General features: G+C 33.4%; 3 protein-coding genes across 5 annotated transcripts; 2 read left to right on the top strand and 1 right to left on the bottom strand.

Annotated features, from left to right (window-relative positions):
- The first annotated feature begins 80751 nt into the window (after positions 1-80751).
- Positions 80752-217217, top strand: LOC129234089 (reversion-inducing cysteine-rich protein with Kazal motifs-like). 2 transcript variants are annotated; one of them, XM_054867988.1, is made up of 23 exons: positions 80752-80880; positions 104283-104335; positions 138112-138198; positions 162267-162303; positions 174498-174580; positions 176046-176127; positions 177085-177279; positions 178311-178444; positions 180546-180695; positions 180799-180895; positions 183341-183617; positions 184634-184761; positions 186194-186331; positions 189676-189876; positions 190876-190962; positions 191829-191910; positions 192743-192832; positions 199879-199943; positions 202026-202153; positions 202435-202561; positions 204194-204292; positions 205317-205528; positions 216329-217217. In XM_054867988.1, the coding sequence occupies exons 1-23, from the start codon at positions 80769-80771 to the stop codon at positions 216539-216541; spliced, it is 2877 nt and encodes a 958-aa protein (XP_054723963.1). In that variant the 5' UTR covers positions 80752-80768; the 3' UTR covers positions 216542-217217. The 2 variants fall into 2 exon arrangements, with proteins under 2 accessions (XP_054723963.1, XP_054723957.1); XM_054867982.1 differs by having other exon boundaries at positions 178308-178444.
- Positions 217218-226546: 9329 nt separating this feature from the next.
- Positions 226547-238487, bottom strand: LOC129234071 (protein ABHD11-like). Of its 2 annotated transcripts, XM_054867965.1 has the most exons (6): positions 238372-238487; positions 235869-236023; positions 230343-230516; positions 229061-229246; positions 228030-228223; positions 226547-226786 (listed from the first exon to the last, which is right to left on the bottom strand). In XM_054867965.1, exons 2-6 carry the CDS (start codon positions 236010-236012, stop codon positions 226630-226632), a joined length of 855 nt encoding a protein of 284 aa, XP_054723940.1. In that variant the 5' UTR covers positions 236013-236023; positions 238372-238487; the 3' UTR covers positions 226547-226629. The 2 variants fall into 2 exon arrangements, with proteins under 2 accessions (XP_054723940.1, XP_054723947.1); XM_054867972.1 differs by lacking the exon at positions 235869-236023 and having other exon boundaries at positions 226548-226786; positions 238372-238449.
- Positions 238488-250245: 11758 nt separating this feature from the next.
- On the top strand, positions 250246-287681 carry LOC129223759 (cytochrome P450 4V2-like). Its single transcript, XM_054858120.1, has 11 exons — positions 250246-250430; positions 255210-255322; positions 255948-256033; positions 261247-261434; positions 266809-266875; positions 272663-272789; positions 276771-276968; positions 279535-279708; positions 285937-286003; positions 286141-286320; positions 287398-287681. Exons 2-11 carry the CDS (start codon positions 255218-255220, stop codon positions 287553-287555), a joined length of 1350 nt encoding a protein of 449 aa, XP_054714095.1. The 5' UTR covers positions 250246-250430; positions 255210-255217; the 3' UTR covers positions 287556-287681.
- Positions 287682-288358: the final 677 nt, after the last annotated feature.

The following is a 288358-nucleotide window of genomic DNA, read 5'->3' as shown; positions in this document are numbered from 1 at the left end:
ATTATTCAGAAAGCTTTTTGTTATTTCAAAAAATCAAGAAGCGGAAGTGAGGCGCAATGCTTCGAAACGTATTTTATTCTTCCAGCACTGGCGCCAGTGAGTCGGAAATAACGAGAGTTTATTTTTTCCTTATCTATGGTTGCTGCAGTCAGCAAATGTTTAGCATTGGATTGCTTGTTATTTCATGTCTAGAGAGTAGTAAATTGTGTCGAAACTAATTTTACGTCTTTGCATTTTGGCCTGCCCTTGATTTTTTAGACGATGTACGCAGCTATTAAGTTAGTTAATAACGATTTGCTTCTTTACAATTTCCAGCGCTACCATGATTACGTATATATTGTGTGTTCAAGCGTGAATAGTTTCAACACCCGTTTTTATACTGAAAACAAAACCCTTTGGATTACTTATCCAGTTGTAATGGATGTACTTTGATTTTCTTCCGCTCATGTTCACTTGTAAGTATTAATGAATATTTTAAAACATGTTGTTATATACATTTTTATTTTTGTTCATTTGCATTTGATGAGGCTCCAATTGTAACTGTTTTTGGATTTATCGAATTAATTTAAAGTTATCCTACATACCTATGTGCGCAGTGTACTATTTGTTGTAACCAATTGAAACTGATTAATTACGCAAAGGAAATAAGATTTATATTTGAAAAGCAATCACAGAAAAGATATTTCGAAATACTTGGATATACATACATTGGTTCCAAAAAAAAAAAAAAAAAAAAAAAATCAATTGTTTAATTCATTAAAAATATGGTAATGCAAATGTTTTCTAGTATTGTAATATGCTTCACAAAAAATGTGCCAGTATTTATCTTTTTTTTTTTAATTATAATTTATTCATTTATTTAAAAATATTTAATACCATTAGAAAATGGCCCAGTTATCTATTAGTAAGCAACATAGTTATGCAATTAATTCATGTGCTTATTCATTTTGTTAAATGTGGTTGACAATAAAAAAATTCCTTGACATTAGTTTGGTAAATAACATTTCCTTCGTGGATATACTAGTTTAATATAGGACAGTCAGGAGGAAGAGTCAGTGGCAAAAATGGAACAGCTGCATTTACAAGCCGAAATAAAAAGAAATATTATTTCATGTCATTGTTTTAAAAGTGATCCTTTTTTAAATACTATGTAATTAATATACAATGTACATATGAGGAGAAGACGAGGAGCGTTCACCACGCAGACTGCCATTGACATTTTCAGGGATTGCTTTTTTTTAAGGGGGGGGGGCGCTTTATAGCATTTTATTGGTGCACCATCACTCTTATGGTGTGGGGGGGGGAATCTCGTATATATGAAATGGAATAGTCATGCAATAGAGTTCAATGTTTTAATAGATAAAATATATAATGCATTTTGCGCACATTGTAAAAATAAAATCGGTAACCTATTTTGATTAAGGAGCCATTCCATTTCAGATCAGGCAGGGTCTGTCACATGACCATCACCGATTTTTTTTGAAAAAATTACAGTAGTTACAACTAAGGGACATATGAAATATCCCAAAAGGATTTTGCAAGAAAAATTTTTTTTCTTCAGTTACAGCCTATTAAAATTCTGCACAAAATCCGCCATTTTGGAAAAAACCGGCAAAACACTCCATTTGAAATGGACACTATTTCAAAAGTATTTAACCTATTCGAATAATTTTTTTTTCTAAAAATAAATAAGGACCCATATATCCTCTAGACATCATTTTTGAAAGTTTAGTTAGATTTTTTGATAAAGAAAAAAATTCATTTTTGCCGCGAAAAAACTGCATTTTTACCGATTTCATGATTTTTTTTCTCCATGAAAAAAAAGGTTTTTTACTAAACGGAGATGGCAGTCTAAAGCCCTTATATGATAGTTTCATAACATATTTTATTAGAATCCTTGGATGCGTACAGCCTCGGAAATAAAATTTGAAATTTTGAAAATTTTCAAAAATTAGCGATTTTTGAAGTGATTTTACTCAAAAAACCCATTTTTTAAAAATCTAAAAATCGGCTCATTTGAACCCCATATAATGCTTAACAAGTGGATAGACACCGCATCCAGTATTTTTTCCCATAAAATGTTTTATGATTTTCTGAAAGTGACCTTATCGCCCATGGCATGCATGTAAAATAAAAATTTCTAATAATTTCAGTCACTGAAAATCTGATCATATTAATGGATTAATGCCTAATAGCTACAATAATGATGCACTTTATCAGCAACAAATAAAATTTTACTGACTTTTAATAATATAGCAATATCAAACCGCTTTTGATGAACCAGTCAATTCGTCTTTTTCTAAGACTCTGTGTGTAGCCTTTAGATAGAAGAGCCTTTGGTGATTATATTAATGACTAATTCAGTGGCTCCCAAAAGCGTTCGAACACCTTGAAATTTTGTAGTAAAACCAAAATAACGCAAAACTGAATTCGAATATGAAGTCCAATTTTTTTTCACATCATTCCTATGCCATTCTGAATGAAACCCAGCAGTTTTTTTTTTTTTTTTTTCAAAATATCTGATGACTCAGTCAATTCGCCTTTTTGTATTTCGTTATATAAATATATTTTTCTGTTGATCAGCGCCTATTTGTTATGGGAGCTGAGCTCCCATACTTCCTTATTTGTTTTACTCGAATTTTTGTATTTTTGACCGAATTCAGGCCACTTAAGCATTAAAACAAGTTCTGAAGACTATAGGGATCCTGCACTTCTTTTGTTAGAAATTGAATCCCTGGCTATAATAGTCACCTTTAGTGAGATCTGTTTGGTTACCTCAACTTACAACCATGTTCAATTGATTACTTCTCTCATAAAACAGGTGGGCTTTTTAAATTCTTAAACTACAAGTGAGTTTTACGGTTTGAATTTAATATAAATATTCTTACGTATAAAAGTAATCATACGAGGTAGGATCCAAAAATTATGTGACAACATTCGCCAATGACAACCAAAGTACGAAATTAAAATTAATCGTTTTAAATGCATTGTATTGTTCTTCTCTTTGATGATTTTCCCTGTCGTGCAATTGAGTTGAAAAGAATGACTATTGAAAGAGAAAAAATATGATTTGTTGCTGCATATGAAAGTAACGGTGAATGCATAGCTTTGGAGACGAAATAAACTAATATTTATTTTAAAAAAAGGAAAGATTTTAACTGTTACTGATAAAGTACATCATTATCATAGCTAGTCATTAATATAATCACCAAAGGCTCTTCTATCTATAAACTACACACAGAGTCTTACAAAAAGACGAATTGACTGGATCATTAAAAGCAGTTTGTTACTGATATATTATTAAAAGTCAGTAAGATTTTAGTTGTTCCTGATAAAGTGCACCGTTTTTGTAGCTATTAGGCATTAATATCATCAGATTTTCAGTGACTGAAATTATTAAACATTTTTATTTTACATGCATGCCATGGGCGATAAGGTCACTTTCAAAAAATCATAAAACATTTTATGGGAAAAAATACCGGATGCGGTGTCTATCCACTAGTTAAGCATTATATGGGGTTCAAATGAGCCAATTTTTAGATTTTTAAAAAATGGGTTTTTTGAGTAAAATCACTTCAAAAATCGCTAATTTTTGAAAATTTTCAAAATTTCAAATTTTATTTACAAGGCTGTATGCACTCAAGGATTCTAATAAAATATGTTATGAAACTATCATATAAGGGCTTTAGACTTCCATCTCCGTTTAGTAAAAAAAACTTTTTTTTCATGGAGAAAAAAAATCATAAAATTGGTAAAAATGCAGTTTTTTGGCGGCAAAAATGAATTTTTTTCTTTATCAAAAAACCTAACTAAACTTTCAAAAACGATGTCTAGAGGATATATGGGTCCTTATTTATTTTTAGAAAAAAGAATTATTCGAATAGGTTAAATACTTTTGAAATAATGTCCATTTCAAATAGAGTGTTTTGCCGGTTTTTTCCAAAATGGCGGATTTTGTGCAGAATTTTAATAGGCTGTAACTGAAGAAAAAAAATTTTTCTTGCAAAATCCTTTTGGGATAGTTCATATGTACCTTAGTTGTAACTACTGTATTTTTTTCAAAAAAATCGGTGATGGTCATATGACACTTTTCATACCTGCCTGCCTGATTTGAAATGGAATGACTCTAAGTATTTATATTTGTGATGAACTGGAAAAAGGCAAGAACAGAAGAATCAACCCGAATGGTTCCAAGAGGAGGACTTGGTGTCATATTTAAATTCACTTATTTCTCTGTTGGCAATTTTCGGTACACTTTTTTCGTCAGAGAAATAGACTTAAGGGGAACGAATTCCGGAACGCGAAGGGAAGGTAAGTTCTGTCAAATTTTATTTGAAAATAAAAGCTATCAAGTTTGATACAAGATGTGTTTTTAAGTTCTGCATTAAAAATACAATATGTTGATAATTTTGTCTTAAAAATATTGAGAGAAAAACTGAAGTTTAAGATTGTTTATCAAACAATCCCTCTTTTGAGAAAGTACCTCCCTCCCCTCCGCTGACGATTTTATGATTAGGAATGAAACTACTATATTATTTCATAAATTTTCAAAAATGTATAACTGTGCATATGTTATGCTGTTAAACATGCTCTTTGTCATTAGAAATTCAGAAAAAAAAAATCCACGAATGATTCTAAAATTTCTTGTTTCATTGCTGTTAGATATGAAGGAACTGAAACTGATATGGTATGCAATACTATAGTAAAGAATTATATTTTAGAAAAAATCACGGAAAAAGGATTCCGAAATTCTCGGAAATGTTTTTAAAAACTGTTTGGAGAATTCCGAAATACTCGGAAACGTTTTCGAAACTTTCATGAACCACAGCTGCACAGAATACTCAGAAACATTTCTGGAAATTACGGAAAGAGGATTCCAAAATACTCAGAAACGTTTCTGAAAGTTACAGAAAGAGTATTCCAAAATACTCAGAAACATTGAAAGAGGATTCCGAAATACTCAGACACGTTTCTGGACATTATAGAAAGATAATTTCGAAATACTCAGAAACGTTTTTGAAAATTTCATGAACCGCAGCTGCACGATATACTCAGAACGTTTCCGGATTTTTTTTACAGTGTGGATAATGGCCTATTTCATTGAAAGTTGTAGGTGTACAAACACTTTTAGGAGCCACTGTATATTGGAAGAGATTGACCTAGAAGGGGGGGGGGATTCCTCATATTTTTCGAAAATTTCACACTGTCTGCAGAAAATTTTACTTGAGTTCACTATCACCCACTCTTTCACTGCATAGGAGACATTTAAGCTACATTCGAGCTGACTTAACAGAATAACCAATTTGTCACGCAACTTTTTACGAGTGGAACATTTCATTATCCGGAATAATTACGAGTTTCACGTACACTGTAAAAAAAATCCGGAAACGTTTCTGAGTATATCGTGCAGCTGCGGTTCATGAAATTTTCAAAAACGTTTCTCAGTATTTCGGAATTCTCTTTCTGTAATGTCCAGAAACGTGTCTGAGTATTTCGGAATCCTCTTTCAATGTTTCTGAGTATTTTGGAATACTCTTTCTGTAATTTTCAGAAACGTTTCTGAGTATTTCGGAATCCTCTTTCCGTAATTTCCGGAAATGTTTGTGAGTATTCTGTGCAGCTGTGGTTCATGAAAGTTTAGAAAACGTTTCCGAGTATTTCGGAATTCTCCAAACAATTTCCAAAAACATTTCCGAGAATTTCGGAATCCTTTTTCCGTGATTTTTTCTAAAATATAATTCTTTACTATAGTATTGCATACCATATCAGTTTCAGTTCTTTCATATCTAACAGCAATGAAACAAGCAATTTTAGATTCATTCATGGATTTTTTTTTCTGAATTTCTAATGACAAATAGCATGGTTAACAGCATAACATATGCACAGTTATAAATTTTTGAAAATTTATGAAATAATATAGTAGTTTCAGTTTCATTCCTAATCACAAAATCATCAGGGGAGGGGAGGGGGGTACTTTCTCAAAAGTGGGATTGTTTGTTAAACAATTTTAAACTTCAGTTTTTCTCTCAATATTTTCAAGACAAAATTATCAACATATTGTATTTTTAATACAGAACTTAAAACATATCTTGTATCAAACTTGATAGCTTTTATTTTCGAATAAAATTTGACAGAACTTAACTTTCCTTTGCGTTCCGGAATTTGTTCACCTCAAAACTATTTCTCTGACGAACAAAATGTACCGAAAACTGCCAACAGAGAAATTGATGAATTTAAATATGACAACAAGTCCTCCTGTTGGAACCATTCGGGTTGATTCTTCTGTTCTTGCCCTTTTCCAGTTCATCACAAATATAAATACTTAATCAAAATAGGTTACTGATTTTATTTTTACAATGTGCGCAAAATGCATTATATATTTTATTTATTAAAACATTGAATTCTATTGCATGATTACTCCATTTCATATATACGAGATTCCCCCCCCCCCACACACACCATAAGAGTGATGGTGCACCCATAAAATGGTATAAAGCGCCCCCCCCCCCTTAAAAAAAGCAATCCCTGAAAATGTCAATATCAGTCTGCGTGGTGAACGCCCCTCGTCTTCTCCCCATATGTACATTGTATATTAATAACATAGTATTTAAAAATGATCACTTTTAAAATAATGACATGAAATAATATTTCTTTTTATTTAGGCTTGTAAATGCAGCTGTTCCATTTTTGCCACTGACTCTTCCTCCTGACTGTCCTATATTAAACTAGTATATCCACGAAGGAAATGTTATTTACCGAACTAATGTCAAGGAATTTTTTATTGTCAACCACATTTAACAAAATGAATAAGCACATGAATTAATTGCATAACTATGTTGCTTACTAATAGATAACTGGGCCATTTTCTAATGGTATTAAATATTTTTAAATAAATGAATAAATTATAATTTAAAAAAAAAGATAAATACTGGCACATTTTTTGTGAAGCATATTACAATACTAGAAAACATTTGCATTACCATATTTTTAATGAATTAAACAATTGATTTTTTTTTTTTTTTTTGGAACCAATGTATGTATATCCAAGTATTTCGAAATATCTTTTCTGTGATTGCTTTTCAAATATAAATCTTATTTCTTTTGCGTAATTAATCAGTTTCAATTGGTTGAAACAAATAGTACACTGCGCACATAGGTATATGTAGGATAACTTTAAATTAATTCGATAAACCCAAAAAACAGTTACAATTGGAGCCTCATTAAATGCAAATCAACAAAAATAAAAATGTATATAACAACATGTTTTAAAATATTCATTAATACTTACAAGTGAACATGAGCGGAAGAAAATCAAAGTACCTCCATTCCAACTGGATAAGTAATCCAAAGGGTTTCGTTTTCAGTATAAAAACGGGTGTTGAAACTATTCACGCTTGAACACACAATATATACGTAATCATGGTAGCGCTGGAAATTGTAAAGAAGCAAATCGTTATTAACTAACTTAATAGCTGCGTACATCGTCTAAAAAATCAAGGGCAGCCCAAAATGCAAAGGCGTAAAATTAGTTTCGACACAATTTACTACTCTCTAGACATGAAATAACAAGCAATCCAATGCTAAACATTTGCTGACTGCAGCAACCATAGATAAGGAAAAAAATAAGCTCTCGTTATTTCCGACTCACTGGCGCCAGTGTTGGAAGGATAAAATACGTTTCGAAGCATTGCGCCTCACTTCCGCTTCTAGATTTTTTGAAATGACAAAAAGCTTTCTGAATAATGAGGAGTTCACTATAGGATGAAGGATTCTTATTATTTCGGAAACGTTTCCGATATATCCAGAAACGCTTCCGAAATTTGTTACAGTGCAGTTAAAACCGTGTATTAGCATTCAATATGGGTTCATTGAACAGAAACACCAATATAAAAACAAGACATTTATTTTAAATAAAAGTATTGAAACAGTCAAGCACCATTTTAAGGTATCCAAATACATTTGGAGCCCTTTTTTAGAAAAAATATGTTCAGAAGCATTTAAATTATATTTTCTGATGTAGTTTTATTCAAAATAAATAATTAATTAGCATTTTTAGAAGTTATTTCATAAGGTTTTATTATCATTGTAAATATTTGTCGTATGTTTATAAAAATTTTGAAAAAAAATCGGAAATGCTACGATCCTCCTAAATTATCAGCAATATTGGTTAATCCATCCACATTGCAACTACTTCATAAGTAAAACTTATAAGTGTAGGCGATTGCAAATTACTAAATTATTTTGGGAGTAACTATTTGAAATGCTACTTCTTTTCATTGCTTATTAGTTACATTTATTCGCTAGTAGATGTCTTATTCCTGGCCGATTTGGTGCTTTTTATTGTTACCCAAGCAGTTTCTGAAATTTTTTCGTACCCAAAACACTATATGTTTCAGCATAACCCCCAACCTCGTATTGTGGTCTGTATCCGCCCCAGGTCAATTTTTAACAAACCAACGCTCGGTCACACACAGCAAGTATGTCAGGACATACTTGCTGTGTCCTTTACGTTATCACCTTCTTCGGTCTGATATCTTTTCTGATTTGTCACGGATAGAACCCATCTGGGATCCCTTTGAACGGTATGTTTGACGATTGTACAAGTTTGATCAAATTATTTTCGTCTTGACGAACGAGATGACGTAGGATATTATACGAGACATCTAAGTCTCAATCCTTGCCTGCATCGTACCGTGTATTCATGCTAGAGATGGCTCAACAGAGTACTAAAAGCTCCATTCATTTGGGATTCATTTATTACTGGACAAATCCCTTAATGACTTACTTACACCGATATTGTCCTTATGCATGTAAAATTTTGTTTTTTTCTGACAACTATTTCTATATGCTTCGATTTTTTTGTTGTGTTCGTAAGATATGTAAATACATTCTCTTAGTGTTCCTGATAAAGTGCATTCTCTTCTTCAGCCTTTAGAAAAGAGATGGTAGCAATGACGCTTCTCATATTGTTGTCTTGCTCGTGGATGGTAGCTGGACGTTATTTGCCCACCAGGTCAGATGCAACTAGGAGAGAACAACTGAAAGAACTACTGAAAGCGGTAACTACTTTTTCCAGTTCATTTTAGATTCAGATGTATGAAAAGAATTAGTGCATAAATATAATAGTAGTAAGGAAAATTTGGGGTAAAAGAAACAAGATTTCAATGTTTTAACTCTAGATCCTTCCCTTTCTTTTGCATTAATTGAGACGCAAAATTTCGTGAATTGTGTCCAAGATTACACTTTCTGAGGGAAACTGTGCAGCAGATATTTAACTTTATGACTGTTTGTTAACGAATGAAATAATGCTTCCTTTTACGCCAGAAGTAAACGAATAAATGGAAACTTTTTATTTATTTCCCCATGAGATTGATATGTTTAGATGGTTTGGTCCCACTATACACAATCAGTTTGGACGCTTCAGAAGTTCTATACAACAATACTCAATCTGTGGCCCGTAGGTCTCATATGCGAACATGTGAATCTATCAAACATTATCTGAAATCTTCTTTTATGGATCAGACAAAAAATTAAATTATGTACTGAATTGATGTAAAACAAACAACATGGATATACATCAAAATTTAATTTCTAACTGAGAAAAAAGAGGAAGATTGAACCCCAGATTACCCCAGAGTACAATATTTATGCAGAAAATAGAAACACCTAAACGGCAAATCAAAAAAAGCTGAGAAGGTGAAATTCACAAATGCTGTTAGTAACCTTTCACATGCCAAATAAAACTGGTTGAAACCAGTTACTTTGCTTTTGTAGATCTGTTGGAGAGGAAATGTAAGATCACTAAATTTTAAAAACAACTTTTTTTACAGTGTCATCTTCAAACTATAATGGAATCTTACACAATTGTTTGGAAGCAGATGGAACTCAGAGAATCTCTTCTATAGGTCACTTCGCCTTTATTCACCAACAGTTTAATTTCAAAAATTACCAAAAGGTGGTAATAAAGTTAACTTCCCTTTACCCCGTGTTTCCTTGTATCCCAACTGACCATATACACTAGGTGTATATGGTCAGTCTCCCAAAAATTCGCAAACACTTGCAAAAATCTTAAATTTTACTTACCAAGTAATCACAAGAACTACAAAATTTTTTTCTTTCAAAATTTTAAAAATTCCCTTTTTGGAAAGTGTTAACGAACTTTTAGGACAACCTAATACTACATTTTTTCAAATTTCATGGTTGCATGCTTTTAATATTAAACTTTTTGTCTACATCTTTGAAGGTCGAGCCTTTTTTTTTTCTGAAACATGCTTTGGATAACACCTGCTCTCTTATTTATTCATTAGGTTTATAAGACGGTGATTAAGTCTTCTAGCTTTGAAAGGCTTATGAACAAAGTTTTCTGTAATGTTATAATTGAACTTTTTCATCAAAAGTCAGTCATTAAGTTACTAAAATATTATAATCTTATGGTTTCTGTTCCGTAGATAAAACAGGTTTACAACTTTAAGACATAACTTTGATTTCTACAACACTACAATGTTTACAATACTTACAAACGTGATAGTTCTTAAAATTTTTCCTGACAATGGTTGCCTCAAGCATCATATGGAACACCGTTTAAATTAAAATTCATTTAACTCTCATATTTCTTAATTACCCTGGTATTCTTGCTATAAATTCAGATTTTCTTCTATTGGAATAAATCATACATTCAATTCGGTTGTTCCCTCGATGTTTTGAAATCTCATTTTGATCGAAAAAATGATATGCTCTTGTAAATGATTTTTCTCAGCAGTATTTTTCAGAAAATAATCACGAAGACTTACTCGTAACGTTTTATCAGTCATTTCTTGTAGCTCTTTCTTTTCTGGTTTCCGGCCTCAAATTTACTTTGTTTTCTCAATTCTCTATTGTCAGCTCTGCTTCTGTAGTTTGGTATAAATACCCTGTTCTAATATTGTTGTCATCATATTCATCCATAACTTTGCTGCTGAGAGTTGACGCCTTCTCAATGGTCGACGGTTCCTTGAAACAGTTGTCTGTTTTAATTTATTGCCACTTAGTTCTTTCATTTTTAATTTACTGTAATAAAAAAAGCGTTGCCTATAGTACTGAGAAAAAAATAAGGGGTGGGGAGATTTATACACAATATGTTTTTTTTTTTCCTTATTTACTTTTATTTTACAAATGTACTACTCTAAGATGGCAACATTTTAACAGAAACAATTTCTATGAAATCTCATTGTATCAAATATCCAGTTTGTGCATAGCAAATGTGATTCCTTAAACTGATCAATTCTTTGATAGTTGGCTTCGATTCAATTCTTCTTAGCAAATTAAGTTCCTGACTTGGTCTTCGAAAGGCTACACCAAAGACAAACCGCACAAAGAAATGAAAATCATTATAAAAAAGGGTGGAAATGCGGTAAAAAATGGGAACGAATTTCAGTCTGAAGAAGATTTGATTATGGCTGCGTTCCAACAGCGAATCATATTTCTTCGCATTATATTCCAAAATTTGATTATGCAGAGTAAGTTTCAACTTAGATTTTTTAAAGTTCACTGCACTTTCTTCTGAACTACGATTATACTTTTCAAAAGAAATGGGGATCTTAAATATGTGGTTTAAAAACGCGACTTCATTTAGCTTGATTTTGACAGTTTTCGTCTTGGTTTGCATTATTCATGGCACAGTATTATTCACTTATTGTTTTTTTTTTTTTTTTACTTTTATCTTTTAAATCAGAACTAAAGCGAAATGATCCATACATTTCTGAAATTAAATTCTACATTAGTTATTCAAATAACTGGTTCCGTACTGTTTCATGCATATTTCTTTCTCAGTTAAAAGAATTATTTGAATGTAAAGTGGATATAAAAAAAACAACATTGTAACGAGATTTATGCAATAAATACCTTATTCAAATTTTAAGACATATTTATAGTGGATAGAACAACTCTTATTTTTCCTTTTCTCTACAGTTCCTCCTGCAAGACATGCCAGAAGATCATGAATCTGGCAGATCCAGCTATCCTTTCGAATACCACGTGGGGTCGATGGCCAAACGTTCGATCCCAGACCCAGAAAGGCCATCGGCATTCCAATCTGACGTCGAATAAGTGAAAAAGTTCAGCTCGTTCAGAGCACTTGCAAGTAAAATTGTGAAAAGTATTGAGGTGAACTTTCGAATTCCTCGAATGCTTAAACATGTATTCATTCATATTTTGATCCTCAATGTTTGTTTTGTTTTATTGTTTCAAATTTATAGTTCCGTAAGCAAATCAATAAGTTATGCATCAGTGTGAAATGTTTACGCTTATCCACGTAATTTTTGTAAACATAAGGATAATAAACTGGTAAACTGGTTTTACTCTGTATCTGTCTTTACTAATAATAAAACAGAAGGTACTTTTGGCTATCTGCATGCATGTATGTTTGTGTGTCTGTCTGTATATATATATTTTAGAGTAGGGAAAAGTGACAGAACCACCGCGATTTTTCTCTATCCGGACAGAAATCAGTGACACAAAAAATGTGGTATATATTGTAACTCGAAAAATCAAAGACTTACTATGATAACTATGAGCCGTTAATAAAATATTAATTCGCTTTATTTATGAAAAGTGCATTCGTTCAGTTCAAATTGAATTTTAAAGCTAATCAACTAAGCAGCATTAATAATAACAACAGTGATATGTAACAATAAATATTAAATTTCTTCTCAAGTAATTGCGAAAAAAATGAAATTTTTCGATACATTTTATCTTCAAATTAAATTAAAAATGAAGTGTAATGTAAATAATTCTATTTTCGTTAGCTGAACCGTGTATTTTTTCAGTTAAATGTATTGAGTCGTAGAAACAAACATGTAAAGACATTTTTAGAGAAGCATAAAAAAGTGAAAACAACATAAATAAATAAATAGAAATAAATTTTTTTGAAAACTTTGCATTTTTCTTCTCTTATTTGAATAAGATAGCCTACATTCACTCAAACTGAACTAGCCGCCATTTTAGGTCCAAAGAAAAAGTAGAAAATTACCGTACTAGACGTATTTTCGCTTCTTTTCATTTTAATTTTCTGTTATCACAATGCCGGAATTTCCAAACTTTTCCAATTCGCTGCACTCTTTGAGGATTTAGAGTTTTCTCACGGCACCTTTGTTCATCTCCATTGTATGTACATTAGGATGGTGCAAAAAATACTTTAGTTTTTCTAATTAATTTCTAATAGCGTGGAAAACTTGCTCATTGGCATCCTAATAACGGCAAAAATAATTACTAAATTTTTAAACTATTTTTTGAAATTGCGCAACAATCCTCAAATTAAGAAAAAGGAAAGAACTAACCGGAAATTTTGAAAAACGTGCATTTCTTTTTCCATAAAATAATTTACTTCATTTCTAATAGTATAAAAAATACACTGTATAGTTAGGTTACGAAATGGAAATGTGTAGAAAAACTTGGAGATGCTTTGTCGACCATTTTTGCGCAGAAAGCCTTAGAATACCATTTTTAAAGTAAAAGTGATATTATTTCAAAAATTCTTAAGGTGACATATAGCTAAAAAAATATAATATTAAACATCCATCTTAATCTTTTACATACATTTTCTCTTATGCTGAAATGACTCAGGCTCGCTACGAGCAGGCCCGTCATTTCAAATTTTCCCAGGGGGAGGGGGGACACAGGTAGCAAATTCGATGGAAGTTTCAACGGGAAACAGCAAAAATCACACCCTCCTAAATGTAAATACATTTCTTTCCGAAAGCCGTGGGGGGGGGGGGGGGCAATGAACGCCCTCCCCGTGGCCCCCGAAATGACGGACCTCATCTGATGGCGGTGGCTTCAAGTCGAGTTCAGCTCATTACCCTACTCAATCATCAAATATTCAAGTTATGGCATTGTTTTGACTTTCAATGAAGTTCAAAGTCATATTTGACAACAATGCTAGTGGTATCAGCTTACACTTAAGCCGATCAGTAAGTTCAGGATAATATGCGGCTTGAAAATTAATTAATGAAAGCTTGATGAATCTAACGTGCCGTACTACTGGCGGTTCATTTCAGACTTTCAGTATTCTCCTGTAGCCTAATTCTCGAATGCGCTGTGTGTAGTCCAATATCATCGCCACATCATCTCCGGATACAGAAGAAAGAGTTTCGATGAATGACGAGATCAAGGATTTCTTTTAATGGTTTTCGGTAAATGGTCTCTTTGTTAGAATGACCTTTAGGACCGTCTTTTAGACCGTTGTTTGGACCGTCATTCATAGTATTGCATCTTAATATCAAACCCAACAAGGAGCGTAGGTTATTACTATAAATTTTCCAGTATCTGCATAACGCTTGTTGGACTAAATTGGGAAACAAAGTGCAAACACTCAGTTAGCACTCAGTTAACGGTGGGAATAGTTGAAGGGTCAGCGTTTCTTAACAGCTAATTCTGGATCACTCGTTGAATTTTTTCTGTGCTCGGGGTATGCAAATTTCAACGAAAAGGTGAAATTTCCGTGCCATACTCGGTCAGTAGAGAGATGAGTAAAACTTGTGTCCGAGACTGGTGGAAAAGTTTGCAGGCATGAAAACCCTGGTTGTTTTATTAAGTAGACAACATTCAGATCGAGATCTTTGATGAAAAATTTGATATTAAGTCAGAATTTAAGAACTTCAACAGGAAAATCACACACAAATTGGGTAGGGTGTGTGTTTTTGGGGGAGGGAGGGGGACCCAATTTGCTGCTACCTCCACGTGATGAGTCCTAGGTCATTTTAACATAATAGAAGAATAAATAATACATTAAAACAAATGTTTAAAATTCATTGAAACCCTAAGTCCTGCCATAATTTGAATATTTGATAACACATTCAATTGGTAGAGAGATGGGCAAAACTTGTGACAGAGGCGGAAGGAAAATGTTGCAAGCATGAAAACCGAGAAGGTTTTAATAGTAAATGAAAATCAGATCAAAAAAATTTGATACAAATTCAGAGTTTAAAGAACTTCAGCAAAATGAATCACAACAAAATTGATTGATTTATTGGATAGGGTGGTGAGTGGGATCAGGGCCGCGCCGTCCCAATGTGCAAGGTCGTGCGTCGCACCAGGGCGCCAGAGTCAAAAAAGCGCCTAGTTCTGTTAGGGTAAAATTTATGTTGTTGTGGTAAAACTTTTATTTATTTAAAAAAAAATACTTTGAACTGAAATTTTTCAAATAGTTATAGCTAATTGATATGCTACTCCCCCACTTCCCCGGTCCTACGTCTTTTTTTTTTTTCTCATTATTTTTCTTTTTCTAGTTCGTCTGAAATTTTTCTTCCGAATATCCCTCCCCCCGCCAAAAGCATTACATAGCATCTCAAATTTCGTTTCCAGATCTCCAATTTCGCAAAATTTAAAGGGACCCCCGAATAACAAACAAAATCGCTTGAAACTGCGTTCAAAAATCACCTAAAATTGTGTTTTTGGAGCTTGAATTCTGAAAGATTGCCGGCTCTAATGTTACCAAATATAGTCGGTCTTAGAATTATGTTTTTTAGACTTCAATTTCAGAAAATATTCGGGCAAGATCCTCTGAACCGCTTTCCTTTAACGTTACAAAAATTAGTTTTTTTTTTTTTAAACATCACTGGAGTGGAATAGCCTCTAAACCTCTCCTCCTAATATCGTAGAATATTGCTTAAGTTTTCAGGACCTAAATTTTGGAAAAAAAATTCCTGGGGAGAGCTCCACAATCCCCTTCCCGTAAAAATCTTCAAAGTTGTTTACAATTGCGTTCTTGGAAGTGAAATTTCGAAAAGTTTTATGGGAAAGGAGAAATTGATTTATATCTAATCTATTAAGAAAGAAAAAAAAAAACGATCGAGGAGAGTCCCCGAGTTTCGCCCCTTATTCTAAAATTAATAAATATATCCTATAATTGCGTTTTAAGGCTTCAACTTCTACAAATTATCACGGAGTACCTCTTACCTTTTTCCCCAATAGCACCGCCACAGAATGTCTAAAATTGCGTTTTTAAAACTACATAACATAGACACATCATTTTCTTCAGGTTAAATTATACTGAAATATAAATTGAAGTGGAAAGAGTTTACTTAATAGATCCAGAATTCCAGTACATCGTCAATAAAATGTAATTTTTCTTTTTTTCGGTTGTTCTAAATTTTGAGTATTAATTGTATAAAACCTTTCTGTACACTATTTGTACAGTGTGTACTGTGACACAATCGCTTATTTTTATGATTTTAACATTCTAGTTGGCATCTTACCTTAATCCGCCCCATTGAAAGTGAAAAAAAGGCACACGACTAATTTAATCCAAAATGGCGGATGTATCGGCAGCCTTTTTATAAGGGTCTTAATTTAAGTAGATCACAGATGAGAGTATTGAAAATATTAAAGAACGTTTCTTATATTTGGAGCAAAAGAGTTGGAATTCTACAGATTTTAAAAATTTCGCATTTGTCGCCGGAAAAAATGCCTTTACGCAACATAGTGATTTTTAAAAATAACATAAAAAGCAAAATAAGATCCGGAGATAAAAATTACAGAATCAGGATTGCTCAAATGAAAAGAGATTTAAATACAGAGTAGAAATAATGCATAGAAAAAAAAACCCAGCTAAATACCCTAACGAAGTTTTTTTTTTTTTTTTTCATCTGTTTCAACACAGTCAAAAAGCAGAAATTGATTTTGTTCTCAATTATTTCAGCTTTTATTCTTCCTTTTTAATTAGTATGTAAGTCAGTGGTATCAAATTTCACTTACATCTGCGAAAAATCCGCTTTTTTCTTTCTTTTTTTTTCTTCAAGGAATCGATGTGCTTGAAATCAACAGAAAACTGAAACCAAAAGAGAAAAAATGTTTAAACCATAAAATGAAAAAGCAAAACAAATTAAATAAAAAAAATGAGAAGTATATTAGAGTGTCAAATTAAACAAAAAGAAACAAGTAAAATTATTTGTGTTTTTATAACCAGTATTTAAAAAAATACGTTTTTTCCCCCTTCAGAAAAACTTATCGAATAGCAAAAGTATTTTTGTTTATTAACAAAGTATTATAAAAAGATTTCTTTTTTCCTAAACTTCTGTTACTGGAATTATATTTCTTCAGTAAATATATCATCAATTTCGGTAAATAAGAACCGCTGACATGAACATCACATGCATGTTGTATGGTTTTAGACTTGTGGTACATTTTGACATACCCCACTTCACTTCTGCGATACACTGCGGAGGTTAATGCACAGACTGTGGTTAAATGTAACAATAACAAATGGGCAACTGTCTTTAATTTTCCACTCTTATTTTGAAGCTTTTATGAGGAATACTGCCGTGTGCAGGTAAACGGCAGTATCTGCAGAAATGAGTTTTCGAGATATTTGAAGAAATGTGTGTTGGATTCAATATTAACCATAGGGAAATCTTGGAATTAGACGGTTTTTTCGCGCCTTTTTTTCAGCGGAAACCAAATAAGCAAGTTTGTGCAATAAAGCTAATGTACAATAGATGACAAAAATGCAAAAAAATGAAAAGTGAAAAACTTGCAGTTACTGTCCTTTTCCTGCACACGGCAGAATACTTGATCTTTCCTCTTCTTCATTTTACCAGCAGATTGTCGCGATCAGTTGAGGTTTTGGCTACAAAGAGAGCATGTAAGTCGACGGCTTCTCCAATAACAGCAGCAAAAGAATTTTGCAATCTGATGAAGATGTCTTTACTATATCAACATAGTCATGGTCTAAAGCTTGGAGCGTATTTATCCCGTTTTCAGCTGCTTCATCATCAGTTGACATTTATTTATGAAATCTTCTTTTTTTTTTTTGTTTATTTTTTTCTATTTTTTTTTTATTTAAGAGATTTTCAAAACTCCTCATGCATCACAAAGTATCACATGAGGCTTACAAAGTAAGTAAAAATCGCAAAAGCTTAAAGCAAACAAAAAAAATAAAAACATACTAGGATAACATAATACACAAAAAACAATTAAAGTTCAAAGCACAAAGCAAAACTCCAAAAAACAGCAAGTCTCTCCAAACTTTTAACAAGATTTGAAGAAACAGGAGGCCAACAACAGGACATACTATGGGGTCTGGTGGGGTAAAGTGGTCATAAAATTGTAGATTTTCAACTTAAGTGGACATTAAATACAATAAATTCTTGAAACACTTCAACTTTTTTTGTTGTTATTTTACATTGCATTATTAAAGAACAGAATACATAGAATTTCAGGGGGAAAAATACTGATTTAAGTAGTTTTATAACAGTTTTATTTCCCTATGTATTTATGACCACTTTACCCCATGGGGTGGGGGAAAGTGGTCTTAGATGGGGTAAAGTGGTCATAGTTAAAAATAGATGCAGTACCGTTACAAATAACCGTAATATTTGTATATCGGTTATTCAATTGTTCGGATTTTATAGTTACAAGTATATACACGAGTATATGCGGGTATACATAAGCATGTATACGTGATTACCTACAGTATACGTGTCTACAAGAGTATATACGCCTATAAAAGAACATCATATGCGTGTATGCACTTGTATCTCGAGTATATATATGCATACCTGAGTATATGCGTGTATAGTAGGCATATGTACGCATATATAGGTATACATACATACATAAAAACATTCTGTAAAAAACTAGCCAAGTCTCGATGGAGCTTCTTGTTTATCCCTAAAAAGTAATGAAATCTAGACAAAGTCATGACAAGTCTAAGGTTCTTTACTGCGATTTCTTTATTATTATAGCTAATGTTGTGTGACTTGGCCGTTAAATATTCTTTATACGTTAGTGGGTACAAGTCAATTTTGTTTACACGTTTTCCAAGTGGCAATTTTCCATCGTCAATGGGTAGCGATTCTGGCGACGGATTGGTGCAATGGTGTCATGGAGCACCGGGTTTTGTACCCTTGTGTACCCTTTAACGGCCAAGTCACACAACATTAACTATAACAATAAAGAAAATCGCAGTAAGGAACCTTAGACTTGTCATGCACTGTAAAAAAATTCCGAAACGTTACTGGTTATTTCCGTGGAACGTCTCGGGATTTCACACGTTTTCACCTATTTCCCCGTAAAAACAAGTTTTATCACAAAAAAGTTTCCTGAGTCTCTACAAGCTGCACGCGTGCAGACTTTTCACTGTTGTGGAAAATATTTTTAGCAACCAGTTTAAAGATTGTATGAGGTTGTTTATTAAGTGTATCAGCCTATGGCTGCTTACGGCTTGCCCTGTTTGACTAAGCGCTTGATGATGAGCGAAAAAGTCGGTGGATGGCTACAGCTTTGCAAGGCAGGAACTGCAGGCAAGAGATATGGCTGGTTCCTTTTTGCATAGCCGTGGTCGCTCTGATTTCTATGGAGCCTTCTTGGCGAATCAGGAAGGTACTAATCAATAACATTAAACCTACTTAATTCTTCTAGAAGGTTCTAGAGACATGACTGGCTTTAACAGGGGAGATTTCGCATTACTTCAGAAAGTTTACTGACTTTTAGCGGAAAACGTTCCTGGTTTTTCCAAGATATGTTACTGGAAGAAATTGGGCACATCAGCTGCCTATTATTTTCCAGTAACGTTTCTGAATCGTTTTTACAGTGTGACTTTGTCTAGATTTCATTACTTTTTAGAGATAAACAAGCAGCTCCATCGAGACTTGGCTAGTTTTTTACAGAATGTTTTGGTGGGATTTCACTTCTTTTTGTAGAAACATTTAATTTGTATAATGTTCGAGTAGACTAAAGTTAGGCTAGATTAAATTAGAAGATGTGTCCCACTTCGCTGAACTTTTGCAATGACAGTCGATTTTTTTATGTACTAATAGCAGAAGGGGGCTTTACCATACCTATAATACAGCTGAGACCAGCTAAGGGTTCTTTATTAGATACTTCAGACTTTCGATTTTTGACATCAAATGAAATGGCCTACCAAGTTGAATATTTTTTATAAAGACGGTATGTCGATCTCTAATAGTTTGGTTGGACTCTTGTGTTTTCTAATCAGGGTCACTCCAGATCTTCGATTAGCCTAGTTTTTATAGTTTTCCCTTTATGTGGCCATTAAACCCTAACTCTGTACCAAATTTCACCTCTCTGAGTTTATGGGAAGTACTAGTTCTATTTTGATGATCATGAGTGAGTGAGTGAGTGTCATAAATGCGAAACTTTGCGTTCGCTTAACTTCGGAACTAAATGACCTACAGACTTGAAATTTCGGATTTTAAATATGTGGTTATAGCTTACTTGATGACAAAAATTTCTGCGTTCTGGTCTCATCAGAAGGTTCTCAAATAGGGGCCTGAAAATGCGGCGAAATGGTTCCAGTAAAGGATGGTACGGCAGTGTTAATATGTATCGGGGGGCACTGCCGTGCCCCCCGATATATATTAAGTGAAATTAATATTTAATTTATGTCAAAAAATCTCTCACATTCCACGCACGCTACACCCCTCTTTTGATTACTCATCGACTGGACCAGATCCAAATCGAAAATTTTCCGTAGAGACCCCCATCTAACCATATATATATATATATATTTTTTTTTTTTTTTGACATTAGGGAATCGACTGAAGCCTATAATTGTGTTTTTCAAACCGCAATGACGAAAAAGCCCCAGGCATATCTCTCGAACCTTCCCTATTCTCATAGTTCTACCAAAGATAACTTAAAATTTCGTAATTAGAAATTTCCGCGGGAGAACCGTTAACATTTCTGTCGCCGATTATAAGTAGTGAACTGTATAAGATTCGGAATAAAGACTAAATAACCTTTTAAATACTTATTTGAATTTTTTATAAACTACACGATGACACTTATCTAATATACACTGTATACATTTAAAGTAAATTAACGGAATGTGGGCTTCTTCGAAAGAACATTACAATGCCAACCTCTGGAAATGCCTTCTCAATCAGGCGTCTCGTTTTCAACTAACTCGTATACGGCTGAGAGGCAAGCTCGCGCATGCGCAAACATCTTCCTTCCCAAAGGTAGTTAAAAAATTACTTTAGTTTCGAAAAACAAATTGAGAAAGATCTCGCAACCTCTCTGCTCCTCTTTCTCCTATCGTTGCGGAACTGCTTGAATCAACGCAACAGTTTTAAGACGACAACTTTGAATGTTTTCCGGAGAAAGATATCTGATTTTTTTCCATTCAACGTTAGACCCCCTAACGTCCCCAAACATAGCCTATAACTTGGTTTTTTATACAAATTTTCCAGAGCCCAGCAAACCTTTCTGATTTCCTTAAAGCGATCAAAAACAGCCTAAAATTGCGTTTTTAGGAATTTTATGGCAGAAAACTTTTTGGAAATAGCCCACGAACGTTTCCCATTCTCTTAAAGTCACAAAAAATGAGTTTAAAATTTGTGTATAGAAATTTTAGCAAGAGAACCCTCAAACCTTCCTTCCCAAAGATGGGACTAAAATATACTTTAGTTTTAAAACGATATTTAGGAGAGAACTTCATCCGCTTTCATCTATAGTTACCTAACACAGCATAAAATCGCGTCTGTTAGATTTCATTGTCGAATAATTTCCAGAGGAGAACCCCCGAATCTCCAATGATCACCAGATATAGTTGAAATTTACGTATTAACTACTTTAGTTCTGATAATTGTTCAAAGTAGATTCAACTTCCCTAACGTTACCAAACATAGCATTCAATTAAGATTTTTAAAGCTCAATGGAAAAAATTTTCTAGAGTGAGCCCTAGAACTATGCCTATTCACTAAATATCACCAAAGATAGCCCAAAATTGTGTTTTTGAAACATCAGCTTTGAAAACTTTCTAGAAGGTATCCTCGACAGTTTACAAGTCCTCGACAGTGTCACGAAACACTGCCAAAAATTTACTGAAATTTTGAAAAATTTTGACAAGAAACCTCATTTCCTTTCCTTTTTGAACATATATCTACGGAAAAGACCATCCTTTCTCTTCTACCCTCTGACACCAGAGATGAATAAAAATCCTTTTATTTATTTATTTATTAGTATTCATATTTATTTATTTATTTATTTTATTATTATTATTTTTTTAAACTTAAGTTTCGAAACATTTTCGGGGAAAATTCCCTGCCTCGTTTTTTTTTTTTTTTTTTGAGGGTTAGATCCATATTGCTAGACCACTCAAGTGTGTTCTCCAAAAAATCACACTGAGAAAAATGAAGTTTTCAAAAATGAGTACATTCATGTCTTCAGGTTTTCTTGAAGCCTTTTAGTTTCAAATATGAGTACCCATGTTTTCAAATAGCGTGCTGAATTATTTCATACCCAAAAATGAGTACATAATACTCCGTTTTGAAATTAGTACATATTCAACTAGTATGTTGTGGCTATCACGAAACTTTCTTCCATATTTTTCTTTTTTTTTTTTTTTTTTTTGATCCCTTCCTATGCTTGACGAGGAAGCAATATTCCCAACAAAAACAAAATTACACATGCAAAAACTTGAAGACCATCCCAATGTCTGAATTATTACAAAAGCGAATCAAAGAGCGAAAATTGAAAGTTATTTTAAAAGCCTTGCTTGAATTAATTTCAAATATTTTATTTGTTAACAAACATTAGATGGAAACAGTTAAAAATTTTAAATCATTGAGATAATATTTCCGATCATTTCCATACAATTAAAATCACGAGAAATACGCAGACGACAATCTATTACGATTTATCTTTCTTATTGTTGCATTAATAAAGCTATTTTTATTCGCAAAAAAAAAAGAATCAACACCTCTTGGAGCGGTTGGCGTCAAAATTGAACCAAAATCTGTTTACATATGGATTCACATATATTCCAAAATTTCAACCAGAACGTAGCATTACTTCTTGAGATAGGACATTCACAATGGAAAAAAAGAACTTGCGATTGCGCTACCCCCTTTTTAGCTGCTGACACCAAAATAAAATCAGCCCTTATACCCACTAAGGGCTACTTGCCGATAAATTTTTCTTTCATTCTGTTCATTATTTCTTGAGATACAGCAGTCACAATTGACGACGAAAAACGTTTTATAGCTCAACCCTTGTTTGAGTTATTGACACCAAAATTGAATCAGCACCTGTTCCTGTTAATCGCAACATATGGACCAAATTTTGTTCGATTCCGCCAGTTATTTCCTAAGGAATAGCAAGCACACGTAACTCAAAAAACGTCCCATTGCTCCACCCCCCTTGGAGGAATTCGCGCCAAAAACTAATGGGCAGAAGTTCACATAGGGGGACATATATGTACCGAATTTCGTTCGATTTCATGCGGTAGTTTTTGCTGTAGAGCGGCCACAAAAAACTGGTCACACACAGACGTGACACACACACACACACACACACACACACACACACACACACACACACACATACACACACACACACACACACACACACACACACACACACACACACACATACACACACACACACAGACAGACAGACATTTTCCAAAAATAGTCGAAATGGACTCAGCACACCTCAGAGCGTTCTAATCCGTCAAAATTCGAAATTCGAAAATTTGCACGAATCCAATACTTTCTTCTATATACTAGATATAGAAGAAAATAAAAATGAGCGCAAATACCTCAAAAATGAGCACACATGTTGATTTGCGTATTTGATGAGTATTTGAATGTTTTAAATTTGAATACTTTGTAGTCGGAGCCATTTTGACTTGCGATATGTTCAAATTTGAGTACTTTTTCGTTATTTTTGAAGTTGTTGTTTTTAGAGTGCAAGGTTGGCGCCCTATTTAGGGGATCCAATCCTTTCCTGCGCATAGATCGAAACCTGTTTGCGTTGTCTTGAGTTTCGGTGTTTATGTATCTTATATTAGCGTTACCCTCAAGGCTTTGCCTAAAGTAAAATTGAATGGAAGATGCCTGTGAGCCCATTGTCGCTGTACTCGCTGTTTTTATAGTTTGCGATTTTACAAAGTTAATTGGGTTGGGTAGCCTTCTCCGAAAAAACTTTATAGCTGTAGTAGTTCCGTGACTGAACAAAATTTGCAGACTGATCTGGTTTATCATAAAATAGTTGAAGTTCAAAAGGATTATGAGAAAATGAATAGTTATTATTATTATTTCAATTATGAATATTATTATATTTCTACTACTAAATCATTGACATGACAATTATCAAAACATAGAACCTTGTCGAAAAACTACTAATTGCCTAGGTATCCTGACAATCCATCTAAGGTTTGTGAGTGTATCAATGCTAGTGAATTGAAAGGAATTAAATTAGAGTGGTGGATTGGACGATTTTTTGCACTGGAGAGGAAAATAAAACATCGGATTTTTGGATATTTATCAAAAGAGCACCGAGTTCAATATTCTCTTGAGAGATTTCGGAAAAATAGAAACAAATCTGCCCACACCAGGAAACATTACCCATTTTAAGGCACACATATTAGCAGTTAGTACGATTTAATGGCATCACGTTCCTTAATCCAAACAACTCGTTTGTCTGAGCTGCCTCCAGTTCCAAGTACTTCGGACATGCAATTTGTTTGGATAAACGAAATTCCCCTGTATCATTGTGTAATCTGTAGGAACTCCGTACCGTATCCCCCTTTTCTGCGACTTTTGGATTCCCGACCACCAAATACTATGTCAAGTTCTTTTCATTCAAAAATAAAGATTCACGCATATGTTCGCTTTAATTAACACTTCTTTTAAATAAAAACTGGATGTGTCGTAAAGACATATTCTGTTTTAGTGAAAATTTTAGATTGGAGAGAAACATTTCAATTATTCATCAATCGCTTTTGAGTGCCATATATTGTGTTTATCATTCATTTATTTACGTAAAACTATATACATATGTGTCACTGTGTATCATCTTCTTCGCTCTTAAGAAGAGAAATTATATCGTTTTCGTACATATACAGTTGGCTCTCTGTTTAACGACTTTCAAGGGACCACAAAGAATCGTCCTTAAGTAGAAAGCGTCCTTAAATAAATGCTTTTAGCACTATAGTGAACCATCTGGGACCGTGAAAAGCCGTCGTTAAATAGAAAAAGTCGTTAAATAGAGCGTCGTTAAACAGAGAGCCAACTGTACTTATATCGCCGCACAGAGCAATCTGACTGACAATTGCAGGGGCTCAATCGGCAAAGCGCTAAGCTTTGAATTCATCGGAACCCGGAACGAATCCCGGCCAAGACGTGGCAGGCATATTCACAACAAAATTGCATATTTTATTGAAGAAAATAGATTATAAACAACGAGAAAACTAAACAATATTCAAATGCGTTGGTTATACACACATGTTTTAACGGATGCTCTGTTGATAACCAGTAGCTGTACTCAACGCAGTACATGCACACAAGGACAACGAGAGAGAAATAAAGCGAGATGAGCGCTTATGCGACTTTTCGTCACACATAAAACAGTCATTTCCATAACACAAAAGTTTGCAGATCATAATTTCAAAGTCCTCGCGTAACACTTCAAAAAGAAAAAGAGCCGGTGACTATCCATACAGTAAAAGCATAATAGTTACATTTTGTTTTCTTTTTCTTATTTTCCTACCTTTTCCAATATAAATTACGTGCTTGTAGATAAATAAATAAAATATAAATAATAAAAAGTAAATACGAACTCGCTTTTCCTCCAAATATTCTTAATATTATAACTTAAGTATATTACAAGGAAGTCTTTTCAGGAAATCAAGGATTTTTTTTTTTTTTTGTATTTCCAGCAAATCTTATGAAACATCATAAACCCAGCAGTAAACATATTTCCAAATACTGTAAAACTCTTTGACAAAATCATAACATTCAAGCTTTTTAAAAGAGCTGCAAAACAGCGCTCTTCATTAATTATCAACCGACTGGTAATTTGCTCTAGAACTCGAAGTCAGTCCTATTTAGACCATTGAGAAGAGATTTAGTTCTATGGGTGGGAAACACTAAACAGTTCTGGAAAGATCTAAATAGTATATAAGGTTCGAAATGTTGTTACACTTGGTGACATTTGGAATCTTCCCGGCGCATTAGGTGACAAAACTAAGTTTCTAATAAATTACTTTTAAATAATAATAAAAAAAAACGCCTTCAAAAAACATCGAGGAGCAAAAAAGCAAAAAAATAACTAATTACACTTACATACTATTTCCAACCTAAACCTATAACTCAAATTTATTTTACATGTCCAGTACAAGAATTAACTGAACTAAACTCCCAATTTTAATCCAAACACTGATTTTAATCACTATACGATACAATTACTTTAGTACCTAACTAATTACATACGAACCCCTTATTTTTAATCACCTTTTGAAGTCAGTGCCTCTAATAAACTACTATCTAACGTAACTGACATGCCACTGAATCCTGAATTATCCACTAATTTAACTAAACGCAAAATTAGTCTTTAAAACTAAACCTAGTCATATACGTTAGGTAGTAGTTTATAGGAGGCACCGTCTTCAAAAGGTGATTAAAAATTAAGAGAGAGTATATAATTAGTTATGTATTAAAATAATTTCTCGTATATTACTTACTATCAGTGTTTATTTTAAAATGGGGAGTTAAGTTTAGTTGATTTTTGTACTGGACATGTAAAATGAATTTGAGTTATAGGTTTGGGTAGAAAATAATATTAAGTGTAATTAGTTATTTTTTGCTTTTTAGTCTCAGATGTTTTTTGAAGCCGGTATTTTTTATTTAAAAGCATTTTTTATTTATTTATTTATTTATTTGTTTTTTAGTGGTGTAAATATAAAATAAGTATGTAGGATAAAGTATGCGGTACATGACGTTGATGCCTTTCTTACGTGCATTTCGAGTAAGAAAGCGTCGAGCACATGGGTCTGAAAACAGCCAAGAAAAGCACGATAGAAAAAGAAATTGACTACAGCGTCTCGGAGACTTCCGACGACGGGGAAGAAAGGCTCTTCCAAATGCGCAACCATGTACAAAAAAATTTTCTTCATCATTAGTTCGACTTTATCAAAGTTTGCTTTCCGAAAGCAAATGCACGAGTCGCTAGAAAAAAAAAAAGCAGAAATTGCTTTAAGTTTAAAATTGTAAACTGTAAGTTGTAAAATTTTAAATTGCAAGTAGTAAAATTGTAAATTGTAACATTGTAAATTGTAATTTATATTTCACTACAATACATATCACGCATCCCTCGATAGAGCTGTCATAGATTCAGGAAAAAAGAACTTTGCAAAAGGACGAGTATACGTAGCTCTCAGCAGAGTCAAGACTTGAAGGAATTGCTCTATCTGATTTAGAACATTCTAAACTTTTAACTAAACCACACGATGAACGAGCATTAGCAGAAATGCACCAAATGAGACATCTCATTTGTTATGAAAAGTAGACTGGATTCAGCATTTAGTTAGAACCATTTAAATGTTTACGGTTTCCCAAACTGCAAATTAGTTGTAAATTGTAAGTTGTAAAGTTGTAAATTGTTAAATTTTAAAATTGTAAATTGTTAAATTGTAAAATTGTAACATTGTCAATTGTAGAATTATAACATTGAAAATTGTAAAATTGTAACATTGTAAATTCTAATTTACGCTTCACAACGATACGTGTCATGTAACTCGTGAAAAAAGTCGCATGTTTATTCACATGGCCCTATTATAAATGAAGATAAAAAATTCCACTAGAATGAAATTTTACTTGCTTCAGAGAATCCTTGATTCAAAACTTTCATTATGAATGCTCTTAATAATAATGTTTGTTAGTACTTTCTTGAACTATGGGGGTTTGTGAGGGAAATTACATGAAATTTATGGTTTTTTACCCATAGCTTTTCTTTAAATAAAAAATGAGGTCAATTAAATATTTGGAACCTAAGTTAGACCACCCCATATCCACTAAACAAAAAAATCATCAACGGATTCACTAAGTGAGCCAATATATAAAGTTAATAAAGTACAAATCGCTTTAAATGTGAGTATGATATTTGATGAGTCCCGTCGATTTCATCAAACCCGGACTTGATTACCATTAGACCGCCGGGGAAGTATACCGTTTCGAACAAAAAAAGAATTTTCCTAATCAGTACAAGTGGCTTCGAGTATTTATGGAACATTGTACAAAGAAGAAAAAAATCTGACGAGTTTAGAACTTCCTCCCTTTTTTTTTTTTTTTTGAAGCGTGCTTATTAGTAAAACCCTAATTTAAAATTAAACTAACAGCATCGCGAAGCAGTTAATCTATAATACTGGTCAAACTTCAGAAATCAGACACCAGTTACAATATATTATTGAAAAATATAAAATAAATCATCGGGGAAGCGGTGTTCTGCATTCAATTCCCCTTGAATAGGACACTAAATATAGTTAAAATTGAAATATTAAAAAATATTTAAATTTTAGTGACTAAATAAAGCTATTTATTTGTAAAAAAATATTAAGGTAATTGATTCATCTATTAAAGTAGCAAAATACATTTAATTTAATGCTTTGCTACGTAGTAATAAATACATTAGTAACACCTATAATTAAAAATTAACAGACGGCATCGCGAAAATTAATCATCCACATGCCGCGAGAATTAAATATCGTTCAAGACAAAGGTCAAAACCTTAGCTGTGAAAATACACCGGTCGCGGCAAAACCACGTGACCTGTGATGAATTCCGCCCGCTAACGTAAGCAAGACTACGTAGCTACAACGTGTGAAATTTAAAGTTTCTTTGATTTCTCCGGGACCCCTAATCAGATCCGGACTAAATTACCATGGGGACCATCTGGGAAATATACCCTTCCAAACAAAAAAAGACTTTTTCAAATCGGTTCAGTATTCTTGGAGAAATCAGAGAACATGCATAAAAATACGCAGACGAATTCTTAACCTCCTTTTTTGAAATCGATGAAAAATGACTCCGACTTAGCGCTATTCCCGCCAAGCTCATAAACTGTCGTGTTAAAATAGTACTAGCAAAGCAGATGAAAATAGAGCTTCAAGACGTGTTGTGATTTTAGATAAAATAATTTGCAATGTGCACAAATTTCGCAAAATCATAACATCAGAAAAATATAAAAATAACATTTGTTTACAAAATTTGTATCAGAATTTATGATCCCCCCCCCCCCTGATTTTACTGTGCGTTCATCAAATTAGTTTGTATTATTCTAGAGAAAGTTGTTTAACACTCCGAAATTGAGTAACACCCGAAGCAATGCAAGTAGCAGGAGAAAAATTGACAAAGTTGATCGAAACTACATTGAGTTTAGTTAAAACTTGAAACGGTTAGTACATTAATTATGATAAATCAACAATTCTTTTGAACATAAATTTTCTACAATATTATGAGTCACTGCAAAGACACACATTGAAACATTTTTTTCTCTCTGAAATTAAATATTGCTAATTATGTGTCAGAGCTAAGCAAAGATGAATTTGATGAAAAATGATTAATTTTACACAAAAGATTATTTGGATGAAAATAATTCTATCGCTCAAAAACTAAGAAGGATTTAATACTTTTGTTTCTAATGTTTTTACTTTAAATAATTATTCCAGAAATGGTTGGTAACATTTTGTTCATAGATGTTCGTATTTAATTTATACAAGGTTTTTAAAATGATTTAAATTTTCGCTTTTGATTCCGTCTTTAAGACGAAACTTGGCAGTTTTTGATTATACTTTAGTCAACAATTCATAAGAAACATTTAGAAAAAAGTATTGAATGGGCCAATTTATACTGTTTATGCTTTCACTCTTTTTTCGCTATTTTATGTAAAAACATTATTTTTAAAATTTACTTTTTATTTCATTTATTTAGTTTATTAATTTGTTGTTTTTAATAGAACTATGCTGTCCTTCGAAAGTTGCGAATGCATCGTATCCATATTACTAAAAGCGACAATATATTAAATATTCCTTACACTTAACAGTGGACTGAATTCCACACACTAGGGAAAAATAGACCATCAGTAACAGACAGAAAAATAGACCATCAGTAACAGACAGAAAAATAGACCATCAGAACTATGAGCAAGCCTATCTTTTAATAAATTTATTAGTTAATAAATTGGTTAATAACAGAAAAAAATTTGAATTGCCTCTATAAATTTAAGTTTCAATTTAATATTAATTCTTTGCAGACAAATAAGAAATAGTTTTCTAAATCTAAATTTCATTGAGTGTAAGTTATTTTAGGCGTTTCGTACAATTTTTATAGTGTAGTGTTCGCAAGAGATTTGTCCTACAAGAAAGAATTTTTGTGCAGGAGGAAAACAATGAAAATGAATTTATGAGCGCACATAATCTCCTGAAATACTTGTTTTGACGAAAGAATCGTTGATTCCACTCTCAGAGAAGTCGATTAAAGCAAAAATTGAATGCCAGAGTAGAAATTATTTTTACGTTCCTGGACAAGAAATTTCAAAGATGTTATCAGTATGCATGGTTATTGTTGGCTTCCTGAGAAAGAAATTGGGTAATATTTCTTCATTGCCTACCTATAAAAATGAAGTTTCTTTGCTTCTCGGTTGAATTGTTTTTAAATTATTCAAGATTTTAATTTAGTATTTATTTATGATGATCAATGATATTTGATGCGCAAAGGCTAGAATGTCTACGCTTTTGATGCTATAAGTGTCGTTTTTAGAATAGAGCAAATCTTGTTTATTTCAAAATGAACTCCTTGTGAAGATTACATGTTCAAAGTATGAGTACATAAACCATTGTTTTCGAGAGTTCATAAGTTAATATATGTATATTAATATTCTGTTAAATATCAAGTTTTGTTCAACATCTGAATTCACTAGATAAGGACAAACTTTTGTGCCAAATAACGTAATGTTATTTTAAAAATTGATTTTCCCAAATATTTTTTTTTTATGTAACTGAAAACACGATGAGCAGAAGTTACGTTTGTACCGATACTGAAATTTTACGAATTATTGAATTTTCAAACATTAGATTAAAACAATGTTTAATTCAGATAAATCTGTAATGCATGGAATTCTAGAATGTTTACTATTACATTGTCGAAAGCAAAGTGCTCTACCTTTTTTTTTTTACTAGGGTTGCATTTTATTTCAAGATAACTTTTGCGGGTCAGAACGCATATAAAATTTAAATATATTTGATTTTTTTTTTTTTAATGTCATGAGAGATTACAGAAAAGGAAGGAAAATTACAAAACAAGAATTGTCATCAATTGCAACAATCACTCTTGATTCCGAATGAAGATGATTGGTCGCTTTGGAAAATTCCAGAATATAGTTTTCAATCCAAAATATTGAACAGAACTACGGGCTACATGAATAAGCTTCACGGGCCGCATGTGACTCGCTCGCCGTAGATTGGGAACCACGGATCTAAAGCAAAGCAATATAAAGAGAAAAAAATAGTATACAGTGGCTCTCTCTATTCTGAACACTCATGGGACCGAACAAGTGTTCAGATTATTGGAGTGTTCATTACAGACACAGACTGGACAATGCATGTATAAGTATTTTATTGCGTAAATGGACTATATTCAGTATTCAGTACTTTGTCTAGTGATCTATACCAGCTATACTAAGATTGAGGTGCTGAATTTTGTATTAATGGCTAATTCAATGTCTAATTCAAATCAATAGGACCTTAACTCTTGCATTTATTTCTTTCTTTTTTAATTTAACAAGTTTTACATAACATTCACCTATAAAAAAATATCACAATACAGCTATCGATACAATACCTGGAGGAAAAAAAAAGAGAGCAATTTTGCATCTAAGATAAATAAATACCTTTGTGCTGAACAGTAAAGTAAGAAGAAACAACGTCAAAAAAGCACAAATTGCCAATTACATCATACACGTGTTTCGGCGTTACCGGGAACGCTTTTTTCAATGCAAAAAGTAATGAGTTTATGGATGAAAAGACATCCGACAAAAGCCAAGAGCAGATAAGCATGCAGCTTAAAAGATAAAAACAGCGGATTAGCCAAACACCAATGAGAAAATTATAAACCCATAAGGAACCAATAGGAATGCAAGCAAAGGCCAAGAGCTTTCTCTGAGGTATTGAAAACATAGAAAGAAAGAATTCAATTGGACGAAAACTAAGCCAAAGCTCAAACAAAAAGAAAATGTCAATAACCATGAACCGCAAAAAAGCTGAATGGAAGAAAAAAACACCAGGAAATAAAATAAACAGAAACAAAATATTCGGAAAAAGGAAAAAGTAAAAATAAATAGAAGAAAAAGGGGGGGGGGGATTTCAACCAAGACAAAAAAGGTAAAAATAAACCAAGCAAGATACATAAAAATAAATGGGGAAAAAATGCAAAATAGAAAAAAAATGGATGGGGAAAGGACAGTATTAAAGGTATGGGAGCCAAATATTGGAAAGATATGGAACTGCTTTAAGATCATTAACTAAGTTAGAACTGCTCCTCAAAATATGGAAAGATTCCCAAGAGTCAAAATCTGATGAATTGGTAACTTTTTGAAAAATCTGATAAGAGTTAAAATCAAAAGAGTGATTCGAATCCCAACAATGTTGAGCAATACTAGACTTATTTAATTGTTGTTTTTTCACATAATTTTGATGCTTTTCCAAGCGAATTTTTAAAGCACTACGAGTATGTCCAATATAGGCAAGTTTACAACTACAATCAATTCTATAAATTCCAAAACAATTAAGAGGGTGAATAGGATCGTTAAGAGAAGAGAATGAAAGTTTATTAATAGGAGAGAACACCACCTGGAATTGGAAACATTTTAGAATCTTAGCAACCTGATAGTTTACAGATGGAAAGAATGGCAAAACAACTAAATTCTTTCTGATGAAGGTTTGGTTAAGAACATTAGTTTGGGATTTATTTGAAATTTTTTTATAAATGGAAACAATCAAAGTTGGCGGATAGGCGCTAAGATGCTAAGATAATTAGCGTTAGGATAATTAAGTTCCACTTTAAGGAGATCCGGTGAAGAACTACTTTTGTATCTGTTTTTGCATTGTGTATTCTCATGCAAGGTACGTGAAAGTGAGTCCAAGTGAAAATGTTTCCAAGTGATTCTTAGCCACATTTTGCTTGAAGGTGACCGTACTTTTAAGGTCTTAAATACTACTTCATACAATGGCCATTGAATTCTTGAAATATAGTTTAGTAGCAGAATCTTCAATCTTACAATGCTCAGCTGAATGATTTTATGTGATGCAGTAATGTTCAGAAAAATATTTTCTTCTTACTATCTTCATCTTCCCTTTAATACCCTTTAATCTTTGTGATAAAAATGTAAATGTGTTTCAGGGTTTCCAGTTTGATTCATAGGAATTCCCGAGTACTGATTTTGAACATGTTCAGTATATAGAGAAATAATAATTGAACAGGTTTAAAAATAGCTTTCGTAATACAGGGATATTCATATTATACACTGTAAAAAATGTGTAACCTTACTCCGTAAAAGCGGTGACAGCTTAGCTGCCTCCATAGCAATGGAGTAACTTAGCTGATAAAACTGGTGTAACGCTCATACGTTACACCAGTTTCCTCAGTTAAGTTACTCCATTGTTATGTAGGGAACCAACCTCCAGAATAAGGTTACACGAAGTGCAAAATGCTACCACCGTATTTATGAAGTAAGGTTACACCTTTTTTTTTTAACAGTGTAGGAGGGTGTTCAGAGTATAGAGTGGTCAGCCTATATTAAGTCCATAGAATACCGCCAAGACCATCAAAATGTGTTCGGAATATCTGGGTGTTCACATTAGGGACTGTTCAGATAGAGAGAGTCCATATGTTAACTGCTAAGCAATTGTTAGAGTGGAATCTTTTGAAATCCGAACTAATTTGGTTCGGCCTTGTTTGGGTTTCGGAAAATTCAGATCTACCGGGTATCTTCTTAAACTCATGTTATCATCTATAAAGTGATCTGAGTCTTTGCTTTAAGTAAGGAGAAGGCAATTTTACCCGTAATTAATTCCGAGTGTGTGTGTGCTCTTTTAGTAGATCATCTACGTTATAACAGTAAGAATATCGTTGTACAAGTATGTTTAGTGCAGTATGAAGAAATGTGAAACGAGTGTACAATAGGGCGTATCGAAAAAAAACTTTTTTTTTTCGAAATTCAATTTGTCAAGTTGATAAAAAGTCGCCCCTGCCGATCCACATCTTACATAATTTTTTTAGTCGAATCAAAAAATATTTAGGTGTCCCGCACGGGGCCTAAAGTTTAAAATTTTCTTTAAAAAATCATTTTTTCACATTTTTTGAATAGCAGAGAAAATGTTAAAAATGTTCACAGTAAAGTTGAAGAACGAAAGTGAGGGGGAGGGGACTATTATAAGGCAATGCATAGGTATCCCGAATTATACTAAACTTCCGTGGTTTTCACACACACACACACAAAAAGCATTCTACAAGGCCATGTGGTTTGGTTAGAAATGGGGTTTCCAATCCCGATTCCGAACCCTGCGGGATCCCGCATGATATTTTGCGGAATTAGTAGAACTGAACGCAAAATCCCACAAGATTTCCAATCCGTAAAGATTTTCTATGCAAACGTTTTTAAATTTTTGCCACTCATAAAACTAATTCTTTTCACAAGCGTCATTTGAAGTTTGAATCACCTTCCTCGTATTTCTGCAAGAAGAGCAAGAAAAACTTTGTAATTCATGTGATGAACGATGAAAATGAATTTGTATTCTCATTGGATGTTTCAGTTTGATACGTTCAGCAATTGAGAAAATTGTTTAAAATTATAAACGTTTTCGAAAACCATCACTAAAATTTAAAACTCAGAAATTTGAGCGTTAGAAAAAATTGAGAAAGTGGAATACAGATTGCGAAACCCGCTGTAGTAAAGCCAGAATACACTGTTGGAACGCTTCAGTAAGCTTAAGGAAAACACTCAAAACGTTTAACTTACTAAAAGGGCTCAATTTTTTTTTCAAAGAAGATAGCAATGAAAAAACTATCATTATTTATGCTCTCTGAAGTGTAGAAACGGCGTGCCGATGTCTTTGTCACCGTGAAGCTGATATTATAAATGAGGGTGGTACCTTGAAAATTATGTTGCATGAATTATCTGATTAATCTGCAATATTCGACAAAGATGCGACAGAAACTTGGATGAAACACAGGATGACTCGTAGTACGTGAAGCGGCTCGCGTTTTTGAATGTCTCTTTTAAGTGAAAGGTAAAATTAGCGAAGTTATATAAAAACTTTTACCGAGACTGTGGTTTGGTGAAACCAATTAGCGTTCTCTTCCTGCTGTACTAAAATCAAATACACTGATACAATGACCAACGTTAATGTAGTTAAATTGGATACAGCAGTACACAAATCAGACATCGTATTTGTCCGAAATTTGCAGTTCTTGAGCAAAAGGCAAGCATGAATCCCATAAGAAAACTAGTATGCTGTGGCTATCACGAAACTTTCTTCAATATTTTCTTTTTTTTCTGATCCCTCCCCATACTTGACCAGGAAGCAATATTCCCAACAAAAACAAAATTACACATGCAAAAACTTGACGACCATTCCAATGTCTGAATTATTGCAAGAGCAAAGCAAAGAGCGAAAATTGAAAGTTATTCTAAAAGCCTTGCTTGAATTAATTACAAATATTTTATTTGTTAACAAACATAAGGTGGCAACAGTTAAAATTTTTAAATCATTGAGATAATATTTCCAATCATTTCCATACAATTCGGAACTCCAGCGCTCGAATACGCTACCTTGCGGTGATTTATAAAACTGCGAATGCAACTAAAACATTGCCACGTTGCGCTCCACGTGTGTCTGTTGACGTAAACACAGGCAGTTTGTTCTGAGTATTTATTAACGCAATCGATGTGTCTTAGTTTGCTTTCAGCTACAGAAATTAATTCGTCCCTTAGTAGTATTCTCGAGCTTCTCAAAATAATGTTAGTTTTCCTTATTTCTTTCAAAAAAGTATTGAATGGTGGAAGCATAAACAAGAAAACTCTGGATTAACAAAATTGGATAACGTTATACCAGGTAAAATTTTTTATTGTTTTGTATGAATTTGTAAGAATATGAGTTTTTTTTTTAAATCTTAAATTAATTTAACTAATCATATTTTACAGCAGCATTTAGTTGGAATGGACAGTATGCAAAATATTTTCTTGAATTTATTATCGTAGAACAAAAGGAAAAATGTTTAACCGAGAAAGAATTTACTTTATTCCTTTTATTCTCAGCTGAAAGGTTTCGCCAAATTTGTTTAGGGTTATAGTGTTAGTATTGTGCGAGCAAAGTAGCCTTGGCGAGATTTCGCGTTTTTAGTTAAACCATTTTTAATTTTTATCATGAGTGGAATAAAATGATAGTAAGATTACAGAATTCGATAAGTAAAAAGAAATAATGGTCGATCAACTGAAAAGAAAACTACCACCATATATAAACTGTGAGTACACAATTTATTTATTTTGTTCTGAGTGAATTTGAATAAATATCAGTTTTTCAATTCGATGAAAAAAAAAACGAACTTAACAACATTGACTGGACACTTTTCCTTAACCTAATTCCACATAAATGATTTAAATAACCTTTGTTTCTACAGTATCCTACTGAAATAGACAGTATGCAAATAAATTTTCTTGAAAATATTTATCGCAGAGCAGATTGAAAAATCCAGAAAGAACGTTAAGAATTTGAACAATAAAAAATAAAAGTTCGCCAAAAATCTGTTTATAGGGTTATGGTTTTAAAATTGTGTGAAAGAATAATGTATCTTGACAAGATTTCGCATATCAGGTAAATCATTTCCATGACGAATGAATTAAATGCATGATTGTTAAACGTTACTCTTGGCAGTCTGCCACGTATGTGCACTATGTGACAAAAATGTCAACAAATGCCGGAAATGTCACGAAACTGAACTTAATATGTACTAATGTATAGAAAAAACGGTACAAAATGAAAATGCCGTTCGAAGCGAACCAAAAATTTATGAATTCCGAATTCAACATCGTGAAAATGGCTGCTTCAGAACAACTTACTGTGTGTTCTGCATTAATTGTTTACTTTCGTAATACTTTTTGGTTTCTAATCTCTTTCTATATGGGTCAGAATAACCAAAAGACTTTGAAAAATCTTTCAAATGAATAAAGCGAAAAAATCATACATAACAACAAAAATCACAACATTTTTAGCATTTTCTTCGTTACCACATGCGTTTGTTTTAGTTTTTAAGTCGGCCATTAGACAGTGACTGCAGTGCCCCCTATAGTTCGTTGGAGTTGCGAATTAAAATCACGAGAAATACGCAGACGACAATCTATTACGATTTATCTTTCTTATCGTTGCATTAATAAAGCTATTTTTATTCGCAAAAAAAAAAAAAAATAAATAAATAAATAAATAAATAAATAAAAAAAATAATAAAAAAAAAAGAAAATTAATTTGAATTCTGAAATTTTGAATTCAAATTATGTTTTTCGCAATCACGAACTGAGACAGGACCCTACTCATTGGAGTTATTATTCTAGAAACGGCTCCTGTCACCCCGAAGTCTGCCTCTCCTCCTGGGCGGTTACGTGTGCATAGTTGTGTGGGTGCGTAGACCTGTGTGTATGTGTGTGAATGTGCGTGTGTGTAGGACATGGACGCCTCCGACCAGCAGACGCGGATAGCTCAAAACCAGAGCAGCCGCGCCGCGCCGCCAGCAGAGGACGGTGGGCGGTGATGCTGCAATAGCCTTTTGGTGCAAGTTGAAAAAGGCACGGACACCAAAAACGGTCAAATGAGAACAATAAGCAATCGTGATTGCTCAAAAAATCAACACCTCTTGGAACGATAGGCGTAAAATTGAACCAAAGCCTGTTTACATATGGATTCACATATATTCCAAATTTCAACCAGAACGTAGCATTACTTCTTGAGATAGGGCACTCACAATGAAAAAAAAGAACGGGCGATTGCGCTATCCCCGTTTTAGCTGTTGACACCAAAATAAAATCAGCTCTTATGCCCACTAAGAGCTACCTGCCAATAAATTTTTCTTTCATTCCGGTCATTATTTCTTGAGATACAGCAGTCACAATTGACGACAAAAAACGTTCTATATCTCAACCCCCGCTTGAGTTATTTACACCAAAATTGAATCAGCACCTGTTCCTGTTAATGGCAACATATGGACCAAATTTTGTTTGATTCCGCCAATTACTTCCTGAGGAATAGCAAGCACACGTAACTCAAAAAACGTTCCATTGCTCCACCCCCTTGGAGGAATTCGCGCCAAAAACCAATGGGCACAAGTTCACATAGGGGCACATATGTGTACCAAATTTCGTTCGATTTCATGCGGTAGTTTTTGCTGTAGAGCGGCCACAAAAAACTGGTCACACACAGACGTGACACACATACATTTTCCAAAAATAGTCGAAATGGACTCAGCACACCTCAAAACGTTCAAATCCGTCAAAATTCGAAAATTTGCACGAATCCAATACTTTCTTCTATATCTTCTATATATATAAAAATGGATGTATGTTTGTGGGTATGTGTGTATGTTCCGTATACAAATCCACAGTTTTCGTCGGATTTCTTCCAAATTTGGCACAAAGGTAAATTGTTGATCAGGAATTCATATAGGCGGGTTTTTGGAATTTTAAAATAACCCAAAGAGGTCTAATTTCGTATTTTGAGTCATAAAATTGCTCTTTTCTGCACGAACTAAGTTTTGTTTAGTTATGAATTTAGTCTAAATGAAAAGCCCGTAAAAAACTGCCCTAGATGAAGTTTCTTCAAAGATTGACTTTAATCGTTAAATTTGTGAACCTTGGTTCAAAGCAAATGAAAACGGTTATCAACATATAACCACCAGGAGCTATTTTAAGTGCAATCAACACAAAACGTATCCTAAACGATGGCCGTCAACGCCGTTTAGCGATGAGCGTTGAAGCATGTTTGGCGAGAAAGCCCGTTGATATAAGAAATGATGCTGCACATCGTTTCTTAAACTGCGACCTACGAAGCCAAGGGATCGATTGATGCTACTCATGGTTCTATTTAATTTGAATGCTACCGTTTAATTATATTTTTTAAACATTGTTTAATTATAAAATTCACAACAGTAAATCTTCGTGTAATTTTTGATCAGTGTTTATCTTGTTAATAGCAGGAAAATACAAACATGAGTAAGGTAATAGTATTGCATTCAATATTGACGTACAATCTTCAAATATTTCAACATTAGACTACTTTTATTAAAACCACATCTATTTCATCCTTGCAACAGAAATTTTATTTAATGTTCTATGATCCATATCAAACCAATTTGCAATTTGTAAATTTTCTTTATACTATTGTTTGATTTACGTCGAATCTTTAAGTAATTCGGTTCAACTATATCGGTATTTGTGAACCTTGGTTCAAAGCAAATGAAAATGGTTAACAACGTATAACCACCAGGAGATATTTTAAATGCAATCAACACAAAAAGTATCCTCAACAATGGCTGTTAATGTCGATTAGCGACAAACGTATAGCATGTTTGGCAAGAAAGCCGAAATGCTGTCTCTCAGTAGTTCTTAAATTGCACCCTGCAAAGACACAGGGATGCATTGAAGTCACCAACGATGTTTCTTCTTCAAGTTGCTTGCGCATTTCGCTAATAAGTTTTCAAGTAATAATACCGTAACAGTAAACGAAATTTTGATCTGCATTTTCTATACATAAACAGCACAGAAAATAACAAAAGGAGTTAGGTATTATCGAAGTACAATCTTCAACAGTTTTACAATTAGAATACTAAATTCATATTAAAACGACATCATTGCATCGGAAATATAATTTAGTTTTGTATTATCCTTAAACAAATCAATATGTATATGTTATTTATACTATTCTATGATTTACCTAATTCAGTTCACCTAAGTTTCACAGAAATTGCCCCAGGTTATCAGAGACCAGGGGTAAAAATACTAATATGGCTAATGAATTGCAAAATAATCATTTTTGTGCACCGTAGCGTAGATTAAATTTATCTTTCTAGGGGGAGGGGGATAATCATGGGGTTCATTACATGTACATAAACTATCATACTAGAATTGCTAATGTGTGGTAGAGTAAAAGACTGTGCACCTTTAGACTCGAAACCACACGAAAATTTAACACGGTGGAATTCATAGTTTTAGAAGGGTAAAAGTTTAAAGTTTGAAAACTGTAAAGAAATATTAATTTACATTTAAACTTTTAAAATGCATAAAATGTCTCCATTTTTTGCGTAAACGAATTTCTTAATCGTTTAAAATTTTATATTACTTTAACGCTCGAAGCAATAGTACACCTGAAGAAGCATCTTCGCTGACTAGCAATAATTTTAAACCAGTTAGCGGGTATGAGGCAACTTTTGACACGAAGAGATTGCTACGGAAATGGGCATGATGAAATATTACGCCACATTATAAAGTTTTTTTCGTTTTAGTCTTCATCGTGAAATTAGTTGAGCGGAGCTCCGTTTCCAGTTACAAGACTCACAGTTCGATAACTTTTATTGTAAACAATCGAAAAATATTACTGTTTGTAACTACCACTAAGTAATTCAACCGTCACTGAAAAAATGCTGTAAGATAAAAATGGATACGTATCAGTGTTATAGAAGCAACTCTGTTCACAGTGGAGGGATAAGGTGAAACAATTTGTATCTCACGTACATCCGCTAATCGCAATACATCATTCTTTAAACTTCAAGAAATTAAAATCTTTAGTGAGACTTAAGTTCTGTACCACGATCAATAAGTCAGAAGGGCAGGCGATTAAGTACTTTAAATGCATGTGAAATTTACCTATTTCCCATGATATAGATAATTTTATGTTGCATGCTTAAGGTTGGGTTCATTCAAAAATGTATTTCATTTTGCTGCTGGAAGGGGGACTAAGAATTGTATTTAAGAGCAAGATTTGAGTTAAATTTAAGAATTAGAAAATTTTGAATAATTTAACTTTTTAGTATTTGGATTACGCTTCTAAACGTGGAAATACATTTCCTTCGTTTTGAAGCTGCGGATATGGGGAACAGAATGTGCAACAAGCTTTTGTAAAACATAAACAAAAGAATTGTCTATTATACAATTGTAAGTAGAAACAAGACGGTTTTTTTCTTTATTTTAATCTCTTGGCCTGCAAATAATTATAAAAAAAAACGACGCGGATAGTGACCAAAATGTGCACGCCTATTTCTTTTTCTATAAGGCAGTTCAATTGACGGATTTTATATAGTTCGTTCCATAAGTTCGTGTCCGCGTACTCCATTTTTAATGCTTTATGTATCTTAAAATAATAATTGTAACTGTTTCTATGGCAACTATTATTCAGTGGAACCATTCCTACCCCTAATGACGACTGTGTCTCTGCAAATTAAAATTTCGATATTCTCAAAGGAATACTTCAGAGCAGAAAACTTAAATAAGTGATCTTACTACCTGCATCAGTTTGAGCTATCATGTACAACATTTACGGCAAGTGTGAGGTTTTAAAAATTTGAAATAAAATTTTAATGTAGACAAATTTTGAATCGTTGCAAGACACCAATATTAATATCTAACTGTCATTTTTACCTACGAAAATAGAAATTTGACATAAATGTAGGAAATAAAATGTAGTTGACGTACGTCTTTTTATGCAATTTACACTTATCTAATATTACTCAATGGCATGCTACTAAATCGCCACGGAAAGGGCAAACAGACACATTTTGTGAAGTTATTTATACTAAGTGAACGTTTTCTAGGGAATGTGCTTACATTCCTGAACACTTACAAAAAATTATAAAATGAGTCTACCTAACACGTGAAACCTTGAAAGTAAAAACACCGCCAATTATCCGTAAAACGAAATGTTAACGGCTATTAATAACAATGACCGAATTCCTTATTTTCTGTTCAGTGGACTATCTGTTTAGCTATTAAGCCATTGAGGATGATTTTCATATCTGAAAATATTGTAACGGTGGCATATTTTGCATATATTTGTAACTGATAAAAACCATTGAATTTATTAACGACTTTTTCTAGGAAAACACTCCAAGATTTTTTTTTCAGAATAAAATGTATGTGAAAAGTACTATAGCATGCTTTAATGTCTTGAGGTATACAAAACCGTCAAAGGCAGCGCAACGGTTTTCGTAATCGAAGCATCACGCAAAAGGTTGTCCCACAAGATATGCAAGACAATCATTTGTCTCTGCATTAAGACATTGAATGTACCGCCCGTCTGATTCAACCGCAGACAACGTGCCAGTGGACACGGCAGAACCAAAGAATATCGTTGACAGAACCCCGATAACATGTCTCATTGCTTTTTTGTTTTTACTTGATGCTATTTTTCCTGCAAATGCTCAACTTTCTGTGCTGTTTACAGTCTTTTGAAAATTTGAGCCTAGAGTGGTGTGAATGCAGTTTTTTACTGTAATTTAGATAGAATTCATCCAGTTAATTATCTAAATGATATGTTGCATTGAGAAGCACCCGGGCAACGCCGGGTAATAAGCTAGTATTAGATATAGAAGAAAGTAAAAAAATGTTAGAAAAATTATTGGAAGCTCATGAGGTTTGTGGAGATCTTCTGCGAACCTGTCCGCAATTATTTAAACTCTTTAAATTTAACTGCCATGGAGCCATAGCCTACGTTTTCATCAATCGCATTATTTTTGGGGCAAAAATCTCTTCCCGTCCCATACAAAACAAAGGGCATACTTTTGTGTACCAAACGATAGTTGCTCTATTATGTGACTTCGCAGTACTTTACAAATGGTGTACTGAAAAATCCTCCTGCAAAACTCACGCATCTGTTTAGAGCTGTTGAAAAACAGTAGTACGGAAAACGCTTGATATTATATGATAATACGTATAATATTCTACATATGTTTTGGTGTATAGTTTTTTTTATACTTAATTCTTGTAATAACATACTTCTGTGTAATAAAAATTAAAAACATGATTGCAAGATTGTTTTATAACCTTTATTTTTTTTTTAACTCAACAAAACTAATCTTACAATACAATTAGAAAATAAATTCATACGATTTTTATCTATAAACATAAATGTATTTATCAAAAATTATTTATTAGCAAAGAAATTTCTAAAAAAAGAAAAAAAATTAAAGCATTTAAGTATTGAAAATTTTCACCTGAGTTTAAAAAAATTCCTTATTTTTGTGTACTACGGGAACCTAAATGCCGCATGGGAGCAAAATCTTTTATTTGACGATAATTCCCGGTTCGAAATCTACATACCAAATTTCAATATTCTACTGCATAGCGTTTATGAGTTCTGCGAGATACATAAGTACATACGCACATACACACATAGGGGAGAGTGGCCCAATGCGGGTAGCAAGTCGCCCAAAGCGGGCAGGCCTGCGTATGCCCTCCCCCCCCCCATAGCGTGTAAGCGGTGATGCATACGTATGTCGTGTTTACATAAACATCCCCCGAGTTTTAATCAGTCCCAGCGAAGTAGCAGTGAAGCGGCATGACGCAAAAAGGCTTAAAATAAAGAAAATGATACATTTCTTTAAAAAATGAAGTTTTCTAACTTGTGATTAGTCAAAGACCAGCTTATTTTTTTGTCTGTCAATAACATTATGTTATTTTGTCACTATCCATCTACAAACTTCGATAGTCATTTCGTTTGTTTCTTTTTACAATCTCTATATATAAAAATCTCGTGTCACGATGTTTGTTCGGGGTAAACTCCGAAACTACTCAATCGAATTTTCTCAAATTTCATATCTATGTGTCATTTGGTCAACTTAAAAGATAGGATAGTTTTTATAATTTTTTATTGCAAATTTAATATCAATTATACAATAATAGTGTAAATTAATTGTTTAGTTCTAAAAATTCTTAATAGATGGCGGTGTAAGTTAATTAATCGATATAACTCTAACATCGTACGACTTACTGCTAAAAACACTATTATAAAAAAAACTCAGAAATGTTGCTTAGAATTTCCGTATAACGTTTCGGGCTATTACAGGTTATTATTCACTTCCTGAGAAAATCAACTATATTTTTCAAAACGTTTCCTTGAATTGCTACAAATTGCAGATTTCACACCGTTGTGAAAAATAATTTTCTCCACCAGTATCAAGATTAACTAAACTTATTTAATAGGTGTATCGGTTTCAGATTGGCTCAGTAGCCAATGAGAGCAGAAAGATATCTGGCTCACGAAGCGTTGCAAGAATTGCAGAGGAGGTATGTTCGAGTTACATGATTGAGAGTCTGTCTTCGCGTTGGCAATGCGTACATTAATGCTTTGAGAGCTTTCTTAGAAAAGCAGGACGGTTCCAGGCTATTATATAAAACCTGCATTAGGCTTCTCTGAAGGTGCCAGAATCATAACTGTTGTTAAACAAGAAGACTGCTGAATTTTTCAAAAATATTCCAGGTTAATTTCTGGAAGGTTAATGAATTTAAGCGGAAAACAATTATTTTCTTTCTTTTTTCCCCCCAAGAGATTTTTAATATTATAAATTCTTGCAAAGATACGTTCGCAACAGAAAACTGCAGAGAGAATTACATCGTCAGGCATTGCTGCTACTTTTTTTAGATGGTAGATGAACAGCACATTCAGCTTTAAAGGTGCCTATTATACATTCATAACAAACAAAACGCAATGTGTAACATTGTTCCATTAAAGAAAAAAAAAAGCACGCGGAATGGTTGTAGTGTTGCAAGAAAGTGAAATTATAATTTGGGATAAGTGTACTATGGCTCATGAGTAAAAGCATTCATTCGAAGCACATCATAGGATTATGCAAGATTTGAACGGCAACGATAAACTTTTAGGCGAAATTGTCTGAATACTGTCTGGGGACTTCCGGCAGACATTACCAGTTATTCCGATGAAATCAACGCATGTTTAAAACAATCGTTTTTGCAGCATGATATCGACATAATGCGATTGGCAATGAACATGCGGGTATAAACAAAAAATGATGTAATCGCACATGTATTTTCTAAGCAATTGCTAGTTATTGGAAACCGTGAAATTGAACTGTATCACAATATACAATACAACAAATAGCCAGACAATTTCTACACTGCCTTTGAGACGAAAAGTAAACTAATCAAGACTCTATTCCCAGATAAATTTAATTTTTTTATCATAATTGCCTCTGTAATCGCGCTGGTTTTGTGGCAAAAAAAGTTGATTCATACGCAATTTACTTTTAGATAAAACAGTTGTTGCCCGATAATTTGAAGTCATTTAAATCAGTCGATAGAATTGTGGATGAGAACGAATCCGTTCAGTTTCGAACTGAATTTTAAATTCTCTGAATATACTAGGAATGACACCACACAATCTCCAGTTAAAAATTTGTTTAGCAATTAATCTTCTCCAAAATTTAAACCTATCTAGATTTTGCAAATATACACGTATAGTTATCAAAAGGATCACCGGAAATGTTCTTGAAGCAACAATTTTGAGGGGAAGTTTAAATGAGAAATCATCCTGCTGCCGTGCATTGCATTAATATCGTAAGAATCTTCAATACAGTTCAGAAGGCTTCGTTTTCCGCTTCGCTTATCTTTCGCGAGAACCAAAAATATGTTTAACCAAAAATTCGGTTTGAACATGGAAAATAGTTTTTCTCCCATGGGCAACGACATGTCACCTGCTCACGAGTGGAAAACCGTCAAATCTATTCGTGTTCGCAAAATACAGATTTCCCAAAAATGTTGTGAACAAATTAGAAAGAAGTTATTTATAACAAACTATAGATAAATCTGAGATAAATAAAATGTAGTGTACATTCTAAAAGTGTATGTTGGTTTATGCAAAATTTCTACGTTCCGATATTTTACAATCAGTTTCGATATTTACTATCACTTTCAAGTTATTTTGCTTTGATTTATGGCAGAAGTCATACTTGCAAAATTTACTCAGCGTAAGTATAGTTCTTTTGCCATTGAAAATTTAGTTAGTACTTACTAAATTTAATAAGAACTTCTTTCAGTCTATAACGCTAATTATCAATCTCATATGATATGTTTTAAAATTGGCTAGACTATTTTAAGCTTTACTAAAAATATTAATTAGATTTTATCAAAATACTGAGTAAAAGAATATTTAATTCAACTACTTCGCCACAGCAACGCGTGGCTGGGTTAGCTAGTTTAAGGTTATAATTATTGAAATAAAGAACGTGCTTCGGGGCAAAGCCGGTCGGGCAAAACGGGTATAGGTTTTAATCATATATTTATTTATAATTTCTTGACTCGTATGCTGACTTAGATTTTTTATTTCAATAGGATAATTATAACTTTAAAAAGTTATTTTTTAGCATGACAATTAGTTAGTCTATTAATTTAGTCAGTTATTTCTTTATGTTTTATAAACAAATGTGCTGACTTTAAATTGGACAAGTACAACTGTTTTATATATATTATTTATAATGGCAGGTAGCTCGTCAACTATTTCAATCATTTGTAACTTCATATTTGATTGGCAAATGTACCAAATCACAATTAGTTAAGCTTACCCGCTTTGGGCTCCCTGGTAGGGCAAAGCGAGTTTTTCAAATAAAACTCGCTTTGTAAAATTTAACCAATTTGTTTGATTCCGCAATTTATAAATTTTGTAAAGTCTGATAATAAATAAATATTGGTTTTGAAATAATACAAAAATAACTTTTTATTTTAAACATCAAGAAAGCTGCTAGGAAATAAAACCGAAATTGCTGCGATAAAAATCCAAAAACTACAATTTTCGAACGTTCTTCGAAAACCTACCCGTTTTGGGCCCCCCTCCCCTACTACACACATACAGATGTCACAAAAAAACGCGGGCTAAAACTCGGGGATGATCGAATCGGACCTTTTGGCTGTCCACATGTACTTTGGCACATATGCACGGACGAGTCGAAAAAACGATTCCACATTCAAGTGGAGATAAGTAAAATTGAAAGTTTCAGTGAAGTTTAAGTGAACATTTTTCTTACGATTTCAATACTTCTTTTCTACGTAAAAAGAAGTCAAAAAGAATTAGGAAAAGAAAATAGCCTCACATATTTCCAGTTTAATCTACATAACTGTCAACGAAAAGTAGAATGTATCCCTACAATTTTCCTGTATCTTCAAAATTTTCCTGTATCATTCTTTCAGTGCTTGATGTTTCTTCTTCAAAACCGAGTAATTTGTGGTTTTGGTAATCTTACAAAAATCCTTGACTCATCTTGAATCATTTCGTTTAGTTAATAATTGCAACAGTAATACCCTTACCATTCATCCATGAATGATATATCGCTTCTACCTGTATATTTCACGCGTTCACATTCAGATTTCTAAACTGTCCCGTTCTTTGCTTTTCAAAATTAAAACAATAAATAAACAAATAAAAATCTGATGTAGATCCCACCCTACTTCCTTGTAGCCATTATGTAATCCACGCTTTTTTTTAAAACCCACAGTAGAAAAATGCACAATTTCGTTCATTGAAAAGTATCTTTTTATCAACGAATGTTTGCAGATTTTTGATCGTAACTTATGTAACTGATAATATACATACAAAAATGTTGAATTTTACCTTAGTAAAATATTTTTTTTTATTATTAAACCGAATATTAGTAAAACGGTGTTTTGAAGAAATTTTCGACTATTTTTAAGAGTAATTTCTTTTTTTCCCCCATATAGGCCTTCTGAGTTACAAATTACTTGAAGTGTTTTAAATATGCGTTTTATTATTAGAAATTGGTGTAGTAGAACCAGGGGCGGATACGGAAAAATCTCTGGGAGGGGACCCGGGAAATTGAATAGCACCTCCTCCTTCCCCCTGCCACATACGGTGTTTCATAACAAAGTTTTCATTACTTTATTTTAAAGTGTCTTTTTTTTTTAAATTTTTTTAGGATCCCTTAAGCTAATGATCCACTTCTAAGAACATATATATTATGTACCAATATACTTTGAATGTGGACGTAAAACATATTTAACGTTTCAAGTCAATTAAATACTGAACCATAATAATGTTACCGAAATGCTATACAATTAGCGGTTTTAATTTTAGGAACAATGTCGTAATGATTATAACACGAGGGCAAGGTTATTCAATAAAAAAATATACCCATACCTCATTCGAGGTTTTAATATTATTTTATAGTAATTTAACTATAAAATATTATTTAATTAAGAAAATCATAGCTATTAAACATATAAGTTTTACTGAAAAATTCAGGACAATTTCTGTGTGGATTTCGAAGCAGTTGCTGATTGTTCTTGAAGCCATGATACAGTTGAGATAACATATTCATATTACATACCGCCTCCATTAATATCATGGTTTTCTCAAGAAACTACGATATGATTTCTTTCATTTTGCATTTTTTATAAGCTGAAAAAGAAAAAGCTATTATTTCGCAAATAGCTTCCTGGATCAAAATACTTCTTTTAGGCACGCCTGAACATTTTTTGAAGAATGTTAGTTATTGATTCCATCAAAGAAAAATTAATGGACGAATCGCGATATTACGTTCCCTTGAATTCAAAACCAGCGAGTTAAATGTATAAATGTATTCTGCCACTCTAGGACTCCAGTATGACTTCCTTAGCAAACATATATGCTATTATTCAAAATATGATCTATGTGTGTTTTGTGTTCTGCTTAATTAACTATATAAAAAAACGCTATGGAGGAGTCAATTAAAAATTTGTGAATAAAATATTTAAATAAATTCATTCTTGGGGGGGGGGGGGCACGGGCCTCCTCCCCCTCTAAATCCACTACTGAGTAGAACAATAGTGAGCTAAATTAATTATGTCATAAATTATTTGTGGGCAACAGTTTGAATTATTCATGCAAAGCAGTATCATTTATATTACTAATGTGTGTAGTTTTCTTTCTTTTTTTTTTTTACCAACACTTTCTTGTTTCTCATGACGATTTTACATTTAAAAATGCCTTTCATTTAAACCTGATTTTTAAGGATACTACTAGTTCTTAAAAATTCAACGAACTGATAATAAAATGTAACCAGTTTTAAATCAATATTAAAAAAATAATAATAATAATTGAAATATTTGATACCAATAGGAATTCAAATAAAAGAGTGCAGATTACATCTGTGACGAACTGTTATAAATAGTAGTAATGAATTTGTAAATTAACAGATACTGGGATAAATCATATATATATATATTTATTAAAAAAGTTTTCACATCAAAATAAAAATTAAACGAAAACAGATTTTTTCCGGGCAAAAAAAAAAAAAAAAAAAAAAAATCTTCACGTAATTATATAACTTGGCTTGAGTTACATGTTACTGTAATCTCAAAGAAGCTTAATTTTTTAATGAATAACTTCATACTTTTAATATCTCAATTTTTACGCGCAAAATAGATAAATAATTAACTTGGCAACACACTGAAACTCATGGCTGTGACACAATTAAAAGCAAAACGACGTGTTCTTAAAATAATTTTGCTACAGTTATTGAGACATTTTGAAACTAACTAAACAATAGAAAATTTACATTAAAAATAAATAAAATAACTAGTACATTTAAATTTTGGCGGTTTTGTTATCTTAAACTCAGAAAAAATCAGTTTTGAAAACAGGGCAAATATTTTACTACTGCTAGCAATTTATTAGGTGCCGTTACATAGTTGAGCTTTACAATATTTGAAGGAACTATTTATGATGATTTTAGTGAATGTCCTTATTATCCCATGAAAATTAACAAACCATCAGACAGTTTCATGAAAAGTAAAAAATATTACAATTTCAACAAGAGTTTCATAAAGTATCTGAAATTGCGCAGCAGTATTGATGAAAACATTTAAAATACATAAATAATCTTTCAATGTACTTCGATATAGTAATTTTGAACTGTTAGAACATCTTAATGCACTACACTAAGGCATCTTCACATTAAAGATAGCGTTTGATGAAAAATACGAATAGCAAAAGAAAATATCTAGTATTCCGCTCAGTGAAATCACACAGGCAACGACACAAAATGGCGGACTGAACCCACGTGACTGCCCGCCTCCAATCGTAGTCGAAAGTGGCGCGCAGTGCATGGATCAAAGTGTGTCGCCACTTAAGAGACGGATCCAGAGCTTTCGTTCAGACGATCTACATCTATTTGACCATCCTTAATTAAATCTATCTTCACCTACGTTTGTTATCTCTGTTACTACTGCTCTAATAATTGTTAGACTCTTTTTCAAACACATGATCTGTTCCAAACTAGAACATCAAGCGTTCAACTATGGCCGTGCAAGGCAAAAATCTGATTGGAAAGGTGGAATCCAACCAGTGGCGAATTCAGGATTTAGTTCTGGGGACGGCTGAGATCATTAAAAAAGTATGTCTTCTTGACATCACCAAAAGTTCATTGATGTAAACGAAGTCGTTTGAAAAAAAAACTATTTTTCAGGAGGTGTCAATGGCTAATGAAATTTTCTGAGTCACAGTTGAAATTATCTAAAATTTGGTGTTTAGTGGTAAAATTTTAGAATTTATGTGTCAGTAAAAAAAATTAAATTAAATTAAATTTTAAAAAATAAAATTTTTAGACATTATTTCTAAGCAATTTGAAGGCAAAAATAACAATTCTTGTTGATTATGAAAAATATTGTCCATGGCAAATGCAAGTCATTAAATGTAAATAAGAAAACCAGTAAAATCGTGGACTTATAGTTTAAAAAAAGGGAAAACGAAGATAAAATTCTGAGAATTGACACTAAGCCCATTAATTAAAGAGGTCTGAAATTTTTTTTCTGTCTTTCTTCTTTTTGGGTAAATAAATTTTTTGAAAAGGCAGGGAAAAATTTCCGAAATTCAAAAGGAAATTTCGGAAAACAAGTATCTCTATTACTATAGCAAATTCGTGTATAAACCTGAGGGAAAACGATTAAAATGATAAAGATAGGATGGATATAGGAAATTATATATTTTATTATTTTGCATTAAGATGCATACACAATAAAAAAAATTCTTATAGAAAAAAAATAGTTCTTGTCTGGGGGCGGCTACAGCCTCATAGCCGCTCCCCTGGATTCGCCACTGAATCCAACGAAAGTGGAGCGGTCTCGTTTTTTTCTCTTTCAGCAGCCATTAGCTAGTGACTGAAGCACCTCCTATAGCTCATTTAAATTTCAGATGTCGGGGATTCGGGGCTAGATGACAATCTTCATAGTTTTTTTTTTTTTTTTCAAAAAATTATGTCGGCTGATAATTAGCTACCTGAAATTCTTGTGACAAATCATACTTTATAAAGCTATGTGATTCAAATGATTTTAAAATTTCATGACATATCAATTCATTTTTTGCCCCTCATATGAGACAAGATGACAATTTCGTTCAAAACAAAATGAAATAAATAAATTTGTAATAACAGTATTTAGTGTGCATATTTATAATTTTTTGCGTCTAATAAAAACATAGGAGCAAACAATGCTATAAGAAGCTGATAAATATGTTTTTTTCGCAACTGGTTCAGAGGGCATGACGGGGAAAAAATTTCAGTGCTCCAAAAAATGCCAATCCAATGTTTGCAATTATTGCTGAGTGATGTGCTCTAGAAAAATTACCTTGGTACTAAAACTTTCTCTGAAATTGGTTCCGAGTTTTCATTTTGCCTAATATGGCAAAGATTTACAAACTGTCTTTTTTCTTAATCGGAATGAACTTTAGTTGGCTATGCCGCTATGCGGTACACTGTACGAATTAGCTATGATAAATATTATTAACACAACTAACGGAAATAAATGCTACTTACTTTGACCTTGTAAGGTCATATTGTACCATGAACAAAATACAAAAGTCAGATTCACTGGGTCCATCAAACATCAAACACTTGATAAGCAGTGGATGAACCTTTCTACTAACCTTTTGATTTGGTTAGTAGGGGACTCTTTCATTTCTTTTTTTTTACCAGTCCATGAATAGAGCTAAAATCTCTTCTCCAAACATTTAAATACGATATTTTTCATCTTTCCCTGGTTCCCTTAATACCATCTTTCTTTTCCAAAAATTCAGATTATGAAAAAGCTGAAAACTAACGTGATTCGCATTTTTGATCCAAATGGATATTTCGGTTGCCCTTACGTTTGCTGTTACATACAGTCGAGTCCCGACTTACGCGAGGGATACGTTCCAAGACCCCTCGCGTAAGTCGAAATTTCGCGTTGTTGTAAAGGGTATGTTTACGACTTTTTGATAAACATAAACAATTATTTTAGACACTTGTAAACACTCTTCACACTGGTTTAAACATTTCTTAAGTATATGTCAACGTTTTCCACATAAATAACTGATATTATATTTCATTTAATAAAAACCTACGTTATTTAATTTTTTACGACTGTTATGATGCACAAAATCACTGATCAATGGGAGAGAAAGTGCAATGCTGTATGTAGAGTACTCAATGATAGTAATTACGAAATGCAACACTATTACACTACTCTACAGTAGAAAAAGAAGTAATAATTGCTATAACAAAAAAACAGAACATGATGATGGTTGGTGCTGTAAAGCTCATCCGTTTGATATCAATGTTCTCCTGCATATCGAGGATCTTAACTTTTTCTTTAATTTTACGAAACTTTCTCTTCCCTAGCTTAAGCTGAAACAGCACGCTTATATACTATTATGTTAAATTAACTTTCACATTTAGAGTGGAAAATACGGAGTGTTTATTTGTATGCAGTAACAAAGCAATGATTCGACTAGTACGGCGTGGGAGCCTTCCCACTCCAGTGATTTATCCATTCCCGAAACCATTATTTAGTAGCCGGTATCGAAGACGATACTTATGCCCAGTGATTCCTTAACGAAAATTTTCCTGTTGCGGGCGAGGAATTCACGTTAGCTCGAAAAATCGTTACTCGTGATAAAACATCGTCATCATCACGTGTGTCATCGTCACATCAATCGTGAAAACTCGCGTTGTAGCCGTTTTGCGTAAGTTGAATCGCGTTGTAGCGCGAGTCGACTGTATGCACGTACGGATGAGCCCAAAAAAAAAAAAAAACTATTAGAAAATTATTCGAGGATGAGTAAAATGGAAATTTAAGCCAAACTTTCAGTGCAAAGGGAGGGAGAGGGGTGGATAAGAGGCTGATAAAATTAATTTTCAATAAAGATTAAAATATTCCTAAATAAAGTTAGAACTGCCACCCACAATGTCTACTATTTTTTTAAGGGTCCCTAGTCATAGTCACCATTTTCGACAGAAAGAGGTATATATAATTTAAAGTTCAGGCGATAAGGATGCGGTTAAAGTAGGGGAATGTGGGGCAAAGTGAAATAGCGGGGGAAAGTGAAAAGCTGAAACATTTTTTCTCACTTAGCGCCACATATCTGGTAATATTTTAACAATGTAGTTGCACTTGTAGTCTATTCCAGAAGGAAAAAATACCACCAAATATTAAAGATTATGATAATACAAGAATTTTTTAAAAATTGAAACTCTTATTGTAATATTTGTTGCAACTCAAAAATTATTTTTTGTATTATAAAATAATAAAGTTCTGAAATACACCGCCAGCTCAGTCATTTCCAGCCGAGGACTACAGTTTCGTGCTTATTAGCACTCATCAGCCCGGCATAGGAAACTGACTGAGCTGCAGATGGAAAAGCTCTTAAGGAAGCCAAGAGTGCCAAACAAACTGGTAGCTAATACGGAATTAGCGCAGACCAGACGAGTGACCGAAACAATGGTTCGGTTCAACTCGAATATTGAAGGCAAGGCATGATATATTCAGTAAATTACCGCCCAATAGCCAGGGCTAAAGCAGAAATCGGGCTGATGAGTGCTAATAAGCACGAAACTGCAGTCCTCGGCTGGAAATGACTGAGCTGGCGGTGTATTTCATGTATTTCTGCTTTAGCCCTGTCTATTGGGCGGTAATTTACTGAATAAAGTTCTTGTTACCAAAATTTGAAATACGAATTGAGACCATCTAATATGCTGTACAATATTTTTTTTAGGTAATATTAATTTTACTTGTCTTATAAATATTTTGCTCAAGTAGTCGAGTACGTGCGGGGCAAAGTGAAATACCTTATTTCATTTACTCACTCGATCATTTACTAAAACACTTACGTGTTCATTTATTAATTAATTCATTTTCATTCCTTTATTTAGTAACTCACTTATTTATTCATCCATTCACTTATTTTCTAATTCATTCACTCTTTTGCTCACTCATTTGTTTTTCTTCATATATTAATTAATCAATTAATTTAATTATTCGCGTACTTTCATTTATTCGTTCAAAATTTTGTTTACAGATTCATTTGATCAAAAATACATTAAAATGAAATAGAAAATATTTCATGACAAAAATATTTTATTTTTCACTTTGCCCCATAAAAAAAAGTGAAAATTTTTCACTTTTTTTTTTTTTTTTTTGAACGCTCAAAATTACTGCCAAAAAAAAAAAAAAAAAAAAAATACTGTTTCAATGCAAGTTTTGTTGTAAAATACAATGTTCTTTCTTCTTCTACTGTAATTTTCAAAACAAATTTCCAATTGGTTCATTTTGAAAAAGCTCAGTCATCTTATCCATTTCACTTTGCCCCCACATTCCCCTGCTATTTAGGTGTTATTTTTGCATCGTTAGTTACGTTTTATGAAACAAGGAATCGTTTTAATTTATTCCAGGACAGTTTGAAATTGAAATAAACGAAATTCGTCTAGAACGAAATGAGTCTGCTTTCTTGGACGCCTGCATCCTAGTGTAATTTTGTACTTTTTTTCTTTTTGGAGTTTTGTTATACACGAGCAGTAAAGACAGATTAATGCTACAGGATCTAGTGTTTTTTTCATGCTTTTCAGTAGTTTTATTTCTCCTCATCGCATAAAAACAAATGGAAATCGTTTAGACTCATGCTGCCATCTAGTAACACGTAATTCTTTGAAAAGAAATGCAAACGATTATTGGAGAAAATACGTTGATAAAAATCTAGATTTAATAGAACCCCGTTACACTATTGTACATATTGTGCCACTGGGATATATTTTTCAGCCGAGGAATAAAGGATACAGGTATAATGAAAATTCAAAACTGTAAATTTCCAGTAGTTTTTAAGCAGAGAAAGGCTTTCTGAATCTTGAATTTTCCAGATCAAATTTACTGGTCACGCATTATATTACTTGTATTTTAATTAGGCATTTCGAATTTTTACAGGAGTCGAATATTTATTTAAAATTATAAAAGGAAAAAAAAAGAAGACGTCTTTCTGTCCCCCCAAAATTACGGACCTGATCAGGATTTAACTAGTGGATATGCTACATTCCTTGAAAAATTTTACATATTACTAATAGAAAAAAATGTGGAAGCCTTTAGTATTTTCTTTTCACGCGGTTATATTTCCTTATGTTTCAGTGAAACATTTAGAAATATTATTAACTTTTATTATTTTGATCAAATCAAAATCTCTTCACGCTAAATTTTACTCAAGTTTCAACACTTAAGGGGAGAACGATATAGTTTAACTCAGGGGCGAACTGGGTCCTGCAAGAGAGGCGTCAACCTTGGCCTGCAAAGTGCACAAAAGAAAAAGAAGGAGGTACAAAAAGAAGGAAAAAAAAGGGCGCAAAAAGAAAAAACAAGGTCTAAAAAAGAAAAAGACAGAAGGAAAGAACGGAAAACAAAAAGAAAGAGAGGAAAATAAAAGAGAAAAAAAAACGATGGTACCCAGGTTTACGAGTTTAAATAAAAGAAAAAGAAAGAAAGAAAAAAAAAGAAAAAAAAGATGATACCCAGGCTTACGAATTTAAATAAAAGAAAAAAAAAGCGACGGAAAGTCGCACAGGTTTGAGAGAACAAAAAATAAATAAATAAATAAATAATGATAATAATAAAAAGAAAGAAAAAAAGGAAACTGCACCAAAATATTTAAAAAATAAATTAATTGAGAAAAACCTTTTTTTAAATAAAAAAGGTGTTCAAAGTTGAGGGCGCTAGGGCGCATAGGCGGGAGGGGATGGGTCGGCGGGCCAGTCCACTCATGGTTTAACTAATACTATTGTATGTTTCACACAACTTCCACAATAACAAGTTCAAGATTTACGAGAACCACAGCACAGTTAATTCATATTCGTATGATGAGTGAAAACCACGGCTATGTCTCTTTAATGATAGAAGAAAGTTCGAAAAAGGTTTCACTTATTTTTCGAGTAAGTTCAAGATTTACGAGAACCACAGCACAGTTAATTCTTATTCGTATGCTGGGTGAAAACCACGGCTATGTCTCTTTAATGATAGAAGAAAGTTTGAAAAAGGTTTCACTTATTTTTCGAGTAAGTTCAAGATTTACGAGAACCACAGCACAGTTAATTCATATTCGTATGCTGAGTGAAAACCACGGCTATGTCTCTTTAATGATAGAAGAAAGTTCGAAAAAGGTTTCACTTATTTTTCGAGTAAGTTCAAGATTTACGAGAACCACAGCACAGTTAATTCATATTCGTATGCTGAGTGAAAACCACGGCTATGTCTCTTTAATGATAGAAGAAAGTTCGAAAAAGGTTTCACTTATTTTTGGCTTTTTGTTCTAAAATATTTTTTTGCAGAAAAGATACATAAGAAAAGAAAACTATAAAAATACAACAATGAGAAAAAAAAGTATGCACGTTTCATTCAATTAAACTAATATCTATAGTAAAAATATAATAAACAAACATTCACAAAAATGAAGAAATTAGTTTTTGTAATATTAGATAGAAAACTTTTGTATAGATGGCAGCACTGCTACATAGCTGAGGAGCAATGTTAAATGTATATAGTATTTAACAACGGGACGAAATAGATAAAATTATATAAACCATATTCAAAGTGTCCACACCATCAAGAGAGATGATGAACCCCGTCAAATGCTAAGAGCATCCCCCCTCCCCAAGATCGAGACCATAACAAAAAAAAAAAGTACTTTCCAAAAGCATCATATCAGCCGGAAATTTTCACTGGCATTCAGTCTAATACATAACCTCCCCTCTCCCTTTCGAGGGCACCCCTGCCTTACAACTAAAAACAAAAAATGAAAATTTTAATTCCGGTACATGTACAGAGGTGTGCCGGAACGGCACGCCTATGAATGCATGCGACCTTCCTATGCCACCCCTGGAAATATTTTTACCACTCTGTTTTTTATTAAGACATTTTCAGGGAGTTGAAAACGAGTATATTTCCCTCCCTAAAATTTTTCTCTGAAAATTCATTTTAAATACATTATATATTAAAATCCATTATTTTATTCACAAGTAAATAACTTCAAATTGAAACTAAAATTATTCACTAATTATTATAAAATAAATGTAAATGTCTTGGAAGCATGCTTACTAATTAAAATGTATCACAGGGACTTTATTGAACACCCACATACATGGGTGAACATTGGGATGTCCCCTAAATTTTGACGGCAGAAAAATTCATTTCTAGCACATCATTACATTCTTCACAAGTAAATCGCTTATAAATTGCAAAGTAAAACCAATAATCAAAAATAAATACAGACATTTTATTTACCTTTAGCAGAGGATTTTAGATATTGGGACATATTCTCCTCGAAAATCCCACACCCAAAAAGGGCTTTTTGAATTGTATTCATTATTTTAACAAATGTAAATTTCTTCAAAATAAAATTGTTTATTATTTATTAAGAAAATAAATGACGGGGTGAGAATTATATTGATCTCCACTGCATAACATCATACTCCTAGTGTATACAGGAGAATATTGGATAATTGGGGGAGGACTTGATTGAGTATCGGTTGCTGAACAGTGATTTTCAACCATGGTCTTACACACTGTTTTTTGGTTGAAATTAACCAATTACTGATTTATGAGCGTTTACAAACAATAAGTTTAAAATGAGTGAAGACGCTCGTAAATCATTTATGATATCGCTGTTTGAATTAAATACACATTCATAGTACTGCTAAAAAAAGCTAAGTTACTACGTGCGGTTCTTAAATTGCCCGGCAGAGATTCTTAACTTGAATCAGATGACATAACAATCCTTGGGTGCAAGGTTCCCAATGGAGCGCGAGATCGCGAGGATCGCGCATTGTTTGTAAGAAATCTCTTTTGCAAAATGTTTCAATGCTGGACTTTCTGGCGATTTTGCCATGTTTGTCATACTGAATAATACGGTTTTTAAAAATAAATCTCTCTCAATTTTTAAAAATCTTATTCTAATTTTAACAGAGAGGGTGAGATCTTCTCACCCACATTTTCCCCTCTAATGGACACGATGCTTGGGTGGCTTGTAATGTTGGGAATTCCAAATAATATTATCAATAATTCACGTTTATTTTGATACATTTGGCATTAATTAAATCCCCATTTTCTTTTATCTTGCAAAGTCACGAATGCTAATTTCAATGTATGTAACGTAGTTCCCGATCTTAGACACGTGCGTGCCTTACGTCATGAAATTACGAAATTCCTTATCCATTTGATTGGCCGCCGTTCCAACATCGGGAAATGCGCATTTCATATGCAAACGACTCTGGCTGACTATATATGTTGCTTCTGCAGCTCAGTTGCTCTCTCTCTGTTAAGGCGCCGTATTTTAGTTTTATAGTCAGCCAAGTCGGCTGCTAGCCGTTATGCTCGCGAATAGGCATTTTATTACTGTAAACTTTATCTGCAAACCTTAAGTTTAAATAACTGTAACTTCAATTGCATAAATGATTCTTCATTTGTCATAATGCAAATTACAAATAATGGTTTTGCCTGTTTTACAAATCTATCTAATGCTTCGAGAGAACTTACTTTACAATATCATATTTCATATGTAAATAGTTCGCCAAGGATTCCACTGTATAATATCACCAAGGAGGAAATAAAGCCATAATTTCAAATACAAGTATTATTTTCTGAAAAGGACTCCAGTTACACTCTGCAACTAAAAATGCACTAATTAGTCATCGGTGCGATAACTTCATTGACAAAACCTTATCGCACAAAAGGGTTACGGGCCTCCAGCGCCCTCCTTGCGTTTTCTATTTGGAGTTTATGAATGAAACTGGCACTTCCTGGTGATTTATAAAATTTCTCAGACGGCGGGCCCTGAAAATTCAAAATGGAAATCAGAAAACTGAATCGGGACAACTACGCCACGTGGACCGAAGATATGAAGGCAGTCCTGATGTCCAAGAACTGTTGGAGACTAATTTCCGGAAGCGAAGTAGAGCCAGCAAAAGATTCTGCCTTACTTCAAGATTTCCGTAAAAGAAGCGATAAGGCGTACAGCCTGATTTATTTAAATGTAAGTTCGGAGTACAAACCACTAATCAGTGATGTAGAAATACCGAAAGAAGCTTGGAAGAAATTAGAAATTCATTTTAGACCTGATTCAAGAGCGAGAGTAATCGGCCTCACAGACGAGTTTTTTTCATGCCGAATCGACGAAGGTGAAGAAATCAATATTTACGCTTCAAGATTGAGAAAAATAATGAAACAACTTCAAGATGCCGGTAAACCAGTTTCGAGTTACTATGAAGCTTTTCAACTTATCAGATACTTGCCTGCCGAATTCGAAGGAAAAGTTCAGTCTATATACCGATGGGAAGACGCAGATTTCATTCGACAAAATTCTCAAGGAACTTTTAGCCTAAGAATCCCGGTTGCAACAAGTTCAGAGAGACCGCAGTGAATATTCAAGTTCTGCATTAGCCGCTTCCCGTAGGACTTTTAACAGTGCGAAAGTGAAACGGTGCAAATACTGCAGAAAAACTGGGCACTCAGAGTCCAAGTGTTTTAAGAAGAGGTCAAAGGAAAATAACTTTATATGTTCCGCATCAGTAGCGGAAGAGGATCTAAAATTGTGCTGGGCTGTGGATTCGGCATCTACAAATCACTTTTGCAACAATAAGAGACTGTTTCAAGATTTCCAACATGTAAAAGAAAGTAGCATGGCAACCGCTCTTCAAGGATCCAGCTGCAAAATCGAGGGAAAAGGAACAGTGATCATGATCCTGAAAAACAAAGGTAACACAGAAAGAGTGACATTGAATAATGTTTTGTATTCTCCCAAATTGCGCAGAAATTTAATTTCAGCTTCATTAATTGACCGTGCTGGCGATTCTTTCTATTGTAGAGATGGTAAATTTATTGTGAAATCTAAATGTAATAGTCGAATCGTCCTTACTGCTAAACTGAAAGGAGGTCTTTATATTGTTAATCCTATATATCCTCATTTTAATGCTAACTGTGCACTGAATTCCCAAAATGATAAAAGTAATGAATGCATAAATGCAATTTCAAACCTTAAAAATGATGTTCGTAAATCTGAGACTTCGGTGAGAAAAAGAAAAAATAAGAAGTTCACGAAAAACGATGTAGATTCAAATCCTGACACCAGTAACTTTAACGAGAGTTCGCAATCTAGTCAATCCGGTGATATTAAAAATTCTACTGTTTCTAAAAATGTTTTTACAAATGTTAAATTTAATGGTAATTTAAAAATTTGGCATGAAAGATTTTGTCACATAAACACGAAATACATCGTTAACACGAGTAAAAATAACGCTGTTATCGGACTAGAAAATCTTAAAAACGGTGATTTACATTGCGAGCCATGTAAAATTGCAAAGTCCAGACGAGTATCTTTTAAATCCTTAAACAAAGTAATGTCAGAAAAGGTTCTTGAGTTAATTTTTATGGACGTTGCTGGACCATTTCAAAATACTGCAATAGGGGGGTTTAGGTATTTTTTGTCAATCACTGACGATTTCTCGCGAAAAGTAAGTTTTTCCCTTAAAAGAAAAGAGTCAAGTTTTTGAATGCTTTAAAAAATTTCAAATTAGAGAAGAAAGATATCTAAATTCAAAAATTATAAACATTCGTACGGATAATGGTATGGAATTCTGCAATTCAGAATTTGAAAAATATCTAGAAGAGCAGGGTATTCGACCACAGCGTAAGAATACTTTTTCTCCTGAAGAAAATTTCGTAAGTGAACGTTTCAATTATACGGCGGTGGACGCGATAAAAACTCTTAAAAGACAGTAACTTAGGAAATGGTTTTTGGGCGGAAGCCTTGTTATGTTTTACATATGTTTGGAATCTCATTTGTCACGGCAACCAAAAATCTACCCCTTTTGAGCTTTACGGGGGTCGTAAACCCTCTGTCCATCATCTGAGGCGATTTGGATCGCAAGTTTTCCTGGGGATCCCAAAGCAATTGAGAAAAAAACTCGATATGAGAGCGAAAAAAGGTATTATGGTTGGCTATGCCCTCAAGACGAAAGGATACCGAATTTGGCTACCTAATGAAAGAAAAATAGTTGAATCTATTAATGCACGTTTCGCTAAAGAGTCAAATAGAGGTGGGGCAGTACTGGAACCTAATTATGTTCTAGACTCATCAGAATCGGACAATGAATCCGAAAATGATATTTATTTTGAAGGCCAGAACTTTGATATCACTCCTGCACCAGGTCCTGAATTTGGAGAATCGAGTTCTGCAAGTTCGAGCCAGATTCTGCATCCCCCAAAAATTGTCTGGGTCAGAAAAACCGTCCCTCGTCCTGATAAATCCCGTACGGACATTTATTATTCTATCGAGGGTTCAAATGCTAGGTTACGCTCACACAATGATGTGGGAAAATTCTGCATTTCACATAATATCGAGTATATAAAAGAAAATTTTAGGTTTTGCGGTAAAAATGACTTTTCTGGAATTGTTGATCCAATTGCGGCAGAATCTTCTCAATTATGACTGCAACCTCAGATTCCCAAGAACTTTAATGAAGCACTAAAGACTCCAGAAGCTAATAAATGGCTTGAGTCTGTCTCAAGAGATGGAAATTATTAAGAAAAGAAATGTTTGGAAGTTAGTGCCAAAACCGGTCAATTCAAAAATAATTGGATGTCGTTGGGTTTTCACTGTAAAACAAAATGATAAAGGGGAGGCAGTTAGATACAAAAGTCGCCTCTGTGCCCAGGGAAATTGGCAAACCAGAGGGATTGATTTTGACCAGGTTTTTAATCCAGTAATTAGTTTCTCATTAATCCGAATGTTCTTTTCAATTTTTGTATGTCAAATGAACTGGTTGCATAATCAGTTTGACGTAAAATGCGCATATTTATACGCTCCTTTAAAAGAAACCATTTATATATCGCAACCACAAGAGTTTAAGGATCCTCAAAAACCTGAATATGTTTGCAAATTAAATAGGGCACTGTACGGATTACACCAATCAGGAAGGGAATGGTTTACTGAAATTCAGTGTGCTACTGAATTTGGGTTTTCATAAATTATCTTGGGCAAATTGTGTATATACATTTGAAAATAATATTGTGTTAATTCTTTATGTTGATGATATTGTTGTTTTGTAAAAATGAACAATATTTAAATACTGTCACTTCAAAACTCCAATTTAAATTTGATATAAAAATGCTAGGAAAAATTCGCAAACTTCTACGAGTTGAATTTGAAGAAAGCAACGGTAATTTGTTCATTCACCAACAGACATACATCAACAAAGTATGTGATACTTATAAGAATTTCAATTTCCCAATTGTTTCATTGCCTATAGGAGTTGGCACAGTTCTTTCAAAAACCCAATGTCCGGATTCAAAAGAGATTGAAATGGTTTCTAAATTTCCCTATCGTAACATTTTGGGCTGTATTGCTTTTGTTGCGAGTAGAACACGGCCGGATTTAAGTTACGCCGTAAATATCTTGTCTCAATTTCAATCGAATCCAGGACTTATACATTGGAATGTTCTACTTAAATTACTCGGGTATTTATGCTATACATGCTCGTTAAAACTCTGTTTATCGAATGTTTCCGATTTGAAAATTGAATGTTTCAGCGACGCTGACTTCGCTGCAAATCGCGATGACAGAATTTCAATCGGTGGTATGATTCTTTTTATCGACAAATCTCTCATAATTTGGAAAACATTCAAGCAAAAATGCGTCAGTTTATACACTATGGAAGCAGAGTATGTGTCGTTAACCGAGGCAGCGAAAGAGCTTATCTGGATTGTTCACATTTTGAATGAAATTGTAAATTTAAAGTTAATCAACTTGAAACCTAAATTACAATTACTCTGTGACAATCAAGCTGCAATTAACTTTTCAAATTCTACAATAGAGAACTGTAGAACTAAGCATATTGATATAAAATTGCATTTCTTGAGGAATTTAATTGATGAAAATTTGTTTCATTTAAATTACGTTAATACGAAAAAAAATTTTGCGGACCTTTTCACGAAACCTTTAAATAAAGTAAAATTAAATTCTTTTTTAAAAACCTTTTTGGTTTAAAAAATTTCAAAGTCCAACAGCACTTGAGTGTTTCTTGGCAAATTTTTCTACAATCAAAACTTTTCTTAAACAAATGTAATAACTTTGTCTTTGAAAATGAAATTTGGTATATTTGTACTTGTTCATATGTATTTTTGAATTGCATCTTTCATTTTCTCGTATGCCTACCGGACATGACTTTTTGGAGCAAAAAGGACTTTTGAAGTTTCAACCTATTTCCGATGTTACGCCCAGGATTTCACCATTTTTTAAAAGTTTAATTGCGTTTGTAGAAAAAGTTTTTGTTTGTAATATTTAGATACATTGTGCTTTGCAAGAGGCGGGCCCTGTTGGGAATTCCAAATAATATTATCAATAATTCACGTTTATTTTGATATTTGGCATTAATTAAATCCCCATTTTCTTTTATCTTGCAAAGTCACGAATGCTAATTTCAATGTATGTAACGTATTTCCCGATCTTAGACACGTGCGTGCCTTACGTCATGAAATTACGAAATTCCTTATCCATTTGATTGGCCGCCGTTCCAACATCGGGAAATGCGCATTTCATATGCAAACGACTCTGGCTGACTATATATGTTGCTTCTGTAGCTCAGTTGCTCTCTCTCTGTTAAGGCGCCGTTTAGTTTTATAGTCAGCCAAGTCGGCTGCTAGCCGTTATGCTCTCGAATAGGCATTTTATTACTGTAAACTTTATCTGCAAACCTTAAGTTTAAATAACTAACTTCAATTGCATAAATGATTCTTCATTTGTCATAATGCAAATTACAAATAATGGTTTTGCCTGTTTTACAAATCTATCTAATGCTTCGAGAGAACTTACTTTACAATATCATATTTCATATGTAAATAGTTCGCCAAGGATACCACTGTATAATATCACCAAGGAGGAAATAAAGCCATAATTTCAAATATAAGTATTATTTTCTGAAAAGGACTCCAGTTACACTCTGCAACTAAAAATGCACTAATTAAATTAGTCATCGGTGCGATAACTTCATTGACAAAACCTTATCGCACAAAATGTAAATCATTAGCATTGTACCGCCAACAAAATAGAGGAAGGTTGCCGTCAATGATATATATATATATATATAATCCAAACCAAATTTTAATTTAATTATAGGAACAATTACTCAGTATATTTCTTTCTCAATAAGAATACTCACGTTTATGATAAATGTATACAATAAAGAATGATAAAAAAAACGCTTTAGCATGTAGTGCTAATAATACCAACCGGTTGGTTTCGATGGACCATCGAGTTTCCATCAATGGACCACATTTTCAAATTAGAAAATCAATGCGTAACTTACAAATATTTATTACAGGCGATCAGCAATCACTACAAATAACATTAAGTTATAGAAAAAAGAAACTTATTTTCTTTAAAAAAATGTTCTGATAGGAAGAACATTAAAAAAAACCTGTAGAGCCCAGTAAATTTATGCCGAAAATAGCGTTGATGTACCACAAATTTATATTTAGCTGAATTTTTCAGGGTTAGTTCCTGAACATTCGTAGAACAAATCCTGAAAAGTCCCCGAAGTTCCCCTGTGAGCTTCTATCCAAAATGGCGGATTAAAAGATGGCCGCCTAGTACTTTTTATTTTCCTTATAACATGGTTAAAAATAAAAAAATTCAGTTCTGAAAAAAAAAAAAAAACCTGTACGCTTTACAAGTAATATTGTTTCGATACATAACCGAAAATAACCAATAAAAAATTTCTAACATTTGTTTTGACACCAAAAACTGAAATTTCTGTGTTCTACGTAATATGCAGCAGAACACATAAACTAAAATAAATAATTTTAAAACTTTTTTTGGGGGTACTTTTTAAAGATATTTTCCCTCATATATTAGTCAATAGTTGTAATTTTTCAGTTTTAAAATATGCTATGTATGTTTGAATTGGTGCTTGTGTTTTACCGGCATTTCCCTAGAAAAACTATAAACATATATGATCTGCATATTGTGTTTTTTGTCTGAAATGCAAAATTTTCGGTGTGAAAATTCAATGCTGATCTGTTTAGCTCTTTGAAACTACCATAAATCGTAAAGCGGCTCCAAATTCCTTTTGTGTTATTAAGTGAAAAAAAAATAGTTTAAAACTTTTTATGTTTTAGTAAAAAGATCATTGTTATCTCAATGTTTTTTTTGTTTTTTTTTTGCATTTTAGATTTCAAATAGTTACTCAAGAATGAGTTTTTTTTTTTTTTATTTTTATTTATTCTGTTCAGTCTTCCAAAGTTTTTCACCAAGATACTGCTGTTCTCAAATCAAACGATAATTTACGAGATCATCTCAAATGTGAATTAGTCCCTCAACTACCCTTGCTTTTTGGTAGGATTACTCTGACAAAAGATTAAAAAAAAAAAAGCAAGCGTGGCAGCTATCATTGATTCAGTAGAGCCTTGTTTCAAGCCACCATTCTTTTATTCGTCCATTAAAGTTGAAGGCTTTCTTATGCACCCGCATTGGCATGGGCCGAGTCAGATATATAATAAAAAGACATATGCCTCAAATACTTCAGGTGTCTTCAGAAAAAACTTCTTTCTATGCGAAGCGATGGTTTTTAATGGATACACTGGTGCATTACCAACTAACACGGGAAGAAATAAAGAAGGGTGAGGTCGAATATGTCTGAAACTACTGCTTTTTGAAGAAAACGTAGTGGGAACGACTATATAGACTAACTTTTTGCGGAATTCTGAGAACAAATCAAGATTAATTAAAACTATGATAGAATACTTCCAATTAAAAGGAATGACTGTTGCACAAGTGGATAGGAAAGCCAAATTTGCAATAAAAATATTCCAGAACAACTCCAGGCCAGTCGCAGTAATAGGTACTGAATACATATCTGCTATCGATTCTATGTGAAAGAAGTATGCCTGGAACATCACTGTATTTTTTACCCCCAAACCAGTTTAATACAAAGAAAACTGTTACAATATATTGAAAGTACAAGAAACCTTGGGTTCCTTGAAGGATCCTTTTTTTTTTCTCCACGTGGCTACAGGATGTACTAAACGTCAGCAATATTCAGAAAGGAGAGATCTAGAGCTTTCAAATTGCTACAGGAAAACCTCAAATTGATTTCTCTGATCTCACACTTGAATAGTTCCAGCTTGATCAAGAAAAGGTCACTCAGACTGCAGAAGTGTCCCTAAAACATATTTTTGGTTGGAGAGGACTTAATTCTCTAGACGCTTGACGATACAACCCCAGTAATAATTAACCAAAACTCGTTCTTCGAAATTTAAAACCTGGGAACTCTTCAACCCACAAGTGCAGCAGCTTCACAGCACTAACTCTGCGTTTATCCTCAAGTACAATAGTGACTGAAGAAAAATATGAATCCAATTGAATGGGGATGTGTTATGAAAGAAGGTGGACTGTGCACAATGCTTTCGGCCCATCCCGTTCTTTCGTTCGTCCCCTTCTTCTTTACATAATGTTTTGTGATAACAAGAGAACCGTAATTATGCGAGACTGTGATCTCAGATGCCAATGAAAATGCAGATCTTTAATGTTCCAAGTTTTGCATGCATTGTTTATGTGAAACATATAAAACACACACAGTTTCGAAGATGAGGATGATGACGATGTTGAATGATGATGCTTTTTTTCTGTAGATTTTTACTGACGTTACTATCTTCCCTTTATATATTTTGCATGTTTTTCAATAAAATATTATATGCCAGTTTTTAAGCACTAAATTAATGATATTCTGCAATTTATTTTTGAAAATTCTTTAAAAGTCACTTTTTTCCCCTTATCATATTCTCATTCCAAAGCTAGAAACAGCAAGACCTCTTTCAAATAAAGAGCTACCTGGAATAAAAGCTACTTGGTTATTCAATAAATGGAATTTATCAATCATTTTGCAGTTAATATTTTAAAAAGAATACCATAAAAAATCTTTATTTTAGAAGTTTATTTGTTCTCTGCTTAATACGTAGAAAATAGAAATTTTCGCTTTTGGTATGAAAATAATTATTTGAACTTTTTTATTGGTTATTTTAGGATATCAAAGCAGGATTACTTTTAGAGTGGACATGTTTTTTTAGAACTCAAATCTCCTTTTTTGATTGAGTTATAAGGAAAACAAAAATTACTAGGCGGCCATCTTTAATCCGTCATTTTGAATGGAAGCTCACATACAAACTTAGGGGGTTTTTTAGGATTAACTCTGCATGTTATGAGGAACTAATTCGGAAAATAGTACTTAATTATAAATTTGTGGTGCAAAAATCCTAAATTTACTTTGCTACTAGTACTCACACAACACACAGTTGTTATCATCACATCTCGTTCACCACTTGATATTTTCCCAACTTGTGCAACACCATTCGTAGCTAAACTCTTTTTGGAATCTTTTAAATTGTTGGAAGTTTTGTGGAACCCGTTTTGAAAATTTTTATTTGATTCAAAACCGTCTCACAGTGGGGCCAAATCCCGAAAAACTGGCCAAAACCTCGAAAATAAAAATTTGATTCGGGAAATTTTGACTTGTGCGATGGATAGAAGGATAACTGCTGCGTTAAGTTCCAAAAGGAGAAGGGTCTATCCTCATACCTACGCTTGTGCCCTTCAGTTGAAAGTTAGCTTTCGTACAGAGCTCCCGTGTGTCGCTAGAAAGTAACTAAAATAAGGCTATATTATAAAGTCTATAATTTTGAAATGAAACGTCCAATTTTTAATCTACAACATGGAAACGATTTTTGCAGGTATATAGAAAAGGTTTTTGCATTGATATGATAGAAATTTTATTTGTTTCCTGTTAAAATAAATTAAAATTCTGTCCCGTGACAAAAGCGAAATAATGGAAGAAATTTCGATTTTCAACTAGATGAAAAGTTATATATAACGCCATATAACGCTAAGATTCACGTTTAGGGCTTTAGTTCACTCCCTTATCTTACGAAATTCGTAAACATTAACTGCCATTAGCTGCCTAACATGTTATTATGCGCTATGTTAATTAAGCGCTTTTTACGTGATTCTGCAGGTTGTTTCAAGTTGCCTTGCGATAGATTGCAAAAAGCTTCAAGTACATACAGTAGAAACTGCAAGGAAATTTGTCGAATTGTATCCGTGGTATTACATGCCAACTTCGGTGCACAAATTATTAATTCACGGTCCACAAATGCATTACTACCAACTGGTCAATTATCAGAAGATGATCAAGAAAGCAGAAACAAAGATATTAAAAGATATGCGAAGATTTCTCGCGAAAATGTTCGAGAGCTAAAACTATGGAAGATACTTTCAATCGGCTCATGTGATATCTTCTGATCCGTATACTTCCAGTATTAGAAAATTGCCACACACACACAAAAAAAAAAAAAAAAAAAAAGAGAGAGATTATCCCAGGAAGTTGTAGAATTATTACTTTCTCCTACAGTAATCATTACATTAGGAACAGAATTACATTGGACACCGATTCGGAAACAGATTCTGATTTTAACATAAATTCCGAATCAGAAATCGATTTTAACTAATTGATTGATAAAATGTATTTTATTTCCCAGTATAATATTGTATTATTTAATTCTTTGTTTTCATTATTTGTTTCTTTCATTATTACTTTTTTCTTTAAATATTTTTAATTCCTTAACTTCAAAATAGTTTTATATAATAAATAAAATATTTTCATTTTGCATCAGATATTGATTATTATAATCGGCGATTTCGAAAACTATCATATATTAATTTTTATAAGATCCTTACATATTTTTCACATTATGCATTCACCATATTGGATCCGCCATTTTGTTTACAGTAATTTTGACTTCAGATTTGTAATCAGCGACCTGAAAAACCCCTATATACCAATTTTGGCACAAATCTGAGTTTATTTGAGGTTTTGGACAGCTTTTCGGGATTTGGCCCCACTGTGCGTCGTTGCCGACCAGGCTCTCTAAAATAACAGAGAACGACCGTTTCCTTACTGAAACCAGAGGCTTAAGTCTTAGACTACTAGAGAATAGCAGTCCTAATAGACTTTTTGTCTTAATTAAATCTGTGGGGCACGTTATTTCTCTCAGCCTCTTGAAAGGATAATTCCCCCAATTTTTTTGGATGTGATTCTAAAAAGGTCTCCTCTCTTTTGAAAATATAATTCACTAATTATATTCCTTTTTTGGAGGACTTATCTCCTAAACTTCTAATAAGGACTAAAGTGACAGCAAACCGTTTTTTATCTTGCATGGGTCTGTTTAAATAAAGCTGTTTTCAGGACTCTATATTTTCGGCAAGCTACTATAGCACGTTCCATGCTCTCACTTGTACACTGGCCATATTTTACTAATTTTGGCATTTTTCTTCAACAGAAAAAGTATTTGAAACTGTGTTATTGTTTTTTAAAAGTTTTAAGTTGAAATTATAATAAAGTGAGGGAGTTTTCATGAATTACTAAGAAACCTATTTTCATTTTATAATCATATTTATTCAAAAATAATTGATTAATTTTCAAAGGTAATTGAGCTGAAATTACAACAATATTTGTGATATTCCATGAATGAACCGCTTTGTCAGGTGGTCCATTCATGGAAACACCTAGCAGTCAAATGACAGCAACTGCGTCATTTTGAATGTTTGTGCAAGTGTTATTGTTGTGACGAATCGTGATTAAACATGAAATATAGGGAGTTGTACTTGAAAATGCACTCTTTTTAGTTAATGTTCAAGTTTAATTGATCAGTTATATTCAAGGCATGTTATAACTAAATGAAATTCTCAATAATTAGTAAGAGAATGGTAGAAATCTTATCTGAACATTTAACAGTATGATGAAATAATTCTAGCCCCTTGAAGACTCTGCAGTAGACTGTTTTCAGACAAAGGAAGGTACTATAACTGATTACGCGTTTGCGCTAACTCTGATACGGAAAATATCTTTACGGTCTAGTCATAGAACTGGTCCATTGACGGCAACCTTCCCCTACTCTTATTTCTGTTTTGATATATGTATTCTGTTTCGATTACAATGCCGGACTTCATATTGTTGAATCTAACAACAACTTCCTAATGCACGTCAGTGCTTTTAGAACCAAGGAGTCTTGTTGTCATACTGGGTTTTAAAAAATGCGAGGGGATATCATGATGCAAATATGCATCATGATACGTTTTTAGCGATGATACTTCTGAGCGATATTTTTTCTCATTATGTTTGCCATAAATCCTCATATTTACATGTATGATAGCCAAAATCACTGATCGAGTAACGTTTTGACGTCACCAACAATGAAACTCACGTCATAGCTTGAGGGCATTATTTCATTGTTGCAGCACCAAAAATTCAGAAGGTTATTTAGATTTTGCTAATTTTTTTGGCGTTTGACATGCAGGGAAATACTTTATGCTGAACTGCATCCGGTAACTTAACTGTGTTATTGGTAAGACTCATTTTAGGAGAATGAAGAAACGAAAAAGGGGTCAACAATGACTACTAGAGTTTAGGGATCAGCCACTGGAGTTAGGGTTAAAATTATAACTTCAGAGTATCACCGTACAGGCAGTCTCTTCGTTCAAAAGTAGAATCAGTTTCCTACCGTTATACCTTGACGGGCGATTTTCTAGTCATTAAAATAATGAATAAAATATGTATTAAATTCATTGAAAAGTCGAGGGAATATGATATCTTTTAAAACTAGCCAGAAGGTATCCGCCGTAAACCGTCTGATACCTATCAATACAACACTGCAGTAGACCTACTTCAATCCCAGACAGTCCAAGATATGTTGTGACATTTATAAAAGTTTGAGAAACTTTTGATATTATTACTGTGGGTGGTACCGAAGGTTTAGCCACATATAAATCTTGTTAGTGCTGTTTGTTCTTGTGAAATAGTCTTGGTTTTTGTTATTTTTCGGTATAATTTACAACGAATATAGGATGGTCTTTGACACCCTAGATGGAAAAATTTGAAATGACGGGCCTGCTCCAGGTATAGTCTCAGAATTTCTTAGAATAAGTAAATGACTGAATAAAATAAGCTGAAAGAATAAATTATGTGTAAATAACGCTGATCGTTACTCGGTCTATAAAAGGATAAATACAAAAAGACAACAAGCTGAACAAACATTTTTATACCGCGGTTTTCGTGAAAGCAATTTGTTGGATTCTGCATACGCTCGGGTAAGCAGTGACCGTAAATAAATCAGCCACATTATTATTCTTCTTCTGTTGTAAATAGTAATTTACAACAGGAGTTAAACATTTTCAATCCATTCCTAATTAAAAATTAACTAATTATCCATTTCCTTCATTAGAAAGACTGTTAGACGAAATTTTTGTGAAAGATGCTACATTTAATTAACGTTTCCGTCAATACCAATGATTAAATTTTATTTTCCGTTGTATTTTAGCTCATCACTTCTATTTCCCGGGATCAGACTTTAATGCTGACTGAAAGACAGCTGCGAAAACCATCGCCTATGGTTGGTTTTTCGCTGTTTCTCGTAATTGACTTCATGTTTGGTAATCAATACACAGTAATTTATTATACAAAATTAAGATCACACTTTAAAAAAAAATCACTGAAGTCGGTTTCGTTGCGGGAAATTCTGAAATAACATTAAATATAAAGATAAAATCTCTGAAATTGAATTTTTTTAAACAATTTTTTGTGATTCCTGATTTTTTCTTTTTAATGTGGAGCTACCCACTTCTTTCAATTTAACGACACAAAGTTAAAAATTGCAAACTTTGTACACATTTCTAAAGTCAAAAACAGAATACAAGTAATAGGATACTACGTAGGAAAAACAAAACGAAGTAAAAAAATTTTAAACCGCCCCCGATATTTAAAAAAAAAAAAAAAAATCGCGAGATATTTGTCTCGTTGTTTTAATCAGCATTTTCTACGAACGCTTGATAGTTTTGAGGAATAAATCACTGTATTTCCCCTCTCTTTTCCTAACACCTAAGTCACGTCCACAATCTTAGTAAATCATCGCAATAATAGCTTTTCTCGAATTCTAATCTAAAAGTTGGACGTGACGGGAGTTTTCAATTTAAACGCGGACCAAGACTTGGATACTTTCGATAGCGTCAAAACAAGTAGAGGGTTCAACAAGAAAAAAAAAAAAAACACATGTTTTGCTGTTTTTATCGGAGTAATCGAAAAATGTTGTGTTTTTTAATTTCAATTGTTACTGCCCTACCGAGCTTAATATGCTGAAGACGTGCCGTAACACATGTATCTTGGACCCAGTAAACGGGTCCGTAAGTTCAATATTTCACTGAGAGTAGTACAGGATATAAAATATGTAGAAGCTGACAAAATTTGGAAAATCTAAGGATGTAAGAAATTTTTTTAAACTCGAAGCAAATTATTTATCTGAGTTAACAGGAAAATTCAACGTGACATGATTTGCCTACTTACCAGTTTTCGATAACAAAATAATACTTCACTAGAAAAAAAAGAATAAGATTAATAAAACTGAAAAAATAAAAATAAAAAACAAAATAATAAATAAAAACCAAGGCAGAGAAAAACTCCTTACCTTCATCTATACGAAGGACTTATTTCTTGAATTCTCAAACATTGAACTAAATAAATAAGTAAATAAACAATTATCAAAATATGTTTTTCTTGTTTTGTTTAGAATGATTGATATATTTACAAAATACTAGCTGCGTGGTTCGGCGTTACACGGTCTACCTCTAAAATAAGTTGTGTCAAGTCAGGGGCTGACTGAGCATTCCCAAAGGAAGCCAAAATTGTCTCGAAAGGACGAAAAAAAAGTGTGTAAGAGAGAGAGAGAGAGAAAAGAAGAAAAAAAAAGAAAGGAAGAAAAAAGACGCACAGGTTTGAGGGTGCGAAAAAAAAAAAAAAAGATAGCGCATATGTTTCAAGGCAGTGTTGCCAGATGGTTTAATCCAGATTTCCTCAATTCCCTTCCAACTTTTCCCCAAAAAGCGATGTTTACTACCAAAATTCCCCAAATGCAAAAATCATTTTTCTACTAAGATTTTCATAAAATTGAATCGACTTCCTCTAATATTTTTGTCACTTGAAAAATTTTTTTTCCCCAAATAGCCAAATTTTCTTATAAAATTCCCCAACTTTTTTTTTTTTTTCTTCACATTTTCGTTTTTTTTTTTTTTGTCTTCTTTATGTTTATCTTTCTATATCTTTACTAATAATAAAGTTGAAAGTCTCTCTGTCTGGATATCTCTCTGTCCGGTTCTCTTTCTGTCTGTCAGGATCTCTAACGCGCATATAGCGCCAAGACCGTTCGGTTGATTTTCATGAAATTTGGCAAAGAATTAGTTTGTAGCATGGGGGTGTGCACCTTTAAGCGATTTTTTGAAAATTTGATTTTGTTCTTTTTCTATTCCAATTTTAAGAACATTTTCCCGAGCAAAATTATCATAAGATGGACGAGTAAATTACAAAGTTATCATAACGTGGAACCGCAACGTGGGCAAGCCAATTGGTGTGAAATTCATTATGCATTATTTGTAAATATACAGGAGAACCAAAAGACCTTTTAATTTTCTACTACGGGCAAAGCCGTGCGAGTGCCACTAGTCATAAATACAAGCGCCTGACCGAGAGATAAGAAATAACCAAATATTTTTTTTCTACTCGCATTTACTACTCTGCTTCTGTATGTATATTTAAACTATGATTTTTGTATATATTTATCCAAGAGCACTCTTCATTACACTTATTTTTACCTGTTTCACGTATCAACTAGTTACTCACGCAGAACATTAATGCGAATTCCATAGCATAGTATTCCACATAATGCGAAATCCATAAAGTTGAGCAAAGCTAACCCAACGCTGTTTGATACAAACAATGTTCCCACTACTTCTTGACGCGAATTTAAATACGAAAAAAAAATCTTTTTCCCCGAGGTTTTTTTTTTTCTTTCCCCAGGTTTTCCCAAAGGAAAAAAAAATTTCCCCAATGAATTCCCCACAAAATCCATTTCCCCAAAATTTCCCCAGAGAGCACCAGATTTCCCCAAAATGGGGAAATTCCCCCCAATCTTGCAACACTGTTTCAAGGTACTAAAAAAATAATAAAATAAATTTTAAAAAAATAAAATAAATGAAAAATGAAAATAAAAGTAAAAATAAAAATAAATAAATTAAATTAACAAAATAAAATATAATAATAATAATAATAATAAATAAAAGACAAAAACGGTTGGTTTGAGGGCAAAAGAAAAATGTAAATAAGTAAATAAATATAAAATAAAATAAATTAATAAAAATAAGTTAAAAGAAACAAAAGCGTACACGTTTGATGGCGCGAAGAAAAAAAAAAGCGAAGACACGTGTTGAGGACGCGAAAAAAAAAAAAAAAGAAAAGAAGGTGCACAGGTTTGAGAGCGCGAAAAAGAAACGAAGGCGCACAGGTTTGAAGGCGCAAAAAATAAATAAACAAATAAATAAAAAATAAAATAAAATAAAATGAAAAAAATAATAATAATCCCGAAGGCACACAAGTTTGAGGAAGCAATAAGAAATGAAGGCGCACGCGTTCGACGAAGTCAATTAAATAAAATTAAAAAAAAAAAGTTCGAGGGTGGGGAAAAAAACGAAGTCCCACAGGCTTGGAAAACAAAAACACTCAGGTTAAAAAGCGCTATAAAGGGAAAAAAAGGAAAGGAAAAAAATAATAATGGAAACTGAAAGCGCACAGGTTTGAGGGCGAAAAAGAAAAAGAAAAAAAAAGCGAAGATGCACAAGTTCGAGGGCTTAGTAAAAACGAAGGCGGGGGAAAAAAGAAAAAAGGGGGGGGGAGAAAGAAAGAAAGAAAATGGAGTCGCACAGGTTTGAGAGCGCAACAGAAAAAAAAACCCGAAGGCGCACAGGATTGAGAGTGCAAAGAAACAAAACAAAAAACAACAAAAGTGCTCAGGCTCAAGGGCGGAAGAAAAAAAAAAAAAACCCGAAGGCGCTGAGAGGCGGCGCAAGCGAGATGGCACCCCTGTGTCAAATGACGCATGTTCAACTATCAGGCTGAAATAAATTTAAAAAAAGTGTATAATTTCCCGTCAAAGCGTAGAAAAGAGTAGTTTTACGACTCAAAATTTTTTGGAGAGTTTTTAAGAGTTCCCAAAAATCAGTCATTGCTATTAATAGGCGTAATCATATTATCGTTTCAAGGATTTTCTGGCGAAAATATGAATTCCTGAGCATCAAAGGACCCCTGTGCTAAATTCGGCAAAGATCCGACTTTAACTTTTGATTTGTATGAAGCAAACCTGTGTGGGAGGCTTTGGCCTAGATCCCCCCCCCCCTCCCCCAAAACCAACTTCAAAAAAAAAAAAAAAGGCTCTAGAAATTTACTTTAGCAATCCATATAGTAGCCCGATCCAGTAGCCCGATCGCCTTTATATCCTAAATCCCTGACATGCCTTTCTTTCATTTCTTTTCCATTTTAATGTCCAACTAAAATTGCAAATCGATAAATTATGTGTAAACTTCCGTGCCAAAACACCATTAATTCTAAAGAGCTCATTTTAATACTCGCTTTCAAGTTAACCGTTCCCAATTAACAATGTGTTTACTTCTTTAGTTAAGAAGAAACATTGAATAAAAATGACGCGAAAATACTGAAGTCATTATACCATTAGACAAAAAATCATTTCCTTTTATCTGAAATATCATCTACGGTTATGATTTGATTTCAGTTTAATTGCTTCTGTAAGTGAAGAGCGTGTGTAAAACTGGAATATCAGAGAAGGAGAAAAAGATCATCAACTTTTTTAAAAAGTGGGGGTCCATTTTAAAGAATAAAAAAAAAAGTTAAACAATTCTGTAATTTGAGTGAGCAAAAGAGCTAAAGGGATTTTTTCCCCCATAACGTAAGGTAATTTTCCAATGGCAGCTGTTCACGAATGTCAGCATGCATATCATATGACTTCTAAGGGAAAGCACTACGTCACTGGAGACATCGTATTATTCGGAAATAGCTGTTACGCTTCTGGCAACTTAACACTAGAACAAGAAATGTGTTTCGTTCGTGATTTTTGCTTGGAAATGTATTTGCCTTTGGGTGATTTTCATAATTTATGGGTAGAAAGTTTCGATTTTAAACTTTTTTTTTAGTAAAAAGCTACGCGTTCATTAATTTTGAAATAGTAATTGAAATGAAAAGAAAATGGTTTACTTGTTTAATAGATAAAATATTATAAAATACATTAGAGCAGCGACGGTAGTCCGGCGAACCGGTACCGGTTCGCAGAAAAATTAGAAAGGTTCGCAGAGAATTTTGCTGATCCTCGTCGAAAAGTTTTCCTGACTAATTTGATGGAAATATTTCAAGGAACATATGCGAACGTATGAAACATTCGTAGTTAATTTTCAATATTTAATTTCTTTACCATTTCAGTGCGACGAAAAGCTGTCACTCTTCTGCTGTGGTGCATCGAAAAATAGTAAAAGTGTGATTTCGCTACTGTTTGTTGCTGAAAGTTTCACATTACCTAGCTTGCAATGTGCTTCGAACTTTGTTCATGAAAAATAGGAAGAATAGTTCACAACCCAAAAATGCCTTAGGAGGTGTGGGAAAAAAAAAACATTTTACTTAAAAAAAAAAAAAAAATCCAGGGTGAAAACTTGCGACAGTGTGAGGTACGCAGTAAAAATCAATGAAATTAGACCTTGCAACTTGAATTCTCTCTGTGTGTAAAAGAGGAATTCATGACATTTGTGCATAAAAATTCTCTTGTAATAAGTAAACATAGTTTTTAAGTAAAAATTTCCTTTTATGCAATTACTATACTTAGTTATAGGCGTTTTAAGTGTTTTTCAAAATTAAAATAAGATAAGTAAGAATAAACGAACTTTATTTTGCACGTTTGGCATACAGACAAGAAAATTCTTCAGCACTCAAACGATTAATGCACGCAGAATATCTCTATCAAGCAAGTAAACTCGTAGTCCTTTTCAAGAAGATATAAATTTAGAGCCTTTTGAAATTTTACTGGCAGAAAAAAAATCATTTAGTTAATCTGCGACAGTTTTACAAAAAGGTATGTTTAAAGATTATTCTTTAATTAACTTCTGATTTGCTAGTTACCAATGAATGACACATTTGGTGTTACCAATAACTGTGTCAGAAAAAGATATTTTTGAATTTTATAAACTATTTGGACAACGTTTCTACTGTAAAAGAATTTTCAGCATATACAGAGCAAATTAAATGTTGAATTTAATGCCAGACTGTAACTGTCAGATATTTGAGCCAAACTACGAGCGCCTTTATTTCAATACCATCCCATTAAGTTTTTTATTATTATTATTTTTATTTTTTTATTTTTATAGTTGACTGAAGATCAATAAAAATAATCATCACTGGGTTTGTTTTTAGTTGAATTTGTTTTGCACTCATTTTCCAACAATCATTTTAGTTTGGAGCAATGCTTGTACTTTTTTATTTTGCAGTTATGTTTTCATAATTGTTATGAACTATAGAGAAAAATTAAACTAAAAAATGCTCCCTAATGTTAGCGCTTTTTTTTTTTTTTTTTTTGCTTAGCACTTATATTGCTCAAGGAGTTCGTCAACTTCCTTCGGATTTGAAATTGGTTCGCAAGAGAAAAAAGGTTGGGAAACGGTGCTCTAGTCGGTCAGCGAGCATAAAAAGTTTGAGAAAAATTCCTCAAAACATAGAGTGAATCACCACGAACTAAATACATTTTAAAACATCGCTTTATCAATCGATATTTTTCTGAAAATAAAATGCCATCTTTCATTCATTTATTTTGTTTTTAAATCTTTACTAAGCAATTACAATTGCCTGCTCCTTTCATTCACTACATTTCTTTCCTCTCTTTAACAAAAATATTTGCAATTTGCCCTTTCGGGTTGAAATTAATTTATGAGTACTTTTTATTTAAAAAAAATTTCATTCTTTAACTTTTATTAATGTGTACTTATGCATCTGACAAAATTTTTTAAATACATTTATGCTTTTATCAGAGAACTGCACAATTTTAGAAAGTGTCAAATGTATAACTATGAAATGCAGTAAACTCTCGATTATCAGTGGTCGATTATCCGCGGGTCCTTTCACATTTTTTTTTAAAGCTTGTGATTGTGTTTTTGTTCGCTTTTAGATGTTACATATATTTTTTATAGTCAATGTTAGTAGATGCAATGTAGCAATGTTTTTAGTTATGATTTGAATGAATGTGTGAGTGTCATTAATCTATTGCATACACTAAGTCTCGCTTTTTACCTATTATTCGGATTATCCGCGGTTCTGCTTATCCGCGGTTATCGTGCCACCCTATTCCGCGGATAATCGGGAGTTTACTGTACTTTTATGTTATTGCTCCGAGATGAAAACTACAATGGGGTTGGTTCCTTCAATCAAAAGTAGTACTTCTAGTCACTGAAATTGATAGAATAAGCAAAAAAAAATAAAAAATAAATAAATAAATAAATAAAATAAAAATAAATAAATTACATGAACAAAGAAAATTCTTTCATTTTCCCAACAGTTATTTTTTAGTTAATTTTTTAGAATGTCCGATTTTGCAAACAAGGCGTGCTCTTGATGACGTCACAAATGATGCTCATTGGCGCATTTTGTACCGCGTTTCGACGTTATGATAATCAGGATGCGAATTAAAATCGCACTCTAAGCTTGCTATCAACCTAATCGTTGCCAATACACGTAAGTAAAGATGCGAATTGAATATTTTGCTCTGTGAATGGTAACACAGAATGGCATTTCATCATTTGTGATGACATCGGCAAGAAATGTAAACAATGAAAGCGCAACAATTTAAGTATTTTTTAAAAAAAATTACTTAAACAAATTATTTAAAAAATGGTTAGATCCTATGTTTTTAATCATGTTCTTTCAGAAAAAAATACTTTTAAAATTTTATAAACGACCCCATTATGACAATTTTCAATGCTCCAAAAATGGGATCGCTTTTTAAGTGCTGCTAGTGGAAAAGAAATATTGTTTTCTTTATTTGATTGCGCACCACGTAATCTGTCAAATCTGATTTAAAGTTTTTATTTTCTCTAGTTATTTAATTCCTAATTATTTAACTGGTCTTCTTCTAACTCTGACGTGAGAATAGATTGTAAAATCTTTCTTAACTGAAATACAGTGAAACCTGATAATTTAGTGCTTTTTGGCATTAAATCCATCATGGGAAAACTCTTCCTGGAAGGAAGGAATTTGAGTTGAGAATAGCGCTGAAAATTGCAAAAACAATTTCTCATTTCGCCACTTTTACGTGGACGAAGAAAGTTTCCTCCGACAAAGAGAACAGTTCAGTCTAGTAGCGTACAAGGTGTATTTTTGCACACAAAAATTGGAAAAAGATTTTTTTTTTTTTTACGTTTCTGATTCTGAGGAAACAAAATCCGATTTACAAAATTATTTGCATGAAATTGGGAAGTTATCCGATGATCAAATGTATTCATTTTTTAGTTGAAACCTAGGTAACTAATAACATTTAATTACATTCACCTCATGTAAAAATAAATCAAACTGCAAATGAATTTCGATGTTTTCAACGCAATAAAAGCAGCCATTTAAGTTACTTCAAGTTTTTCCCGGGAGGGGGTGGGGGTGGGGCAAGGAACAACTCAATAAGCATTGATGTCAGATGTGAAAAATAATTTTAAACTGAGTTGTGCTGGTCGCCCTCCCAGAAGAAACGATTTATAGGTGAACCACATAAGTGCTGTACAGGATACCAAAAAATAGGAAAAAACAGAGGAAGAAACCGATGAGTCGTTGAAAAGATGACAGTGTCAAGTTTTAAGGGGAAAATTCATACGAATTTTAGAAAGAAGGACAGATTAAAAACATTTGAAAGAGGCCTTTCTTTCCCAGTGGATTAAAAAAGCCTGGCGATAACAATGACGGTTTTCGGAAGAAAAAAAAAATAAGTAAAAAAAAACGATGCTCCAACATATATGTAAGTACATTTATTTCTCAAAGCCAGGGACAGTTGCAGCACTTTGTCCTCCTCCCTAAATGATGGGCGTTTTTTTATGTATGTGAACTCAAGGCATAAGATCGAAATTCCATGTCCTGTGCTCCTATACGATCGGCCTCTTGCCCGAAATTTAATAAGTAACGTCATAAAGAGAATGTTTATAAGTGTCTAAAGTGATCATACTTATGACTTAATTAAAGCAACGAAAATCGATCTTTTAATCTTTTTCGATCGAATTTCATCAAATCTAATTTGATATTAAATTAATCCAGGCCTTCTGAAATCCGAATTCCCATGCTTCGCCTCTCCCTTGTTTATGTACTGGATCAGCTATCTCGCAGAGAGTTAAAATTGTTTTATGCTAGACGATGAGATAGAATTTAAAAACTATTTCATGGTAAAAGCAAACGAGAGAAGTGTCTGTGCTGTGGAACGTCGTTCGATTGGGCAGTGTGTGAGCGCGATGTCCCCTCGGTGTGGACGATTCGGTGTCAGTTGCCCGAAGCCCCATCTCCGTCGATCCTTCCGGTGCGCTAAACGCTCGCCCCTCGCGCCCTTGGCGACGCGACCTCCGCGTTATCTTCCGGTTCTTCCGACTGCAACCCTAGAGCAGAGCAAACAACTCCGGCCGCGAGCACATGTAGGGAGAAACCCCGCGCGAGAATGATGGGGATGCGCGGATGAGTGTCACCGCGGCCATGAGGGAAGTGTGTCGCCATGCACATGGGAAGCTCATTGCGATCCTCCTGCTCATGGGATTGGTGGGCACCGCTCGATCGACACACGGAGGAAGTAAGTGATTCACTATTTTCACATAGTTCGCCCGCGACAACAGTGGCACGCCTCAAAAAATAAATTAAAAAAAAAAAAAAAAGAAAAATCTGACAAATTTAAGTTTTTGCGATCAAGAATTACAGCTGGTTGATAACTCTGCGTCCATGTCGATAGATTTTTTTGCGTAGTTTTAGCTTCCTTTTTCAGATTTTTATTCAGTCTCAGATTCGAAATTTCAATAAACTTCAGGGGGCGCTGCAGTTTCTAGCGAATAACAGCTGAAAGAGGTAAAACAAACAAAAATGACGTAACTTATTAGTTACTTTTAAGTTTAATGAAGCATAGTAATTCTTCATTTTGTTTGTCTTGTTTTTTCTCTTTTCTTTCTTTCTTTTTTTTTTTTTTTTTTGTTGAATTCACATTGCACCACAAATTGTCTGAAATCTTTTTTTTTACTTCAAAGAAAAAACGTGGAACGAAATGTTTTACCTCTTTCGGTAGTTTTTTATATCACCGCAAGGTACAACATTCAAGCTCTAGAATTGCGAATTAAACAATCTTGCCAGTTCAAGGATTGATACAAACCTTTGTAAAAAAAAAATTATCACGTAAGAGTGGCTTGAGCCTTTCGCTTGCGTGATTTGTATTTTTGGAAAAGAAAGAGACAGTATTATATCTGTATCTGTATTTGAGCCAGAAGGACGTAAGTTACATTATGATAATTTCACAGGAGAGAGGAAAAACTTTTTTCTGGTGCATGCAAAGGACGAGAGGTGCGCGCTTTTAACCCTGGTGAAAATACGAAGAGGATTGTTTTTTTTTAAGAGTAAAGCTCACATGGCTCGATACGGAATAGGCTTCTACATACAATGCACTAATAAACGAAAAATCTCAAATTTTGGACTTAGGTCAGTCCGGTTCTGAGTAAGTTATAAAATTTTATTTTTTTTTTTATTCACGCGTATTACACTTTGAAAACTTTGCAGAATAAATTCTGGCTTTTGATTAAAACTTCAATGCATCAATAAAATTGTTTAAGTTTTCATATGTTCTTGGATTGTTTTATGGCGAAAATATATTAAAGACAAAAGTTTACCTTTTTGCATCAATGACGTAGATATAGCGTCCAAGTCAATTGGTTAATTTTTAAAAACCATTGAAGTTCTTGACATAATTTAAATTTTTTATGTCAAAAAATGGGAAAAAATTTCCTATGAATTATGACATAAAAATCAAGGTTGGGTGATTATTTTTGGAGCAGATATTCAGTAAAAAGGGTCGGACTTATCGAAAAAGATAAGAGAAAACGTTTGCACCAGGCTTGATTTCTTAAAAAGTTTTGGAGAAAATCAAGGTTTCAAGGCCTTGTCTCACCCCGACAAGAAAAGTGACACAACTCAAAATTAGGGGGAAGGTAATTATAAATTGGTTTCAAATTCAAATGTAGTGCTCTTTCTTGCCACAAAACTCGCATCAAGTTATCTTAATAACTGTTGCGTGGTGGAGTAGAAATCATATAATCGATAATAACATATCATTAATATCTCATAATTTAGGAGAAAAGTGTGTATTATTAACTTAAACAGCAAAAGTTAACCAGTAAACACCACGTTAATTTTTTTTCTGCCCGTATTTTACTATTTGAGACTAATTCGCGAAAAAACTACTATGACATAAAACCCAATGCACTTTTTTTTTTTTTTTTTTTTTGAGTTGAGCCACTAATGCTTCAATACCAAAAAAATGATTTTTTTTTATTGCACTTTTTCCAGTTTTAAACTATTATAAACACCCTAAAAACATTTCATCACTCTATTTGAATTGCTCAAAAAGATACGAGTAATTTTATATCACGCTAAGTATTAGCATAGCCATTGCTGATCCTATTTTTTGCATTAACTAATTTTCACTCTCTTTCAGTGTTCTAACTTTGATGGTTACTAGAAAATTTATTGCTTGCTGTTTAAGATATATTTTAACTTGAATATATAACTTGTACGAAAAAAAAAACGAAAAAAAACTTTTCTTGTTTGATTTTTTGTGTGTGTGTGTTTACATCGAATTTAAATTTCGAATAAGAATTTTTTTCTGCTATACAAACAGCTTTAAATTGGTTCTACTTTTTAGAATCACTGTGGTATACTTAATAAAAATGTACGTTAGATGAATTATAAAGCTTTTTAAACACTTAGTAAAACATTTATGATTCCCTTTTAACTGGTTTTTAGTATAATCGGTCGCAGAAAGTTTTGCTCTTATACAAATGTAGAAAAAAAAATGAGTAAAGGGGATTATTTTAACTGCTTTACAAAAAAAAAATGAAGTGTGCTTCGAAAATAAAAAACACGTAGGAATTTTTATTTGTTTACTTATTTATTTCTTCAAATGAAAGAAAAAATATGTTCAGTAGTTTTAATTTTAGAAAATAAAACTGGTTGACACATAAGTGTGCAGTAAAAATCCTTTCAAAAATTATGTATACATATAATATTTATAAAAAAAAATGCTATAAGGGAGAAATGTAGCACCTGAAGTTATATTGATTCCCACAATTACTCAAAAAAAATTATGCTTACTGATTGGGTAGTGCAGTCTTAACTTATTCCGTACATAATTTAAGTTTCAAAATATTTCAGCTAAATTGTGAAATTTTGAAAATTTCGTACTACTGATTATGTCGCTTATACGGCCCTTTCGCACTAATTATGGAAACTTACTTTAGGCAGTCTTATGACAAGAAATAATATTAAATTCAGATTTAAATCAGTATTATTATTTTTTTTTTATTTTGAGATTTGTCACTCTTGTCGCGGGTGAGAGATATGTCTGAAAATTATTTAATACAGTATTCTTTTCTATATATTCTCTAAAGGTTTTATTTATTTGCTTGTTTTTTTAACCAGAAGGACAGAGAATCATTATTTAAAAAATAATTCTTAATTTTTCACTAGGAAGTGAAATTATTACTTGATGAATTATTTTAAACAGAAATGTTCCTTTTATGACACTCTACACTTCGATATTTTATTCATTTTCTGTTTAAAACCATGTTGAAGAAGTTTCAAAAGGAAGAAGCTAACCTTCGTAGCTGTTCAGCCCTGTCTATGAAGCTATGCGTATATTACTCTTCTATTTAATGGACTGTTGCTACTGTCTTCAAACATTGCAATACTTCCCATAAATTTTAGAAGGGCATGAAGCAAACTGCGATATTGAAATTTTACGGAAAGGCGTGTATTCTCTCTTTTTAGGGGGGAAATCTAGCTTTTTGGGGTCTCCGTGGTATTGGGATGGGGTTGCGCCCCTGTTCTTGGGGTTATGGTCACTCCTGAGAATTCTACCTTGCACTTAATCCAGAACCAGGGATTTATTTCTAAGAAAAGAAGTGAGGGGCTTTATAGTTTTCAAAACAAATTTTTATATATACAGTGCTGGTAAAAAGATTGCATCACCCTCGCATTTTCACAACAGTGGGATTATGTGAGAAGTTTTGGTCGACCTATTAACGATGAATATGTGAATTTCTGCAAAACTTTTGAAATAAACATCTAACAGCAGGAATCCGATAATTATTTACGTAGATCGGGGCTGTTTCCGGGTCACGGGCAGGATAAAGGTTTTTAAATTGTCACTTAACAGTTTTGCCCTATGGCACGGAGCAGAATCATCCTGGAAAATGACGTTTGGAACAGAAGTAAAGTGATCCCGGATAGTAGGAAGCAATTTCTCCTCCAAAATGCCAATATACACCTGAGCTACTGTTGCTTGCACAAAGTGAAGCCCACCAACTCCTTGATCAGAAATACATCCCCAAATCATCTGGGATACGCGGGATGCTTGACTGTGTGTTGAATGCAGTCGAGATGACATTCTTCTCCTTTGCTGCGCGGGTGATGCAATTTTTTTTACCACCTCTGTAAATAGCCTGAATTCCGTTGATGATGAGGAAATTCACATAAAAATTTAAAAAATGTGCTGCAGATGAGATCTTGTGAGCTTTCGCTGCATCAAGTCACTTGTTTCTTGGTGTCTAAGATTTTAGTTTTTGTTGGTCTCTTTGCATGAGTATCACGTCCAAAATTTTCTTAATCTATTGAAAGTTTACAGTGGATGAAAACATTTGCATCAGACCTATAGAGGTTAAAAATGCATTTTTAGAAATCGTAAATTTAGAAAACCAATTGAGGAACTTCTCGGTGGTGATAAGAAATCATTTCTAAAAGGAATGTAAATAAAACCAAAAGGGAAAAAAAGCAGAACTGAATTAAAGGTTATTGATTGCTTAAACCGGCTGAGATTCAGTTGACGAAACAGCTTTTTATTTTTCCCCCTTTTTTTCTCTTTAAATTTACTATTCATTTTTTTTTTTTTTCAGTTTTTAGTAGCTCTTAATTTTTATCTTTTCTTCGCGAGTTACATGAAAATTCGTATTTTCAGCTTTCTGTGCCAAAAAAGAAGCATTTAGTAGACATTCAACATTCAGAATGAATTTCCATGTTTCAGGAATTTCTTTCTTTTTTTTTCAGAGTAACTTTGACATAAATGTCATGTGCATGCAATTTTTGGTACAAGTTTGTTCTATTGCTTCAGGGTTGCTTTTGGTACAAGTGACATATTTCAGTTTGCAGGAACAATTCGTATGCAGTGGGAAGCAAACATGGAGTCATGCATGGCTAAATTGCTGAAAAAAAAAATAATTAAAATGAAATTAAATAATTGTATTTAATTAGCCATTTTAGACAATGAATTTACGATGAAATGTTTTCGGATTATGGTATTAGATATTAAATTTACATTTGTGACATTGAATATTGCATACGAGGCGTTCCATGAAACAAAGGTGAATCCGGTAGTCGGTTTTTTTTTGTAGAAAGTTTTGCTATAGAGAAGTTAAAAAAATAGACTTTTTTTTTTTTAAATTAGAGTATTACAATGCAAAATTTCATCTTGTTTTTTCTACACGACAACTCGAAATTGTCACGTGGAACGCCTCATATGTCGCTTTATACTTTGTATTGTGCTGTAATGCGTTTGAAAAATTAGTATCGTTAAATAACTATTTATATCTAAAAAAATAATTTTTGTCTAAAGTAAATAGTTTTCGTTCTTCCAAATTCGGAGAAATGGTTGTTTCAAAAATAAATATACAGTACTATTGGTCTCTCGTTTTCTTTAGAACCTGATGCTGACCATGTAAAACGGGTTTATTAAATGTAAATCCGTGGGTTTGAAAGTGTTGTGCTCGGTCGCTAGCAGTTCTCGCCCCTCATAGGTGATTTCTCACCCCTTTAGAACTAAGCTAATTTATTTGGGTAGATGGTGCTGCCATTTATCTGTCTCTGCCAATGTCTTTTGCGCGGCCCTCAAGTTCCCACGAGTGTCTCTATCTTTTTCCTTAGTTCCTTAATAGTTTGGAAAAGAGGGCCTACGTGTCCCACGTGGTATTTCTAACAACAACAGTTTGTTCACGATTTTTCTACCCCTTGTCAATTCTTTGAAAAATATTAAGATTGTGAAAGAACATCGGTTTTGGAAGATCAAAATAAGATAATCGGTGAAACTCTCTGCTCGTTGTTTTCTCTGCTACATTAGCAGGTACAGTAACCCCTCGATACATTGCGCCTGTCGGGGAAAAAAAAAAGCGCGATATATCCAAAACCGCGATATAACCTTGGTCATCCAAAGTAACAATTCAATTTACGTAAAAATTAATGACATGTTCACTACAAAAATATTTAGTTAATTGTCATATGAGTAAGATTTTCTTCATAAAAACAAAAGAAAATTCGTCTAACAAATTTTTCTCTTAAACTAAGAAATAATAATTTAATATTTTTTATTGCTTTATAGTGGAATACTTATCGAAATTTATAACTTAAACAACGACGAATTAAGTCTTTGGAAAATAGGCAAGTTTTGTTCATTGATTAAAAAAGGAAAAATAAGCTTTTTTAAAAAATATTTTTTTTTTTAAATTCTGTGATGTCAAGTGCAACTTTTTTTTAAAACAGTTTTTCAGGAAATAAAGGAAAAGGGCGACATAGCCGAATGAGCAGTATAACGACGTGCGATGTAACGAGAGGCTAATTTACCATTTCTTGCAATAGAAACCGTTTTCATGGGTTCATATATACTATGACCTCAAATACACGAGCAATACAAAATGCATAAATTAAAAAATTCCTTAGCATAATTTATTTCACAATCAGAAACCCCTATACCTTATTTTAAAAAAATAGCTGAAAGAACATATTTTGTTCGAGATAAGATATAATAATTTTAATGGCAGTCGATTAAATCAGAACTTGTAAGTGAATATGAGCTTGAAGATGATTACTTTTAAGTCAAAGCATGTTCTAAGAATTTATCACACTTTAAAGGTAAAAAGAAGCCTTTAAAGACCCATTCGTGCTGTGAATTTTTATGTCCTGAGGAAAATGTATGTTCAGTTTGGACGAAAGAATAGTGTATGGCATTTAAATAGCGTATCTATTTCTCGAAAAATGTCCCAAGAGTTGGTGTCATGCGCTTGCCACAATGTTTTCGGTGTAGATAGTGTAGATATCTAATCTGGCATACCAGGGCAGTGACTCTCAGTTTTGTTTTTTCATGTACACCCAATAAAAAGACAGTACTGCTGTACACTTTTTCTCCACTTTCTAAGTCAGCGGTTAAACTAAGTTAACTATTTTTGAATAAAAATGTCATTACGATTTTGCCACTCTCCAGAAGTTGCCTCCCATGTCAATGGTCCCGGCATGCTTTCCCTTGATTCGGAACTGATACAATTTTTTTTAATAAACATTTTTTAAACTAAGCACATTTTTTATGAAATGGACGTCTTAGTACTTTAAACGTTCTCTGTGAAATCGATGAATCCTTTTAAACTTAAAAAAAATATGTTCCGTCTTTTTTTTTTTTTTTTTTTTTAATTACGAAACAGATAATTACGAAAAGATAAATGACGAAAAAAAATGCAGGCGAGTAGAACACATTGATAATACGGATTCCGATTGATTAGGAAAACAAGTTTTTATACGTGTTTTGCGTATAATGGGGTCGTTTCCGAAATTTTAAAAGTATTTTTTTCTGAAAGAGCATGCTTAAAAACATAGGATCTGACCTTTTTTTAAGTAATTTGACAAAGTTTAATATTCAGAAAAAGATATTTTAATTAGTTCGAAGATTCAATTTCATATTTTTACGCTTCTGCACATGACATCACAAATGATGAAATGCGGGCTACTGATGTCATTAGCTCAGAGCGTATCAATTAAGTCGCATCTTTACTCACATGTACTGGCAACGATACGGTTGATAGTAAGCGTAGAGCACAATATTGGATTTGCTTCTGAATTATCAGAATGTGGAAACGCGGTAGACATCGAGCGTAAACATTCAGTGCTCCAGTGGAATACGCTCCTAAGTTCATCACTTGTGACGTCATAAAGACCCCGCTTTGTTTGAAGAATATGTCATTTTAAAAATTAATCAAAAATTAAATGTTTTCAAAATAAAAGATTTCCTTAGCTCTATGTTATTATTGTTATTATTATTATTTTTTTGCTCATTCTATCAACTTCAGTCACTAAAAGTAGTACTTTTGACTGATGGAAACAATCCCATTAGGAAGAAAATTGTTTATTATTATTAGGAAAAAGTATTTCTAATCGGTATAATTCAAATGAGTTAATTGACGACTATTTTTCTTCAGTAAACCGTTGATGAAATATTCTAAGTGATGTCCAAATAAGCCATTTAACAATACAACGTAGTGGAAGAACATAATTGTTTTCTTTTAATTTAATTTTCCTCGTTGAATTAACCTTCTTCGGTGTAATTTCATTTTCTTATCGTTTACAAAGTGCACATTTGATAAATATACGTCAACGATTGAAAATTTAAAAAAAAAGTGTTTTGCAGCTCTAAATCATGAGCACATGGTCAAATTTTACAGTCTATTTCACTGATGGAACTGAATAGGTTACTGTGTGTGTTTTTTTTTTTTTTTTTTTTTTGCTTTGGTTTTTGACGATTTTGGTAGAGTCAGAATGTCTGAAACTGCGGTTTCATAATGGCTTGATTTTTTTTCAGCAATATATTTCCGATGACAAACAGGTGTTTATGTCTTTAATTAATTAAATTTTAATATTGAAACCAAAAGATTGATTGTCGAATGTTCAAATAATATATATCAATATTGCAACTTAATTTTTATAATTGTCGTAAATCGAAAGCTTGCGCACGAAGAAAGAAAAACTTTTAAGTTTGGCAAAAAAGCAGAAAAGTTTCTGGATAAAAGTTAGTAGTCTTCCTCCTAAAATTTACCTGGAATTTTCTTGTTAGAACTCACGAACCTTCCCAGTAGAAGCCGGTCACGTTTCTGCAATAAATCAAGAACTTCGCAAGAAAGCTTTTTTAGTGTATATTATATAGTAATAGCTTGGCACCCTCCTTATTTAACAGAAAGGCTCCTAGAACATTTTAGAAAATATGGTCGAAGGTAAGGTAAAATTGCATGCAAATACCGAACAGTTTATTGAACTGAAATTCTGGCAAAGTTACAGTATCCAGAGACTGCATTTCGCGGTCGTCAGGGTCTCAGCCAATCTCGAAGGGCCGTAACACATGCCAATAAAGAAGATAACAGTGGGAAAATGCATTCACACAAGTTCTGCATTCATTCAAGCAACTTGCGGCAAGTCAGGAAACATTTAATAAAGATACACTTGCTTTTCGCGGAAAACTGGTGGAAATCTCAGAAATGCCGAAAAGTACCGGGAAAATATTGAAATCCCGAAAGGTACCGGGAAAATATTTGTGACGCTTCGGAATTTTTTCTTGTAGCGTTTGCATCATGCTAAACGCTTGGGATACAGTTCGTAGAATTCCACCCAACTGTTTACGGCATCCTAAATAGATTAAATTTCTCTTCAAAATGTAAACAAAGTATCCGTAACCCCCCTGTGATCATGGGTCATAACTGGGAAAAAATCTTTTCCGGCGCTAGGGGCCCCCCGATATGTCATCGTCTGCTCTGTGGAAGTTGACATTGAAAGATAGCTCCACAGAATCTCTAGTTGGCCTTCCGACCCTGCTAAGCAGAGGGCGAGATAAGATTCGCAAACGGGTGTGATAAGACCACCCCTGCCTTATCTGTGTTTGAAGTCAATAAGGATTGAGAAATGGCAGCTACTGTACGTGCGGAAGTATTGCTGGTATGTATGCGCGATTGCCATATAGCTGAGACTTCGACAAATGAACGTCTAACACAGTCATGCAAAGGGAAAAAAATGTGGGGCGCCTGATATATATATATATATATATATATATATATATATATAATATATATATATATATATATATATATATATATATATATATATATATATATATATATATATATATATATATATATATATATATCAGGCGCTTTAATTTGTAGCATTATACCGTAGTTTTAATCTTCACTTTATCAAGGTAGAGCTTTACCTTGTTTACTGACCTCTCGCTGGTGTGCCGAAATATTTTTAGCTACCAATGTGAAGGTATACTCAGCTTTTCAATAAGGTTACTTGCCTGAAGCATGGTTATTTATAGTCTAAACTGATGAGCCCAAAACAAGAATGAAACGGCAGTCTCTGGATGGTGTAACTGAGATGTTCGGTTTTGCTTACGAGTTATGTACATGGTTTTTCATTTCATGAAGAAAACGAGAAGAAATTTTTTGTTTCAATGTTGAATTTATTTACTAAATGCGTCAACACATTAGATTATTGAGAATCAGTATCATACCTGACGTTCAATTGGTACGAAAATGAAAGATAAAATATTTTAAAGACTATGATAGATCAACTCTTCAATTTTGACAATCAGATTTTGTAGCATTTGTGGTTCTTTCAATTTGAAATGAAGAGATGTTTGGTTTGAACGGTATTTCCTAAAAGGGTGTTTATTCCTCCAGAAATATGTAAAGTAAAGGGAAGAGGTAGATTAAGGTGGAAGAAATGTCAAAAATTCTTGAATAAAAACAATTTTATCACATTTCATAATTTGAAGATAAATAAATAAGTAGAAGGGTACTTGACGTGTCTGTTACAAAATATGTCTTTGCACAATACTAGATAGTTTAATCTATTCAGATTCACCTACATTGTTACACTTTTACAACTATCTAGCATAAATTATGAATCAGTTTTCGTGTACGGTACACCTATCTATTTTAACGAAAAAGCTCAAAGAACTTTCGAAACGAAGAAACAAGAAGTTCCTTTACAAAAGTAAATCAAATTTGGTTGGAAAATTAGCAATTTGGTTCGATTAGTAAAATTTTTAAGAGGAATTTCAATTTGAGTTATAATTAGTTAAGCATAAAGATTAAATTGTATCGAAGGAAACGAAACAGGTGAAATCCGGTTACCACGAACTTTAAGAGCAACAAAATTTGCTTGTTGCAACTGTAAATTCGTTATAACTGGAATCCAAGTAATGAAATGGAAGTTAAATTGGGACTGAGACTTCATTTCATTGAAACGGATATTTCGTTGTTTTGATATTCATTGTAACGGTATTTATCTTAGGGCTGTCAACAAATATGATGTCACGCTTTGTTGGGGGGAGGGGGAGCTTGTGGAATTGTGTCAATTTGTGACAAGGGGGAGAGAGAAAGTAACAAAAAGTGTGGCATCACGTTTTTCTTTTTTATAATAATATATTTATGAAAAATAACGTGCCATGTGACAAGTGGGGGAAGGGGGGAGTGAAGTGTGAAGAGGAGAGGCATCAAAAGGATGAAAAAAGTGGGACACTACTTAGGGACAGCCCCTTAATAAAATTTTATCTTTGATTAACTAGTGATTCAATTTACTATTCATCCTTACCAACTTATTCTATTTATTCATAGTCAAGCTACTTTAAAATTGAGGCTTTTATAATTTAGTTCTTCTATCACTATATAGCTAAGAAATTAGAAAAAAAAAATCTTTTGAAAAAAAATTTTTTTTTGTGTTAAACTCAAACATTGAAGGCTATTGAAATTAAATGCAATGAAAAGTCAGTAAAATGAATCTACAATTAGTTTCATCTGTGGGTTGTAGTAGTTTAAACTTTAAATGCGCGGTGATCATCAAAGTCATTCCCAACTGTGAAAAATTTTACTAACCAAGAAACTGAAGATGTCTAATATATCGACGTTCTTTGCGTTATCGGGCAGATATGATGAAAGATTTGAGCAATGTGAAAATTTAGCAATCACTGCTTCTATCATTCACACCACTTAGAATTTTCTCGCTTTTTCTTCTGTTAATTCTTACCATCCCCCTACGCAAAGAATATATCATCTCCGTTCTATTTTTGTTCGCTTGCCGCACCGCCAAGTACCATGTGTTGCAATCGTTCATTTATGCATCTTTCGGCACGTTACTAATGGCATAGAACCAGTGACGCTATTTTCTTTTCGAAAATGACATATTTACTGTAGGTTGGAAAGGGTAAATGACATTTTAGAAATTTTGAATATCCATTTAGTTTTAGAGTTTTCTTAATGCTAAAATTTTATCAATCTGTGTAGCCATTGTCGACTTTTGACTTCACACTGTAATCAGGCGGAAAATGTAGTCATATTGCATTAAAAATAATGTGCAAATATTTTTATCTCGAGGTATTTATTCGATTTTTTTTTCATCCCAAAAAGGTCTAAATCCTCCTGAAGTAAAAAAACCAAGCAATTTTTCATTAAAAAAGGATGTATTCAATTTTCGTTCTAATCGTGCGCAAAAGCAGGCTAAATAAATAAATAAAATAAATAAATAAATCAATATATATATATATATATATATATATATATATATATATATATATATATCTTTCTTCCCCTGAAAATCGTTAAAAAAGCACATTTTTGTTAATTTTTGTTGAAAACTCCATCTTTTATTTATTTATTTATTCATTTTTACACGCAGCTTACTGTTTTGTAACGTATAAAAACATAAGACTGATTCTTTTTTTTTCCCTTTTGATGCCAACCACTTTTGCTAAGTGCTGGATTTTCAATAATAAGAAGTAAGTAAACAAGTCATTAGTCAATAATTTAGAGGTCAAAAGTTTTTCATTAAAGAAGAACTCGGAATTAAGGGAAGGAAGGAAAGGGAAAGATGATTAATTAAAAATTGAGTTTTTAAGCAAAATGAAAGTATTGTTCGATATCTGCGTCGACTCAAAAACATTAAAATTAAAATAAATTTTAGTATGATATTTAAATCTGCTTAGTAATTCACCATTCATTGCTAATGTAGAAGCAAAATTAAAGCCTTGTGTTTAATTATTTTTTTTTTTTAATATCAAAGAAAGACATGTTCCTAAGTTCCACTTCATCAAAATTTGAAACAGGCACAAAAATGGCTCCTTCTACCAAAACACTCCCATTGAGAATTCAGTGTTTCAAACATCTATACATCTCACTGTATATTCAGTCTTTCAAGTATCTGTACATCATATTGAATATTCAGTTTTTCAAGTATCTATATAATTTTCTCTGGTATGCTGAATGTCCATATATATATATGCAACATGCAACCATTCAAAGTTCCAATCTGTGCCATTTTTAAATGGTTTGTTAAAGCGCATTATTTCGCATTATCTGTATTCCCCCCCCCCCCCATCTTTTTTGTCATACTCACGCATGAGTTACTGTCAGCAATTCGTCATTTTTCAGTGAAAAGCATTTTTTGTTCCACCTGTCGAAGAGCACAATATAGAAACTCAATCAAGCATGTTGCAGCCCTTTGTCTTCCTCCAATAAATCGAGTCAAATGGAAAACACGTTATTGTTGCGTTCCTTCGAGAATTGAATAAAAAAAAGTTTAATTGAAACAGTGGAAGAATAAAGAATGTGGAAGTGGACAATATTGTTTATGTAGCTTTTTATAAAATGGGTTCTTTCCTAGCTGGGCATTAGTTAGTGAGTGGGAGAAGAGGAGGCTAGGTGTTCAAATATTCTTCGGACTTCGTTATAAAATGTTTCCTTTTTGCTTAAATTTGAAATACGTATTTCTTGTTATGGAACTAAACTCACCTCGAAAGTGGCTTTAAATTTGCATCCAGCAAAATGCTTTCTTAAGAGATCCTGAAATTTCTATTAGAAAAACTATTTAAAAGCAACATTACGAATCAATCGCGCTATACCGCAGAGGAATGAAATTGATTGAAATATAAATTAAACTTTAGAACCAAAAGCATTTTGACTCTTTCGAAAATTCACCCTTTTGCGAATATTTTGAGAAATACGAAACCAATTGTTGCATTATTTTCTCACATAAAAGGTGTGTTTTAGCTCTCATTTTTCAATAAACATTAAATCCACCATGAATTTAGGGGGGGGGGCAACAACGAATTGGAGATGAAAATAATAATTTATATTCACGAAGATATAAACATTTCTTTCAAAAATACGAGTTTTATTTGTAGGTTTTTGGCTCATAACACGCAGTCTTCCGTCAAAACGAATCAATCTTTCAGGGAGCTTGACAGCATAAACGAGAAACATAATATACTAAAATTTAAAATATAAATATTAGAAATTTTTCAGAAATATTAACATTTAAAACATTTTTCAGGAATCCCATTGAATGATTGCAGGCAAGAGTTTCCAATTTGCGAACGATTCCTATCGATTCGTCGTCGATCCGAGAATAATTGAAACCCCGGCTCATTAAGTCTCCGATATCTTCTTAAGTTTATATGATATTCAACTGGAATTTCTTTTTATAAGTTGCCACATCTGATTGACCACGAAATTTTGAAAATTATAAAAAAAAAACTACCTCTCAATTGATTGAGGGTTTAAATCAATTAAGATTAATCTCAATCTTAGTTGATTTAAACATTCATGTTTCAGAAAATTTTCAATATTTTTATTCAAAATAATAGTATTATATTTTTCTTGTACGCTGTCCAGTTTTCTGTTAGTTTAGTAATGTTTGACGGAAAACTCTGAGCGCTATCATCTCATAACCTGCGATTAAAGTTGGTTTTTATGAATAAAATGCTTATATCTTTGTAAATATAAGTAATACATTCCGGAAAATCCATAAAATAATTGCACACATTATGGTATTTACTGGGTTATGGTTTTTACTATGGCGGTTACTGAACCCCAAAATTAATGGGCGACTTTTTTTTTTGTTGGAAAATGTCAGCTAAAAAAGTACCTTTTGTGCGAGAAATGTCTAAGAACCAAAAGTTTCTTAGTTCTCGAAAATTTCGTGAAAATGCAAAGTTTTGAAAAATTTGAATGATTATAATTTTCCATGTTTCAACTGAATTCTTTGAAGCAAATGAGACCATATCTCATTATTTATTTAATTTGATTTTCCGCTTCTTAAAATCTTTATAACTATAAACCAATAATTTCGACATATATATATATTCAAACAAAGTTTAACTACGCATCGTCACCTCAGAAAAACAGTTGGATATATTACTGCTGTTAGGTTTTGATGTCTTACTGTTGCTTTGAGGCGATGTTTATCTATTTCAGCCCAAGATTTCATTAGTTAATAATGTGTGTGGTTTTGTGCGTTCCATCTCTTAGAGCATAATTCTTTGAATGAAGCTTGGAAATTTAAAGCGCGCAATAGAATAGGTAAAACTTTCTTCAGGTTTCATGTTCGAGTGCATTACTTTTCATCATTAAAGGCGCTGTGAACATGATTATAATTATTGATCAAAAGTGATCGAAATATAGTTCCCTGTACCAGATTTTTTAAAAATATTTCAGTTAAGTTTCGTTGGAAGCAAATTCTAATTTTGAGTTTTTCTGATGATTTTCGCTTCCGATATTTACGGTAATTCATTTTTTCCTCATAGTTCAGTTACTTGGTAAATAAAAAAAAATTATGTATGTATTTCAGGTTATGATAATATATAATAACTCAAGAAACTTAGGATGATGATTATTTTAAATGCATATCTATCATTTGGAAACTAAAAAACTGAGTATTCGGCCGCAGGTTTGAAAATGTACGTTACGTTTTATTCGACCAAATCACGACAGTCACCAATTTTGCCATCAGAGTTTGCTTTAATTTGAAATTCAAAAGCAGTTCGTGTCACAAAGTGGCACTCATTCTTTAATGCCGCTTAAAATTCCCCATAGAGCGCCCATACATTAATAAGTAAATTTTATCCCTTACTAAAGATCTCCGAGAGAGACAAACGTGCCAAAATGCGTTAAATACTAATGAGCCATTAACCACAGCATCATGATGGTAGGTTAGATATGCTGCCTCTAGCAACAGATAAATAGATTTGAAATTTCGCTATTCAGCTGTATCTGAAAATCAGTAAGTTAGCGGCCATAAAAAGGTTTAAAAACGAATGTTTAAGACTTCTACTGAGCAGTTATAAACGAAGCGATAAATTGACCATAACCGCAGACAAATGCTCGGACCGAATGCCATACTGCTACGCGTAAATTCACGCATGAAAACACAACCCGCTTGCTATGGAAAACTCACAATTGCAGCATTAGCATTCGAAGACCAATCAAAACGGGAAAGTCGACTCGCTCTTTGTGACACAGAAAGTGTACGCAAGTGAACATAAAGAAACAATAAAAATAACGCAGTCGAAACTTGCATATAAAGAGTAGTTTTTCTCTTCCCTGTGAGTTAAACTATCTGTAATGGCCGGTTCAGATGGCTTGACGTTGATGTATCATCTGTTCACTGGAACTTTTTATTGTTATTGTTTTTTCTTTATTGTCGACTTCTGGTGCGGGAAAAGACATCGAGAAGATGTTTTTTTTTTTATCACGTGCTTTGTTACGCAGTTTGTAGCACTTTGTGAATATGTCAGAAGTAAATGTTCGGATCGTTTATTTTTTTTGCACCGTGCTGTATGTGGGCTTTAGGAAGGTCAATCTAGATCATGGTTTAATGAATGAGACAGGGGTGATAGTGGACTCAAGTAAAATTTTCTGAAGACAGTGGAAAATTTTCGGAAACCATGAGAAAGCAGGACAACCCCTGACTCCCCCCCCCCCCCCCCCCCAAGAACTCTTCAAATGTGCACAGAAAATGCACTAAAAAAACACGTACATTATGAAAATATTTTTTTTCTTTTTAAAAACTTTTCAGTTTTAAAATGTGTTACCAGCCCAAAATTTTTAGAATTTGAGGAAATTTCGGATCTCAAACACCCTTGGAATGAGATTAAGTCCTTTATGTTTCACTTAAATTTGTTTGATGTAATTGAAAAGTGATTTGTTTGAAATAATTTTGAGCCGATTTGGTAGATTATGAAACGTTAAAAATATTCAGTAGATACTTTCTACATTTAAAACTTATTTTGATCTAAAGGTCTCTCTGGTTCGAATAAAAATGCTTCGCTTGCCATTCTGCGCATTAATTTAATGAATTGCTTAGATATTTAGAGAAAGTTTAACCTAATAGTTACCTCTTGCCAGATCGAAATGTAGATCTCAAACTCAATTATAGAGTATACAATATATGATCAAATAGCTCTGCATAATAAATGTTTCTGCTAAAGATGTCGAATAAAACCATAGTTTATAAAATACAAAAGGAAAGAAAAAGAAAAGCTTACGCTTTAACCTACAAATTTTAAGCTTATTTGTCTCTTAATCCATTAAAAGTAGAAAATAATACTTTCTCTCGCATTTACAAGTAACCCATTGTCTCGCATTTACATGTATGAATCACCGATTAAAATAAAACTTTGCACATCGATAAAACACCCTCAAAAATATTGAACCCGGGATTTTTTTTGGCAACAATCACTTTTAACGATGTAAATTCACACCTAAAGAGTAGAAAATTCAGAATTGGAGGGTACAATAAAATTCCTTCATTTTAAATTTTAACTACAAAAATTCAAAATAATGATTGACAATCTGAAAAAACTGAACAAACTAAAATTGACGTATTTCAGGATCTTTCTGAAATACTATGGGAGTAAGCCATTCTTTCGCTATCTTACCCCGTCGTGCAGTTAGTTGCCTATGAGCAATTTCATGTCAGAAAAATCACCTTCTTGACCTCAACATTTCCGATTTCAATAAAACTTGGCACGAAGGACACATATGACAAGATAAGTAATCCTTCCAGTTTTTAGATTTCTATTTTGAAAATTGTCCAAAGCATGTTCCAGCAAAAAAAAAAAAAAACTCAAAATGTGCGAAAAAAATTAAAAGTGTTTTCTGAAAAATGATTGAAACTTCTCTCCTAACTATAGTAGAACAACAGTTCAAAAAATATTGTAAAGCTAAAATTTAGAGCTTTATATTGATACATAACGTGACCTCATGATAGATTTAATTTTTAGAGTCATTCACCGTGACGGGGTAGTATTGCAAAGAATAATTCACCCCTACTAATAGTATTTTCAGAAAAATCCTGAAACACGCCTGCTTTAGTTCGTTTAGTTTTTTTTTTTTTTTTTTTTTTTTTTGTCAAATTGTAAATCATCATTTGCATTTTTGTAATTAAAAATTAAATTAAAAAAATATATTGTACCCTCTAATTCCCAACTGTCCAATATTAAGGTTTAAATTTCACCCCGTTAAAGGTGTTTGCTGCCGATAAAAAAAAAAATACGTGTTCAGTATTTTTAAGAGTTCTATCGATGTGCAAAGTTTTATTCCAATCGGTGATTCACACTTGGGTAGGGTTACTTGTTAGTATCTAAATTCAGTGCATTTGCATGATATCTGATGGTAAGGTTAACCACTGAAAGTGTTGCTTTCCATATCTATCTGACTGAAGCAGTTAAAGGACCTAAACATAGAAATTGACAAGCAAATTGAAAAAAGCCCATCGAATGGGTGTATTGTAAAAATAATAAAGATTTAGAGAATAATACAACTTTTAACATCTCATAAGATCAATTTCAAAGTATGTAACAGACACGTTTTCAAAACTTTTCATGTATAAAGTTAATAATTTAAATTCAATATAAGAAATTTGTAATGTCGTCTGCGGTTGCCAGTATTGACGATGTTACTTACTACTCCACCAATATCAATGTATTCTAGAACAATATTTTTATGCCAAAAGATATTTAATGAGAAATAGAAGGAACCTTGTTTTTCTACCTAAAAAGTTAGACTGACAAAAGTTTTAATCATTTTTTTTTCTCCATTGCACTTGACCTGTATTCCTTCAAATAATTTGCATGAAGAATGTATCACGATGTCTTCTGTTTGAATTCTTTTTTAACTCGGGTTCTGATTTGTAGAAATATTTTTGCTGCAGTATTCGAAGAATAGAACTCTTATTCCATTCCCGTATTCCACACTGTTATTGATGACTTGCTGTAACCATAACGTCCATCAGTGTTTTCGCATGTGCCTGCAGACACCTTCCTAGGGGCAATTTTTGTTTTACTGGATAATTTGGCGAAGGAGACATATCGCCGTATGTGTCGTCTGTTTCTAAAAAAAGAGAAAAACATCTAAAATTATAGACATTGCTTTGGAACACACAAAACGCTAAGCGTAACACTATGATCATTTACCCCTACTTTACTAAAACTGCTATAAAACAGAAGATAAAATGAATGCTACTCATTTATAGATATATTCTTTATGAATAAAATAAGCTTAAGTATACTGAAATTTGTTTGAGTTTTAGATGATAAACGTGATACAATAGAAAAGTCAACTTTATAGTTTGATTTGGCAGAGTCAAACAAAAATGTCATCACTTTATGCTGAAAGAATGTTGTCAAATATAAAAAGGTAGTTTACAACCACTGCTTGGGATATAAATAACCTGTAAAAATCAACATGCCAGTAAACACACACACACAAAAAGTTTGACAGTTTTTTTTTTTTTTTTGTAGAATGTTCATTTTACCCCCACCCGACCCTATTATTTATGCTGTTGCGTTAATGATATTAATGAAGGTACTAATATGAGACCTAAAATGATAATTCCAAAAAAAAAAGAAGAAGAAGAAGAACGAAATGAATGAATAAATAAATAGAAGAAGCGAAAAGAAAAATTAGCTAATTTCTTTCTTCTTTATTTCATATCAATCCAAATATATAATTGAAAGCGCAAAATGCATGTCAATTCTTTCTGTTTAAGCAAACGCCCAGATACTTGCTATGCAAATTTGATTAACGCAAATTGATATTTAGCGTTATAATTTCCAGAAACTAAGATTTAAAAATAAGTAAACCACTTAGAATAAAATTTGAAGCAAGGCGGAGTAATTGATGTTGATAATGAGCCACTTAAAGTACGACTCGTGTCAATTAAAGAAGGAGCGGTCTAGAACTTGTCTAGATTTGCATCCAGGCAAAATTCAAATCTTGTTTTCCTAGAAACAGATCGCAGAACAAATTTGCGTATGTCATTTGTGTTTTCATCAATCACGAAAACGGATGTAACGATAATTCAAACTATCACTTGAATTGCAAGCATTAAAATAATATTGAAGCAGATTTTTTTCGTGATACCAAACTATCGACAACGATAAATGGATGCTGTTCGATTTTGAATTTTACGGATAATTATGTTGACTTTAGACATTGCTATTGAATTCCAAACTAAGATAAACTGAATTGAATTTGATCAATTGGCCTAGCAAATCTGGTTTCATTAATAGCGGCATGAAATCTATGAAATAATGTGAGCATTAAATAATGATTAATTTATTGAATAATAATCATGATCTTTTTTTTAATTAAAGGATCTGCGTGTCTTTTACAATGCTACCAGGTTAGGTTTACCCCAACTATAGATGTAAATAAGGAAATACGTCTTTTGGCGACGTCAATCACGTACAGTCAACTCTCAATTGCTCGAAATCCCAAGGAACCGGCTAAAACCTTCGAGTAATCGGTAGCTTGAATTGCCGGAAGATCCCTTCGCAACCTTTTCAAGAATGAATTTCATTTTCTTTTTCAGAAATTTTACATAACAGTTAGACTATAATGCTTTTAGTTTGGATAAACACAGATAGTGGAATTACTAGTACTATATAAAAATATCTTTACAGAGAAGGAATATTATTAAGTTACTTGGAAAAGGGAAGTTATTTTGAACGATTGTTTACTTTTTTTTTCTCATCTTAAAAAGTCAATAAGTTAATTCAATTAATCCACGTTTTTAGAACTTTCTAAGTACTGCTGTAAAATATTTGCAAAATCTGGTACTTGCTGATTAGTTGGAGGTGGTAAAGACTTTTCAACAGAATCTGCACAAGCAGACTTTCCAAGAACTGTTTACACAATCGATTTTTTGAACAAAGATTCACATGTAGTAGCATTTCCCCCCCCCCCCCCCCCAATAGTCAAGAAATATTTCATTTTCACCCAGTCCACTTCAACAAAGATTTTAAAACGATTCCAATCGTCGGTCACTTTCTGTCAAAGATTAGCTACGTGCTACACAATAAAATTTTAGATCACCTGCCACAGCAAAAAGTAAAACAGTCAACTACTTTTCTCGCAATCTTGTAACACTGTGCGCATTAAGGAAAGCTGATGTTGTAAACAAATTATTCTCTGCAAACCAGTGATAAGAAAAGCAACGTGCGAAAAGGAAAAATAAACTTTTTTATTCCTATTCTGGCTGCATTTTTATGCAGAAAATGAAAACAAATCTTTAGCAAAAATTTCGACTTAAAAACAGTACATTCGAGATAAAAAGACAACTTTATATTAAAGACACTACATTATTTAGGGAGCGAATAAAAACTTCGAGATAAAGAAATATTTAAATTATAAGTCTTCGAGTTATAGAGAGTCGACTGTATTTTGCTTGAACAATAACAAATCAGCACCAAGCAAACGAAGAATATTAGTTCACTTTGTTTTATTGCAGAGAAAACCCCCAAAAGTGGCAACCCTTTAGCGGGCAACTCATTTGCTTACTTTCGATCTACCCTTTCGCTGAACATAGTATGGTTATGCGAAATACAAACATACGAGCAAACTTGCAGTTGTCACGATCGAAAAAACTATACAAAAGCAGCTTTTAGACTCTTTATTGTGTTGAATGTCAGACATGCGCAGAACAACGTTATTCGACATGAAGTTTTGCCAACTTATACTGGTCTCTGTCAGTATAAAGTGTAGCTCAGCTTGTTTTCGCTCGGTGGAAAATTCAAAATACGATGAGCCACCGTTCGCAGATGGAAGCAGTAGATAAAACTCTAAAAAACTTAAAAAATTCATAAAAAATTATGAGAGGCGTCACTTTTGTACTTGCCGGTGACTTTCGTCAAACTCTTTTTGTAGTGCCCTAGAGGAACGTGTACAGGCATACTTCGAGTCTGATTTTAAATCATCTCCTTTTAGAAGCTTCGTACAATCAAGCACCTTAAGAACAATTATAAGAGCAAATTAAGAGATGGTGATACACACACACTCCTCCACTTCTCGAGTCTTTTATTTCAACTATGGGCTTACTAATATGTTTTTTCTTTTTTCTTTTTTTTTTTTGAAATTGTAAACAAACTATGCCGCCTCACGAAAAAGCCCTTATTTCGCTAATGCTTGATAACAGCAACGCATGCTCCTTTTGATTTCAACCGGTTTGACTTTCGAATGGTCCAAACTGAGCGCTATTAGCAAGGCTATTAGACCTAAGCTGCAGTTTACTCGCAGATCAATGTTGTTTTTATTACCGTTACCGAACTTCAGTTTTACTTTACTATCTTATTCTGATGTATATTATGTGCCTCTTTTGCATTTAAACAACGCGTTTTCGAGCTCTAAATTATGTATAGTTTTCCGAATCAGAGCCTGTTTTGAATGTCTCTTTTGAAATGAGTGTTATAAATTAATAAGCATTTATAATTTTAACTATCCATTTTTAACTAAGACATTTCCAAATACTGCACATATCATGGTAAATGATAATCATGCAACTTACCTTTATTTATTCTTCGGTTATTTTCTATGAGACTACCCTCTATACTTATTCAGTTACAAATATGTCGCGCATCATAAGTCTGACGTAGACTTCTGATGCACGCGGCTATCACGCACCTGTCCAGATCTCTGCAGAGTAGTCATCGGAGTGTACGAAGTACGTCGAAGTGTAGGACGTGGCGCATGACAGGCAAACTTTGACGGCCATATTCACCTGCCGAACTGAGCTTCAGTCAAACACACGAACTGCCATGGAAGCCTTTTGATTGGTGAAAGGAGACTTCGACCGCCAGTTTGGTTGTCTGAGAGAGGTTTAACTTCGCTGGTGAATGTGCCCTTAATGTCTCTTACACACAAGACGACATAAGCAACATTCAGACTGCGTCCGTACGGTACGTGAGCTCCACGTTTTCCTCCCCAAAACCAATTTTGGATCGGCGTTGCCATGACAGCAAGCCGTATTGTACGGGACCCGTCGAAGGGACGAGAAGCCAGATATTTCACGGCTCTGACCTTCGTAGAGTACGGAGTCGCATTTCATTGGTCTCTACGAGATGAGCGCGCTCTCTCTCTATTGAGTGAGAATACTGACATGTGCTTTTCTCGCGTTCGCAAAGTATGAATGCTTCTCCCTTTTCGGAAAATGTAAGTCTGTCCGCTTTACGTGCGAACGTGATGTGCGAACGCTGTCTGAATTACGCTTTAGTCGAATCAACTTTCAAACGGGTGGTTATCAGGAATTGTGACCTGGTAGAAAAGTGAAGGAATCGCTCGGCATGCTTCACACGACAATAAACTCATCAGGCACATATGCCGTTACCATTCTTATCCCGATGAGTTGAACCAACTTTGTTTGAGATTAGACTCATCGGGACATTGTTAAGCGGTCGCTCAACACACGAGTCAACTAGTTGAGTGAACTCGGTTCAGTTTTAACACGTTGTGTAGCAGCTGTATGAACAACTTTGGTCTTATAAGAGGAAAAGTTGATTCAGCTAAGTCACCTCGTGTAAACACAACTCATCAGGCACGTTTGGCGCTTCTCATTCCGATGAGTTGAATCAACTCTTTATATGATTCAACTCATCGGGGACACTGCCAAGCGTCCACTATACGCACGAGTAAACTAGTTGAGTCGACTCGGTTCAGTTTTAACAGCATTGTGGAGCAGCTTCTCGAATTAATTTGTCTTTTCAGAAGAAAAGTAGATTCAACTAAGTTGCCTTGTGTGAACACAACAAAAGCCGCCAGTCAACTAGTCGACAGGCTACGTTTTCGAAAAGTTGATTCCACTAACCGCCTCATGTGTAAGAAGTCTAACTCTCTCTCTCTAAAGAAGATTTAAGCGTTTAATGTAAAATTGAATTATTGATACGATTTTCTTGCTTTTGCCTATTATAAATTCAACTTATTAATTACCTATTATGATTTCAAACATTGTAAATTACGCACTCATAGATATTTACAATACCTATTCGTAGATGTGGCACTCATTATCTGTTTTCTGCTGTTTTAGGGATCCGTTGCTGCGTAATGGCCAGTGGATCTTGCAGATCGACATGTGAAAAGGTAAATTTCTTTTTTTTTCATTCTTACATCATTAGGGTAGACCGGAGCACGTTTACGCATGGGGTACGTTTACGCAGTGCCCTTTTTTTAAAAACGAATTATAAATGGAGAGTCAAAAGTCATAACAGTTTGATGCTGATCTCTACCACATGGTTGCATAAGATTTTGAGCATCGGTCTAGCATGCAGAAATGATAATATGTTTTTTAACAAGTTGAGTAAGTTTTGTGTTGAACGTTTTGAAGCTTATTGTGAATGAATAATACTTAGTTAAGAAAGACCAAATACAGAAAAACTAGCAGAATTTTGTCCTTTTTTGAGAATTGTACTCCTAGGTGTACGAATTAAAGCAGAAAAGACTACATTATGTCTTTCTCAGATTTGAACTTCAAAACTTTGCATTTTCTGAAGAAATTGCATTGAATAAAATCTAAGAGTTCTAAGAAACAGCTATAAAACTACTGAAAACAGTGAATAATCTGCATTTTCATTCGGTAGAACCTGATGAAAAATTGCTGAATATATTTATATTTTGGGACCAGTATAGTAGTTAATATTCTGTATCTAGTGTTGATGTTTATAAGCTCAATTTGTCTAATAGCATCTTAGAGGAATCCATCGAGAGAGATGTAGGGAAAATTTTCATATTTTATATTTTATAAAACATTCTCTTGACCCATAACTGATTTTTTTTTTTTTTTTGAAACGTTAATGATGAAATGGCATATATGTATCTTCAAAATTATATTTCTTGTGCAGTTCACAAAATTTAGCAAGTTAAAGTAGAACGATTTCTGATGTTTTTTTCTAAAATTATTTATATGAATAAAATAGAAACCGTAAGTGACATCATATACATATATACAGTGAGATATCCACGATCTAATGGGCCAAATTTCAATAATTCTTGGAAATTTCTTCATTTTCTTAAAAATGAGATCTCTGTTATTACCTCAAAGAATCTTGGTTTGCGAAAAACTATTCTTGTGAATCGTTGCTGACTCGTTTCTACATACAATTTTGAAAACTGCATAGAATGAAACCAGTTTAAAGTAGTGAGAAAAGAGCTAAAACGAGAAATCCCAACTTTTTTTGGGCATTTCCGCTGCAATAGCGGTGCTCAACCTTTTTTTTACCCGCAGGCTACATCTCATGTTAAGATGAATCTCGCAGGGAAGAATGAAAACAAAATTTAATCATAATATTAAAAAAACTTCCCAGATATAATGGGAAAACAAGAAAAAGAAAATACAATTACAAAACAAAAATTGCTGCTATCATCAAAAAGTGCTTATTTTATTAATACGAGCTTAGCATAACTTTTTTGGAAACCTATTTATGAATAAGTTGAATAAATGCCTTTGTGCGTAAAATGTAAAATAAGAAACAACAACGTCAAATAGCACAAATTTCAGATTACTAAAGACACGTGTTTCGGCGTTACAAGAAACGCCGTTTTCAATGCAAAAGAAATGATCTTATGGATGAAAAGACTTTGTCGGATATCTTTTCATCCTGCAGAAGATATTTTTCGTTTCATAACACTGAACACAAAGAGCGGCCACGTGGATCAGCTTCGTGGACCAGATACTGCTTGCGAGCCGTAGGTACGGCCTCACTGCTCATACGTGAAATTTTAGTGTTGCTATTATCAGTGCGTCTCCAGTAACAATAACTAATGATTTCGTAAAAATGTAAGTAAAAACAAAACGCATCCTTTCTTCTTTTTTGAAGGTAAAAATTCGTATTCCGGAGGGAAATGTTGTTTTGAATTCCTATCTTTTTATTTTCCCACCACATCCCTTTGCCAGCACCACCGTCGCGTCGACCGGCCTCACGATGCTGCTCCTCTTGCGAAAATCGTCTCCAGGTTGCTTCCATATCCTACACACACGCGCATACACACACACACATACATACACTCATGCCTGCACACAGACACAAACACATATGCCTATACATACGCACACACAAACGAACGCCTACACACACGCGCGCGTACACACACACAGCACTGCATACACAACACGCACACACATGCATACATACACACACACGCTCGTGATTGCGGAAAACATAATTTAAATTCAAGATGCCAAAAATTCAAATTAATATAATTTTTTAACTTTGTTTTCCATCGTGAGGTCTATTGCGGCGCCACAATTTTACGCAATATTGCAGTATTAAAGTTTCAAATACGTTTTTTTTTACTGGGAGTAATAAAAAGTTTATTTAAACCTCTAGTTGAGTTTTTGTTCTTTTAATCTACGCTTGCATGAATTCAAATTGTTCTGCGTTTTGATTATTTTTGGTTTGAAAATAATAAAATCCGAAAGGGTTCGTAGTTATAATCATGCAACATGAAATGAATTTTTTTTTTTCATTTTTGCTTTTCTTTTTTCTCTTTTGTTCCAGACATATATTCTGAGTTTTAGAATAAGTAGGGGAATGTGAGGCAATGTAAAATAGTTAAAATAACTAATTTTTTAACAAAATGAGCCAATTGGAAATTTGATTTGAAAATTACAGTAACATAAAGAAAGAATAAACTTGCATTGAAACATTTTTTTCTATTTTTGTTAATAAGTTTGTGTTCCTCGTAAAAAGTGGAAAATTTTAATTTTTTCCCATGTCAAAGTAAAAAATAAAGTATTTTTCGAATAAAATATTATTTATTTGATTGTTAAATAAATTTTTGATCAAACGAATGAAGAAATAAAAGAAGGAATGAATAAATGAAAAAATAATGAAACAATAAACGAATAAGGTTATAAATACCATGTCAAATAACGTGCGAGAAAAATAAGTGAGTGAATAAATTAGTGAATGAATAAGAAAATAAGTAAATGAATAAATAAATAATGGATGTATCAAATGAAGGAATGGAAGTGAATTCATTAAATAAGTGAATACGTAAATGGTTTACTAAATGATTGAATTAGTAAACGAGATGAATTACAGTGACCTCTTACTTATACAACGCCTACATTATGCGCTTTTTTCATTTATACAACGATTTTCAGGAGTCTTGGCTTATTTTATAGGAAAATAATCATAATGTCTTTCGTTTATGCGTCGTTCTAATGATAAATATTTCACTTATGAGCCGATTTTTTTCAACACATAAAAAAACCTAATTTTTCTCTAATTTCTTTTTTTTTTTTTTTTTGAATTTTTTACAACACTTAAAAACGCTGTAAAAAAATGCAGTATTAAGAAACTGGACTTTCATAAAAAGTTTCAAAAACAATACAGTTTCTTCTTTAGTGCCGTTGCAACGCCACTTAAGATGAAACTGTATCTTTACTAGGGACTTTAATTGAAGCCCAATTTCCTAAACAATTTCCAGCACTACTGAAGTTCTTTTTTTTTCTTACAGTGTAATTAAGTGATTAATTGGGAATAAAAAATATAGCCCAGAAACTTGTTAAAAATTCTCTCAAAAACAAAACCTTTTTAATTTTTGAAAGTGAAGAAAATCTCCTTTTATGTAAACATACAGTCTGTGGTGAAACTTCATAAAAAAAAAATGATGCGTGTCGCATCAGGAGTGACGAAATAAATATAATACATAATAATAAATATTATTATAATAAAAGTAACAATAATAGTAGTAATAATAATTACAGAAACAATAGTAAAAATAGTAATAGAAATAAAAATAGCAATAATACTAAAGGTAATAATAATAGTAGTAATAATAATAACAACAACAATAATAATAATAATAATAATGGTAATATTAATTAGCATAATAATAATAATAATAATAATGGTAATATTAATTAGCATAATAATAATAATAATAATAATAATAATAATAATGGTAATATTAATTAGCATAATAATAATAATCATAATGTTATTAATTAGTACAATAATAACGATAATAATAACAGTAGTAATAATAACAATAATAATAATAATAATAATAATAATAATAATAATAGAAAAAGTAACAATAATAATAATAACAATATTATGATTATTATCAGTAAAAAAATGTAAATTTTCCAAGGAAATTCCAAGGAATTTGTAACAGGATTTCCTTCCTATTTAAAGCATATAATTTTTTTATTGCCATTGTTTTGTTCAACGCCAAGTTTAGGAATTGAAATTACTACCTTAAAAAGAAAGCGAAGAATAATTAATTTCTATATCTTTTGTTTTTGCTTGCAAAACATAGATAGATGCTTTGCACTCTAGCTGTGGCACTACTAAAAAGGGAAAATAAATAATTGTGAGAACTTCGCCACGACCTTATTACACGAGTAGTTTGCTTCGTTTTTTGAAGATACGTAACTCATAACACCCACAGGGTTACACCACAGTGTGACTTTCTTCCGTTTTTCATTCCCCTCTATTTTTCTTCCTCGGAACTGTGGGCATAAATCACCTTTACTTCGCTTGAGAAGGACACGGAGTAAGAAAAATGTGGATAAAAAAACATGTCTCCAAAAGAAAAAGAGACGCAGCGGAGGGGCTGGCGTTGTACAAACAAAGCAGCCACCGTGAAAAGATTGATAGAAGTCTGCTTGGCTATTTGACCAAAATACCGCTATCACATGACATGCGCCATATATTACGAGTTTGGAGACCACGACGATGCTAGTTTTGTTATCATTCGATCTATAAAACTAGCAAACACACACAAAATGCATATATACAGAGTTCGACAAAAACGAAAATTTTAAGCATCATATACAACAAATTATTTTTCAGATTTTATTGCTTTTCGAGTAAAACTCGGTGTGACATGTCTGGTGTTCACTTCATTTTGCGATGAACAGTAACATTTTCAATTTAAAAACATCAGGTGAATACATTTTTTTAAGTAATAAAATAAAATTCTAAACTTAAGCAAAATTTTCCTTATAGCAAAATATTGGAAAAATGCATTTCATCAGAAATTTCACACAAATAACTAAAAAAATATTAAATCTAAAACTTTTAACTATTTTCCCCTTGAAGCCATTGTTCACCCCTGACCATTTGAAAAGGATTCTACTCAACATGAACACATACAACCCCACTTTAACTTACCCTTTCTCCCTATACACAACTGGAATTTGCTTTTATAATTTTTTAGCAAACTTATTAACATATTCAACCGATTTTTATATTTCCTCAAGGATTAAAGATAATAAGTTAAGATAGAAAATAAAGTGCTTTCATTTGAATTAAAGACATTTCTTTTCAAAACTAATTAAATGTCATATACAGTTTCAAAAATGCTACAGTATAAATTAGAACGAAATGGAAAGATTCGACCAGCATCCAACCTGGCAGAAGTGATGTTGGTGAAACCTCCCTTAATAGCCATTTTGGAAACAAACATATAAATCTCCTTAGCAAATCCTGAAAAGTATATCACATGTGATTGCTCCTTGTTTGTACTTGAAAATGGCTAAAAATAGAAAACATCTTTAAATTTTAATTGATACCATTCTGACATTAAGTACTCGTCAGTTAAAAAATTGTTTAAATACGAAAAATATAGTATTTTTGTCAAGCCCCCCTCTATAGTCAAACCTCTCTAGTTCCCCCTGCTTCCGGAATAAAATTAGACGTTTTTCATTTGCCTTTCTTGAAAACATAATAATAGTAAATTTCATATCGCTTGTCTTTAAATGGAAATTGTAAAATGTTTCAAATAAAACCTGACCGATTGAAAAAAAAAACATTAAAAGGAAAAGCTTTTAGTTAAAACTATTTTTAGAAAGTGTCCTTGACCTAACACATGGAAGTGTTTTTGATTTAAATGGAAAATGGATGAATTTATAAAAGAATGTATTTTTAAAGAAATATTTGTAGCAGCATGTATGCTTTTTAAAAAACTGACTTTTCATCTTCCCATTAAGTCTGGCTTCTTTTTTTTCCCTTTGCAATCTGTCAGCGAAATAGTTGAGAATCAAATTCAAATGACGGAGTTCTTTTTAATTTTTTTAAAAGGGAAAACTTTTAGAAATTAAAAGGCATTTTAACTTAACTGATCCAATAGCTAATAAAGTCATCGAACTCATTACAAAAAAGCATTCGACTTTCTGATTCACAGGAAAAGAAAATAAAATTATTAAGATGACGGATTATTTTCTGCAACCAGTTCACAACCTTATCAGAGGTCAAGAAAATCACATCTGTTTTGATCTTCTCGGTATCTTAGATTCGGCTGCTCTATCTTTATTTTATATTTACACTTATACAAATAAGCAGTGACGATTGACAGTTTGTCATCTTTTCACTCGAAATCAAAGGAAGAGAAAATGCAGCCTTTAGGTGTTTGATAAGACAATACTACTTCCCTCCCAAAACCCATCCATCATGACTACTAACTTATCAGACGATCAAAACATCATTTATTCTCATGCAGAATTAGATATAGCATGCGCAGGTTGTGTATCGATTACAAGTTTGCGTAAAAAAGTTTCAACTCTGAGATTTAATCTTTTTGTTGTACTTTTTGCTCTATAGTCTCATCCTTTCCTAATAACTTATTTATGTCACTGACTTTTCGACAGCTATGTCCACCTATTTTTCATATATATTAGTGTCATCGTCGTATTGACATATCTTAGAGAGCTGAGATTTTGTTACGGAATAACATATTTATTTCGGCTTATTTCAAAAGCGAAAAAGTCGCTCTTGTTTAATTTTGTTTATGTTAGGTTTAAGTTCAAGAGTGAAGTTCTGAAATGCTGTGATATTTTGTAGTGATGTTTCGTAAGATAGTTTCTTACTTGAAATGCATGTCCGAAACTCTTGATAAAGTTTAACTTTCCCTTCTTCTTATCTTTTTTTTTTTTTTTTTTCAATTTTCAGAACTCGTGACACTTATCACAAAAATATTTTGATTGTTTTTTCCCTTTTTATCAATTTGAAACATTAATACACGTGTATGTTAGGTTATTTCATAATACATTGATTTTTTTATTTTGTTTTTCAGGAGTACGAATATCAGCAGCGCTATAATATACATTTTTTTTCACATTTTAGATGGCTTTCTACGTTGTGTTGAATACTTTTGCTCCTTTTTGAGAAATTTCATTAAAGAAAAAAATCCTTTTTTCTTTTACATGTTGACATTCACAATGATTTTGACTTTAATTTACAATATCGTCCCTTGCACGAATAAAGCACTGTAATCGCACGCTTTTTAGGCAGCAAACGTCGTTTGCGCACAAATGAGGAAGGTTTTCAGAGCAGTGGTTTACAACTTTTTCACTTCTGAGGGCCACCTGATACCCTTCCGAATTCTGAGTGGACCACAAATGATTAAAGTACTATTTTCACAACAATTATATATTAGGTGAAATGCGATGAACCCAAAAGTTTTCTTAAGTAAAATTTAATTACAAATATGAAAATTACAGTTCAACTCAAATGTTTAAACACTTTGAAGAATGGATGAATATTTATGACTTCTTTGTTCCACTGATCCATTTTCTACGAGCACTCGGGTAAAACGAGTTCGCCTGTACGTACATGTATATCACTTAGATACGGTTTTGGTTATTTTTACACAAATAAATAATAAAAAAGTTACAGGAGAGTTTTCAGCTTTAATTGGCTACATTTTGTTGAATGCACAAGAAATATAATGTTTGAGTCACATACACCCCACCACACCACTTGCGTTACAAAAAGGAAAAAAAAAAAAAAAACCTCACCAGTTAAGAGCACGTACTTACAAGATCTAGTATTTTCTAATTACATTGGTATTATAGGTACAGTACAATCTTTTGTTATCCGCACTAACTGTGAACAAATGCAATCCAGATAAACGAAAATCCGGACAAACTAGGCAATAAGTAAAACACAGTCTTAAATAAGCAGACTTATCTTACACTGGAAAATCGCCCGTCAAGGTATGACGGGTGAAAATTGCTTTTACATTTGAACGAAGCCATTGCCTGTTTGGTGATATTTTGATACTTGAAATTGAAACCCTTAGTCCAGTGAATTAACCCTAAACTCCAGTAGGTAGTATTCTTTGTTGACCATTTATCGTTTCTTCATTGCCCTGAAATGACATAACTTTACCAGTAAAACTGTTAAGTTACCGGATCGAGTTCAGCCTTTTTACAATAAAGCCTTTCCCTGCATGTTAAACATTACCAAAACATATCAAATTATCATGCCGTGGCGCGGGTTTCATTGTTGAAACACGCACGTTACTCGATCATCGGCCATTATATATATATGAGGATTGCAGCCAAAAACAATGATTCGTAACAAAACTACAAAGTGCCGTTTCTCGCATATACTTTAACATTTTTAGTTCAGCTGTAGTGATGTCGGACCGATGGTCAAAGTACGCTATATTGCTTGTGAAATTAGTACTATCTTTTATTGTACGTTCAAGTCAGGAGTAGCACGTTTCATCAAAACAAAAACCGAATATTCGGCTCCGTAATTGCAATCATAATTTGAAATTATTTATGTAAATGTATATTTTTTCAACTTTGCAAATTTGATCCGGATAAACCGGAGATCCGGATAAACGGAGTCGGACAAACGAGGTTCCACTGTATTTGTATTCTACTCTCTTTTGAAATCCATGCTCATCAAGTCTTCAAAACATCACGAAGTGCTAGAAACGGCGCTCGTCTTAGTCTACAATCTAGGATTTCTCCCGAGTCCAACAACCTAAAATTAGCAGTTCCGCTTCAAAACATTTCGGGATCTTGGAATTGTTGGCAGATGTTCAACACACATTCCTACAACCGCGGTGATTAAAAACCTCCACCATTTGTTACGACGAAAATGACTCAGTGCATAAGGAGTCTAATACGTAATGCATTCTTGCTATGAAATGCTCATTGCGAGATAAAGAGTTAGCTTAATTGGAGTTAACATAATTTATTTGAGGATAATTGGGGACTGTTTTATCACCTTAACAAACCGTGATTGCCGCTTTTAAGCTTTCGTAAATTAGAAGATGCCCTTTGTGTTGTAAATATGCAACAGATTTTGAGATAAATTAAAAACATGGGCTAATTTTAAGAGAGAAAGTGTTCTTTTTTACGAATGTTCATTTTTGAGTGGAGTGTTTTTGAAGTGATACTTCATTTTGTTCGATTTTAATATGAAACGGTAGTGTCTGTTGGAGAGGCGTCATACAATTTGTACTAAGATTAAATTTAGCTAAACTTGAACAAAATTTGCCTTCAAATGGTCCACGCTCTTTATTTATTTTATCTTCTAAATAATGAAATACCAATTAATTTTTCTGCAATATAAGGTTAAATCTATTGCTTGAAAAATTGCATTTTAATATTACCCCCCCCCCCCTCCCAGATAAATGGAATACGATAAAAGAAAATATTTATCCTCATATTATTTATATAGTAATTAAGTTTCCCTTTTCATAAAGCAGACATAAAGGAAATCTCAGCTTTTCGAATGTCCTACTATATTGTTCAAATTTATTAAAAGCAAGATTCAGCAAAATGTATATCATCAATCAATCTTGAATATTTGTTATACCTTTCTTAAAATAAACTTTTTTCCTTTTTTGATCCATTTATTGACAAAATTTAGGTTAAATAGATCAGCTGAATGAAAAATTGCTTTTTAATGCCCCCCCCCCCCCTACGATTATCTATGATACCTGTCCTCTTAGAACATGTCCCGGCGAAACTGCAGGGATGTCTCTGCAAGTCCTAATGTTCACAGTCACAAAGTGACTACTGTGACGCCTCACAGGAGTCACGATGTGACACGTGTCTGACATGCTGAAATGATGACATGTGACATCATTGCGACGTGGTTTCAACAATTAATTTGGTTGTTAAATGTTTTGAATTGTTCAAAAAGATACTCAATAGCAAATTATTTAAACAACCGTACGTCAAAATCGCTTCGAAGAAAAACCGCCTTTTAACTCTGCTCGTTTACAAATGCTTTAAATTTACCCGCAGATGCAAACGTTAGGTTTGTCTAAATTTAAAAATTGGAAAAAAAAAGTTAATATCAAAATTAAGATGAAAACAAGGTGTCCTGTTCAACATCTTTTCGAATAAGAAATGTTTTAGATATTTTGTTTGAATCAAATTATTTTCTCAAATGTTATTCGGCTGTGAGAAAAAAAAATACAAACATTTTTCACCAACTTTCGAATTTATATTTTAATATATTTATTGAATTAACTTTCTTATTCATTTATTTGATATTATTATTATTATTATTATTATTATTATTATTATTATTATTATTATTGTAGTAGTACTTAATGTTATCCTTTGTATTATTATTGCTAATATTATAGTTATTAATATTATTATTACCATTTCTGTTATTATTGTTATTTTTATGAATCCTTTATGTTTTGAAGCACATTTTTATGATATGCTTTAATCAATGTTTTTAATGCTTTTTTTATGTTTTTTATCTCTCATTTCTACTAATTTTACCACAAAGTGGGTAGGCTAAAGGAACTAAATGGCATGATATCTTCAACCAACAAATTCACACACAAATGACACTTCAAGCAAAAATATCCCCCCTTCCCAAAAAAAAAAAAATCTATTTGCTACCATTACTTATTTCTATCCGAATCCATCGGTTCCTTGGTTTACATTTTGGTTCGTTAGTTTACATTTCACAATCGCAGCGAGCGAACATTTACAAAACCTTAATTTCTCTCTCTAAATTAGCACAAAATGTTCTCTCGCAATTCAATCTCTCTATATCAAACTATTTTTTTCTCCAGTTGCACTTCAAGAGCTCCCATCGTTTGTTGCTTACAACAAAACAATTACAAGCTACGAACAGCTGTTATTACTTTAATGTAGATTAACGTCGAAATCAATCTCAGCTTCTTATCAAGCAAAAGTTCACAACTGTTCTCTTCTTTCTTTAATGACTGGCATTTTGATTCAGCCATTAATGACCCTGCATAAAACTACTCATTCTTCTTTCATCGAATCTCTATGTAAATTGAGCTTTGACCCTAATTAAGCATCTTCACTTTGTAATTAATATGCTTCTCCCAGAGGAAGCTAAAGTGGTGCGAGTGTACATAGGACATTAGTAAGCTGATAGAACCGAAAATACTATGTAATGTGTAGACGTGTAGTAAGTAAAACACTTATCGTAATGGACTTCTAATTCGTGTTCAAATAAATGCAGTAGTACTTGTTTGGTTATTTAATGGGAATGAATAATTCCAGTCATAGGTAAGAAATAAATACCTTTGTGCTTGAAAACTAAACGATTGAATTACCAACGTTTCAATGCATAAAAATTGCAAATTACTGAAGACACGTGTTTTGGTGTTACAAGGAACACCTTTTTCAATGCAAAAAAAGTGTGAGCTTTTAGATGAAAAGTCATAAACGTTGGTAATTCATTCATTTAACTAGTCATAGGTGTTTATTTTCTCCCAAGAATAAGGAATCTTACTTATAATTCAGATATGCAGAAATAATTTCATTGCGTTTTCTAATTTTTCCTTCGGTTTACTTTATTCTATTTTTTTTTAATTCTGTGTATTGTAATTCAGTTGTAAATAATCAGTGCTATTTCTTAAATTCCATATTTTTCCATAATTTAGGATAATGACTATTAACTGATCTAGAAATTAAACTAAAATTAATTATCATATAAATAAAGTGTAATTATTTTAATTTTTCTTCTGTTATTTGGGTCTTTATTGACTTTTATTTCCAAATTATTGTGATCTAAACACAAATCTTGTACCATTTTTAGGACTTCAAAGTACGAAATTCATCAAAAAAGATTAGTGAAAAATTGAATTTACACCCTGTATGTGAACAGGGTTTAATTTCTAACAAAAAAAAAAAAAAAAAAAATGCAGGAACTTGAAAGTTCTCAAAACTTATTTGAACACATAAGGGGTCTAAATTCCGATTAATGTCTAAAATTTTACACAAAATATAAAAGAAGAAGGGTAGCTGATCTGACGTGAGGTCCTATGCAAAATTTAGCTCTCATATGAATCTTTTGTTGAGGGTCAAAAACGTGACCTCTGCGCAGGAATAATAATAGTAATAATAATAATAATAACAAAACCGTCGAAAACAATGTTACCCAAAAAAAGAACCCATAAAATTAAAAAAAAAAAAACAAAGAAAAAAACATTTATACGTGCGAAAACAAGACGATAACATTTAATCAAAGAGGTTGAAATCTATTCTCCACTCTGCAATGAATCACGTTGCCTTGGTTTGCCATCAGCCAATCCTAAAGACAATAAATATAGATAAATGTCAGGTTTTAGGGACAGTTAGGACAATAAGCAATCTCGACTGCTCAATAATTTGAAGCAATTAACTGGGGGGGGGGGGGGAACTAAGTTTCATGTCCCCTGTTTTCTGTAATTGTCCTTATATTAGAGCTTTTTTGCATGGTGTCTGTTTATTTTTTATTTCAAAATAGGCTGACACAAGGACATTTTCGGGAGTAGAACTCTTCAGTTCGTGAAGAACTATAATTTTCAGCACAACTCAAAATCATTACACTGAAAAGGTTTGAGGCAATACATTTTTTAAAAAGAACCATCTTTATTAATTTAATGATCAAAGTATAGTACTTCGGTAATGGCAGAGCAAAAAAGTTTCAGTGATTAAATTATTTATTCATAAACGAATTACAGCAAAAACAGTAGCTTGTCGCTTTCTAAATCGACAATAATATATGAAGAAGTAAGTGACTCCACTGAAGTGATTGGAGCTGAAAGGAAATCATGAACAGTAAAATCGTAAAAGGTTTCACAGTCACCTAAAAAAAAGAAAGAAGTTATCACACCCTGGCAAGGAAAATGGTCCACAAATAATAAAAAACAAGAAGTTCTGTCTAGAACTAGACGAGCCTACTTTCCCGTATACCCGTACTACTTTCTAGTTCCTGATCAATAGTCTCAAAAATAGCTAAAATTGCAAATTTTTTCAAACATATTTTTAAAATACTTTAAGCTGATTTCTAGGAATAAAATATTCCTCACTCATCTAAAAAAATTAGATGCGTAAAAAAAGCAGAAAAAAAAAACGAACAAATAAAATAGCAGCAACTTTTAAACAAAAGAGCTAATACACTTTTTCCATTACAAAATATCTTTAACAGCTTTCAAAATGAAAAAAATAATTATTAAAATTAATAAGCTCATTAAAATAAATACATCATATTAAAAAAAAAATCGTTTCTTTTTCCCCTGTTGCCAAAAACATTTTTTTAAATGAATTAATGCACTTACCAAAACAAAAAACAAACAAAAAAAAAAAAAACCCAATAAAATGTCAACTAAAAGAAATAATTTTCATTGTCAAAAAAAAAAAATCGTCTGCGCATATTTTTATGTAGAAACATAAATGACTTCAAGTTTATTCGCCAAAAACTGAGTTCCTAAATTGAAACTTTAGCGTAAAAATAAAAACAAGTCATATCAACAATAATTATTTCACAGTTAAAACCATAGCAGCGGAGTCGCAGTCGAAGTCAATCTCATTTTGAGATAAAGAAGTCGGAGTCGAATATTTAAGAATCGGAGTCAGTCATTTGTCCTCCGTGTATAAATTTTTACCAAAGCTACGAAGTCAGAGTCGAAGTCGGGGAGTCGGAGTTCGAATAATTGTCGGGCACAAAAGTCGGAGTCGGAGTCAAGTGCCCCTAAATTCTCAGAGTCGAAGTCTGGAGTTTGGCGTCAAGAGTTATTTCCAACATAATTTGTTTGAAGTAAATCCGCCTTCAAGTACGGAATCTACATTGACTTACAGTTTCACCGTAGGCGCTATTGTAAAGGGATTTGAACTGTTCAAAATTGAACGGAAAATTGTTCAAATCGAAAAGATATTTTACATACAAGTTTTTCATCAAAAGCTTTTTCCTACAAAGTTTGTTTGAAGCAAATTCGCCTCAGGGCTCGGAATTGCCTTGAACTCCCCCGTAGGCGCTAATGTTAAGTTTTTTTGAACTGTTGAAAATTGAACAAAAAATAGTTCAAATCAAAAAGTAAAATATGGGAATGAGATGTCCTCGCCGAGATCTTTCGAACAAAAAAAAGTTTTTTCGAATCGGACTATTCATTCAAAAGTTATTAGGGGGAGACAGACAGACAGACCGACAGACCGACAGACAGACCGACAGATATTTTTTCCCATCTCAATATCCTACTTTCCAACGTTTAATTTTTCGATATTTATTTAATTATTTTATTTATTTTTGACTTTTTTTTTGTTTTTCGCGATATTTTTAAGATGCATTAAGCCTTCTTTCATGCTTTTTTCTTCTTTTTCTGACTTTTACTGGGAAAGTAGGCTAAAAAGAATATTGGAGAAAATCAAGGTTTTATGCAATATACTTGAAATAATTTAATCTCAAATACTATGACTTGCGCAAGAAAATCATAATTTGTTGTTAACTGGTCGACGACATATTATTTTCTTCTAAGTGGTAAAATTTTAGTGACATATCGCTACTGATAATAGCGTTTTTGCACCACCACGCACCAGTTATTTTAGAGGACTTTGTGCGAGTTTTGTGATAAGAAAGAGCATTGAACTTATATATATATATATATATATATATATATATATATATATATATATATATATATATATATATATATATATATATATATATATATATATATATATATATATATATATATATATATATATATATATAGTAGACCCTCGTTTTACGCGGGGGTTACGTTCCACAGAAATGCCGCATAAATTGAGACCTAATAATAGTGTTAAAATATAGGTTTGGTTCCGTAGATAACAAAAATTCTTCACTCTAGTGATGACTAATTGTAAAATAAATTTAATGTGTACTTATATCGACTTTTATGCACAACATGCATAAAGAAAACATAAATTAATTTCGTGTTCTAGTTGTAAAGAGGTAAGAGGAGCCTTCTATGACAGTCTTTTGGCAGTCATTGAGAATTTTTCTCTGTAATTCTTTGCAGAGCATTAACGCATCCATGATCACTTGCATCATTTCCATGATAGAATCTTCCTTCACTAACAAATCGGAAAGATCATTTCCATTGTCTAGGAATGGCTCAAAATTTTCAATGTGAATGTTTTTGGTTGCGCGTCACCAACGTCGGTATCCTCGTTGGTTTTGGCCTCTTTGGTCACTCCTAAAAGCTCTTCTTCTAGTGAGTTCTGAACTGTGTGAGTTTAATAAGTTTACTTCTGGAAAGAGCTCTGGAACCAATCGCATAAAATGTCTCCAGTGACCCAAGCTCGTTTATTAGCACGCCAAAATGCAGTTGATTAAGAGTAATCTGCAATATTTAGGAGTTTGGATTTTGAAAGAGGGGAAAATTTTTTCTGTTTGCATTGCCGCATCCGCGTAAAACCGAAACTCATCCGTGTAAAATAAAATAAAGGTGTCAAATCTTAAACCGGCGTATAATCAAAACCGCGTAAAATAAACCCGCGTAAAACGAAGGTCTACTGTATATATATACAATATATATATATAGGATTTAAATCAACAGCAAATTTTGAATTGCATCACTTTCCTTGTCGGAATGTGATATGCTATTTACTGAGATGGAATTAGTATGAACCACAACGGGAAATGGAAAACAGGATAATGTGTCGCAGAATCGATACGCATTTTTGCTACAAGACTACTGAATAAAAATAACAAATTTAAAGAAAAATGAAAGAAATCCTCAAATATATAGTAGCGAATTGAATGATCAAGTAATGCTCCTGAGGTCACAAACAATGCAACTCGCCCCACAGCATAAAATTTGATAATATTTTTTGGTGATGTTTGACATGCAAGGAAAGGCTTTATTTTGACAGGGATGAACTGGATCCGGTCACTTAATTGCTTTTCCTGTTAACACTGTCGTTTTAGGAGAATGAAGAAAGGAGAAAATGATCCACAAGGAACGCTATCTACTGAAGTTTAGGGTGACTCCACTGGAGTTAGGGTTGAAATTTCAACTATCAAAACGTCACCCAACAAGCAATGGCTTCATTGAAAGTAGAAGAAATTTTCACCCGTCATACCTTGTCGGGCGATTTTCTAGCATTTAATAATGGTCAGAGATGAAGAAAGTTTAGTGCCTTATCTGCAACTTAGGTTTTCCGTTGAATAACCCCGTTCCCCACTTTCCGTAACCATTATTCACTAAACCTTGGGGATGTCTAGAAACTTCCAATTCCTTCTCACCCCTCATTCAAACGATACATCCTTTCCTTCTCGGAGGGGTGAAAGAACGATAACCCCTGTTTCAGTGATCGGTTTCTTTCGATAATCTACTGGTGCTGGTGACAAACACAGGCCAAGGTCCAGACAAAATTTATCTCTATACGTAAACAGGTTAGGGGAGGAGGGTAACGCTTTCAAAAAAAAAAAAAAAACTTTGAATTTGCTTGCAAAATCCTGAAATTTGATACACAGTGTATTTGGATGTGATCATCAATCTCGGGGTTTGATAAAAACATGATATACTTTTAAGTTGTTTTAGTTGCTCTCTGTTTCAAACGCTGGAAAAAGAAATGTTATAACATATGATTGATGTTTATTTCGTCCTAATATTTCTTTATGTACATAGAAAATTGTATAAATTCAGTAAACTCCTGGTTATCCGAGGAGATGGGTGGCACAAGTGCCGCGAAAAAATAGAAAAAGCGGACAAACCACAAAAAAGCTTCAATGAGCGACAAATAAGGTAAAAATTGTCCTTCTTCAAAACCTTAGCTGTTTAATAAGTTCTTCAAACAGCGAAAAAATATACAATACAATAAAAATACTTTGAATTTTTGCGTAACAGAGATTAACATCAATAAAGGACAAGTGTATGTTCGATGAAGAAGGTACAATAAATAAATAAATGGGCCGTGGTAACCCGATCGGTAGAGTGTCGGATTCGGGGCCGGAGGGTCCTGAGTAAGAACCTCGATGGTCGAAGACCCACCGTCGTCATTAAAGGGGACTGGGCGACGTTAAATATGCTCGTGGTCTCAATGTCTTCCAAGTGAAACGATAACTCTGGGGCTGCTAGCACCAGGTAGCTATTAGCTCATGGACCAGTTCTAAATTCCCATTAACTGTTCGATCCGGTGATGGTGCTGCCATCTATCGGTATATAAAATAATGGAGGCAAGGCACTTAGTATGCAGTCCTCGACATAAATACAGTTGTAGTCAGTTGTGAATCTGAATATGAATAGGAAATAAATAAATAAATAAAACAGAAACACCTGAGTTTAAATTTAGTTTTTCAAAAAAAAAAAAAAAAAAAAAAACAACAGAAATTTATATTTGTTTTTTTACTGCGAAAATACACGCTCCTGATTGTTAATTGACTCGTGGATAATCCACTCACAGATAATCGAGAGTTTACTATACAGAGTATCCCTCTTTTATATGTTAATCCGCAAATCATCGCATTATTAAAAGTACATTAAATCATCAATACTACTTTACATTTTAAATCGTTTGTACGTCTTCTTCCTTTTATTTTATACTAGCGCACGGCTTTGCCCGTAGTAGAAAATTAAGAGGTCATTTAGTTAGCTTGTATATTTACAAATAATGGATGATGAATTTCTCGCCAAATTGGTATGTTCATTTGCTCGCCCATGTTCTACGTTATGATAATTTTCTCATCCACCACGTTGTAGTAATTTGCGCTCGTCCACTGTATGATCACTTGCTAAGTAAAATTTTCTTAAAATTGGAATAGAAGAAGAACAAAATCGAATTTTCGAAAAATCGCTTCGAGGTGCACGGCCCCATGCTATAAACTAATTGTGTGCCATATTTCACGAACATTGGTCGAACGGTCTAGGCGCTATTCGCGTCACAGACATCCAGACATCGGGACATCCCGACAGAGATCCAGACTTTCAGCTTTACTATTAGTAAAGATGGAAGAACAATTATAAAAAGAATTGAATTCATAATCGAAACATTTTAGCTCCTCATTTTTATGAAAAGTGATAGAATAATTTATCCTGCTATTACTAGTACAATGAGCTAACGAAAATGATTTTTTCTCTATTGTTTGTAAAAAGGAAAGAATATTTGATGGTTAGAAACGATTAGAAATTTATTTGCCGAATCAACTTCATTGTTGTCAACGGTGTTCTGGTTTTTGTTTTGTTAGAAATAAGTAAAGTTTTTATTTGGAAGTACCTCAACTCATTTGCAAACTGCAAGGATTTATTACATGCAAAGCGAAATTGCTATCTTTTCATTTCAATTTTTTTTCCCCCAATTTAAATCCTCACAATAATATGGAAATACTTAAATTTTAAAAATGGAATAGCTTGCACCAGCTGAAAACAATGAAAACTTTCCCTAGGAACTTAATTGTAGATTCTGAACGAAATGCCCATTGCTGGATAGTAATTTTTTGTTATCTTCCTCTCTTTCTCTCTCTTTTACATGCTGTACAAGCATTTATTTTTGAGACTCTTTAACTTTCGTGTTATCGAAATCACACTTAAAATTCGGCCACGCGAAATTTTTCAACTTTTATGTAATTGAATTTCGGTTCTGTTCATAAAAAATTCGCGATATCACCGATATCATCATTTTCACGAAAATTATGGCTCATTAAAATAAGTTCTTTTGCAGAATTAAATATTTATGTTCCTTAATGTTTAATTGTAAAAACGCAGCGACCTATGCTAATTGATCAAAGTTTATTTTCAATCGCTCACGCATAGTGGTGCGCTGTGACAATTTTTACTTCCTTTTACAAAAAAGGAAGTATTGTATTTGCGAAAAAAAATTAACTCAAAAATCGACCTTAATTTTCATTTCACTCACCCCCGAATGAATGATGAGTTTTTTTTTTTTTTTTTTGACTCGATCACACGTGGATAAGTGCCTACGAATGTGTAGACACGCGAAATATTCATTTTGACGATTCCCGAGTTAATTATAACGAGTTTTCTCAAGACGTCTGTATGTTTGTACGTATGTATGTATGTGCGTATGCGCGTATCTGCGTATGTATGTCGCATAATTCAAGAACGATATGGCCTAGAAAGTTGCAATTTGGTACGTAGACTCCTAGTGGGGTCTAGTTGTGCACCTCCTCTATTGGTTACATTCGGGTGTTTCTAAAAGGGTCTTTTGCCCTTTTTTTGGGGGAAATCATTGTTAACTTCGATGTAAACTCAAGTGGTATTATAATGTGGCGGACAATTGACGATATATCGCCAGTCGTTTGGGCGCCAAGTTTTGTCGCCAGCTTGGTGACAAATTTGGCGATTTTTTAAAAAAATTTGATTCCAATTTGGCCGCTGTTGGGGATATTTAGAGAGTAAGCTAGTGAATCACATTAAAATTGCCAGTAATTGGGAAATGACATTAAATTGGGGTAAAAGGAAATCATGTGATGCACACATCAGCTCGTTTTTTTTTTTTTTTAGTTCGCTATTCATTTGTCGATAACAGGGGTTTCGTTCATCTAGTGTACAGGTAAAAGAACGTTCTAAAGTCCGAAAAAGCTAGAGTGTATTTAGATTTGGAGTAATTCATCATTTTTTGAAATTTACTTTTTAAACTTTATTTACTTTTACTTTAAACGTTGACTAATTGCAAACATGTGTTTTTGTTGACTTGTGCATCGTTTTTGTCACATTTCATCGAACAAAAAATCGTGTTATAGTGAGTAGTTTCGTTTGTTTACTTCCGAATGGGCACTTCTTGAAAGAACTTCTGTTTCGTAGACGTATCCAGCAATTCAGGAGTGTTGCGTAGACGTATCAATGCTAGTTGTTGACATAGAACCGCCGAAGTCAATTGATCATCAGACAGCGATAAGACAGTGTCATCAATTTTCTGAAGAATAAAAGACATGCCACCGATAAAATGTGACGAAATATACAGAACATGCTTACAAGCTCCTTATTTTAGCTTTTCTTGCGGCCAGAAATGTTTTTCAATCTTTTGATGCCATTGTTTTAAGGAACCATGAAAAGTCATCATTATCGGCGGTAAAACAATTATCTCCGGATAGTTTGTGGGATGCTTTGAAATTGGCAGTCTTCTTTCAAAAAGAACTTCGAACGTGTTTATTGTCTTCGGAAATGAAAGAGAAACAATAAAATCAATCATCTGTATCGAATGTTCGCAGTTGGTAATGATGAAGTGAAGAAAGGGTGATTAATAGTGTAATTTATTATTGTTATTCCTTTTTTCATCGAAGATGTTAATTAATATGTTGCTTTTGGGTTTGAATATGCATCATCAAAAGTTTCGTGATGGGAGCTAGTTTCGAATTTAGCATGAAAAAAAGGCATTCTATTTTTTTTAACTTATACGTTTAAACTGTATAATGTCTCTGATTCCCGGAAATTTAAAGTAAATGTGCATGAGGGCAGCAGACAGAGCGATAAAACCTACCTTTTGTTCGTTTTTTGCTACATTGCAAACACCCTAGTGAGTTAATATGTTTGCATGAAAGGAATGTATAAACCTCACCCCCACTCTGAGGGTAAATCAGGGTGCGCATGTATTTGCATATAGCGTTAAATCATCAATATAATATTACACAAAAAATTTTTTTTTTCGCCTCCTTCCCCCCCCCCCCGTTCAGAAAAAGAATACGTTACGTATATAGTACACAATGTGCACACAGCTTGAAAGTACGCTAAGTATTAAATGCTCCTTTCCATTTCATTAATTAAAAAATCCTTTTCATCAAAAATAGCTCTTTTTGCTCATTTTCAACAAACGATCTTCAGTAATTGATTGAAAACAAAACCTTTTTTTCTTGGAAAAATCGAATTTTCGATTAGCCGAATAGGGTCCGATCCAAATTGTTTCGAAAATTGGAGATCTACTGCAATATATACACACATTCCTTCTCTTTCATTTTCCCCATTAAAGTTTTTTTAATTAATTCGGAATTTGTTATTATTATGATCTTTACAGACATCGCATAATTCACTCCTCTAAAAAAAATAACTCTTCTAAAAATGTCAAGCAATAATTTCATGGTCTTGAAAAAAAGTCTAGCAATATTTTTCATTTTACATACAATAGGGAGGTCAAAAAGCGAAGACTTCCTTTTAACTTATAAATGAGGCAATTGGATAGTTTTGTCTTCATTTAAGTAATATATTTATCATACACTTGCAACTTGATATAATACATTAAATATTATTGGATTAGAGCCTACTGCATATTTTTAGCCCTTCTTAGTATTTACTCGTGAGTATTTCACAACCTACAACTCAGAAAATGCAATAAATTGTAAAATAAACCGTGTTACAAAGCAACTAAATTTATTTTAAACAAATCCTAACGCAGTAAAGCCTTGCTGAAACGAACTTAAAGAAAAAATTTGAAATCAATTCGTTTTAAACGTAGTATGTCTCCGGGATCGGTTACTTATGAATACAACAGGACGGGGATCACAAATGCAGCTCGTTTTAGCAGTAATTCGTTTTAAGCATGTTCGAATTAACATGGTTTGACTGTAGTTCATTACAGATGCATGAATTTTTTCTACCTTCTCAATCACAACGCGGAAGCAAAAGAATCATCAAGTCATCAACTAGAAGGGGGGGGGGGGTGGAGGTATCTCGAATAATTTGAAAGTTTCTCCAGGGGTGCGTTATCGAGGTAACAAAGCGATAATACCAAGCAAAAGCGTGTTCCGGTTGTGAGGCTTCATCCAGTTTCGTAGGGTTACGCTACTCAATCATATGCTGTTATTAATTGTTTTCCTTTTTTTATGGGATGGCTTGGCCACTCCCATCTACTTGACCGTTGGCTTCCAGAGTTTCAGCGGATGAACTTTCATCGCCAAAAGGCATTCATCATTTCGAAGAGACACGGGCCAATGCTCCGAAGTGGATGCAAGCTTTTTCGTGAGTTTGTCGGGAAAAAAAGATTTTCTCGAACGAATTGTATAAGTAGAGGCGCCCCGAACTTAAATTTTTGAGAGGGCGAAAATTTTCAATTTATCGGTGGAACTGCAAATTTTCTCGAATGATGATAGTTTTGCCAATGGAATTCCGAATTTCCCTTAATGCTGACAATTTTGCCGGATGATGATAATTTTGCCCAATGAAACTTCAAATTTGGCCGAAAAAGGACAATTTTGCCGAATGGAACTCCAAATTTTGACGAATGATGATAATTTTGCTAAATAGAACTCTACATTTCGCTGAATAATGATATTTTTGCCGAATGGAACACTAAATTTCTCAGAACAAATAATAATTTTGTCGAATGGAACTCCAAATTTTGCCGAATGATGATAATTTGGCCGAATCGCGAGACAAAGCTTTCCAAAAAAGGATATTTTTGGAAGGCTGCAGTGACATCCCGTGACCCCTATATCGGGGCGCTCTTGTGTATAAGACAAATTTTAGCATATTTGCTTTTATTTTCAGTAGGTTACCGCCCTATAGCCTATAGCCAGGGCTAAGTCTGAAATACATGAAATGCACCGCCAGCATGCTGGCGGTATATTTCATGTATTTTTCTGTCTTAGCCCTGGCTATAGGGCGGTAACTTACTGAAAATACCATGCCTTGCCTGCAATCTTCCTATGCCGGGCTGATGAGTGCTAATAAGCACGGAACTGCAGTCCTTGGATGGAATACCTGTGCTGGCGGTGTATTTCATGTATATTTGCTTTTAATTTCGTAATCAAAACCATTAAATGTTTTATCCGATAACTGTTAGTAGTACTCAATTTAACACCCACCCACGTTCGGCTGAATTACGAAATAGGGCAATTTAAAGAATTCCACGCGGTCAGTGTGAAATTAAAAAAAAAAAAAAATGCAATTATTTTTGCGCGAAAGAAATTCATAATTGCAAGGAATGCGTTACACGAGCGATAAATTGGAGCTATGCATCAAGCATAACGAAACTAAAATTCAAAAATGCATTCAAAACGTTTGTAAATATCGATTGACAAAAAAAACGTGGTGGGAAAAAACCTTCATTTATTAAAGAAAGTGGAATTTAACCGACAACAAAAAATTTAATATGAAATTTAAAATTTAGATGAAGTCATATTCTTAGGTTTGCTGCAGATTAAAAGAAAGGAAATGATGAAAAAAAAATATATATTTCTTTTTGAAATGTTCGCTTTTTATTAGGAATTCAAAGTTGCAATTGATACAATGAAAATCTATGTAAAATCGTAAATTTTCATGAAAATTTCCTCTAATACAAAATTTCAAATCGAAATAGGAAAATAAATAAATGAACCAATAAAGTTTGAAGAACTATCTTGCATTTGAGATGTGCAAAGGTATTTATTTTCAGCTACTTTGGATCAAAAAATTGTTTAGTTAAGATAAAATAAAAGTTTTAAAAATGCGTTTAAAAAAAACCCCTTGTGTCTCAATTAACCATGAAAAAATAAAATCATTTTCAGTTTATTCTTTTGTATTTAAAAGAAAGCGTTTCGAATTTTCTGAATCAATCAATTGAGACAGTGAGAAGCAAAGGGATGTAAGCGGACATTTTCAAGTTTTGAATGAAACGCGTTTTAAGATAAGGTCCGAGGTAGGCTTTCATTGAAAAGTTTTTCTAAATCATGCTGTGTAACAGCACATTCCTGGGCTACTAATACAACCCAAACTCAAAATAATAGAATGCTTCTTTTTCCACTTTTTGGAAAAAAGTTTATTCTAACCAAATATAAGTGCAAATTAGGTAGTTAAATGAACGTTCCATCTTTTAGACCTTAAAGTGAGCATTTCATTTCAAATATACTCAATTAAAAGTAATCTTAGACAGAATAATCCAAAAGTTAATAGTGATGAAGATTTACATTGAGTCAAAAAATTAGAATATTCAAATTCAAGGGAGAATAAACACTTTCGTAAGAAACAAGATCAATACTTGAATGAGTCATTTTTTGTTGGATTCAATGCTTTAATTCTTTCTCACACACATTCTATCACCAGTTTACATTAATCGTTTATCTGACACTGTTTCCATACCCTCTTCAATGCGGCTACGAGCTCAGTTTTGTTGGCGGGCACCAGGTCTTGAACCGCTTTCTTTAGATTTGACAGTACCACAAATTCTTGATTGCATTGAGATTGGTTCACAAGTTTAATGCCGAAGTTCCTCTTTCTGTTTAAAATCTATGAGTCGATTTAGAGATGTGATACGGAGTAGAATCTTGCTGAAAGATAGTGTCATTAAACGTGTGACTGCTGTGCCTCAGATGAAGTATCATGCAGTATTATTGATAAACAGCGAGCGTCACGCATTGTTTTATTTTAAGATATATAACTACCCAATTCCAGCAGTCCGAATGTACCCACATCCAAAAAAGATGTGTTAAATTGGCAAGAACGTCTTACACAACATTTCTCATACGCTTTTCTTTTTAAACGTCAAACCCAAGCACCTTCTTTTGTTCACAGATATTTCAAAAAAAAAAAAAAAAAATCATCACTGAATATAATATTTTTCCAGCCTTGTTGCCCCTGTTTCAGCTTCTCTTTGCTCCATTCGAGTCGTGCACGTTTCTGCTTCATGTTTATCTTTGGTCTTACTTCGTAGATCCGCAATTGAAACTGCAGTTTATGCAACCGTCCAAGTGCAGTTGGAGTGGATAAGATAACTATACATTCTGTCCAACACTTATGGATGTAAGAAGCAGTTTTCAACGATTATTTTGGGCAATTTCCTTTAATTTGGGTTCATCTCTGCCAGGTGTTACAATTTTTCTACCTTGTTTACTTCGGTTACTTTTTAGTTGGTCAATACTTCTATATTCCTTTAAAATATTACATACCATAGATTGTAAAACATTCATTTGAATTCAGTTGAATAGTTTTTTCCTAACTTTAAGAAAGGATACAATGTGTAACTTCATTTTTTTCTATTTATCACATTGACGACCCATTTTGAGCAATAAAAGCCTTTTAAAAGATAGTAAAATTATTCGGGCGCCAAGCTCTGTGACAAACTATAGGGTAACAGGTATGCAATTTTTTCCGCTACTTTTTAAAACTCCCATTGAATGAATAGATTATTCTAATCTTTTGACCCATATAAAAATCTATCTATTTTTCCAGTGTGTTAATGATCCATAAATTGTTAAAATTATATCTGAAAAGTTATTTAAATTGATTTATCCATTCATGAATAATGAGTTTTAGTCTTTTAAATTTGTATGCGTTCATTTTTCCAGACTCAGGGAGAAGTTTTTTCAAACAGTTTTGATATTCTATTATTTTGAATTTGATGTATACTATTTCTCGTCTCAAGATAGAGGAGAGGTTCACCTACCATTTGCACAGGTTATCTAAAAAATTTTAACTTTATCACTTACATCCCTTGGCTTCTCTTTTCTCAATGTTAAACCTTCGTAATTATGTGTTACGATTTTTATAATTCCCTTCTTCCCTATTTCTGGAAAGGCAAAACTAAAAATATATAAAACTAAAAATATCTAATTACGCGTTATATTTATAACATAAAACTATAAATGTAACGCGTTCTCTGTTTGGTACTTTAAAAAAAGGCTTTTACTTTTACGAATTTTTTCAGTAAAAAATTGGAATTTCTCCCAAAAACATCGGCACTTGAAAACATTGTAATGGATCAAAAATTACTTTAAAAAATAATAAAAAGCAAAAAAAAAAAAATTTTCTGATAATGAACGCCATAAGCGGTATCTTATAATAAGTTATCGAAAACTTATGCATATGTTTAAGTATATATGCATATGGTCAGAATCGATATGGTCAGAATCGATTCCTTGTTAATCATTTGCCCGAGTTCGTTATCTGAAACAGGAAGTTGGAGCTTACGTACATGCCCTACAATCACGTTCAAACGTGTTCAATTCTTTTAAATGCTGCAAAAAGTCAACTAAAAGGAAATATCTCCCCAAGACAGACTATTGTGAAAATTTGAATTCCATGCAATGAAAATTACAGTACTTAAGAAAATAGTTTTTGCAATTTAATATGGAGAAAACATAGCGCGTATATTATTTGCAAAATTAAGAAGAAAAAGTGCATACAGAAAAATGCTTAGAACATCAAGTTAGACCAGGGTTTGATTTCTAAAAAAAAAAAAAAAACGTGAGCTTTTTACTGCCGTGGCTAGGTATAGGCAGTATCTGCAGAAATGCTTTCTCGAGATATTTGAAGAAACGCGTTTTGGATTCAATGCTCAAAGTAGGGAAATGTTGGAATTGGACCCTTTTTTTTCCAATGCAAACCAAATAAGCATTCTTGTAAAATAAAGCTTACGTACAATTGAGGATAAAAATGCAAGAAAAAGAAGAACCGTTACGTGGCTCACGGCAGTATAACTAATAGAACATTATTATAGTACGTACGTAATTTGAATTACGTGTAATGTTTAAAATTCTCATATATTAAAAAAAAAAAAAAAAAAAGCACGGGAGCTAAGTTAGCGTGAGATGCAACGCAAGAGTTTATATTTTTTTAAAATCAGAAATCTCTTTTCTGTTTAATTGAATATGTCAGTCATTTTTAAACTCACACCATAATCGTTGTACCGTCTTATATAAAACATGGTAACTTTACATTCAAAATATCTGTAAATGTTCATTTTCCGTTATTTGAACTCATAATTAAGAACCGAACAGCAAAACTAAGAATCTACTAAGTAAGTTCCTGCTGTCCTAATTTTGTATTAAACAATTTCACATTTATCATCATAGCTGAACACAAACAGGTTCACCAAAAAAGTCGGAATGCTTTCTGTTATGCTTTTTTCGAATTTGTGTTTTAGATTCAGATTTCTGGCTCTTTTGCCTGGCATCAGATAAATTGATTAAATAAGTTTATTATTCTACCGTTAAAAAATATTTATAATTAGCATGTTTTGGTTAGGAACGTGCTAACAAATAAAAAAATCAAAAATATAATATAATAGAGGAAAAGTGGCGACTAACCAACGATAAGTAAGTGAGATAACTTACTTTTTTCAAAATGAACAAATTGAAAATGCGTTCTAAAATCTACAGTACATGAAGAAATAATTCTGTATTTTGTAATAAAACTTGCATACTTGCATTGAATTATTTGTATTTTTGACAGTAAACTTTTAACCTTCAAAAGATAGTTGAATGTTTTGACTTAAAAAATACTTTGGGAAAAGTCAAAAATAAAATGTTTTTTTAATAAAATGTTTTCCATTTTATTTTAAAAAATATTTTCCATCAAATAAATGTATGGGAAAAGGAATAAATGAATAAATAACGAAACAATAAACGAATTAATAAATACATAAATTAATTAATGCATGAGAAAAAATAGTTGAGTGAATAAAATAGTGGATGAATAAGAAAATGAGTAAATGGATGTATGAGTAGTGAATTAATTAATTAATGTCTGTAAATTGATCAATTAATAAACGAACACACGTGCATAAGTTATGTTATGAAATGAATGAATAAGTAAACGAAATGAATTATTAATTTTGCCCCATTTACTTTTCCTCGCGTGCACATAAACAATTGCATTAAACATTTAGAATCCCCACATACCTAAATAGTATTTGAATACGTACTGCACTGAAAACCATATATTGTTTATACTGAATAATTTATTGTTGTTGTTTATTGTTATAATATATTGTTATTGCAATAATTTATTGTTTTGTTATTGAAAAATAAAACAATAAATTATTATAATAGTTAATTGCTTTTGTTTATCAAAGAAATGAACCATATGTTTAAGAACATAATTAAATTTTTTCTACATAAGTGGCGGTGCAAGCAGTGAAAATATTTTCCCATTCCACTTTACACTACATTGCGCTACTTTATTTTTAACGTACGTAGCAAACATGTTCGAATTCCGAGTCAACTTTTTGATCTAATATTTGGTTTAAGAACATAGTTAAATTATTTCTAGATAGGTGATGCTGCATGCCTTTCCCTAAGGAGAACCTAAAACTTTTATCTGAGACTGGATCACACGTCCTCCTGTTGGACACCATCAGGGGGGCAGATCAGTTAGGAAGGCGTTCATCCTGCAGCGATGGATAATTGTTGACGATGATGATGACGTACAAATGAATGAAGGAGTGTAGCTGATATTCATTCAATAACAACTTAGCTGTGTTAGAAATTGAGCTGCCGCTGATTTGTTTTTTATTACACAAATCTAAACACACCCCTTTAAATGTCACTTCTAAGACACGCAGTCTGCGAATTTAAATTACTATCTGACGGTTTACATTCAGCAAAGTTCAAAACAAATCGGCTGCCCATTCTTTGATATGCCATCTTCCTCGTGAACACTAAAAACTTGTTGAAACCGGTGCGATCAGTGTTAAAGTTTTGGCGAGTTTCTACGGCTGGAAATGAGTTACGGGCGTCCGGTATTTTTAAAGTGTAATGTATTCAAGTCATGCTTCAGGTATGCGCGTGTTATTTCTATGTATTCAGTTTTGCCTTTGGGCTTTGATGTTTAATTCAATATGAATTAAGAATATTGAGAAAACATTGACGCCAAAAGAAATTATTTAAAGAGTTAAACTTATTTTGATCGTTCTTTTATCTTTTCTCAGCAATTTATGGCACTGTATATTGAATGGTATTAAAGGGCCTTGCGGTATTTTTGATTGATGCAATTGGAATTATATTGCAAATTAGAAAAAGTGGAACTTTATAAGAAGTTGACACTCAGAAGTAATGTGAGTTAAGCAAAATGGTATTTGGACACAGAATAGACAACAAGACCCTTCCTTTGGAAGAGGAGAGGATCTTATCACAAGGAAGTTAATTTTTTTGAGCAATCACAAATTGCTTATTGTTTTCACATGGCTGTTGAATGACGTCCGCGTCATCTGGTTTTATTTTTCTATGCTTATAATCCAGGCATCCATGCAACTCGGAATGTAATTATTTATAAACGACCTTCTCGACTTCACACAGTCCTTTTTACGCAAAAACAGTATCCAGCACACAACATCCAGCATCCAGCCCCTGGCATTCATTTGAATTTCGACGCCTTGAATTCAAATTATGGTTGCGATAAAACCAATAGTAGAAACAAGAGACCAAACGAGTCGTGTTGCAAAAAACATAATCTGAATTCAAAATCTCAAAATTCAAACTGATTTTTGAGCAATCAAGATTGCTAATTGTTTTCATTTGACCGTCCGTGACGCTGTGGTTCCTTCTTCAGCTTGGACCAGGGTCCTCCGCAGGTGCGCCTCCTTTGGTGCTCCCGGAATCAGCTTCTACTAGGCGGAGGCGTAAATGTCCTACACACACACACACACACATGCGCCTTTATGCACATACACACACTCCTATGTACACACACATAGGTCTATGCACACACATAAGCCTACACATGCACGCACACATACAAATATATGCCTACATACTGTCCATAAGGAAGGGCAGGCTTGGGGAGACAGAAACCGTTTCTAGAAACATTTAAGGGTCCTGTAGCAAATCGTGATTGCGAAACACATAATTTGAATTCGAAAAGTCAGAATTCAAATTAATTTTATTTTTTTCTTTTATTTCCTTTCCCTCTCTCCTTTTTTTTTGGGTAAAAAAGTTTTTAGGAAAAATTGAGTTTAATGCCTTACAAAAATAAGTAAATAATAAATGAATGAAATAACTATAATAAAAATGAAGTCCTATAGCCTTATGTTTCATTGTTCGTCACAACTTATATATATTTTAAAACTGTTTGAAATAAAACACCGAAGGAGAAAAACACCAACTGAGCTTCCGGAAACATGATGCATGAAATACTGTATAAATGTGCATATATTTAAATACTTGCAATAATAAAGAAAATTCATTAAAATAACTTCTTCAGATTTAAACATGATTCTTTTTTCATTTGGATTGTTATCTCAAAAACTTTTCTACACAACTTTAATACACTACTACCTGAGCACCAACGGTTGCCAAAACTAAGAGTGTCGCTATCTGGCAAAACATAAATGTGCTGGTCTATTTCAGTTTTGCTACATACTGAGGTAGATTGTAGTGGTGACCACGAAGCTTTTTATCGTGTCTGTCTAGTGAATGCTCGGACCTTATCTTTATCGCAACATTATTACTAACACGATTTTCTGAGCATTTTAAATTTACGTATTGCAGCTACCAGGAGCTCGATTTACTGTTTAGAGAGACATTCCAATTCATACAAATTATAAGCTCCAACGATCTGTAAATTTCTAAGTGAAATAGTGCTTTTATTGATTGTTTATCTGCAGCAGAAAATAATATTTACAGGCGAAAAAAAAAACAACAGAGAACAGTGAACATCTTTATAATAGTAATAAGTTACCGCCCTTAAGCTAGGCTTAAGGCCCAGAACTACATGCAATATACCATCAATCTGGTTATCACGTCCTGAGACTGCAGTTTCGTTCTTATTTGAACTCCTCAGTCAGGAATAGTTAATAAGCGAGCTGGAGGCAGACGTCATCTCATTGAAGCTGAGAGTGCCAACAAACTGGTAGATAAAGTGAATTTATCTGCCGGGTAAAGGTCTCGGGTTGTGTATACCAAAAACAACTATTTATATTTCGTTCTCAAATAGGCTCTGAGGAAAATAATACGCATTGAACATCTGTAGTTGAAATGAACTTCTGGTCGGTCTTCCTTGCTAAGTTGATGCTGAGTTTTTTCCTTCCAATAATTGTATGTTGTTTATTAATCGACTCAGCCAAATGTAATTCATGGACTTATTAAAATATTTTCAAGTGAATTTGAAACTTTTTCAACTGACATCACGAAGGATTTTAAATTATTCTTATTATGTTATATTCGCACTAAACTCAGACGATTTTTGCTATCCTCTACGTTAGTTGCTTCTTCTGAGGCAAAAAATATGCATTTTTTAATTTTTGAAACTCTTGATTTAAGACAAAAAGCCGTTATGACTCTTGCGAAAAAGTTTTAAACAATGCAGATTTATTGAAACTTTTCATGCATACATTTTCGAGAAATAAAAGTATTTTTTTGAGAAACTTATAAAAATGGCCATTTTGAAATATTGAGAAACATTTAGACAGAATGAGGAAAATATTACTCGTATTTTAAAAGCAAACAATGGGTTCTTTAATCTCACAGCTCGCAAAATATTTATTTAAATAAGAAATATAATTTATTCAATTTAAAATCCGCGTCCTAATAAAAACAAGCATGAAGAAATAAATAGAAATTTGAAAATAGTTTTAAAAGTTTTCTTCAATTCACAAAAGCAACAATTTCACAGCCACAGCAAAAGCAAATCCCAATAACCGTCTCAATTGCAAATTACAAAAGCAATTCACACTTGGAATGTGTTTGAAAAAAAAAAAAAGCATCTCAAGAAAAAGGAAACAAACTAAACGAACCTATCCCGTCCCAAACAAGAAAATAATTCAAGCAGTAAAATTAAATAAAAATACGACGATGCCAATAGCCTGGTCAATCGACGAACTTTCTCTGCCACCTTCCCCACTAACTTCAACCTGCTATAAATCATTACGCCTTTTTCTGGAAGCCCGTAGAGTAGCGAGGGAAGAATTTCTTCGACCTTTGGAAGCCCGTTTTAACTTCAGTTGTTCCGCATAGCTTTTCAACGAGGACTCCAAACCTTTGAAAGAATTTTAATTACAAATGTATTTTGGAGTTGAAGTTGTTACTGCTATTCGTGACAGCATATGAATAAGGTTTCTTTTTAACATAATTGGATGGGGCAATCGTAATGTGATATTATTTAATCATAACCAAACTACTTGTCAAAAAGGTCCCCCCCCCCCCGTCTTATATGTATATTTACAGCTGAGTGTTACTTTGTACTTTACTACAAAAAAGTAGACGATCATTGCTTTCCGCTTCGTATGAGGAGCTTGGCATATCAATCTCTCGTATTTTGAAGAGGGCGCTGTTGAGTTGTGGTACTGATTAGGTTTGGGGTGTCCCTATGTGATGTCAAGGGAGATTTCTGTGACCTCCCGAAAAGTTCCTTATTCGGTAAATTTTGTCTGACGATTCGCAAAATTTGGAGTTCCATTCTTAAGAATTATCATTATTCGGCGAAATTTAGAGTTTCTTTCGGCAAAATTTGAAGTTCCATTCGGCGAAATTTGGCGTTCTATTTGGCAAAAATATCAGCATTCGGGGAAATTCGGAGTTCTATTCGGCAAAAGTATTATCGTGCGGCAAAATTTGAAATTTCATTCTACAAAATTAACATCATTCGGGAAAATTTACTGTTCTATTCTACAAATTGAGAATTTCCGATCGATGCTATCGATGGAGATCTAAATACGTACCCTTTGCAGTAGTCGACCCGGCGTGGCAGATTTGTTGTGGAGGAACATATTCACTATGGTGGTTCTCTGGGAATTACTCGGTGAACATTTTCCATTTAGTTCCACTTTGACTGACATAATCTTGTTCCATATAGAAAAACTATTTACGCTGTGCATCAATCGACCTTTCGTACCACTAGTTCTGCGCTGAATGCGAAATGCTCGCTGAGTAGTCTTCAAAGAAGTACCATTGTGAATTTACTCCTCTACACCGTACTTACACTCAATTCACGGAACAGATACTGGACCAAAAGTGAACGGAACAGTTGCCAGATGTTTTGCCGCTATGCCACCTTTTGGGGATTTTTTCTGGAATTAAAAAAACATAGCCCAATAGTATTCGCATTCGCTCCAATTTATTCTAGACCAAAAAACCAAGCACGTGATTGAGGTCACCAAATGGCGGATTTGTTTGTTTACATCTGGTTTATCTTTCCCGTGAACGCAATATAGATGCTCATCTCGTGCCACTTTATTGTGACTGCTTATAAATGACACGTACACTGTTATCGACTGATAGTGCCTTCGCCATTCACCCCATAAAGGGCCGTCTCTAAATGCGTGTTGATATGCCGTACAATATATTTATAGAATGTAATACAAGTTAAGCTCTTTTAATGCATACAATCATCTATGATTCATGTTTATAGTATAGATAAACAAAAGATTCAATTTCCATGAATTTTAAAGAGGAAAACCTTAATGCGAAAATATTTTACAATGCACCTGGAATGCGAGATATGCGGCCTAAGCGTCGCATGAGGCCTCAATGAGTTGTTTTAAGCCGTCGGTTAGTTACAATTTTCATTTAAAGATTTTAAGACTTTCACTCCACCGCCACCTTGCAAATAGCGAAATAAATAAAGAACAATAACCCAATAAGATTCTAATCGCGCGTGCGGTCTCTTGCTCAACTGCTAAATATAATGTGGTATTTCAATGTTAAAATAGTCCCTGAGCTAAAGGAAAATACTCTTTTAAAACGGTTAACACATGTGTGAGACGTGCTTGAATTAAAAAAAAACTCCTAGTTAAATTTTTAATATAGTGTTGTGAGTTGTAAACTAAATGTAGCCATTTCGTTATGCAATGAAGATAAATTCTTTAAATTGTGAATTGTAAAAATATCTGATAAAATGTGTAAAAACGCCGTTTTAAAGAGTAGTTCCAACGGTATCTACAACGAGATCAAAATAGAACTTTTTACAGAGATTGTCAATAGAAAAGGTGTTCAAAGTTATACGTAGAAAGAGAGTGAAAATATTTTTGAAGCAAAATTAAATCTTTAGAACAGTTGTCCTATTACCTCCAAACGAAAATCTCCAACTGAAGAAACATTTTTATGCTAGTTTTTTTGCTATTATTTTTAATTAAGTTCCTTTTTTAAGGCCTTCTACCACTCGGGGAAGGTTATACTTATACCTTTATAAGTTTTTGTATCAATTCGCGTATAAAATGTATTTAATTGAAAAATTAAGTAGATTGTAAAAAGAAATAACTATTATTTTATCTTTCTTTTCAGATGTCCTTAGTTTCTATGGCTACAGATCAAAAGGAACTAGAGCTTAACCTTCAGAAATTAAGTGATTTGTGCCATTACTCTTACATGGTAAGTTTTTCTCACGCTATGCATGTTGGGTAATTTTTGTATTCTAAGAAAATAAATATAACGTGTACATTGCTGGAAAATGTAACAAATATTTAAAAATTCGCAGTAAAATATAGAGTAGATTATGTGGAATTTCATCAGAATGTTTTCTTTGACAAATCTGGCAATACTTTAATGTAACAATCCACTCATGACCGTGGAGCCATTTTTCTTGCTTCTAACACATAGAAAAAGATTATTTTATTGATCACTAACTTGTTCTGAAAATAAATACGACGGAATATAATTTCATTAAAAATAAAAACTGTCGTAGTCCCACTCATAAAAGTCACTGAATCTTCCATTACTGTCTTCCACCTAGCATTGAGTGAACACTGTAGCAGTAATAGACACCATTACGACGTACCTCCGTAAATCATTCCAATTTGGAAGTACCACACCGTTTTAAAGTTCTCTTTCAGGTTTATCGCTTCTCTTCAAATAAATCTTACGTGTGTTCTCTTCCTCTTGTGTTATGTTAGGCTTTTTTATCTTCCAAAATTTGTTCTCTGAACACGTAGATCTGCTCTTACACTTGGTTATTGAGACATAGTGATATCAATTGATGGTGTTCTTCATTTTTTTCCTGCATTCCCGTAAAGGCATTTTAAAAACACGAAAGACAACTTAATATACCTTAAAAAATCTGCAAAAAATATTAATGTACTAAATCAATTTTGAAAACAAAAACTGAGTAAGAATATTGTCGGACTACCTGTCATGTCCCTCTCTCCCAAAACACCTTTTGCGACATTCCGACAATATAATGTTTAAAAAATAAATAAATAAAAGATCCGAGTCCAGACACCTCAGTGCCATATCTTACCTTTTTTTTAAAGCAGTGTTTAGTTAAACGTAAAACAGTTTATTAAAAAAAAAAGAAAGAAAAGAACAGAAAATAAGGATAATTTGCTTTAACCAAACTTTATTGTTAAGAGCTCTTGATATTCAACATGCATAACGGAATTTTTCGGTTCGGTTTTTTCAAAGGGACAATTTTGCTTATTTTTAAATTTTCTGTAGATAGAAAATACATTACATAAGTAGCAGAGTATCCCCTATCCACTGCTACATTTCAAAAGTACAGTCGAGGACACTTAATGGAATAGGAAATTTGCCACGAAAAATTATTCTAATAAGCGGGATATTTCATTATCCGGTATTAAAACAGCACGCATCAATGATGTTGTAGAACACTGAAATTTTATTATCTTAAGCGGGATATTCTTTTATCCGATATTCCAATAAGCGGACTTTTTTTCTGACTTTTATTTGATAGGATGTGGAGAGTTTCTGTGAGGGGGGAAGAATGACAGCAAAAGGTTTGAGAAATACAGTCATGACAAAAGGGTTGTTTACGCAAGTGAGAGAACCATTAAAAAAGGAGTATTAGATTGCATTTCTGAAGTACAGTAAACCCTTATTAATCCAGATCCTATTAAACCGGTAATCGCTTAATCCAAACAGTCATTCAGAAAGAGATTTAGCACAATAACAGCATGGTTTTTGATAACAGTAGGCCTATTTTGTGCGCGCACACAGCGATAGAAGTTACCACTACACTTTTACTCTCATGTAGTTAAAAATTTCATTCTCTTGAATTCAAAATACAATTTTTACTGGGGTACAGTACTTTCTATATGTGCCTTTTGGTTCAAATTATATGTTATTTTGTTCAATCCCCACCTCCATTAATTCGGAAGACCTATATCCGCTTTTAGTCCAGATTGATGAGATTCCACTGTAAACATGAGGTTCAATGAAATTAAATAGAATTTAAAGTTTTGCTCCAAAGGTGCTTCAGCACTGTTCGGTACTGCAAACTGAGCACTCAAAATTTAATCAAAGCCTGTACTGCTTCTTCAAGTTGTCAAAAGAATGGTTATGAATCATTTTTTGGTTCTCCAAAAGATTCCTTAGAGCTTCCTTTTTTTTGCATTCTTTTCCTAAGCAATTTTTATTCTTTGTCATGCAATCAAACTTTCCTTGGGATATTATTTCCAAATGCAAATTTCAGAAGTTTCATCACTAAAGGAAACTTGACTCAGCAAAGGTTAATCGTACTCTACTTCTTCATACTGTCAAGTAAAGTTTTAAATTTAACTATGGATTGAAAATCATGATAAAACATGTTTTTAGTTCCTGCACAGATTTATCTTAGTCCCTCAATTTTGCTTTTTCCTCCACACTTAACCTTTTTGTTTGACCTTTGGCGTAGAGCTATCCATAACCACTTTCTTGATGTCTGCTTTTGACAGGTGAGCGAGCTTATTTGTCAGTTCACAGCAGGTCTGGCGCTACTCCGTGAAACTACACCGGCCATTACTTGTCACGCAAGACATACGGAAAAACCAAGTCGGGCATATTTGGCGGTATCTCGCCAAGTTATTTAACTGAAGTTTCCAACTAACTTGCCCGTAGAAGATAAAAATAAATTATTGCATTTCTAAAAGTACAATAAAGATTTAATATCTTATGCACTTTAGCTTAAAAATATAATACATTAAGTGTAAGAAAAGTATGGCAATTGAATTTAGGCTTACGTGATGGCGGAAATGCGTCTGTCGATCCATTTGAATTTCTGTTTCTGTCTCGCAACTAGGACTGCGGGGTCGTAGTCGGACTCATTTTGGAGAACAGGTGTTGAAGATCAAAACTCCAAGAGTCAGAGTCGAAGTTGGTCATTTTTCCTCAAAGTGCGCAACTGTGCAAGTGCTTGTGAAGTCGGAGTTGAACTGATTGTGGGGTAAAGAGGTCGGAGCTGAAATGCTTTAAAACTACCGGAATCGGAATTGGTCACTTTCCTGCCGAATCCGTAGCCCTGCACCCAACTCCTCCTGTATTTTTTGAGTGAGAAGAACGATGCCAATCAAATTTTATTGCTTAAAAGTTCTTCGCCAGAAAATTTCTTCCTCATGTTTCCTTTGTTGATTTAACTAATCTTCAAACGATGAATAAACTGCTTATCTAATACAGTTCTGTTAAATATACGTATACTATTGAAAACGAAAGGTGTTAATTTTTACTTGTATATTTAATAGAAAGGAAAACTTAGGGGTTCAAAACGATGTAACTACAAATGCACTCAAAGATTTTGAGGTGTTGTTTTTTGTCATTTAGGGCATGACCAAAAACCACCTATAACTTTTTTGAATCGAACTATACAGTGAAATAACTTCTTTCTGTGTGTTTGAAATAGTTCGAAGTTTTTAGTAACCCCAACATTCAGTTTTCTGATTGTCATTGCAAGCAATATTTCCTGATCAAATTACGTTTGATAAAACAGATGCATACTGAATTCAGAAAATTTCGCCAAAATATATATTTACTCCACAAAAAGAGAGAGATAAGAAATTAGTTTTCCCCAATTTCCAAACAACATTTTAAAACGGTGTTTTTTTTTTTTTTTTTGTGACGGAGTTTGTTTTTCTGTCGTGTACAACTTTGTATTCTTAGCATATAATTAAGCATTGTTTAGGTATATATGTAAAATATTGTTTTTTGGTTCTCCGTGGCATTTATAGAATGCCTCAATCGTAGTGATGACTTGCTTAGATGCGGTCCAGACTCGTAGACTTCTACATCTCATGAACCTCCTTTTTTTTCTTGTGTTGACATGGATCCCTTGGAGACCAACATGGACCCCTTTGGGAATCACTGTGGCAAAGCTACTGAAATGCACAAATTCTCTATCTTGTTGTATACTTAATTGCACAATAACTCACTTTCGTTTCTTGTGAGTCATAATCCAGAAACTTTCTAGCTTGAAAAGGAATCAATGCAAAGTGCTGATAATAGCCGCAGGGGGTGATTGCGCAGAATAAACAAACTTGATTGAGACTCCTAGACGAACCACACCAGCCTCAATCCAAACCGTTTTATTTATAACTGGAAGAAATCCAGATAAGATACCCCGACTATTTGATACCAAAAGGATTATTTATTTATCTTCTCTAGCTCAAGGTTTTATTGTATTAGAATAACAATGCATGCTGACTGATAGTTCAGATTCGATGCATTGTGGTATTGGGCGCTGATGACGTGGAAGAGAAAATTACAGATGCAAAGTTCATATTTACAAATCCTTAAGAGATAGACTCATTTTCTCTGTGTGAGCGACTTTCAAAATGATAAACTGGAGGAAACTTGCAACGGATTTTGAAAGTTTATTCGAAGAAACGCTTTTTAGGTATTCATTTAGGTCTACTTAGGGCACAAGCACCGAAACAATTCTAAGAAAACTTTCGCCTAACCAACCTTAAGTGAGTGACCCTTGTTACGGTTTCAATGCGAGACGACTGCCGATTCTTGTTCGATTTATATTTGAATTGTAGTTATCTTGTTACATTCAGTTACACCTTCGTTCTTCTCACATTTATATTCAGGTAAAATTGAAAGTGATGGGGTATAAGTAAAAAAAAAATGACGAATATAAAAATATGAAGGATGTATAGAATAACAATATCTAGAGGAGGAATGTTTCACTAACATATGCAAACTAATTTCCCGGTATAATCGAACGAAACCATAATGAATGAAGAGTGAAACCATAATGCAGTGGAATAAGCGACAGTGATAGGGCCTAAATTCGCCATGAAAATGGATAGCACGTGTTTTTGGAGCCTTTTTAGTGTAAAAAAAAATGCACAAAGTAGGAAAATTCTCAGCCAGTAGAAACCTAATGGAAGGAATACAAAGAAGGTACTGACCAGGTGAAGGACTGTCAAAAAACTGTCGGACATTACATATAAAATGTTAGGCTACAAAATCGTAAAAAGAAGGGTGGGGGGGGAGGAAGCAAAAACTTTCTCAAAAACTCTTCTGGAGTTGAAAGAAAGTAAATATTTTAAGGCTCCATGAATACTAAAAAAAAAAAAAACTTTACTGAATTAAGTGTAACTTATGAAATAGAATGAATTGCACAATAAGACGGTTCAGCTTTAATATTTCGATATGACACAATTGATTATCTATAGCTTACTCAAAAGCGGCAAAAACTTTCTTCCAAACTGTCAATAATATCGGTTACTTCAACAATCGAGGCCTTGATGACCATTTACTTCAACACGGAGACATTAATAGCGTAAGAGAAACAGCAACTTATTAAAAAGATTTAAAATCATTTTCATCCAAACTTGACAAACAAATCTTCCAAAAAAGTCTGAAATGGGGGATAAATATCCTCCATTACCGTCATCGCAGTCCCTTACGACAGTAAATACCCTCAGGCTTTTCCATCATCTGTTACAGTCATTGCAGATAGGGGGACATAATCCTAGTTGACACATGCGGTATAAAGTACCTTGCTTCCTTGGCGTTCCTTTTTTGCCATCTAATTTACTCTCCCCCTCCCTTTTTCCGGTACATAAGCAGGATCTTCTACAACATCTGGTATCGCATGTCACAGAAAAATGTTCTTAAATAGTTTTCTTCTTCGGGGGTAGACTTTCAGTTGTAGAAGGGAGGTATCAATTGCGTCACACGTACGTATGGAAGCGTAATTAGTTCTATTCCTTCAGTGGGGTACAGTGTAGGATTACAGTTTTAAGGGGGTAGAAGATGTACTTGTCGGAAGTGAGGTTTTGATAGGCTTATTAACCGCAAACGTTGAAAAAGATAAATTCGTGACAAAAATAAGAAAATTTGAATTTCCCAAATGTATTTATTTGGGTAGTCTAACCAGGGAATGAACACTTCTTAACCAGGGAATGAACGGTTTGTAACTATATAAACTATATTAGAAGATTGCAAAACTAACTTCCTTTAATACATTTCGAACAAGAAGAGAAAAGGAGGGAAAAAACGAAAACGTATCTAAAAGAAAGCAATTTTAATAAAAAGAAGAGAATTTCGAGTGAACCAGAAGGCGACGAGATCAAAAGAGAATGATAAAAAAGGGTATAAAATAAAAGGTGAATGGGAAAAAAAAAAACAGAATGTGTTGATGCCTCAGTTAAACTTTGTTTTAAAACGAAAATCCCACATTTTATTGACAAAAGAATTTTATGTTTGTTTACAAATAAGGCACGTTCATTTGCTGTATTGCTGCACCAGTTTTTATCTCCCTCCCCCCCCCCCCCCCCCCCAACATTAAAATCTACAAGTTTTCTTTCTACATTTTTAATTACATACATAAATATGGGTATTTTTACTGTGATGTACTAAGTTCTAGTTTTTAGTGACATTATGAATTTCTAAAAGCGTAAAATGTGTTTAAGTGCTTATTTATTAGTCAGCTATATTTTACGCCTAGGAAGAGAAAAATTTCACGTTTTCAAATAATGAAAAAAGTGGCTAAAAGATAAATTGTAAATATTTTTTTTTAATTTAATTTTTCCCTATGTCCAGAGTTTAAACTAGAATGTAACAGCCACGCATGATTTGAAGGTAAAAAACAAAAAAGGATTACAAACAAAGGCATTCAAACAAAAGAAGTTCCGCTAAAAATGCTTATTCATTTCATATGCTGTGACGTATTTTAAAACTGAAATTTTGCCATTCCATACTATGTCCCATATTATGTTAAAAAACTAGTTTTTGAAAAATGTAAGTAGATGAATATTGAATCAATAGCCGAAATGAGCAAGGAAAACCATTTTCACTTCACAAACAATAAATTTATGTGATGCAGGATTTTCAGTTTAATCAGCCGCAAAAAAGCATATTTAGAAGTCAGGTTTTGGTTTCATTACCATTCCAACATAACCTGACTAATTTAGTAATGATTACTCTTTAAATTAAAACTTCGTGTGCTAAAAACACAACAAAATTACATATATAGTAATATTAGAGGACTGTTTACTTATTGTCTTGTTTTCGTTTTTAATTGAAATAATTTATGATTATTTTTTATTATTATCCATAGTTTTTTCACAAAGGGTTACATATTTATATGCAATAGTTGGAACAATTACTTGTCATCCCATTGAAATTCATAATTAACTTATGTAGTAGTTCGTTTTTTACCTTTGGATTAAATTGATTCGTTTTTGAAGAATAAACTATATTTTACTGTCTGGGGACCAAAAAAGGGGTAGAAACGCTAATCTTGGTGATGCTAACGTTTCTGAAATCCTCTTCATTCATAATGAAGAGTACGGCAATCATTCTAAGAATCAAGATGCCTTTCTCAAGGAATAGCTTGAGACAAAAGCACACGATTTTTCTCAACATCTGTTTCTAGAGCGATCAATGACTGATTCTAATATTAGAATCCACCCCCTCCGAATACGTCTTCCCTTTCACCCACACATTTGTCTGGTGACAAATGCGTACCGAACAACAAAACATTTCTCCTTTTCAGTGAGTAGGAATGCACCGAAAGAAATCGGGCAACATGGGAGCCCTCTAGCAAAATTTAAAAATAAAACCTTCCTGAAGAACGCTCGGTTACATGTCCCCTTCGAACCAAGGATTCTTGAAATACTCTACAACGAAATCAGGGGAATGACGAATTGTTGCAACCAGAAATTTGCTGATGTGTCTAAATCGGTTTTTCTACGTTTGTATACGGTTGCTTTATGAGTGCATCTTCAACAAAAGCGGTCGCTCATCCAAGAGAAAGGTCTTTTTGGAGATATCAGTTTCTTCGTCTGTAAATAAAGTTAATGCCTAAAAAATGTTTTCGAATTGGGGAGAATGGATGTTTTCGCTAAAATAAAAGGACACAACTGTTCTGACTTTGCATCTTATAACATAAATAGAATACGTTTGAATGTGCGTGATGGATGAAATGCTTATGGAATAAAAGGAACTGAAATGCGTTGCTTTTTGTTTGAGAGATAAGATTTTAATAATATGTTAAGATAAACCAACTTGATTGTTTCTTCCTCTTTTTGAGTTGTTGAATCAGCACTTCAGGAAAAATGATTTTCAAGATATTTTCGAGGGATTAATAGAAGTTCCCCACTTTTTATTATTCTAAGACTTTTCTTAAAATGCTTCATAAAGTATATCGATATTGAAATACTATCGAAATATTCTTATCGCTATTTTAACAATTAGAAGTACCTATCGATGATGTAGTATCAGTATCTATCAATGATGTAGACTTGATGAGTATTTATTAAAATTATGTTCTTTTGTAAAATTTATAATTGTTCTACAGTTTTAAAATGTCTAAGTAACCACCTTTTCAGGGGACGGGTTTTTTTCCCGGGAAATAGATCCAACAGTGAATTTATTTCGTACTTATTTAGTATTAAAGGTATCAATCATAACTTCTTTAAGTTTAATTAAGATTAGTTGTGGGTGAAAGTCAATATATGCATCAAGGAACAAGGAACAGTCAAAAAAATATCTACTGAGATAAATAACCGTAATCAACGATGAATGAAAATTGGTCGAATTTATATTAGGCAAAACAGCAATTTATTTTCTTTTAAGGGGTCTAAGGACCTTTAACCTTCAAAACTTTCTAATTTTTGGAAAAAATATATGTTATGCATAATTTTATTCTGAACAATTTGATACCTTATTTGTTACCATACGCAAAGAACTTTTCCAGTTATCGTAAAAATTCGTAACCTTTCCCCATAGAGATTTATGTTAACAGCAGCTATTTAAGCCTCTTTTTCTCAATTGACGGTTTCGCTGTTTTCTCGTTTTCCGTGCGTTATATTTCAGAAAGTTTCTTATATATTTCCGTAAAACTTTTAATGCATCTTTGCCTGGTTTATTTTTATAATCTGAACCTAAATTTATTTATTTTTTAAAAATTTATTATTAATATTATTATTATTATTATTATTTTGAAATTTTAAAAGTTAATATCAAAATTTTCCAAAATTTTGGGTGAAAGTATTTTTAAAAAAATAATGTATTTCATTTTTACTTAAAATTTGGGTTCAGATCATAAAAATTAACCAGACAAGCATGCATGAAAAGTTTTACGGAAATATATAAGAAACTTTCTGAAATATCACGCACGCAAAACAAAAAATTGGCATCTGAGAAAAAGAGGCTTAAACAGCTGCTGTTAACATAAATCTCTATGGCGAAAGTGTACGCATTTTTATGATAACTTGAAAAGTTTTTTTGCGTATGGTAATGAATAAGATATCAAATTGTTCAGAATTAAATTATGCATAACATATATTTTTTCCAGAAAGCCGAAAATTTTTAAGCTTAAATGTCCTTAGACCCTTTAACTCACAGAAAATTCATATGCGAGAAAAACAGTTTTAGAGAAAATATAAATCTGCTCCAAATGTTGTTAATTAATCCATTACCGTATTTTATGGACCATAAGACTTACTTCCAAAATGGGATCGTTTCCGAAATTTCAAAAGTATTTTTTTTCTGAAAGAGCATGCCTAAAAGCATAGGATTTGACCATTTTTAAAATAACTTGACAAAGTTTAGTATTTTTTAGCAATCATTTTAATCGGTTCAATTTTACTTTTTTACACTTCTGCACATGACATCACAAATAATGAAATGCCATTCACTGATGCCATCAGCGCAGAGCGCAATATTTAATTACCTTCTTGTAGTGGTAACGATACGGTTGATACCAAGCGTAGAGCGCAATATTTAATTCGCTTCTGAATTATCATAACCTGGAAATGCTTTAGATAGCAAGCGTAAACATTCAGCGCGCCAGTGGCATGCCCTCCGAAGTACATCACTTGTAATTTTATAAAGACCAAGCCTTCTTTGAAAAATCGGACACTTAAAAAACAATTGATTAAAAATTAAATATTGGGAAAATGAATGTATTTTCTATGTCTATGTTATTGTTATTTATTTATTTATTTATTTTTTTGCTCATTCTATCAACTTCAGTGACTAAAAGTAGTACTTTTGACTGAAGAAAACAACCCCATTCAGATGAGTTTCATACATGAAATATTTGAGACTTCCATGACAGAGCTTAAAGTGGACATCAATCTTGCTGGTCGCAATTCGACAAATCGGTTTTTAGTTTTTACCTTGAAGATTTTATATATTTTTGGTAAAGTTTCTTTTCTCTTATTTCAGTTTGTAATGTTCATTACTATGCTTCGGCCCCCGTCCTTGAAAAAGTATTTTGATCACTGCTATATTGCACTGTTATGTTGCAGCCTGCCACCAACTCTTTGGTTGTATCTGCGGGCCTCGAAAACTTAGAAGTTGGGAACTCCTGTGTAAAAGAAAGGGAGATCGCGCGCGGGGCTCTCCCTAAAAACGTTTCAGAATTGAAGTTCAAAAACTGCATTGTATAGACTATCTCTTTTTACTTTAAGAGACGAGATGAGGTTCGGAACTTTTGAGCAGGAATTCAGATTATGTTGAAAGGGACAAATACACGATTATTTTGATCCATACATTTAGGTAATATTTTACTTATATTTTTAAAAAGATGTTTCCTCCTCGGGCACGTTAAGCTCCAAGATCATTTCAACAAAATAATTACTCAGCTGACTTCATTCTTCCGACTAATAACTACACCAATCTATGAAATTAGTGACAAAATTTTCTTAACACACAAGTACATTTACTTTAGTACAAGTAAATGTTCGTAAGATAAGTTTGATTGGAAAATCGTTGTTCAATAGATATCCTTATTTGACGATAAACACATTGACTGGCTCAGTTTCTATGATAAGGCAAACTAAAGTAGGGAAAGAAGATACTAGTTCCTTGTACAATATTCATTTCTGACTTTTAGAATGTTTAAAATTTTGTCTTTAAAAAAAAATAATGAAACGTTTGATCGTAAAGTTTTAAAAATTCCAAGTGCTGTTTTTTTCGTTGATTTTATTTGTATTCAAAATACAAAGCCTGAAAATCTGTTTACTAAATTTTCGATGCGTATTTCCGATTTTTAGTGCATGAACTGCGCTTGTAGAGATGTTAAAAATACCTCCGCTTCAACTACAGGATAAATTTTAAATGCGATCGATTATAATGGGCCGTTAATTTATCTTCCGATGAAACCAGTTAAATCTGGTTCGTAATCAACTCCAATTTAAACGAACGGAACGAAACGAAAAAGTTTTGCTAAATTCAAACTAGTTACATAATAAAATTACATGCTTTTTTTTAAGCGCAAAGCATTTCATGCGTAATTTTTCCCCATTTGTTTGAAAAATATAAGTAATATGTAAACGAGGAAAATTAGAACAAAACAAAGCATTAACGATGATACAAAGTTGATATTGAAGCAGCCATTAAAAAGTTTGAAGCTGAAATCAGGAGGCGCTGTGGGGAGGGTTGGGAAGGTAAACCCTCGATCTTCGTTTCTTACCATACTGGTAATGTTAAAGCGTTAATAACTAAGGAGTATTCTGGCTAAACTTCCCCAAGGAGCAAGTCTGGTTTAATGTGAACAAGCGTCCCTTCTCCCAAGAAAGAAATTATTAGCTTTCTAACTCGTATATCGTTCTTTACAAATTTTGAAACAAGTCGCGTGTACTAATTCTCAACTTTACATTTTACCTTAACTCTTTACAAATTTTTTCGCAAATCCAGAGAAGCAATTCTCAATTTTGCAATTCGTTTGTTTTGCTCCTTACAAAGTTTTTAACAAATCGAGTGAGCTAATTCTCAATAATGCAATACACTAATCTTCCTATTTAAAAAGTTTTCAATAAATCGAGTGTACTAATTCTGTTATACAATTCACTTTCCAATGCAAATGCAAAGGAAAATATCAAGTGTACTAACTCTATTATGCAATTCACTAATATTGTTTCTTACAAAATTTGTAACAAATCAAATGTACTAGTTGTCAATCACGCAATTCAGTGCAAAGGAAAATGTCAAGTGTACTTGCTCAGTTATGCAATTGAGAAATATTGCTCTTCACAAAATTTGTAACAAGTTGAGTGTTGTAATTCTCAATTATATAATTCCTTTTCAACGTGGACGCAAAGGAAAATGTGAGGTGTAATAACTCCATTATGCAATTCACTGACATTGCACTTTACAAAAATTGTAGCTTGTCAAGTGCACTAATTTTCAATTATACTATTCACTTTGCAACGCATTTGCAATGGAAAATGTTAAATGTACTAATTACATCACGCTAACATTGTTCTGGACAAAAATTGTAGCAAGTTGAGTGTACTAATTCTCAATTATGCATTTCACTTTCCAACGCGAATGTAGAGGAAAATGTCAAGTGTACTAACTCTATTATGCAATTCAGTAATTTGTTCTTTTTAAAATTTGTTTCAAGTCAAGTGTGCTAATTGCCAATCACTCAATTCATTTTTCAGCTCGAATGCAAAGGAAAATGTCAAGTGTACAAACCCTATTATGCCGATTGAAAAATATTACTCTTCAAAAAATTTGAAACAAGTTATGAGTACTAATTCTCAGTTATGCGATTCACTGACATTGCGCTTTACAAAAATTGTAACAAGTCAAGTGTACTAATGGGGTTGTTTCCTTCAGTCAAAAGTAATACTTTTAGTCACTAAAATTGATAGAATAAGCAAAAAAAAACATGGACCTAGAAAATACTTTTATTTTCCCAACAGTTATTTTTTAATTAATTTTTTTAAATTCCAATTTTTCAAACAAGCGGTGGTCTTGATGACGTCACAAATGATGCTCTTTGGCGCATCTTTCAACCGCATTTCCACGGTATGATAATCCAAAAGCGAATTAAAATTGCGCTCTACGCTTGCTATCAACCATATCGTTGCCAATACACGTGAGTAAAGATGCGTATTAAATATTTTGCTCTGTGATTGGCAACACTGAATGGCATTTCATCATTTGTGACGTCATCGGCAGAAGCGTAAACAACGAAAAAGCACCGATTTAAGTAATTTTTGAAAAATATTAAACTTACTCAATTTTTTTTTTAAATGGTCAGTCAAATGGTTTTTAAGCATGCTCTTTCAGAAAAAAATACTTTTAAAATTTTGGAAACGACTCTATTCTCAATTGTGCAATTCACTTTTCAACGTAATTGCAAAAGAAAATGTCAAGCGTACTAACTCCATCATGCAATTCGTTAATATTGTTTAAAAAAAAATTTGTAGAGTGTCGAGTGTACTTGTTCTTAATTATGCAATACACTTTTTAACGCGAGTGCAGAGGAAAATGTCGAGTGAACAGAAGTGCAACGACCGCTAATGTTGGCAAACGAAGCAATCCTGACGTTGCTATGTGCTAAATCGGGATTCTTGGAGACGTCTTCTCAAGCAACTCCAAGTGCCAAATCAAAGCAGAGGAACCATTTCATCAGGTTCACGGTCATGGTACTATTGTTCTTCTGACTTGTTTATTCCTTTTCTTTGTAAAACATAGGCTACAAATGTGTCATTAACAATCTCAAGACAAAATGTTTTTGCTCAGAGAATTAAATTCTGTGAAGGAGAATCCCGTTTATCGGAAACGAAGAAACGGTATTTCGTCTCAATTTCGCCTCTATTCCACACACTTGGGAAGACAAGTGATGTGATTTATTTTTAGCGCTTTTGTTACTCATTTGTAGCTTTCTATTTGGAGGAGTTTCTTAGAAATCATTCATCGCATCACATCAACATCAACACAATAACTTCTTATTTCTGTAAGATTTACGTTTAGAACAATGCGTAATGTACTAGAGTGGTAATTTCTCTAACCTTAAATATTTGTCAAGGGCATCTTATTTATTTTTGTGGAATATCTTTACGGTCGAGTTACATTCTTCAAATGAGCTTTTAAGAGCTAACTCTACATTAAGTAAGGACGAGTAATTCTTCCTCTGCATACATGTGAAACTTCGCAAATGGCGAATCATTTACATCGAGATTTTTCATCTAAGTCATTTCTTAAATGATATTGCACATTAACGATGAAACTACGAGTAAAAACAGAAAAAATACTTGAAATCTAATTTCAAAAACTGAATATAAATAACACGGCAATAGTAATGAAATCTTCCACCGTCCTTTAAAGGGTAAGTATAAATTGTGAAAAGAAAAAAGTTCTGGTTTCAGAAGTCCAAAAAAGAGCTGAACAGGCTCTTTTGAGGGACGCCCTTTATTCGGACTCTGAGCATTGCTCATTGGTAAGTGTAAGGATTTTCAGCTTACTTTCCCGTAAAAGTAAGAAATTAGTTTAGCTAAAACTAAACAAACCTAGTCTACCGTAAGCCAACATCGATTTTCTTACAGTAGTTATATCTCTTCTTCAATATATCAGGGAGCAAATTATTTCTGATAAATCTTTTTAAGGAATAACAAGTTGTGAAAGCAATGTAAGACTTTGAGTGGAAGTTAAACTCAAATTCTCTTCTTTTTTTAACAGACCAAAGTGTGCAAAAATGAGAGAAATAAACATGAGAAAATATTAACAAAAAAAAAAAAAAAAAAAAAAAAAAAAAAAAAAAAACTTTCCTAAAAAACAAAACTTGACAAAGTGAAAATGTTTCGACCAAACTTCCCCCAAAGAGAAATGCTGGCTTGTTGTGACCAAGTCTTCCTTTCCTCAGGAGAAAGTTCTGGTGGTGCTAGCGATTTGCAAAAACAAATAATTTAAGTGAGAACGATGCCATAAAATATGAACAAATGAGCCTGGTCTTAGCCAGATAATATTTAAACTAAAATTATTTTTGCTTAGCTGAATTATTTTATTTTTTGACCATTGCTATCCTTATATAAGAATTGTTTTTTAAAACCTAACAATTTTTGCTTTTGCCTTTTAATCGTTGCTAACCAAAAATAAAAATGAATAATATTATTTTTAAAACATCATTGTGAGATCATTAAAAAATATATATCAGTACCCATTCATTTAAAAAAAAACATTGTTTACTGCTTTATCATTGTTTGCCTTCATTTCTTTTGTGTTTAATCAGCCTATCTTTTAACTTCGTCAATGTTAAGTCTGCGAGAAACTGTATTTCGATTTCTATACATTACTTTTTATCTGTTTCTTAAAACAAAAAGCTGAAAACGTACTAAACAATTCGGCAACCTACTCAATTTTTCGGTGCTAAGAAATAATTTCGAGTAATGCTCTTTTTTATATATATATATATATATATATAAAGGTTTGACGAATATTTGTAGACATTTAAGAATACTTAATTGTTAATGAAGTCGTAATCGTAAGCGAGAAACTGTATTTCGATTTCTATACATTACTTTTTGTCTTTTCTTAAAACAAAAAGCTGAAAACGTACTAAAAAATTCGGCAACCTACTCAATTTTTCGGTGCTAAGAAATAATTTCGAGTAATGCTCTTTTTTTTAATATAAAAAGGTTTGACGAATATTTGTAGACATTTAAGAATACTTAATTGTTAATGAAGTCGTAATCTATTGCATTAATTATTTAAAAGTATTCACTTTTTTTGTCTCTTTTTAGCTATGTTTTGGATTATCCGCAAATATAGCGTTAGCCTGTTCAGTTGCAATAACCGGGAGTTAACTTAAGAATACGTATACGATGGCTGTTAGAAAAATATCCTACCTTATTTTTTTGCGTGAATACCTGATGGATATGATTCAAGTGCGTTTCCATGAGCTGACTATGAACCTTTGTGCGCATGCGTGAATTTTGTCAATGTCGTCCGTCACCGGCAATTATAGCTTGCCTGAGTTCGTATGAAGGGCTCTCCTCGGAATTTTTTTTTTCTTTTCAATTTGAAGAAAAAGGACGGAATGACTAATGTAGTCCTACTGCAGCGAACTTTGCCAGAGACTGCCAAGTGGAAACCATTCGTAAGGTACAGACGACTTTCAGTGACGATTTCTCAGTACATTTAACTTGAATTCGATATTTCTAGCAAAAAACCAGACTATTGTTGTTCAATAGGCCCCTTACTCCCATGATCTTGTGACTTCTGATTGCTCCATAAACTTAAGAATCGATTGCAAAGTTAGTGCTATTCCAGGCGTTCGTCATTTTCCTTGTAATTAAAAAATCTGACTAGGGCACTACGAAGGTGCTAGCATAGGGCACCCCAAACATAAATTTTTGGAAGAACGGAAATTCATCGTCCAGATTTGAAAACAATAGTTTTCTTTTTTAAATTACTTTGTGTGAATAACTTTCTATTTGATAAAAAAAACACAACACATTTTATGAAAGAAAATAGTGAAATTATAACATTTGAAATACGGGAGAACTAAAGAAATTAGAAAGACGATAAGTGGAACGGTGGGGGGGGGGGGTAATATTCTATTAAACAACGTTGGTTTTCTGCTTCAAGTTATTGATCCTAAGAGTTTATTTATAAAAAATTTTCTATCCTTCATTTGGGAAAATCACTGCATTTCCTCAGACGGTAACCAAACAAAAGTATTTGAAATGCATTTGAACGTCTGACTTGTTTCAAGTAAACATCAGTAGCTTTGAAATTCTTTTTTCTCCCGTCCAGTCATTTCAAAAATACGCGCTAAAAAAAGCCACATTTGGTAGAAAATGGATAAACAGATTGCTCTCAATTGAAACCGCGGAGAAGTTCAGTTGAAGGACATTGACTTTGGAAATGAAAGTAAAATAAAAGTTATAGTAATTACTGCTTGGTATCTTTTGTGTCAAAGAACTGTATTTGAGATGAAAAAAAAATAGTATTTTACCAAATTTATTGCATTACGAATTTAATCAAAAAGAAATCTTTCAAACAGTCCACTAGTTTATTCCATTCACAAAAGATGCTGATCTTATTCAGATAACTAAATACTTTAAACGGTTTTGGAGGTACTGCTTCATGTTTTCGAGGCATCACTGCGTACTGAGTGGTTTAGGAGACGTGCTTTTGGAACGAGTTATTATTTAAAGTAGTATAGCAGGGACACCTCTGAGTAAGGAGTGGGATACACTGCTCCCAACTCTTTTGCAAAATTTTACAAAAAAAAAAAAAAAAGGAAAAAGGGGGGGGGGAGGAAAAAAGTAAAACTTAAAACGAAAATTTTGCAACTCCGCTTGCCTTTTACTCTTTTTCTAAGCGATTGTAGTTAAACTCTTGCCGAAAGTTGATATTTTCTTCATAAATTTATATCACTTTACATTTAAAGAAAATTCAGACAATTACTTGCGAAAATTTACTTGTCGATTACAAATTCATGACTATTGGACATCTTGGTAGACAGTCAGTTAAGTTATTAGTTTACGATGAGAACATTTGTAATTTAGTGTGATTTTTTTTCCAAGAAGATGTTATCACAATTTGGATGGGAATTTCTATGGACCAACAATGACTATATTATAATAAGGACGGACGCAATATCGTATTACTCATTATAATAAGAGACAAATAACTATGTTTCAGAACCTGGTAAGGCAATTAACAAAAGATGCATTGCTCGTAAAAAAAAAAAAAAAAAAAAAAAAAAAAAATAGTGTGTTTCCTTAGTTACTTTCTTGAGAGTAAACTTTGTAGAAGAATGTACGTAGTAAAACCTGTAAAGTTGACCACCCTTGTAAGTTGACCACCTGTCTATGTTGACCGCTTTTGTCTGGAACGGAATTAGTCCTATCTCATATAATGAAGGGAAACCTCTGTAACTTGACCACCTCTCTATCTTGACCACTAATGTTCGCCAAATTTGGTTCGGAGTATTGTAAAAAACCCTTTGTAAGTTGACCACTTGGTTTATTTTTTTTACCTTTCTTCAGCAAATTACTTTATTACATTATTTATTTGTTTTTTATTATTATTTTTTTTTCTTAGCTTTCCAAGAATGTTTTTAATTCTTTCATGACAGAACAGCATTTTACTAACTAAACAGCAGCATAAAGCTTAATGCTGCTCTTTATTCTCCAAACTTGTTTTTCATTTGTTGTTCTATTTGAGATAGCCTTTTGTACTCTGTTCAATGAAAATAGATGTCAGTAGAAAAGTTCAAAGTCTTTCCTTTCAGTTGCAATATGTTGTGACAACACAGGAATTGTGCTAAAAAGAGCAGGCCCGGATCTATACATTTTGATTCCCCTGCAACAAAATATGTAGGGCCCCTCCCTAGTGGCCAGCAGTGTCTATTAGTAAAGTGAATAAGTCTTAGTGCTAGTTTTTTTTTTCTTCAATTTCTAGGGCCGTTAGCTCCTTTAAGGACGCGGGCCTCTCGCATTGCGGGTACGCAGATCTGGGCTTGGTAATGAGTAAAGTTACATGTTTCTGGTGCAAGGGATTAAGAGATAGGATATTTTGATTTTGCCTTTATGAACTGGGAGAGTCGAGCTTGTTGCTCGTTGTGCTATAAGTTTTACATGAAAAGAAAAGAGAATATTAGCTGGCATATATGGAATTTCTAAAACTTAATTGTCTAATATAGTTAAGAACAAGGAAAAACTAACAAAATTATTTGAATAGTATTTTTAATTATTGTTTCACTTTCAATAATATTTAACAATGAAAGTGAGTTGAACAGAAAGAGTAAGGATGAATTCCTCAAAAAATGAATACATGGTGCAAGAAATGACAAAAAATATAAAAAAAATATTACCGACCTTTATAAGTTGACCACCTGCCTAAGTTGACCCTATAGTACTGCACCGCGAGTGGTCAACTTACACAGGTTTCACTGTAATACGAAAAATACGAGCAAATAATTATTGATTTTTACCTCTTGAACGCTAATAGTGTACCAGAAATATGGACCTAAGCCAAATACTATGATCCACCCCAAATTTAAATTTGAAAATATAGACAATTCTTTTTCGTAATAAGTATTTTAAAATTTGTTTTGAAAAAACTTAGGCCACTTCGTCTCCTCCCTTAAAGGCACCCTTGTATCTGTTCTAGCTTCTAGTATCAATGTACCGTGTTGATTTCTTGAAAATATTGTCATGTGTGTCGTTTTACAAATAATAAATATCAAAAAGAAGTTTTTCAATCTGTTATGATTACTATATTGATACAAAGCAGAAACAATATTCGTTGCATATCCATTGCTGTTTCTACTCTTTGAGCTCTTCAAGTTATACTGATCGCTCTGTTGCCTTTTTACTCCAATGCAATATACCAGTCAGCTCGGTTAATCACATCCAGAGACTGCAGTTTCGTCTCTAGAAGAGTGAATAACCAAGTTGGAGGCAGATGTCATCTCATTGAAGCTGAGAGTGCCAAAAAACTGGTAGATAAACTGAATTTATCTTACCAGCGAGTGTCCGCAAACATGGTGCGGTTCAACTCGTGAATTGACCATTCTAAGGCAGAACTACATGCAATATACCAGACAGCCCAGTTATCACATCCATAGACTTTGCCTCCAATCTTGAATTCTTCGAACTGCATCATGTTTGCGGACACTCGCTGGTGAGATAAATTCACTTTATCTACCAGTTTGTTGGCACTCTCAGCTTGAATGAGATGACATCTGCCTCCAACTCAGTTATTCACTATTCCAGACTGAGGAGATTTAATAAGAACGAAACTGCAGTCTCTGGATGCGATAGAAGGGCTGCCTGGTATACTGCTTGTAGTTCTGCCTCAACCCTGGTTTAGAGTCGGTATCTTACACCTATATATGCATTCCAATGTTATACAAATAAATGAATAAATTAGCGAATGTGTGTGTTCTTGAACATTGCAACCAACTTCATTAATTTAAGAGGCTTTTTTTATCGAATGAAGTGTGAAATCGAACCTAAATAACTTGCTTATAAAGGCGGTTTTTATTCTACATTTGTAGAATTGTAACCCATGAATAATGCTGATTTCTCAAGACTAGAAACCGCAACAAAATCCTTGTCATATTCTTCTTGCTGCTGTAATTGGTTCTATTGTTTGATTAACAAGCCCTCAAGTTGCTAAACGCAGAAACAATCATTTTAGCATTAAAAATAATTTAATTAACAGGACTATAACCATATCACTGAGTTTTGACGTATAACTGGATAGTTATGTCCTACCAAAACATGTGGCACCAATAGGCATACACGCATTTTGACGCCGATGTGGGCGGTGTGAAATTATAACATGACGCCAAAAAGCCAGAAAAAGATCTCCCAAAAACGACTTCTCCTAAAATGCTTGTTAGTACATGGCATGAAAAATAGCTGCGGTTCGTTATTTTCCAAAAAAAAAAAAAAAAAAAAAAATCCGCATCATATATAATTTGGAGTTGCTTTTCACATGCAGCAAATTACATATTAATCTGTCAACTTCATTTCCTTGTCAGCGCAGTTGTCCCTTACAGCTAAGAAAGGATTGACATCGAGACCGCAAATCCTTCAGCGCGATAACTCTTTCGCTAATGCTCAGTGCTTGTTAAGGGACTGACGCTGTCAGCGATGTCAACATTTGAAAATGCGCCTCTCAAGTTTGGCATTGGGTATTTACAAAATGGATATTCCAGTCTGGCTAAAAACTAATTGCAGAATGATTTCATAGGTTAACAAGTTTTGATTTGCTATAATAATACTAACGAACTTAAACAAACTTTTGTATGGATATGCATATACTCACAAAAGAAACCTAACAAAAGTGTGTGTAATTTTATTTTGCTTTCAACAACAATTCCAGACATGAACTAAACACTGACGTTCCCAGCACAGGTGGGAACCTTAGAATACCTCCCCCCCCCCACCCTATCCATTAAAAAAACTTTAAATGTATTATGTAAACATAAAGTTCATGCACTTTTCAGAACCAGCAGGTTTTTATTTTTGCGGTATAACAAAAGATTAAATTAAAAGACAAATATAACTTGCAAAAGCACTTTAGGCAAAATTTGTCCTAGACGCATATTTAACCGCACCTTCCCTGCAATATTGGGCTGTATTTTTGATAAATTTATTACGTTAAATATAATTTAAAATATACTTTGGGAAATTTTCTGAACATAAGGATTTTTTATCAACTGCACAGTCCCTACTAATTTTGAACTCGAATGTCTCCTTGAATTTTGGTCGCATATGTTTAAAAATTTTTGTGTTGGTATTAGTTTTTAATTAATTCCCTTTTCCCTAAATATGTACAATGTCGAGGACTTGGGGATAATATAAAAACGTAGATTTCGTATTTGTTAATTAATTTTTCTTTTTCGTATCAAACTTTCTCTGAATCTCATTTTGATCAGGTTTACAATTGCAAAGTAGGTATCTAAGACTAACGGTTGCAAAAATAGAAGTTCTTGCAAGTTAAATGGTTAAATGCTGTATATTCCGAGTTTCCTTGCCGTTGAAAGTTCGGAGTTCAAATTTGCAAAAATGTGAGTATATTACAGGAATGTCCATCCCCCCTAAGTTCAATGGCGCAAATTCACTCCCCCCCCAATTTTTCTCAACCTTATTTTGCTTTTTAGCTCTCTTTTTTATTTCATTATTTTTTTAATGTTTTTTATTCAATTAATTTTTTATTGCCTTTTATTTATTTATTTTTAATTAATTTTATTATTATTATTGCTACACTAATGACATACACACACACAAACTAAATAAATAAATGACATAAAATATAAACAGAATAAAATAAAATAAAATAAATAACTTAAATTAAAAATAAATCAATTAATGCATTTAAATAAAAAAATTAAAAAAAAATCCCCCACCCCCATTTTGATGGAGCAACTTGCGCCATAATCCTCCCTCCCCTGTTGGCACTGCTGAGTATATTATTGTTTCTTCTTACAAATGATCACAAAGGGAAATCGGTGGATGCAATTTATGCACTTTGGATTCATGTATTAATTTTAAAATTTCTCTTTCCGCATGAATATTTGTGAGAAAAAGTTGAAACTCTTTAAAAATTCGAAACTTATTTCTCTTTCTTCTGACTTAGAAGACATAATGATTTAAAATCTTGAATACATTTCGATTTGAAAATCTATTTCTTTAATCTAGAAATATATTTTGAAATTCGAGTGTTCTGAGTGTTCGAAATTTTGACTATTTTGAGCCTAACAAAATTTTCCAAGCAAGACAGAAGGTTTATAAAATAAGTTACAAACCATAGTACAAGGTCAACGGCCGATTAAACGCTCGCTCATAAAAAGGCGATGATATATACAGCGAGTTCAAAAAGAAAATTTCACACATTATTTTTAGTACCTATGAATATATTTCCATTGTTTTGATGAGGCTGCAATAAAAGTAGAAATGATCAAATCGAATCGCCTATTTTCGTGCTCGATGACCTTCACACTAAGAAGAAGGAACTACTAATGTCATCTAACTCATTGCACACGATATCTTCGCGAATAAAATGAAAACGCCGGATGTTGTCACCAAAATTTTGTGTAAGAGTTTTGGAAAGCATTGTTCCTATTATGAATCAAAATTAAAATTTGCAAAATGAATAATTAATATTCAAACCAATTGCTTCAGCGACAAAAAGTAAGTCACAGATTTTCTGCGCTTGTCATTGGTTTAAAATAATTGAAATTACACGCTCTCCTGTTGCCATTTGCTTCCTCATTGATAGCTTTTCTATTCCGCGTCTAAAAATCATTTTCATCTAAGAGACTGAGTTCTTGATTGCGCTATGACGTCATTTGCAACAGAAGTTTACTCTTTGTTTGTCATACCGTCAAGGCTTCATTTGCATGGGAGCTCACGGGAGCTAAGCTGACATGCTTCTTTGCAATTTTGGGTGAATATTTACACATCCGTCGGAATGGATGCAATTTATGACTGTAAATACTGCAGACTGCAGTAGGGCTTCCACGCTTCTTTAGACAGAAATTAAGTTCTGCATACAGTGCAACAATATCTAATAGTAAAACTGACACATTCTGTTTCCGTTTCAATAAGCACTTCGAAACCAATGTACAAAAAGTACTAATCATGAAAAAAAAAAGATAGAAAGTAGTTGGTTCGTGGCTACAGTGGAGCTCGTCGTCAGCTGAGAGACGTTCACCACACGTCAGCAAAGACTGTGGATTAACGTTTTCGTCCATTTAATCTTTTCAGTTGTGTGCTAATCGTTTTGACGATCTCAAGTAATTTGTTGTGATTTCTGACGAACTCTGCTTTACTAAGTAAATGAAAATTCTCTTCATATTTTAGAACACGGACATTTAGTTTATTTTACACTTAGCAATCCTTCGTTATATTCCGTTTGTCGGGAGATAACAGCAAAAACAGCCCGATATATTAGAAAGCGCGATTTCACCGAGGTCATTCAAAAAAGAAGGAAAATATCGCTTCTTTCTTTCTTTTTTTTTTTTTTTTTGTAATGTCAAATGTGAAACTTTTCTTTTAATATATATTTTTTCGGAAGGCAAAGGAAAATCGCGACATATCCGAATGAGTGGCTTAACAAAGTGCGATGTAACGATGGGTTATTGTCTAATAATAATTATGCGGAGAAAAGAAGTGCCTCGGAAGCATTTTATTCGAGAAGAGAATTAAGTATTTTAATACGGTAAAAATAACAAGTCCTCTTTTTGCGCTAGATTGACAGCTGTTCACGCAAATTATTGTCTTTTATTATTTATTTACTTATTTATTTACATGCACAATAATTAATGTGTGAGAAAATATTCCGCGTCGGAATCATTTCATTGATGAAGAATATTTCACAGATTGATTAAAAAAGCATGCCCTCTTATAACACAAGTCTTATAGAGTTTGACAGCAGTTCACGAAAATTATTGTATTTTATTAATTATTCATTTATTTATATATTTACGTCCACAATAATTAATATGTGGAGAAAAATAGCGCATCGGAATTATTTCATTGATGAAGAATATTTCACATTTTGATCAAAAAAGCAAGCCCTCTAATTACACAAGTCTTATTATAGTTTGACAGCGGTTCCCTCAAACTAATATTATTTTATATTTTACATGCACAAGTAATCTTGGGGAAAATATCGCATCGGAACCATTTCATCAAAGAAGAATATTCCACATTTTGATTAAAAAAGCAAGCCTTCTTATTACGGTAATTTCATCAGAGTGCGACAACTGTTCGCGCAAATCATCGTAAGGTTAACATTTTTGAGAATACTCCTCACGTTTAAATTAGAACATGGAACACACCTCAGCAAGGTAGAGTGAATGAACTTGAATACATAAGTTATGTCTTCTAGTGGTCATATAAAGGATTGAAACAGTTGTTAATCAGTAGCAGGCAGAATTCAGAGCAATAAATATAGATCTTATCAGTGTGTAGTGAATTTCGTATGCTAATTGCATCTGTGTTCTGTTTCAGATCAATTTCTGGAGCTGTATGAACGAAACACTGGATGGTGAGTTTTTTACTCCTGTTCTTTGGTGTTTTATTACTTATGAATCAGATTGCTTTGGTTGGGGTTGAACCCTTTATTCAATTACACTGATTTGCCAGTGACGAGGTCTGAAGTATTGATAGTCTTTTGACTTAGCGGCGTCATCAAAGGTAAAACCTTAAGAGCCAGTTGAAAAAGACGCTTGTGGCATCATCTTTTTGCAAGAACTTGAGCGCTGGTTTCACGTTTTGTGATAAATTCTGTAAAGTGTGAAGTGTTTCATTCCAAACTTATGAGAACTTATTGTAAATTTAAGATTTCTTCTTAATTCGTAGTAGACCGTAAACATGTGTGTAGCTATTGTATTTTAGTAACGCGAAATGCCTTCCTTTAACTATTTAAAGATATTTATTTCTAAAAAACCTCATTTCCCTTGATTCATTCCTGGATAAATTAAACTTCTTTGACTTTTTATAATGTCAATTAGTTCACAGCATTTTATATTTATTTTTCTATCTTTGACGTTCATGAGTCATAAAGGGATCTCAGTTCTGATATGCAATAAAATAAAAGTGATATATTTTGTGTCGGAACTCAAAAATGGATTGACTTGTTTTCAAAATTTTCTAACAGAAGAGCGATTGAGGATTTTTTTTTTTTTTTTTTTTTTTTTTTTTTTTTTCAGCAAATTTAGGTGACCGGACATAGGTAGCGCTGCAAAGTAATAAGTAAAATTGTGTTCATAATGAAATGGTAGTTTATTTGTGTGTGCGTGTATGTTCCTTGTACAAATCCACATTTTTCGTCTGAGCTTTGACAAATTTGGTGCCGAGGAGCTTTGATAATCAGGAATTGTCCACGGGGGGGGGGGGGGGTCAGCTTTTCTCTCCCCCCCCCGGTGTGAGGGAAGGGAAAACATCCCAACGAGGAGGATTTTTTTCGCAAATCCACAGTCAGCGTTGGATCTTTGCCAAACTTGTCACAGAGGTCCTTTGATGATCAGGAATTCACATAGGGTTGTTTTTCCCCCCCAGTGGGGTAGGGACCCCAACTTAGGGTGTTTAGATAGAACATCCCTGAAACGGAATGTTTACGCCTATTAATAACAACGACTTATTTTTAGAATTTAAAAAGGTCCAAAGAAGTCTAAATTTCAATTTTGAGTCACGAAATCACTGTTTTCTTTCTACACGTTGAAAAGGACTTTTAGCGCAACTTTTTCCCTTTTATTAAACCTGAATGTTGAACATGTGTCACTTGACGAAACGTTTATTTTTTAAGTTGACCGTGCAATGCCGGTCAATACGGCTAGTTTTAAAAATTGCTAGTGCCCAATTTCTGCCAGTAACACATCTTCCAAAAACCCGGAACGTTTTCCACTATAAGTCAGTAACCTCCCTGAAATTATCCTTGAATTTTTCTGAAGAATTTGGAAATGTCCCCAATTTAAGCCAATCTGGAACATTCAAGTGAAATTCGATACGGTTAATGTTATTAATTAGAACCTTCCTGAGTCATGAACAAAGCTCAAAAAGCATGAATGGTCAAAGCTAAGGCAGAATTGCAATTAAGAATCAATTATCTTCATTGTCTGCAATTCTGCAGCTATCCGGAGACTTATTCGCTCTCACTGTGAGCTTACTTAGTCAAATTGGACAGGACGTAACAAAACTAAAGCCGATGCACCATATAAACACGTCCAGTCAATCTTTAACCCGGTAGCAAAATTTTTTTGACAACAGTGAAAAGTCTGCATTCGTGCAACTTGAAGCAGTTCAGGAAACATTTTTTGCAAATACACTTGATTTTACGGGAAAATTGATGAAAACACGTGAATTCCCGAAACGTTCCGCGGGAATAATCAGTGACAATGAGTTTTTTTTTTTATATAGTGTGCTCTTCTTTTTAAGTCAAGCTCTATTCAATACAAATATTGGTGAAATGTAAAAATTATGATGGTAAACAAACAAATGGCATCAAACAGATAGAACGTATGACGTCAAAATGATATGCCTAAGGTCAGTTCGTATTTTTTGATTCTTATTTCTCATTGCATCCGCTGATGTACTTGTGTAAAATTTACGCCAGACAAATTCGTTTAAACCTTAAATTTTTTAAAAAGTTTATTTAAAGGAGTTTCCAGAAATCGCTGCAAACTACTTTTTTTTGTATCGAACTACTCACTACACTACTTTTTAAAAAAAGTAGTGTGCTGCACTACAAACTACTAAAAAATTTAGCTACAAGAGTTGCGTCGCTACTTGCAGCGCACTACTTCCAACCACTGATTCCAACAATAATTGACTCAACACGGGCAATTAGATTAGATTCGCAATAACTTGAATGCCATATTGTCGTTGTTGATTTGCTGATCCTGAGTTGACGAAAATAGTTGTCGACAAGGATGCCCGTCCCCCCATGCAACAAATCCCCCCCCCCCCCCAAAAAAAAAAAGAATTCTCGCTTTCGAATTGGGTTAAACGTAACACTTTTTAGAGTTTATAATTTCTAGTTCAAAAAAAAAAAAAAAAAAAAAAAAACGAGCTGATGTGTGCATCACATGATTTCCTTTTACACCAATTTCATGTTATTTCCCCATTATTGGCAATTTTAATGTGATTCAATAGAAAACTCTCTAAATATCCCCAACAGTGGCAAAATTGAAACCAGATTTTTTTAAAAAAATCGCAAAATTTGTCGCCAAGTTGGCGACAAAACTTGGCGACCAAAATATTGGCGATATATCGCCCAGTGTTCGCCAAATTATAACACTACATACTTGAGTTTGCATTGAAATTAACAATGATTTTCCCCAAAAAAGGTGCAAAAGACCCCTTTAGAAACACCCGAATGCAACTAGAAGGAAAGGTGCACAACTAGAGCCCACTAGGAGTCTACTTACCAAATTTAAACTTTCTAGGACGTACTGTTCTTGGGTTATGTGACATACATACTCAAATACGCATGTGCGTATGAATACATACATACTTACATTCGGACATCACGAAAAAACGCGCTGTAATTAACTCGGGGATTGTCAAAATGGATATTTCGGGTGTCTATACGATCTTAAGCACTTATCCACGTGTGTGGTTGGGTTGAAAAAAAACTCAGCATTCATTCCGGGTTGAGCAAAATGGAAATTAGGGTCGATTTTTTATGGAAAATTATTTTGCGAATACAATACTTCCTTTTTTTTTTGTAAAAGGAAGTAAAAACAAGATATTTGCATAAGATGAAGTGAAATGTATTTATATCACACTATGAACTGAATAAATTCCAACTAAAATAATGATAACATTAAAATTCTTGGGTTTGTCGCTAGATCAAAAAACCTAATTTCTCCAACCTACAGCCCGCGAAGAGATATTGTTTGGCCCACGAAAAGCTTACTAACTGGGGGAAAAATGATACTATTTACTTTTGAGCATTATTTAAGAAAACCGTAATCCGGAAAATCACAAAACCTTCCTCTAAGCGCTAAACGAATGTTAAACCAAGAGGTGTTTGTGATCCGAAATTTCCAAAAATTTTGGTTGCTGTTTCTGAAAATTTTGGGCTGACAACACAATTCTAAAAAAAACTTTTTTTTTCCAATGATTTTTGTATGCATATTTGAAGAGCTTTTTCCAGGGGAAAAGCGACCTTCCTTAAAGTTTCCGAAAAATTCACAGTCTTTAGAAAATGTTACTTCAGTCCATTATCATCCCTGGGTTTAACGCGTGCGGGGGCAGCACTAATTAGAACTACGCCACCTGATCTGAAAATGTGTTGAATTTTGGGCCCGGCTCACCTCCCTATACTATATGTGCATGTGGATCTTGCGCGAAAAGTTAGTAGACCCCTTAATTATGCGACATCTTATGTTTTCAAACGTGTGAATAAATAGAGTGGATCTCAACTTCTGTTTCAAGAGGGACTCATTACTAGATCAAAGCAATATGATCTTCGTCGTAAATATAATATTGACTCACTAGAAGGAGGTGGGGGGGGGGGGGAGATCCGAGGGCTTCTCCCCCAAAAATTTTGAAATTGTAGCTTTAAAAATGCAATTTAAGGTGATGTTTGATTATGCTAGAGAGAAACGAGGGGCGGCGGATCTCCCCTGGCAGTTTTTCAAAATTGAAATTCTTAAAACGCAATCATAGATAATCCATGTTTATGTTCGGGAGAAGAGGGCGGGCTCGAGAGCTCTCCTCCGAAAACTTTTCAAGATTGCAGTTCTAAAAACGAAGTTTTAGTCCTTCTTTGTTGATGTTAGGGGAAGAGGGGATTCGAAGGCTCATCCTTGAAAAATTTTCGAAACTGAATTCTAAAACATGTGATTATGAACTATCTTTGGTGGCGTTCGGTGATAGGCAGCTATCGAATTGTAGCTCCAAAATCGCAATTATTGCCGAACTTTAATGACTACAGAGGGAAAAGTTTACGGGAGAATTCTCCTCCGAAATTTTTTTAAAGATGAAGTCCTGAAAACCAAGTTTAAGGCGGTCTTTAATGATGTTGGTGAAAGTGAGGGAAGGAAGGAGGGAAGCTCCTCCAGAAATTTTTTCAAACTTGTAGGTTCAAAAACGCTGTTTTGGAAATAAATATGAAAAAAGAGGTGTTCGGTGACTCTCCCTGGCAATTTTTCGAAATTGAAGCTCTAAAGACGTAATTGTACATTATTATCTCCAATCACATTAGGGAACGGGGGGGGGGGGAGGTTCAGGAAGTCTCCTCCGAATTCTCAAAAATGTAGTTCTAAAACGCAGTTTTTGATCATATTGTCACCTCAGAGCAACAAAGGGTATCTGACTGTTATTCCTGTAATTAGATGTCTTACTGTTGCTCTGAGGTGACGATATATGCTCAGGGAGAGAAGAGATTCGAAGGTTCGTCGTCAGAAAAATTTCAAAATTTGTGTCTAAATTGGAGTAAAAACGCGACTATAGGCTATCTTATCTAATCTTAGGGGATAGGCAGTTTTCCGAAATTTAAGCTCCAAAATCGCAATAGTAGCCGACTTCGATAACGTGAGGGAGGGGAGTTTGGAAGTTTTCCCCCTGCAATTTCTCTAAATTAAATCCCTGAAAATCAAGTTTAAGACAATCTTTAATGATGTTGACGAAAGTGGAGAAAGGGGGACGCTATTTCGGAATTTTTTTGGACACTGCAAAAATTAAATTGTATACTGTCATCCATTATGTTAGGGAGAGGGTTCCGTGGATCCACCCTCTTCTCCCCAACATAAACGTTGATTATCTACATGGGCTCTCCCGCGACATTTTCAAAATCGCTGCTCTGAAAATGCAGTTTTTGATGACTCTAAACTATACTTGCTAAGGGATAAGGCGTTTTTCAGGGGTTATGGTAGCGGCGCTCTCCTGTAAGTTTTTCGAAGTTGAAGTCGCATAGCCACAAAAGACGGGTCACATAAAAATACACAGAGACAGGTGGGATAGAATATTTGGACAGAAATAGTCCAAATAGATTCAGCTGTTTAGTACACGTCGAAGTTCAAAATTCAAGAATTTTTATGAATCTAATACTTTTTTCAGTCTGTCTTTGCCTCAAAGCAACAGTAAGATATCATACTGTTGTTCTCTGACTCAGATATCTTACTTTTGCTCTGAGGAGACGATATATCGGATATAGAAGAAAGTAAAAATGATTTAAGAAAAACATTTAAATTACCAGAAGAACGAGACTACATATATCAGCGTACTCCAGCATTATTGAAAGTTTATTAAAAATCATCTAATGATTAATTGAAAGAACAGTCAATTTAAAATGAGAATTAAGATGGGAGTTGTGTAAAATGAAAAATTCTTTACAAACATAAGCTAAATTATGGAGAAAATATTATTAATGGTCGAGTTAAGGACTAAAAATACGTTATTCGCAAACTTTAAAACTAGTTCTGAACTTTTTTTCTCGGTGAAAATGAAATTATGAACGGCTAGAGAATAGTGGTAGAAATTCTTGCTAATAATAAATGAAGAGAAAAACAATAAACAATACAAAAAAGAAAAACTTGTATTTTAGCTATTTTCGACTCCCTCTGTCCTCTGATCACTGTCACACGTATTAATCATACAGAATTGTGCTACTTCCAGAAAATTCATAATAAATTTAAAACAAATCAATTCGTTTGAACCTTTTTTGCAACGTACATTAACTCCATCCTGTGTTTGAGGTTATCTGATTTGAAAAAAAAAAACCACGGTTACTAAATTTCAGAAGGAGATATTTTCTTCTTCCAAAAACAGTAAAAAAATTCTGAACCCCCCCCCCCCATTTTGATGGTGCAACTTGCGCCATAATCCCCCCTTGTGGGCACCCCTGAGTTGTCAGCCCTCCTAGTGACGGTTTACGTACGAATAACTTGTGGCAAGTGTCTCATTTATATTAAGATCAGGAGTGAGTTTGTATACGAAATAAATAGCCCATCAAAGGTATTTAGAACATTAGATGAGACATTAGATAATGTAACCACTTTAAATAGTCAAAACACCCTATGTAAGACAGAAGCGGCGTAATAACTCCGCCCATTTTTGCTGCTGGCTCTTGCTCTTAAGTACATAAAACATTGTTTTTGCTGCACATTAATGTAGTAATAGTCTTGATCTCCATTCCGCTTAATAGAGTGATAAAGTTTATTTTATTGGTGTATTAAGTAATCTTTATTTTCCATTTTTATTGATGATTATGTTTTATGCAGCTAATAATGCAAATGGCTAATGTCTGACGTGCAGTTGATATGTCTTATGGCATATTTAAACGGAGTAAAGAACTCTTTTCGACTCATGTAAACTTTTGTCATTTATCCAGCGGTGAATTCATATTGTCGCAATTGCGACGGGCTTTCAAGGCCAGGTCCGGATTAAGACATTGGGGCCCCTCTGTAGCCAAACTATTCAGTTTTTGTGATTGGTTAAACAATTTCATCCATTCGGGGGCCCCTAAAAAATGAGGATCCTGGATAACGGCCCAGTTGGCCTATTCGGTAATCAGGCCTTGCCCATGGTCAAAGCGACCCCAAAAGGAAAACAAAAATGCATATTATAAATGTTTTACATAGTCCTGTAATAGTCAAAGGCCCCCCCTCCCCCCGCAATAATGCATAGCGACAGACCTCAAATCCTGTGCTTCCGCCACTGCATTAACCCTCTAAGCACCACGGAACATTGTTCAAAAGTTATTGTTTAAAAATAAACTGCAACAATGGTTTTTTCAAAACATCACTAATTCCCCTACCCTACCGCAAAGCGTATGGCCCTCAACGGGTTACATTTGAACTTGTGAATCAGCAGTACTTTTTGAATGCGTGAAAAGGAAAGATTTTTAGAAATCTTCGACACGAACAAGAAGAAAAGACGCAAGAACAGTGACAAAAATAAAATATGTAAATTGAGTCTATTATCGTAATCCTTTCAAAACAGCAAACATGGATACAAAAACAAGAAACGCCAATCACCAGAGTTCAGTAAGCGACAACGACCGCTTTCGTCACCTGGGGAAAATTCTTTCTTATCGGTTCACATCTAAAAATTGCTACTATCGGTAATTTTCCATCAAAATTTGATGAGCACTTCTGATGACAATCTTTTATTCATGAGTTCAACTTCTCCAAATGTTCGATTAAAAAGAAGATGGAAGTTTCAGCACTGTGTTATTCTTTGCAGCCGACCACCAAGAAGATTTCAAACCAGTAAATTCAATTGGAAAAGACTGTCTACTAGTCAACAACCTTTTTTGCGACAAGTAATTATTACTGTCCATCTTATCTGTGGTGGAATCAGAAGGCAGAAGACAGATTGGCATGTCTGATTTTTTATTTATTTATTTATTTCTAGTATTGATTTCGCGACTAAAACATATACGACCTTAAAAGTCTTTTAGCATGGTAAAGAATTCACGCAGTAATAGCTGATATTAGGGAAGTAGCAATGTAATAATACACATTAGTGTTGATAAAGATTATTCAAATGCGATTTATTAAATTCAACTGGGGTTACGAGGGAATGCACAATGCTAATCACTACATGCATTCAATCTGCTTTTTACGTTGCCGTAAAAACGGAGAGAAGTAGCTCACAAACTAAGCAAACGTATTTTTCTAAAACTAATATTGATGTGGTTTATTAATGATATGTTTCAATATTTCTGTCATTTAGCTTAGGCTCTAAATTATGTCAAAAACACGTTTATAAAAGATAAAACAATGTTTTTGAATAAAAATAACTGTATTTTACTTCAAAAGAAATCTAATACAGTAAACTCCCGATTATCCACGGAGTTGAGTGGCACAAGTGCCGCGGATAATAAAAATCGTGGATAAACAGAAAAAAATGCTAAAATGAGGGACAAGGAAAGTAAAAATTATTCTTCCTCAAAAATTTAGCTGTATTCGTGTTGATGTAAAATACTTTATTCAAACAATGAAAATATATACAGTACAGGGAAAATGTTTATTTTTGCACAAAAAATACCTAATATCAATCAAGAACAAAAGCATGAACAATGAAGAAAGTACAAAAAATTAAATAAATAAATAAATAAATAAATAAAAATAAATAAATAAAATAAATAAATTAATTAAACAAAAACAACTGAAATACACCGCCAGTTTCGTGCTTAGTAGCACTCATCAGCCCACATAGGAGTGACTGAGCTGGAGGTGGAAAACCTCTTAAGGAAGCCAGGAGTGTCAAACAAACTGGTAGTCACTCCTATGCCGAGTTGATGAGTGCTAATAAGCACGAAACTGCCGTCCTCGGCTGGAATTGACAGAGCTGGCGGTGTATTTCATGTATTTCTGCCTTAGCCCTGGCTATAGGGCGGTAACTTACTGAAAAACAACCGAGTTTATATTTACAATTTTTTGACAAAACAACAGCCATTGGTATTTCTTTTCTACTGCGAAAATACATGAAATACATGTTCCTGATTTTTGATTCACTCGCGGATAGTTGCGAGTTTACTGTAGTTACTATTTCTTAAAATATCAAGCTCATTGTTTTACCTCTAGGCCGCATGTTTCGGAAAGTCCCCATTATTAGATTTATTTAATAAGAACATTTTGAAATTACGACCAATAATTTAGGTCAAAGCGCTCAAAGTTGAAAGACGAAATGTTGAGCGAAGTTGCAATTTTTATTAATCAAGTGCACAGCGGGGAGCTAGGGGGAGAACGGTTGAAAGTTACGCTCAGAACGGTTTGTTTTAAATCTTATTGCAAATCGCAGTATGTCAGTAGTATATATTTTGTGAGAAAATATTAAATTTTAAAAGCTGAATAGGAAAGTTAAAAAAATGTATTGTGATACTAGAGAGAAAACTTGTTATACACAAAACAAGGTTCTTAAATTAAAGCAACATATGTTAAGATTGATATCAATATTGTACAGGGTTAGCATAAAATAATGTCCCGGTTTCAAAAATTTATATTTCATAAACTTTTACACTTACCACTATAAATGATGCCGAAAAATAAAGATAAACTGTCCAAGTTTTTTTTTTGAACATAAGTTTACTTAAGTACTTAAGTAACTTAAACGTGCACAATAAGCACTAGAGCAGCCAAAAATTCCTTCTGGAGGGGGTCATATTTCTTTAAACAAGACAAGTCCGTACAAGTTACCGTAATCACTTAAGCTTAAACATATTGCAACTACAAAATAGTTTTAAAAAGCGCACACAACACAGACACACACGTGTTTTGAGGTGGAAGGGTGCTCTAAAAAAACGTTAAGCTCAATAGAGATGATTGTTCTTTTGAAAATGATCAAAACTCTCAATACAGCGCCCGCCACTAATAAAATCACTGGATTATAAAATCAGCCTCTTTATAGAATCGAATCTGGAAGAACAGAATCATTCCTATATCAAAACATGTTATGTTTATCCTTTAATAAAATCATCGTCGCCGTTTTATAAAATCAAACTTTTGGAGAGCATATATTAATTCTTCTCTGAATAGAACCAGGATTTTATTTTTTCTTTCAAAGATTTAAAACATTGCAGCACTAATAAAATAACAAATTCCACATAAACAAAAACGAAAAAATAAGGTGAAGGTTGTACGTTATTTTTTTTCTTGGGGAGTAAAATGAAAAAAAAAAGAAGAAGAATGAAGCAGTCTCAAGAGAATTGTTTTTAGATCCATATATTTAGTTGGTGCTGCCTGTTTCCACTTCGCAGAACTGTTTCGACATGCAGCCCTGCTCACAGACCACTGAGTCAATCAGTTCGTGCACATTCAGCTACCGACAGGGGTTGACAGTTCATTTTTACAATTGAGTTAAAATTGTTAGCTAAGCAAGTCGTGACGACTTGAGTGTGAAAGATTAATTCGGAATTTGGAATAAGTATGACAAGCTTCCTAAATGTAGTTAGTGTGATGCTGCAATTAAATTAGGGTTTTCTCAATCTTTACTTTCAAATTCTCTTATTCAAACAACAATAAGGTCAATATTTTAAGACCCTTGTGAAATTTTAAAAATGTACCTTATGTAAGTTAAAATGTCAACTGTATTTTGCAACTGAACTAAAATAATACAATACAACTAGACTAAAAATAAAATACAACTAATCGTAATTTATTTCTTTTTTAGAGTATTTATACTTAAAAACCTTTTATTTTTTTTCAGTGCATGAGTGCCGGTTTATAAAATCAGCCGCTTTATAAAATTAAATGTCCTCAGAACTAATGTGATTTTAATAAGCGGCGGGCACTGTATAGCAATAGCCCAGTAAACGAACCCAGTCATTATCTTTTGAATTATGATGCACTTAGAAGAAATGCCTTACAGAACCATGCTGAAAAATGGTTGACATTGATTCCATGTTTTTTGTGAGCAATCACGATTGCTTATTGCTTTCATTTGACTGTCTTTGGCGTTGTGGTTCCTTTTTCAGCTTGGACCAGGCCTGCAGCACCACCGTCCACCGGCGGCGGCGCGGCTGGTCCTGAGCACTGTCCCTCGAAATCCACTTTTGCTGGGCGGTGGCGTCCATGTCCCACACACACGAACGCCTACACACACACACACATACACACACGAATGCCTACACACACACACACGAACGCCTACACACACACACACGAACGCCTACACACACACACACACACGAACGCCTACACACACACACACACGAACGCCTACACACACATGAACACCTACACGCACACGCACGTACACAACACTCACTCACACACATGCATACATACACTTACGCACCCACACACATGCGCCTACACAAACACACACGCTCGTGATTGCGAAAAACATAATTTGAATTCAAGATGCCAAATATTCAAATTAATTTTTTTTCTTTTTTTCTGGAGCCAAAAAATTAACGTTATCGTAAAAGTTAATAATAAGAACAAAATTCTTGTCACAGGTGGTCAGCTGACCCTTTGATCCTTCCTGAATCCGCTATGGCTAGGTACGAATTTTTGACAAAAACGATAAAAAGTAGTGCTGCCATCTGTAGAGTAATGATGTAACTTAGTAAATTGTAATTTTCGAATGAGATGCTGATCGTCTTCACAAGAACATCAAAATTGAAGCAATCAATTAATATATAAATAATATGTACAAAAAAAAATTATGTAGAAAAACTTATTTTCTCAGTTTCAGGAATGAAATTTAAAGAAACGGAATGAAAACATTTTTTTTTAAATTTTTTATTTTAATTTTTATTATTATATTCATTGAAGATATTGAATAATTCACCAGAGCGAAAACTGAGACGCTAAGTGTCAAAAGTAAGAAAACGCAAAATCTCTTTTTAACGCATGAATCATATTTACTTTTGACACTGACTTTTTTTTAAATTTTTTTGTGTGTGTATGTGACATACGCAATTGTGTGCATACAATTTCCAATTCTTTTTCTGTTCCATTAATTGAACATGCGGGTGCTCATCTCTTTTTCTTTCAACGTTTAAATCTTCACTTTTCATCATATATAATGCCAAATTTAAACACAATCATCTCTATAGTTATTAGTTCTTGTGATAGATGGCAGCACGAATGAAAATTATACATTTTTTTCTTGATTTTAAGATAAACAGAGACACAAATCTATATACTTTTTTGAAAAAGGATGGTTTTGAAAAAGGAACGGAACGTTGAATAAATCAACAACCCTTCGTTGTTCAAGAAGGGGAGGGGGGGGGGGCAGGTAGCTTGACTTTCATGTGTGATTCTTTTTCTTTTCTTTTAGAAATTGACAAAGGCAAAGGGTGGATTGGACGACCGTGCTGTCGGATACCACAATCTGAAAAGTGCAAGATGGCCTGTCTCCAAGTAAGTCTCGCGTAATGCAATATTCCACATTATAACATAATTACCTTATTTGAACTAAGCAGAATTTGTGAGGTTATTTTTCTCTATCGCTTGTCTCAAAACCGACTGTTTCTGGAAAAGGATGATTGGTGTGCGTTAGTGTACCTTCATTCTGTGACCAATGAATTCGATGAAAAATGAAAGTTTTTTCCAGTTTTTCTGCAAATGTTGCTTAAGATATATTCACTTCGATTAATCATTTTTTTATATCATTTCCATTCGTTTCATTAACATTTCAGTTGATCTAAAAGCAGTGAAAGACATTGGTATCAATACAGGTTGCAACCAAACAAACAAGAGCATTTATACCCCCCCCCCCCCCTGAAGCCAATTACTCACACACACACAGGCATGCGCGCACTCACACAAATGATGAGAACTGTATTCAAAAGAAGCAGATTAATGTGATGGGACACTCGATGTATGTTACGATTCTTTGTCAAAGCACGCAGGCAAGAGGCAACTAGTCTTTGCTAAGTGAGTGGCCTTAGCAAGTGTTTGGTAACAATATTTCAAAAGATTTTTTGCTTTTGAGACACTAACTTAGCATTTTCCTTTCTCAGTAAAGCCACATGTCGGCCAGAGTGCTCAGCTTCAGACAAAGCTTCCTGTCTGCCTTTAAAACGGCGGTACCATTCGTATAACTTCAATTTCGCCATCGTGGGACCAACTGTACACCTTCCTTAATTTCCAACGTCTATAAATGTTTTTTTACATAAATGCTGACGAATTCTAATGTGTTAGCGCTGGTCTTGAAATTCTGTGATTCTCCTATCCCCGAAGAGTTTTGACTAGCTCATAAAAACATCGTTTGCTTTTGCGATTCAATATTCGGCTAAAACTATCCAAACATTGAAGGAGGGATAAATGCATTTCAACTGATGTCACTTTACACGCTTTGGCTATCATTTGTGTGCATAGTTTCCGAACATTTGAAACCTACTACGTATATACTGACTATGCCGAAAACAGCTAATTGGTTTCTACTTGGGGCTAACGTGATATATTAAAGTGAATAAAAAACATTCTTAAGTCACTATCATGATGAAAACTTAAATCTTCAACTAATCAAATGCCGAAAATTGGGTTGGTGGAAAGTGTGGATCCAGGGGAATTGCATGGGAATCATGTCTCTCCTCCAAACCTGCGTTTAAAAACCGTGTTTTGAGAGGACTTCAATTTCAAGAAATTGCCGTGGGATGACCCCAGCCAAAATTGCCGATTTGTGATGCACTTATGAAACCCGGCCGTCTGGCTTGTGTGCTCATATTTCAGTAATGATTCCCCTTGCGAAACCAAAAGCTTGTTCCGCCCATGTTTTGTGGGAAAATACTTAGTTACTATTTCTATTGCCTTCTGTTGTTTTTCTCCGTCTCTAAAATCTTTTGCTCAGACGATAATAACTTCTCATATCTTTCCATTTTAGGCACAGACTACTTTCGATCTTGCTTCATCCTGTCGGAAGAGTGACGAGAATCCTTTCTTCTCCTGCATCGAGCGGTACGAAGGTGAGAACAATCACATAAAAGCATTGTGTGTTTAACCCTGTAGAAGACATATAAAGGAATTTTGTATTGATAAAATAACGGAAGGAAAACACAAATGTCAGTTCTTACAACGCTAATCATTCTGAAGACCATCTGTTTGAAGGAAAAACGAGACCAACATGGACCAACGTTTATTCAGTTTTATAAATTACGCTATTTGTTTGCAATAGGAATCGGTTACTTGGTTTCAGTTGGAGTCTTTTGAATAAATTAGAATTAGGTTTGGTAACAGTCTGTAGTAACCTCGCAATTGTACAGTTACAGTTGACGGCAGGCGAAGTGAGAAATAATAAGCTATTTAGTACTCTTGATTTATAGGAGTTTTGTTAATAACACTAAAGCTATATGATAGCACATAAATGTGTAAATATATTCTCCAAAAGTAACTTCCAATGACCTTGAACGTTATATATTGAGGAATCAAAGCATCTCTCCATCTTTCTTTACGCATGATGTAAGAGAGCTTGTGGGTGATATTACATGTATGCTATTTACGATTCTAACGAAAACGAATTTGCAATATCGTGTTCAGGGGCTGATCGAATTTAAAATTTGGAGGGAAAAATTCTCAATTATCCGAAGAAAACTTCGAATTTCGCCGAATGATATAAAAAATCAAGAATAATGATAATTATTATTAAGAAAAGAAATTCAGCCGAATGAGGGAATTTTCGGGAAGTCACAGTGACCTCCTGGGACTACCGCCCGTGTGATGTGATCTTTTGTGAACGTCATGGCTAATATCAGATACCGTTTACCCTAAAAATATCTTATTTATTTAGCTGTTTTTATTTTTATATTTGTTTAGTTTTATTTAATTATTTGTTTAGTTTTATTAACTTATTTGTTTATTTTTATTTATTAATCTCTTTTGCTTATTTTTTATTTATTTATCTATTTTCTCACCTCATTCAAAAGCTGGCGAGAGGTGCTGCAAGAACGCGACGTCCACACAGTGTGCTGAAGCTTGTAAGAGGGTTTTCGCCAGCTCTCACACCCCACCAAAAGAAGTGAGAGACGCCATCCACAAACACTGTACCGAGAAAAATTCCGGTATTCAACAATGTGTACAAGTGTACATACACGTCACTCCGGCTGATAATCCTTATAAAAGTGAGTATTGATTATTACTTTGCATCACAACACCATGGAAAAATATGAAAAGGTTTCCTTTCAAATGGTTTCTTACTGCTTGAATTGCACTCTAAAAAATATGGTATGTTGCACCAAAAGATGGTGCGAATTTGCTGGCTCCAAAAGTGCATGAAGTTTACCATATTTTGGTGCAACAACCTCAAGCATTGGAGCTTTCTTATGTTGCACCAAAATATAGTTAAAAAATTTGCATGACCGTTTGTAGCATTTGGTGAAACGTACCACAAATTTTTTTAGTGTTCTTCTTTTTACTAATTCCTTGTTATTATGTAATTTTGCCACGACATATGCTGTTGTAACTTTGACATTTAATTGAATTCCAAGCACTATTCTACTAGATATTTGTATGCTTCTTTACAAACAAATGACTATAAAGTATAAAATTTGGTAGAATTGTGTATTAAACAATTGTTCGTTTTATTTTATATCGATTCTCCTTTTATAATTACTGCCTGATCAATCAAGCAATTATTTTTTTTCTAAATCTACGTTATCGAAATGGTAATAATTATACCATTTAAAATAAATAAATTAATAAAATAGATGAATAAATGTATTTATCTTTGACTTACTTACTATTTAGTTCATTTGTAACTGATCAAATACGCCATCGCCTACATCGCTAAAAATCTTTTGTTAGGCACACTACAGCGTTTTATCAGTAATTTAATACAGATTGGTGCTGGTGCAAAGCAAAACAGAGTTGACTTTTAAATCAGTTGAAAAAATTACATTCAACATTGATCTCTTAGTAGACTGGATTATCTGTATGCCTCCCCCCCCCCTTTCTATTTACTCAAACTTATTGCAACAATAAATACGCCTTTATGTTTTTTGAGAAATCTAACAATTCTTTTCTGAATCTATTTTTCTGTCTGCTTACTTGTACGCATGTAACACAGTATTCGCTTATGATTTTATGGCTCGTAAGATTAATTTAGCTTTATCATTCATTACACTGACTAATTTCTTGCTTTTTCCGCTAGTAGATATGCGATGCTGCGAGAAATCTCCAAGTATCCAGTGTCGAACAGCTTGTAAGGAAACATTGATGTCAGAAGCTACCAACCAGGAAATAGTCGATGGTCTTCAACGAGGAGGATGCGGGCCACCCTTACCTCAAGTGAGTGAATGGCACTATATTAAAATGAAATTGTTAAATTTACTTACTCGAATTCAAAATAATAGATGATTTGAAACATAAATAATATCTAATATAAGTTGCAGTGTCTTTTCTTTTCAACAAAAGGGTATGACCACAGAAAATAATGAAACATGTTAACTCCTTGCTGTTTATTTTCTATTTTCTAAAATGTTCCATAAAATTTTAATTTTTGGTAATGTTTTTTGAAAAACTATTTAGCAACTAATAATTCTCAAGTACCATAATTTATATTTTCATGCTACTTTAGGATTGGTAAGTGTAGTTTTAATTTTTGATTACTATAGATTTAAACTTTACGTACCTGTAACACTATTTCAATTGAATAAATGTGCTCAATACAAGTGCATATTTTTCTTTTACTCTAATCTTATGTATAACATTGAACACAAAAATGCAAATTTAAAATATTTATGTAATTTTATTTGATAGTTTGTCAATGAATCATTTTTTTTTTGGGGGGGGGGGGGGGTAGGTTTAGCCAGTTGATGTTTAATAGAGCTTAGATTGGAAACTTTTAGTATATAATATTGGGAATGATTTTCTTATGTAAGTTGTGAGAAAAATAACATGATTCGTGTAAAAAGTGAGAAAACATTTGAGCTTACATTTGATGAAAAGTCCAGTGTTCCATAAGGGAAAAAACGCTTAACAAAATTATGGCTTCGTAAGAATAATTTGTCCTTAGCACATGTTCTTGTTTATATATTTGCCAATTTGTTTTACATAAACATTAATTCAAAAACAACGTAGTAGTTAATGAAAATTTTTTTTTTCAGAACGAAAATAAATATAAATGCATTTTTGTATCATTTTGTTTTTGTTTAAATCTGTAGTGAGTTTAAGGTGTGATTGGGATCTGTGTAACCTTCACAATGCAGCCAGGTTAGGTTTGCAACAGCTATAAGTTAATGCAAAAGTCAATATCTACGTGAAAAATGCAAAAAGAAATAAATAGCCGTGTAGTTCAAAAGACTTTCTTTAATTTCAAATGCTTTCCCTAGAGCTCTGACTAAATCAAATTGATTATTAATTGACTGCATCGAAATACTAAAATTGTAACCTAAATATTTCTTACAAAAATAAATGTACTTCAATGAAAAATATACCCCATCATCGCTTATTTGAATCAGTAGCCTTGGTCTAACATCAGATAACGCCGTGATCATTTTCGAAAAATTTAGGTTTTTCTAATGTAAGAATTTTGGCTTTAACACCAAACAAAAATTTATTTCCAGTACAATAGGTAGAGGTTAATTACTGATTATATTTAACACCAGAATACACAAGATTTATACATAAATCATAATACTGGAACGAATGAAATGATCCTTTATAACCCAAAATGCGTTATTTTTTGGAAGAACATTTGATATGTTTAAATTACATTTTGTCATGCATGACTCTTTACAGTATCTATACGAGGAACATCTCAAAAAATGGATTGTCTATCCATACACATAAATTGCATTTTTATAAATTTATATCTGAAGTTTACCGATGGAATGTTGCTGTGAATTAACTTCTTACGAAACGGTTCTTTTCAATGAGACTAAAACCTAGATGAGTATTAAAGTATGAACATTAAATTCTGATCATACTGCACTAGAGTTCATCTCTGAACAGTTTCGTATAAAATTGAATCTATGTTAATGTTGATCTCAGAGAGAAAAAAAAAATCACCAAAAAAATCGAAAGGCTCAGCTTAGTAGCAAAACCCAGAATCAATCTTATGAGAGGCAGTGAGAAGCAAAGGGATGTAAGTAACAAAGTTAAAAATTTAGAGATAACCAGTACAAGTGATAGGTGAACCTCTCCTCTACTTTGGGGTAAGAAATATTACTAGTTACCCCGGTGGGTGCTGCTGTATAGCATGATTTAGAAAAAAGATTCATTGAAAGGACCTTATCTTTAAACACGTTTAAATCAAAGCGTAATAATGTCCACTTACATCCCTTTGTTTCTTACCGCCTCATATATTTTTTCAACCATTTCACATGACAAAATATACAGTTTGAATCTTCATGCACGGGAATTTAATTTCACTTCTTATCTTTCATAGGATCGACTTTGGCAATGTTTCCTAATCAACTCTGTCGCCAACGAACCAGGAGGTTCTTTGACTCAATCAGAAAAAGTTGGCATGGACAGCGCCAAACTACAGTGTTGTTTCCGAGCTGCTACCATTCACTGCCAGCGGCTATGTATCGATGTAAATATAAATAACAAGCTTTTTCGTGTAGCACATTTAAAATATTAAGTAACTTTCGCTTAGAAACCGTAACCATACTTTATTGTTCCGTTTATTTTTTTAGACATTCAGCAATCAGTGGACGAGTAGTTGGAGTGATTTCGATCGCTTATGCCAGTATCAAATGACAGAGTCCGAAATGATTCGATGCTTGATAGAAGGTATGACTCAATTCATTATTTAAAAACCAAATGTGCCAAATGCATATTTCATAGATCACACAGATTCTTACTAGTTTATAACGAGCTCTGATTAAACGAGAACCCGGATTCAGCGAGGAAATCAGAAATACTTGTTCGGTATAATGTTAAGTCTCTGGTAGCATAACCTTATTTTAACGAGCAAACCCCGTTTAAAGCGAGCAATATTTTTGTGATTCATAAAATTTTTATTGACTTCCAACTCAGCTTACCCCTTTTTTGGTAAATTTTCTTCAATGTTCCAAAGTCAACCAAATTTTGATTTATTATAAATCCTGAGAACATTTAAAAATCATATGTGTGTGTATATGTGTCTTCCTCAAAAACAATCACACAAGAGACATTCAGACAGTTCAAAGCAAAATAATCAACTTCTTTAGTACTGTACAGTACAGTGATTAAAAAGAAGAAGAAACGAGCTGATGTGTGCATCACATGACTTCTTTTTACTCCGATTAAATGTCATTCCCCCATTACTGGCAATTTTAATGTGATTCAATAGTCTACTCTCTAAATATCAGCAACAGTGGCCAAATTGAAACAGATTTTTAAAAAAAATCGACAAATTTGTCGCCAACTTGTCGACAAAACTTGGCGACCAAAAAACAGGCGATATATCGCTAAGCGTCCGCCAAATTATAGCATCACTTGAGCTTACATCAAAATTAACAATGATTTCCCTCCAAAAAGGAGCAAAAACCCCTTTAGGAACACCGAATGCAACCAAAAGAAGAGGTGCACAACTAGACCCCACTAGGAGTCTACGTACCAAAATTTCAACTTTCTAGGACATTCCATTCTTGGGTTATGCGACATACATACGCACATACGCACATGCATACATATGTACATACAGACGTCACGAGAAAATTTGTTGTAATTAACTCGGGAATCGTCATTATGGATATTTCGCGAGTCTATACTTCTTAGGCACTTAGCCACGTGTGGTCGAGTGGAAAAAAAAACTCAATATTCATTAGGGGGTGAGTAAAATGGAAATTAAGGTCGCTTTTTGAGTGAAATTTGTTTCGCGAATACAATACTTTGTACCTTTTGCACAAATACCCTTTTTGTAAAAGGAAGTAAAAATTGTCCCAGCGCACCATTCTGCGTGAGCGATTGAAAATAAACTTTGATCAATTAGCATACGTCGCTGCGTTTTTGCAATTAAACATTAAGGATAATATTTTATGATTCTTTTTCACGAACTTGTTTTTTACGAGCACTCGGTTATAATGAGCAAATATCGCGGTTCTTTTGCGCTCGTTATAAGCGAGTTCGAATGTATTATCAATATTGTGTTGATAAAAATCATCATAGTTGAAGTTTATTTAAATTAAAAGCTTAGAGGGACTTTCGTTTTGTTTAGTGGAATTCCACCGAACAATTCCATTTTCCGAATTTACGTTTTTTTTCTGTTGGCATCTGTTAGTACACATTTCGATATAACGTGTTTACGCATAAGTCCGATATTCTAATTTTTCTCTGTTAAATGCGTAATAAAAATGTCTAGTTCATTTGTTAAGGTAAAAGTAATAATATACTGCTTAAATATGTATTTCCGACTATGTGAATAAATATTTTAGAATGCATAAACATACATTTCCAAGAACGCAAGTTCCGTCAAATGTCAGTATTTCAAACAAACGTGTTCTGAATTACACTTATCGCTAGTTGAACAGTAACAAAGAAACAAACTAAGTGTGCATGTTTGTGGCTTACGTTCAATGCATATATAATCCAACGTTGCTCCCGAGTTTCTTGAGGTTATTTTGGCTTAGTGGTAAAGTACTGCATATTAGTATCACGACAGTAAGGAGATCCAAAACCTACGGAGAGTTGACGTACATCGACGCTGTTCTGCAGACAGCCTTCGAACTCTACGTATTCCTATTCAGAGTCACAACTGACTACAACTGTATTTATGTCGAGGACTGCATACTAAGTAAGTGCCTTGCCTCTACGTATGCCACACAATCGTGGACATCCTTCCTTCATGGGCAAGCAACTTTCTTTCCTAAACTGGTTTAACGCCCCTCAATTAGCAAATAGAATCACTCACTCTTTTGTCTATTTATATTCATTTCACGAGTGTCAAAGTTGAATCGTCAGTTTCAAGAAGGGAATTAGTCCAAAAATCAAATGTTTAAAAAATCGAACTAATTTGTGCAAGTAATAGAGATTTCATTAAATGACCACCAAAGTTTTGCTATATCTGCATTTTGGACCTGGGTTTTTGTTCATTTGTTTTACCTTTTACCTGTAGAGGAATGCTTGGAGACAATTTAGAGTTAAAAAAGTAATTTTGACATTTTTTGGTCTTTATTCTTTTCTTAAACCTGGCGATTCAATTATAGTCTATGTTAATTCTTCCTAATTAGACTATTTTTCTCTCTTGTGATACAGTGGATGAGCCCTGTGAGCTGGGTTGCGAGGGTCTAAGCTACTGCAAGGATTTCAACTTTCGTCCGACGGAGTTGTTCCGCAGTTGTGACCCGTCTTCGGACCGAGCAGCTCAGCAGGACTTGGAACTGTGGGCAGAGGGGGGCGTAATTCCCCTGCCTATGATGGAGATTCCTGTTCTACCAATCACCAAGTGCCATCCTGATGTCTGGAAAGCCATCGCGTGCACCTTACAGATCAAGCCCTGTCATCCCGAGGGACACGTCAACAGAATATGCAAGTAAGGATCTTACATGAAATACACCGCCAACTCAGTCATTCCAGCCGAGGACTGCAGTTTCGTGCTTATTAGCACTCATTAGCCCGGCATAGGAAGTGACTGAGCTAGAGGTGGAAAAACTCTTAAGGAAGCCAAGATTGCCAAACAAACTGGTAGCTAATACAGAACCACGGCTTTTGGTCACTCGTCTGGTCAGTGATGATTCTTATATTAGCTACCAGTTTGTTTGGCACTCTTGGCTTCCTTAAGAGGTTTTCCACCTCCAGCTCAGTCACTTCTTACGCCGGGCTGATGAGCGCTAATAAGCACGATACTGCAGTCCTCGGCTGGAATGACTGAGCTGACGGTGTATTTTCATGTATTTCTGCCTTAGCCTTGGCTATAGGGCGGTAACTTACTGAAAAAGTAAGGAACTTGTTGAATAGAATAGGATGAGGAAATAAAACGCAAAACTGCGAAATATTAATGATGAACCGCTACGAAGTATAAAGTTTAGCTTTGTGCAGATGTAGTAAATGCGAAAAACGATGTCACAAACGCAAACTGCAGTGAAATTTCGGGTACTCGTACTTCGGGGGTACACAAATTGCCCCTATAACTGATACAGAAATTAGAGTGTTTAGAATGCTAAAAATCCGAAAAGAGGGAAACATGATAGGCCAAAGCATTTTATAGCAAGACATTTAATTGAAGGAAATCCTATCATATCCTTGGAAGAAACAGAATACAGAAACCATGAAAAGTTTTCAGGTAATATTCCAGAAGTGGATCGATCATTTTTCTCTTTTTGAGGGGGGGGGCATTAATGAAATTGTTTTTTTAATGATATATGTTATTTAAAAATTTAAGATTTTTTTTTTTACCCTAAACAATTAATTATAGAGCATTATTTCTCTTAATTTTTTTTCTTGTCGATCATCAAAGAAAAAAAAATATTATAACGTTTTTTTTTTTTTTTTTTTTGGACTATGATAGGAAGATAAAGCTCAAATGGTTATATGTATATTTTTTTCTAGGTTAGACTGCATTAACATTCTTACTAAATGCATTGATCCGAGTCACAATCTAAATCCTGCTGCCGTCTGCGATATCCTTTCTCCACCAGGGAATGACACTCCTTGCATTTCTCTTGAACATTATCTCGGTAAGTCACAACCTGCAATTTCTTTCAACTTCTTTCAGTAAAATAATTTTTAGTTTGTAAAGAAGATAGTTATATATTTAATGTTACGTAGCCTAGTAATAGAATTCCGTGTTCATACAACTCAACCGCGACAACCGTACTTTAGGTAGTTCATAATTAATATTAAAAACAGACATGCCGGCAGGATGGTGTAGTGGTTAAACGATGGTCTCTTACGTCCAAACGAGCAGGTACGCACATGGCTCCAGTCGGTGGATTTTCAAGATGCAGAAAATAGACAGTGTTATGACTCTGCGGCATGTAAAACATCCGCCGAGTTCTCGTTTGGCTTGAGTGCTCTTGGCAAAATTAAATTTCTAGTGCAGTTTCACATCGAAGATAGCGTTGTGTCTCCATCTAGGAAACTGGGCGTCAAAAATCTCTAAATCCTTCAACGAGAGTGGGTTGGTTCACTTAAAAGAATGGTTGTATATCTGGGGATCGCACTTGGTCTGTAAAAGGTTGTGCCTCCAACACAGCTCCAATAGAAATACACCGTATACTTCTAACGTTATCGCTAGGGATATTAGTAGAATTCATGTTTTGGGTCATCTATTAATTTACCATCTACTCTGCGTCTGGGAACGTTTCCTGCTAAGTCAGAAATACCCTTAATCAAGGAACCCACCCAAGTAGTGTAGCAGCGAAAAAAAAAAATTGAAATAGGTAGGAATCGAAACAGCATATTGAGACATTTTATCGATACTAAAAGTATTTACCCTCGTGCCCTATTATCGTTAATTACGATCTTAAGGGAAAACGCCAAATTTAAAGACTTGGCGTGAAATTGGAGCTACCACACAATTTCACCTTAGAGCAGGAAGTGTAAATGGAGGGAGCAATTCCAATCATTGACTTAGCAAAAGCTGAGGCAGAGACGCAAAGTCATGTGACTCAACAACGACGAATGGTTGACATGTTTTGCGTGAAATCTGATTTTTTCGAAATCTTTGCTTTAAAAGCTATCACGTGACTTGGGACTTTTGCTTCACGACTGAAAGTCTTCACTCCGTCTAGTTTATCTCTTCTTAATGAATTTCACTGTCTGCATGTTGTAGGTTATCCATCTGCAAAGCGTGTGAATGATGTCTTACATTACTCATCAAAAATTGCTAAAATTGGCAACTTTTCTTAAAATTTTGGTAGAATTTAAGACCTTATATTTCGATAACAGGGACACTAGGGCAAATAATTTATGCATCCATAGACATGTTTAACTGTGCTTTTCCGATTACTTCTTACACTGTCACGTGGTTTCCTGGTAAGACATAAACTAGAGCCATCTGCATGATTGTGTATCTGACTTAGTGGAATTTTTTACAACTTCTCATCTTTTCTCAATATTGATACAACTTAATAATGATAATACTCTTGTTTTTTTTTATTTTTTTAGAGGAAAGCAAGAACATCGAAATAGCTATAGAAGTAACCCATCCTTGCAAACCGAATCCTTGCGATGCTAATGATATCTGCATGGTGGATAGAAATTGCCTGATTGGGCAGCCTTGCAGACCATATACTTGTATAAAAGGTATATTAATATTTTACTATGTAGATACACAATATCTAAACATGCTTTTTGTAACTTCCATGAATTTGAAAAAATAAAACTTTAATTGTTACAATTTTAATTTATATTTCCAATCTGTTCTACTTAATTTGAATCATGCAAAAAGAACTTATTGAAAAATCTTAATTAGTTTAATATATTAATTATTTTAGATGGTCAAAAAATTCTTTATTTTAAGCCAAAATGTTTTCTAACAAAATAAGTGAAAGACCCCTGAAACTTTTTTTTACCTCAAAAAGTTTGAGTTTCGTCTAATGAGGAAAAGGGCAAATGAAATTGATTAATAGTAAATAAACTGAGCTCATGTGAGCTCCAATGCAAATTAAGCCGTAACTTTGAAGCATTTTTTTTCAGTTATTACATAATTTAGGCCGTCAATTTTTCGTAAATATATAAATTATCCAATTTAATTTTACAGCAAGGGAGAGTGTTGTACCTTGGGAAACTTTTCATATTTTAACTTTTGAAGTCAATTATTTAAATCAAATTTAAAATCTAAAAGTCACATTAAAATACCCCAATTTTTATGCAATTTATTTTTTTAAATTCAGTCAGTTTGAAAATTAAATATTGCCAGCCTTTTAAAGTAAGAGTTCTATGCTGTCCCAAGGTACAACATCCTATTGTACCTTGGGACACATCCTGTTGTAACATGGGAAATTCTTCATGATTCAGGAAACAGCCACTTGACTTGAAACAATTATACTTCAACTAATTTTGCACCAAAAAAAAAAAAAAATTTCACGGTCACGAATTAAATCTTGAATAATGAATTAATGAATTATTATCTAACATTAAATGTGTTCAAAAAACTACATAATGTGAAAACATTTTTCCATTTTTCTAAACATTTCTTAATTTTTAAGAACCATGCACATGTTGTACCTTGGAGCGTGGTGTCCTGATGTACAAAAGGTTTGGCTGGTCCAAGGTACAATCGCCACGTGGTTTAAAAAAAAAAAAAAGTATTCAATCTATAGATGCACTATCATTATTTTCTCATAAACAAAATATTTCAAGTGCTTCTCTTTTATTATTAAGCACTTCTATTATACTTGGTCTGACTGTCACGGAAAAATCTGAGTCCTGCTTTTGTTTATATCTCAGCAGCTAGACCCCTTAGAGGCTTTGAGATTTCACTAAATGATTTGCGTCATCTTAAGGTACAACTTAACGCTAAAAAATTTTAGAATAGATATTTCGGTTAGGATGGAAAACAGCAAATTTCATGTAATTTCCCCATTAAATGTTTAAACATAAAACCCATTGTAACAAATTTTGTTGCCTTACAACAGCAATATTAATAGTAATCATAAGCCCAATTTTGAATCAAGGCTTCTCTGGAGCAAGCATGAAATTTATCCACTATTGTTGCTTTCTTAAGATTTTTATCCTCATCTATGCCAATATTTGAAAATGGGGATAAGAAAAGACACATATTAGCATTTTTATCACGAGTAACTTGTATGTTGTGAGATATGAATTAGTTTCGCAAATCTTTAATATTTAAATAGTTTTAATTAAATTAGCACTCAAATAAATTCTAGAGGGGAACAAAGATTAATGTTTAGTGCAAAATCTTAAAGTTTTAGACACGTATATAGTTTTTTTTCTCTTTAAGTATAAAACATTTATATGAAAAAGAAGGTGAATTTTTGTGATGGTAACATCATTCTATTTCTGAAATACATTTACACTAAAAAGAATAAAATAACAGAATTTTTGAAAAAATACTAAGCACTTTCATAACGCTTTCAAAAGGACAAATTAACCTTTCTGGGTCAAATAGGACAATATAAGTATTCCCCGTAGTTTTCAATTATTCCAAGGAAATGACTCCACAAACAAGGAAAAGTGCGGCTCAAGTCATTTCAAACCAAACTTTCCCAGAAAAATATGCATGTTTCAACACTCAAATTTATGACAGTAAGTTAGATAATGATAATCTCTACCTGACTTGAGCCGCACTTTTCCTCGTTTATGGAGTCATTTTCTTGGTATAATTGAAAACTACAAGAACACTTTAAATACTGTCCTTTCTGACCCAGAAAAGTTATTTTGTCCTTTAGAGTGCATTATGAAAAGTGCTTAGTATTTTTTTTTTTTAAATCTGTTATAAGAAAATAGAATTCAGTTGATTAGTTTTTTAAATGCAAAGACAGAAAATGAAATAAAGATGAAGAAAATATTTACTTTGGAGTCATAAAATTTTCTTTATATCACAAAATCGTCAATTTTATTCATTTGATGCTGATTGTTACTATGGCATTATTTAGTGGTAAAGGTTACTATTAGAAATTACAAAAACATGGCTGCTAAAAATAGATTCTTAGAAATTAACAGTGTCCCTAGGTACAATCCGAGCCCCTGCATTTCAAGTTTAAAACCATGTTAGATTTAATTATTCGAAGTCCTATAAACTTATTATCATCACTAGCATTATTATTACTATTACTATAATTTTTCTTGTTACTATCTTTATTACTGCTTTTAATACTATTGTAATTATTATTATTGTTCTCTTATCATTATTGTAATTATTATCATTATTATTAACTAGAAAATCGCCCGTCAAGCTATGACGGGTGAAAAGTGCTTCTACATTTGAACGAAGCCATTGTTTGTTTGGTGATATTTTGATAGTTGAAATTGTAACCCTAACTCCAGTGTATTAACCCTACCAGTAGTGGTGTTCATTGTTGACCATTTCTTCGTTTCTTCATTCTCCTGAAATGACACAGTCTTAGTAAAACAGTTAAGTGACCGGATCGAGTTCAGCCTTGTCACAATCAAGTCTTTCCCTGCATGTTAAACATTACCAAAACATGTTATCAAATTATCCTGCTGTGGGACGAGTTTCATTGTTGAAACACGCGGCTATTATATATCTGAGGATACCATTCTTCTTTTTGTTTTAATTTAAGCTACTGAAAATCGATCAGGAATTAATAAAATCAAATTACCAATCTTAAAAGTAAAGATCCCTTTAAAAATTCTGGGACCAAAAAAAAAATAGTTTCTTTTAATTGGTAAACCATTTCAATTGTTATTAAGGAAGGGGCAGTTAGATAAACACAAACATATTAACTCATCGATTTTTAACAGATTTTGCCTAGTGATATTTAAACTTTAAATGGCCTATCTTAATGCTATATACTCCAAAGTATTTTTAAAACTAATTCTCTTCAAATATTTTTTGCTCCAAAGTAGACTAATAATAGCATAATACAAAATGAGTTTTGGCAGCATTATCAGTTCAAGTTAGACGCATCAAAAACTTAAAAAATACACATGAATGATTGCAGGTTGCCGAATGGGAGACATGTCACAGTTAGTTGTTCCTCGGAATTCGCATGTGCGTCTGCCGAGCAATACACATCCCAGCAACACTCATGGATTACAGTGTCACATGGTCTGCTACTGCAGCCTTGAAAACGGACTTGAGGATTGCAGAACACAGCCTTGTCTTGGAACGGACCCGTGCTGGGTCGACGGGAAAATATACAGTGAGTAGTTTATTGTTTATGTGTGTACCTGCATGAAACTTTTTTGGTGTTTAGTGCTTTGGGTACCGACGCTGATGTATGAAATCTGCCATTGCATGGAACGCTTAGTTTTTTATTGTATACAATACCTGGCTCAATCGCTATACATGTAGAATACGGGATTCGTGCATTTGATAGGATTCCCGATTTCATTTCTTGCCCCTTGCAAAGTTTATTAATGCGCTATGCGTTAACATTAAAAGTTGTCCCCTTTATTTTTTCGATACTAAATTTAAGAGAAAAAAGAGCGGAACTTCAAATGTGATCTTGAGATATCGGACATCATTCGAATATTTCTGAGCCGTGGATGTCCACATACGCACACCCACCCACACACGCACACAAAAAATAAAAGAAAATGGCAAAACAAGAAGAAAAAGAAAAAAAAAAGAAAGAATTTAAAAAAAAAAATTGATCGCTTATTCAATTTTACAGTTGTTATATAGTTTTTCCACTTAAATTTTCGTTCAAGTTCACATAAGTTATCGATTTTTGATCCCCATATACGCGTTTCGTTTTCATACCAATCGATTAGTCAGGTTATTTTTACGTAAGACGAACTTTCACTCTAAGTCAGTTAGAACGTCTAAGAAGAACGTTTAAAGAACAAAAAAGTTAAGCTTAACGGTTCTTGACGGTCATTTTGGATATTTTTTGCGATTTTTTAAGGGGAGAAGTCGGATTTTTGAGACCCTTTGAATTTTTCTCTTTTCCCACAATTATCTTTCCTTCTCATTTGATATATTTTGAAGAATTCTTTATTACGTTTTTTTGTTTGTTTTCCCAACATTAGAATCGAGAAATTTGGTAAAACATTCCTTTGGGCATGCACATCACAGCAGTTTTTTTAAAAATTCGATTCTTCCTTTCTTTTATTTCGTTTTTCAGCGATTTTCACAAACAAATGAATCCTCGCAGACTTTATTATTTTTTTTACATTTTCGTCACTTTATTTTTCAGGTCACAATTCAATTTTCAAAGTTGGGTGCAAAACATGTTATTGTTATGATAGTGAAGTGACTTGTTCTCCTAAACAGTGTTGGTCAGGTGAGACCTTTTTTTTTCTTCTTTAGTTTCACTGAACTTTGTAACCTTTAAAACTCCGTAAAATATAAGGCAATACTCTCTTATATTGCATCGTACACACTTTTAAATCATTTAAGTTTAAGCACCCGAAATTTCACTTAAACATTTTCTTAAGGAAAGAGTGCAGGCCCGTTACTAGAAAATAATTTCGGGGAGGGTTTAAAAACTTACATGCGGAGCTTTGCACTATTTGTACTAATAATGTTCAAGTCATCGGGTTATCTATTATGAAAGCGTTTTATACAATTAATATACGTATGAAAGACATTTGAGTTTTGGAACAATATTTTTTGGAAATTTTTTAATATAAACGAACATTTAAATGTCAAACCGAACTTTTCGGGGAGAGGGAGGGGAGTTGAACCTTAAGACCCCCCCCCCCCTTTTGTATACAGCCCTGGAAGGGCTGTATACAAATCGGCTGTATACAAAGGGAAGAGTGTAACGTCGTTCGTACATGATTGCTATTTTTTTATTTTTTATTTTTTACGGAAATGAAATTAGTGTACTATTTTTGAATACTGAGAACATTCTGTCCTGAGAGATAGTCTTTTTTTCGTAGTGAGGACTCAGTCAGCAATTTAGCGAGAAATCTATTGCGCCTAATGGATTGTCTATATTTGTTCACACCAATTGGTTCAATGAGTCAAGGCAAGGGTTAAGATAAGAGTTATTTTTGATAATGTATGTTTTGAAAAGTAAGATGATGAGCTTCATGAGATGAACATAAATGTAATAAGTAAAAACTTATAATCTGTTTTGTGATGTAAAAACTGTTTAATCATCATGTTTGTCATCTTTTACTAAGTCAATCTTTTTGATCGAAGGATTACCTTGTAATTGTCAAGACCATTACGTGCCTGTTTGCGGGGCGAACGGGAAAACCTATCCAAGTGCTTGTCTGGCAAGGTACTTTTAACTCGCTTTTATTAGCTACACCTTTGTGCATGCATGTATGTATGTAATGGAATCTTTCAATACTAAACTTTCACTCACTTTCTCCACTGTTGAAAATTCAGGAAACTTTTAGGGTAAATATTACTGTAAAATGGAGTGTTTACAGAACAGAAAAAAAAATATAGTAAATTGTACCAAGAAAAGTAAACGATTGCAGCGCCAATCGATACACCACGTGACTTACAATGTGAAGCAAAATAATACAGTAATTCCCCTCACTCGATGTGTCTTAACTCGTATTGTTTGCAGCAAAGTTGCTGCCAATCCGAATTTTCCAAGATCTAACCTACAGCCCGCGTTTTGCGTTTTTTAACTCTCGTATATTCTACTGGAAAATTTTACAGTAAAGTAGGATTTTGTGGTAAAAGTTACTGGCAACATGGATGCCAGTAACTTTTACCGTTAAATTTCAGAATTTGTTTAGCAGTGTGCTTGAATATATTTGGACTTCGATATGTGATTTTATTCTCGATGGCATTTCAACATTCTGTATTTAGATAGGTTTATTAATTTAGTACGAATAATGCATTCCAGTTTAAAGCAAAGTGTTCTATATCGTATCCCGGAAATTTCAAGTAGTTATTCCTTCCCTATTACCAAGTAAAAGAAGCATTTTAAACACAAAAACATGTCTACTCAAGTTTCAACCTAAATTTTCATATTACTAATCTCTGAAAGAATTTCATGTTCTTACATACAGTTAATTTTTTAGTCTTTAACATTTAAGAAATAGTTTCAATTCTAATTTAGTTAATTTCTTCTCATGGATATATGTGCACTTTAGGTGCGTCGGCCTTACTGATGATCAGTTTGAATTCGGAGCTTGTTATGATTCAGATCCATGTAGCCCGAATTCATGCCATCCGTACCACAGGTAATTACATTTAGTTTGTTTTTGCATTTTATTATTTTATTACATCGACGCATTTTTAATGATAAACTTGCATTGTTCAATAAATCTTAAGCTTCAACTACTTTGAAGTTTGGCGAGCATGTAGCCCAAATTTTACATTTTGTTACCTCTGTAAGCCTAAAAAGGTGATTTTCTATATTCATAAAAAAACTGAGATACTTTTAAATTGATCTTACTTTGTTAATTGATCGCAGGAAAACATTAATTTCAAATATTTACTCTACAGTGTACTACAAAACGGGAGAAAATTAGGCTTGAACGGAAAAATTTTCTATTCTTTTACTGAAAAAAAAAAAAAAAAAGTCAATCTTAAGACTTAGCGGAATGAACATGGCAAATACGTAGTTCATTTCACTATTTTTTCCTTCGAAGAAACATCATCATACAGTATTAAAATAAATTAAAATTTTACAAAATAAAATTTAGCAATAACTTTCTAGTCTTTGAATAATTATAAGCAAAATTTCTTCTAGTTAAAATTTCTGTTAAGGGACAATCTGTTAAAAATTGTAAAATATTAAATCATTAGAATAAATATTTCATTTTTCTATTCAAATATCTTAAGCTCAAAAAATAAACTAATTCTTGCATGTTGTTCAAACGTAGCTGAAATTGATATTAAATTAATACTCATCATTGTCAACGTTTCAACTTTGCGTGGCTTAGCTAAACTGCCATCGAAAATCAATCAGCAATTGAAATATTCCTTGATTGAATGCTCAATTAGACTCACTATTGTTTATGTACTGCGATATTTTCCTTTATTGAATTTTTCGTGGTTTCCGCTTTTCGTGACACTAACGGACGGAGCGTGACTACCCGAATACGAAGTGTAAACGTATTTCAAGTCGAAAATGTACATACAGGGAAAACAATGCTTTTCTTTTTATTTCCTTGTGCGGAGTGACGGAAGTATTGTTTTAAGGAAAAGTGCTTTACTATTAATTCAATGCGTTTTCGTTTTCATCTTGCATACATATATCGATGGTGAAGGTCCCAACCTCCAATATAAAAAACGACAAAATTACGGTGGGACATCAAAACTTACTTATTTTCATTTTCAGTTTTAGTTTAGTTTATTCAATGCCTGTCCGTGGCTTTTTGGCCATTCGACGTTTTTATTTTATTTTTATTTCCAGTTATCAGTACCATCATACCATTATTTATTATCAAGCGATTTTTTATTGGAAGGAGCGATATAAGAGATTAGAAAACTGATGTAAAAGTGTTATAACATCACGTTTGAGGGAAAAATATAGTAATAATAAAAAAACCACAGATATTGGCGGATGGGTATCTTCCGCATTGATATGTTGACTTCATTTTCATAACGATTGTAGGTAAACACACATGAACTGCGATATCAGGAGCGCCTCGATGGGAGGTCACTGTGACCTCCTAAAATTCCTTCATTCGAATTTTTTTTTCTGACTATTCGAAAAAATTGGAGACAATAGTGCAACATTAAGATTATTTTTATTTTTAATGCCTAGTGTTCCTTCTCAATAGATGTTAGGTATGTATCATATGTGTGCGCAGTCTTGTAAAATTGGAATTTGATTCGGCAAATTTAGGATTTTCCTCCTTCCAAAAACTAACTTCATCTTAGGACGCCCCTGTTTGATATATCCGCTTTGGTTACCCCTGAGAGCATTTTGACAAGTTTTGTAGTAGCGTTTGTATTTGCTAATGTGCGTAAATATTTCGCATAACTAGTGTGAGCTCTGTTGAAATTATGTACTTCAGATTCGTGCAAGAAGGATTACTAATCTCCTTTTTGTTTGCGATTTGAAGTTCAACGAGGAAACTTAACTCGTTTTTCGTTTCAAGTCTAAGTTTCTTACAGTCTTTATATTCTTGCATATGAACAATATTTAAACAATACACGTCTCAAACTTTCCTTGAATTTTTATTTCAAAACGAAACCTTACACTTATCTTCCTTTACACCTCCATATTTTTAATGCATCTAACGTTGTCTTTTTTCTGCATCGTCTATCGGTAACCCCAACATTTGGGATCCGAATGCGCCGGATGTTCTCATACCTGCAGCTACCAGATTTCAATATTCTCAACAGAATAAAACCAATTGAACCATGGTGTGAAGTAATTGCATCTACTATCAAAAACCTGGATAAATTCCCCAAAGAAAATACTTCCAATACAGCTTACAAACAAATCTTTTACAACATAAAAAGCAAATATTCTTAATGCAATGCCATTTTCACTGACGGATCAAAAGCAAACGATCACGTCGGCTTTGCTACAATAACTAATGACCAAGTCACCGCAGAAAAACTATACCCATCTTTCTCAGTATTTACCTTAGAAATAAAAGCAATTCTTACAGCTCTACAATCAATAGCCCAGTCCAACCACAAAAAATGGGTGATATACACTGGCTCAAAGAGTTCAGTAGAAGCCATGACGCACTGCAATAATAATAGCCACCCTATGGTCAGTCAGTCTTATCATCTATACAAAACTCTTATGCAATTTTCAAGTTCTCTTTTGTTGGATCAATGGTCATGTGGGAATTACAGGCAATGAGGTAACTGATTCGGTTGCGAGAGCAGTAAGTATCCTTGTCGATGACAGTGTCCCTTTCGATGACATTAAAAACGTCATTTGTGAATCTCTTAGCATACACTGGCAGCGGACCTGGAATTCAGAGACACAAAACAAATTGAACTCGATCCAGCCCTTGACTAAAAGTTTCAGATCGTTGCAGCTCACCAGGAAAGAACAGGTTTTATTAGCTCGACTTCGCATTGGTCATACCATGTTCACCCATAAATATTTCTTATGCCGGGAACCAGCTCCAATGTCCCACACATGTAATGTTAATCAGACAGTGTTACATATTTTAAGTAACTGCCCAAATTTTAATCAAATACGTTTTAAATATTTTAATCCATCCTTAAAGGAGTTGCTTGGGGACCCGCCATATCGCAATTTATACTCCTTCCTCCAGGAGATTTGTTTCTGCCATTTAATTTAGTGTTCGCATCGTCATTATGTGATTTTGTCCTTATCTTATTTTTCAAAGTTTGTAGCCAAGATATGATTTCATCTATTTTTTTCTAAGTGTTTTTAATGTTTACGTGTTTTTAACGACTTTTGTATTTTAAACTACTTGAAGTTTTAAGCCTTTTACGTTAAAACACGTTTACTTTTATCATTTCCTAACTTTATACTTAAATGAACGAGCTGATATGTGCCTCACTTGACTTCCTTTTAGTCCAATTTAATGTCATTTTCCCATTATTGGTAATTTTAATGAGATTCAATAGTTTACTCTCCAAATATCACCAACAGTGGCCAAATTGAAACCAAATATTAAAAAAAAATATAAAAAATGCCAAATTTGTCGCAAGTTAGCGAAAAAACTTGGCAACCAAAAGACTGGCGATATATCGCCAAGTGCCCGCCAAATTGTAACACCACTTGAGTTTACATCGAAATTAACAATGATTTCCCCCTAAAAAAGGGGCAAAAGACTCCCTTAAGACCACCCGAATGCAACCAAAAGTGAAGGTGCACAACTAGATCCCACTAGGAGTCTACGTACCAAATTTCAACTTTCTAGGACATACCGTTCTTGAGTTATGCGACATACATCCGCACATACGCACATACATATATACGTACATACAGATGTCACGAGAAAACTCGTTGTAACTAACTCGGGAATCGTCAAAATGGATATTTCGCGTGTCCATACGTTCTTAGGCATTTATCCACGTGTGGTCGAGTCGAAAAAAAAAACTCAACATTCATTCGGGGGTGAGCAAAATGGAAATTAAGGTCGATTTTTGAGTGGAAATTTTTTCGCGAATACAACATTCCTTTGTTGTAAAAGGAAGTAAAAATGAATAGTATAAAATAAAGAATCGTTTGGCTCAGTAAAGCCCTCAAGGGCTCTTGCGTCATTAAAAGCAAATAAACCAACGAAGTTTCTATCAATTCGTTTTCGCAACGGGTCTCAATCCATATCAGCAGTATTATCACGGAGCGACAGCGCTGTGTAGTTGGAAAAAACGTTTTGGGGGAGCTCGGCAACAGACTTTCTAATTCATCTTAATTACTGTTACGTACACGTAAGGAAGTTTTGTTTCCCCAAAAGTTCTCTTCGCGCTGTTATTATTACTTCCTTTTACAAAAAGGAAGTATTGTATTCGCGAAAAAAAAAATCACTCAAAATTCGGCCTTAATTTCCATTTTGCTCACCCCCGAATTAATGTTGAGTGTTTTTTTTTCAACCCGACCACACGGGGATAAGTGGCTAAGAACGTATAGGCACCCGAAATATCTATTTTGACATTCTCCGAGTTAATTGCAACGACTTTTCTCGTGACCTCCGTATGTACTTAAGTATGCATATGCGGATGTGCGTATGTGCGGATATGCGGATGTGCGTATGTATGTCACATAACTCAAGAATGGTATGTCCTAGAAAGTTGAAATTTGTTACGTAGACTCCTAGTGGGATCTATTTGTGCACCTCCCTTTTTGGTTGCATTCGGGAGTTTCTAAAGGGGTCTTTTACACTTTGGGGGGGGGGAAGGGGAGGAAATCAATGTTAATTCAATGCAAGTTCAAGTGGTGTTATAATTTATGCAAACACTTGGCAATATATCGCCAAGCTTTTGGTCGCCAACTTGGCGACAAATTTGGTGGATTTTTTCTTTTTTAATCTGGTTTTCATTTGGCCATTGTTGGTGATATTTAAAGAGTTAACTATTGAATCACATTATAATTGGCAATAATGGGGAAATAACTTTAAATTGCTGTAAAAGGAAGTCATGTGATGCACACATTAGCTCGGTTATTAAATTTGCAAACAGTTATTGTAGAAGCCAAAAATCGTAGAAAAGCAACAAATCATTGTATCAATATGCAGCTTGAACCTTAATACTTCACAGGTTCATGATTTTTTTATGATATCATAAAAAAAAGGAAAAAAAGAAAAAAATATAGCAATAAGTAATCGCTGTATCGTCCCAGTAAGAAATTGCTTTTCTGACTGAGACAATGCAGCTGTCAATGTAAATTACTAATACGAGTAATTACACGTTTTTAGTTTCTCTTCTTTTAATTTTTTTTGATGTCATAAATATCTTGAGCCTATGAAGTATTATTGTTAGTGATTGCAATATCGCTGTACCGAATGCCGGTATTTCGAGCAATTTTGCAATTTCATAATACCGGCATTTGCTGAGGTAAAATGCCGGTATTTTTGGTATTAGCTAAAAATAATAAATTGCTTCAATTAAAGAGTCTTCAATTTTACTTATTAAATATCTACTTATATTTTAAATGTACATTTCTCTTTCCATATGATACATATCCAAAATCAATCTATTGATGTAAAAATTTGGCTTCAAAAGCGCGTACTAATATAATATCATAAAACAAAAGTTGCGAAAAGATTGATAAGTAATATTTTCATTTTTAGATGGTGAAATGCACTTTTGTGCGTTTTTGTGCACCCCGTGTTTTTATTTTTTCTATTTCTCTGGTCACTCACTTTCCTTTTTTGAAAGATACATTTGAGTGTAATTTCCAATGTATTTGTTCTTTGAATAATTTATTCCAACCATCGATTGCAGTAATACTTTATGCTATTTTCTTTAAACAGTTGTCTCACCTATACTGAATTTTGGCAAAAAAAAAAAAAAAAAAAAAAAAAAATTATAAAAAAAATCTTGTTAGTAAAACAAATGGTAATTTGTTGTCACCGGTATTGGTTTGTTGTCATGTCTAGCTTTATACTTGGCAAGATAATATTTAAAATTTATATAGTGCCTTGAAAATTTGCATAGAGGTTAAGCATAATCATTTGAAACATATTTTCAGATATTTTACATAATTGCAAGTGTAAATAATGTCGAAAAGAACGCGAAAACTAATAAGAGAAACTAAAAGTATCAAATATAGTCAAGTTTATCGTAAATTTCAAATCAAAGAGTAAATAATAAAAATGAAACACAAAGATCTCTTGCTCAAAAGAAAATTATGTTAATTTTGGAAAAGTATTGTCTCTCGTAAAACAAATTATAACTAGCTATAAATCTAAACAAATTATAATAATACACACAGTACAAAATAAACAATACACACAAAAGGATTTGTTCAAGAATTATACGCAAAAGATCGATTTTTTTGAAGGTAAAGGACTTCTAGACAATTGGAGAAGGTGTATCGTGCATTGTTTACAGTACCACCGACCTGCGGGAATTCAGAAAGAGTATTTTCAACTGTTAGAAAGTTGAGCTCTAAATGAGTTCTAGGCTTTGAGACAATTCAATAGTTGCATTATGTTTTTTACTATCATTGATTTTTTGTTATAACATTTGTTCAAAATACGTTTTCATAAATAATGCAATTTTTGTACAAAATTATGAAATGTGGCAACGAAACAATATGTATGTCTGCAAGCATTTTTTGAGAAATTTCAAATACCGGTATTCCGGTATTACGTTTCAAAAATGCCGAATACCGGTATTGAATTTTGTTCCGGTATTGCAATCCCTAATTATAGTTCAAACCGCAAATTGATACGATGATTTGTTGCTTTTCTATGAATTTTTTAAAAAAGTGGAATGGTACGTAATTTACATTGACTGCTGTATTGTCTCTATAAGAAAAACAAATTCTTACTGTGACGATACAACGATTATTTATAACAATTATTTCATTTTTTCCCCTTTTTTTTACGATGTCATAAAAAATTCTTGTGCGTATGAAGGGTATTATGACGCAAACCGCACATTGATATGACAATTTCTTGCTTTTTAAAGAATTTTCAAAATGTGTCAAGGACTTTTCGGACACTCAGTAAAATAGGCTTACCAAGAAGTCATGAAGTGACCGCATCAGATTTTTAGTCCTTCTTTAACAACTTTCTTCTTTTGCTTTTAAACCGCTTTTTAGTTTTAGAAAAGCGTTTTTGTTTCAGTTTCTGATGCTAATTAAATTAATTTCTTCACATTTTTATATTATCAGATGTGTTCCCAAGAAACGGGTGTGTGTAAGCATTAGACACAGAAGCTGCAAGCAGTATGACTGTGGTAGGTTTTATTCAATTATTAACAGGTAGTAAAAAAATATTTTATTCAGAAATGAATAAATACCTTTGTACTTAAAAAAAGTAAGAAAAACAGTGTTATAAATGCAAACTTTGCAAAAAATTGCAGATATGTTTCGACGTTTTTGGGTACACGTTTTCAATGCAAAAAAAAAGTGAGCTTTTGTATTAAAGTCATTTGACTTCACATTCAATGATCAACTTTTGTTAGATGACTTTACATCTATGAAGTCATACTTTCTGAATTTGCAAAAAGTGCCCTGAAACCTTGAGACACGTGTCTGCAATTTGTTGCAAAGTCGTGCATTTATACCATTGTTCTCTTAAAAATTTATGTAGATTGACGGTTTTTTTTACTAATGTTTTTCCAAAATGTTCTACAAAACATGATTAGTTTATAAAAATAAATTATTTTTTTTATTCCTAAATAATAACTATAATAAGAAGATGAAGATAAAGAAGAGATATAACAAAAATTTTAGAATTTCTTTTCAGAAGAAGGGATTGGGGTTTTGCTTGGGAAGTTAAGAAACTGACGAACTCAATGATGAGCACTTTTTCCTGAGCTTTAGAGAGGCATCTTCTAATTTAGGGGTCATGAAATCGTTAAAGAGGAGCATTTGAATATACATTAAATAAATAAATAAATACAAAATGATGCAATCTCTGATTAAGTCCCATTTGTGAGCTATGTATAGACCATTATACTTTTTTGTCTGTACATGCTTGAAAAAAGTTTAAATGAAGAAATTTTACGCCAGATGATTTCATTTGGGAGCACTTTTTGTTAGCGTCGATAGATGGAACAATATTTGAAAAGTGCAAAAGCATTTGAAGAAAAATTCAAGTTAAATTAATTTCTAAATTTTTTTTTTTGCCGGATGCAATTTGAAGAAATGTAATCACTTTTGTACCTCATTTTTCTAAAATTTAGCAATTTCATAACTTTTTAAACAATATTTTAATTAAATGCATTTACTTAACTGACCGAAGTTGTTTACATAAATCCGAGAAAAATTCCTTTTTAGATAAGATTTCATATGGCCTCAGAAGAAAAAGTTTAGTAAGTTTAGACCTGGTGAACGAGGCTCAAGCTTTAGACCTACCACATCTAATCCGTCGTGCGGAAAATGTGGCCTCATGCAAGGGCTGAGACCGCAACATATGAATCATGTTTGTTTCTGACAGTTCTGATTCAATAAAGCGGTTGATTCAATAAAGCAGAAGTGTGTAATTATTTTTTTAATGTAAAATTCCATTATTTGATTATTTAAATTTTTTTATCCTAAAACAATGAGAAACAGCAATTACAAAATTCAAATTTTAGCTTATGAACTTCGAAAACTGTGATCGCTGAAAATAAGTAGTAATTGCTTCCGACACTGCTTTTTCAATGTCATAAACCTACCAATAGTCTTCAGAATTCGCACCTGGTTGCTCCAATGTTAACACCCCATGTGACAAAAATTAGGGCGCAGAAATCTTGTCGACACCATGTCTCTCTCCATCTCACTTGTTTTGTTTGACTTTTCCGAAAACAACTGTCAAAAAAAGTGTACAGCATCCTGCCTCCAGCTCTTTTCACTATTTACTCAAAGAGAAAAAAAGTCAATTTTACTAAAAGATGGCAAAAAAAAAAAAAAAAAAAAAAGGACTGAAATGTTTGTCGAAATTGGAATTATACGATTGATTCATTTAGCGGCGTGTTTGATTCCGACAGTTTTTCAACGTTACGCTGAATTTCATTCCAGTTTTGAGGATTTGATTCATTAAAGCGGTTGATTCAATTAACCTCTGATTCAATTATCCGGCGTGCATTGTATTTGCACATGTTGAATGCCTTATAGTCTTATACTCAAGAGCTGTGTTACGTAGGCACATTGACAAAATGCGCTAACTTGTTCATGTTGGGCGTGTTTCGAATTTTTTTCTGCTTGCTTAAAGAGAAATACGCTCTTTGGTTTCATATTATAATTGCTCGTCTGGATTTTTTTTTTTTTTCAAAAACAACTGTCCTTTATTGTGTACATAAATAAACACCTATTAGTTATCTTTTTTTTAACAGTTGATATGCAATATAATTGTAACCAGCTGCCAAAATCTCCTGTGTGTGATACTGACAACGTCGAGCACCCGAGCATATGTTGGATGCTGCAAAGAAGAAAAGCTCTGGCGTACTACGGCAAGTGCATGGTAAGAGGCATTGTAACTGTAGTGCTATTTTATAAATATTATATGAATAAAACATAGGCTGGTAAATACCTAAAAGAATAAGGAAAACATTCCCAACAAATCTACATTAAGGTAAATGCGATGGATTCTGAAATTTCCAGTTAAAAAAAGGATAACTGTCTCTAAAAATCTTCATTAGAATAATTGTTAGTAACTTTATCATTTAAAATTAATTAAACTTTTGGAAAAAAAGATTTTAAAAAGTTTTCGTCAGTGGGTTGACCTTTGAATTTCTTTTTCAGCCTCATTGTCGGGCCAGAGGCCTTGTTTGTGGACACAATGGTGAGACGTACTCGAGTGAATGTGCTGCTTGGGCGGAAAGAGTGTCGGTGGATTATAAAGGCGCATGCGCTGCTGTAGGCTCAAAATGTGAGTGATGTTTTGTGAGACAAATATTGATTTAATCTCCACTTCATCAGTTTCAGTTTCAACTTAATCGTTCTAAACCAAAATTGAGGCAGTGAAAAGCAAAGGAATGTAAGATTTAAAGTTATTTAAGTAAAATGAGTTTAAAGTTCAGACTCTAAGGTAGACTTTCAGTGATGTTTTTTTTTTCTAAATCATGCTGCATAGCAGCACCTATACAAGGGCTACTATTACTATCTCTTGCCCCAAAACAGAGGAGCTTTCTATCTCTAAATTTTTAATTTTGATACAAAGTGGTTCAAAAAAACATTATTGAAAGTAAGCGATCGTTGTGGAAAAAAGAAAGCGCGCAGGAACATGAAATCAATCTTTCTCAATACAGATATGAATGACTTTTATCTGTATCTGACAGTAGACTCTTGGGAAGTCTACTCTCTATGGTTATAGTGTTATAAAGCTGGTTCCGAAACTCTGTATAACTTACTGGAATGTTCCGAGACCAAAAACCGCATCAATCTCACTTCAGATGGCCGACTTCGTGGTCCTCGAGTGTTTTGAGGCGTTTCTAATATTTTCTGTCTTTGATGTATCCCCATCAAAATAAGTTGCATAGATTTAGGGCCGGAATGTGTGGGGATCCTCTCTGTCCCATACCCGTGAGTTTTTCTGCATTTAACGCAATCAAATGCTCATTTGACGTCGTTTCATACCACCTGAACACGTCAGTAGTTCTTTGGGAACAAGCCCCATCGTGCGTGTAACAGTACCGAAGTGTCATGTTGAAACGATCCGCTTCAAGGCCAAAGTGATGATGATCTTGTATTTATGCATTCCCCTCAAAGAATGCGAGTACACGCCCTGTTATGATGTAACAGCTGCGGATTTTGGTCCCTACGTCATGCTTCTTGCATCCCAAAAACTCCCAATAGATTTAAATGTAGCCATCATCCTGTAAGCAATGAAAATCAGTGCAAAATTATGGCCAGAACATTAGCCATATGATGGTGCCAAAATGACTGCGACTTTCGAATGCTATAACTTACTGCGTTGTTACCACGTCACTAAGTGTCCTTTTTTTTTGGAACTCTGAATGACATGTCTATTAAATGGCGGCATTACCTTGATTATTTTTACAAAATTTTTCTACGGAGATAATCAGTTCTCCCAAGATCAGATATTCCATAATGCTTAATATTTATTTCCGGTATTTAAGTATTCACTCGAAATGTCAACAGATGTGCTATTTCACTCTGGGAGAATTGTACTTACATCAATAAATTTTGAATCAGGAACTCAAAGTACTCTCTTTCATGTTTTATGGATCACTCTGTACTAATATCTCTTTGCTTCTCACTGCCTCAATTAATAAATGTGTTTCTTCCTAACTATTGAAAATTTTGTAGCTGCAAACGGAAAACCTATTGCACCCCGGCAATGAAAAAAAAAAACATTGAAGAAAATCCAAGTTTTACGTAACAGTAGTATTATGTGATTTAGTGTCAAATATTAAAATTTGCGTCTGTTGATATTCACTCACATATGTTGACATTTATCAGGCTTTGAACTTACACAGTAACATGTAAATATAGATGTAAATAAATAAATTAAGATAAATTTTCTTTACTTTTTTTGCAGATAATAAAAATTATCCTTGTGGAGGGATAAAATGTGCCCCATTGCCGTCCGAACACTGTCCAAAAGTATTTCCTCCGGGTAGCTGCTGTCCTATTTGTGGTAAGATTTGTGATTCTAGTTTTTCTTTCTTTCTTTCTTCTTTTTTTTTTTAAATTTTACTTCGGCTTTAAGAGTGAAATTACCAGAAAAATGAAGCAATACCTTACAAGTGTCGGTTAGTGTAGAGTCATAAATTGAAGCAAGTAGATTAACCCATATAGCAAAAGTTCTATGAGCCTACATTACAAATTTTTGCCCTTAAACGTTGCAAATATTTTTCTCTCCTAAAAACATTCATTTGCATTTGAGCTACGGCTTAATTTCGACGGCAGCTCACAAGATTTGAGCTTCTTTATTTCTTCTCCATTTTATGTGAATTTTAATACTTTGGAGGACATTTAGGCTACTTAAGCTCGAAAATGAGTTCTGGGGTCTACAGGGATTCCACACTTCTTTTGCTGGAAAATTAAGCCCTGACCTGAGCATAGAAACTCCATCAGAATTGTCATCCACGTTTTCCATGTGCTTTGTACCATCATATTACAAGAGCGTGCTTAACTCCAAAATAATTAGTTTTACTTTTGTTGCCCTCTAATATCAATTAAATGAATTAATGCAGTTGTAAAAGTAAGCACCACGCACTAACATATATAAAAGCAAAATTTTCTCCTCTACCTTAATGTAACAAAATACCTGATGTTTGAGTTATGAAAAGCTGGAACTCGTTTGGTGCAGAATGTTCTGAAGATAAAAACTGAATGAAGTATTTTTGCCTCTATACGATTTTTATTAAGTACATGAACTGATAACTTAATCTCTTTTTAATTTATTAAATGAGCTAAAAAGTTTAACCTTTTTTTTTTTTCTTTTTACTTTAACAATTTTTTATCCATCGGGGCATACTAAAGATTCTGCAAGTCAGTTTCTCAAGTTACACTTCTTTGAAAAAAATTTGAAACGTGTTCTTGTAAGGTTAATATATTAACTAAGAAAACCATAAAAACATTCATGATCTGAATTCCAAATGACAACAAATAAATTAATGTCTGCAATATATTATGAAGATTTTTTTTTTTGCCTGTAGGGGTTGCTCTTCGTGTGCTTTATAGTCAGAAGCTGTCAGATTGGGCTGTAGATTCAATTAGGGATGTCGATCCGGTTGTAATACAGACCATCGCAGAAAAGCTACGAGAGCACGTGAAGGTCACAGAATGTGAGCTTTTCGCCTATCTCAGTCTGGAGTCCGACATCGTCGTTCTAGTCATCGCGATCGCGGACAGTCCCACCAAGTTGCAGGTAAGATGTCCTTCATCTACCTCTTTTTTTCTTTTTTGTTTATACCCCATAATTTGCTAAATTTAACATTGTTGAATATGTACAAAGGGATGGCGTATTTAATAATAATAATAATAATAATGAACCCTTCACGATTCTTCGACTGCAACGAAGAGATCTGAACTCAAGAATCTCTGGTTTCGATCTTAAATCGTTTCCGTTGTGCTACGAATTGAGAATTTACCTTTCAAGAAGAAAACTCAAGTTAGTACAGAATGGCTGTGATGAGATGACTTTCTGAAAAGTTAACCGATTCTCTTTGTTTAAATAAAGAAAGCCGGTTTGCTTTAACAATGCAGTTACTTATGTTGTGATGTAACAAGAATATCTCCTTTTCCAAACCAAGCGTCCTAGGTCAACCGTCAATTTCTCCTTTTTCAACCCAAGCGTACCAGGTCAACCGCTAATTTCTACTTTTTCAACCCTAGCGTTCAAGGTCAACCGTCAACTTCCACTTTTTCAACCCAAATATCCAAAGTCAACAGTCTTGTTATCGAAACCATATTAGAACTTTTCAGGCCCGGACTGGCCATAGACTTGACCGGGACTTTTCCCGGTGCGCCCTCTCGAAAGGCGCCCTTTTGTTCTTTTCTTATTTTTCGCAACAATGTTTTAGCAAAATGAAAATAAATTATGTGGAACAAAGAAGTGATTTTGCATGTGAATATTTTGACATGCAAAAGCAATGGTCTTCTTATTTATATAAACGTTCCTTTTTATTGCCCCCAATAAAGGCAATTAGTCCCCTCTCGTTTCGTAAACGGTCTGCTCCCAGGGCATCGTTTGTGGCTTATCTTTTGCTCCAAGTTTCAATTCTGAGGACAAAAGCGGACCCATGGTGTTTCCCCAATAAAAAAGGGATGTGAGGGTGAAAGTAACAGCACATATCTATGGTCAAAAATACGAGAATGGTTTGATTTATTGACTATACTTAAGTTGCTGTAAAAGAGCGGATAGCATGACTCCCTGTTCTGCTAACGATAATCATGAGTGCAATAGAAGCAAGAAGACAAATAATGTTAATTTTTGAAATCTGCGCATTAAAAATAGTGTAATGTCGAAATAAGCCGCATAAAAGCAATAATTTAGTGGATGGATGAACACGATGACAGAAGTCAGATGTCGTATTTTTTGTCTCTTCACAAAATAACTTTTAGGACAAGACTGCACGGTGATTCCAAGATTTTGGAGTCATGGCGCCCTTTTTGGAACTAAGATATTCGCATGGCGCCCTTCCCAAAATAAAAGTATGACTTGTAACTGGCAGTCAAAAATAAATACGAGTCGTGTATCTGCATTGAATAGCCCTTATTTATCCTGCAGAGACTCTGTAAAAAAAAAAAAAAGTTTCACAAATAATAAGTCTAAATTAATTGAGAAAAAATAGTTAATTTTCGATGTGGTCCTAGGAGGACTGCAGGGCTCCCCTGGGCACATTTGAGGAATTACTGGACTAAACACAATAAAGATGCCGAAAAATTTTAAAGATAAAACATTTTTCGATTTTAAACTAAGTTTTGTCAATTAAAATCATTACAAGTTCTAGATCTTTGTGTTCAAAACATATACCAGTTTTTTTTGTTGGATTTAATTCTTTCACTGTCTTTTTAGCCAGATGTGTGTACAAAGGAAGGGGGTCATGGCATAACCTTCGGCATTGAAATTGTTACGAGTTAACTTAAGAGATTTTTTAAATCTCATTTTGGGGGTCAAGTTCTCGGGAGGGGGAGCGCTGCTTAGTATTTGGAGGAGGTTCGTCATTGCCCTGGCGGTGGAGGGTTGTCGCCCTTATACAAGCTACAATACTACCGTAAAAATATTAATATTTGAATTCCTGCATAAAATCATAATATTATTACATTTTATGCTGCCTTTATATCATTTTGGGAAGTTTTTTAATCTGTGTTTTCCCTCAGATGAAGCTCGATACCGCGCCCCCCACCCCTCGCTATCCTGTTGACTTGTGAAGGTTATTATTGATAAACTTTGCATCAATGAAACAATGCAATTCATTTTGAGCGGAACGAAGTTTGAGTTTGAAGAAGGAATGTATAACGATGTTGTTAATAAGTAAAACGCAAAGCTATTACTTGTGATGTCGTGAAGGGGGGGGGGGTGTCCACCTCGCGTTTGACTGTCTGGGGGGGGGGGTGATACCCAAAGTGGAATTACAAGTTTTTGATAAAAATGAAGCTGAAATGCAAGACTCCTTAGAATTAAGACTTCTAATTTGAAAATTTTACAGGGGATAGGCCCGCCCGTACCCCAATATTTCCCACCCCACACCATGGAATCAATACGTACTACTATACTCAGAATTAGGTTCATATTGTCAATACTTAGACCTAGTAGTGACCTCTTATAACAAATATTAATAAGAGTCAAGAAAGACTATATTAGAAATGTAATGTGAGAAATATCGAAGTAACCTTATTCGTTTTCTATCTGCAGTTAGTTTTTACATATCAGGATAGTATAAAGCCTAAAAAATAAACAGCACTTTTTTTTCACAGAATAAAAGCTAAAGATTCTAACCATTACAGCATTTTATGAGGGTCTTTCGAAGCATTCTTGTACTGTGCAAGAGCTTTTGACTAACTATCGTTTGGTAAGCAGAAAAAAGGGAGCATACATGTAGACCACACACTTGTTTTATGGCTTTAAATAACGCCTTTTAAGATGCTTTATATCGATAAGGAACTGCGATGCTTGGGTCCTGGGGGATTCGTAGCAGTGGATTTCTGTTGGACAAGGGAGGACAACTATCATAAATTTTATGCAGTTAGACTACAGATTTCCAATTGCCGTTACTTACATGAATCGAAGAGTCATTTGGATCAGATTTTTGCATTAGTGAACAAGTAATTTTGAAGCGGCAGCAAAATTGGATATATTAAGTCAAGGATCTTTTCAACAGTAGGTTACTCGTTTCAGTTTTCATTTTCTTTTTATTGCGAAAATATTTTCCTTCATGTATAATCTTAAATTATAGAATTACAATCTATGATTCATAATTAATGGCATTATGATCTATGTGCTGCGAAATAACAAATGATATTGCAAAATTTTCGACAATACATATGGTTAAAAAAACAACTCACTCAGATAAGTTGAAAGGTCTTGTGTTATCAATTGAAAACTATTATTTTAAAAAGTAAAAACTACTAAGATCAAGCTTGTCCTTGAACTATTTTTTTTTTCATCGTCCCTCTGTTTTTAATATGATTGGTAGTTTTTATGACGGCTCTGTCTAGGTCGGTCGCGTCAGTTTTCAAAATCAAAATCTGACACTCAAAAAGTTCTCGAAACTTTAAGACAACAATGCCATGAAAATGAATACAAACGTTTAAAATGTTCGTTTTTGCTATACATATACTTTAAAAATATAACACTTTGGACAGCGAGAATTTCTGAAATGAATTTTCAGAAATTAGATCCTGATTTAAGAATGTGGAGGAAAAAATATCATTACGAAAAACCCTCTTGTTTTCTTATGCTAACAAAAAACTTGTAATTTTAATTTTACTTTAAAAAAAAAAGGAATTCTTAAATGAAAAAAGGAGGCAAGGAGAAATTGGACATGGTCAAGAAATTTATTTGTTCTTCTTTTAAACTGAAATCTTTGAGTTTTCTTGCAAAAGTTTTATTGATTAATCAAATCAATTCATTTATTCCTTATAATGGTCACAAACAATAATAGTAGTTTTAAATGTATATCCATACATAAAAAATGATTTCTCAAATAATTTAATTTCAAGCTTTTCCCAATAGTTTCAGTGTTATTAAAATGATATCATTTATTACGTATTGCAAAAAGGCGATCAGGTGCACTGGATGAGTTAGAGTTCGATTGGTTGTATTTTCCCCCAAGATATTTGCTATGACATGATCATGTTACTAATAAAAAAAATAAATAAATATAGGATTTGAAAAAAAAAATCAGACTTTAAAAATAGATTTTAAGTACTCTAGATATTACTTATGTTTTATTTATAAAAAATATGTCTTGCAAACATTAAGAAAAAAAACATGATATTTTAACTCATTTTCATGGTAGCAGTTACTTTATAGCATACATAAGCCAATTTCATTACAAATGCATAATTCGTATAAAATTTGACATTTGAGATGTGAGATGAAAAAAGAAAAACAAGCAATACTATAAGTACAAAACAAATGCGTAAACATAATTCGAATAATCTTTTGATTTTGAGGACTGAAATCAATTAATCACTAATGTCATGTCTCATGTTATATCCGCACTAAATTCTTCATCTTAATTACTCTTTATTAATTTTCATTTTTGATAAATTATAATATTTCTTGATTTACCCAATTTGTAAAATCAAGTTTCCCCTTCATGACTGAATTCCTTTTTTGTATTGCTATTCATCCAAAAACATACCTTTTTTTTAAAAAGTGCATTTATAAAAACTAGTAATGGCCTGATATTCATTACCACTCGCTCTTACTCTCAAAATAATTGCATAACTAAAATGCTTTAAAAGAACACCATGCAGAGATGCAAAGATTTTTAACAATCCAAAGAAAAAAAAATTACTTATGAAATGATATTTTTAATTTATTCTTTTTGAGTTTTGAACTTTAGCACAATAAAGTGGAAAAAAATATTTTAAAACAGTCTTTGAAAACGGACAACAGTTTGAATTGTCATGTACATACATCTCTTTTTAATTTTAAATTGCAGAAGCATTTTGTCGAAAATGACAAACTAGCATATGCAGGGACAAAACGAAAAAAAAAAAAGAGCTGAAAGAGCGAAAAAAAAAATCTGAGCATGAATATTGATCGCACGGAGAAAACTTCGTCAGCTTAAAGAACCGACAAATTCATGTAATAAAATGATAGCGTCATGCAGGGACGTAACTAGGTCAGTTTCGAACAGGGGCAAGACCTCGCTTTGGCGCCCCCCCCCCCCTTGAAAAAAATTCTTTGATAATGTCATCATCAGATCTTTCAATATATATTACACAAAAAATCCACTGAAAACACGCCCACATACATACATAATTATCAATAGCGTCACTACGACGGGAGGGGGTTGGGGGAATTCAGCCCGGGTGATACCCATCTCAATGGTAGAACAAAAGGTAGATTTTTAACAGCTTTATAAAAAATACTAAGATTTAAATTCTGAAAAATTCTCCAAAACCTCTCGATACGTATTTTTAAAAACATAACGTCAAAGAAATTGGGTTGTGGCTGTCCCATGCCCAGGAGACCCCATAACCACCTCATCTTTGACATTTCGGACACAATTACTTCGGACCCCTTTGGTTTGCACCTCGGAGAGTTTTTTTTTTTTTTTTCGAATTAAGGGTATTTTTTCTTTTCTTTTTCGAAATTCATTTTTTAATCTAAAACTTCCCATGCATACTTTTAAGGGGATGAAAGATTTCTCACAGCCCTTTTATGTTATTCACAGCCCCACAACCCCTTTTTTTTATATCAGTCTAAAAATGTTTTTCTCTGTATCATGTGAAGCTTGATCCAATTTTCTCATTTAATTAGAACAGTAAATGAATAAATATAGGAGTTTCTATTTCATCGGAAGTCATTGGCTAAACTCAATTCAAGCCCGGAGCTATAGCGGGAAATGTTATTGGAGAAGATGAATTTGAAAACGGTGTTTCAAACGTACAAAACTGCTCAGGAGCTCTTTAGCCCCTACAGCTGAGAAAGTTTGTGCAATTTACTTAAGTTGGTTTTAGTAGGGTTGTTCTTTGAAGCGTTTTTGTTTTAAAATAAATTTTATATGCGTATTTTTATCAAGTTCTTTTTTTCGTTGTGTAAGAGCGGGATTTTATTATTGTTACAATTATAATGATCTATTACGTTGTTAGTAATTATAATGAGCTCTTAACTTAAATTCTATTTTCCACAAGAGGGGGAGCGGGAATTTCATTTTGCTTTAACTGCAACGCGTATTTTAATCTAATTCTTCCTAACAGACAATTTAAATCTTCGAGAGCCAAATAGGATTTCAAAGCAATAATAGGGGATAGGTGAACGTTAGGGGCGAGCAGATGGCGGCAGACCCCTAGCATTTTAATCTATATTTTATCTATCAAATATAAATAGAGCACACTATTGCGCAGACGATGCAGTTACACATGAATCAAGCGTAAAATTTACATAAAATGCATTCAAATTTAATTTTCAATACTTATCTTATAATGTACGAGTAACTTTCGTTACTCCATAAAAACAAATGCTTGTTCCTGAAATTGCATGAACTTCATGTTTCCATAGAACTGATAAAAGAGTGAAAAAAAAAAATGGGAGCGGAGAGGGGGTGGGGGAGGCACCAAAAGTTGCTGCACAAGAATTCCTGCATTTTATAGTAATAGGAAAACATTTTGTCTTCAGCATACCGCAAAACTTGTTTAAAAAAACACATATTTTGGGGGCTACAAGAGCAGGGTCATTTCTCAGTATAAAGGAATCAGCTTTTGAAAAAAGAGTTCCTTGCAACACGGAAACACGTATCTGTGCCTGCAGTTTCTTTTCTTTTCTTTTTTCGTAAAAAAAACGCATTTTAAAAATATTATTATTATATATGTTACATTTTTTCAGCATCCTTTTTTCCAAGTTACTTCCATTTAATGTTTTAATGTTAAATATATATCAAAAGTAACGAAACGAAATTCAAGTTTGAGAGCTGTGAAAACTGGCTGATTTCCCACCTATTGACGTTGATTTAGTAGTGAGTTACCGCCCTAAGCCAGGGCTAAGGCTCTCTTAAGAGGTTTTTCGCCTCCAGCTCAAGTGATTTCTATTCCGGGCTGATGAGTGCTAAAAAGCACGAAACTGCAGTCCTCGGATGGAATAACTGAGCTGGTGGTGTAAAACGATTTTATACCTAAGGCCAGTAGGGTAGACTAGTTCTCGTTCTTATGTAATAAGGGACATCACGTTGACAGTTTTATTATGGTTTTATTGAGGACGAAGCAGATTTAAGCATTTCCGCTGTTTTTGGGTGATTCTTAGCTGAGATGTAACAAGAACTGGTCACAAGAAAATGCATTTATGCCATTTACTGCGCCTACCTGCTTTCCGTTATCTTTTTCATTCTGTCAGCTTGTGCCTGTCCTGAGGGTTATTTTTTTTTTTAATCTCTACTAAGTTGTTTCTTTTTCACTTTTTCCTTGGGTAAAAATATATTCATGCATTTACTTAGTCAGTTTTGCGCCCCTGAAATCTGGCGCCCGGGGCGCGAGCCCTGTCTGCCCCCCTCTAGTTACGTCCCTGGCGTCATGTTTTAAAACAACAGCAGATACCAGTGAAAAAAATTCAATCGACAACACAAAAAAAAGTATTACTGCAAGAGGTGTTGTTACTTAATGCTATTGAACTAGTGAATGATGCATTTCAGAAGAAAGACGAACAAGCAATGAATTTTCGGAAAAAGTTTCTGTTGAGAAACATTTAGCAAAACTTCTCATTCTTCGAAATTAAAAATTATTCCCCCCAACCGCCCCCGCGACGTTATTCACATTTTCAAGGTGTATTTTGGTGGTCTTTCCTCTCTTTTTTTAGGAGAGTCTCTTTCTAGGGGGTAATCATTAATATTTAAGGGGATGTACCAACACTCTTTGGGGGGAGGGGGGAGGTCTCTTCTACTATTTTTGAACTTGCAAAAAATATGACTTCTCGTTTAGACATTTTCAGCAACAAAAAAGGGCTTTATTTGCTTCTCAATGAATTTTTATCCTTTTAAAATGGTCGCACTAAATCTTAATTTCTTAGATATTATGGAGGCTCAGTCGGCGCCCTTCAACTCAGCTTTCCCGCGCCCTGTCGATCACCCAGTCCGGCCCTGGAACTTTTATACCTTTTTCACGGCTTTAATCGTTCAAAACAGATTACTTTCATTTATACCTTACGTAATGATGATACCGAAATCAAACATGATATTTTTAGCTTCTCTAGCTTTTTGTCATAATAAATATTTCTTTTTGCTTTTTTAAAACGGAACATTGCCTGCAGAATCGGTGTTAGATAGGAATTTAAATTTTTGAAAATATTTTTAATAGCAAGCACAGGAGTTTTATTTGTTGTAAAATCTTTGACAAAGATCCATCTCACTTAGTTTTTTTCTTTCAACTTTAAAGTGATGTAAAACTTGAGATGATCATAAGATCTTTTTTATTTTTTATTGTAATTTTAAAATCAAAACTTTAAAAAAATTATTTATGGAGTTGAACAAATTTTATATGAAAATTTCTCCAAGCTATCTGAGTGTGGAAATTTAAGAAAAGCAAACATTCAAATTTTTAGATAAGACTTTCGAACTGTCGTATTTAGACGTGATTTCATTAAATGATATTTTTATATCCATCAACTCTTGTTTCTCATAAGAGACAATTTTCCTGTTGCATTATCTTTTTTAACCTTAACGTATTAAATGTTGCCCATGATTATATACGTAGATATGTTCATGCTTTTGTTTATTAATACAGACGGTATTTAGTTTCATATAGTACATAGAAGACCGCGTACAAAGTACTTTGCCTCCAGACAATCAAAGGAATGGTTACAACTCAAAGTGAAGGAAATCACATCCAGGGCTCCGTGGGAATCGAACCCACTGCCTCCGCCATGCGAAGGAAACTTCTTCAAGAGAGGTTGTACATGCAGATATATTTAAAATAGATTTTTAACAGTGAAGTTCTTTAAGTATATTTTGTAACCTTCACAAGCAATAATATCTAGAATACAACAAAGAGGAGGTAATAGGCTGAATAAATTAAGAGTTGCAGTATGAATCTTCAAAGAATTTTAAACCGAGTGATGTTTCAGATAATGTATTCAAGATTTGAGAATTTCGTTAAAGGGGCTGCATAGCATTTACTTAATTTCTTTCTCTTTTCTTAGTTATTCTTTATCGAGTAGCAAATGAAGATATGTTTAACTTTATGCAAGGCACTTTTATCCCATACTTAGTACTCAAAATTATTTAAGGGTAATTTTACAGGTAACTGACTGGCATTTTAGAAGTAAAACAGTTATTATTTTGTAACATTTAACGTAAGCTATGCGCTGTGGAAACATTTCCCCCTGGCTTATTGCACTTTTAAGCTGAATTCAATGGTATGTAGTTGAACTTCCGAAATGCAGTTTAAATTATTCTTAAAATGGTTAAAAACGTGGAAACTGACTGACATTTTGAAAAGTAGCCTATTAGTTGCCATGCTTTTAACATTTTTTTAAGCATCCAAAATAAATTTAAAGAATTCAACTATGCTATTAAATTCAGCTTTAAAAATACAATATAATCCAAGAAAACTACCTTTTGGAGAATATATGTTTTACGTTGAAGATTGCAAAATTCATACTGTTCTGCTTTTAAAATGTTAGTCAGTGACCCGTGGAATTGCCCTTAAGTCTTGATGCATAATTTTACTACTCAGAAGTAGAGGTGCGACATCGATGGCGAAACATCAATGTTTCAAAACATCGATGTTAGAAATTAAAACATCGATGCTATTGATACATCGACCAAAAAACATGGATGTTTTAAAACATCGATCTTTTTATCAATGTATAACATACATTTTTGAATATACTACACAAATTTAAGCAATACAAAAGAATACGTACCCGACGAATATATTGAAAATACTGAACCTCAAATCATGAATATAAGAATAATTTCACAACATCTTGGTATTATAATAGGACAAAAATTGGTAATAAGACAAGCACCGATTAATACAAACCAGTTATAATAATAATTAAATATTGTCAAACTGAATGAAACAAAGTAAATTTACATCAGAAAAGAGTCCGAGAAAAAATGTATCATAGCACTTCACCGCATAAGCATACATCACCGTCAGTTGAATGATGAGAAAAAGTTGTGCTAATTATTTTAAAAATACTAAGTTAATTCTAACAATTATTTTTAAGAGCAAGAAATATGTATTGCACTGTTAGTTAATAATTAAGCACACTTGTAAGTAATAGAGGGACGACTTGTTGGGGGAAATCGATAAGTAACCCCAAATATTGGTGTTGACAGTTTGGAGAAAAAGAAGTTTGTTTACTTTGTTTCCCCAGAAGCGCATTTCTCTTTTCGCAGACTATCCCACCACTCAGAGAAACATCTCTTTCCGATGGAACAAAAGTTGCCATCACGATCAAATACTTTAAAGCAACTTTTACCAGCTCTGAATTTTTAAAGTTATAATTTTCACCGTAGTAACGTATAGGATTTTCCTTTAGTTTAAGAACTGGAGCCTTGAAATAGACTGCAAGTTCTGGCATAAGACTACCAGTGTCAGGTTCTTCCAATAGCTTTGACCTCTTCCTCACTCTCTAGTTAGTCTTCTACTATCTTGTAGTGACCTTCCCAAAAATCATCCTCTACACAGAAAAATTAATCTTATAAAATGGGTTCCAAAAAAAAATTTTTTTTTTTTTTTGGCAATTCCATAAGTAAACTTAATTACCTAGCGAGAAAATTGGAGCAAATTTTATGATAATTTTCCATTAAAATGCAAAAACATCAACATCGTAAAAACATCGAAACCAAAACATCGATGGACCAAAACATCGAAAGTAAAACATCGATGTTTTAACAAAAACATCGATGTTTCCAAAACATCGACATCGATGTCGCACTCCTACTCAGAAGACATAAAATCTTCCTTTTATATGTATATATTTGCATTCAACTTTCCTATAGCAGAAACAAATGCTTGTATTTCAACATAGTTATCTTTTCCTCTGCTACAGGTGGAGGCTTGTGTCCGTGAAGCACAAAAGCTCAAAGAACTTATTCATCAGCACAGCCCAACTTTACTTACAGAACTACCATTGTCCTTCTTCACCACGGCCACAATGATTGATCCAGTTTCGGATGGTGCGCTACAACTAATTCCATTTTATGGGAGTCTTTTACTCGCAGTTGTAGTAATTATCTTGCAGTCTCTAAGGACGTTATCATGATTATTTTACCAACTTTTGTAATTTGCAAAATTGAATTTAATTATTCTAATGGACCTCCAAAGAGTTTGCCTTCCGTCAAATTAATATCTTGCCCAAATTTGTAAATTTCAACAGTTTTCAAACTTTGTTTAAGCGATGAATATATTTTAAAAGCATTTAGCCTTTTGAGGCGTGGTGAAGGCCACTTTTCCTCAAAGGGCCACCATTTAAGAAATGTTTTCCGAGGCCACAATTAAGAAAATCTTTTTGAAGCTGTGTCCGTGTGCTGAAAAAAATGGTGGCATTATACAAGGCAACAGTGCCTCAAAATAATAGTTTAATGAAATTATTTTTAATTTCGGAAATGGTGAAAAAGTTGTAAAACTGGAAGAAAAACAAAAATATCAGCGTGCTTTTTTGAAGATGGTAGAACATTTTACACATCGTCGCCTCAGAGCAACGTTAAGATATCTTAGTATTATTTCTGGGATTAGATATCTCTTACTGCTGCTCTGAAGCGACGACATATATAAAGAAGATATTGCAATTGTCATTAATTCCTATACGTATATGTATTTATTTTAATATTTTTCGGTATTTTGCTCAATAAAACGTAAAAGCATATTTTTATGGCATTTAAATAGTTATATTGTAGTTCGTCTGAACTTGCATTAAAATAACTAGGCGAAATAAAAAACTACTGGCAGCATCTGGAAACGTTGATATTAGCTGGGTTTTATTTTAAACATAAATATCCCATTGCATCAAAAAGGCATTTAAAACATTATTGAGTTTTCCAAGGAGATTGATCAGATTTGATCTTTAAATAATCCTAACTTGAAATATTTTTAGTGCAGCAGTTATTACACGTATGGAAGTTCCTAAATAAAAAATCTACGTATTCAAAAAAAAAAAAAAAATTACAACTTGTTAAAATCATATGTATGTCTTACAGAAATATTCCCACATTAATCATGTTACCGGTCATTTTGTGTGTGTATTTTTTCATTACAATTTTTAAGAAATAATACTTAGACGCATTAGAGTAACAGTAAAACAGACAAGCCTCAGAATAACCTATTATTGTTTTGAGGCAACGAATTCATAATGTACTGGAAAATTTGACAAATAAGCTAGTACATAAATCTTTGTATATTTAAACTGCAAGCCTGCAAAAGTGCAATAAAAATCATTAAAACCAACATATTTAATTATTTAAGTTTAGGTAAGTTTTATTGCTGAATTTATTATGTAAGTTCTTTTAATGTGAATATCTGAAAACTACTGAAATAAAACTAGATGTAAATTTTCTAACGACTTTTACAGGTTTATTGAAAAAAAAAGATAATATCTATAGTTTTTTTTTTGTCCTCTTTTTTTATGCTGTCTAGTTGCTCTGTTATTTGTTTCTCTTACTGGAAACATGGTGTTACTAAAACATAGATGTAAATGTTTTTCTTGTCAATATGTTAGTGTGAATTCGTTTATTATGTGCAATATTCATAGATTTAATGTACCAACCGGTGGGAATAGGCCGCAGTTGTTTCTCACATAAGATGGCTGCTCTCCAGTATTTGCAGTAGAACTGAAAGTTGACAGTTGTTATCCTTTAAATGGCGGTAAAATCTTGTATGTTATTCTAACAAGTTTTTAATCTATTTGCTGTAAACTATTTATAGTAACCAAATCACCGGATCGTTGGGAAATGCTCATTGGAGTAGCTCAGCATTCATTGCTTAATCCAATGCTTGCCAAGCTTTTTTGAATCTAAGCGCCTTTTCGTAATTAGCTTTTCCAACAGAACCCTTCCCAAAGTATAGTATGAACAATCATAACTGACAATAAAAATAAACAAAGCTCAAGCACCTGCATTGCATACTACATACCTATACTATACGGCTGCCTAAGCGCCTTTTTGGAATTAGCTTTTCCCTCAGATTTTTTTTCCAAATTATAGTATGCATAATCATAACTAACAAATAAAAATGAACAAAACTCGAGCACCTGCATTGCATAGTACATATTAACACTATACGATCGCCTAGAAATACGAGTAGAGTAAACTCCCGATTATCCGCGGAATAGGTTGGCACGGTAACCGCGGATACGTGAAAACCTAGAATAATCCGAATTATAGAAAAAAAGCGATACTAGTGTATATAATACCTAAAAAAAATTCATTACAGTCACAGATACATTTACATTATAGCTAAATACTATACCATTAAATGTAAAAAATGTATCTAAAAGCTAAAACCGAACAGTAGCACAATTATAAGTTTAAAAAATCATTTAATGACTATAATATTTATACAATTCTTAAATTTTTACAAAAACGTTTACTAGTTTGTAAGTCATCAACTTAAAAAAAAAAAAAAAAAAGGTCAAAATACCCGCGTATAATCCGACCGCCGATAATCGGAAGTTTATTCTATTTTAAAAGTTTTAAAATAAATAAATCTCTTTTTTTTTTTAAAGTTAGGGAAACATTTTAGTGGCATTTCTGTAAAGATGTCACGGCTCTCCTAGGAGTCTCGGCGCACTGTATGGAAATCACTAGTTTAACCTATGAAAATATTTTAAAAAATAAATATGCATTTTAAAACGAACAATTAATGCAGAGATCTTATGATTTTTTATTTTGTGTACATATGTATATAGATAATGAGATTGTATATAAAAGTAATAACTGGATAATATATAAGAAGTGTGTTGTCTGAAATCATTGCTTCACGTGTAAAGACTTGTGATATGAATAAATTATTTTGTATGATTGTTATGAATATGGTTGTATTAAAAGATGACCTTTTTGACTTACGAGCTTTTTATTTTCTCACTGATTGAATTCAAATTAAATCTGTTGAATTCATTTTGTTTAGAAAGTGCACATTGTTAAAGATAACCCAAAAAAGTGAACTAATATAGAATGCTTTTATTTAACATATTCCTGCATTCAGAACAGTTGCAACACAAGTTGTCTTTTATACTCAGAAAATCAAACTATCACTCGTCATTCAACAAACAAGAAGTTCCGTCCAGAACTAAACGAGCCTTTTTTCCCGTATACCAGTATCGACTTTCTAGTATCTGATCGAAATTCACACAATTGGCTGAAATCGCAAACTGTTTATACCATATTTTTAAAAATATTTTAAGCAGTTTAGTTTTTTAAGCAAGTTTAGAAATAAAATGTGCCTTGCTCATCTAAAGAATTAGATGCGTAAAAAATAAATCAACGAACAAATAAAATAGCAGCACTTTTTAAACAACGCAGCTAATACATTTTTTTCCATTAAAAGAATCTTTAGCCCCTTTCAAAAAGAAGAAAAAAAAAAAGAATTAAAATTAATAAAATACTTAAAATAAATACATCATATCAAAAAAGAAAAAAAAAGAAAAGAAAAAACGTTTGTTTTTCCCCTGTTGCCAAAAAATAATTTTAAAAAAGAGTTAATATAAATTCAAAAAATAGATAAAAACAATAAAATGTTAATTTGTCACAACTTAAAGAAGTAATTTTCACTGTCAAATAAAAAAAAAATCGTCTTCGCATATCGTTATGTAAAAACGTATAGAAGTATGAATTTATCCGCCAAAAACTGAATACATGCAATTAAAACTTTAGAGTAAAAAGGAAAACAAATCACTTTTACAATAAGTATTTCATAGTAAAAACCATGGCATCGCTGTCGGAGTCGGAATCAATCTCATTTTTGGACAAATGAGTCAGATTCAGGAGTAGAAAGTTTTTCATCCAAAGACTCAGAGTTGGAATCGGTCATTTTCCCTTAAAGTCCGCAACTTTGCCAATGTTTGCGGAGTCGAACTTATTTTGGAATAAAGGAGTCGGAGTCGAATTTCCAAGATTCAGAGTCAGTCTTTTTTCCCCCGTGTATAAATTGTTGCCAAAGCTATGAAGTCAGAGTCGGAGTCCGACTAAATTTCGAACACAGGAGTCGAAGTCGGAGTCAGGTACCCCCCAATTCTTGGAGTCAGAATCGGGAGCTTGTCGGCAATAGCTATTTCCAACAAAATTTGTTTGAAGTAAATCCTCCTTTAAGTTCAGAATCTATATTGACTTTCAGTTTTCCCGTAGGCACTAATATTAAGGAATTTGAACTGCTCAAAACTGAACGGAAAATTGTTCAAAAAAAAAAATATTTTTTCCATACATTGCTCTTCAAAAACTTTTTTCTACAAAGCTTGTTTGAAGCAAGTTAGCCTCTTCGTTCGGGATTGCATTGAATTTCCCCTTAGACGCTAATATTAAACTTTTTTGAACAGTTCAAAATTGAACGAAAACTTGTACAAATCAAAAAATGAAGAATAGGAATAAAGTGTCCTCGCCAAGATCTTTCGAACAAAAAAAAATCGAACTATTTGCTGAAAAGTTATTAGGGAGAGGGGGGGGGAGACAGACAAACCGACAGACATTCTCCCCAATCTCAATAAATTACTTCTCAATTTTGAATTTTTCAATATTTATTTAATTTTTTAATTCATTTTTGACTTTTTTTTTTTTGTTTTTCGCGATTTTTTCAAGATGCATTAAGCCTTGTTTCATGTTTTTTCTTCTCCCTCTGGCTTTTACTGGGAAAGTAGGCTAAAAACAAAGAATACATTGAAACCTGTGTAAGTTGACCACTTGCGGTGCATTACTTTAGCGGCCAACTTATACAGGTGGACAACTTACAAGGGTAGTCAACTTAACAGGTTTTATTGTAGTGTAATATCAGTAGAAATGTTCATTGGTTATTAAGAAATAGAAAATCATTGTACTATTGTTTTAAGTTTGTAAAGGCTAATGAATGGAAAAGGATCACATATGTATCATAGTTACCGAAAAATGAATCAAATTCCATTTTTTTCCATTTTTTTTAAAGATAGTATGAGGTTTTTTTTTTCTTTTAAGTTTCGAATTTTGCTATCTGGAGTAGTGTACCTAACGACTGCAATGAAATGTCATTACTTTTCAAATTTTGTGTTAGACAAAATCATGGCCACTGGCAGAGAATCTATAAACCGATGGCCTTTTTTTATTGAAAAAAATGCTTTGTTGTAGCCCAAAACTTTCTTTTTTTTTTGCAACTTGTGCTTTAGTGACGTTGACTTTTGTATTTATTGTAAAAAATGTTTGTCGATACAACTCAAAAATTACACTTGCGTTTTTGCTATATTATTGATGTAAACGTCAGATAGTGCAACTTCATAGGTTTACAAGTAATTCCTTTTAAAATACATTTTGAATAAAAATTTAACATTTGCTTTCATAAATACATCGGGATGCTTATGCTGCTTTTAAAGAAAAGCCAGTAAAACTTCTCTAAATCTATAACTTCTTCAATAATTTGAGCAAAATATCAAAATTAGAGAAAATAAAAAAACCTCATTGTTAAGACTGCCACACGATATTAAACATTTTAACTAACATCAATATAGATTTTGATTTTATGAACAACTGATCAATTTATGCCGCAATTTACTTCGACATAGAGTTAGTTTAAAGTTTGGAGATCTATCTCAAAGCTTACTAAGAATACAAACAATGAGGGGCGGAGTGTGTCCTGAGATCAATTTGTGTTACGGAATTGAGATTCATAATCAGAACTGAAGGACGATTTGTTATTAATTAATTAATTAATTATTTTTTGATATTTATAAAAAAGGGAGTCGTTTAGCAAACTAGATATTTTTAGATTGTGGGGGAAGAATGCAACTAAATGCTAATACCCCCCATCGAGACGATGGAGGAGAAATATTTCCATAATCATGCGCTTCAATAACGTGGAACAGTGTGTTTGAGAAAACACGACTGCTTTTAATACATTCTTTCAAAGCATAGTTCGAAGATAAACATAGAACTGCATTTTTCGCAGAACGTTAGGTGGAATTCAGATGCCAGTATGAAGGGAAAATGCGGTCAAAATGAGAGGAATCTATATTAGTACATATTAGGGTGGGCCGAAAAATCGGAATTTTCGCGAAGCAACTTCTAATAGCAAAAAAAAGTTGTGTGTTGCCATCTTAAATATGGGAAAAATAATGAAAAAAAAAGTAATATTTATGTCTTCAAATAGCTTATTGGCGGCAAAATTTGAAAAAAGGCAAAAAATTGTCTATTTTCTAATATTTTTATTAAACTCCAAGCGTTCAAAATTTTTGTTCTAATACCATTTGAGTGCTTCATTTTAGCACTATTTTATGTATCTTTGAAAATATTTACAGTTTTTAGTTCGCGCATTAGCCGCAAAAATTCGGGAAATTAACCGAAAATCGACGTTTTCAGCTTTTTTGCACATTGCAGTATTTCTTCTTTTATATTCCAGTTAAAATTTTTATAGCAAAGAACATGCTATATACAACTTTTTGTTAGAAAATTTAATTACGTTTTATTGCAGGAACAACCCAGAACCCACCACAGCTAGGTAGTTGCACTTCTGTTTCACCCGGCAATTCCCATGAATAGTTATTTACAGAACTTTTGTATTTGTAAAAAAAAAATAAATAAATACCTTCACAATAACTATACATTTTACACAAGTTTCTACGTTTGGAGCAAGGCTTGTGACTCAATTTTCCTATTGCTGATTGCTAGCATAAAGTTTTTAACATTAATCCATTTCTTTCGTCTTATACCTCAGATGAATTTCTGCATATTCACTGGACATTTCCAAAATGCTTTCAACTGCCTGATTTGACATGGGAATTTTAAAAATGCACATTCAAACAAATGTATAGTTTCTAAAAATAATAAAATATCCTTGTTTTTCCCATGATCAGTTGAGTAGAGGAAAATAAGCGCTTTGATAAACCAACTGTTATTGTTCGAAGCTTCAAATCTTAATATTAGTGGAAGAAATCTCTTACAGCTATAGTCAGTCAAAAAAGACTGATGTAAAAAGCGAGCAAATGTATTTGATGAATATTGTCAGTGTAATACCGAAAGGGAAATATGATTATTGATCTCGTTCTCCTAAACCCAAAAGCTTTCAGTCATTCGCATTCGCTAACGTGTGCTAACGGAGTACTGGGGCTGTAGGTTTTTCAAACTGGACTACTAAATGAATGAAGACACTCTCAAACTATGTCTTTAAAAACTGCTTTTATGGTTCCATGAAATTAAAATTTTAAGAAAAAAACAAAATTCTGTGAAACATGGACCTGTAAACTTATTTAAAGTTACAAAACTTACAAATTAGTTGTTTGATGTTCTTCTAAACATCGTGGATTTGGGGATTCAAAGAAATGCTGACTTTCATATTTGTAAGAAAATGTTATTGGTCAGCATTAGTCGTTCTACTGCAGGGTATACAATGCAAAATATTACCCTTCAAGAAACACTTCTAAAGCTATGAAAGAATTTCTTCCACCAATATTAATTTTTGAAGCTTCGAACTATAACAGTTGATTTATCAACGTGTTAACTTTCCTCTACTTCAGTGATCATGTGAAAAACAAGGATATTTTATCATTTCTAAAAATCATACATAGCTTAAGTATGCATTCTTAAAATTCCCATATCATACTCGGGCAGTTGAAAGTATTGTGGAATTGACCCGTGAATATGCAGAAATTCATCTGAAGTATAAGACACGCAAGAGATGGATTAATGTGAAAAACTATATGCTAGCAATCATCAATGCAAAAATTGAGTCAAAAGTCCAACTTCAAGCCTTACTCCAAACGTAAAAAACTTGTTTAAAGTGGTAGTTATTATGAATGTATTGTTTTACAAATACATAAATTCTGTAAATAACTATTCTTGGGAATTGCAGGGTGAAGTAGAAAGTCAACAACCTACCTAGGTTGTTGTTGCAATAAAATATAATTGCGATTTCCAACAAAGAATTTATAGTGCATATTCTTTGTTATAAAAATCCAGGAAAACTTGAATCTAAAAGAAGAAATACTGCAATGTGCAAAGTAAGCTGAAAACATCGATTTTCGGTTAGTTTGCCGAAACTTTGCGGCTAATGCGCAAACTAAAAACTGTAAAAGAAAGTAAATATTTTGAAAGATACATGAAAAAAGTGCTAAAATGAAGCACTTCAATGTTATTAGAACAAAAATTTTGATCGTTAGGATTTGCATAAAAAAATTAAAAAATAGTCCATATTTTGCCTTTTTTTAAAAAAAACTTTGCTGCCGATGCGCGATCTGAAAACGTAAGTATTAATTTTTTTTATTATTTTTGTTATATTTTGGATGGCAATACACAGCTTCTTTTGCTATTAGAAGTTGCTTCTCAAAAATTTCCATTTTTCGGCCCACCCTAGCACATACAGTACTGGCCAGACTGGATGACTCACCACAAAAAACTATGATGTTTATGAATGCACAATAATAATAGCATTTTACTAAATGTTTATTTTATGGGAATGATTAATTTTAGTTATATAAGCACATTATACGTGAATAATTGAGAAAAAGGTTCAATATTTGGTGTGGAAACCTTTTTTTTTTTTCAATACAGCTTGGGTACGATGAGGCATGGAAATACATAATTTTTCGCAATAGTCTGGTGTAATTTCTGTAATCCACACTTGTTTTATAGTTTCTCTTAAGTCTAAAAGTGAAGTGGGGTTAGGCTCAGCAACTTAGCGCTTTAAAAGTACCCAGCGGTTCTCGATTGGGTTTAGATCTGGGAAATGTTTTGGTCACAGCTTGAGGATCTAAAACCCTTTTTTTGCAATACATGTCGTAACAGATTTAGTCTGATGGCAAGGTGCTCCATCATGTTGGAAGTGTGTGCACTGGTTGATATTCATAAACATTGGTAACTTCTCTTTTAGCAGATCGAGATAAACGGTTCCATTAATTAATGTGCCTTCTGGCATGAACCACAATTCACATCTTCCCTAGGCACAAATGGCTCCTCAGATCATGAGTTTTACAGCATTTTTAACGGTGGGAATACTGTAGAGATGATAGTCTGTTTTATTGGGAGGTCGTCGTATGTTTCTACAAAATGCATAAAAACTGCGATACTTGAGTCTCGTCAGGAAACATCGCATGTTTCCATTGCTCCGCAGTCCACCCCTGATAATTTTTACAAAATTTCAGTCGGTCAGCAATGTTTTTGAGAGTTAATTTAGTCTTCTTTGTAGGCTTTTAGGACTTTAAATTGGCATTGAATAGCCTCCTGCTGATCGTCCTTTGGCTAGGGACATTATTATCTTTTGGTAAACCAGCTTGGATTGCTTCCGCTGATTTTCTGGTTGACTTCTTCGGGGCCAAAATTACGGAAGCATCAATGCGCTTGCTTGTGCTCTTGTGATGACCTTTTGGCTTTGAATATCCATAATTTAAATTTTAAAATTATTTATAGACTTGGAAACTGTTTTTTGTGCCAATTGTAATTTGGCAGCACTTCCCCGAGCACTTTTACCATCTTCACTCAGAATCTTTACTTGTGCATGCATTTCGCGTAAAATTCTTCTACTGGGCATTTTGATATTATTTTATCCTTCTGCAAAAATTTATGCTTCAATACACGGCGAACACATCTAATAAACTAACCAAATGCCAAGCAAGAACACCATCACTTTCACAGTCGGCTAAAACTAACATCTGGCGCCAATACGTTAGTATGAATGAAAAAAAACAAGTGAGTCATCCATTCTTGCCAGTACTGTATGGCCCGGTTTTGACTTCTGCGAGCTCAAGACAAGGAAAACATTAAGGAACCCGTGTGATATTTTTATATAGTAAAATTCTTTCGTCTTCCGCCGCCACTAGTTCGACAGTTTGCATTGTAAAAAGAGGAAAAAAGAAAAGACATTCTTATGCGTTATAGATGCATTGAAACTAAGTGCCCAGATTCGAGGTACAAACTCGCAGGATTACAGCTCCTTCTAACATATTTCTACACCAAAATGTTCATTCTTATGCTTATAATTTTTAGAAATCTTTCATTATCTTCTTAAATCTGCATGGCTTTACACAAGCCTACATTTTAAATCAAAATCAATTCTTGAATTTCGTTTCTCGTCCAATGTTTTTTTTTCTCCCTTCTTTTTTTTTCTTTTTCTGAAAAGTGGAATGTGAGCATCGTTTTGTAACCATCTACAGAACTACTCTCCCAAGTAGTGCGTTACGAGAAATGACATTTAATACTTAGAAATTACAGCCGTATTTTCATTTATAAACTTTGAAACTTCAGCTATAAATAGTTCAGGATGTTCAGTGTGAATAAAATGGGAAGCTCCATCAACTTTCAACTTCACAGCTTGAGGAAAAAGAACTGGTATAAGAGTATCTTCTTCCCTAAAAAATAAGAATTCTTTCAATTCATTACTCTTTAAACTCTTTAAAGTATTAAGAAATATTTTGACCTAAAAAATTTGCTTCCATGTCTGCCTATTGCAGTTGAAAACATAGCGAAAGAAAGTGTCATTGAGCTCACAATAGCAATAAATAATTGACTCAATAAGACCCTTACTTCCTCTGCAAATTGGTTGATACACCAAGAAAAGTTCAAATAGGTAAATAGCAAACGGGAAATCTAAGAATTGCGTTTATTCTCATTTTGAACATGATAACTTTTAGTTACCACATGAATTTCCAAGAATCTATCGTCAATATTTTTATCCACGTTGTTCAGTAATTCTTAACCAGTGTGACGCCCTCGCTCTCTCCCCTAAAAGAAAGTGCGATAACTTTGAAAGGAAAGCTCGAGCATAAGCGAGTTCTAAAGTATTACTAATTTTTAATGGAATCTGCAGGGTTAGATAATTAGTTTAAAAAATCCAGCATTTTAGTAAGTTGTCAAAATATCAGGAAAATGTACTGTAAATTGTACTTTTAAGAATAGTGTTTACAAGACAGAAAAATTGTACCTCAAGTTTTACCAAGAAAAGTAAGTGATTGCAGCACCGATCGCTCCACTACGTGATTTAGGGAGCAAAGCATATAATTAATTGTCCATTCTTACTCTCCCATCGAGCCACTATGGTTATAACGGGCAAAGACCCGAGCTGCGAATCAAAGTATCCCAGGTTCAAAAAATTTCAGGAACATTTTTAACAGTGTACAGATTTGTAATTTTGGTTGCGTTGTAGCTTTCCATCAAAGTACTCAAAATTCATTATTATCAATGTTGTGCTTTGAAGAGTGAGAACGATGAAAACTAATGTCATAAACTGGGTAGCAAATGCTAAAAGGTTTGAGAAACGCTGTCCTTCTTACATAGGACCAGGACAAAAACTTCTTTAAGCAACTTCTATTAACGGAGCGCAGTTTTTTACAACATTGTGATGATTAGCCGGAATTCAGAATTAGGTAGAACGTTACAAAAGTGTTCTGTGATTGCGAGCAGTACTTTGTGAAATAATTTCTCTCACATTAATCCCAAGTCTCTGAGAGTTCTTGAGTGTCAAAAAAAAAAAAAAAAAAAAAAAAAAAAAAAACTAGCAGAAAAGTAGAAAAATTCGTTGTTTCAACGAATTTGAAAACTGGGAAATAAAGAGGGAAAAAAAAGACAGAGCTTTAAAATATGAAATTCACTCACATTTTAAAAAATGTTTTAGTTCCATAAAGGAACAGCACGTGCCCCTTGTAGACACCTGTCAGTTCCTGTCCTATTTTTTCCGTGGAAACCATGTCTATGAGTCCGTCAACGTCGCATTCCCAAGCGTACTTGCCAGCTTGCTTCTTTAATGGTAGCATATCCAGATGATAGTTCACTGCCATTTGCCTGTCCATCTACTGAAGCATAAAAAAAAATTAATGTATATGTTTCCTATAGACTAGAAATAGTTTTATAAATGACATTCTCTCTATATATATCTCCTGCACTTTCCTGTTAAAAATTAGAATCACAACATTAATTTGGAGAAAACTGAAAACCTATTTACTATGTTGCCACGAAATTTGCCACAGAGGTATATTACAATGGGAGGAGGAACATAGAAACGTAACAACGTGGGAAAGATTTTAATTAGGAATTAAGAAACAGCTTATATTAAAAAGTGTTAAATTATGAATCAGAGATAAAGCGTTTATCACGGGGAAAAACCAGCCTAAAATGGAGTGTGACACGCTGCACTGCTATACAAGCTTCCCAGCGAGCTTTTATACACTTTATGAGGGTGTCAAAAAATGCTAGAGGCAACAAAACCCATGCTTCAAAAAACACGGCTTTTAACTCTTGGAGGGTATTAGGAGGAAAGGTACACTGAAATGGCGCCCCTAGACCATCCCAATCATGTCTAATAGGATTGTGATCTGGAGACCTCGAGGGCAAGTCCATGTATCAAGTATGCTCTTCCTCAACACGTTTGTGACCTTAATTTTGGACACAATTGTATCATATTTCATTGTATTTATACGCCTTTTGAAACGAGGGCAAATCATATGCATAGTGGAAAATTGCAAAAAGTAATTAATTACGCAAAAGTTGGAGCAAGCAAATTTATTTTAGCTTTTTACCAACATTTTCCCTTTCGTTTTTTTTTCTTTTATTGTTTCGAGATTCACATACACTGACAATGAATAACATATGTAGAAACAAGAACGAGAAAGAAAAAATACCTAACTCACAGGATTCACAGTGCAGAGAAAAAAGTCTCTCGCATATGATAGGGCTTCATTGTCATTTTCTGTGTCATTTACGGCATTGAGGACTTCTTTCATCCCATTCAGTGATTTAGCAATGATTCCTTCTGGAGCAGGTTTGAACGTTCGCGGCACGGATTCTTCTACAATGAGAATGTTTACTTTTTCGGGCTGAAATCAAAAGAGGAAAAACGTTCAAATGTGGTGAATTTCTATATTTTTAAGAAAAGGGAACTTTGGCACATATAATGAGTTCAATTTCAGCTGACGAACCATGTACAGACTAAAATAGGATACAGATTAGAAAGTCGCTCAATGTTATAGGCAGCAGTGAAAAATGCACTTGGGTCAAAGAATCTCGTCTAGTATCTTAATAAGTACCTGAACGCCAACGCCCAGAACAGTTTGCACCCGTTGAGCTCTTCCGTTGAGCTCTTATACCATGCTCTAGGGTTCAATTAAAAAAGCACATTCGTGATTTTTTTTTTCATCAGAAGTAGCCTTTTAACGACAAAATGGCTGTTTCTTCAAAAACACGCAATTGAGGGCTTTAAATATCAAAGCGAACTTCGTTTTAGAATAAACGATATAAAACAAAAGATTAGGCATGTTCTAATTTCGGGAAAAACTCATCTTGCGCAGTATTAAAATGTGCAATTGAAGGCGCAACGCTAAGAGGTGGAGTGATGTGGAGAAAATTATAAAAACATGCTGCAGTAATCAAACAGATATGAAGTTTCCTCAATGAGATATTCAAATCAAAAGAATTCGATTTTTCGAATGGATCTACATGCGTTAGTATTCATGAAGTGAGCTCAGTTTGATGAATAGTTTGAAAATTTTACTTAAAAAAAACTGATCGTGGTATAGTATATAATGTTATGAAAAACGAAGCTTGGCAGCATTGCAAAGCCTGAAAAAGAGCCTGATCACATCATTATGTAATGTACGCCGTTAGATTAGCCTTGCCTCAACTATAGAAATACCCAATGTTTTCAATTACTTAAGATATTATACACATCCATTTCTATCCAGAAGCGGTATTGCTTTGATTTATGTACTGTATGTCTCAATTTAACAAAGAACGAACCACTTTTTTTTAATGATTTTTCTTATTATTCCATCAATTAATCTCAAAATATTAAAAACATTCTGAACATTACGGCTAGCTTGAGATGGCTTACTGGTTAAAAACCACAAACTCATTTACGAACAAGTAAATATCAGAAGCATTTAATTGAAATCGTGTCACTACAGTCAAATATACCTTTCTAAGAGCTATAGTCATAGCTATTCTTCCTCCTAAACTATGTCCTATTAATACCGCTGATGGAATGCTGTGATCAACCATAAATTCTTCAACATCATCCGCCATGATGTCAAAATTCAACTCGTCACCCCATGGGCTGCTTCCATGATTTCTAACATCAACTGCATAGACCTGAAAAAAGAAACAAAAATCCATTTCATGAAGTAGTTTTTGACAAATACGACGCGTTTTTTTGTAAGCCAAAGAGAAAGAAGCCAGTCCGAATTGAACCTGATATGAGAGACTTTGTAGAATTGATGTGTAGTAGTGATTAAAGAAAACTTTTGATGAATGAGTTCCGTGAGTTTATAGGGTCTAAATGTGTACTGACAAACACACATTTTATTAGGAATTTTACGGTTATGCCTCAAAATTCCAAGCTGAAAACTGTATTTAGAAGACATAAATCTCTATCTCTCCCTCCCTCCCTCAAAATAAAAAATGTATATTGACAGGAAAAAATTCATAAAAAATGAATTAATTGATAAAATGAGTATTGGGCATTGAATGTAGCATATAAATCTTTTTAAAGCAAATAATGACAGATTGCTGCTATTAAACTTCTATTCATTATAGTTGCAATTCGTACTGATTTTTCGGTATACACTGTGACTTGCTCGAGGCGAGTTTAAAAATGATCGTCTTGCAAAACTGGGACAAAATCACTTATATAACGGAATTAGTACAAAATCAAGGTTAGTAAATCGCGAAAAATCACTACTAATACACGTCTTTTGGTTTTTATATTAACAATAGGGAAATGTTGAAATTAGACTTTTTTCTGTAGAAACCAAACAAGCAAGCTTGTACAATAAAGCTAACGTACAATAGATGACGAAAATGCGAAAAAAAAGAAAGAAAAAAGAATTAAAAAATTGCAGTTACTGCCCACGGCAATATTGCCTTTTCGTAGAAATCTTATTAATTTATACAGAACACTTCTGATTTACGAAGAACGAAACTGAACCAAAAAAATACTAAAGGAAAAAAATTGCAAATCCTCATAGTGTTTCTTGCAACAAATATGGAAATTAAGGTCTACATGATGAGAAGCAAAAGTTTTAAACTACACATGACCAAAAGGTTAAATTATGTTCTACAGAAAATAAATAATATTGGTTTGGAAAATTAACGTTGATTATGAACAGACTTTTTTTTAAATAAAAGGTGTTTTTTCAAGAGGTATAGAACTTTAAATTGGCAACATTGTTTGATATGTGTGCTATTTTAATAGCTGTCATTTGTTTTATGTTCAGTTTGGTTTGCCATTTCATCATTAATAGACAACAATGCGGTGCAACATGCCACACAGCGCGTGTCACAATTGATTTATTGAAAGAAACGATGGGTGAACGAATAATTTCGCGTAATGGACCGTGAATTAGCCTGCAAGATCATGCGATTTAACACCGCTGGACTACTTTTTGTGGGGCTATGTGAAGTCTCTGGTCTACACCGATAAGCCTCAGACGAATGACGCCTTGGAAGAGAACATTCGTCACCTTATCACTGAAACACGCCTCTATTGCTGCAAAATGTGAGAAAATTGGACTTTCCAATTGGACTTTCTCCGAGCCAGCCGAGGTGGCCATATGCTAGAAATCATATTTAAATAAAAATGGCAAAGAATCATCTTTCGAATAAAGCAACATTTATGGCAATTAACAACATTTAACTGTGTTTTATTTGAACCTAAATTTCTCCACCTCTAAAAAAAACACCCTTTATAAATATTAAAAATTCATTTTTTTTAAATGTATACTCATTTTACGAATATGAAAAAATGCAATTAGTACAAAATAAAACTTGCTGAAATTTAGGAATAAATGATATTAAACCATATACATTAAAACGAGAACCAAGTAAAGAGTCAGTGGAATTTCTTATCAAACGAAGGAGTAGATATTCGAAATGTAATAGGACAAATCATCAAAATACAGAGTGGGATAAAAGTATTGATTCATGTTTTAAAAAAAAAAGAGCAAAATGTGGTACTCAAATTTTCATTACTTTCTTCTATATCTAATATATAGAAGAAAGTATTGGATTCGTGCAAATTTTCGAATTTCGAATTTTGACGGATTCGAACGTTTTGAGGTGTGCCGAGTCCATTCCGACTATTTTTGGAAAATGTCTGACTGTCTGTGTGTGTGTATGTGTGTGTGTGACCAGTTTTTTGTGGCCGCTCTACAGCAAAAACTACCGCTAGAAATCGAACAAAATTTGGTACACATATGTGCCCCTATGTGAACTTGTGCCCATTGGTTTTTGGCGCGAATTCCTGCAAGGGGGGTGGAGCAATGGGACGTTTTTTGAGTTACGCGTGCTTGCTATTCCTCAGGAAGTAACTGGCGGAATCAAACAAAATTTGGTCCATATGTTGCCATTAACAGGAACAGGTGCTGATTTAATTTTGGTGTCAATAACTCAAACGGGGGTAGCGCAATCGCCCGTTCTTTTTTTCCATTGTGAGTGCCCTATCTCAAGAAGTAATGCTACGTTCTGGTTGAAATTTGGAATATATGTGAATTCATATGTAAACAGGCTTTGGTTCAATTTTGACGCCAATCGCTCCAAGAGGTGTTGATTTTTTTTTTCTGCGACTAAAAATAGCTTTATTAATGCAACAATAAGAAAGATAAATCGTAATAGATTGTCGTCTGCGTATTTCTCGTGATTTTAATTGTATGGAAATGATCGGAAATATTATCTCAATGATTTAAAATTTTTAACTGTTGCCATCTTATGTTTGTTAACAAATAAAATATTTGTAATTAATTCAAGTAAGGCTTTTAAAATAACTTTCAATTTTCACTCTTTGCTTTGCTTTTGCAATAGTTTTTGCATATGTAATTTTGTTTTTGTTGGGAATATTGCTTCCTCATCAAGCATGGGAAGGGATCAGAAAGAAAAAAAGAAAAATATAGAAGAAAGTTTCGTGATGGCCACAACATACTAGTTTTTAATTGTAACTGTATGAAACAGATTTATTACAACACGTTTTTAAACATTGTAGTTCTACATGAGTACTATTTGTAAACTCATGCTAAATGTTTTGCATCATTTCAGCCGGCGCTATATTCCTCTAATGACTTGATGATTTGTTATTTTTGTTTATTGGTATTCAGAACTACAGCTGCTTGCACTCGACTTTTATCAACCCCCAAAAGAAAAAAGTAAGATGTGTAATTTTGTGTAATATTGGTGGATATTTGCAGACTGACGCATTGCGTAATTTTTTCCGAGAAATGCTGTCGCGCCATGTACACACTTATGGGAAACTTATTCAATGTTTAAAATGATGTTGTATAAATCTACTTTATGTTGTCTTTTTAATCAAACAAACATGTATATACAGTACCATCTCGTTTATCGAGACTAAGTGGGATCAAAGACAAACCGGATGATCGAAAATTCGGATAATCAGGGTTGTATGGGTAACAGACAAAGAAGGTCCTTTAATAATCAGACTTAATATCCATTATGACAAAAAACAATGTATCGCAGTCACATTACATGGTATCATTTAAAAACATATATATATATATAAACGAATTTCAAAAATTTTTTTAACATAATTCCTTAGCAAAGAATTGGTCCTTTGTCTTCTGGTGGAAATACGTGTTTTATTTCAATAAATCACAGCCAATCTGTTTTATCATTTCGTTCAGTTGCAATGGTGTTTGTTTGATAACCATAATTTTTTGTAAAATTTTTGCAAGAGCTGCAAATTTAATCAGAACACAAAGAACATGTCCGGCATACGTGCAGTTATGTTCTTGTTGTCGTAATTAAAAATTATGTAGGGCAACGGCAACAGTAACAGACATGACTAAGACATCGCTCTCAGGTTGACTCAAATTTCTGAGCCTTTTAATGTATTTAGACTTTTAAAACTATTTTCTCTCATGCAACTACATCTCAGCAAACGTTTGGCTGCTTCTGGATCCTCTGAATTAGTTGATTCTATTTTTATTTGCTACATTTAGAAAAAAGGTCCGACCCCCAGTAACAGGCACCAAAAATTTCTGATGACACCCAGTAACATATACACTGTAAAAAAATTCCGAAACCTTACTGAGCGTTTCGGAATTTCAATGGTTTTTATCCACTTCTTGGAAATATCAAGTATCACTGTCAAAAAGTTTCCTGAATTTCTACAAGTTGCACGAGTGCAGATTGTCTCTCTGTAGTAAAACATATTTTTAGCTCCCAGTTTAAAGATTAACTGAGAGTATTTATAAGGTGTATCGGTGTCAATACGATTACGGCTCGTCCAGACTGATTAAGTCCTTAAAGGGAGCGACTAAGTCTTTGGACGACTTAGCTTTGCGAGAATTGCAATCAAGAGAGATGCGTGATACTTACTTGCAATTCTGGCTTAGCTTTGGCCATGGTAGCAATACAGCTTTTGGAGCTGAATATAATCCCTACCTGAGATTACTCTGAAGTGCCAGAGACACGACTAGCTTTAAACTGGAAGATTTCTATGGTTTTCAGGAGGGTTACTGAAGTTTAGCAGAAAACGTTACTGGTTTTTGCGAGATATGTTACTGGCAGTATCTGGGCACATCACCTTCTTATTATTTGCCAGGAACGTTTCTGAATCGTTTTTAGAGTGTAGGATGAGGAAAAGATAAGTTATGGACAGGATTTCCCTTTTCTCCTCAAAATGAAAACGTTCTTTAATGTTAAATCTAAAACTTTTTTCAATCTAAATCAACATGAAACACCGGCAGACTTTTTGGTGGCTGTTCATAACCTTTCAGCACAGCCTTGTAAATACCAACTGGTTCGTAAAATTCACTCTGATAACACTAGACGGTTCCACTGTATTCATGGGTCGCTGTAACATCAGTTTTACCCGAAGAGAGGGCTTTGATCTATAACTTGTAAATGGTTAACTTACCCGTCTGTGTGTCTTCCTAGCGATTTCAGGAGCAACGATTTTCCAAGTTTTTTTTCGTATTATTTAAATCCAAACTTGACCGCCTGTTACTGGTGCCGTTATCCTATGCGAAAATTTCAATTTTTAAAGCTACAAATTCGATCCGGATAATACGGAGATCCAGATAAACGAGGGCCGGATAAACGTACTTCATTTTTTTCTTTTTTTCAAGCGTGAAATGCGCGCAATACTTTCGGCCCATCATGACTTTCCGTTGCCATTTATTTTCTTTATCCTTTGCTTTAAAAAAAAAAAAGCTTCCTAGTTTCTATAGCATCAACACTAAGACAAACCGCATGAAAGCAAATTTTTAAGCAACATTAATTCCAAAACATTTCCAAACAAACTCCTAGGAAAATCGGCATCTTTTAACTATTCCACTTCCCATCACCGTACTCAATGAGAGATACTTTCAAATTTATTACGAGTATCGATCATGTGAAACGTTTGAGACTGAATCCCACACTCATATGTTAAGGAAAGCGCTTTTAATGAAGAGAGGGTTTTGATCTGTAACTTGTAAATGGTTAACTTACCCGTCTGTGTGTCTTCCTAGCGATTTCAGGAGCAACGATTCTCCAAGTTTTTTTGGACTCCAGCATTCCATGAATGAAAATAATACAAGGTTTCATATTTGCTTCTTTGCCATGAAAACAAATTTCGTCGTAAGATAGTTTCATTACTTTAAAACCTGATAATAAAAATAATAATAATTTTCATTCATTACACAGCAAAACTAATGCGATTCTTTTAAGAATATTGTTTCTTTTAAGAATTACTGCTTTTTTTATTTGTTACAAAAATTTAGCATTTTGCATTGAGGTATATTTGAACAGAAAAGAAAAATAAGTTTTTCGAAAACAACAAGATATATAATCAAAAGTTTTAAATTTTATTATTTACGAATTTTAGATTTTCTGCTTTTTATATTTCATGTGTTACTTAATTGTAAATTAAATGAAACCATTACTTTAAAATTAAATAAAACTCTCGATTATCATCTTTTTGATGGACAAATATGTTTGCTTTGTCCAAACGTTCACCAGAACCTAACCAGTTATTGCCAAAAATAAAACTATCAAACCAAAAATGACGTTTAAGAATTCAAAAAAAAAAAAAAAAAAAACTTACTAATTATTTTAGTAAGAAAAATATCATTTCGAAAATAATTCTGTATTGCCATTTAGAAATACCACATACCGATTATTACTCTATGTTTTCTTGTGTCTAATAATAAATAATATATTTTTACTGAGTTCTTAAATTAACAATTTAGTTTTAAAAGTAACTCATTTTCACTCTTTTCAAGAGAGGGGAGGGGGGGGGGTGGCGAAAATCCCAATCTTAGTTTTGAACAAACACAGACACACCCTTCAAATGAAATTGAAAATTCATGTACAGGAAATATTTACACGAGAAAAGAACTCAATTACAAATATTTTAAATTTTAACCTTCAAGCGATTTACTATTTTAATAATATAACCAAAGCATTACGACAAAGTATCTCATTGATGTGTATTACAAATTATTTTAAACTGAACTGAAAAAGAAATTTTTATCACTTTTCTGGAAATTTTAGTTAAAAATTAAAGGGTGTTTGAGCCCTTCGACGTCCTTTTAAAAGATGGAACCAAACATGGCATTTAAAATAAAAATGAAAGAGCACTAAGGAAAACATTTAAATTCTAATTTAAAGTCGCTACTTTTCAGTTGTTTTACAAATTTTATAAAATTGTAAATTTAAAAAAATTCAGATGAGAGAGAGATTTATATATATATAAAAAGAGCTCAGCACATGACTCTAACTTTTTTAATTGTAATATCATGAATATCATTTTTTGAATGTTTTTCCCATTAATCTTTTTGAAAAATTCTGATGAATTTTACAACTACTCTGAATTTCGTTTTTAGTGTGGTGTTAAAAAAGGAATCGAAGAAGGAAAATATTTTTTCAATGTATCCAAGAAAGGCAAACAACTATTTCAGCAAAAAACCTTTGACAATGGAAGTTATGCTACTCCTGTGTTATAAGTCTGAAGATTTTTTTTTTTTGGGACAATGGATCAAATTCATCCTGACACTACATGCTTTTAGATATATACATTATACAAGCTTCATTGCATTCGTCAAATCCTGTTAAGATTGATCAAGTGGCTTCGAGGTTTTTTTTTAATTTTTTTTTTATTTTTTTTTTATGCTCACTAAAGAATGTCTTAATTTATCATTTTCAGTAAATTCCCTAGATTTTTCAATGCACCCTTCTTCGGAAGTTCTACGAAAAGTCTTCCCACTGGGTGCCTTCCCACTGCGGTATCGGAGAAAAAGGAAAGCAGAACTTTTAACAAAGAGAGGTTGCAGTATAATTCAGATATTAAGCAGAAACTTGCTTTTCCATTTTTCAAAATTTTACATAAATAGTATTACATTCTTAGACATTCCTTTCGTTCAGCTGCGGCACACTCTTCTCGTGTTTAGCCATTGACTGGTCTTGTCACCAGTTTCAACTGTGTTCTTTGTGCTTCTCGTGCAGCTGCGATTGCCGACTTACGACTGGAAAAAGCTGCCTCAGTTCCCATCTCTTCCATTTTTTATTATGACTCACCTGTGTGTATTTTATATTTAACCAGGGCCGCCGGGAGCCAAGGCGAGTCGATTGTCGGTTTGGTCGCTGGGTTTGATCCTGGCAAAAATTTATAGGATTTATACTAATCTGAATCTGAGCGGGCTCCCACATGGGATGGGTCTATAGTTTTTGGGAAGGCTGACATGGCCTCTCGTTGGCCCCGCGTTTAAAAACAAGATATGACTGCTACCCTCGTAGACGAATGCCCTTCTCCATCTTATAGTAATTCCGTTGTAGAAAAATTCTAGAGAACACATCGCCTTATGATATGATAGTCAACAGGCAATCATTTCATAAATAATAAATAAATAAATTGTTTTTAATACGAAAATTAATTTTTTAGCAAAAGATCTTAGCTTTCTGCTTTTTATATAAATATAAAAAAACTATCATACCAAAATGAAAACGTACTTACTTGATAAATCTAATTGGGAAAATACTGTGCCTCTAGTAATGCAATAGCTTTCTCTATCTTAATGGTTCATGATACGCCTATAGTTTATTGCGAAAAGTGAAACATGATGACTTTCCTCTAATTTGCGGAAACGAACGAGCTATATAGAGGACTTGCATTCATTAACAGAATGTGTAATGAACAGTCTGCCGCTTTTAAGCTAATGGACAAACGCAATGTATATATTTATATATTTCTTTTTTTTTTCTTCATTTTCTTTTATAATATCACATAAAAAATATCTTTGACTGTTTATTAATTTCATCAAGGAGTGAAAAAAAAAGTGTGCGAATGAACATGAACTAATAATATCTGCAAGTAATTATAGTTGTGAAATCAGTGATGGTTATTACTTTGGATTGCATTAATTTATGCAATTTAGAGTAGTGTAATTTCATAATCTTATGCAAAACTTTTTAAAATCTAAGTATTTTTTTCGTTTGAATTTTCCATGTTAATTTATAAAATCATGAAAATAGTATGAAGTAAACAATTTATGTTCAAAATATAATTTAAACTCAAAATTAGCGTTAAATGCACATATAATAGTACTTGCTTAGGAACTAGATGTGGCCCATAATGGCCTTTAGTGGGTTAAATATTTTTTTTTGGCAATTATTACTGTTTTTTCGGCATGCAATGTTAAATTTGAGTTCTGATACAAAGCTAATATTTCTCACATTCGTTTAAATTTGACGAGAAACAGAAGCTAGAGAAATTGATTTAAGTATAAGATAACCTTATTGTTTTCGCGTGCGTAGGATTTGAAACGAGTCAGAAATAATAATTGCACTTAGACTTATAAGTAGATATTATATATTGTGTCATTTTTCTGTACTAACAATAAAATTCAATGCCAGTGTGTGTTTGCTATCTACACAACAGGCGGTAGAAACTAACGACTGCCAAATCTGGCACAGACAATTTTTATTTGCTGAGAAGGTGTACTTTGGAGCTTTAAAAAAAAATTGATTTTGTTCATTATGCTTCAATTTTAAGCAAAATGTTCAGATAAATTCGATAATACGGTGACAGAAAAATTCTTTCACATTTAAAATTTTTATACCATTCGAAATCTGGATTGTCTCCATACGATGAAATTTTCAAGTTTTCACGGACGTCAGAACTTTTTTTTTCTTGTAAAGTCATAACAAAGGCTGACGCTAATGCAAACTAAACGTAATGCAAAATTCCACAAGGTTTGCAGAAAGAAATAAGATTATAAGTTCTTTTTTTATCTTTTTTGCTATGGTTAACCTTTCTTTGCTTATTATTATTTTTGATATTACTTATTAATTTATTTAAATATGTTTCCTGAGCCAACGGTAATAATCGATTGAATTTTTGACGTAATCCATGCTTTTCCTTTTTTTCGTTCATATTTTCTTCTTCTTCTTCGTTTTCTCGATTTCATTATAATTAAACTTTCAATTAATTATTACTTCTCATTTTTAAAAGGAACAATCAGCTTTAAACGCAATTAAAATCACAGTAATCGTGCCAAAACTTCTTTCTACTTTTCTCTGAGCTAAAAGCATAATAAGAGCTTAACACAATTGTACTATTTTTGTTATACTTTATTCTTTCTTATACTTTCTTGTTCAGTTCCAAATGCGTCAAGTTTTCACTTTAAATCATTCTATGATATAACCTGAATTTAACTGATGTCTAAGTATTTCAGAATCGAAATAATTTATTTTTCAAATCATTTTGTCAATTTTTGGACAAGTAAATGCGTCAGTTTTGAGCTTAATTAGTAGAAAAATGCAATAGATTTTTACTAAATTTTAATTTAACTAAGAACATCGTTAAAAAAGGAAAGAAAATCAGCGTTACGACACCTTTTTTTTCTAATATGGACATTATTATCTTATTAAAACCAAGCATTCTTCACTCAGCTGTTTTGAGCTGACTTCTTAACCAGTTCCATAGTCGGAGAATTGAGAGAATTGATTTACTGTTCCCTATTGTATATGAGTAAAAAAAAAATGAACAAAGAAAATGACGTTTTTCAAAAACGAAGAATAAGAATTATAAACAAATAAGCAATATTTTTTCAAGAAAACATTTTCCAAACCCAAAATGAATTCTTCAACTACTATATTTAAACGCCAAGTTAGTACTATAATTTGATGTATATTATGCCATGAACTTCTTATATCAATTTGTTTACTATGAAATACATTGATAAAAATGTGCTTAACAAAATTACTGGATTAAAAAATAATACAATCAAAAACGTTAGCTACATACGTTTAATCAGTCTTCAACTTCATAATTACTCCATTAAAAAAAAAACTTCCTGCATCAATTTGTTTACTACAAAAAATAACGATAAGAGTATATTTAAGGAAAATATTACTTGCTTAAAAGAAATGATACAATCTAAAATGTTAACTACCTATGTTTGAGCAGTTTTCCTCTTTATAATTACTTCTTTGAAAATTGAAAACTATTTTATATGAATATGTTTAACATAAATTATGTTTAGAAAACTCTTTAACATTTTAAAACGCACAGTTGCAAATTTTTTCTTGAAGGAGCTAGATAAATTATTTAATGAGGGCAGAATTATACGCTGTACAAAGTAAGAAAAAACGAGCTGATGTGTGCATCACATGACTTCCTTTTACTCCAATTTAATGTCATTTTCTCATTATTGGCAGTTTTAATGTGATTTAATAGTTTACTCTCAAAATATCACCAACAGTGGCCAAATTAAAACCAGATTTTAAAAAAAAACTCGCCAAAATTGTCGCCAAGTTGGCGACAAAATTGTTCGACCAAAAGACTGGCGATATATTGCCAAGTGTCCGCCAAATTATAACACCACTTGAGTTTACATCGAAATTAACAAGGATTTCCCCTCAAAAAGGGCAAAAGACCCCTTTAAAACACCTGAATGCAACCAAAATTGCAAGTGCAGAACTAGATCCCACAAGGAGTCTACGTACCAAATTTCAACTTTCTAGTTCTTGAGTTATTCGACATACATACGCACATACGCACGTACGCACGTACGCATATACGCACATACGCATGTACGCACATACGCACATTAGGCTGGAGAGAAAAAAACGAAATTGTTTTTTGCGAGTTGCTATAACGCGGGAAAAGTTGCGATTGGTGAAGACTTAAGAAACAAAAAAAAGAAATCGGATAATATCTTTCAATCGCGAAACGAGCCTAAAAATTCGGAAAAACGGAAAATTTTTTTACGGATTTTTAAAAAAAATTGTGCTAATTTTTTTTTTGATGCTCTAAAATGGAAAAGTTGCTATTGGTCAAGCCTTGAAAAATTAAAAAGAAATGTTGAAATCGAATAATACCTTCTAATTCCGGAACAAGCCTAAAAACCGAAAAATTGGGAATTTCAGCTTTTTTTTTTTTTTTTTTTTTTGAGATTTAAAAAGATGGTCTAATTTTTTTTTTTTTTTTTTTTTTTTTTTTTCCAGTAATATAGGGAAAACCCTTTTAAAAAGCTTTATATTACACATAAACATTAATTTCTTGCTTGATTTTGAAGGTATCTTCTAACCATGCAGAAGTAACATTCTTTACAGTGATTAGCCATTTTCGGATAATAGAAGATAAAAAATGCTTAGAAAAATTTCTACTATCCAGTACACAAGTCTTATTGTTTTAAGTGTGACTTGTTGAATCTAATCGGAAGTTCGAAATTTATGTCTGACGACCATTACAATGGTCTATGTGTTTATTCCATTTCATCAAATTGTCTTGTCATCACTTTTTTGGCATTTTAATGGTGAAACAACCGGTTCAAGTTTATTTTCTGGACCAATAGGAGAACGTCTCAGAAAATGCGGAAAACTGCCGGTAATAGATTTTCAAGTAATTGACTGTACAACTGTAGAAGTAAACAGAAAATGCTTGAGTAAGGATCAAATGTATCTTTTAGATGTATTTCAAGCAATAAAGAGTTGCAATTGTCCTAATGATTGGTCAAATCTTAACCCCCGGCCCACTCTCACATTTCAAACGGCTCACTTGTGCAAATAAAGTTCTCAGACTTAACGTGAATGTAACGATACCATCAGATGCGGTAAAAGACATTGTTACTTTTATCTTGAAATGTTACATGCCAGTCTGGTTTGAAATAAAGAACTGCAAAAACTTCAAGAACGGTCCGATTCATGTTTACAAAACACTTCAAACTTGTGGATACTTGGCTGAGAACCTGAAACAAGTTATTTTACCCTGTCATTGAAAGAAACTCTTTCTTTGCCCATCCAAAAAACTTGTTGATGACCATGGTTTTTGATGAAAGGAGGCGCATATGAGAATCGGAGTTTTTAAAAGGTTTTAAAAGTCAGTGGCTTTGCTTTAAATTTACGAGTTAAAATAAAGATATGGCTACATAAAAGAAACATTGAAATCCAGATCAATTTAAACCAAAGTTTCTAAAAAAAATGATTATAAATTAGGTTCAACAAGTAACACTTAAAAAAAAGACTTGCATACTGAATGATAAATATATAATAAGTAAAGAATGGGACTTTTTGCATATTTAGAAGATGCCTTCAAAATCAAGAAATAAATTAATGTTTATGTGTAATATAGTACCTGTATCGTGCTTTTTAAAAGAGCACGATTATTTATTTATCTATATTACGTTTTGATTTACCTACATTACTGAAAAAAAAAAAAACCAAAGAAAAAAATATATCTTTTTTTTTTTTAATCACAAAGAAAAGCTGTAATTCCCAATTTTTCGATTTTTAAGGCTTGTTCCTGAATTAGAAGGCATTATTTGATTTCAACATTTCTTTTTAACTTTTCAGGGCTTCACCAATCGTAACATTTCCGTCTTAGAGCATCAAAAAAAAAAAAAAAACATTTGCTCATTTTTTTTAATTAATAAAAAACATAAAATTTTCCATTTTTCTGAATTTTCAGGCTCTCTGCGCAATCGGAAGATATTGTACGACTTCAATTTTTTTTTTTTTAAGTCACCAATCGCAACTTTTCCGCGCTATAGCAACTCGCAAAAAACTATTTTTTTTTTTCGATCCACCCTAACGCACATACATACGTTCATACAGACGTCACGAGAAAACTCGTTGTAATTAATTTGGGAATCGTTAAAATGGTTATTTTGCGTGTCTGTACGTTTTTAGGCACTTATCCACGTGTAGTCGAGTCTAAAAAAAAAAAAAAAACTCAACATTCATTCTGGGTTGAGCAAAATGGAAATTAAGGTCGATTTTTTAGTGGAAATTTTTTTGTGAATACAATACTTCCTTTCTTGTAAAAGGAAGTAAAAATAAATTGTCATACAGAAATTCTGGTATTACTCATAAAGACTTATCCGGTGAAATATAAATCGTAACATTGCAATTAGCTGTCCATTTCAGAGTAGCAACGGCAAACACAACGTCTCATAGATATCAGAAACATTGTTTTTTCTCATCTCAAAAAATACCCAGCGCGTCTTAAGAAGTTTTCACTTTAAAAACATTTCATAATGGCGAGGATCGAATATGGTATAAAATATATACGGAAACTGCATTTTGTGATAAAATCATGAAACTTCGCATGCATGTAGACAATGTACTAACAAACATTTTTAGAAGGGGAGGCAGTTCAAAATCTCCCCAACCCCTCCCCCCCCTGGCAGCCATTTTTGGTCAAAAATCCAAAACTACTTTTCTTTTTTTATTTTTTGAAAATACCCATTGTATCTTCTTTTGGGAGTTCCATTATGTGTAAGAAGTCTTCAAAATGTCTCTAACTCTGTCTGTCTGTTTAACTAATCAAAATCTTTAACATTTCTTGAGGGGTCGTTTGAGAAATGTTTTTTTATGCATTTCAAAGCACTGGTTTAAGGAAAATCAATTCATTTACATTATAACCCAATAATCCGAACCCCAGAAATCCGAAACATCAGAAAATCTGAACCTATGTTTTAAAGTTTACTATTAAAAATTGATTACAAAACTAAGAATAAAACTAGAAATTAAAAATCATAAACAAAGCTAGTAATTTTTCAAAACTTGAAACAAGCATTTAAATTGTTGTGTAAGAATAAATACAGCTTTTTGATTAATTAAAACGAAATTGATTCTCATTATCGGTGAAAGAAAAAAAAACCCTTCAAACACTTGGAAATGAAGTACGCAATTTTTTGGAAGTTTCACTCACATTCTGCAGTTTTATCAGTCATACGTGCACTTAAAATAAGGGGAGGAGGCACGGACGTTGTTTTTACAGAATTCCGATTGTTATTATTATTAAAAGCTTCAAAACAAGCTTCAAGTTTTTTCTCAATAGACGATTTGAGGCGTTTGTTCTATGTTCTAAACGATGTAAGAGGAAGAAATATTTAATTACTACAATAAGAAGTTTAGTGCTATGTTAATAAAGCTAGCAGTATTTTTACTATTACTAAAATTGTTATTTATTGAAATATAATTCACTGTTACAAAAACTACAACTAAATTGCAATAAAAATCTGATTAAGTGATGCATACAACGATTATATAGAAAGCAATTTAAAACGTTTGAATTTACAAGTAATTTACACAAGTACATAATATTTTATATTGCAGTATTTACACATAGGTGTTTAGATAAGTCCATTTTTGAAGCACCCACAAGTTATTTGAGAGCAGTTTTTTTTACGCTTTCATAACGTAAATTCGCTTTCAGCGAGAACTTGAAACTTTGGGCAAACTTAAACAAATAACAACGTGCTTTTCATCAGTTACTGTAAAACCTCAATCATAAATTGAAGTTAAGGCTAAATTTTTTGACATACTGCCCCACTGATATCCACGTACTAAATGCCTTAGGGCTTCAGCTGTGTGTGGTAAGTTATTCTTTGGTCATTGTTCGCTGGTGGAAAAAGTTTCCAGCTTCATTTACGGACAGCAAGTTGCATGCAGACGAGTAGTGGCAAAGATTAATGAATTGCTAAGATATTTGAAATTTTTAATTAGGTGTGCATTTTTTTTAGGTTAGGATATATATATATATATATGAAAATACACCAATAACATCAGGATAGTCTTTTCATCATTTCCACATCGTCACTTTTTTCCGATCTGCAAGAAAAGAGGTAACCATGAGAGTTCCGCTGAGAATGAGTGGAATTCTCTTGGAACAACTGATTTTTGCTGACCGGATTGATACGCTAAGTCTTGGACTATAAGTATAAGTCGAAAGGGGTTTTCCAGCTCCAAAATCTTCTTTATCCCCTTTTTGTACAGCTGATGGAAGCATCGTTGTCAACCGCTCCAACGAATATGCTCATGTGTTCTCTTATTGCAGCATGCAAAACATGAACCAAGATCCAGAAATTAGCTTCCTCGTGATTTTATGGCACTAGAGATGTCTTATTCGATAAAAATCCCCGTCACATCATTAAGAGCAAACATAAGATCATATAGCTAGTGCAATCATGGAAAACAATTCTGTCTTATCTGCATTTCGTAGAAACTGAACCAGTTCTTAGAAAGCAAATCATTTTCTCTAAAATGATATCTTTCTCTTATTTCTCTTATATGTCTTACTTGTTGTATCTTGAAAAGAATGCAGACACTTCACCGAAAAATTTTCTGTCCTAGGTCGTTTTATGTGAACGATGGAAGAACCATCATAGACAATGGCGTCACAATGTATCTCCATTGCACTTATTTTAAAATTAGCACTCATCATTTGCACCTACATCATCCAATCTTAACTCGTTTTCTTCTTCTCTCGAGTTGTTTTCATCAGTAGGAATACTATAATTTAACTCATTGAGCAGGAATGTTATTGATCAGACTTATTTCTCGTTCAAAGAGCTCCATTTATTGAAATCGATGGAGGGTGAGGTTGATTTCCATAGAGGAGAAATTCAACTAGGTTGAAATTTACGGTATTGCAAATAATGAAAAGCTTTGAAAACGAATCTGTATCGGATTTTAATCTTTTCAATAAAAGAGCAGACTTACTGATTTTTCTGGAAAATTGAAATGCTAAAAAGTTATTTTTTTTTCTACCCGTAAACATAAAGTGACTTCTGAGTCACAACACTTTTCTCTATAAATTTGTTGCACTGTTTTTTTTTTCCCTCAACTTAAGTCTTCATTGGCAGCCGTCCTTTTTTGATTTGATATTACATTCTCAAAATCTCATGTTTCACGATAAAAGCTCAAGGCCTCCAAGAGCCAGATCCCTTGTCATTTTGGGGACGCCGAGTCTCTTCTCCTATAAATTAAAAAAAAAAAAAAAAAAAAAAAAAAAAACTCATACTAATACTATGTGCTCCCCAAAGGCTCCGGCATCCAGCTTCTTATTCGACTGACATGGCTTTTTGTTGGCCCTGCGAAATGTTCTAAGAAATATTTAATCAATGACGCATTATCATGAACAACTTTTGGTTCGATTTAATTTTAATTAGTATTTTCATGTGAAAAGAATCCAAGTTTTTATTCATTTTGAAGTAAAAAAAAGTGCTCCCAAAATAAATTTCTAAAATAAAAATGTCACATATTTTCCCGGAAGAACTGGTACTAAACATTTTTCAGTTAAAGCAAGACATTCCAATTAAAGGAAATCAAGAGGAAATAAGGTGGAAGGTGATTGTTACGGATAGCCTTGAAGGTAAAACTTGTACGATTTCGCAATGCATTATTCAGCAACAATTTCCCTATTAGGTAATAATATTAGACAATAATATTAGTTTCCTTTAAAAAGACGGAACACATTTCCTGCTAGATTATGGGTTTCTAACTACATTCGCTCTACAAATAGAAATTTCATATTTATACAGCGTTTACATTTAAATCAATAAAACTCTGTATTTAGCAAAAAACAATTGGGTTTTAAAGAAATTACTGAAAGGCGAAACCTTTAAATGCAATTATTGTTTTTTTAAACTACGCAATTTTAAGAGTTTAGTGGGATTCAGCTTTCTCATAACTTGTGTTGCTTATTTTTTTTTGTTTTGTTGCTCTTTAAAAAAAAATATTCTTTGTTCATTACAAATGATAAAATAGGTGAGGATATAATAAATAGGACATTTATCATTGTAAATATTATTTCACAATGGTGATCTTCGTGACCAACGCCATAACTCTCTCAATACTTGATCAAACTTCATAAATAAGGTATCTTTTGAAGATTTTTTTCACCGCTTTTGGCAAAAAATAAAGAGACAATGCACATTTTGTTGTTTTCCCAGAAAAAAAACAGATTAATTCTGTTTTTTATTACACACTTCTTCAATGCATAGCACCTCAACATGGAGACTCATTGGCTCAGTTTGTTAAAGCGTCATGCTAATAGTGCACAGGTAGTTCGTTCAAATCCGGCATGGGTCGAAATATATCGTTAAAAAGGATAGATTTAGTTTTAATCCAACGAACTTCATAAATATTGCCTCATTTTCAAGATTTTCCTCACCACTTTTGGCAAAAAGCAAAGAGACAATTCGCACTTTGGTTGTTTTGTCGAAAAAAAAAACGATTTTAAAAAAATATTTTACTACGTATATAATAATAAATATGCGTAAAATAAATATATGTAAACGAGCCCCGTATCCGGATCAAACTTACGCAACCGACTTGGACGCAAAAAATAATTTTTTTAACGGTTAAAAACACAAACTGAGCAACAACTGAATATACCAATTTTGACTCCATTAACTGCTTCATAAAACTACAATTTCTAAAATTTCCTAAGTTAAAACATAAAATTTAGAAAATTCGTTGAAAAATTCCTCATAAACGTGCCCCGGTCTAATCTATTCATCGTAGCTTTTTACGATGAATGATGATCAAAAAACATTTTCGTTTTCCGCAATTTGTTACTGTTCCCCCAAACGCAAGGGTGATAGAACTTTTATTGGAAAATGACAGCTGGGGCATTTCTTTCATGGATAAAGTTACAAAGAAATTGGTCTATTATTTCTTGAGAAATCCTTAAAAATGGGAATTTTTGAAAGTGTCCCAAAACTTTTGGTCATATAGTGTATATTTCGTTCCGCTAGGTAATCAGGGTGTCTCTATCCAGCATTTCTTTTTGAAAATCATAGTAAAAACCATTGTTGAAATTCATTGTAAAAACCATTCTTGAAAATCATAGTAAAAACCATTGTTGAAATTCATTGTAAAAACCATTCTTGAAAATCATAGTAAAAACCATTGTTGAAATTCATTGTAAAAACCATTGTTGAAAATCATAATAAAAACTATTGTTGAAAATCATTTTAAAAACCATTATTAAAAATCATTGTAAAAGAATTTGCCATTGCAAGCATTTTATTTGTAGACAAACAAAAGTTGGCAACAAAAATTCATTGAAAGTTTTCCGACGCTTTGACAGAGTGTCGCGTCATTTTGACATTTTGTTCTGCATTTGTTTTGTATCACAAATCAGTGCGTGCAAAATTTTGAACGATGCAAAAATTTTGTCAATTTGTGTGTATGTGTGTGAGTGAGTGTGTATTAGTGTATTGAGAAATAGCATGGTTGCTGTTCTTTTTTATTTTTATTTATTTATTTATTATTTTGTATCGGTGATCATCGTCTACAGTGCTCGAATCCTCTTTCTGTCAATGATCTCATCCCCACAAACTTACAATACATTCGTCATTTTTTAATTAACATCCAAAATATTCACTGGAAAATTTTTATATGGCAGAACAACGTTTGCTGGGTCAGCTAGTTTTATTATAAAATCCTATATTACTGTAAAATTTCGCGTTAGAAAAAAAACAAAAACGAGAGAAAAAAAAAAGTACTGCCATCCATGTTGCCAGTACATTTTACCGTAAAATCCTATTTTACTGTAAAATTTCACGGTAGAAAAACAAGAACGCTTAAAAGTTCTACTATCCCTGTTACCAGTACATTTTACCAATAAATCCTCCATTACTGTAAAATTTTACGGTAGTAAAAAAACAAGAACGCTGTGGCTAGTCGCGCTGAGTAAAAGGAACGAGACACGTCAGCTACTAGATCCGAAACTGTGCAAGAAAGATTTGCAGTCCACTCCCCTACATTGAATGGGACACTGCAGGCGAACCGGAAAGGAGACGTATATGACTCTCACCAAAAGTCACGTGGTGTAAAAGGTGGCGTTGCAACTGCTTACTTTTTCCGGTACAATTTACTCAAAAAATTTTCTGTTCTACAAACGTTCCATTTTTCATTAATATTTACCTGAGATTTTTTCTGGACTTTTAACAGTGTTCAGAAGTCCTTACGTAGCTTGTCGAAACATACAATCAATACAAAGCCGAAACTACTGAGGCTGGAAAACTGAAATTTCGAACAGGTTTATTTTAAAGCGTAAGTGCATGCTAAAGAAAGTTTTTGAAAATTTCGATTTTAAAGAAGCGAAATTGAATGGGGAACTTTTCGCTCTTATAGTACAAGTTTCTCCAGAACGGGCTCAATTAAACGGTCGAACCAAACTTTTTTTTGCACCTGGATCGATTTATTAGCTAAGCGTCAAGAATATATTATATTTAATTATATTTCGACGACAATTGTTTTATTGTGACGAATAACTGTCAAATAGCACGCAATCGCACAACTGAATTGATCCCTAGACTGTCAGATATACTCAAATATATTTGACGCAAAATAAAACCTAATAACGAGTGTAAGGAAAATGTGTCAATTTTTTCATGCGTAAGATTCAGTAATTGTTTCTTCAGTCAACAACTTTTCAAAGTTATAATGCCTAATTGGGAAAAAAGAATATATCTGTTCACAAACATACAATGCGTATTACATCAAACTAATAGGCGTAAAGCTACAAAAGGGGAAATTTTTCGAAACAGAGACATTTTTTACTTGATCTATGATAGATTATGGAGCTATATGTTCTGCAGGTTTGGTATGCCATTTTCGCGGTTATTCTTAGTTTTTCTCTGCTTTGTTGGTTTCAGAATAGAACAAGAATATCACCGAAAAAGAAATTGCCAACTCTAGCTTTCCACCCTGTCATTGGATTTCCGCTTTGGTTGATTGAGTTAAAAAATTCTAAAAGTATTCCGGTTTCCTGTGGTAAGCATTTTTAGTACATTTGAATGTGTTTACGAAAACAGTAATGCGGATAGCTTGTGCTGTACTCCTATATATGTTAATGTAATTTAATTCATCACAAATTTGAGATAAAGGGTAAAGTAATGTACTGCCCGCTTATTACCCTTCATTTTGTTTATGAAGTTGGCTTTTTGCAGGCTGAAACTTAATTTTTGAGGGCAAAAATGACACACATTTCAACAACCCCTCGGCGCATTTTCTGATAATAACAGCACACATTTTTTGTAGCATATCTTTTGCAAGCTATATATATTTTAATTTTTGGAGGTATAAAGGAAGTGCGTATGCACACATATTCGTGTTCATATTGCTCTCATTTTCTAGCAAAGATGTAGTATTAGCTAGAAGAACAACAGCACAACGAAAAAACGGTTTCATTGGTAACCGAGCTCTACTAGTAGGCGGGTAAGCGTCCAAAAAGCGCATATGAGGAAATCACTTTTGCGGTAGCTTGATAGGGTGCAAACAGCATTGCAATCTCGTAGGCTATGCTTTTGCCCGTTTACTTCAAGTTTCGCGCGTTCAATGACGGCTCGTGGTTGTCGCTATGGAGTAATGCGATTTTATCCTCGGAAAATTTGGATCCTACATGACTACGGTTGATGGATATTGGTTATAGTTCTAATAACAAAGCAATAGTTTTCCGGTTCTGTATAAAAGGAAATAAATTTACTTAGTACTCCAATGCCTTAGTTCGAAAGCCAGTAGGGCCAACTATGGCAGTGAGAAGCAAAGGAATGTAAGTGGCTTTTTTAAATTTCCAGAAAAACGCATTTGAAGTTCAGATCCTAGGTAGGATTACATTGTTTTTTAAACTCCAAATGAAGCTGTGTAGCAGAACCTACCAGAGCTACTTGTACTATCCCTTGCACCAACGCAGCGGAGAGGTTCTCTTACCATTTGCACGGGTTATATCGAAGTTTTTAATTTTGGCACTTACATCCTTTTGATTTTCTCTGCCTCAATTGAGATATATACATAGGTTAGTCAGAAGGTTAGCAGCACTTCTTTGTAAATCTGTTCCGTCTCAGACAATTTTGATGAAATTCTGTGGAAATACTTCAGACATGTAGCTTTATCGTGTGACGTAGTGGCTTCCCCAAGACAAGTTCAGTTTTTCTGATTATTAGTCGCAAACATGTCTCGACAGCTGCAAGTAGCGTCCAAATTGGAAATGCGTGCAGTGATTCGATTTTGTGAGCAAAAAGGTGCAACTGCTCTGAAGAAGTGTATGATGAAAATGCAATGTCACGTTAAGCTATCGTGAAATGGTGCAACATGTTTCAGAATAGACGTACAGATATTGACGACGCTGAACGCGAGGGAAGATCAAGTTTAGGTGGGAAGTGTGGGATCACTTTCCCAAATCAACCTAACCTTTCACCTCCTGCCTTCGATGTTTTTGGTCCCATAAAACAGGAACTTTCAAAGCGATCATGCCATTCGGATGACGAAGTGAAAGCTGCAACCCAACAACGATTATCAAACATTGAACGGGATTTCTTTGCAGACGGCATCAAAAAACTTGTACCACGCCTCGACAAATGCTTAAATAACGGTTATGGTTACGTTAAAAAGTAGATTTTAAATGGAACTTTAAGATAACAATAAAGTTATTGTAAAATTTCAATCTTTTTTTTTTTTTTTGTTTTCTTGACCAGTGCAACTAACTTTCGGACTGACCCTCGCAATTTTAAAACTTTAACTTTAGACTTTCCCTCTTCCATTTGGAGTGATATCCCGTTTCCATTAAGACTAACTGTAAATGAACAATTTGACTTGATGACTATTTGTCTTCCGATGATATCCCGTTCTCATTAAGGCTAACTGGAAATGAACAATTTGGCTTGATGACTGTTTGTCCGCAGATGATATCCCGTTTCCTTTAACATTAAGACAAACTGGAAATGAACAAATTAAATTGATAATTGTTTGTCAGCCGATGATATCCCGTTTCCATTCACCCTAGGCTCTAGGAGTAAATAAAAATTGATTTATTTTCCCATGATTTTACTGTAGGTGAATAAACGCAGTAAACACAATTAGTTTAAAAGTTAAGAAATTCAATATCAGCGATACTTAATCTAAGAGGCTCATGTAACATACGACCTTCTGAATCCTCCAAATGCAGGCTGACATCCTTCAAAAAGAAAAAAAAATACTGCGAAAACTAACACAAAAGTATAATTTAACGTCAAAATTTAACCTTTTTAAAAATAGGAAGAATGGCAGACGATCGCACAACACACATTTATATCAGACGTCAGACGTCACATTTGCGTCACGTGAATTTCAATTATTCCAGAAATTAAACGTAAGTAGCTGATACAAGTACCAACACATATTTTGAGCTTTGGTTAGAATCCAAGAATAGTTTTTCTGCTTTAAAATACAAATGTGTTAAATATTTATTTCAATACTCAAATTGAATAAATTCATGAAATATAACAAAAAATAAAATTCATTAGGAATAAATTAGGTACCGAATGACAGGATTTTTTTTAGAAGTAAGCGACGATTTATTCAAATAAAACCTTGGATATTTTTCTTTACAAGAAACTTTCTCATTCAGAAGGCTCCAGCATTCTGGATCCAGGTTCGAACCCCATCCATGTTATTGTCGTCGGTATAGCACTTTTGATCTCAGCCTTTAAGCCGTAAAAACATCCGGAGATTCATTCCTTTTCGGTATTTTAAGCCAAATATTGGTGCAAAAGACGGTCGATCGCCTGGTTCGTTTACATCCAAAAGTACTAAACTTAAGAAAAATAACTAAAGTAAAATATCTTGAATGTTTGTTTTAAAAAAAAAATCAAAATTCAAACAAGAACACAGGTGAAACTTTGATTTTTAATAGACGTAGTACATCGTAACAAAAAGCCTTGCAACTCCCCCCCCCCCCCGCCATAATAATCGCTTTGGGGACGCAATCTAAAGGTTGAGAATCCTTGTTCCAAACAATATCAATGGACAAAGATCACAATTAAGATTGCAACACGTTAATCTTTACGATTTACTTAACTTTTAAACTTAGTAATTCAGATACTTTCACAATTGAAACAGTATCATAAATATAAGTTTCTTTAAATTTAAATATGAAGCTCGATAACGCAAAAATGCAAAAGTTCTCATAATGAGGAAAAAAAAAGTAATATATGAATGTAAATATTTTACCTTCAAAACATTCTAAAATAAAACTCAGACAATAATAAAAGATCTTAAAATCGACATCAATGGTTACCAACAAGATGTATTGATGTCTAGTGGCCAGAGAAGTCTGATTGCAGATGGGGATGTCATGGGTTCGAATCCCGGCTTGGGAAATGGATGTACTTTCTCTCTTCTGTCCTTCTCCTTTTTTTGGATGGTGGGTGGGTGAATTTGTTGTGGTGCATTGAATGGCTGCCTACCCTATATTCGGGTCCTCGGGTCTTTATGACATGTGGGTAACGTAGAAGTTGGACTTCATACTAAATTACAGTACAGTTCGGAAAGTGAAGCAGCGTACCTTGAATTGCATAACAACAACAATACGTGTTGGTGTTGAGTAGTTTCTTAGAAATTTGTTGAAGTTTTCTTCTGGTTACATGTCGCGAGTGATAAAAATCTCTCCAATTTCCTAGCACAAAGTACTTTCAGATAAGTTTACAGCTGAGGTGATTGGAAAAATACAAGTTGAACCATGAATACATACAGTATATAGTATAACCAATTAACCTTTATCTAGTCTTCATTGTTTCAACAGGTAAATCAATGATGCTTTCACAGATTTGCTTAAATGCGGCCCCAATGTGTTCCTAAGTTTAAATGTAACAAATATCCAGAGCAGAACACGATTTGGTACCCTTCTGAAATACTTTTTTTCTAACGGAACAAGTTCTTCAATACACTTTCTTCATAACGGAGCACATTCAGAACACATCATAATGCACATTCACGCAACGGGATCATTTTTCTGAAACTAAGTGTTCCAAACACGTTCCCAATGTGTGCCAGGAATTTGCAGTGCATATTTTGTGACAGAACAGAAATATCTTTGCAAGCTGCTTTGTCTATAAAAGGCTAATTTCTCAACTTCAAACATCAATTATTATCCGTTTTTCACAAGAAGGCACTTCGCCCCGCCTCCTCGAACGCAGAGTTCCATTTTACGCGGGGTAATCGATAAGCAATCCAGGCGCTTCTAAATGAGACAACCAGCAGCCTTAACTTGGGCGTGCATTTTAATGTGCAAAAAAGTCTTAGTGTCCTTTACATCACTTGCTTCAAATGTCTGTTGTCATTTTGTTATTCTTACATTTTAAAAACTGCTGCATTTACAACAAAATGCTAGTTGATCCGAATATATCTTCTGCCGAAAACAGCGAAATAGAATCATCGCATACAACGTGACGAAGGAGGAGTCAAGTGCCTTCTTGTGGAAAACGGACAATAGCTGTGCTGTAAAAATTTGAAGCATTTATTTAAGGCCTTTATTCGTCTGCTATAGCGTTTCATATGAACTCAATTTAAGCTTGTGCTAACACAAAAGTTGGATTATATACTCGGGTTTTCACGATGCATTTTTTTCAAAATAAATCTTAGATATATTAAAAATTCCGTTAACGAATCAATATCTGTATTTGTATTAAACTATGTTTTCAGTATTGTGACAAAACACTATGTTCATAAGAATTTTTTTTTTTCTTCTACTTTTTCGAAACGTTTTACTCTCATACTAAAATGCACACATCTTTTTAGGGGTGTTTATGAGGTTGATTGCCACTTGTCATCTATTTTCAAAAGAGGGGTTCTACATGATGAATCTTATTATACGGCGCTTGATGATAGTTTACAAAGCGGAAATCATTCAGGTAATGCTTTTTTTTAATTTAATGAAAAAACAAAGTATACGTTGCGTTTCAAAAATTAAATAATTAGCACTAATTAGCCCTAAGACTTATAACGTTTCAAATATACCCTGCTGGTTCCTGGGTAGGGGCCCTACAGATTTTGTCGCAGGGGGTCCAAAAATTTGTTGATCCGGGCCTGGCTTCACCTTACCATATGTCGCCCCTGCGAAGCTGCTGTGAAATTAGGGAGCGCACGGACTTGTGGAGCTTCTATTGTGACTTGGTGTCATGGATCTGGTCTTGGTGCCCTGGACCAAAGGGACATGAACAAACAACATATTTTTCCGCATATGATCCACTTAATAATAAAACTAAAAAGTAACATAAAACTCGATGCTTAACTCAAATTACAATTTTTTCCCCATCCATATCATTTTAGCTCATTTATTTGCTCGTTGAAAATCATGCATGTAGACAAATTTTCGTAAACAGTCTTTTGTGATTTGTGTTGCAGATTTAATCGTGAAGGTTTTTGCTAAAAAACGTGCAAAAACTTTTTAAGCGCTGTATATGTTTTTACATTTTCTTGAAAGAAAAAGAAAATATTTCAAAAATTTCCCATAAGTACTACTAAATTGCCTTTCAGTTTCTCCTCAATCATCCAGATTCTCAAGAAAAAGCGTGGGAATATCAAGCCCTACGACCATTTCTCGGCTCGAGTCTTCTTGTGACGTAAGTTGTAACTTATTGTACTGTTCTTCAAGAACTTTTTCTTCTATTAACCAAGGTCATGTTGATTTTTGCTTGCTTGAAATCTGTCAGCATTTTTTGGGGGAGCAAAAAGAATTCTGCTTTTCAAATAAAAAACGCGAGAGCCATAATAAACGTACTAATAAATTGAAACAATTAACTAGAATTCTGAGAACTAAAGGAAAATGAGCCCAATGTTGTAAAAACTACATATCCTTCTTGAAAAGAATTAACTCTTAACTCCATAACCAAAATCTTATAATGTGTCCCAGTAATTTGCTAAAACACACCGCGATTTTAACTCTAATGACAATTTTATAAAAAGCATAGTTGAAACCATGGAACAGAGAATCTAATCATCTGTTAGGAGCTATTCTTTAAACCAAAAAAAAAAAAAATCATAGGATAAAATGAATCAATTCAATCAATAGTTTAAAGCAAAAAATAAATAATATAGGAATATGAAACATGATCTGGACAATCCGTTTGCACATAAATACTTTTTGAGGTAAAACAACAATACGAGCAAAACTTGTCTTATTCAAAAGATCTTTGCTGGGACTTGGGACTTTACAATCCTATAGTGGTGGTCAAAATTATAGGAACACACAGAAAATTCCACACTAAAGAAATATTTCTTAAATAATTCAGTGAAATTCACACACAAAATGTCTCTTTATGCTAGAAATCATTGTGGAATGCAGAATATTTGAAAATACAAAATGTAAATGTTTTACCATAATTAAGAAGAAAATGTTACTGTTAAAAATGTACAAAATTATAAGGAGAATTAGCGTTTTTCCCTGAAAATCCGCAGTAATAAAAAATATCCCCCTTTTTTACAGTCATTTTCGTCAGACTTGATAACATGGAAGTCGAAGAACATTCTTGGACATTTTTATCCTTACTTTTTCGATGGATAAAACGAGTTCTTGTTTGTTTCGATATTGAATACCATTTTTTCATACTTCGGGTGCCAGAATGCACACAAAATTTCCATTTAACTTAGATCGAGCCTTTTGTTCCACCAGTACAGCATTTTCAGTTTTTTTGTTTGAAAAAACATTGCTCGGTACATCAACATTACTCTTAGAATTCATTCTACCCTGCACAAAAAATATTGGTATAGTTTCCGTCCGTTGCGAAACTTCCACAAACCATTACTGAGTCGCATCCAAATGAAAGCTTCGAGATTTGTTTTTTATTTCACAGAGATCGTACTAGAAGCAGCAAAAATCATCTAGACCATCTTAATAAAACTTTTTTTCAACAGAAAAGATTACATTATCCCACCTTTCATCCATAACAAGGAATTTTTTCACGCTCAACCATTGGTCTTTAATGAATTTTTTTAAGAATCCGTTGTGACATTAGTATCACCTCATGAAATTTTTTCTCATTTTGTAAAACATAGTGATCAGTTCGAGAACTGCATCGTAATTTGAAGCCCCATTCAATATCTCAAGATGTTTGTTTTTTGGAGCAAGCTTGTCTATTATTATCATTAAAAACGCGTACAGAAACAGAAGATTTCCTACCTGTTTGTCTTTGTGGTCCTTATTTGCCGAGATTTTTGAGAAAACTCAAAATGACTTATCTCTGCCGTTTCAGATTTGTTGTTATTTGACGTACAGTAAACCGTGAAATTTCTCAATCAACCACTTTCCTTTTCATAAATTCGTTAAGTTTAGTACCTAGCGGCATGACTATAAAAATAGAATGTAACGTCCTCAATCGCTTTCGAAGTCATATTTCAAAGAAAAAATTCTTTAATATAACATATGTACGAATATGCGAAATATATGAATCGAAGGGTTTATAACCAACAGTCTGTTAGATTAAATTGTACAGTAATTGAGTCACTAAGAAAATATATATTTTTTTGAAAATATATTTCTCTGCTTACTGTCGAATTTTTAAGTCTCATAGCCTATTCTGTAGGCATGTGATAGACACGAAAGAAATAATAAGATTACTTAGTACAAAGAATATTTTAAAATGTAAAGATTATTCTAACTATATACAGTTTTCAAACTTCATACTGAAACATACATACAGTTTTCAAACTTCTCACTGTATGATAATGCATTTTAAAATGATTTTGAGCTTCATTTTGTAATTAAGTGAAAATATTGATTGTCTTTTGATTTCCTGAAATATTATGAGACACAAAATTGTTGACCAACTGCTTAGTAACAAAAAAATTTTGAAAATAAAAATGATAAAAATAAATAAATAAACATTTAAGAATAATAAAAATAATAATAGTAATTCGCAATAAATTTGCAAACTAATTATAGAAAAATAATTGTAAATATTTACACATTTTTTAACACTTATAATATCCTACACTCATATTTAATGTTACGGAGGGAATATGGGAACTGTTCGTGCTCCTTGGTGTTGTGTTCACAATTGCCCCATCTACCTTAGAACTAACATGTAACAAAGAGGAGTTAACTTAGTAAAAAAAGTTCAACACTGTTCTAAATTTTCCAGAATGTTTATATAATGGTTTGCATTTTTTAGTTTTGGCTTAACAGTTAGTTTAAAGTACGTTATCACAAAAAAAAAAAGAAAAGATTATGATAAAATTATTAAATCAAAGAAGTTGTAAAACAAAACATAAAATGGCTCATTGACTAAAAACTTGGCTAAGAGGCAGGACTACATCTGCCATTATTTGAGAATTTTGCAAGATTTTTTGCTTGAAGTTATTTTAGTAAAACATACCATGTTCACATGAGCCCTCTTCTTCCTATATATATTTTTTCTGCACTCTAACAGAGTGGAAAATAATTAAATAAATCTGTATAAATAAAACAAAAAGTATACGTGTATATATGTGTGTATGTAGGGGAAAAGGGGGTTCACGTGAACACGTTGCACATGTGAACATGGTGTGTTTTAGTAAGATCACTTGAAGCAAAAAATCTCGAAAAATTCTCAAATAAGGACAGTACCACTTGTACCTCTTTGACAAACATCTAGAGCAATGAGCCATTTTATGTGTTTGTGGTCGCAATTTCTTTGTTTTAGCAGGTGGTAAAAAAAAAAATTTCTCTGTTTTCTTCCCGTGAAATTATTTTCAAAACTAACTGCAGTGCTAAACCCAAGTATTACGAACCATTATATAAACATTTAAGTAAATTTATGACAATGTTTAAATTTTTTTATGAAATTAATTTTTATTTTTTATTTTTGCGAGTTAGCTCTAAAGCAGACGATGAAGCACTTGTAAACACAACATCTAGGGGCACAAGAGAACAGTTCTCATAGTCGCTCTCCGTAATATAATTTTTGTGCAGGATATTGTAAGTGCTAAAATATGTGTAAATATTTATCATTACTGTTTTCCTATGATTAGTTTGTAAATTTACTGTTAATTGTTTTATTTATTTATGTTTATTATTTTTATTTTTAAAATGTCGGTTACTAAATTAATTAATTACATTTGGACTTAAGTAAATAATTTAGTGTTATATAATACTTACAGGAAATAAAAAGACAAAATATTTTCATTTAATTAAAAACTGAAGTTCAAAATCATTTCAAAATACATTATCAAACAATGTATGAAGCTTAAAAGCAAAATATTTATCGATCATATCCCTTACATAGTAAAAAGTTCTTTGAATTATGTAGTCATATTACATTTTTCTAGTCTATTCAGTAATAAGAACAGGCTGCAAGGCTTAAGAATTTGACAGTGAGCAGTTATATATTTGGAAAAAATATTTTCTTAGTGAAACAAGTACTGTACAATTGAAACTGGTGCAGTATAGGTTACAAACCCTTCAACGTATTTGTTATTTAGGTATATGTTCCATATTGAAATTTTATGCTTCTCCTGCATATTTTACCCGTGTTCATATGTGCTTCAAGACTGTTCACATGTGTTCCTGTAGGGGCACATATGAACAACTGAAGACGTTTCTTAAATATACCATAAAGTATAGAAATAGTTTTTTTAAAACTCCCCAAAAAATCCATGACACGAAGAAAAGTTTATTTAATAATTGGGACACTTTTGCGTTGAGAAATTGATAGTATTTTTTGAAAAATAAAGAATTGAAGAAAGAAAAAGTTCACATGTGTCCCCTTTTCCCCTATATATACGTATAAGTATATGTGTGTATGTTTCCTTTACAAATCCACAGTTTACGTTGGATCTCAACCTAACTTCGCAGAGAGGTACTTGGGCACTCAAAAAGGAAAGGACGGAGGTTTTCGAAAGCAAAAAAAAAAAAAAAAAAACGAATTTTTTGAAGTTTAATTTTTGGAACACAAAAAGGCATTAAACGACCCTTTCTACTTGAAATAATTATCCTATTTTCTTGATTTAAGTCCCTTTCTAAAACCCGCGAAAAATACTCCTAAAGTAGATTTACTTCCTACGAATTTCAAAATAACCAATGCTGTAAAATCACCGGGAAGAAATACGCAATTCTGAGTCTGATGGAACATCCATACCGAATCGAAAATTTATCGTTTGCCAACGAGGTCAGTTTGAGTAGAATTTTATTCTTTTGATTATTTTTTGCCCCCACCCCTCCCTTTTTTGCACTGCCAACAGAAGATAATCAGGGATTTTAGTTGTACTAATGGAGGGTTACGATTAATTTATTCGGGACTTTAATATTTTCCGTTAACGAAATTTAAGAATCTTTTTTTTTTTTTTTTTGACGATAAGTTATACAGTATTTTTGTTTTTCTTTCTCTAATTGAAGCCTAATTGTTGAACATGCGTCACTTGACATAACTTTTTTTAGAGAAGAAATTTAAAAGTTTTAAAAAAAGGCAAAAAAAAAATAAAGTCAAAAGCTGTTATAGTTACCTCAATCAAAACAAATTGTTAGCTTTAAAAAAAAAGCTAAACTTGTATTTTTACCAAGATCTCTAGAGCTTTTTTTAAAAAAATATGTCTGACCCAGATGCCGAAGTAAAGAATTTCATCTTAATGATTTAAGTCTCATAATCCAAAATTTGTTTTTTTGCTATTTTTCGTGAGCAAATAAAGAATCTTTTAACAGTGAAAAACAAAAAGTTTCTCTCTAAACCAGCTATTGTGATTTTTGACATTTCGTTTGTTAATGAAGGTTTTGATGGTTTCTGTGTATAGCTTAGTTTTACTCTATGTTCTATGATTTTAAAACTGGATTGCAATTATCTATTTATTGCTTGCCATTTCACAGAACAATGGAAAAGGCCCGGAAAAGAAGAAAGATAATATACCCGGCCTTTCATACAAGAATTTTCAATGACTATATGGAAGTGTTTAACGAAAAATCTATGAAGTTGATAAAGGAACTGAAGAAACAACCTGATCAGTGGATCGATTTGGAGCGCTGCATCAAGCAAGTAACACTAAGAATAATTTGCGGTAAGAAACAAAAAAATATTTTTTTAATTTCAAGTTGGAAAAAAGAAAACTTTAATTAAATTATTAATACGACAAGTCATTTTTTTAAATAAACAATATACCCAGTTAAAATAATGCATTTTCAAAGTTAGATCGCATGAACTGCACAAAATGTTTGCAGTTAATTTAGGTCGTCTTCTCTGCTCTAGCATAGGGGTGTGCACCTCGAAGCGTTTTTTCAAAAATTCAGTTTTGCTCTTTTTCTATTCCAATTTCAAGTTCATTTTTCACATAAATTTTCATATGTGGAAGAAATATTTCATTCACATTTTTAAGCTTTAGGTCATTCGAAAGCTTAGAATTTTCTGCGTAAGATAAATTTGTTCGAAGTTTCTACGAGATCAGGAGCGCTACAGGAACTGTTTTAAAAGAACCGGAATCCAAGGCTTACTTTAATTAAGTCAAACAACTCTAAATGATAATGGTTTTTCCTTTAATTTTAATGGTTTAATTATGTTTATTGAATCGTTAAAATAAAGTATGCCAAATAAACACATTTGAAATGTTTTTTCTAAAATGTTAAATGTTTCAGAAAAATGTATCATTTTGCTTTTTAAGCAAGAAAAGAGTTAAAACTTTTGCAAGACTTCTGTTGGGCTCTGTAAGCAACATTTTTTTTTTTCTTTTGTCGTATTTTTATACTTTTAATGAAATATAGTTGAACTATTCGTTTGATGTAGAAATTCTTTAACTGCGTGGCAGTGGTTTATTACTGCTGATTCTGATTTATAATCAGTGTCCTACCTAGCATGAGTAACACTCGAGGAGCAAAATTGCAAACTAACGCAAAACAAATGTTTTTGAAATTCACAAATCTAAAACTTCTACTAGTTTTGGCCATATGAAAGTAAAATTTCTACTTTCATTTGCCGTAAAATCGCGGTAATAATGAGATGGAAGTTAAGTAGTGAACGCTGAGCATTTGAAGACAGTTTAAAGATATCTCGAAATTTTTGAAGCCGAAATGGATGTCTCAAATTCAGTGACAAGCGTACATAAGTATATGCGATTATGATTTTGTTTTCTTTTGCATTTTCCTGGCCAAAAAATATAGTTGTTGATGAAATAGAAGCTAATCAACAGTAGGGTAGGTGGCAAATTTTCAAATCTGTATAATATCGGTAGAGATTTTCGAAAACAATGTTACAGAACGCATAACAGAAGTTTCCTATGAGCATGGACGCGAACCAAATGACTTTTAAATTTTCTAAAACGGGGCATGGTCGGGCTGGTACCACTAGTATAGGCAAAAGATCTCTGCCGGTATATAATGTGCAAGTGGCAAAATTTAATATATTAGAATTCTTATGAATTAAGTTTGTAAGTGACTGAGATATTAACGCTCAATCATAATTCACTATCCATGTGCGATTACGGTAAAATTTAGAAACATATTTGATCTTGCATAGATCGGTGTCCTAACTTATGTCTCCGAAACGCATCCCTGCATTGCACAGAGGTTATGTATTGTCAACAGAAATCAAACTTTGATAGAAATACATGAATTTTTAACCTCTGATACTAAATTAGCTTTGTCTTAATTTTGTCTCAAGCTGAAACGTTATAATTTATTTATTTATTTTATATGAACTTCAATATTTTGCAGCATTTATGTTTAGCATCGATCTCCGATTAGATCGTTTTGACTAACAAAAGTGTATAGAAACGTAGAAAATATTATGATACAGACAGGGGCGCCGACTTGCAAAAATCATTGGGGGGGCTGGCCCAGTCATCACCGGGGGTTTAGGGGGTTATGTAATCCCATGGAGGTTCCCCCCCCCCTAAATAAAGGTCGATTGTTGTGCCTTGAAAATGCCAATTTACATATTTTCTGGTGTGTATAATTTAAAAAACAAACAGTATGTGGCATGGCGTTTTCAAAGTAAAACAATCCAAAAATTGGTATACAAATTTTTCTGGTTCAACTAGATCATGTCACTTGTCTTAGTAAGACACATTTTTTTGTTCTATTTTATGGGGAGTCATGCAGTGCCGTAGCTAGGCATGGAAAAGGTAGGGCGCTTGACTTGCATTGAAGGTCACTGCCAGAGACGCCGACTTAAACGAGCTGATGTGTGCATCACATGACTTCCTTTTACTCCAATTTAATGTCATTTCCCCATTATTCGCTATTTTAATGTGATTCAATATTTATTCTCTAAATATCACCAACAATGGCCAAATTGAAACCAAAAAAAAAAAAAAAACTCCGCCAAATTTGTCGCCAAGTTGGCGACAAAACTTGGCGACCAAAAGACTGGCGATATATCGCCAAGTGTCCGACAAATTACAACGCCACTTGAGTTTACATCGAAATTAACAATGATTTCCCCCCAAAAAGGTGCAAAAGACCCCCTTAGGAACATCCGAAAGCAACCAAAAGGGGAGGTGCACAACTAGACCCCACTACGAGTCTATGTACCAAATTTCAACTTTCTAGGACATACCATTTTTGAGTTATGCGAGATACATACGCACATACACACATACGCACATACATACAGACGTCACGAGAAAAGTCGTTGTAATTACCTCGGTGATGGTCAAAATGGATATTTCGCGGGTCTATACATTCTTAGGCACTTTTCCGCATGTGGTCGAATCGAAAAAAAAACTCAACATTCATTTGGGGGTGAGCAAAATGGAAATTAAGGGCGATTTTTGAGTGAAAATTTTTTCGCGAATACAATACTTCCTTTTTTGTAAAAGGAAGTAAAAATATCGGGGGAAAGGGGGCATGCCGCAGGAAATTTTCTAAATTTGAGATGAAAAATAGTGAGTTTTAAAGTTTTTTACTTCCTTTTACAAAAAAGGAAGTATTGTATTCGCGAAAAAATTTTCACTCAAAAATCGCCCTTAATTTCCATTTTGCTCACCCCCAAATGAATGTTGAGTTTTTTTTCGATTCGACCACATGCGGAAAAGTGCCTAAGAATGTATAGACACGCGAAATATCCATTTTGACCATCACCGAGGTAATTACAACGACTTTTCTCGTGACGTCTGTATGTATGTGCGTATGTGCGTATGTATCTCGCATAACTCAAAAATGGTATGTCCTAGAAAGTTGAAATTTGGTACATAGACTCGTAGTGGGGTCTAGTTGTGCACCTCCCCTTTTGGTTGCTTTCGGATGTTCCTAAGGGGGTCTTTTGCACCTTTTTGGGGGGAAATCATTGTTCATTTCGATGTAAACTCAAGTGGCGTTATAATTTGTCGGACACTTGGCGATATATCGCCAGTCTTTTGGTCGCCAAGTTTTGTCGCCAACTTGGCGACAAATTTGGCGGAGTTTTTTTTTTTTTTTTTTTGGTTTCAATTTGGCCATTGTTGTTGATATTTAGAGAATAAATATTGAATCACATTAAAATAGCGAATAATGGGGAAATGACATTAAATTGGAGTAAAAGGAAGTCATGTGATGCACACATCAGCTCGTTTAAAATCATATAATCAACATTAGAACCTCGAAAACTCGACAAGCCCGACACATATTTTTTGGCTTCGAAAAACGGAAGAAATAAATACAAACACACACAGTATTTTTGTAAAAATTAAATTTAATTTACGCATGCTTTTTAAGACCAGTTGTTTTTACATTAGTGACATCGGCTAACATATTCAAGTGTAAACGCAGTCTCTCAATGTCTAGGTCATTTTTGAAAAACTCAGTTGATTTTTCAAAATGTTCTCTTCTCTTTCACCTCTGTTTAATAAAAGCAAGCACTCTTGTTCAACTGCAATGACCTGTGTGCGTCCAGTTGATGTAAATCGTCCAATAATGCAAAATTGCACCATTTTACAAACCTCAATGTATAATGCCTTGTCAACTCCCGTCTTACGCGAGGGATGCATTCCAAGACCTCTCGCGTAGGTCGAATTTTCGCGTTGTGGAAAAGGGTATGTGTGAAATTTTTTATAAACGTACCCAATTATTTTAGACACTTGTAAACACCCCCTCAAACTGTTAAAAACCATCTCTTAACTAACTGTACATTACTGTCTCTTACATAAAGAACTGAATGTTTACTTGTATTTAAAAAAAAAAACGTTTTATTCAACATAAAATACTGCTACGATGTACAAAATCAATGATTAATGGGAAAGAAAGAAAAAATAAACCGGTATACGGTAGACACAGTATATAGTAAGAAAAGCAAATGCATCTTTAGTTGTACTGTGCAGTCGATCAATTAATGATATTCGTACACAATACATGAGCAGTTTCCATTTTCATAAATTTTTGCAAGACACTACTCGGTGAATTTTTACGGATTTCCTTTTTTTGACTTGTAATTGCATGTACGGAAGAATCACTCATACCTAATTCTCGTGCTACCTTCAACGCATTTTTTAGTTGACCATCAGCTAAACAAAGCTAGAGCATCATTCAAGAAGCTCTAGCTTTTCTTTAATTGTCATGAAACTTTCTCTTTTTATCTTCACAAACTTTAGATGAAACAGCGCTCTTAGGTGTCATTATATTTCATTAACTTTCGCATTTAAAATGAAAAGGGAACTTCTACTCTCAGCGATGGTAAAAGGATAAAGATACATTCATGAAAAAAAATTTTTTAGTAACCAATAACAAAGCTGATACGAACACACCACGATTCCCTTCCGAGAATTTTCGTGTTGCGGTGAGGAATTCGCGTTAGGTCTGAATACTGGAGAAAAAAGCGTGTTATAGCTATTTCGCATAAGTAGCGCGAGTCAAATGTTTTCCTTTAGGATTTTGAAAGTGTGCGGTGAGCTAGCTGCCTTCATTGTTTTCATACTTCTTTGGTACACGTCAATTCCGAGGAAGGGAAGGATCATCATTTTGTGAAGGTTTTCTTTCAAACACGATTCCCAAAAGTATTCAAAACTATCACGCCTCCCATTTTATATACAAATCAAACTCTCATATATATTTTTCCAGATCAGCAACACTTAAGTGAGCGCGCCGCAGCGCTGCCCACCGGCAACAGACTTGACCCGTAAGTTCGCGCACTGGGGCAAATTTTTACAATACTCGCAGCACTGTAACACTATCATCATTCGCACCACTCGTTTTCAGTTAACCTGCTTACACAACCGTAATAATTATTTGTTTTAACTCATTACTGAATATATTTTACAAGGTAAACTATCTTCAAACAAGGAAAATAAAAGATAAATTTATGAGTTTAGAAAGCATAATGTAACTTATAATTTTCTTGATTTATTGGGGGGGCTCTGCCCCCTCAAAAATATTTTTGAGGGGGCTCGGGCCCCCTCAAGCCCCATGGAGTCGGCGCCACTGGATACAGAATACAAGTTAATTTTTTCCTTCTTCCCTACCTTTTTACAGCAACAGCTATGGGTGTGCAACTGGAAGCAAATGAAGAAGCAAAACAATTTTTTGAATGTGTTGAACAGTAAGATACATATTTTTTTTAAAAAAAAAAGCAGTCGAAAACTTTTTACTATGGAATGAATAAAACGACACAACGTGTATAAAGTGCAAATAAAGTATTAAAATAGAGTTAAAAACTCAGAAAACAGCTGTTTCAGGGATGTCGAATGCAAGCCCCTTCATCATTGCATGAAAGAAGATCGAAAAGCCAATGTAGACCAAACCACAAATGTAGACCAATTTGTGGTTTGGTCTACATCGTGTGGACCTTTCGTTCTCCTTTTATGCACTGATGAAGGGGCTTGCATTTGACAGATCCGAAACAGCTGTTTGCTGAGTTTTTGACTCTACTTTAATACTTTATTTGTACTTTATACACAATGTGTCGTTTTACTCACAGATTTTTTTTATTTAGTTTATATCAGTGGTGGTCAGTCTTTGATCCGCAAACCAACAAAGCTGATCCGTTTGGCATATTATGTTCTATGTTACAAATTTAAAAAAATATACGTTTTGAAACTTTTTAATACAGTCAGTATTAAGAACGAGTTTTGAATTTTCGAGCAAAATGATCAGAAATTGATATCTGAACCGGCTGATGTGTGCATCACATGACTTCCTTTTACTCCACTTTAATGTTATTTCCCCATTACTGGCAATTTTAATGTGATTAAATAGTTTACTCTCTAAATATCACCAACAGTGGCCAACTTAAAACAGATTTTTAAAAAATTCGTCAAATTTGTCCCTTATCTGGCGACAAAACATGGCGACCAAAAGAGTGGCGATATATCGCCTAGTGTCCACCAAACTATAACAATGATTTAACCCCAAAAAGGGGCAAAAGACCCCTTTAGAAACACCCGAATGCAACCAAAAGGGGAGGTGCACAACTAGACCCCACTAGGAGTCTACGTACCAAATCTTCACTTTCTAGGACTTATCATTCTTGAGTTATGCGACATACATACGCACATACGCACATCCGCACATACGCACATACATACATACATACGTACATACAGACGTCACGAGAAAATTCGTTGTAATTAACTCGGGAATCATTGAGAATTTGATTGAAATTTTCATTTACCGCACAAAAAAAGCACAAAAATAAAAAGACCACACACTGGTTTGTGTGTATAATTTGCGGCCCTCGGGTAAAAAACGAGCTGATGTGTGCCTCACATGACTTCCTTTTACTCCAATTTAATGTCATTTTCTCATTATTGGCAATTTTAATGTGACTCAATAGTTTACTCTCTAAATATCACCAACAGTGGCCAAATTAAAACCAGATTTTTAAAAAACAATCACCAAATTTGTCGCCAAATTGGCGACGAAACTTGGCGACCAAGATACTGACTATATATCGCCAAGTGTCGGCCAAATTATAACACCACTTGAGTTTACACCGAAATTAACAATGATTTCCCCCCAAACTAGACCCCACTAAGAGTCTACGTACCAAATTTCAACTTTCTGGGACATTCCGTTCTTGAGTTACGCGACATACATACGCACATACGTACATACAGACGTCATGAGAAAACTCGTAGTAACTAACTCGAGAATCGTCATTACGGTTATTTTGCGCGTCTATATGTTCTTAAGCACCTACCCACGTCTGTTCGAGTCGAAAAAAAAACTCAATATTCATTCGGGGGTGAGTAAAATGGAAATTGAGATCGATTTTTGAGTGAAATTTTTTTCCCGAATACAATACTTCATTTTACAAAAAAGGAAGTATTGTATTCGCGAAAACATTTTCACTCAAAAATCGGCCTTAATTTCCATTTTTCTCACCCCCGAATGAATGTTGAGTTTTTTTTTTTTTTTTCGACCCTACCACACGTGGATATATGCATAGGAACGTGCAGACACCAGAAATATCCATTTTGACGACTCCTGAGTTAATTACAACGAATTTTCTCGTGACGTCCGTATGTACGTATGTATGTGTGTATGCGCATATGTGTGTATGTATCTCACATAACTCAAAAACGGGATGTCCTAGAAAGTTGAAATTTGGTACGTGGACTACTAGTGGGGTCTAGTTGTGCACCTTCAATTTTGGTTGCATTCGGATGCTCCTAAGGGGGTCTTTTGCCCCTTTTTAGGGGAAAATCATTGTTAATTTCGATGTAAACTCAAGTTGTGTAATAATTTGTCGTACACTTGGCGATATATCACCAGTTTTTTTGGTCGCCAAGTTTTTAAATTTGGTTTCAGTTTGGCCAATGTTGGTGATATTTAGAGAGTAAACAATCACATTAAAATTGCCAATAATGGGGAAATGACATTAAATTGGAGTAAAAGCAAGTCATGTGATGCACTCATCAGCTCGTTTTGTAAAAGGAAGTAAAAAGAGATTAGGTGCCGAAACGAAGTTACAAGCGCTTTAACTCGAGTTCGAAAGGCTTCACTCTATTCAAGTCAGTCAGTTAGTATTCTTTTGCAAATGTTATTAAAAAAAAAATTTCTCTTTATCAGCAACTGACCTTTCTCATTGCAAACCTTCAATCGATAAATACTAGTGTCGGCGGATTATTTTTCATTTTATTGCATTTTTAATGAAATAATATCTCTTTTTACTATTTTGGCAGAATATTTTAAGTGTTAATAGAGTTTTAAATGGTTTCATAGTTATTTTATTTACTTCGCGGACTTTTTTCATTTTAGCAAATGTTTTAAAATGCTGCGGCTCCAAGGTTTCCAAAAACTCGCCCCGACTACGTTGTATTGTATTTATGCAAGATTCAAATTAAAGAACTATTCAGATCAAAGAAACTTTTAAATGAAACTGAATCAAGATTTGCTCTTACCTTAAATTATTCCTGTTTGAGACATTCTGTACCGACCTGGAAAGGAAGCATTTGGCATATAGAATCGATTATGAAAATGATTACACGATTTTAACTTCTTTTAGAATTTAATTACGATTTAAATGCTACATGATTTGATTTAAACCAAGCGGTCTAAGCGTTCTTACACAGACATCAGAAAACACTTGACTTCAAGTTTATAGTCTCTCTTACACGCTAGTTAACTTCAGCGCCCTCTACCAATGTTTTGCTCTAAATATCTTCCGAGTGGGGGGGGGATACAGTCACTAATTGGCTTCCTACAGCTCATATGACTTTTCTTGCGGCGGTTCGGATACTGACCACTCGGGTGATGTCATCTCACCAGGGAAGATTCTGGAGATTCGACCTTGGATGAATCCTTGGTGTGAAGCTTTGTCTTCTACCAATACCATTGGTCCTAGTTGCAGTTGACGCGTTGCCCTAGTCCATCTGGTCCTCGGTTGGAGGGACTGCAGATAGTCCTTGGTCCACCTTCTCTAGAACTGCTCTTTTATCTACAATAACAGCCTCCATCTTGAATAAAAACTAAGCTGCTTATTAGCAGAGTATGATTCTGGGATTTCCGATAGGGGATCCGATCAAAAAATGACCAGGGGTCAGAGCTTAGAAATCGTTGACGTTGGTAGACAGTGGGCGTGAATTTAGACATGCCTCTATCTGGCAGAGGAAGGTGCTTAATTCTTCGAAATTTAGAAGCGCTTTTCGAGTGACTTTTACCAAATAACGCTTTGCTAGCATGATGGAAGACTCCCACAGTCCCCTGAAGTTAGGCGCGTACGGTGGGATGAAGTGCCAACTCAAGTTTCTCGAAGCACAGTAGTCTTTCACAATTGGGTCTTTCACCATTCTTACGAGATCTTTCAGGTACGACATCGCACGTTCGAAGTTCTTCCCGTTGTCTGAATGCATATGAGTTGGCAGACCCCGACGTGCCACAAAACGTCAAAAAGCTGTAGAAACGCTTAAGCAGACATGCTGGAGACTAACTCTAAATGAACGGCTTTGGGGCTGAAGCACACAAAAACGCATATATATCATTTGAATTCGCTCGCCTTGTGAGTATGCTGACAATTTGTTAAGATTGGCTCAGCGAAGGCAACTCCAGTGTTTTCGAACGCCCCTGAAGGTGTAATTCTAGATGCGGGAAAGTCGCCCATTAGTTGAGTGGGCGGTTTAGCAGAATACCGGAAACATCTTATACACATACGAATAATTTTTTTAACTGCTGATCTTCAATCTATTATCCAGAATTGTTGACGAATTAAGGATAAAACCATTTAAGTTCCTCCAAGTAAACTGACTTCATGAAAGTGCTCAACAACTAATTTTGTGAAGTGATGTTGCTTTGGAAGAACAATAGGTTACTTATGACCTAGCGGCAGAGTAGGATGCTTTGACAGGCGACCACAAATTCGAATAAGCCCCTCGGCATCTAAGAAGACATTCAATCTCAAAAGTCGACTTGAAGTTGGAATTGTCCATTTTTTTTTCTGAGGCAGTTAATCTCCATGTTGAAAGTCTCATGTTGAATTTGTAGAAGAATGCACTTCAAAGACCGATCTAGTTCCGGAACAATCAATGTCCCTGACAGTCTTTCTTTATGCTTTAGATTGTAGAAATAACGCAAAATCCACCCAATCACCCTAATTTTTTTTTATACGAAGAGTATTTTTTAAGGAAGCACTGTTCTTCAGAGGCTGTAATTGCTAGGAAAGGATCCTCCTCAACGTGTGAATCGCTTTGAATAACATATGGAATTGTAAACGCACTTGTCCAATATGAAGCATCTTGGAACCAGGCTGTACATGTAAGCCAAGTCATACGCTCTTTCAATTGGTTAGAAGAGAACCCCTACTAGCACAGTCTGCTGAGTTCTCCCAGGAGGAATAAAATTCCAGGATTTAACACTTGTCATGGATAAAATCTTTGTAACTCGAAGGCGCACAAATCGGTTTCCGCTCGAGGGTGGGTTTATCGTCTCTCTTTACGCTCTTTACAGTCTCTTCACTTTTTTAACAATGTATTTTTTAACATTATCTAATATTTAACGAAGCAGAGACTACGGCGAGTTTACGGTAAAATAAATATTTGGCGAGATTAGTAATAAATAACGGAGTTCGCAGTTTTTTTTTTTTTTTTTTTTTTTGCATTTTAATAAAACATTTAATGTTTTTCTGCAGCCTAATTTATTTGTTTGGCAAAATTTTTATATTTTAATGAAAATTTTAAAATGGCTGTGGACACCAAAATTATTGAAGCCTCGCCAAGATCACGTTACCATAACTCTGCCTAATATTACATTTGCACATATTTCTTACAATTTATTTGTTCATGTTGATTTTATGTAATGCGGCATAACTTTCATATCATTTCTATTCTTTAGTATTCCTTTTGTATGATAGAAATTTGACAAATAAAAAGCGAGAAAAGTATTTTCATTTACATTAAAATGCAACAGGACTACATACTATGACTGAAATGTATGCAAAATTGTGATTTTTAGATGACGGAATAATAACCTAGCTATAGTCCTTGATTGCAATAAGTTAATTTCAATATTTTTTTTTTCAAAAAGTTTTTATCTAACGGAATTTTTCTGGGAGTTGTCTTTATTCTATACAGACGTATATAAAAGTTAAGCGTAATGATAAAAGTTATGATAAAACCGGGAGTAGTCGAATGGCTGTTTTTATTGCCCAGCGTTCATACGTAAAGCAGCACGTTCGAATAATACAAAAGAAAAGTCCATTAAGGAGATATTAAAATGATGATTAAGGTAGAAATTTAAGTTGAATTTTTTCCGCACGCTATACTTATATTTTAAGTTGTACTAGAAAGTTAAAAAATATGTATTTAAAAAATGATGGTTGAAATGCAAATTCTAAATATTTGATAATGAATTAAGCGATACATCTCAGTCTTATCACGTTTCTCTTTTTCAGGGGAAAAGATTTAAGTTTTAGAAAAATATTACAGCCATGGATGAATAATAATTTTGTTCATAAAATGTTTTCAAGTGAGAGAAAATTAAAAAAAATTAAAGCTGAAGCCCTACGGTTCATTGAAAAGGTAAGAAGTCTCACATGCCTTAATGTAAGCGAACGTTTTACAGAAATATTTTAACAACTTCGAAAAACTAAATACAGGTACTTCATATTAAATCATTTTTTGAAAACCTTACATTTAGAATAATATTTTAGTATCCTCATATATATAATAGCGAAATCACTGATCGAGTAACGCTCTTGGCGTCTATAACAATGTCATAACATTTTCTGGCAATGTTTGACCTGTGGAAAAATGCTTTTAATTAGTCAAGGTTGAACTGGATCCGGTAACTTAACTGTTTTACTGGTAAAACTGCAATTTAAGGAGAATGAAGAAACAAAAAAAGGGGCAACAATGAACGTCATCTACTGGAGTTTAGGGTTCATCCACTGGAGTTAGATTTAAAATTTCAACTATCAACATATCACCACCCAAGCAATTGCTTCGTTCAAATGTAGATGCAATTTTCATCTGTCATACCTTGACGGCCGATTTTCTAGCAGTTTATGTAACTAAGGAAGTAAATTTTAAAATAAGTTTTAAATCGAAGTTATACTTACATACACAAAAATTCATAGTGAGTAATGTCACAATTGAGTTAGTGAGAAAGAAGCAAAGGGATGTATTGGGCAAAATTAAAAATATGGAGATAACCAGTACAAATGGTAGGTGAACTTCTCCTCTGTCTTGGGGCAAGAGATAGTGCTGGTAGCCCTGGTATTGCTGTTATACATCATAATTTTGAAGAACTTTTGAATAAAAGCCTACCTATGACCTTATCTTTAATTGCATTTTAATCAAAACTTGAAAATGTCCTCTTACATCCCTTTGCTTCTCACTGCCTCAACTGATATTTCTGTTTTTATCTATAGTTTATTTATTCGCGTAGTTCGAGATTAACCTTTGATGAAAGAATGTCAATGTCGTAAAACCCAAATTTGGGTACGCAAGTGTAGTCGGTAATTTTGATTCATTGTTCGACCGCCGATGAAAAGGAAAGGCTAATAATATGCGGTTTACAGGCGGAAACGAAAGCATCTATTAATTTACAGTTTTTTTAATTCTAAGTAATTTGAGTTCTAAGGCACTTTGAAGTGAACGAAGCAACACCATTTAATTTTTTCTTCTCCCCTGCTAGAAGAATCGTCTTCGCTTGACAATTTTCTAAATTCAAACGGGACTGTAAAAATTGTGCAACGTCTTCTTCTGTATAAAGAAGGCAAGGTAATCTTTGCTAAGTGGTTCTTCTCCAAAAATCCTTGCATGGAAATTCATTCAAAAAGGTGTAGATAGTAGGTTTATGCTTCAGTTTTTTCAAACGTAGTCTGTTCCAAGGAAACATTTTGCGAAAAACGCTCGGTAAAAAATCTTTCTCATTATTTTTTTTTAAAAGATGATAGATACCCTGTGATGGAGAAGGCTTAAAAATACGAAATAATTTAATTTCCATTTGAGCATCCTATTTTTGGTAGTAATGAATGAAAAGGGGACACATTTTTAGGATTGTAAAAAGGTTGACGTTGTGAACTCAGGCACGTTATAATCAGAGTTTTTGTAATCCAATGTAAATAATCGTAGTCAGGGCCGGATTTAGACTTAACGGTGCCATAAGCTGTTTCAGGTATGAGGCCCCCTTTTGTAGTTTGAACGACGTTTTTCTGGGTGGTGTAAGAGGCAATTTTTTATTTTTTTTCATCTTTACTATGTTTGTATCTTTCCTCTTTACTGTGTTTATCTCTTTCCTCTGATACATACAGCAATACTTTTACTTTTAAGATTGTTTTTCCCCTTATGTCTATTTTGGATTGACCTTAGAGGGGGAATGGTATCAAGAGAGTGACTCAGGACCAGGGGTGTGCACTGAGGGGGGGGAGAAGGGACACCTGTTGGCCCAGGCCCGAGCCTGAAAGGGGCCCAATATTGTTAAAACTAGGGGTGAAATATAGGAGTAAACAATATAGAGGGGGCCCGGAAAAGTCATTTGTGACGAGCCCCAAAATTTCTACGCATGCCCCTGCACAGGACTCCCTTTTAAGTGGAGTATAGAATATCCCCAATTGTATGGGGTTCGGAGGTTTCTCCCCCAGAGGAGGGTTTGAAAAATAAACTTTTATGTTGTTTTCTTTCTAACTACAACAAGTAGAAAGAAATGTTCGCTCGCCATTACAACATGCTTGAAAGTGAAATAGTTTCTCCTTTTACTCGAGATATAATTGACGCAACATATTTGTACTCTTTAATGACCACTACTTTGCCGGGTTTATTATTCAACTGTAAAACAGTTTCATCCATATTCAAGGGAAAAAGGGGCTTTCCAAAAAGGTAATGTTCCTTAAGTAGACCTTCGAGCACCCATATTCTTTTCTTCAACGACTTTAAAGGCGATTTTCAAATTAGCTACAGTCCATTCCCCGCGTGTTTAGTTAGTTGGCATGTCCTAAAAACAGAAAAATACTATCCTTTGGTATTTTAAATTCAGTTCTTTGAAAATAAATATTAAAAAAAAAAACCAGGTTGTATAGAGTTCATCTCTCCTGTATAGACGTGATCCGTCTCTCCCAATTGAAAATTACAATCTCCCATAACCCTTCATTGTGGATTTCACGTCGCCATTTTAGGTTATTAAGAAGCTTGACATGTACCCAGACATTACAGCATCAAAAGCAGTTAGGTTACATTTCATATGATAACTTAGATTGTATAATTATAACTGCGTAAAAATTTGTTCAATTTCCAGAGAAATAATGGTTTTAGTTAAAAAAAAAAAACTATTTTGTTTTTTGAGAAGCGAACAGCAGCATGTCATACAAAATGTCTTTCCGTACCTGATTGAGATACATACAGATACATAAGCGTGTGCAAGTTCAAAATGCAACAAAGCATTGAACAGCGTTACCGCAATCAAATCTTGCATTCGCCTTGGAAAATTGGCTGCATCAACACTGAAAATGATTCAGCAAGTGTGCGGAAGGGAAATCTTATCGCAAACTCAAGTTTTTAGTGTCCGGGAGAGCATGGAGGAGGAGCCCCTTGCAGGTCCCTTATCAACCGCAGAAAACGAGCAACGTGTGCAACATTTGCTGAACACGGACCAACGTTTAAGTGTCTGCATGATAGCAGAACAATTAGGAATAGATAAAATAGTTGTTCACAAAATCATCATTAAGGATCTTGGGATGAGAAAGATTTGCGCCAAACTCGTGCTTTGTGGTTGCCGAGAACTTGACAAAAAATGGCATCGTAACAGTTCCACAGCGTCCCTATAGCCCTGACCTTGCAACAGCATACTTTTTCCTCTTCGCCAAAGCGAAAACCGCCCTCAAAGCCTCAAAGAGCACCACTACGGGACCCTGGATGATGTCAAAAGCACTTGCACGCATGCTCAGAAGAATGTTTTGGTTGGTGACTTCCACTTAGCCCACAAAGCGTGGAAACGTAGCCTGCAGAAGTGTGTTGATGCTCAAGGAGCATATTTTGAAGACTACTAAAGTTATGTAGCAATATCTCTAATAAATTATTTTTGTGGGCAAATTCTCATTACTTAAAATACACACCCTGTAGTTGTTTCATCTATTGAGAGGAGCATTTACGAAATTTCTGACAGGTCCATCCCACAAGACGGGTGGTCCATCTCACCAGGAATTATCCTTTGCTCATCACAACCGAGCCAGTGTTTTGGGGGGTAAGACTGAAGAATGTATTTTTAGAGATCTATTGCAGCTTAATATGTGTACCAACTTTCTTTCGGTTTCATGCAGTACGTTTTGCTGTAGCGCAGGACACAAAAAAGCGGTCACTCAAAATCAAACACGCAGACAGACATTTTCCAACAGTGGTCAAAATTGACTCGTTGCAAACCAAAATTTGAAATTCACTATTTTTTACGAATCCAATACTGCAATAGTGAACACTTTTATTGATATAGCTTCATGTAACGACGTTATTTTATAATTAACAGTTTTTGATTCCACTTTTTTTCACCAGTCACTTTATCTTCTACAGGTAATCTCAGAAAGTAAAAACCATTTTCATATTGAAGCAGACCGCAATCTAAGCGAAGCAGAAAGTAGCTCAAATGATGAATCCGCATCTTGGAACAGAAAGAGCTTTATACATCTCCTTCTGGAAGCTCATTCTCAAGATCCAGAAGATTTCACATTAACTGACGTACGAGACGAAGTTTTAACGTTTATAATCGAGGTTTGTAGAAAGAATATGCGTCAACTTGACTTCTAACTTAGCAGTAGTTGCCTCTTGAAATTCATAAAAACATTTACAAACTTTCACATAACTTGAGTCAGGAAATGAAGAAGTTTTGTCGTTCATATTAGATTAACAAAGATATTCTTTGTGCTGATTGTATCTACAATAGGATCCCCCCCCCCCAAAAAAAAACGAAAGTCGATGTTTCAAGTCGAACACCTTCTACTCTCCACCTCTGCCAAGTTGAGCTCCGCTGCCCGACCATTTCAACGATTCCATTAGTTGAAATAGGGGTGAGGAAAAACGGCTTAAGAACTTGCGGATTTAGTTGACAGTGTATTGCCTATTTGACGAACGATATTACTATACCTAACTATTAGCAAGCGGTATAGGATTTTCTCGTCAATAAAAGGGTTGCAATGGTAACCCAACCCCGCTTAACAATGCCTATTCCTACTGATTGCTCTCCCTTGAAAGAAATGGACTTGTTCAAGGCCATAGCTCAACTTGTCGGAACTGGACAGTAATACTTTTCCTTTTAGGTACAAACAATTGTAAAAAATGTTTCACATAATTTGAACAACGGCAATCCGTGCCGACTTGCGCCTGAAAGTGTAAACCAGCCATGTTTACTCGGCCGATTTTTTTTTTTTTTTTTGGAAATTCAAAATTTTTATTTTGATAAAACCTTGCTCCTATAGCCCCACATGTACCACAAAATTTTTTATCCAAATTAAAAAATGCACATTTTCAAATCAAAATTTGCAAACGAATAATAAAACAAATATTATCTTTAAAATGAATAAGTTAACCTAAACTTGAAAAAATCCATATTTTGTGTACTATGTGGAAGACTTAAATATTGCAAAAGAGCAAAAACTTCTATTTAGCGCTAATCACCAAGTTTACCGTTTATATTTTTCTTTTCAAAATATATCTCATATTGTTATTTAAATGTATAGAAAAAAAATAAATTTTTGAAGAAAATTACGAATTTTAGGCCCTTTGCTGGACACCTAAATATTTTTTAATTTTGATAAATATTTTTGTGGTGCAAGTATGTAGGGGGCAACGGTTTATCCACATGAAATTCCAAACTTTCGAAAAAAAAATGTTTTTGATTCGGCGTACTTTTAGGCGTAAGCCAGCACGGGCTGCCGTTATTCAAATTATATAAGGAATCTTTTTTTACACTTTTTTTGACCTAAAAGGAAAAAATGTAAGAGGGTGTGTGACTTGAAACATCGACTTTCGTTTTTTTTTTGGGGGGGGGACACCCTAATCTACAACCTCTGACAATAAAATTCAGTGAATTAAATCAGAAAGGCCGATCTGGCAATGCTGACGAAACAAAACGCTTCCTCTGCATAGCGGCAGGTGTTAACCATCCACCCCTCTCGCTGTTCAGTTGAGTGCTGTTTTTCTTCCGTCAAAATTTGTTTTACTAATCCCTTATTTAGTGCTTTGGTTTTTAAATAAAAAGAAGAAAATAGACTAACAAAAGATACTTTTAGAGTTCCTGGCAAAAAAAGAGGCGATGCAAATTGAACGTTCACCATACTCGCCAGATCTCAATCCTCCAGATTTCTTCCCATTCTCGCTTTGTAAGAAAAGATATTTGACAATATTCCTGACTTCCGAAGAAACATGACGAGGCTTTTGAACTCCTTTACAAAAAATGACTTTTTGCAAAGTGTGTAGCAGATCTCAATGGTGCATAGTTATTGAAGGTGACTACTTCGAAGGACAGTCAGGTAACTTTCAGTAGTATTTCATTTACCTTAATGTTACAGAACTATTCACTGAACTTTATTGTCAGATGTTGCATATCAAGTTTATTTGGCTAAAAAAGAGTTACTTTTTTAGTTTCATTTTAAAAATTAGGTCAATTCAAAACTTACTGATGAGTAAAACAAAGATGCAATGCTTTTATTAAATATTCAATGTATATCTTTGTTTGAGCATTAAATATTCCAATGTAGTTACTTCTAAAAACTTGTCTTAAGTATGCAACAACTTCAGAACATTTTAAAGGACATTTTATTTTAAATGTTAATGATTTAAAAGCAGTTACATCTAAAGTTCAGCTTTAACACTCAGCAGTTTCCGCCAATTATAACTTTGTTACTTAAAGTACATTTAACGGATATTTTATTCTAGGAAATTATGTTTTAAGGTCATGCACGTGTAGTATCGCAGCCTAAAATGCCCTCATAGGTCGGGATGTTTACTTGCTCTTATTTAGGGCCGAATAGGCTGCAATTTTATGCGCAACTTTTACGATCATTCACTTTCCAATAAGTAAGGTTGCAAAACGTAGAATTATTCCATTTCCTCTTCAGAAGAGGTGCAAAATAGCTGCTTGAATTAAAAGGCAGCTAGTAATTTGCATATAAAATTGTAAAAGTTTTATATATTAATAATTTATAAATATTTTTAAGTAAATTCCAGAGAACATGTATTCAAACTATGAGAAAACATGGACATTTTTCGGAATAGCAACTGACATTTGCACAGAAAAATTTCCTTGAATACAATTCATGCCATTCTTTCTGCCTTTTAGGGAATGGACACTGTGTCGAGTATGGCTAGCATGGTTTTGATGATGCTGGGATTGGATCAAACTGTTCAAGAAAAAACGAGACAAGAAGTTAACTCCATTTTTCATGATGATCCACTAAGATTGATGACTTATGACGATTTAAAGGATATGAAGTACTTAGATTGTGTAATTAAGGTAACATAAATCAATTATAGTTCCAGATACCAAAATCTTTCACTATCAATAAATTGTTATTATTATTTTTTAATTGTTATTATTATTTATCCTTATCATTATTTTTGGGGAAAAAAAATGCTCATTTGCTTTTTTTTAATGGTCAAAAAGTTATGGTCATATGCGGTCAGATTTGAATTAATATATTCGAGTGGCAGAAGAGTGTTCAAGATCTGGCCTTTAAAGTTTAGTGTTCTCATTTTTTATAATCTATATTCATCATTGAAATATATAATTTTTGTGAATATGCCTGAAACGTCCTGGCTGGGGCTCGAACCGGGGTCCGATGTGTTCGAAGCTTAACGCCCTATTGATTTAGCCGCTGTGGTTAACAGTCAAACTGTGCTGTGTGGCAATATTAGTAACGAAAACGATAATTTATTTTCTTAAGAACGAAGATGATGCACAGTGACACATATGTATATATTTTTATGTAAATTAATGAATGATTAACACAAGCAATTCAAAACTTATTGATGAATAATTTAAAGTCTAAATAATTCACAAAATGCGTTTATGTGTTTCAACGGATGTTTTAAAGATACCCAAAAGCTCTACTCAACGCAGTACTTGCAACCACGGACAATTAGAAGAAAGGAAAGCGAGAAGAGCGTACGTGCATCTTTCTGTCACACAAAAAACAACTACATCACATTAAAGTTCGCCATTCAGAATTTCAAAACCCTCGCATAAAAATTTTCCCTTTGAAAATAAGTTACGAGTTTAAAATGATTACTACGAAATTAAAAGAAATATATTGTAATGCAATGTAATTTTCAAATGTTGTTGAGCAGACGAGGCAAACTCACGCAACATACACTGTTATAACCAGGGGTTCCAGACGAGTGAAAATATTCCCTCTAAGGTGAAAGCATAGTGCCTGAAGGAGCAATGCAGGCCAGAAAATAGAGCAGAGGACCCAAAACAGCATGCAATCGCAGAAAGACTCATTGCGCATGCGCTTTTTGCCTTAGACATACATTCAACCACCTCAATATGGCGGACAAATAATGATTGCGTTTGTGTGTCTCTCACATTGAATGAAGTACACTATTAGATTAAAACACAACTTTTCTAGGATTAATTATCCGAAATTACAAGTAAGTACAGCTTTTGATCACTTTGTAGCTTTTAGGGCTTTCAAACATAGTTAAGTGTTTAAAAGTGCATTTATTGCTTTTCAGTAACCGTTAGTCTTCTAGTTCCCGTTTACCGTTACTATCGGGAAATTTCCATCATTCAAAACGCTACTAAAAATATCTGTCATTACTTTCTTGAATACTCGATAAGCAGCTTTTATTAATCACCAAAAGAACCTTAATAAAAATGTTTCTTGTGCTTCGTAATTATAACAGAAAGCTAGCGAGAAAAAAAAAATCTCTCTCAGTCTAGCTCTTTTTTTTTTTTTTTTTTTTTTTGCTTTCTCATTCAAGTGTTAGAATCATTTCCTGTTAGCTGTTGATGCTCTATAGCGTTAGAAATTCCTTTTGGTTTTTTATTTAACTGGTTGAAAAACTGTATGGGAATTTATTTTGTTACTCTTGATTAACGTTTATGAAACGATTTTGTTCTTCCGTAATTGTAATATCCCTGAATATTTTTGGCTCATCATGTAAATAATCCATTACAGCTATGCTTCATTTTCGGAATACGTCATGTTTTAGTAAATGTATAATTTCTCACATGTTTTAAATAATTACTCGTTTTTAAATTATAACGTATTTGTGACAGATCTTTGATACCAAGTGGAGGGGTAGATATTTATTGTTTTATTAATTTTTAACATTACTTTTTGTTAAAAAAAACCATCAGAACCCTGAATTTTTTCACATGTTTTTTAACGGCCCCAGAGTTATTATTCATATTATTTATTTTATGAATTTTTAAGAAAACGATAAAGATTTCACCGGTCCGCAAAGTTTTTCATTTGCTTTTACCGCTCCCGTGGGTCAAAAGAGGTTGAGAAACACTGAGTTAGAGCACGATCAGATGAATTAAAGCTATGAGCACTTCTTAACTATGTTGAAAGCTCTGAAATATGATCAAATGCTGTAATTACATGTTTTAATCATTCCCAATACCGAGTTCAATGTGAAAATGTCCAAAACGTAAAATATCATAAATCAAAACAAAACTTAAAAAAGAAAAAAAAATACACAATTGTATTCAAAAACGCACACAATACGGGGGAGGGGGGAGGAGGATCTATAGTAAGGGTGCCATTTCTCTCTCCGAAGGTTCCTTTTTTTTCACTCCGGCTGTCTAGTTTTTAAAAGGTGCCTGTTTTTCACCCTATTTAGAGGTGCGATTTCGGCTCCGTATTGGGTGCCGCTGGTGAACAAGCGTTTCTCCCCTGAAAGGTGCCGAATGCATCCTGTAGTTTTAACAGTGTAGTAAAGGAAAACAGCAATTAGTTTTCAAATAAAGAGTATAAAACAATAATGTCGCTCTACTGGGAATGCAGACTAACTTTTAGCAATATAGGAGAAATAAATGAAGAAATGGGTATCAAGGAAGCGTAATATCCAACGCTAGGAAGGGAAGAACTACTGCCGAAATGAGCTTGTTGAAGTGAACCTTTTTATGACATGGCTGTAAAATTCTAATCCAATACCTTTGTGTATGACAAAAGTGATGTAGTTGTTTTTTGTGTGACAAAAGGTTGCACATGCTCTCTTCCCCCTTTCTTCTTTTCTCGTTGTCCGTGGTTGTGTGTACTGCGGTGAGTGCAGCTGTTGGTAATCAACAGAGCAACCGTTGAAAAACGTGTGTACTGTGTATAACCAACGCATTTCGAATATTGTTTAGTGTTATCGTTGTTTATAATCTGTGTTCTTCATTTAAATATACATACAATTTTGTTGTGAATATGTCTGAAGCGTCTTGGTCGGGTCTAGCTATCTGTCGATTTAGCTAAAGCCCTAGACACGTCCACCATCTTGGGGCTAAACAACGCTTTCTTTTATGTCCGTTATGGTGAAGTAGCGTATTTTGTTACTTGAATGTGATGTTTCTTGATTGCGGATTAACATGAAGTAAATAAGAAACCCCAATCAAGAAGCAAAACACGCTACTTCACAATAGCAGACATGGAAGAAAGCTTCATTTGGCCCCAAGCAAGGGCGCCCATATGCAAAATGATAAAGGGGGGGGGGCTCAGATATTTTCCCAATTGTTGGGAGGGTATTTTCTCCATGTAAACTGATTTCAGGGCAGATTAGAGTCATTAAAATGTTTCATTTTTAATAATTTATTCATTAATGGCTGTAGAATAAATGTTTTTACATTACTGCAAAGAAAACAGTACCAAAAGCTAGGAAATTCTAATTTCAAAGGGGGGGCTCGAGCCCCCCCCCCTTGCCCCCCTATATGGGCGCCCTTGACCCCAAGATGGCGGACGTGTCGCTACTTTAGCTACGATTCAGGGCTTTAGGTTGAGCCACTGTGATTGTCAGTCAGGTTGTGCTGTGCGGCGATATTAGAATGTGAATGATAACCGCGTTGATGAAAACTGGTGTCTTTACTTCAAACGTGTAGTTTGATTAATGCTTGACTATAGCAGTTAATAAATGGATCAGATTTCACTCGTCCACATTTGAAGCAAGTAATGTATGAAAATTAGTTTCGTAATGCGAAATATTTCCCGAGCAGCTATTATTTATTTTAAGAAATTAGTTAACTTGCTGAAAGTGCGTTTTACTCAACTTATTTTTACGACTTAGCAACAAGTGACTATAATAGTACCTGAAACAAGTCTGGATCCTAAGCGCTCGTGAAACCTAAGTGGAGGTTAGGGCGACTTGTCTACTGAATGTATTCTAGGACGAGACAAATTGACATTCAATACAACTCTTCCCCCGGTTTAATGAATCTATGTAATACAAAAGTTTCACTTCCGTCGTGTATTTTTCTGATATATATATATATATATATATATATATATATATATATATATATATATATATATATTTCATATAATCATCGTATTTGCCAATCACATGTAGACAGCGTATAGTTGTGCCACGGGAAGATGTAAGATGAATTGGAAGCGGAAATAGGACATTTCATCTTGTAATAGGTAAGATTGACATAAACAAGCAAGCGGGAAAGCTTTTACTGATTACATTACCCTCTCGCTGATTCTACCAAGTACAAAATGAAGTGTTCCGTTTCCGCTTCCACTTCATCTGTTATCTCTCCGTAGCATAACTATACACAGCCAAACATTTTATCGTTATTTTGCTTTTTACTGCAAAGTACATAGCTAAATTTTGTTGACTAACGTCTCTATGTTTGTTACTTTTTTTTTCAATATTTTAAAGCACGTTAGTGTTCACTTAGTTTATTTACAACTAGCTAAAATACCGGGCATTGCCTGGGTCGGTAATAATTGTGAGAAACAATCGCTACTTTCTTTCGTTTTCGGTTTTAACGGAAAGAACTCAAAACACACCGCTTTGACGTGGTTAAAAATCGAGCATCGTCCTTACTCATAAAAGTAAAATAGTAATAAGTGTAAATAACGAACGAGTATTCATTTAGAAACGAAAGCACGCGAATTAAAGATATAAAAATTTAAAGAGTTTCCAAAATTTGAACTAACAAAAATAAAGATAACTATAAAAACCGTGCACTTCATTTAATTAAATAGTACACACACACACACACACACACACAAAAAAAAAAACTCTTTATGTTTCCCTAAGTGTGCAAAAATAGAATTTCCAAATGTTTAAATGACCTAAAACTCATGTTTGCTCTGGAGAAGCCTTGATTCAAAATTTTCATATGATTACTTTTAATATTGGTGTTGTAAGGCAACGAATTTTCGTAACAATAAGTTTTATATTTAATCCTTTAATGGGGAAATTACATGACATTTACTGTTTTCCGTCATAACTTTTTAAAACAAGTTTTGTTTAGGAATAAATTATAGCCTAAGTTGCTCCCTGGTAATGTAGCTATCTATGGTGAAAAAATGGTTGAAATCGGTCCAGTAGTTTTGAAGATTACCCCGGACATACATACATACGCACAGAAGTAGCCATTTATGTATAAAGTTGCTATAGAGTAAAAAAATGTGGCTGGGGATCATAAAATTACTATAAAAAATTATTGAAAGTACATATTATCTCCAGATTTTGCAACGCGCTTAAATATTTTTCATAAAATTGCGATTTCAACTTGTTTTATTTTGTGATTATTTTTCTCGGATTTTTGCTGAGGTGATATTTTTTATCATATTTCAATTTGTTTAGAGCTATAGGCAAAAAACTTTGAGGGGGGAGGGAGGGAACTAACTATTTAGGAGAGCTATTAGAGGGTAATATTGAGAGGGTATCTTACAATCACATAAAACTTTCATTATTTACAAACAAGAGCTTTTTTTCAGTTAGTTTTCGTGAGTTTAGAAAGAAAAAACTTAGTTTTTTTTTAATTCATCATGGTTTTGTAACTAAACTGGGACAGTTATCATTACTAATCATCAGTTGTTTCTCAAACAGGGCGGTCATTCCAAGCTCGTCAGCTTGCGAGATCGAGATTTTCGCTCACGTGATTGGTTGTGACATAGAAATGTTGCAAAGAAGCATTTTAATCTACTCGAACTTAGCTTGCGGCTAGGTTCGAGTACATTAGAATACTACTTTGCAACATTTCTACGTCACAACCGATCACGTGAGCGAGAATCTCGATCTCGCAAGCTGACGAGCTTGGAATGACCGCCGTCTGCAGATTTGCATTATTGTCATCGCTTATCGTAAGTAATTGACAAAAATGTGTTTTAAATTTTAGTAAAATATGAAAAGATTGCATATTGGTTCAATTTTATGGATTTGGTTAATCAAAAGGTGAGTCGTAAGCAAAACCAATTACTTTTCTTATATAGCACAGTTGGATCTCTGTTTAACGACGTTCTGTTTAACGAATTTCTCTACTTAAAGACGGCTTTTCACGGTACCGAATGCTCCACTGTAGTTTTAGAAGCATTCTATTTAAGGACGCATTCTACTTAAGGACGATTTTCTGTGGTCCCTTGAAAGTCGTTAAATAGAGAACCAACTGTAGTATCCGTAATAACTTTACTGTCCCATAACATAAAGAAAAAAAAATGAAGCAAAAGAGCAAACTAGTCGAGCATACATTTATGTGAGCTAGATTACTTACACACTTTTCTGAAATTGCTTTCAGGAAACACTGCGACTCTATCCGACAACTGCACTGATTGCTAAAGAAATTGGAAAAGATATGCTGATTGGTAAGTTATTTCAACTTTTCTCTGCATCATAATTGTCAGCACACTTCTTTTTTTTTTTTTACTAAAACGCAAATTCGATTATTTTTTCATCATAGTAGTTAAACATTTTGATGAACAGAAAAATATTTTTTATTTAGGGGATTACCAAATACCTGGTGGAACCGGACTCGTAATCAACCTTTACATGCTTCACAGAGATCCAAATCATTTTCCAAATCCAGAGTTGTTCGATCCAGACAGATTTTTACCGGAAAATTCTATAAGAAGACATCCTTTCGCCTACATGCCCTTTTCCGCTGGAGCCAGAAACTGCATAGGTAAGTTCTGTGGCATTCACTTCAGGAGTTTTAAAAAGTATTTGATATTTACAGTAACACACCCTTTTGCTTTTCATTTAACACTACAACGACACCTCTAGATGAATATTTTTGCTGGGAAATATTTATTAAACTAATTTAGGGTACTAATATAAGGTATGAATTTCAAAATGAAAACTTCCAATGATATTTAAGTGGAGATTTCTTTTTCTGGTAAATGACGCACTACTTATAACTTTGTACAAAGAAGTAGTTAGAGAAGCAAGACTAGTGTATTTCTAACATTATTTTACATGTAAAGCATTACTAAATAAAATAATTATTTGTAGCAAAATAATCCTGCTTCTCCACCTGAGCAAAAGTGTCATCTGAAAAGGAAAAAAAATCTGTAAATGAAGTGCAAATGGTTTATTTCTCCTCTCAAGCATAAAATTTGTGATTTAATAAAAAACCAAAACTATTTTAAATAGTTATTTCAGTTTGACCAAATTGCAGAAAGTTATATGCTAACAAATTACAACAAAACTGTATGTTTAAGAAATAATCTAAACTTATTTACATAGTACATTCAAGTTGAACCAATATATAAGTTATACATATTGAACTTTAAAAAATTAATTGTTTCCCTTTTCTCGATGAATGCACAGTCATGTTATCTAGGGCCGTGGTGGCCTGATCGGTAAGGCAACGGACTTGTGACCGGAGGGCCCCGGGTTCGATCACAGCCGGTCGAAGATCTAACGTCTTCATTAATGGTGACTGGGGGGACGTAAAAAATGCTAGTGGTCACAAAGTCCTCCAAGTGAAACTATACCTCTGGGGGTGCAGAACCAGGGATCGTTCAGCTTCTGGTCTGGATCAAAAAAATTAGAGCACTTTTCAGGGTCCCATTTAACTGGTTAAACCACAAACTGTGTTAGGTACGGGGGACCCTGGAGTGAAAAGGGAAAAGTCATTTTATCTATCTTGGCCTTAAGCCAGCAAACAACATGCAGTTTGCTCAGAGTAAATAAGTAGAATGCGTTATTTCACAAAAGGTTTCGCGAATTTCTAATCTGTTTGCCATTGCTCTTTCAGGACAGAGGTTTGCCAAGGCGGAAATGAAATGTTTGGTAGCAAACATCTTAAGGAGATTCCAAATCCAGACACGAGATCACAGAGACAAGTTAAAACTATCCTGGGAGATAACAACTGTACTTGTGGACCCTGTATTCGCTAAATTCATTCCTTGTTGAATAACAACACCAAGAAGAAAAAAAATATCATTTGTATTTGTTCAGTCATAAAAAAATATACATATACATATATATATAAATCTTTATACATTATCATATATAATAGCCAAAATCACTAATCGAGTTATGCTCTGACGTCAACAGCAATGAAGTTATTTTACAAATAAATTACTTTGCAGTTGAGAATGTTTATTGAATTTTGCATATATTTTTAGGAGAAAATAATTGAGATACTTGATTTTTTCCACAACTATTGCCAATTTTTTAGCACCTAAAAGAGTTAATGTATTTTGACCTCGCTGATTTTACCAGAAAGGAACAGTTGCCCAAAGTTATTCGACCCGACATTTCAACGATCAAAATATCCCCAACAGGCAGTTGCTTCAATCAAATGAGGAAGCAATTTTCACCCGTCATACCTTGACTTTTCCAGTATGTGTATAGTTTGCTAGAGTTAAGTGATACGAAACAAATACCTTATAAATGGAAACAACTTTGGAATTGAAAATACTATGCAGAGTAAGAATGTGTGAAGTTGATCAATGTAAAAATCAGAATGTGGCAATTCTTTCTCTAACTAATCCTGACCTCTAATATTCCCCGAAATTGGGGAACATAAAAAATTCATTGAAAATCATTATTTGTTTTTGTCAACGCAACCCAAAGTTTTGATGACAGCGTAGAAATTGATATGGGGAGAAAACATTTGTTCTGAAATTTGAGTTTCTGTATGTGAAATGAGTGGCTCGCCCTGGAAAATATTATTAAAAGCCTTACATTTTCGGTAAAAAAAATTTTACAAA

The sequence above is a fragment of the Uloborus diversus genome, chromosome 1 (assembly GCF_026930045.1).
Source record: "Uloborus diversus isolate 005 chromosome 1, Udiv.v.3.1, whole genome shotgun sequence".
NCBI classification, from domain to species: Eukaryota; Metazoa; Arthropoda; class Arachnida; order Araneae; family Uloboridae; genus Uloborus; species Uloborus diversus.
The sequence above is the reverse complement of the archived record's forward strand: the minus strand, read 5'-3'. Positions and strand labels throughout refer to the sequence as shown.

Coding starts and splice junctions, on each gene's coding strand:
- LOC129234089 (XM_054867982.1), top strand. CDS start 80,769: ATGAGTGTCACCGCGGCCATGAGGGAAGTGTGTCGCCATGCACATGGG. Junction 162,304..174,497: donor TATGAACGAAACACTGGATG/GTGAGTTTTTTA, acceptor CTTTTCTTTTAG/AAATTGACAAAGGCAAAGGG. Junction 186,332..189,675: donor ACCATATACTTGTATAAAAG/GTATATTAATAT, acceptor GAATGATTGCAG/GTTGCCGAATGGGAGACATG.
- LOC129234071 (XM_054867965.1), bottom strand. CDS start 236,012: ATGAAACTATCTTACGACGAAATTTGTTTTCATGGCAAAGAAGCAAAT. Junction 230,517..235,868: donor CTAGGAAGACACACAGACGG/GTAAGTTAACCA, acceptor TTCTTTTTTCAG/GTCTATGCAGTTGATGTTAG. Junction 229,247..230,342: donor TGACTATAGCTCTTAGAAAG/GTATATTTGACT, acceptor TTTTGATTTCAG/CCCGAAAAAGTAAACATTCT.
- LOC129223759 (XM_054858120.1), top strand. CDS start 255,218: ATGAGGTTGATTGCCACTTGTCATCTATTTTCAAAAGAGGGGTTCTAC. Junction 261,435..266,808: donor AACACTAAGAATAATTTGCG/GTAAGAAACAAA, acceptor ACCTTTTTACAG/CAACAGCTATGGGTGTGCAA. Junction 266,876..272,662: donor TTTTTTGAATGTGTTGAACA/GTAAGATACATA, acceptor TCTCTTTTTCAG/GGGAAAAGATTTAAGTTTTA.